Genomic DNA, 288358 nt, shown 5'->3' with positions numbered 1-288358 from the left:
GCATTGGATCAATTGCATTTCAAGCAGACTTTTTATTTTTATTTTTTTTAAGATTTTATTTATTTGACAGAGAGAGACACAGCGAGAGAGGGAACACAAGCAGGGGGAGTGGGAGAGGGAGAAGCAGGCTTCCCGCGGAGCAGGGAGCCCGATGCGGGGCTCGATCCCAGGACCCTGGGATCATGACCTGAGCTGAAGGCAGACGCCTAATGACTGAGCCACCCAGGCGCCCCAAGAAATGAAAATTTTGAATTTTATTTCATAATTTATTCTAACTCATCATTGTTTTAGAATCAATTATCCACCAGGTAATTGTCTCAACTGCCCTTATCTCAGGAATTACATTGAAGAAGCTCTTTACCACAATTTTTGAGATCCTATAATAGCTGCAATGCAGTGATTCTCATGACCAGTCTACCTGAACCAGCATTCATTTTGCAAGGAGTTACTTCAATGAAAGTGGCCAACTATATTAGAGCCCTTGTCCCACTTAACTGTCATTGGACCTACATAATTCCAATGTCATACAACCATTCTCTGGTGCCTTAAATTTTTTGTCATCTTCAAGTCCCCATAGAAGCACAAATAATAATTATAAGAGAACCATAAATAAAAATAGAAACAAAAATGATACTAATAATGCAGTACTTTTCTATATCCCAGGTATTGTGCTAGAAACTACATGCATTATCTCATACATGTACAAAATCCCATGAGTTAGATACTGTTAATATCCCAATTTGACAGATGAGTAAACTAATCCTTAGAGAGATTAAGTAAACTGCCCCTGGCCAGACAGCTTGTGATCAAAATCAGAATTCAAATCCAGGTCTGTATGAGTGCAAAACCTAACTCAACTCTGCATTTTGTAATATTTCTAGTTACCTGTTATATAGCATTTAATGTATGCTTGGAACTGTGCCAGTCAATATATAAGCATTACATCACTTAACCTTCAAACAAATCTACCAAAAGGTAATGTTATCCATATTTTACAGATGAAGCAATCAAAGCTCAGAATATTTAATTGCCAATGGTTATAAAGATAGAAAGAAGCAGAGGATTCAGATCTAGATTTGTCTGATTCTTTTTTTTATAAAGATTTTATTTATCGTCAGAGAGAGAGAGGGAGAGAGCACAAGAAGGGTAGGAGCAGAAGGAGAGGGAGAAGCAGACTTCCTGGTGGGCAGGGAGCCTGATGCGGGGCTCCATCCCAGGACCCTGATATCATGATGACCTGAGCCAAAGGCAGACGCTTCACCGACTGAGCCACCCAGGCACCCCTAGATTTTTCTGATTCTTAAATCTGTGCATTTAACCACAATCTATACCATTAGAATATGGTAACATAAACCAGTAGTTCCCTGTTCCCCATGGAACTCCATGGCTCTGAGATTTCAAAAGAAGACAGCCATTCATGATTTCTAAGGTAGAGGTCCAGTGCTTCAAGTTCTTAACCACTACCACCTTCACAGAGATTGGTTGATGGTCATCTGAGAGCTGAGGGAATGGAACTCCAGAATGACACTGGGATCAGCACAGCTGTGAAGACCTGGTATAGAATCCAGCAGGGAAATCTAGGGAATAGAGATCATATATGAAGCACAGGGATCTTCCTTTCTCTCTCTCCTCCTGCAGTGGTTCAAGTCTCTGATTCCAAGAATATAGAAGGAATGGGGAATTATTCTAAAGAAAACAGCTGCAACATCAAGTTCCCCACCTCCTAACATCTCAGTTGACTTCAGACTCCAAGCCATGAAAGCCTGCCCAGGGTAAAACTTGTGGATTATAAAGTCACATTTCCTCTGTTCTGCCCAGAAGCAAGGGGATGGGCTTCATGAAACTAAATACCCTTTACTCTGCTACAAGATACTTACAGTCATAAAGATCAAATAAATACAAATACAATATTTCCTAAAAATATTCCATGGAGCATGTAAGACACTCCTTGAAAAAAGTTCCACGGACAATTAAGTGTTGGAAATGCTGCAGTAAGCTCTGTGTCTCAAAGATAGGGTGACCTATAATTAATCACCCAAACTAGGCCACTTCTGAGTGCCAAAGGGGATGTTGTTAATAATTACACCGAGACAGCAAGCACATACTGGAAATGTCCTGGGTAAATTGAGACCTATGGTTAGTCTGCTATTTAACCCAGAACTTTCCAAAGAACACAGAACATCTTTTCCCCTTGCAACACCTGCAAACCTCATGAGAGACCCTTATTCCACAGAATATACTTTGGGGAACACTAAACTTAGAGGTCTTAAGAAAGTCTGCTTGAGGGGCACCTGGGTGGCTCAGTTTTTTATATTTGCCATGTTATCCTTCCTGAGGGATTTGGAGACACTGAAGGCAGAGCAGAGGAATGTTCCAGACTTGTAAGCTGAGTTGTAGTCCTGGCTCTGCAACTAAGCAGTTTTGTTGACTTGAACATTTGCAAACTTTTCTGGGTCTTTCCTCCATCATTTTTAAAATGGAAGAAAAATTAACTAGGTTAGTATTTCTTGGAGTACATTTGAGGTGCACTATTATTTTGATAGGTGTTACTAAAAAAGTTTAGTTGCTGTTAGATATATTTGAGACACACTAAATTAAGCAAAGTTAAATAGTTTTGTTTTGTTTTGTTTTGTTTTTGAAATCAAGATCCTGTAACATGCTAATGTCTTTTAGAGTCCTCTAGAGGGACTTTAAAGTTTTGTTATGTTTTGTTGTTTACATATTTTAACTATGAAATCCTTCTGATTCAGAATCTCTTGTAGAACTTGTGTTCTGTGTAATACAGCTGGAAAAATGATCTCTTGTGGTCTTTCCTATTTTGGACATATTTTGATTCTTTAATGAAATTGTTTGACACTCAGCCTCTAGGTCTTGTTTAGTCTCTTTTCCAAAGCAAACTAAAGCATTTATCTCTGATTCATTGATAATCTGAATATTGACACACTCTATGGAGTTCCTGGTGTATAATTTTCATGGTTCAATTTCTTCTGCCTTTTCAAATGACTCAACATTTCTGGAATGCAAAATATAGAAGATGGTGACTAGCTTCAACTAGTTGCTTTTCTATATACAAGAGGCTTTGGGGCATTCTGTGTTTGTCATTAGTTATGCAATCCAGGGGGTCATGTTGAAAAACTTTCTGGAGAAAATATCTTGGGAAACCACCTACGGAAATATGGAAATTTTGACAATACACACAAGCTCTTATTGCCTGAGGGCTGTCTGTTCCTTTTTTAGATTTAGAATAACTAGTTAGGACAAAACAAAATGGAACAGACTTTCCTCTGAAGCCGTGAGCTTCTTGTCACGAGAAGTGTATTTTCTGAAGGATTACAGCTGAGTTAGTTCATGAAAAAGGCCAGCAATGTGAAAGAAGAAATTATCACATTGCAAGGGGAATTAGACCAGATTACTCATGGGAAGGTCTTTTCCAGATCTAAGACTGGTCTGCAGTGGCATAGTCCTCTCATTCTGAATTGTTAGTTGCGCCCTTAAAATCTCTTTTCTGAAGGTTAGCCTCCAGATATCCAATTTAGAACTGAACAAATAATACCTGGGAAGGGTCTCCTATAGATTTTTCTTTTAGTTATTAATAGGGCTTTATTCTTCACTTAATTGTTCCCTTTGAAAGCTCAGAAATTCAGGACATGAAGGAATGGATAATGGACCAAAAATATACAAATAAGTAGATGATCAAGACTAGGTAGTGGAAATACGACTTGGATGAGGAGGACGGTGTTATAGATGTGTGAGTGTCACTTCATGTATCTGACAGAGAAAAAAAAAAGGGTAATTGCTAGGGAAGGGAAACCACTGGAGTGCCAAATCAAGGGAAGAGTAAAACATCTTTCCTAAAACTCTTCTCTCATGTGTTATAGAGATACAATTAACATATACCAGGGTGAAGGGGAAGATAAAATTAATAGGATTTAGTCCCTATCTTCAAGTAGTTATCAGTTCAAAAGAGTAGACAATAAAATAAGCAGTTACGATCCCATGTAAAATTAGACAATACAATTTTGGAAATAAGGAATAGGTGCTATGGGAATGTTTCCATGGTTAGTCCTTATGTTCTCCTATTTAAGAAATCATTTCCTATTCTAAGGTCCTATAAATATTTTTTATATTTCCTTTTAGAAGTTTTAACATTTTCTCTTTCACATTTAAGTCTTTAATCCATCTTAAATTAAATGTTGTGTATAATGTAATATAAGCCTCCAACTTCATTTTTTTCTAACTGGATAACCAATTTATCTCAGTACATCTTATTGTACCATCTTTCCTTTCCCCATGATTTACACTGAGCTCTAACATACATTATTTCCATATGTGAATGAGTATTTCTTTTTTTTTTTTTTAAGATTTTATTTATTTATTTGAGACAGAGAGAATGAGAGAGAGAGAGCACATGAGAGGGGGGAGGGTCAGAGGGAGAAGCAGGCTCCCTGCCGAGCAGGGAGCCCGATGCGGGACTCGATCCGGGGACTCCAGGATCATGACCTGAGCCGAAGGCAGTCGCTTAACCAACTGAGCCACCCAGGTGCCCTGTGAATGAGTATTTCTGATCTCCCTATTCTGTTCCATTGATTGTTGTCTATTTCTGTGGCAAAACCACACTGTCTTTATTTCTATAGCATTGCAATCAGTCTTGAGGTCTGCTAGGGCAAGTTTTCATCTATATCTCTCAGCCTTCTCCTCCTCTTCTTCCTCCTTTTTTCTCCTCCTCCTCCTCCTTCACTTCCTCTTTGTTCTTCTTCAGGAGTGTCTTAGTTATTCTTGACTCTTTTCTGTTACATATAAATTTTAGAATCAGCTTGTCAAGTTCCCGGAAAAACTCTGTTGGGATTTTTATTAGAATATTGTTGAATCTCTATATGAATTTTGGTAGAATTGGCATATTTATAATGTCAAGACTTCTATCCACAAGCAGATATGTTTCATTTACTTGGATCTTCTTGATTATTTTTCAATAACATTAATAATTTTCTATATGTATAGACCTTTCACAACTTTATTAGCTTTATTCCTATGTACCTTGATATTTTGTTATTGAAAGAAGTTTTAAAATTTATATTTTCTGTTGCTGGTATATAAAATTGATTTTTGTATATTGATTTTTACATTCACCAACTTTGCTAAATGATTATTATTTCTATTAAGTTGTAGATTCTTTGCATTTTTCTCTATAAATAATATCTTCTCTGAATATATTTGTTAAGGTAAAAGTTGCTCTCTGACAAATACACCATAAATACCAGTGTCTTTTTTTTTTTTTTTTTAAATATCAGTGTCTTAAATCAATAGTAGTTTGTCATTCACATAGAGTGCAGTTTTGGGTGTTAGTCTTCCATTGGTGACTCAAGGACAGAGACACCTTTCCTCTTGATGCTTTGCATAGTAGGTACCAGCAGTATTATTTTTTCTTTCTTAACCTCATACCTTTTGTTTCTTGCTCTTGCCTTTCAGTGTCATCTAGTTAACTACAGTGCATTATTAAATGGAAGTGTAATAATGGATGGCAATAATGGCTATCATTTTTTTCTTGATTTTAAGTGAAGAGCTTCTAACCTTTAACTATTAAGAATGATATTTGCTGGGACACCTGGGTGGCTCTGTCGGTTAAGCGGCTGCCTTCAACTCAGGTCATGATCTCAGGGTCCTGGGATCGAGTCCTGCATCGGGCTCCTTGCTCAGCAGGGAGCCTGCCTCTCCCTCTGCCTGCTGCTCTCCCTGCTTTACTCTCTCTCTGGCAAATAAATAAAATCTAAAAAAAAAAGAATGACATTTACTATATTTTTCAGTTGATAACCTTTAACAGGTTAGCAAAATTACATCTTATTCATCATTGGTAAGATTTAATTTTTTATTTTGAATTTTATTAAAAAATCTATTTTTTTAAAGATTTATTCATTTATTTGAGAGAGAGAGAGAATGCAAGTGGAGTAGGGGCAGAGGGAGAGGGTGCGAGAATCCTCAAGCAGACTCTCCGCTGAGCATGGAGCCCAACATGGGGCTCAATCCCAGGACCCTGAGATCATGACCTGAGCTGAAACCAAGAGTCAGAGGCTTAACCAACTGAGCCACCCAGGCGCCCCCAAAATTTTATCTATTGAGATTGTTATATATATTTGCTCTTTTAATGTGTTAAAAAGTTGAAATACATTTATGTAATTCTTTTCCTGAGATCAACCTAACATTAATAAAGTATTATTATTTTTACATGCTACTCGTTTCTGTTTGCTTTTTTAAAGAATCTTTGTATTGAGGTGCCTGGGTGGCTCAGTTGGTTAAGGGTCTGCCTTCGGCTCAGGTCATGATCCCAAGGTCCTGGGATCGAGTCCCACATCGGGCTCCATGCTCGGCGGGAAGCCTGTTTCTCCCTCTGCCTCTGCCTGCCACTTCCCCTGCTTGTGCTCTCTCTCTCTCTCTCTCGCTATCTCTCCCTCTGTGTCAAATAAATAAATAAAATCTTTAAAAGAAAAAAAACAATTTTATTTATTCATTTAACAGAGAGAGAGAGAGCCCAAGTAAGGGGAGTGGCAGGCAGAGGGAGAGGGAGAAGCAGGCTCCCCAGTGAGCAGGGAGCCCAACGTGGGGCTCAATCCCAGGACCCTGGATCATGACCTGAGCCGAAGGTAACGCTTAACCGACTGAGCCATCCTGGCGCCCAGCAAATAAATAAAATCTTAAAAACAAAAAGGATCTTTGTATTTATGATTTATGGGTAAGATTTGTCTATAAATTCCCTTACTCATACTGTTATTTTAAAATAAAAAATAAAGTAACACTGTTGTTTATCGTCTGGTCTCTGGAAGATGTCAAATAATATTTGAATTGGTTCTCAATTGGAAAGGTATGACACACATAAATCATCTAAGACTAGCATTTACTTTGTGAGAAGAATTTAAACTACTATTTTAAGTGGTTAGAATTATGAATTATTCAGTCTTTCTATATCATCATTAGTCAGTTTTTAGTGGGTTATATTTTTCTAGGTAATTAACCACTCAGTCTAGAATGTCAAGATTTTGGCATAAAGTTGTTCATACTACTCTTTTATATTTTAAGTCTATGCTGTTTCTATAGATATGAACTTTTTAAATTATTTTAAAACAAGTTTTAAATATGTCAAACACTTAAGTTATATTAAGATATAATTTATTCAGGACTTAAGTACACCCATTTAAAATGTACAATTCAGTGTTTCTTAGTATATTTACAGTGTGTAACCATCATGTAATCTAACTTTAGAACATTTTCATCACTCCAAAAATAATCTTGTACCTATTAGCAGTCAATCCCTATTCTTTCTCCAACCCTTCTCTCAGCCCCAGGCAACCATTAGTCTATATTCTGTCTCCATAGGTTTGCTTATCATAGACATTTCATATAAATGGAATCATCTAACAAATGGCCTTTTGTATCTGGCTTCCTTTACTTGGTATAATGTTTTCAAGGTTTATTTGTGTTGTGGCATGAATCAGTATTCATTCCTTTTTATGGCTGAATAGTATTCCATTGTATGACTATACCACATTTTGTTTATCCATTCTTTAGTCCATGGGTGTTATTTCCACTATTTTTTTTTAAGATTTTATTTATTTATGAGAGAGAGACAGAAAGAAGGAGAGGGGTAGGGAGAGGGGGAGCAGGAGAGTGAGAAGCAGACTCCCCACCACACAGGGAGCCAGATTCACGGCTCCATCCCAGGACCCTGGGATCATGACCTGAGCCGACCATGATCAGATGCTTAACTAACTGAGCCACCCAGGTGCCCCTCCGCTATTTCTTTATTATGAATAATGAGGCTATGAACATTCATCAACATGTTTTTGTTTGAATGCCTGTTTTCAATTCTCTTGGTTATATACTTGGGAGTAAAATTGCTCAGTCATATGGTAATGTTATGACCTTTTTGAGGAACTGCCAAACTCTTTTCCAAAGTTACTACACTACTTTATATTCCTCCTGCAATGTATGAGGGTTTTAATTTCTCCACATTCTCACCAATAATTGTTATTGTTTGTCCTTTTGAGTCTAACCGTCTTAGTGGTTGTGGAGTGGTATTTCATTGTAGTTTTGATTTGCATTTTCCTAATGGCTGATAATTTTGAACATTTCTTCAAGCACTTGCTGGCCATTTGTATATCTTCTTTAGAGAAATGTCTATTTGAGTCTTTTGCTGATTTTATTTTATTTTATTATTTTTTAAAGATTTTATTTATTTATTTGACAGAGAAAGAGACAGTGAGAGAGGGAATACAAGCAGGGGAAGTGGGAGAGGGAGAAGCAGGTTTCCCGCTGAGCAGGGAGCCTGATTCGGGGTTCAATCCCAGGACCCTGTGATCATGACCTGAACCGAAGGCAGATGCTTTAACAACTGAGCCACCCAGGCACCCCTCTTTTGCTGATTTTAAAATTGAATTATCATTTTATGATGGAGTTATAAGTGCCTTTTATATATTAGTATATGCCCAAAAGAATTGAAAATAGGTGTTCAAACAAAAACTTATAAGGTATATGATTTGTGAATTTTTCCCCATTCTATGGGTTATCTTGTCACTTTCTTGGCAGTCCTTTGAAACACAGATTTTATGTTGATGAAGTCAAAACATCAGTCACTTCTCACTTGTAATTTTGGTGTCACATCTAAGGTCATAAAGTTTCAGTCTAATGTTTCTACTAAGATTTTTATAATTTTAGCTCTTACATTTACATCTAATGATTAATTCTGAATTAATTTTTATATATGCTGTTTTAACTTCATTTTTTGCATGTTGACATCCATTTGTTCCGGCATCATTTGTTGACAAGATTATTCTTTCCCCATTGCATTATTTTGACTTCTTTATTGAAATTCAGTTGACCTTCAATGTAAGGTTTATTTCTGTACTCTCAATTCTGTTCCATGGATCTGTATGTCTGTCCCTATGCCAGGAACACGTTATCTTGATTTGCATAGATTTACAGCAAGTTTCAAAATCAGGAAGTGTGAGTCCTCCTACTTTCTTCTTGAAGTTCACTGATTCTTGCTTTTAACAGCTCAAATCTGCTGTTGAGACGCTTTAGTGAATTTTTCATTCCAGTGATTGTATTTTTCAACTTCTAAATTTCTTTTGATGCTTTTTAAAATAATCTCCAATATTGATAGTATCTGTTTGATGGCATAATATTCTCACACTTTTTCTTTAGTTTTTAAAACATGGTTTTCTTTAGTTCTTTGGTCATACTTAAAATAGCTGAGTTAAAGTTTTTGTCTAGTAAGTTCAATGTTTAGCTTCCTCAGGGATAGTTGCTATGATTTCTTCTCTTCCTATATATGTGCTATGCTTTCTTGTTTCTTAACATATCTCATAATTTTTTTTCAAAATCAGACATTTTAATTAATATAATGTATTAACTCTAGAAATCAGATTCTTGCCCCTGCCTAATGTTTGTTTTTGTTGTGACTTTAATATTATTGCTGATTGTTTCTTAGTTATTTTACAGAGTTAATTCTGTAAAGTCTTTGTTCTTTGTTGTGTATAATCACTGAAATCTCAGTTCACTTAGCCCCTAACTCATAAGTTGATGAATCAATTGAGATTTCCTCCAACACCTAGAACCAAGCAGTCTCCTAATATTTGCTGAAGGTGTGTGTGTGTTGGGGTATACCTACAACACTTAGCCAGGTAATTGACAACTGTCCCTGAGCCTTCACTTGTTGCTTGTGTAGAGCTTCAAGGTCAACCAGAGAGTTTAGGTCTCTGGATGTGTGCATAGTCCTATACATGCTTGTGGCATTTTGAATTCATAGAGCTTTTCAAATCCTCTATGGATATCTCATTCCCCAGCTTTTCCTTTTCAGGTTTTTGATTAGTCTATTTGCCCCAACTCTTATCAACTTCTTCAGGAAGACTGAAATTCAAACAACTACCTCTAAATGATTTCATCAAAATTCCCTGGAGTAAAGGTTTTTTGCATTAAGTGAGCTCTGAATTAGGTGATAGTCTGAAACTGTGGTGTTCTGGGGAACTACGAGTTATATAAAATGATAACACATCTATGAGAATGAGGTTATGAAGAAACTTTAATTCCCTTCTGCCCCTGTGTTGGCTGCCAGGCTGCTGATTTCCACCATGATAGCTAGCTGTTAATTTTCTAGGGTGTCATGGAGGTTGAGAGAGGGGGATAGGAATAGTGCAAGTCAACAAACACCAAAACTCATTGTTTTTATCAAGGTTTCTTGAATAAATTCTCCCTGGATTGCTGCAAGCCTTTAGTTAATTTGCAGAGTTCTAAAAATATTGATTCTAAGAATTTTTGCAAGTTTTCTAATTGTTTTTACATAGGAGAGAATTTTTTGTTAGGTCACCCTGACAGTTATATTTTGTAACTATTTTCTCCCACACTATATCTTTGTCTTTTTAAATCTTAATTATGTCTTTGATGAACAGGTATGATTACCTTTTTTCTCTTTCAAGATACATTTTTATTTACTTAAAATGAATGCTTCATTGCTAATTAAATAGCATTTGATATCAGCATTTTTAAATTTAGTTTTATCTTGTCTAGCATTTTTTGTTTGTTTAAAAATAAACTTTAAAAATGAACTAGTTTTTACTGTTAGTGGGAATGCAAACTGGTGCAGTCACTGTGGAAAACAGTATGGAGGCTCCTCAAAAAGTTAAAAATAGAACTACCCTATGATTCAGTAATCACACTACTGGGCATTTACCCAAATAATACAAAAACACTAATTCAGAGGGATACATGTACCCCTATGTTTATTGCAGCATTATTTACAATAGCCAAGATATGGAAGCAGCCCATTCCATTGATAGATGAATGGATAAATAAGATATTATATATATATATATATGCATGCACACACACACAGTGGAATATTATTCAGCCATAAAAAAGAATGAAATCTTGCCATCTGCAACAACATGGATAAAACTAAAAAGCATAATGCTAAGCAAAATAAGTCAGTCAGAGAAAGACAAACACTATATGATTTCACTCATATGTGGAATTTAAGAAACAAAACAAATAAGCAAAGAAAAAAGAGAGAGACAAACCAAGAAACAGACTCTTAACTATAGAAAACAAACTGATGGTTACCAGAGAAGAGGGGTGTGGGGGGATGGGTGAAATAGGTGATGGGGATAAAAGAGTACACTTACCATGATGAGCACTGGGTAATATATAGAATTGTTGAATCACTATATTGTACATCCGAAACTAATACAACATTGTATGTTAACTCTACTGGAATTAAAATAAAAAACTTAATAAAAATTTAAAAAATAAAACATAATACAAAATAAACTAGTTTTATCTTCTTTAGCACTTTTTGTTTGTTTAAAAATAAAATTTATTGAAGTTTAATTCACATAGAATAAAATGCATCCATTTACAGTGTACATTTAGCTAAGACTTGAAAATATTTCCATCCATGTAAATTCCATCACAGTTAAGATATGGAATACTTTCATTACCACAAGAATTTTCCTCATGACCATTTGTACTTAAACTCCTTTCTCCACCACTAACCTTTGGCATCCACCCATTGTTTCTTGTCCCTATAGTTTTATCTTTTCCATAATGTCATCTTAATGGAATAATTGAGCATGTAGTCTTTTACATCTGGTATCTTTCACTTAGTTTAATGGTTTTGAGATTTGTCCATGTAGTTGTATGTATAAGCATTTCGTTCCTTTTTATTTTTAAGTACTCTTCCATTGTTTGCATGTACATTTTGTTTATCCATTCATTGATCAATGGACATTTGAGTTGTTTCCTGCATTTGGCTATTATAGATAAAGTTGCAATGAACATAAATTCATATGCAATTATTTGTGTGGAGACATGTTTTCTTTTCTCCTCAGTAAATTTCTGGGAGTAGTCTTTGTGTCGTATGGTAAATGTTTTATGAAAACATGCAGTCTTTTTTTTCCGAAGTGTTTGTAACATTTAACATTCCCACCAGCAATATATGAATTCTAGTTACTCTACATAAACACCCACACTTGACATTGTCAGTTTGTATAATTCTTCTTATTCTGATGTTTATGTAATGGTATGTCATTTTTTAAAATTTTGCACTTCCACTATTAGTAATGAGGTTGAGGACTTTTTAATATAATTTCTGGCTATACTGTTTTATAAAATGAAGTCTTCTGCCTAATATTATATTGGGTTGTCTGTCATTTCTTCTTGATTTTTATGAATTCTTTATGCCTTAGGGATATGAATTATTTCCCGTTATGTCTTGCAAATTATCTTTTACCATTCCATGACTTGCTTTTTTAGTCTGTTGTGACATCAATGAACAGATGTCCCTAATTTTAATGTGGTTTGTCACTCACTTCTTTATGGTTAGTCTTTAAGTGTCCTATTTAAGAAAGCTTTTCTTACCCCAAGGGGATCAAGATATTTTAAAGATTTATTTATTTATTTATTTATTTATTTATTTATTTGAGACAGAGAGAATGAGAGAGACAGAGAGCACATGAGAGGGGGGAGGGTCAGAGGGAGAAGCAGGCTCCCTGCCGAGCAGGGAGCCCGATGCGGGACTCGATCCCGGGACTCCAGGATCATGACTTGAGCCGAAGGCAGTCGCTTAACCAACTGAGCCACCCAGGCACCCAGGATCAAGATATTTTAAATGTTATTCCTTCTATAAGCTTTCTTTTTTTAAATGTTTATATTTAGACCTACAGTCTACCTAGAATTGATTTGTGTGTCTAGTGAAGCCATTTTTTTCTCTTTCTCATGTGCATATTCAATTTATCTAATGCCATTTATTGAAAAAGTATTTTCCTTACTTTTTTTCAGTAGCATCATTGTTGTAATTTAAGTGATTGAATAATTGTGAATCTATTTTGGACTCTTCTATTCCATTGGTCTATTTTGCTATCCTTGTGTAATACCACACTACCTTATTTACTGTAGTTTTTTTTTTTTTTTTTAAGATTTTTATTTATTTGACAGAGAGAGACACAGCGAGAGAGGGAACACAAGCAGGGGGAGTGGGAGAGGGAGAAGCAGGCTTCCCGCTGAGCAGGGAGCCCGATGTGGGGCTCGATCCCAGGACCCTGGGATCATGACCTGAGCTGAAGGCAGACGCTTAACGACTGAGCCACCCAGGCGCCCCTTTTTACTGTAGTTTTATGAGTTTTGATATCTGGTTGTATAAGTCCTCTGGCTTTGTTCTAGTTCTTCCACAAAATTATCTGGATATTCTTGGTCTTGCATTTCCATATATATTTTGCTAAGAATTTGCCAATTTCTACAAAAAACGTTCTGGGATGTTTATTGAGATTGTGCTGAATATCTATATTACCTTGGGGGAGAATTGTAATCATTACAATACTGTGTCTTCTAATTCATTAACATAGTATGAGAGTTCATTTATTTAGGTTTTTTTTTCATTTATTTCCAAAATGTTTTATAGTTTTCTGTATAGAATTCTTTCTTATTGTTCATTAGACTTATTAATAGGAATGTGTTAACATTTAATGACATTATATATATGTCATATATTATACATATATATCTTCATCTTTTGTTTGTTGCTGGTATATAAAAATGCATTTTAAAAATATTGATTTTGTATACAGCTGTGGTATAAGGCCTAAAATTAAGGCCAAATATTATGTGCTACCTTGACTTCTGGTAAAACTGGAAGGACCCCTAATGCACTAACTGCCAAGTTCTCTTCCCCATTCTGCCTCTGTAGATAAGGTCCTCTAGTAGCTAAAATATCCTCCTCATCAAGGGGGCCAGGCATAGTTTCTGCTTATCCTGAAGGAATGAGTTTCAGTTCCCTGATAGCCCACAGAATTATTCAAATAAGCCAAATACATTCTCCCCCAGAAACCAGGGTCACTCCATCCTCTTGCTATAAGGCCTCCTACAGATCTTGGTTGTTCACTCTGTTCCTGTGTGGTGTGTAGTTCCCTCCTCCTGTGGGCTATGAATATATATGACTAATAAACTCTATTGATCTCTTCTGTGCAGTGTTTTCATGTGTTTGCCAGCTCCATAATCCTAGAACAGGAATCCCTCCTTATCAACACAGTTAATAGGAGACAATTAAAACACCTGTATTTTTGCTAAACTCACTTAACTTTATTTGAATATTCTTTGAATTTTCTGAAAACATAATCATGTGTTTGGAAGTAATGTCAGTTTTATTTCTCCCTTTTAAATTCTTGTATCTGTTATTTACTTTTCTTGCCTTATTGAACTAGCTAAGACTTCCAGTACGATGTTGACTATAAGTAGAGATGGTAGACATTTTTGGTCTTTCCCAACCTCAGAAGGAAAGTTTCAAAATTTTGTCCCTAAGTTTTTTGTTTGTGATAGTATTTTTTTGTAGATACCATTTATCAGATTAAGTGTATTCCCTTTTATTTTTAATTTTTTAAAAAAGATTTTATTTATTTATTTGAGAGAGAGAATGAGAGTGAGAGAGCACATGAGAGGGGGGAGGGTCAGAGGGAGAAGCAGACTCCCTGCTGAGCAGGGAGCCCGACGTGGGACTCGATCCCTGGACTCCAGGATCATGACCTGAGCTGAAGGCAGTCGCTCAACCAACTGAGCCACCCAGGCGCCCTCTATTTCTAATTTTCTGATAGTTTTCACCATAAAAGTTAATCAAATCTTCTTAGGTAGTTTTTCTGCTTCTATTGAGATAATTTTTTTCTCCTTTGTTCTACTAATGTAATGAATTACATTAATTGATTTCTCATATATTAAACCAACCTTGTATTACTGGATTAAACTTAACTTGATTATTTATTTATTTTTCTTTTCTTTTTTTAAAAGATTTTATTTATTTATTTGACAGAGAGAGAGATAGTGTGAGCAGGAACACAAGCAGGGGGAGTGGGAGGGAGAAGCAGGCTTCCTGCAGAATAGGGAGCCCGATATGGGGCTCGATCCCAGGAGCCTGGGGTCATGACCTGAGCCGAAGGCAGATGCTTAACCGACTGAGCCACCCAGGTGTCCTTTATTTATTTTTCTAATTTAGAATTTTTGCTACCGTGTTAATGAGTGAGTTAAACTTTTTTATTATGAAATATAACTTTTTATATCTAATGATGACTTAACTTAAAATCTACTTTTTGTTATATAAATTTAGTTATGGCAGCATTATTTTGATTAGTGTCTGCCTGCTATGTTGTATTCCACCTTTTTACTTTTATCTTTACATTTAAAATGATTTTTCAAAAAACAACATGTAGTTGTCGGAAATAATTATCTTTTAATTGTAGCATTTAATCCATTTTTGTGGGATGTATTTATTAATGTATTTTACCTTAAATTTAATACCTTGCTGTTCACTTTCTTTTTGTGCTACAATTGTATGTCCTCCTTTCTTTCTTGCCTTCTTCTGTATTATTTTATACTTAAATATTCTTATTTTTTAGTCCTCCACATTTCCGTCTTTAATATGACATTTTGCACTATGCACATTAATGAAAATTTGAAATAAACAGAAAGAACTTCAGTCAAACTCCCCTCCCTCCTCCAGCTTTATTGGATAGTTTAAAATTACATTTCTAGGGCACCTGGGTGGCTCAGTTGGTTAAGCGACTGCCTTCGGCTCAGGTCATGATCCTGGAGTCCCTGGATCAAGTCCCGCATCGGGCTCCTTGCTTGGCAGGGAGTCTGCTTCTCCCTCTGACCCTCCCCCCTCTCATGTGCTCTCTCTCAAATAAATGAATGGAATCTTAAAAAAAAAAAAATTACATTTCTATTTTCTAGGACTTCAGTTGCTTTTCCCATCTGACTTAAAAATTGATTACAGCAAATGAATCAGTTGTCTAAGTGATAGAAGTACACAAAAATAACATCTTGATTTCTGTAAAATGCATTTCTCTGCAATTCCTGAATAACTCCAAATTATGCTATCTCTGAGCATAGATGTTTACTCTGGGTTTTAGAGTCGTTGAAAAAATTTGTTCTAAACCTTTGCCATCACCTTATGTATATCTAACATCAAAGCTGTGATGAAGTTTTTCCTGTTTAGGCCTTTATCCCGATTTCTCTTGCACAGCCATTAACACACATTTGTCTTTTATTTTGTTTATTCCCACTTAACTCTATGTTCTATGTAGGGCCTAATACAGATGTTACTTGATGTTATTTAATAGCTACTGAGGTCAGACAACCCAAAGCCATCATTATGCTAAAATTAAAGTTATTTATGAAAACTCATAGATACTCCCAGAATTGGTTTTACCTCCTACATGAGAACATATCCAAGAAAACCAGAACAGGCTTACTGGTTTGACTCAACTCTTCTTATTCATCAATCCCTATTCACCAGTGGCATGGAAGGGGGTTCTTTAACAAAGCTTTATATATAACACTTCTACCAAACTCGACATAAACTTTACTTTTTAGTAAATGGAGAAAGTTGATTTTTTTCCCCCACCCCTCCTCCTTTTACATGGCAAGTGAAACTCACTGGCCTGGGAGTAGCCTCTATCTGCCAACCTTTGGCCAGTGAAGAGGATTCAGAGAAAATAATACAACCATCAATCAGAAAAATGAGGGGCAACAAAGGAAAATAATCAAACTATGGCCTCAGTTGTGCATTCCCGTGCAGGGTGCCCTGTCTTGCGGCAGTTGATGGCTATGTGACCAGTTTCACCACACCCATAGCATTTTGCTCTGGTGCAGTCTTTCTGAATGTGTTCAAATTCTCCACAAGAAGAGCATTCTGCTCATCCACATGGTCACAGTCACGAGTCACATGACCTGGTTTGCCACAGCTGTAGCAGCATTGATCTTGCTCTCTCTTGGGCTCCTGGCAGTCCTTGGCCCTGTGGCCACCTCTACCACACTTATAGCAGGCATCGTCCTGAAGATCACAATCCTTGGCAAGATGACCAGACTCACCACAACAATAATAGATGTCTGGAAGAGGTGAGGAAAAACTGGAAACTTCTATCTGAGGTAAAATCACCTCTGCCACAGCTTCTCATTCCATGACCAGGGCACTCCAATGGCTAGATGATCCACATTTGAAGCACTTATTGGTGCTCAAGGCTGCAGTAAGACCTTTGGCGTCTGGGTGGGCTTGCAGTGGCAGAGACTCTGACACAGGCCAGTGGAAGGAGGCTTCCAAGGTAGTGGCTGTTTATTTTTAGGGTCCTTGCCTGTGCCACACGTGGGTCTGCACTTAAATATTCTTGTAATAGTCATGGTAGCTACATAAATATCTCAATGTGTATTCCTGATATCAACGTACTATAAATTAGTACTTTTACCTCTTCCTGGACAATTTAATAACATAAAATTTTTGAACTCCATTTACCCTCTGTTTATCTTATATATTATCTTTGTTATGAATATTAATTTTGCATTTTTAAACTACTCAATACAGTATTATTAGTAATAACCAGTACTAATTTTTGTGTGGTCACATATTTACCCTTTTGCCACTCTTTATTTTTTCCCCATCTTCAAATTTGTTCTCATTTCTTTTCTGTCTGAATATCATTCTTTAGTAATTCTTCAACTGTGAATTTGCTGTTGGCAAATTTTCTCAGGTTTTATTTTTTTGGTCTAAAAATGTCTTTCCTTTTTAATGGGTATTTTTATTATGTAGAGATCTATAGTCTGGTCAGTTTATTTTTTACTAACTTGAAATTATGCCCATGTTTTCTGGCTTCCATTATTTAGCGAAATAAGTCAATCAGAGAAAGACATGTATCATATGACCTCACTGATATGAGGAATTCTTAAACTCAGGAAACAAACTGAGGGCTCCTGGAGTGGTGGGGTGTGGGAAGGATGGGGTGGCTGGGTGATAGACATTGGGGAGGGTATGTGCTATGGTGAGCGTGGTGAATTGTGCAAGACTGTTGAATCACAGATCTGTACCTCTGAAACAAATAATACATTATATGTTAAAAAAAAAAAGAAGAAGATAGCAGGAGGGCAAGAATGAAGGGGGGGAATCGGAGGGGGAGATGAACCATGAGAGACGGTGGACTCTGAAAAACAAACTGAGGGTTCTAGAGGGGAGGGGGGTGGGAGGATGTGTTACCCTGGTGATGGGTATTAAAGAGGGCACGTACTGCATGGAGCACTGGGTGTTATACACAAACAATGAATCATGGAACACTACATCAAAAAATAATGATGTAATGTATGGTGATTAACATAACATAATAAAAAAAATCACTTGTCATATCGCAATACATGCCTATCTCAAGAAGCAAGAAAAATCTCAAACAAACAACTTAACCTTACACCTAAAGGAGCTAGTAAAAGAACAACAAATGAAGCTTAAAGCCAGCAGAAGAAAGGAGATAGTAAAGATTAGAACAGAAATAAATGATATAGAAACTAAAAAAACATAGAATAGGTTAATGAAAGCAGGAGCTCATTCTTTGGAAAAAATAATAAAATTGATAAACCTCTAGCCAGCCTAATCAAAAAGAAAACAGAAAAGACTCAAATAAATAAAATCACAAATGAGAGAGGAGAAATAACAACAGAAATACAAACAATTATAAGAGAATATTATGAAAAAACTATATGCTAACAAATTGGACAATCTGGAAGAAATGGATAAATTCCTAGAAACATATAAACAACCAAAACTGAAAAAGAAGAAATAGAAAACTGGAACAGACTGATAACCAGCAAAGAAATTGAATCAGTAATCAAAAAACCCACAACAAACAAAAGTCCAGGGCCAGATGGCTTCACAGGCTAATTCTACCAAACATTTACAGAAGAGTTAACATCTGTTATTCTCAAATTATTAAAAAAAATAGAAAAGGAAGGAAAACTTCCAAATTCATTCTATGAGGTCAGCATAACCTTGATACCAAAACCAGATAAAGCTCCACTGAGAAAGAATTACAGGCCAATATCCCTGATGAACATAGAGGCAAAAATTCTCAATAAAAAACAAGCAAATTAAATCCAATGATACATTTAAAAAAAAATCATTCATCATGATCAAGTGGGCTTTATTCCTGGGTTGCAAGTGTGGTTCAATATTTGCAAATCAATTAATGTGATACAGTACAATAATAAAAGAAAGGATAAGAACTATGTGATCATTTCAATAGATGTGGAAAAAGCATTCAACAAAGTACAACATCTATTCATGATGAAAACCCTCAACAAAGTAAGTTTAGAGGGACCATACCTCAACATGATAAAGTCCATATATGAAAAACTCACAACTAATATCATCCTCAATGGGGAAAAACTGAGAGATTTTCCTCTACAGTCAGGAACAAGACAGGGATGTCCATTCTCACCACTTCTATTTAACATAGTACTGGAAGTCCTAGCCACAACAATCAGAGAACAAAAAGAAATAAAATGCATCCAAATTAGCAAAGAAGAGGTAAAACTTTCACTATTTGCAGATGACACTGATACTGTATATAAAAAATGTGAGAGACTCCACCAAAAACTGCTAAAACTGATATATGAGTTCAGTAAGGTTGCAGGATACAAAATCAATGTACAGAAATTTGTTGCATTTCTTTACACCAATAATGAAGCAGCAGAAGGAGAAATTAAGGAATCAATCCTATGTACAATTGCACCAAAAAATAAAGATAACTAGGAATAAACCTAACCAAAGAGGTGAAAGACCTGTATTCTGAAAACTATAAAATACTGATAAGTTGAAAATGACACAAAGAAATGGAAAAACATTCTATGCCTATTGATTGGAAGAACAAATATTAACATGTCTATACTACAAAGCAACCTACACATTTAATGCAATCCCTATCAAAACACCCACAACACTTTTCACAGAGCTAGAACAAACAATCCTAAAATTTGCATGCAACCACAAAAGACCCTGAATAGCCAAAGCAACCTTGAAAAAGAAAAAGCTGGAGGCATCACAATTCTGGACTTCAAGTTATATTACAAAGCTATAGTGATCAAAACAGTATGGTACTGGCACAAAAAATAGACACAGAGATCAGTGGAACAGAATAGGAAACCCAAAGATGAACCTACAACTATATGATCAATAAATCTTTGACAAAGCAGGAAAGAATATCCAGTGTAAAAAAGACAGTCTCTTCAACAAATGATGTTGGGAAATCTAGACAGCAACATGCAAAAGAAAAAACTGGACCACTTTCTTATACCATACACAAAAATAAACTCAAAATGGGTGAAATACCATTTTGGTATTTGGGAGACCTGAAACCATCAGAATCCTAGAGGAGAACACAGGCAGTAACCTATGTGGCATTGGCCATAGCAATTTCTTTCTAGATATGCCTCCTGAGGCAGGGGAAACAAAAGCAAAAATAAACTATTGGGACCTCATCAAAATGAAAAGCTTCTGCACAGCAAAGGAAACAATCAACAAAACTAAAAGTCAACCTTCAGAATGGGAGAAGATATTTGCAAATCACATATCTGATAAAGGGTTAGTATCCAAAATCTATAAAGAATTTTTACAACTCAACACCCCAAAAACAAATAATCCAGTTAAAAATGGGCAGAAGGCATGAGTAGACATTTTTCCAAAGAAGATATCCAGATGGCCAGCAGACACATGAAAAGATGCTCGACATCACTGATCATCAGGGAAATGTAAATCAAACTACAATGAGATATCACCTCACACCTGTCAGAATGGCCAAAATCAACAACACAACAAACAACAGGTGTTGGTGAAGCTATGGAGAAAGGGGAACACTCTTGCACTGTTGGTGGGAATACAAACAGGTGCAGCCACTATGGAAAACAATATGGAGGTTCTTCAAAAAGTTAAAAATAGAACTACCTTATGATCCAGCAATTGCATAGGTAGTTACCCAAAGAATGCAAAAATACTAATTCAAGGGATCCATTCACCCTAATGTTTATAGCACTTTATCTACAATAGCCAAATTATAGAAGCGATCCAAATGTCCATGGACTGATGAATGGATAAAGAAGATGTAGTATAATACATACAATGGAATATTAATTTACCATTAAAAAGAATGAAATCTTTCCATTTGCAATGACATGGATGGAGCTAGAAGTATTATGCTAAGCAGAGTAAGTCAGAGCAAGAGAAATACTTCATGGTTTCACTCATATGTGGAATTTGAGAAATTAAAACAAATGAGCAAAGAAAAAGAGAGAGAGAGAGAGACAAATGAAGAAACAGACTCTGAACTATAGAGCACAAACTGACAGTTACCAGAGGGGAGGTCGGTGGGGGGATGGGTGAAATAGGTGATAGGTATTAAGGAGGGCACTTGCGATGAACACAAGGTGTTGGTTGTATGTAAGTGCTGATTCACTATATTGTACACCTGAAACTAATATTACATTGCATGTTAACTGGAATTTAAATGAAAAGTTTAAAAGAAATCAGGAATCACTCCTATTTGCTGCTTTGTAGAAGAAGAAAATAAAATTTTAAAAATCTGGCTGCTTTTAACTTTTTCTTCATTTTTGGTTTTTAGAAGTTTTACTGTAATGTGCATAGGAGTGGTATGGTTATTATGTATCCTGCCCAAAGTTTGTAGGTCTTCTTGAATCTGTAGCTTGATGTGTTTATTCAGTTTGGGGAAATTATCTTCCATTATCTCTACCAATATTTTGCTTTTTTCATTCTTTCTCTTCTCCCCTTTGGAGACTCAAATTACATTTATGTGATGTTTTCACTACATTCTCAATGGCCACTTAGGATACAAAATTGCCTGATGATAAAGTTCTCCGAACTACATGAAATTAAAGAATGACACAGTCAGATTCTAATATTGAAAATATCACTCCAGTAGTTCATGTAGAAGATGGACATGAAGCACAGACTGGAGGCAGGGAGTTGAGTTATAAAACTATAACTATAATCAATTTTGACCATTTGTAATGTGTTTCTTTCACTGGCTTCCCTTTCTCCTCCCATTTTCTAAATTTGGGTATTCCTCAAAGTTCTGTTTTTGTCTTTCTTATCTTCTTTTCTTTTTATACACTTAGAGTCAAGAACCCGTGCTGCATTTGAAACTGCAAACCAGGGCCCTTAAAAACAAATTTTCTTCTGCCTCATTTTAGTTCTGTTCTCTGACTTACAGTTTCTGTTAATGGTATGATCATACATCAGCCAGTGGGCTCATATCTCTCATCTCTGGCTCTTTCCTCTCTTGATTCCAACATTTCACAAGTGACAAAACTCCTAGCATTTTTATCCAATTTATCTTCCCTATCCTTTCCATTGCCAAAATTCAATATCAACTCTCATCTCCTGGACTACTATAAATTTTTAACTGGTCTCTCTGTACAGTCTCTTTCCATTCTATCCACCTAATAAAAAGTTTCCAGGTTATTTTCCTAAAGACTCATCATATGTTGGTATATGTATATGTGTATATAATGGAATATTACTCAGCCATTAAAAAGAATGAAACCTTGCTATTTGCAACCACGTGGATGGAACTAAAAGGTATTATGCTAAGTGAAATAAGTCAGTCAGAGAAAGACAAATATCAGATGATTTCACTCATATGTGGAATTTAAGAAACAAAACAAATGAGTAAAGGAAGAAAGAAAAAAGAGAGAGACAAAGTAAGAAACAGACTCCTAACTATAGAAAACAAACTGATGGTTACCAGATGAACATAGAGGAAGGAAGGAAAAAATAGGGAGACAAACCAAAAGAGACTTTTAACGATAAGAAACAAACCGAGGGTTGCTGGAAGGGAGGTGGGTAGGGGGATAGGGTAACTGGCTGATGGGCAATAAGGAGGGCACTTGATGTAATGAGCATTGTGTATTACATGCAACTGATGAATCACTAAATTCTACCTCTGAAACAAACAATACACTATATGTTAATTAAATTGAATTTAAATTAAAAAATTTAAAAGACTCATCATATGTTATTTGCCTGCTCAAAACATTCAATGAGTTCCTTTTGTCTACTGAGTAAAGTACAATTCCTTAGCCAAGCATTCAAATCCCCCACAAAAGTTCCCTACCCAATCTCCATATTTATCTACCATCATAGTTCAACAGAGACCTTTTGCTTCAATCACATTGGACTAATTGTCATTCTCTATACATGTTCCAAACATTCCTTCCTTAGAATCTTTGTTTGGTGTTTTTTACCTTTCACCACAAAAGCATGTGACAGTGAATAAAAACTATCTTTAAGGACATGAAAGATATTTTGCACTCAAGCCAGATCACAACATGTATTATTTTACTTTTATCCATCAAATTGTTTACCTTTAAAATTAGGTCAAAATTTATAGAGACACTCCTTGGAAACATAAGTCACTTAATAATGACTTGAAATTTGGCAGAAAAAAGTAACAAAGAGGAGGGGCAGTTATGCATGTACATTTTAACTGGATGGAAATAGAATGAAAAGACCTGAAGTTCATTTATTATCATAGTGTACAATTTTGTAAAGCCTTTACTAAGGAGGCGTTAGACTTATTTCACTAACAGACTTAATTGATTCATTTTTATATGGTAATTTCTAGTATTAGTAACTTTTTACCTCATATTTTAAGTCCATAGGCTTTCTTCCCAAGTAGAAATGATAAGGGCATGGATGTTAAAAACATATATTGAGTGGGTAATAATAACTTTTATACATGGTGCTTAGTGTTTGCCAGGGACTAGTCTAACAGTATTACTTGTATTACCTCATTTAAACCTCACAAGTACCCTAAGAAGCAAATAATAATTATCATTTTTATTTTACCAAAGAGCAAACTGAGGCATACAGAGATTAAGTAATTTGCTCAGAGTCATGCACATAGCTATTATGTAAATGTGAGCCTAAGAAATCTGGCTCCAGAATTCATGTTCTTGTCTATTATACCATACTGTGTAAACTTCATTTTCCTAATATATTCAGTCTATGGAGAGAGTAACATTCTATGGTAAGGAAGGTAAGATCTCCCTTAAGAATTTAATAAACATTCAGATTCTACTGAATCTGTCTACTATGGGATTATTCTATTTGCCCTTCATGATCTATAGGCCTCCTCCCTCCTTTAGCTCTCAATAGTAACCAACTGTCTCATGCCAAGCTGATGACCAATATTCATCTTTACCACATCATCTCTGCATCTATTGTCTCTAATCTCTGCAACCTTATAAGTAAAGCCCATCTACTACTAATTTCTGAGAAGACTGGACTTCTGTTTTTTTTTTTTTTTAAGATTTTATTTACTTAAGACAGAGAGAGAGAAAGAGAGAGCATGAGCTGGGTGGAGGGGGCAGAAGCAGTCTCCCTGCTGAGCAGGGAGCCCAATGTAGGACTCCAACATGAACCAAAGGCAGATACTTAACCAACTGAGCCACCCAGGCATCTCCATGGACTTCTGGTTTTACACTTTCATGCACTTTTAGCATATATTTCTCCTCCATTTTGATTATGTATCCTCTGCTCAGAAAAGCAAAACCCCAGTGCTTCCCAATTTCCCTCCATAGTACCCTAGTTAATAGGTGTTATAATAGTTAATAGATATTATATGAAATAAAAGGATTTTTCTGGGAAAATAAGTTTGGGAAATATTGGCTTGAAATCTTGAATCTGCCCCTTACTAATTGAGTTAACTTGCTAAAATGATTTCATCTATCTGCACCTATTTTTGTCCTTCAATAAAATAAAACTAAATGTATTATCTGCCTCACTGATTTGTTGCAAGTATTATACAAGGTAATGCATGTAAATCACTTTGTACTGTCCTTTATTCATAATTTGTATTCAACACATGTCAGCCGCTATTATTAAATTATGACTATTACTGTTATAAGCCAGGACAGAGCTACTAAGTTTGAATTGTGTCCAAGTCTGCAATCTCCTGGTAGAGTATTGTAGTTCAGGTTTACACGCAGTGGATCCCAAATTCTGCTTTGTGGATGGCTGATTCAGAATCTCTGCAAATACTTTTTAAAAATACAAATACCCATGTTCTGTTCCTGGAAATAATGATTTAGTACATTTTGTAAATTATTTTTTTATAAAATTCCATATTCAATAGAACCAACTTACAGTAAGGTTTGGGAACCACTAATTTAGAAAATAATATTCATCTTCCCTAGCACAGCATTCAAGGCTCTGCATGACCTAGCTCTATCCTGCGTTTACATTCTCAGCTTCTGCTGTAGTAGTAGGGAATACTTTTGAAATTAAAGTTTTGGAACCCCACATAATATTTAGAAAAGAAGAGTTGTAACTGACGGGCAAAAATCTTCCAGCCACTACAAAGGTTGCCCATGTTCTACAGCAGAGGTTTCAAATCTGGATATATGAAGAATCACTTGGGGTACTTGTTAAATATACATATCCCTGGGCTACACTCTGAGAATTTCTGGTGGAGCAAATCTGAGATGGGACTTGTGGAAATATACATTTTTTAAAAGACCTCTAGGTGATTCCAATGAGGAGCCGGTCTTGGAAACTACGGTGTATTTTTCTCTTGGTCTATATTTATTGAGAGCGGAGACCAGATATTTTTTACTCTTTCTTTTGTCCAAAAATCAATAGCCCAATGCTCACCCAAAGTAGGTGCTCATTTATTGATCTAAGTAAGGGCGAAGATTGGCTGGGTGAGAATGGGAGATAAGTTTTTGCTGTGCCACTACAATGACTTAATTTGTATCAGGCATATTCTCCTCTGGAATGAAGAAGAAGAAACAAGGCAATGAACTATTCTATTGTGACTTCCTTGATACCACTTTTAAGGTCACTAGAGATGTAGACCTTTTGCTCTCTGATGGAAAGTCCAAATGTAGCCTATTTAGCCTAGCAGTATCCAATTGAAATTGATTTGATTTTTTCTATTTGTTGTCTCCTATCTATGAAAACAAGGCAAATAGACTATTTCAATCCAAAGTTACATAGCATTTTGATTAACAGCTCAGGCTCTGGATTCATACTTCTTGTAGTCAAATACTTTCTTCACATTTTGCCAGCTGTATAACCTCAGGAATGTCACTTAAACTTTTTGTGTCTCAGTTTTCTCAACTATAATATGGGGATAATTAGTACTTATTTCATATGATTGTGAGAATTTAATGAGATAATAAATATAACAAACAATTCTTGACATACAGATGTACTAAGTATTTCCTTATTTGTATATTTCCCTGTAACTAATGAAGAAGTTTGTACATACACATACCAGAATTTCCATAGAATTCTAATCCATTTCCCTAAAGTGCATGCTTTTGTGAATTAAGCAACCTCTCACGTGGAAGTGGTATTGTCCAAATAGTGACAAAGGGCAAGATTTAACAATGTGTTCTGGAAGTGGGGTTTCTAATTACTGGTACTTGATCATGTTTTCACCAGTCTGTGAAAGGCAGGAAAAATAAAATGGTATAATTGTCAAATGTCATTCTTAAGAAGGATTATCCTTTAGACACCGATTTATTTTATTCCTACATTATTTTTTTTTTGGACCAAAATGCCCTCTCTAAGGGAATGACATACCATGGCTTATCACATTTTTTTTTAAACTTCCCATACTTAAAAATTTTCTTTTAATAACAAATTTATGTCAGACCATGATACAAAGGCCTGTGATCACTATGCGATCCACTTAAAGCTAAACGATCAAAGCAGAAGTTCTCCCTTCCTTTGGTTATCTACGAGTTCAAATACCCATTTCTTCCAGATGTCTTTGAATGTGGTTTTGTTTTTCAGTTGACAAATTCCAAGAGTAGCTGCCACCTTGACATTAAACACAGCAATAAACTTTGTTCAAACCTTGGATAAGAGGCAAGATGCATGATGATGGTGGCAGTGTGCTTTTATCAGTTAAGCAATTAAGACATGAGAATATTAGAAGGGACTATTAATTCTATTATTTAATGCTTTCACATTAGCTTTATCAGGAAAGCGATAACTTCTTATGTTGCACTGAGTTACTATATAAAGCATTTAAAATGCTTTGCAAAGATTAAAGTACTAGAGAAATGCAAAACGTTATCAGATGAAACTCTCTTGAAAACTACTTCCTTCGCTTTTTTATATGCCTCCCTCATAGTTTTAATTACATGGATATGACTTTTCATGTGCTAGAGGAAAGACCTAGGCTATGTGTTTGGATACTCCTAAAACACTATTGTTAAGACCTCAGTTATGTTTAAAATTGCCTTAAAAGAATAGAATTGTTGTTTTTTGATATGCTAGTAAGCAATATTCTTTGAAATTCCTTTACTTTTCAATTTTTTTCAAATAAGTATTATGTATATAAAAAAATAAAATATAAAGATAGTAAGACCATTCAATGTAGTTGGAAATGAAAATCATATAAACCAAGCTTGTTTTATATCTGATTACCACTGGGTGTCAGCAACGTATGACTTTCAACTGACAAACTCTAAATATAAAGTTGTATAATAATCAAAGTTTATTTCATGTTAGTATTTGACTTAATATTTGTTTTCATTTGAGATTTTTATTACTGAACCAATCTTTAACTATACATTAGTAATAATTTTAGTCCCTGGATGATGCTTCATTATGCCCACAATATTACAGAATACATACTAAATGACACTTCCTTGTAATTTTTAAACTATAGAAATTAAAGACATCAAGATAGTAAAATTGTAACTGTTAGCTTACCGTTTGTGTTGTGTGTTTGTGTGTGTGTGTGTGTGTGTATCTACGTGTGTGTTTTGTAGATTCAAATCATTTAAATACTAAATAGGTCAAGATTGCTCAGAAAACACATTAAAGAAGACATTCATTGATTCAACCCTATAGTCATACACTCAGCACACGTTTACAGAATGCTTACTGTGTTTTAGGATCTGTTCATGGTACAGGAAATAAAGGGGTGAATAGGACATCATCCCTTCTCTCAAATTATTCAGTATAGCTGGGAAGACAATTAAAATCACAATTATAAGGGAAGCATTCTGTGATATGTATTATGTGAAGGGGAGACAGTATAGTATTGGGTTAAATGATCTGGCTCTGGAGTCCGGCTGTCTGGTTGGATTCCCATCCATGGTTTTATTGGTTATATGAATTGCTACAGGAAACAGGAAACCATAGGAAAATATGAGAACAATGTCTCACCAAACAGAGAATATCAACAAAGAGAATATATACCAAAAACAAAAACAAAAACAAAAACCCAACCCTAAGTAGAAATTCTAGAGTTGAAAAGTACAATAACTGAAATGAAAAATTCATTAGAGAGGATGAACAACAGATCTGAGGAAACAGAAGAAACTATCAGTGAAGTCAAGATAGCTCAATTGAGATTAGTGAGTCTGAGGAACTAGGAAAAAAAAAAAAGAATAAGGAAAAAGGAGTACGGCCTCAGAGACCTGTGTGATATAATCAAACATATCAACATATGCATAATGGGAGTCCCAGAAGACAAGGACAGAGGAAAAAAAAATACTTGAAAAATAATGGCTGAGAACTCCCCAGTTTTTTTTAAGGTTTTATTTAAATTCTAGTTAGTTAGGGACACCTGGATGGCTCATTCGGTTCAGTGTCTGCCTTCAGCTCAGGTTATGATCCCAGGGCTCTGGGATCGAGTCCCACATCGGGCTCCTTCCTCAGCGGGGAGCCTGCTTCTCCTTCTGCCCACAGCTCCCTCTGCTTGTGCTGTCTCTCTCTCTCAAATAAATAAATAAAATCTTAAAAAAAATAAATTCCAGTTAGTTAACATACAGTATAATATTAGCTTCAGGTATACAATATAGTAATTCAACAATTCTATACATCATCTGCTGCTCATCACACATGTACTCCTTAATCCCCATCACCTATTTCTCCAATCCCCCCACCCACCTCCCCTGTTTTCTTGATTTGCCTCTCTTTCTTTTTTCCCCTTTTGCTCATTTGTTTTGTTTCTTAAATTCCACATATGAGTAAAATCATGGTATTTGTCTTCTCTGACTGACCTATTCTGCTTAGCATAATACTTCTAGTTCCATCCATGTCATTGCAGATGGAAAGATTTCATTTTTTTAAAAAGATTTTATTTATTTATTTGACAGAGAGAGACACAGTGAGAGAGGGAACACAAGCAGGGGGAGTGGGAGAGGGAGAAGCAGGCTTCCCGCAGAGCAGGGCTTGATCCCAGGGGAAACAAAGGCAAAAATAAAGTATTTTTGGATCTAGGTATGCCTCAGGAGGCATATCTAGAAAGAAGTTGCTATGGCCAATGTCAAAGAGGTTACTGCCTGTGTTCTCCTCTAGGATTCTGATGGTTTCAGGTCTCCCATTTAGGTCTTTCACCATTTTGAGTTTATTTTTGTGTATGGTATAAGAAAGTGGTCCAGTTTTTTCTTTTGCATGTTGCTGTCTAGATTTCCCAACATCATTTGTTGAAGAGACTGTCTTTTTTACACTGGATATTCTTTCCTGCTTTGTCAAAGATTTATTGATCATATAGCTGTAGGTTCATCTTTGGGTTTCCTATTCTGTTCCACTGATCTCTGTGTCTATTTTTTGTACAGTACCATACTGTTTTGATCACTGTAGCTTTGTAATATAACTTGAAGTCCAGAATTGTGATGCCTCCAGCTTTTTCTTTTTCAAGGTTGCTTTGGCTACTCAGGGTCTTTTGTGGTTGCATGCAAATTTTAGGATTGTTTGTTCTAGCTCTGTGAAAAATGTTGTGGGTGTTTTGATAGGGATTGCATTAAATGTGTAGGTTGCTTTGTAGTATAGACATGTTAACAATATTTGTTCTTCCAATCCATAGACATGGAGTGTTTTTCCATTTCTTTGTGTCATCTTCAATTTCCCTTATCAGCGTTTTATAGTTTTTCACCTATTTGGTTAGATTTATTCCTAGGTATCTTATTGTTGAGAACTCCCCAAATTTGATGGAAACACATTTATTTACACATCAAAGAAGCTCAATGAACTCAAAGAGAATAAACTCAAAAAGTCATACCTAAACACAGCATAACTAAACTGTTGAAAATCAAAGACAGTGAAACTTGAAAGTAACAAGAGAAAAGTAACTCATCCCCTACAAGGGATCCTCAATAAGATTTATGGTTGATTTCTCTTCAGAGACCATGGAGGCTAGCAGGAAGTCAGATGACATAATTAGAGTGCTGAAAGAAGAAACTTTAAACTAAGAATTATAAATTTTGCAAAACTGTCCTTCAAAAACAGGAGAAATTAAGACACATAAAAACTGAAAGAGTCCCTTGCATACCTTCCCTACAGGAAATAATAAATAGAGTCTTTTAGGCTGAAATGAAAAAACACTACATTGTAACTCAAATCGACATGAAGAAATAGAGAGACCAATAAAGGTAACCACACAGATTAATATAAAAGACAGTATAAATTATGTTTTGTTTATAACTCCTTTTTCTTCTATCTTATTTAAAAGTCAACTACATAAAGCAATAATTATAAAATTGTCTTTTGGGGAATAAAGTTTATATAGATGTAGCTCATATGACAATAACAGCCCAAAGGAGGGAGGAAGAAATGGAATAAAAAAGGAGCAACATTTTGTATCCTATTAAAATTAACGTGGTATTAGATTGTTATAAATTAAGATGTTAATTGTAACCCCCAGGGCTTCCACTAAGAAAATAAATAAAAGAAATGACAAGGGAACTAAAGTGACACTCCAGAAACTATTTAACACACAAAAAGGCAGTAATGGAGGTATAGAGAGAAAAAAAAGGACATAAGAAAACAAATGGCAAAATGGCACACATATAGCCTACCTTATCAGTAATTACATTAACTGTAATGCATTAAGCACTCCAATTAAATGGCTGAGATTGATAGTATAGATTTCTTTTAATGAGTCAATTATATGTTGTCTACAAGAGACACACTTGAATTTCAAAGGCACAAATAGGTCAAAAGTAATATAATGGCAAAAGATAACTATGTAAATAGAAACAAAGGAATATCTGGAGTAGCTGTAATAATTTGAGACAAAATAGACTATACTGGGTTGAATAGTGTCCCCCCAAACTCATGTCCTTTTGAAATCTCTGAATGTGACCTTATTTGAAAATAGTGCCTTTGTGGACATAATCAAGTTATCATGAGGCTATACTGGATTATGGTGGGTTCTAATTCAATGACTGGTGTCCTTTTAAGAAGAGAGAAACTTGGACAAAGACACAGAAAAAATGTCATGGGATGACAGAGGCAGAGATTGGAAAAATGCATATACAAGCCAAGGTAAATGCAAGATTGGCAGCAATCATCAGAAGCTAGGAATAGGCAAATGTCCCTGCTGACACTTTGACTTCAAACTTCTAACCTCCAGAACTGTGGGAGAATAAATTTCTGTTGTTTTAAGCCACTCAATTCGTGGTAATTTGTTATGGCAATCCTAAAAAACTAATAAAGACTTTAAGAAAAAAATTATTATGAGAGACAAAAAAGGATATTTTATAATAATAAAAAGATCAATCCATCCAAAAGTTAGAACAATTATAAACATATATGCATCCAACAAGAGTCACAAGATACATAAGGCACAAACTAACAGAACTGAAAGAAGAAATAGACAATTCAACAATAGTAATTGGATTTCAGTACCCCACTTTCAATAATGGGTAGGAAGATCTAGACATATGATCAGACATAGAAGACCTGACCAACATTATTAATTACCTCGACCCAACAGATATTTATAGACTACTCCATCCAAGAGAAGAATAAATACATATTCTTCTCAATAATGTAATACATCATATTAATATAATATGAAACCAAAAAATACATGATGATCTCAATAGATACAAAAAAGTAGTTGACAATCCAATACCCATTCATGATAAAAATATTCAACAAACTAGAAATACAAAGGAAGTTTCTCAACCTGGTAAAAGGCATTTATGAAAAACTCACAGTCAACCTTATACTTAATGGGGAAAGAACGGATATTTTCCCCCTAAGATCAGGAAGAAGACAGGGATGTCTATTCTCAGCAGTTCTATTCAACATTGTACTGGAGGTTTTAGCTGGGAAAATTTGGCATGACTAAGAAATAAAACATATTTGTGTAGAAAAAAAGTAAAACAATCCATATTTGCAGGTGACATGATCTTGTATTTACAAAATCCTAAACAATCCACTAAAAAACCCATTATTGAAGCAATAAGTAAGTTCAGTAAGATTGCAGGATATGAGAGCAATGTACAAAATTCAATTATATTTCTATACACTATCAGTAAACAATCTGAAAATGAATTTAAGAAAGCAATTCCATTTATATTACTATCCCAAAGAATCAAATACTTGGGAATAAAATGGCCAACAGACACATGAAAAAGTGCTCAACATCACTCGGCATCAGGGAAATCCAAATCAAAACCTCAATGAGATACCACCTCACACCAGTCAGAATGGCTAAAACTAACAAGTCAGGAAACGACAGATGTTGGCAGGGCTGCAGAGAAAGGGGAACCCTCCTACACTGTTGGTGGGAATGCAAGCTGGTGCAGCCACTCTAGAAAACAGTATGGAGGTTCCTCAAAAAATTGAAAATAGAGCTACCATATGATCCAGCAATTGCACTACTGGGTATTTACCCCAAAGATACAAATGTAGGGATCTGAAGAGGTACGTGCACCCCGATGTTTATAGCAGCAATGTCCACAATAGCCAAACTGTGGAAAGAGCCAAGATGTCCATTGACAGATAAATGGATAAAGAAGAGGTGGTATATATATACAATGGAATATTATGCAGCCATCAAAAGGAATGAGATCTTGCCATTTGCAACGATGTGGATGGAACTGGAGGGTGTTATGCTGAGCAAAATAAGTCAATCAGAGAAAGACATGTATCATATGACCTCACTGATATGAGGAATTCTTAAACTCAGGAAACAAACTGAGGGTTGCTGAATTGGGGGGGGTGGGAGGGTTGGGGTGGCTGGGTGATAGACATTGGCGAGGGTATGTGCTATGGTGAGCGCTGTGAATTGTGTAAGACTGTTGAATCACAGATCTGTACCTCTGAAACAAATAATGCAATATATGTTAAGAAAAAAAAAAAGAAGATAGCAGAAGGGGAAGAATGAAGGGGGGGAAATCGGAGAGGGAGATGAGCCATGAGAGATGATGGACTCTGAAAAACAAACTGAAGGTTCTAGAGGGGAGGGGGGTGGGAGGATGGGTTAGCCTGGTGATGGGTATTAAAGAGGGCACGTTCTGCATGGAGCACTGGGTGTTATGCACAAACAATGAATCATGGAACACTATATCAAAAACTAATGAGGTAATGTATGGTGATTAACATAACAATAAAAAATTAGAGAAAAAAACAAAAAAATAAATACTCGGGAATAAATTTAACAAAGCAATGTAAAACTTGTACATTGAAATCTACAAACCATCATTGGAAGAAATTAAAGATCTAAATAAATGTAAAGACATCTTCTGTTCATGAATTGGATGTTTTAGTGTTGTTAAAATGGTAATATTCCCCAAATTGACCTATAGATTTAATGCAGTCCTGCCCAAATCCCAGTATTCTTGCAAAAATTGACAAACAGCTCCTAAAATATTAATATGGAGTTAAACAACTCAGAACAGCCAAAACAATCTGAAAAAGAACAAAGTTGGAGAATTTACATTTCCCTATTTCAAAACTTACTACAAAGCTACAATCATCAAAACTGCATAGTACTGCCATAAAGACAGACACATAGAGCAATGAAATAGAATTGAGAGTCCATGAATAAACTCATATTTCTATGATCAATTTTCTATAAGGTTGCTAAGACTCTTCAATGGGGGAAGGAATAGGTTCTTTGACAAAGGATGCTGGGACAACTGGATATCCATATGCAAAAGAAAGATGTTGGACCCCTATCTCACACCATAACCAAAAATTAACTCAAAATGGATCAAAGACTTACATGTAAAAGTTAAAAATATAAAACTCTTAAGTAAAACCAGAGAGATGAATCTTCATGAGTTTAGATTTGAAAATAGATTCTTAGATATGACACCAAAAGTATACTCAACAAAAGAAAAAAAAAAGCGAAGTTGGACTTTATCAAAATGAAGAACTTCTGTACTTCAAATGACATGATTAAGAAAGTGAAAAGAAAACCCACAGAATGGGAGAGAATGTCTGTAAGTCATATGTCTAATAGGGCTTTAGTATACAGAATATATCAAGAATTACAATCTGACAGCAAAAATACAATCCAATTAAAAAATGGGCAAAGGCCCTAAAGAGACATTTTCTCAAAGAAGATATATAAATGGCCAATAGGCACAAGAAAGGTGGTGCTCACCATCATCAGACATTAGAGAAATAGAAATCAAAACCACAGTGAGAGGGGCACCTGGGTGGCTCAGTCGTTAAGCATCTGCCTTCGGCTCAGGTCATGATCCCAGGGTCCTGGGATCGAGCCCCATGTCTGGCTCCCTACTCTGCAGGAAGCCTGCTTCTCCCTCTCCCACTCCCCCTGCTTGTGTTCCCTCTCTCGCTGTCTCTCTCTCTCTGTCAAATAAAATCTTTAAAAAAAAAAAACAAAAAAACCCACAGTGAGATACCACTTCACACTCCCCAGGATGATGTAATGGAAAAACCCAGTTTTGTCCTTTTTATGTAGGGAAAAGCCCAGCTGTGTGCTTCTTTATTTTGTAAATCTCCTTTACTCCTCACACAAAATGCTTCACTTCTAGTCACCAAATGTGTGAAGGTTTGTCCCTATATCCCAGAGATAGCATCAAGTTCCACAGGTTAGGAACCCCCTCCCCCATTTCAGACGTCAATCATAAGCTCAAGCACACCTGTGCTTCTGACCAAGCGGCTATAGATTGGGTTTGATTAATTGCTAGAGTGGCTCACAGAACTCAGGGAAACACTTTACTTACTAGATCACTGGTTTATTATAAGAGGATATAACTCAGGAACAGCCAGATGGAAGAGATGCATAGAAAAAGGTATGGGGAAGGGGCACAGAGCTTCCATGTCCCCCAGGGTGCCACTCTCCCAGCACCTCCATGTATTCACCAATCCCAAAGCTCTCTGAACCTGGTACTTTTGGGATTTTCCAGAGGCTTCATCATGTAGGCATGATTGATTGTTAACTCCATTTTCAGCTAACTAAAAGATCTGAAGAGGATTTTCACTTTTACAAAAAAGCCACTTCTGTACTAATGTCTGTCTTTCATAAAAGTGAAGTGGTGTGATGCAAACTTTCAGAAAGCAGGAAAAACTTTTCATTTCACACCACTTCAGCTTATGAAAGGCTTCAAAAAAATGCTCTTGTTTCAGACAGCAGGGGACACCTGTATTCTGACCAAGACTTCCGTTGTGTCAGCCTTATTATTTCATATGAAGAAAGTTTCCTCTGACAGGTTGTTTCTCCAGGCAGAAAGTCTTCAGGAAATTCATTTTCTCTCTATTTATGTATGTTCTTGGTTAATAATATATATATAGAATACACTTTTTTTTTTAAAGATTTTATTTATTTGATAGAGCATGAGTGTGTGAGAGAGATCGCGCATGCGCGGGCATGAGTGGGCAGCGGGGCAGAGGGAGAGGGAGAAGCAGGCTCCCCGCTGAGCAGGGAGCCCCATGTGGGACTCCATCCCAGGACCCTGAGATCATGACCTGAGCCGAAGGCAGAAGCTTAACCGACTGAGCCACCCAGGCGCCCCATACAAGACATTGAGGTTTTTAGAGGATGTGTTAAAAATGTAAATAGACATGCTAAATTATTTTTTCAAACCTCAATAGATCATCTTGGGTTCCCTCTTGGGGACTGTGTACCTCTTTGGTGTACATTGAACTAGAAAGAAAAATGTTTCTCAATCTGTGATCTGAAGACCACTCATATCAGAATCACCTGAGATTCCTGTTCAAATAGTTTTGTACTCTTCACATACCTACTTAATCAGAAATATCAAGGGTGGTACTGTAAGATCTTCATTTTAACTAGATCCATAGGCCCAGAGGATTTTTAGGAGCACCAAAGATTTAAAACCATTGGCTTAGAATAGTGTTTCTCAAAATCAGTTGATTATAGCAAGCATCAGTGTGTTTGAGATACAGATTCTTATCCTTCACCACAAAATATACTCAATCTAAAATATGGGTAGGAACATTGAAATCTTAATATTAAAAAGTGCCCACAGGTGATTTATTTTTAGCAAGAAATGTCTTGTATTAGCTTGCTAGGGCTACCATAACAAAATAACAACAAAGTTTATTTTCTCACGGTTCTGGAGGCTAGAAGTCCAAGGTCAATGTATAGGTAGGTTTGGTTTCTTCTGAGGCCTTTCTTCTTGGCTTGCAGATGGCCACCTTCAAGCCATGTCCTCACATGGTCTCTTCTTTGTGTGTGAGCACATCTGATGTTTCTGTGTGTCCAAATTTCCTCTTCTTATAAGGACACCAGTCAGATTGGATTAAGGGCCACCCTAATGGCCTCATTTTAACTTAATCACCTCTTTAAAGGCCCTATTTTCAAATATGGGTCACATTCAGAGGAACAGGGGATCAGGGCTTCCACATAAGAATTTTGGAGGGACACAATTCAGCCCATAACAGACATGATAACTAAATGTAATGTGACATTCTAGATGGGATCCTGGAAAAAAAGGACATTAGATAAAAACTAAGAGAAATGTGAATAAAGTGTGGACTTGAGTTAATAACGATGTGTCAGTATTAATTCATTAGTTGTAACAAATATACCGTACTGACTTAAGATGTTAATTGTAGGGGAAACTGGATGGGAGTTTGAGAAATCCTGGTAGACAAGAGTCTCTACTCTAGCATTTACAAGCTATGCTATCAGCCAGATCTTTTAATTTCTCTAATTCTTAGTATTCTCATTTGTGAAATGGGAATACTAACAGTCCCATATATAAGTTCTTTTGAATTTAAAATGGATAATGTAGATTTAGATACTTTGTAATCTGTACATCATGATACATACAGATGGTTTTTTTAAAAAGATTTTATTTATTTATTTATTTGACAGAGAGAGAGAAAGGGAGAGAGGGAACACAAGCAGGGGGAGTGGGAGAGGGAGAAGCAGGCTTCCCGCTGAGCAGAGAGCTGGACACGGGGCTCGATCCCAGGACCCTGGGATCATGACCTGAGCCAAAGGCAGACGCTTAACGACTGAGCCACCCAGGTGCCCCAGATGTATTTTTATTTTTATTTTTTTTTATTTTTTATTTTTTTTAAAGATTTTATTTATTTATTTGAGACAGAGAGAATGAGAGACAGAGAGCATGAGAGGGAGGAGGGTCAGAGGGAGAAGCAGACTCCCTGCCGAGCAGGGAGCCCGATGCGGGACTCGATCCCGGGTCTCCAGGATCATGACCTGAGCTGAAGGCAGTCGCTTAACCAACTGAGCCACCCAGGCGCCCGTCCAGATGTATTTTTAAAATGAGCTTTTTATTTTACAACAATTACAGATTTACAGAAAAATTGCGAATAGGGGATGGAACAGTGTTCCCACATACCCACACCCAGTTTCCCCTATTATTAACATCTCCTATCAGGATGGTGCCTTTGTTATTATTAATGAATCAATATTGACATGTCATTATTAAAATCCATACTTTACTCAGATTTCCTTAGTTTTTACCTAATAATCTTTTTTCTGTTCCAGGATCCTGTCTAGAATACCACATTACATTTATTTATTTATCTTTAAAGATTTTATTTATTTATTTTAGAGAGAGATAACGTGAGCAGGGGGAGGGGCAGAGAGAGAAGAAGAATCTCAAGCAGAGTCTGCACTGAATGCGGAGCCCGATATGGGGCTCAACGCGGGGCTCCATCTCACAACCCCAAGATCATGACCTGCGCTGAAATCAAGAGTTGGACACTTAGCTGACTGAGCCACCCACGTGCCCCAAATACCACATTACATTTAGTTATCATGTCTGCTTAAGCTCCTCTTCGTTGTGACAATTTTAATGTCGTGGTAAGAGATTTTCTGCATATGTGCAAATATGCCTTTCTTTTGACACTGATAACATCTTGGAACTAAACCAGCACATTCTCAGTACCTTTATAGACTGTATGAGATACTCCGGACCATTATTTCCCAAGTCAGGAACACCATGAGAGTTTTTTGAATCATAAATCCCTGGACCCCACACAGCCACAGTAAATGATTATCTCATGGGCTGAGTGATTTGGGTGGGGCCCAGAAATCCAGCTTGCTTGCTTGCTTGCTTGCTTGCTTTCTTTCTTTCTTTCTTTCTTTCTTTCTTTCTTTCTTTCTTTCTTTCTTTCTTTCTTTCTTTCTTTCTTTCTTTCCTCCCTTCCTTACTTACACAAATTTCCCTGGTGATTATAAGATCATTGATCCAGCACAGGTTTGTCAACAGGCATTTGAGATTCATGACTCTGGAGCATTTCATCTGTTTCTTCTTGTTGATACCGAAATGGCCAGGAGAGATCTGTTGAAGCATGCAGTTCGCCTATATTGACATAAAGTTTCTTGTTAGATAAATGATGAAACTGGGTAATGCACTCAACATCTATAAACTGAAACTCCATCAGTGCTTACTTCGGGGGGTATCTGTCCACATAACAAAGAAATAACTCAGTCTTCCCACTAACATCACAAAGACACATGGAATTCAAATCCTGAATTTTGACCAGTGTTATGGAGAAAAACACTTTTTCTGTCATTCAACAAGAGTGGATAAGGCTATGGGAAAAAGTTGTCTTATGCGGTGAGCAGGATGTTATAGCATAGAGCCAAGAAAATAAAATACTGTTCAGGCAAGTTTCTAACCAACTTAATGCCAGATGATAAACACTGATAAGCTGTCTCTCCAAATTATTCTCCAGACAAAATAAGATGTGTTTGGCAAGCACAAACATATAAGCAAGCCCATCTAAACCAAAGGCTCAGGGAACTTCATCCCTAAGTCAGTCACAATCATTTCTTTTTGGGAAGTGATGTGAGTTTTTATTTGGAATTATAGTAATTGGAGCACCAGTGTAATTCCCCACAGTATCTAGCCAAGTAAATAAATTCGCTGACACATTATGCTGCTATCTTTTCTTTTCCTCTCTCTTCTTTCCTCAGTTTTTATTTTCACATTAAATATTCTATTGGTAATTTATTAATACACAATTGTCAAGAGCTGGAATATCTTGCCAATGCTGGAATATCTAGGATTGCTCCCTAGGACACTGTCTTCCTGGTATCAAGAATCCCAGAAATCAAATCAAAAAGTAAAATACCGATCCGTAAACGTGAACTGAGAACTAACCAAGTCATGGAAAATTTTGATGACTTCTCCACTTCCCATATGGGGATACAACTATCCATTAATTGGAGTATTTGTCTTGGTCTGTGCGCTGATCAATAATCTGTCTGCCCTGGAATCCATTTCCTTGCTCTATTCTGTAACAAAACAGCCTTTCCTGGGTATCTTTGCACCTTCCTTTCTTAGCAGGTTGGGCAGATGTGAGGAGGGTGTGCGGAGGCAAGAAGACAACAAGGTATTTTCCCTCTTCTCTCTACTTCCTCTAGCATCTCTAACAATGGCTGATTCTCCTGCCTGGCTTCAATACTCCTCTATGGTCCCAGCTCCAGTCTTAGTTCCAGGTGCTACAGGATGACCCCAGCTTCTGGGCTCTGATAATAGCTCCTATTTTTTGTCACTCCTCCATAAGGGTAAGCATAAGCATGGCTTCCTGTCATTTCTACTCTCTGAGTTGCCTCACCTTTCCCTATTTGGGTTCTCAGCATGTCCATCTTCTAACAAATACCAGTGTTAGATTCTCTCCTTTGGAAAGATCCACAGTAGGTTTCTTTTGCTGGTTGGACTATAAGTGATATAGTCAGCTTGTCTCCTGGATGATGCTAGAAAGACAATAAAAAATTCTTTCTTTCAGGGTAATTGTTAATAATAATGAAAATCCTGACTCAATAGTTGTAGAAGTCATGCAGAAATGCCCACGAAAGTTAGGATAAATGCAGAAGTATGTATATTGAAGAATAATATTAGAAAAATTTAGTATATAGCCTATTTATCAATTGGGAAATGCTTAAATAAATTATGGCTTATTCATACCCTGGAATACCATGAGGACATTAAAAAGAATGGGATTTATTTATATGTACTGATGTGAAAAGCTCTCTAAAATTTTGTGAAGAACAAAAGCAAGAGCAGAAATCTGTTTTTAAAATTTTGTATATACGTGTTTGTGTATCAATATATGTGTATTTGCATCTATAGGAATCTGTGTGTATATGGTTGTAACCATAAGTATATAAAAAAACGTTCAAATCAAGTGCTTGATTCCCTCACCTCCAACCTGCTTCCCCTTAGTGTTCCTCATCTCAGTAAAATCACCACTCTTCAGTCAACTCATCAAACTTGGAGTTATTCTCCATTCTTCTCTCTCTTTACACTTGATATTTAATCCGTTGAGAAACTCTGTCGGATTCACCTTTTAAAATATGTCCTGAATCCATATTTTACCACCATTATTGGACTATTATAACCCCTAACTGGTATCCCTGCTTCTACCTTTGCCCCCTTATATTTTATTTAACACAGAAACCAGATCATCTTTAAAAAAACCCCAAAAAACAGTTCTTGTCATTTCCATGTTCAAAACCTTCAGATTCAAGTCCCCACATGATCTTAACAATGACTACTTCTCCAAATTTTTCTTCTAACATTTTCCTTTATTCACTCTGATCCAAGCACACTGGCCTCTTGATGGTTACCCAAATAAACCAAGCATGCTCCCACCTCGGGGCTTTTGTACTTCTGGTCTCCTCTGTCTGAAATATCCACATGACTCACTCCCTCACTTTGTTTTGGTCTCTGCTAAAATATTACCTTATCAGAGAAAACTTTCCTGACCACTCCATCTAAACCCAAAAATACATAACAGGACAGTCATTTGTTTCATTCCTCTGTCTTGTTCACCAGAATGAAAGGTCTATATGGGCAGGGTCTTTTTGTTGTTGTTGTTGTTCTCTTGTGTAATCTTATGTATTTAGTATAGCCATAGATCAGTATGAATGGATACCCAGATGTACTTTGTATTCACATGGGTAATGTCCTGAAAGAACACATGCCATAGTGTTATCAGGTTATCTTAAAAAGTGGGGGTAGGGAGGGATGAGTTGAGAATGATTAATTTTTATAATGCAGTGACTAAGAGTGAGGGATCTGGGACTGGACCATTTTAATCAGAAGGCGATTTGTCATACTTCCCACGTTTCCTAGTACCTTTTACCCTTTCTCCTTAATGAAGAGTAGTAGAATAATTAACTTCCATCTAGCTATGACACATGAAATATTTTTAATGAAATACTAAGTTGGTTAACTCCCACTCATAGTATTACCTTTATTGTGCCTAAAGATGTGTCTATCAGACTGATGTTCATATGATATGCTGTTTACCTGTTTTTTTCTTTGTTTTGTAAATATTTTATTAAGTATAATTGACATACAATAAACTACACACAATTAAAGTGTACAATTTGATATATTTTGACATATGCAAATACCAGTGAAATCGCCACCCCAATCAAAATGGTGAACATATCCATCACCCCCAAATTTTCCTTATTCCACCCCCCTCCTCCATATGCCAGGCAATTACTGATCTGTTTTTTATCTTGGTTTTAATTTTCTGGAATTTTATATAAATGGAATCATACAGAATGTACTATTTTCTGTCAGACTTTCACACAGCATAATTATTTTGAAACTCATTACTGTCATGGCATGTATAAATAGTTCATTATTTTTATTGTCAGGTTTCATTCCACTGTATGATTATACCATAATTTCCTTTTTTTTTTTTTGAAGATTTTATTTATTTGTCAGAGAGAAAGAGAGAGTGCACAAGCATGGGGAGAAGCAGGCAGAGGGAGAAGCAGGTTCCCCACTGAACAGGGAGCCCAGTGTGGGGCTTGACCCCAGAACTCCGGGATCATGACCTGAGCTGAAGGCAGACACTTAACCGACTGAGCCACCCAGGCATCCCTATACCATAATTTCTTTATCCACCCACATGGTGATGCACTTTGGGGTTGTTTTCAGGCTTTTGCTATTACAAATAAAGCTGCTATAAGATTTTAGGTACAAGGAGGCACTATTTGTGTAATCTTTTGCCAATACCACATTAGGTACAAGGAGGCTCAATTGGAAGAGCATGCAAGTCTCAATCTCAGGGTCATGAGTTCGAGCGCCATGTTGGGTGTAGAGACTACTTAAATAAATAAAACTTAAAAAAATGGAATTTGGGTACAAGACTTTGTATGGACATATGCTTTCATTTCTCTTGGAGTGGAATCATATGGGAGGCATACATTTACCTTCTTGAGAAACTGTCAAATTTTCTTCCATAATAGTTGTATCATTTTACATCTCCACCATGGGTGCATGAGACTTCCAAGTGTTCCACAGCTTTGTCAAAACTTGGTATGATTAGTTTTACCCTAATAGGTGTCTGAGGTATATCCCCCTGCAGTTTTAATTTGCATTATACTAATGCCTATGTGTTATCTGTATGTCTTCTTTTAAAAAACTTTATTTTTTAAGGGCAGTTTTAGATTCACAGCAAAATTAAGGGGAAGGCACAGAGATTTCTCATATATACCTCCTGCCCTTATGCGTGCATAGACTCCTTCACTATCAACATCCCTCACCAGAGTGGTACGTTTGTTATAATTGATGAACTTGCATTGACACATCCCTTATCACTCAAAGTCCGTAGTTAATATTAGGGTTCATTCTGGGCGTTGTACATTCTGTAGGTTTGGACAAATATAAATGACATGTATACATCATTTGGTATTGTGCAGTGTATTTTCACTGGCCTAAAAATCCTCTATGCTTAGCCTATTTATCTCTCCCCCTGTAAGCCCTGAAAACCACTGATCTTTTTTACTGTCTTCATTGTTTTGTCTTTTCCAGAATGCGATATAGTTGGAATCATGCAGTATGTAGCCTTTTCAGATTGGCTTCTTTCAGTTAGTAATATGCATGTGTTTCCTCCATGTTTTTTCATGGCTTGATCGTTTACTTCTTTTTAGCCCTGAATAATATTCTATTATCTGGATGTATCACAGTTTATTTATCCATTCACCTACCGAAGGACATCTGGCTGCTCCCAAATTTTAGTAATTATGAATAAAGCTGCTATAAACATCCATGTGCAGGTTTTCGTGTAGATATGTTTTCAGCTCCTTTGGATAAATACTAGTGAGTGTAATTGCTGGACTGTATGGTAAGAGTAAGTTTAGCTTTGTAAGAAACCAGAAGACGGTCTTCCAAAGTGGCTGTAGCATTTTGCATTCCCACCAGCAGTGCAGATCATTCCTGTTGCTCCACATCCTCACCAGCATTCAGTATTGTCAGTGTTCCAGATTTTGGCCATACTACTAGGTGTGTAGTGATATCCCATTGTTGTCTTAATTTGCATTTACCTGATAACATGTGATATGGAGAATCTTTTCATATGTTTATTTGCCATCTGCAAATCTTTTTGGCAAGGCATCTCTTAAAATCTTTGGTCCATTTTTATTTTTATTTTTATTTTTAAAGATTTTATTTATTTATTTGACAGAGAGAGACACAGCGAGAGAGGGAACACAAGCAGGGTGAGTGGGAGAAGGAGAAGCAGGCTTCCCGCCGAGCAGGGAGCCCGATGCGGGGCTCGATCCCAGGACGCTGGGATCATGACCTGAGCTGAAGGCAGGCGCCCAACGACTGAGCCACCCAGGCGCCCCTCTTTGGTCCATTTTTAAATTAGCTTGTCAGTTTTCTTAGTGTTGAGTTTTAAGTGTTCTTTGTATATATTGGATCGACCATTTATTATTAGATGTGTCTTTTGCAAATATTTTCTCCCAGTCTATGGCTTGTCTCCTTATTCTCTTGGCATTGTCTTTCACAGAGTAGAAGTTTTTCATTTAAATGATGTCCAGCTACCCAATTATTTTTTTTCATGGATCATGCCTTGGTGTTGTATCTAATGAATAGGTCATGGTGATAAAATGTGCAGCATAGGGAATATAGTCAATGGCATTGTAATAGCATTATATGGTCACAGATGGTAGCTATACTTGTGGTGAGCAGAGCATAACATACAGACTTGTTAAATCACTGTGTTATACACCCGAAACTAATATAACATTGTGTGTCAACTATTATAATTTAAAAAGTCATTGCTATACCAAAGGTCACCTAGGTTTTCTCTTATGCTATCTTCTAGAAGTTTTAAAATTTTGCATTTTACCTTTAGGTCTGTGATCCATTTTGAGTTAATTTTGGCAAAAGATGTAAGATCTGTGTCTAGATTAATTTCTTTGCATGTGGATGTCCAGTTGTTCCAGCACCATTGGTTGAAAAGGCTACCTTTGCTCCATTGTATTGTCTTTGTTCCTTTGTCAAATATCAGTGGACTCTATTTATGTGGGTCTATCTCTGGGCTCTCTATTCTGTTCCATTGATCTATTTGTCTAATCTTTTGCCAATACCACATTATCTTGTTACAGTAGCTTCATAATAAGTCTGAAACTCAGGTAACACAAGTCCTCCAACTTAGTAATTTTCCTTCAATATTGTGTTGGCAATTCTCGGTCTTTTGCCTCTGCATATAAATATTAGAAATAGTTTGTCAATACCACAAAAATAACTGGCTGGAATTCTGATTATTAATATTGCATTGAATATATAGACCTAGTTAGAAGGAACTGACATCTTGACAATATTGGGTCTTCCTATCCATAAACATGGATTATCTCTCCATTTATTTAGTTTTTCTTTGAATTCTTTCATCAGAGTTTTGTAGATTTCCTCATATAGATCTTATACATATTTTCTTAGGTTTATACCTAAGTATTTCATTTTGGGGGATGCTAATGTAAATGGTATTGCTTTTTAAATTTCAAATTCCACTTGTCATAGCCGATATATAGAAAAGCAATTGATATCTGTATATCAACCTTGTATCCTGTACCTTTCCTATGATTTTATTAGTTCCAGGAGGTTTTTTTTTTTCAACTCTTTTTTATTTTCTACGTAGACAGTCATGTCATCTGTAAATAATATGTATCTTCTTTGGTTAAAGGTCTGTTCAAACCTTTGTCTTTTGAAAAATTGGGTTGTTTTTGTATTATTGAGGTTGGAAAATTCTTTATATATTCTGAAAGCAACTCCTTTATCAGATATGTGATTTGCAAATATATTTTCCCCAATCTGTAGCTGATCTTTTCCTCCGTTTAAGAGTGTCTTTCAAAGTGATAAGTTTGAATTTTGATCAAGTCTAATTTATTAATTTGTTTCTTATGGGCCATGTTTTTGGTATTGTATCTAAGAAATCTTTTTCTAACCCAAAGCTGCAAGGGTTTCTCTGATGTTTTCTAGAAGTTTATATTTTTAGGTTTTACATGTTGGTTAATGATTTAACATTTGTGTGTGGTGTATATTATGAATTGAGGTTATTTTTTTCATGTGAATATGCAATTGTTCCAGCACAGTTTGTTGGAAAGATTGTCATTCTTCACTAAATTGTGTTTGAGTCTGTGCCACAAATCAGTTGCCCTTATGTATGTGTGTGTACTTCTGTACTTTCAATTTTGTTCATTGATCTATTTGTTGATTTTCCAGCCAGGACCACTGTCTCGATTACTGTAGCTTTACAGTAAAGCCTTGAAAACAGGTAGTGTTAGTCTTCCAAATTTGTTATTTTTCAAAGTTGTTTTGGCAACTCTAGGCCCTTTTCATTTCCATATAAATTTTCTTTTTTTTTTTTTAAGATTTTATCTTATTTTATTTATTTATTTGACAGAGAGAGAGAGAGAGCACAAGCAGGGGGAGAGGGAGAGGGAGAAGCAGACTCCCGGCTGAGTAAGGACCCCAATGTGGAGCTCGATCCCAGGACCCTGAGATCATGACCTGAGCGGAAGGCAGACACTTAACCGACTGAGCCACCCAGGTGCCCCTTCATATAAATTTTTGAATCAGCTTGTGACCTTCCACAGAAAAGTCTTCATTTGGTTTCATTTGGCATTGTGTTGAATTTGTAGATCAATTTGGAGAAAAATTATATTTTACCATATTGTGTCTTCCTGAACCATAAATATAGTATATCTTTCCACCTTATTTAGGCCTTCTTTAATTTCTTTCAGCAATGTTTTAATACAAACAAAAACATACATACATTTATATTCCTCCCCCTTTTTTAAGATTTTATTTTTAAGTAATCTCTACACCCAACCTGGGGCTTGAACTCACAACCCCAAGATCAAGAGTTGCATGCTCTACCAACTGAGCCAGCCAGGCACCTCGGTATTTCCCCTTTCTTAGATAAAGGTGACATATTTTACATATTGTTTGGCACTTTTTAAATTTAACAGTATGCCTTTGAGATTACTCCATTTAAATATGTAGTGCTCTTCTCCAGCCCATTGTTAGCTGCTGAATATATTTTTATGTGAATGTACCATACATTGTTCAAAAGGTCTTGTATTGATGATACTTGGGTTCTTTACAGACTTTTGCAATTACAAACAGTGTTACAAAAAATATCCTTGTGCATCTATCATGCCATATTTTTGCCAGTTCATCTTTGGGATAGTTTGCTGGGACTAGTAGTTTCTGTATCAAATGGTCAATGTATGTGGAATTTTCCTAAATACTGTCAATTCTTCTGCAGATGAATTGTGTCATTTTCCTTCCTCTCGAGTGACATATAAGAAATGCATTTCCCCTACAGCCTTGCCAACAGAGTATGCTGTCAAATTTTTGGATTTTTGGCAATCTGATAGGTGAGAAATGGCTTCTCAATGTGTTTTGATTCATATTTGTTGCAGGCTGGTTCCCCAGGAAACAGACTCAGATTTGATGGAAGCCGTGTTGGGCAAAGGGAGAAGTTAAACTATCATGCATATGAACAAGGGTCCTCAGCAGATCCCAGAGGGAACTTCAGAGCTGAGGTTACCTATAAGTGATGTCCTGATTTGAAGCAAAGGTCAGGCCTTTATACCTTCTAACTAACCCCCATTGGATGCAGGCTGCCCTCAGAAGGGGGCATAATATTTGAACATGGCTGCTTTCTTAAGCTGCTTCCTTAAGTCCTGGAGAGGGACTCAGCTCACAGTTTTCAATCATCAACATTCCTAACAGCTGGAGAAATGTTTGTTTCAGTCCCCTGGAATTGGGGTTGTGGTTTGATCTGGAAGGCTAACTACAGAATATACCACTATATTTCTATAATTTATGAAGCTGAGTGATAGATACATGGGGTTCACTATATAATTCTGTTTTAGTATGTTTGAAATTTTCCATAATAAAAAGTCAAAATATAATTTGAATTTCTATATGAACAAATTTGAGATTCTTTTCATATGGCCAAGGACCATTTGCATTTCTTTTTCTGTGAATTTTCTGTTCATATAGCTTTTGCCCATTTTTCTAGATGTTTGTTTTTGCCTCAATATTTAGAAGCTCTTTAGATATGAGAGTTAATCTTTTTTCATCGTATATATTGAAAATATTATTTCCAGTTTTACATTAGTCTTTTTATTTTGTTTATGGTGTTTCTTTTCATGTAAGTTAAAAACATATTCAAAATTATTTATTGTCTATCATGTAGCTTTTGGATTATGAGTTGAAATTGGAAAGTTTTTCCTAATTCCAGGTGAAGGTAAAACACTTCCATGTTTTCTTATATACTTACATGCTTGTTGTGATAAATGGAAACATTTGTTTTCCTTATGGAAACTGAGCTTTCCTAATACCACTTATTAAGAAATCCATCTTTCCCCTTTTATTTTATCATATACTGATATGTTGAGTCTATTTCTGAATTTTCTAAATTCCATTTTTTTTTCTATGCCAATTTGACATGCTTTTAATTATAGAGACTGTAAGTTTTACTATTTGGCAAGGCTATACCCTCATATTGCCCTCTTTTCCCCATTGTGTTCCTGAATGATTTTCTTCATTTATTCCTCCAAATATAATTTATAATCTACCTCCAAAAAAAAAAAGACTGCATTTTTGTTGGGATTATATTAAATTTACAGATTAAATTAGGAAGACAACATTTTACAATGTTGAGTATGTACTATTATGCAAGAACAGGGTTTGTGATTCCACTTAATTAATTCTTCTCTTATATTCTTCACAATTTTTTTTTTTTTAGTTTTCTTTATATAGGTTTTGGGAATTCCTTGTTAATTTTATGAGTAAGTACTGTTTTATTTATTTATTTATTTTTTTAAAGATTTTATTTATTTGCGAGAGAGAGAATGAGAGACAGAGAGCATGAGAGGGAGGAGGGTCAGAGGGAGAAGCAGACTCCCTGCCGAGCAGGGAGCCCAATGCGGGACTCGATCCAGGGACTCCAGGATCATGACCTGAGCCGAAGGCAGTCACTTAACCAACTGAGCCACCCAGGCGCCTGAGTAAGTACTGTTTTTTAAAAAAAGATTTTATTTTTAAGTAATCTTCACACCCAACATGGGGCTTGAACTCATAACCCTGAGATCAAGAGTTGCCTGCTCCACCCACTAAGCCAGCCAGAGGCCCTTATAAGTAAGTAGGGATATTCAGAAAAACTATGGGGGCAATTAAAGGAAATTGGTCATAAGTGTTCTTCCCCTGGAAGTGACCTTTCCTAATGAATTCTCCAAATTATTTAAAAAAATATTTATCTCCTCTGAGAAAACAATTTTAAAGTAAACTGTTCCTTAAGAGTTTCAAATTCTTAAAAATCATAACAGGGTAATACTTTTATGGTGGAACAGCTTTCCAGAGAAATATTTCTTAAGCACAAATGTAATATGCCAAGGTGACTTATTTTGGGATAGCATATCCTGAACCCCATCAACTTTTTTTTTTTTACTGTGTTCATCTTGGCTGCATATATTTGATAAACTCTTCATATGTCAATAATTTTGTAGTATATTTTGCTATAGAATCTTTCAAATGATTATTTAGTCTTTTTTAAATTATGAAATGATAAAAAATAATTTATTGCTCAAAGCTTAGAAAAGATTCTCTCAGCCTTATGACTCATTATTGTTAATATCATGGATTTTATAGTCTTATGTTTCACATTTAGATCTAATATCCATCCCTCCCTGTTCTTTATTGTGGTGAAATAAACATAACATGAAATTTACCATTTTAACCATTCTTAAAGTGTGCAGTCAGTGGTATTAGATACACTTCATGATGTTGTGTTACCATAACCATCATCCATCTCAAGAACTCTTTTCATCTTATTAAACCAAAATCCTATATCCATGAAAAAATAACTCCCCATTTCTCATTTCCCCCCAGTCCCTGGCAAACACCATTTTATTTTCTCTCTCTAGTTTTTACTACTGTAAATACTTCATGTAAATACATTCATACAGTATTTGTCTTTTGAGACTGGTTTAATTCACTTAGCATACTATTCTCAAGGTTCATCCATGCAGTAGCATAAGTCAGAATTTCCTTCCTTTTTAAGGCTGAGTAATATTCCATTGTGTTTCAAATATTGCTTCTACTTCATTCTATCCATTCATTCCTTCTGAAAAATTTTAGCTATATCTTGGAGCTACTCAATCTATACTCCCTATTTGTTGACTTTTAAAATGTATTTCCCATTTGTTTATCCCTCATCATTATGCTTAGGGAAATTTATTAGTCAACACACTGATTGTCCCTTGAACTGTGTCTAGCCTATTGCTTTACCTGATCTATTTTTTTCAGTGACTATATATTTTTTAAGATTTTATTTATTTATCTGACAGAGAGAGATAGCACAAGCAGGGGGAGCAGGAGAGGGAGAAGCAGTCTCCACACTGAGCAAAGAGCCTGATGTAGGACTCGATCCCAGGACCCTGAGATCATGACCTGAGCCAAAGGCAGATGCTTAACTGACTGAGCCACCCAGGCGCCCCAGTGACTATATTTTTTTATTCCTAAGATTCTACTTGTTTATTTTAGATGTCTATTTTCATTTCATATTCTCCTATTCTTATTTTATAAATCTATTCCTAAACTTGTAAAAAAAATTAAACACATTCATTCTGTAGTTGCCTTCTAAATGCTCTATTATTTCTAGATCTTTTTTTTTTTTTTAAGATTTTATTTATTTATTTGACAGAGAGAGAGAGACACACAGCGAGAGAGGGAACACAAGCAGGGGGAATGGGAGAGGGAGAAGCAGGCTTCCCGTGGAGCAGGGAGCCCAATGCGGGGCTTGATCCCAGGACCCCAGGATCATGACTTGAGCTGAAGGCAGACGCTTAACAACTGAGCCACCCAGGCGCCCCTATTTCTAGATCCTTGTGTGAATTCCTCCATTATTGTTTCTGTGTTCGTCTCTTGGTTACTCATGGTATATATGTTTTATAATTTTTGCCTTTGAATCAATTACCAAAGGTTTTTATATTCTGTGGTTACTCTTAAAATAATCCTTTGGTTGTTCTTCTCTGAATCTGATAGTATTCAATAGTTTGTATATTAGTTTGTCTTCTCATGGTTTCTACTTTCCTCATATCATACATAAAACATTTGGAAACGGCACTCTTAATAATTGGCATTTCAATCTCTTGAGGAAGACTCTTTCTATTTATTTATGGGTTGAAGTGACCAACTCAGTCTTGGCCATGACCCTAGGCAAGTAAGTGGAGAGAGCAATGGCCGAGCAGCCTTTGACTTAGCAACACAGGGAGATCCTAGTTCTGGCTTTATTTGATGATTGGTAATTATTTCCTCAGATAAGGATTAAGCCTCCAATTTTTAAGACCTACACTTCATCTTAATCTACTGGTGGCATGCCAATCTTCAACTTCTGCTTCTCTCTTCATTCTTAAAATTCAGATGTCCCTTTCTTACTTCAGTTTCCCCCTATGAAATTATGACTTTTAAAGGACTTATTTCCCAAAACCACTTTTGTACTATAAGAAAGTATCATGCCCATCTATATTAATTACAGGTATATAAGAACTCATTTATGTAATATATGAATTCTGGTTGTTTAATGAAGATTTATGTTGAGGAATACCCCAGAAGCCAAGTGTGTAAATTTATATTATGGCTCTGCAAAGGCTCTCCATTTCAATCACACTAAAACCCAAAGTCCTTTCTGGTCTTACATGGTTGGATCTTCTGGTCCTTCTCTGACTTCATCTCCTACTAGCTTCCCCACGGCCCACTGTGCACCTGTCACATTGTCTTTTTTGCTATGCCAAAAACACATCAGACATAGTCCTATTTTAAGACCCTTGCTTTTGTTCTTTCTTCTGTTTCTAATGCTTTTTCCCAGGATATCCTCATGGATTAGTCCCTCCCATCTGTCAGGGCATTGCTCAAGTATGACTTTCTCAGTGAGGCCTTCACTGACCTTATAGTTTCACCCTATTTAAAGTGTACCCCTTTGGAGTGCACTTGTTGTGATGAGCACTGGGTGATGTGTGAAATTGTGGAATCGCTATATTGTACACCTGAAACGACTATAAGTGCTGTATGTTAACTGCATTGGAATTAAAGTGAAATGAAATGAAATGAAAACTTGCATCCCTTTGTCTATATGCCTCCTTATTTTTTCATAGTACTCACACTTCATATCATATAACATACTTAGCTAAATATATGTCTCCTGTCAATGGAATATAAGCTGAGTATGAATTTTTTTGGCTGTTTTATTCACACTATTATCCCTTATACCAAAATAAGTGCCTGGCAAGTAGTAGTTGTTCAACAAATATGAGCTGAATAAAATAACAAATGACCAAGTATTGAGGTTAAGCCAAATACAGACTTTTTGAAAAGTCAACTGCATTCAGATGAGTACTGATGAGTAAAAAATAACAATTTGCTTCAAATATCAGGGAGTAGTTCATAAGAGGAAATTGGTGTACAGAGATAGAGAGGTTCTAGGGCAGCTCACACCTGAAGACTTCCTACCGGCCCTGCACACCCCTCAAGCTGCTTAGTTCCTCAGCAGTAGGGCTGCCCATCTTAGTGGAACCAAGGGAAATCAGGCAAGCTGTGCCAAGAACACTGTTTAATGCAGTCTCACTGTTGTATATAAAGTTAAGTAAATTATGTAAACTCTGTCAAGTATGAAGCTGTGTTACTTCATAAAATGCGGAACTGCAATGTTTGGGAAAACGTGACGGTTAGCATGCAAATCCCACACATAGGATGGCTCCAGGCCCATTACATGGTGGATTTGATTATATGAAAAAATGTTTATAATATTAAATTTGAATTGTTATTTGTTTATAATGTTAACTTTAAAAATAAAACTGCCAAGGGGCGCCTGGGTGGCTCGGTCATTAAGCGTCTGCCTTCAGCTCAGGTCATGATCCCAGGGTCCTGGGATGGAGCCCCGCATCGGGCTCCCTGCTCTGCGGGAAGCTTGCTTCTCCCTCTCCCACTCCCCCTGCTTGTGTTCCCTCTCTCGCTGTGTCTCTCTCTGCCAAATAAGTAAATAAAATCTTAAAAAAAATAATAAAACTGCCAAGTATTTTACCGGCAAAAGATGGATTTATTTGGGAATAGCCAAGAACTACAATATGGGGCAAGCAAGCTATGGCAAAACCATAAGCAAGTTGAGAGAACAAAGGAGAGGAACATTTTTTTATAGAGGAAAGGGGGACCTTGGGGGGGGGTGCTTTTATAAACAAAAAGTCCATTCGAGTAAACAGGGAGTTGGAAGTATAGCGGCTTTTCATGGGCTGAGTTGTGACTGCCTCTCATTGGCTGCACTTTCTTCCTCCTGCTGGCATAATAAAGTAGTATCCGCATGCAAAATTCCATCTCTTTCTACTGGCTTTGCAGTTGACAGCAAGTGATAGGGCATGAGAGTGCTCCCTGTCAAACCTCCTGGCCCATTTTAATGAGGTTTCCCTTTATGAGTGTTCACATTTTCCCCCTTTTGGTCAAGATCTTTCTTTAAAAGCATCACTGATGGATAGTCAGGTTTTTTATTTTTAGTGGTTTTATCCCTCAGTGCCAGGAAGGACTTTTGGTTGCTGTCATGTCTTATGTCATAGGAAAGTGCATAGTAGATGGAAACCACTTAAAGCCACATTTGAGTAATAAAGAAGGTTAGTAGGAAGAAACTCTCAGGTACTGTGCATCTAAAGTCCACATCTTCTCAAGGTCATAAGTGTTGATCATCTCAAAGTATTGAGCCAGCATCACTTTACTGGGTATATTGGTTTCTTTTTTAAGCTTGACAGTCAATGAAACACAAAACTTGAAATAATTATACAAAACAGAAGAAGTAACATAACCATTCCAAGTTGTATGATGATTCTAAACCAGCACTTCGTGTCTGAAAGTAGCCAACTGGAAATTTTATTGGCACTCACTGACAAAGGGGAGACATTTCTCCTGATGAAGGCAAAGCCAGAGTCACGTCTGCCTCCTGGAAGGCTCCACTTAAAGCAACCATGAAAGCAGAATAGTGGCTACCTCAAGAGCACACTGAAAGAATGAACTGCATGCATTTGGGAAGCTACAGCGTAGGTATAAACATGAAGCAATAACGAATCAACTTTTTGCAAAAGAGCAAAACTTCAAAGATGTTTCAAAACATTATCGTTATCTCAAAAGACCTGTTTGGAACCAAATATGCTATTGACAATACCAGCCTGCAAAGTTGCAAATTCAGAGACCATAAATTTCGATATAAAACCAAAGTCACTTAATAGTTCAGCTGAAAGAAAACTTTTGTGAATTCTGAACCTTTAATCCCTCAGGAAAAGCAAGTGAAAACTTAATTTGTCATGAGATCGTGATGAGGCTTTTTCCCAAAGGTTTCCCCCTTTCACAAGGGCTTGGGAAATGCAGACGAGGGCTTTGGCTTTCTACAAAAGAGAGAAAAAAGCAACAGTGAGAAGAAGGTATACAGGCCTGGTCTGGACACCTTGGGAAAGCTGTCTCATCAGATGTTATCTGCTTCAATTCCAGGAAACTTTTACTTTAAGGTCACCAGATGGTGTACACGTTCAGTCAGGGTTTGGTGCTTTCTCTAGCTGTGTCATGTGGATCCAAGAGTTTCTTCTCTGGAGTTTGGCAGCACAAGGGTTGGTTTGCAGTTCCTGATGAGGTAGAAGAGTCTTTCTGGAGGTGTCTTTCCCAACAGATGAAATCTTTGGGTTGCAAGGTCATTGTCTCCTGGGAACACACTGTAAAAAGATTGCTCTACCAAAGGATGGTTATTTTTTTTTTAAGATTTTATTTATTTATTTGAGACAGAGAAAATGAGAGAGAGAGAGCACATGAGAGGGGGGAGGGTCAGAGGGAGAAGCAGGCTCCCTGCCGAGCAGGGAGCCCGATGCAGGACTCGATCCAGGGACTCCAGGATCATGACCTGAGCCAAAGGCAGTCGCTTAACCAACTGAGCCACCCAGGCGCCCAGGATGATTATTTTTAATAGAAGCAATTAGGCCTTTGTGCTTTTGAAGTATATCTCCTTTTGTCAACTATGGGTCAAAGGAGGTAGGGGCCAAATGCGTTGGACGCCCTGTGACTATCTCAAAGAGTGAGTCTATGAGTTCCCAAGGGAGTGGATCTGAGATTTAGAAGGACTCTCCTTGCTTTCAGCCGAAGTGTTTGGAGAGTCTCTACAAATTATGCCAGCTGAGTCTTAATAATGACATTAGTGAGTGCAACTAACTCTGAGGATTGAGGATGGTATGAACAATGAAAGTGTTGTAAAAACCTGCCAAACAGCAGACTTAATTTGTCATGAGATCATGAGCACCTGACCAGTAAAATGGCTTCCTTGATCACTATGAAGTTTGAGAGGAGTTCCCTAGGTAAGGATAATCTTTTCTAACAGAAGAAGCACTTGCCTATAGAAAAGTTTCTCATAGATGAGAAAGTTTTGGTCCAGTGAGAAAGCATACAAAATATGACTAAGACATATTTAACCATGAGAGGGGGAAGTTGTATAAAATCCATTTGTATGAACAGATTTCCCTGGATTACACTTTGGGTAGGTGGGACAAGCGAGGTAGGCACTTTTTGCAGTCCTATTAATCTTTTCCCACCAATATTGGTTCATGAATGCTACCATTTTGTAAGTAGACCAATGGTCTAATGCATGTATGGTGTAAGTAGTGGAAATTTTAGAATTACTGAAAGGACAGATTGTTATTTGGCCCAAACCAGATTTCTCTTTTTATTGAGCCAACAGTTATGAGATTTCCAGTATTGTTTCTCTTTTTCTGGGACCACTTGTTGGGTAGTTTTTCTCAATTCTTCCAAAACTTATCATTTGGGAGAACCTCCCTTCGGACCATGACAAAGGTTTACCTATCAGTTTCCTTGACAGCGCATTTTTGATGGAAATAGTGAGGTGGATTACTTTGGTCCCCAGGGAGTCGAGTCTGGCATGCCTAGGAACCTTAATAGCCAGAGCAGCAGACAAGAGTATGGTATCTAACAAATTTCGGGCATAGGAGCCATTTTTAATTTTATTCCCATTGGAGTTAAGGACCTCTCATTACTTCCATAATATTCCAAAATCATGAGCTACCCCAGAGGCCTGCCCGCTATCATTATAAATGTGAGATTATACCCTCGGCTAAGGTACAAGCTCAAGTAAGGGCATATAATTGAAACTTTGGGGCTGACGTAGCCAATGGTAAAGGTGCTGCCTCAGTGACTTCAAAAGGAATTGCAATGCCATGCCCAGCACGATATTTACCATTTTATCCTTTAAATAAGAACTCATCAGTAGTAAACCATGAAAACTCTGCATTGGTTAGAGGAGTTTCCTGTAAATTGTCATGGGGATTCAAAAGGTAACCTGTCGTTATTAAGCAGTTGTGAGGGGTTTTGTCTGGATCCAAATGCAGTCCTTGTTTTGAGATCCAATGCCCTAAGTATCTAATCTGAGTTTGAGGCAACTGCAATTTTCCTTTGGAGACTATGTACCTTCAAGGCCAAAAGTTTTAATAGGTGGATGCTGTTTTCCTGTAAAGAGGTTTGAGAAAGGGGAGCAGAGAAGCAAATCATCTATGTATTATAACAAGGTAGAGACTGTAGAAATCTTTATATCATCCAAATCAACTTCTAAGGTTTGTGAAAAGTTGAAGGACTCTCTGTGAAATGCTGGGGGATTACTGTCCAGGTGTAGTTCTGTTCTTCCCAAGTGAAAGCAAAAAGACATTGGCTATCCCTCTCAACTGAAATATTGAATATTTCTAAATATAATACTAAATGCACTGCATGGATCGATTACAGTGAAAAGTTTGCTTTCAGTGCAATTGGATATCAGTAGTGTGTAGGGATTGGGAACAACATGGGGCTGAAGGATAATGATGTTATTTATTGCTTGGAGGTTCTGGACAAACTCTATCTTTCTGCAAATCTATGGGGGTCCTCAGTCACTTTAGAAAACCTTTTAACTATGGCTTACAATTTGGCCTCAGTCCAGGGAACATAAGAGACTTGAGGTTTATCTAGATCCCCAGAAGGTTTAACTTTAAAGAGGCAATTTTTAATAGGTTCAGGGGAAGAAGGGTTGAGGAGAGATTTGGAGAAAAAGGTAAGTTCAGCAGAACTAATAGAGGAAAATGGTGCTGGCCGTCGTGGGACCTGAGTACAAGGTGGCTGCCTTGTATCAGCAGATAAAGAAGACAGGGGAGAGGACAAAGAGGCCTCCGAAGCCATTTTGACTTTTTTCAATTGTTTGCTTGCTTCAGTTAATTTAGAAATAGTATTTTGCAAAGAGGCAAACTTAGAATCCTGAAAACTTAAAATCTGGAAGCCTCAAGGTACATTTTAAAATAAGCATCCCGTTCAGTTTTCTTCCCCCCTTTTCTTTTAAGGAGCCATGGCTTTCAACAATTTTGGAGAGGTCGAAAGTTCCCCATAATGGCCATTGAAGTTCTAAATTACTTCTGGTTAAGGCAGTTTGTGCATATGGAGGGACCATAGTTTCTTTTGTTTTGTAGGGGGAATAGGGACAGAGGGAGAGAGAGAGAGAGAATCCTAAGCAGGCTCCATGCCCAGCTCGGAGCCTGATGCAGGGCTCGATCCCACATCCCAGAGATCGTGACCTGAGCTGAAATCAAGAGTCAGACGCTTAACTGACTGAGTTACCCAGGTGCCCCGAGGGACCATAGTTTTAAACATAAAACCTGCCAGAGTCCCAGTAGGGAGGGGCACTCTCAAAGCATTTTGATGACTGAGATCCCATTTCTTAGAGCTTTTTCTCTAGAATAACTAGAAAATTCCTAAACAGAACAGTTTAGGAATTATGAAAATAATCTGGTTCCAAAGTAATCAGACCAAAGCCAGCACAATTCCAACAGAACAGTCCAGTTCCGAAAAGGAGTCGGACCTAAGGCTAGCGCAATTCCAGTAGGAAGAATCTGATCCTAAACAAGAGTCTAACTAAAGGCTAGCCCAATTCCAGCAGGCACAGTTCCAGCTGGAACAGTCTAATCCCAAAAGGGAGTCAGACCAAAGGCCTACATATTTCCAACTGGCACACTTCCAACAGGAACAGTTTGGTTCTGAAAAAGGAGTCAGACCAAAGGCCAGCACAGTTCCATCAGGAGCAGTCTGATTCCAAAGAGGAGTCAGATTGAAGGCCAAATGAGTACTCTCTGAGATAAAATAAAAACCAAAAACAAGGCTTTAGAACAGGTTTCAAATAAAGCCTGGAGAACTCAAACACAAAGTATGTAGCTCGAAATCTAGGAGAAAACTTACCCTCAAACTGTAGGGTCAGCAAGAAAGCAGTGAGCCTAATTGGCTCATTGAGTACTGTCACCTGTTTGCCCACCAGCCTCAGAGTTGTTAGGGGTCTTCTCTGGATCTCACTTCTGATCACCAAGTAATGTTAACCTTAGAAATAAAGCTGTCAGTTATTTTACCAGCAAAAGATAGGTTTATTTGAGAATAGCAGAGAATTGTGATCTGGGACAAGCAAACTAGTGCAAAACCATAGGCGAGTCTGGAGAACAAAGAAGGGGGAACACTCTTTTATAAAGGAAAGGGCTGTTATAGACAGAAAGTTCAGTGAAGTAAACTGGGAGTTCAAGTCTAGTGGCTTCTAATTGGCTGAGTTGTGATTGTGTTTTATTGTTTGGGCTGTTGCAGGGCAAGAAGAAAAGCTTTCCTCCTCCTGCTTGGGTAGTAAAGTAGTAGCCCCATGCAGAAGTCTGTCTCTTCCTATTGGATTTGCAATTGATGATGAGTGATAGGGTATGAGAGCTCTCCCTGCTGAACTTCTTAACTGCATTTTAGTGAGGTTTCCTTTTGTGGATTTTCACACTATTAATTTTTCCTACAGCCTCATATGGGAGGTGTTTGGACAATTACAGAGTTTATTGCAATTGACTCTTGCCTACAGTGAAAGCCTCAAAGTAGTTTGAAGATAATTCAGACAAACTCTTCCAAGAATTCCAATGCTTCAATCAATAATGGGAATAGCAAAGATACATGGTTAGTCATGTCAAATATGTCTTAGCAATATTATTTTGAATTGACAACTTTCTATAATAAGAGATTAATAAAGGATTAATCAGACAGAGGAAATTCTTCCTCTCTGATAGTAGAGGAGGTTGCCAACAAGCTCAAGTTTGTAGAAAGATATATAAAAGATATGACTAAATAAAAGGGTACTGCCTCCACCTTGATTTCTAAAGCATGCAAAAGAAAAGCTCAAAAAGGAGGTAATTCTAGGAAGTAGGAAAAGTACAATAAAAACTAATTGGTTGGGGAGGGTGAATAGCAAGCCTATCAGCATCAGCATACTGAAGAGTTGGCCACATCTTTCATTGTGTATGCAAACAATGAATCATGGATCACTACATCAAAAACTAATGATGTAATGCATGGTGATTAACATAACATAATAATAATAATAATAAAAAAGACTTAACCTTTCAGAAGACCCTTAGATAAGCCTGCTTGCAGGCTAAATGGTTTGGGGAAGTTGCCCATGTAAAAGCCATTCTTTCTCCTAAGAAGAGGTGTGACTGATGAACTATCATTAGTGCTCTAGAGTAGAATACTAAAAGTACCTGTCCATTCAATCCTAGGAGATGACTTACATAGGTTGTAAACAAGGACAGTAAATGGACACATAGATTAATCTGCAAAATTCTTGTATATCTCATTGTTCAGAAACCATGTATACATACAACTTTTTATTGTTATGTTAATCACCATACATTACATCATTAGTTTTTGATGTAGTGTTCCATGATTCATTGTTTGCATATAACACCCAGTGCTCCATGCAGAACATGCCCTCCTTAATACCCAACACCAGGCTAACCCATCCTCCCACCCCCCTCCCCTCTAGAACCCTCAGTTTGTTTTTCAGAGTCCATCGTCTCTCATGGTTCGTCTCCCCCTCCGATTTCCCCCTCTTCATTCTTCCCCTCCTGCTATCTTCTTCTTCTTTTTTTTTTAACATATAATGTATTATTTGCTTCAGAGGTACAGATCTGTGATTCAACAGTCTTGCACGCTTCACAGCGCTCACCATAGTACATATCTTCCCCAATGTCTATCACCCAGCCACCCCATCCCTCCCACCCCCCACCACTCCAGCAACCCTCAGTTTGTTTCCTGAGATTAAGAATTCCTCATATCAGTGAGGTACATACAACTTTTTAATCTTTGTATTATTTAATCTTTGTATTATTAATTCTTTGTATTATAGAATAGGAAAAAAATCTTTTAATGCCTTGAAAGGAGATGAAATGGAAAATGTAAAAATTGAATTTTATTATTGTCAATTAATATTGACTCAGGAAAGGTAATAAAAGTCAAGATCAGGACACTTTTCCCTTCCAAAGCAGTTACCAGTATATGTCTATGAAGCTTGACTTTGGGCTTGGCTTTTTCTTTGTCTGTCCCTTCAATTTGGAAGAGATATAAAACTATAATGATGTCTGAAAAAAAAGAAAAGAAAAGAAGGAGACCTCACTAACAGAGATCTGAAAATCATTGAAAGTAATATTTGATCATTAATATCATATTAGGTAAAAAATAAAGGGAGCTGTATAAAAACTCTTTAACAGCTCTCTGTTTCTTGGTGTTTTGAAATTTTTATCTCATTCATTTTATACATAGTGAGACAGATGGAGGGAAACAGAGAAGAGAGGCATTTCAGATTTTGGCAAGATATGCAACAATGGGAATGCATAATAACTAAAGTGGGATGCTTAAGGATTCCCAATGAGAACAAGCATGATGGTAAAATAGAAAGCATAGTGCCGTGGTCATTATAGATGACTGGGCAGATCTTGTAAGGTGCTTCTACTGCCCGAGTCATACAACTCAGTGGCCCTGGGTATGTCCTAGCTAATTTAGGACTATCCCAGAAAAAAGCAGTAGAAAAACCATTGAGCACACTGGTGACTGTCACTGTCGGGTGAATTTTTAGGCTGACAGGTCTCTCTTTAATCCAAATTAAATTACAGGATACATATTTTGTTATAATGTGATATTATACATATACATGTATATGTATATACATATTTTGTATACATATTTTGTATACATATTTTGTTATATACAAATTTTGTGATACATTTTTATATACATATTTTGTTATAATGCGAAAAATAAATCTCAAATATCACACTATTTCACTAAAAATAAAAAGCTTATTAAAAAATAAGGTAGAAGCAGATGATTTGAAACATATGCAACTTTGTAATCAGTGCACTAACAAAAACAGTAACAATTCTAACCAAAAGAGTAGCATAGTTAGAGCAGACAAGAGGACATTGTATCTGTAAAAAGAAAATAATTTGAGATCAGAAAGGACATTCAGATAAAAATGCAAATTAAAAAAATATACTCAGGGGCGCCTGGCTGGCTCAGTCAGAAGAGCATGTGACTCTTGATTTCAGGGTCATGAGTTTGAGCCCCACACTGGGTGTACAGACTACTTAAATAAATAGATATTAAAAATATATATATACTTAGTTAATAACATGTTGGGTATTTCAGAACATGCAATCAGTAGATCAGAGTCCAGTATAAGAAGTTATGCCAGCACTTAGGAAAAAAAGGAATGTTTAAATTAATATCATGAATAAAAGGCTGAGACATAAACAATGATATGGGCCATCTAACATGTATATCATAGGTTCCCTAAAAGCATAAGACAGTGTACATGGCTCAAAAGAAACAATAAAAAATAATAGAAAAAATTTCCCTTATCTATACAAAGGGTTTTCAGCCTACCAAGTACTAAAAGTTAATGAAAGTAGATCTGTATGTATACAATATTGAATTTTAAAAATGAAGTAAAATTCTACAAGCATTCATAAAATAACATGTCAGAAAATAACACTGCTAATAAAAGAAAATATCAAAATAATATCACAATACTGAAAAGCCTGAGGAAATTTGGGTAGCAGAACACAGGTTTGAGGGGGAAATACTTTGACTCAAGAGTTCTATGTCTGGGACACCTGGGTGGTGCTTTGGTTTTGGCTCTGGTCATGATATCAGGTTCGTGAGATTAAGCCCTGTGGCGGGCTCTGTGCTCAATGGGGAGTCTGCTTGGGGTTCTCTCCCCCTCCCCTTCTGCCCCTCCTGCTCGTGTTCTCTCTCTCTCTCAAATAAATAAATAAATCATTAAAAAAAGAGTTCTATGTCCAACTAAGCCATCATTGATGCTCAAGAGTAAAAAAAGGATATTCTCAGATTTGCAAAAACTCAGAAAGTATACTCTTCCTAGAAAAATATTATTTAAAAATTTTTAGAAAACTGAAAATGGAACTAAATCAATAGCTTAAGAAATAAGGACAAATTGTTCGAGCCATGGCATTGATCACCAAAACCAGTAAGCTTTAAAATTATTGGATAATGTGGGGCACCTGGGTGGCTCAGTGGGTTAAGCGTCTGCCTTCGGCTCAGGTCATGATCCTAGGGTCCTGGGATTGAGCCCCACATCGGGCTCCCTGCTCAGTGGGAAGCCTGCTTCTCCCTCTCCCACTCCCCTGCTTGTGTTCCCTCTCTCGCTGTGTCTTTCTCTGTCAAATAAATAAATAAAATTTAAAAAAATTAATGGATAATGTGTAACAGTGTATGAAATGAATATAAATGTCAAAAACACCTCAGTGTAGAATCTAAATAATGTACAAAATAAATAAATAATATGGATAAGAAAGTCCCTGCAATTATTAATGAAAACTAGCTAAAGGGACAATATAAACAAGGGCCTAAAAGTATAATCCATATCTCATGTTACATGCAGGAAGGGAATAAATAGTCTTACATTTGTGTTGGTAAGGAAATATAGACTCACATTTTTTTTATAAAGTTAAAATAATTACTAGGAGAGTAAACCAATTCATGTGAACACTGAAAAATTGCAGGTGAAATGTAATCAATATATCAAAGAAATATAATTTGTCAAATATGAGAGTTGCAAGCTGTTTGAAATAATCAAGAAATTTATTTATAAAGAATGAATACACTTAATTAGGACTAAGAATGGGAGAATAATCATAGGTAAAAATGAAAAGAAATAGAAAATACCACATTTATGCAAATATATTTAAAAGTAAAATGAAATTAGTAATTTGAAATCAAAATTGCTTTTAAAAGAGATAGAAAATAAGAAGAAATAAATTACTGTGGAAGAAATTACAAAAGTTGGCGATGAGATTTCCTTTAAACCTCAAAGAAAATTCCCAGGGCAGGATTTTATAGGCCTTGGACCTGGTTTTGCCTGTGCAGACTTTCTAAACTTCGAGGAGAGATATACCTTTGTTATTCAAACTGTTCCAGAGACATGGTTCAGGACAAAGACTTCTAAACTCATTTTATGAAACAGTGTTAATCAAAAATTGAGAAATCAAATCAAATTTGATAACAGTATCAGAAGCTAATTATATCATTTCTTTGTCTCTGACTTCTCTGACATGGCTGAAACACCCACTCTTATAGTCTCATAATAACACACATCATACACACACACACACAAACACACATACATGTATATGTATATATGTGTGTGTATATATGTTATATAAATAAATATATATTTTAACAGCTTTCTTGAATTTTCATTACATACCATAAAATTCACTATTCACCTATTTTAAGTGTACAATTTAATTTTAGAATGTTTTATTTGCCCTAATAAGATCTCTCTTGCCCATCTACAGTTAATTCATGTTGCCACCTTCATCCCTAGGCAACCATTAATCCACTATCAGTCGACGGATTTGCCAATATGGAAAGTTCATATAAAAATAATCATATTTATGAAATATGTCAAGTGAAAGCATCTGGCTTCTTTCACTCTGTTTAATGTTTTCAAGATTTGTTCATGTGGTAGCATCTACTGGTACTTCATTTCTTTTAATTGCCATATAATATTGCATTTTATGGACCTAACACAATTTATCCATTTATCAATTGATGGACATCTGGGTTGTTTCCACTTTTTGGCTATTACGAGTAATGTTGTTATATACAAGTTTTTGTGTAGACATATGTTTTCAATTCTTTTGAGTATATGTCTGTGGATGGAATTGCTGGGTCACATGGTAACTCTCTCTATTTTTTTAAAAAGATTTATTTAATTATTTTAGAGCGAGAATGAGTGAGTGGGCAGGGGGAGGGACAGAGAGAGAGGGAGAGAGAAAATCCCAAGCAGACTCCACACTGAGCACAGAGCCCAATGATGGGCTCAATCCCACGACCCTGAGATCATGACCGGAGTCAAAATTAAGAGTCCGAAGCTTAACAGACGGAACCACGCAGGCGCCCCTGTTTAATCTTTTCAGGGCCTGCCAAACTGCCCTTAGCAAAGGTTCGTTTCAATGGTTGTACTTTTCACAACTATAGAATTTCTGTTTGGTTATTATTTATAATTTCTATCTCTTTATCAATATTCTCACCTTATTCTCAGCCTTTAACTTTTAGGCACAGTTTAAGAATAGCTGCTTTGAAGTCTTTTTCTGCTGAATTTAGTACCTGGGCCCCATCAGAATCAAATTCTATTACCTGCTTTTTTTTAGGGAACATGGGTCACACTATCTTGTCTCTTTGCATGTCTTACATTTTTCTGTGACTAACTGGATGTTTTAGATAATACATGATAATATATTAGCAACTCGGAATTCGATGACATATTAGGGCTTGGTTTTTTGTTTGTTTGTTTCTTAATGGCTTGTCTAGCTGAATTCTGAGAAATCTATTTCCCCCACAGTGTGCAGCCTCTGAACACATAACTTTATTTTTTTCCCTTGTTTTTATTTTTAAGTCTGGCTGCCTAGAAGTTATCCATGGGTTAGTGTATCTTAGTGTTCTGCCAATGTTTTCTTTTAACTGTTGCTTAAGTCCCTTGAGACAGTAAAGCTTACACCCTTTGCAGATAGATCTGTGCATGGCTTGGGGAAAGCTCTCAGTTCTGTCCCACGCTGAGCCATACACGAGTAGCTCCTGAGTGGGTGCAGCCTACTACAAGCACACAGACTTCCATCTTACCAGCGCCCTATTTGGTCATCTGTTTCTGGTTCTCTTTGCTAAACTTCTCTCTGGTCTACCATTTCTTTTGTGGCTGCTAGTTTCATTGAGCTATCAACCTTCTCTTCACTGCTGGCCACTAACAAAGGAAAGACTTAGGTGTAAACCCGGTCACTTGAACTGGTACACAATATACTTTTATATGTTATATAAGTAACAATAATACTTTTTTTGTAGCCTTCTGTAATTGCTTACGGGAAAATGGTGTACATTTGGAGGTAGAAGAGCCATTGACTGCTTTGTGGTAGAGTAATGAGCCAAACTTTTCCCACATTGAACCACAGAGTGTTTTCTACAATAAAATAAAGGACCCAGTGTCTTTCTCTTGAGGCAATATCTCTTTGAGATACCTTCTAGCCTGTGGTATCAGTTTGGAAAACTAGGAGGAGGACCTGAGAAATTGCATAGATATACGAGTGTATGCTTCTCAGCTGCTTTTAGTAGAGGTACTTTCAAGGCACTAGGTTCCTACTCCAATTGTTAGAGAGGCTATATTCTGAACTGCCATTTCTGAATTGGGGCATCAGGACCAGGAGGCAGCTGAGTGATTTAGTTTATTCCAAAATCCCTATGGGCTATAGCCCAGCAATGGTAGCATGAAAAGCTCAAAGTGTTCTGGAAAAACCAATAGAATTGCCAAAATCCTTAGTTTCCACCTAGATGAGAGATCCAATCTATCATGAAGCTTCGGTGGCAATGTGGGTTGTAGTTTGCCCAGAGGTTGCCAAACAATGTGGTGTCTTCGTTTTCGTTACCCACTTAAATGCATCGTTCACAGAGCATCCATTCAAAATAATGCAGGTACTTATTGTAAGGGTATAATTCAACAATTTTTAAAACATTGATAGAGTTGTGCCATCATCACCACAGTTCAGTTTTAGAACTTTTCCATCACTCCCCAAACTTTCCTCATGTCTCTTTGTAGTGAATCCCCACTCTTATTACCAGCCCCAGACATGCAGACTGTACCTCTACAAAACTGTTAAAAAATAATCCAAACAAAATCATCATGTATTGCTTTCTGCAATATTGACTGCATTGTAGGGCTGGAAAAATTTTCCCTTCTTCCCTTCTAGGTTCTTTGGATAGTCTAACAGTCAAATTGACGTAAGACAGACTAATAGGACAAAAACAGATTTTGTACATAAAGGAGCTCCATAAAAATGTGAGACCCAAGGACAAGTTGGGCAGTTGGGGCTTATATGCCATTTTAAGCTAAGGAAATGGGATAGGGGTCTGGGGCTTCAAAGGGGAGGGAGGCAATTCACAGGAAGATGAGAGGAGCAGACGTTGGTAATCAGATATTTGCCCGGCTATGCAGGTAAATCTTTCTGATTAAAAAAAAAATAAAATAAAGTTATCTCTGGGAATAGCTTTTTCTGGTATAGGCCCTTATCTAAATCCCTTCAGGTGATGAAGGGACAGATAAAGTTTTTCCTGAGTCTGCTGGGTCTTGGTTGCCTTCAGCTCAAAATAGTCCACAAGCCAACGTGACACATTTTGAGGTGGCATATTCTGCTCCCCTTCAGTATCTATGGTTAAAAAATATTTGTAATGGCGCCTCGGTGGCTCAGTCGGTTAAGCGTCTGCCTTCGGCTCAGGTCATGATCCGGGGGTCCTGGGATCAATTCCCACATCCGGCTCCTTGCTCAGCAGGGAGCCTGCTTCTCCCTCTGTCTGCAGACCCCCTGCTTGTGCTCTCTCTCTCCTTCTCTCTCTGACAGATAAATAAATAAAATCTTTAAAAAAAATATTTGTAACGCTAAAAAAGAAAAATGCTACAGATTAGAAAGAGGAAAATAGTGAGTAGTAGAGCACAAGTACTTAATGATTGGGTTTGGAGACCAAACACTGGAGTAGCTCCACAGTCCAATGCTTTATTGAGAACGCATACTCTTGACACTTAAGACCTGCACAATTCTCCCTAAAAGCATACAGTAGAGGTATCAAAATGTATTAGCACTCAGGAGCAGATTTCATGTAAGTTATTGCCAGTTCTGTACATAATTGTCCGAGTAGGTTGCGGAGTTGAATGCCTCCCCTGCTTTTTTTTTTTTTACCCTTTGAGCCTTTGTGCGGACTACCTCTGTTAGATTCTCCTCCAGAGAGAGAATACTCCACTTTGAAAGAGTTAAACTTATTTTTGCATAAAAAACAGTCGGTTAAGCCTCCGACTCTTGGTTTCGGCTCAGGTCATGATCTCAGGGTCATGAGGTGGAGCCCCACATCCGGCTGGGCGCTCAGCATGGAGTCGGCTTGAGATTCTCTCCCTCTCCTTCTTCCTCTGCTCCTCCCCCTGCTTGCAGGCTTTTTCTCTAAATAAATAAGTAAAATCTTTAAAAAAAAAACAACATATAGTTAATTTATGAATTAAATATTTAAATAAAGTTTTAGCTTCTTTAACTAATAAAATTAGATTAATTGCTATGGTCTTGAAGGGGAGCAAAATTGCCACCTGGAAATACACTTCTTTGCCATAAGGATTATTTGGGGCTGATTATTACTATTTTTTTTTTTTTTTTGAGGAGGAGGAAATAAAATTTATTCGTGTACATACAGGGAATCCACTCATACATAGAAATTCCAAAGACTGTCAGGCAAAATGAGGCATATATGTCTTTCTGAACTGAGCAGAAGGGTGTAGGGGTCTGGGACTCCAAAGGGAAGGAAAGCAATTTACAGGAAATAAAAAAGAGTAAATGTTTGGTAAACAAATGTTTACTCTGCCATATAGATGGGTTACTCAAATGTATTTATTTCTGGTAATAACCCTTATTCTGGAAAGGCCATCTAATTTAGATTCTTGTATGTAGGTAAAGGAAGGGCCAAAGTTTCTCTTGAGCCCGAAGGGTGTCAGATTGCCTTCAGCTCAAAATAATCCACATTAACAAAATGGCCCATCTTGGGGCAACCTGCCCTCAACCCCTCTGGTTTCAATTCCTTTCTAACTCAAAATAATTTTTATGCCAAAGTGGCCCATCTTGGGGCAGCCCACCCTCAATCCCTACAGTTCCCTCCTCTGAAGCATCCCTGAAGTCTCAGACATTAAAAGTTGAGCAGGTAGATTGTTTCCTCTTACGGAACCAGTCTTTCTCTCTCTCTTCTTAAATATTTTATTTATTTATTTCAGAGAGAGAGAGCATGAGTGGGGGGAAGGGCAGAGGGAGAGGGAGAAGCAGACTCCCCGCTGAGCAGGGAGCCCGATGTGGGACTCGATCCCAGGACCCCGGGATCATGTTCTGAGCCAAAGGCAGACGCTTAACCGACCGAGCCCCCCAGGCACCCCTGGAACTAGTCTCTTAATCTGACAATAGGTCAGTTTAGTTAAACTCATTTCAGGAGGTGGTGAAGCAGGTGGGCTCTCAAAGGCCCTTACTGGGCAAGCAATCAGGTAACTGATAAGCAGTATTTTTATGGAAACAAAGGAAAAATGTAGGTTACTGGTTGGAACAAATTATAAACCCAGTGTCTGAGTCCTGAGTGTTGCCAGTGAAATTTCTAGATGTCGGGCTGGCAGCATGTTCAGATGGCGCAGGTCAGGCAGTGACAATGTGATGGATTTCCCTGGTTTCCCTTCGGAGGTCTCCAGTGATCTTTTTGAGGGGCCCACAGAGCAACAGGCGGGAAGGTTGTCTATACATGAGCTTTTGTGGGGATTTCTCTGAAGTTTACAGCAAGTTATTTCTAATCATTTTGAAGGGCTGGTGCTGCTGCTGGGAATCTTGTGAGAAGGTACCAGGCTGATATTTCCAAGGGCTTTATTGGCTCCTTAAAGTCAACCTAGGTTCCGTAAAGCTGTCTGGTCATATCTGAGCCTATGTATGTCTCTCTCCAATGTGGCTTTCAAGGCAAAGCCTTGGTAATATAACCAATGTTTGCTATTGTGCCCTTCTACTGGCCGGCTGTCAGGTGTCCCAGGGTAAACCCTGTCCAGCAGTTCCAGCGTCCTGCCCACTATCACCAACTGTATCGAACTTTGTAGGTTCCATCTCCCAGCCTGTGGTGACTCAGCCACCCTCTTGCTCTGCATCCATAGAAGAATCTGCCAGACTCATTTACATCCTATCACATTGCTCAGGGGGTGACTTCCGTTGTCAGATCTTCAACTCATAGTACGAACAGCATCGTTGGCTCCTCTGTTCCCATTGACCTCATTGCTCAGTCATGCAGTTCTTGGTTGGTTGGGGCTCATGGTAGTATTCCATTACTGAATTGTTCACTCATGATCCTTCGGGTATATGCTCAAATTTCTAAGAACTTGAGATATTCCAGGCAGGAGAAGGTCACATCCAGCCTCTGACCTCAGCAGTTCCAGAGCTGCCTGACATGCTCTGCAGGTGACACCCTGGGGCTGGTTATTTTTAAGAAACAACAAAGGAGACTCTCTAAAAACCGAGTAAAAGTTAACCCTTTTTAAAGAGACATTTATATGTATAAGTGAAATCTCCATTTTTTTTTAATCTTTAAAAGATTTTATTTATTTATTTGACAGAGAGAGACACAGTGAGAGAGGGAACACAAGCAGGGGGAGTGGGAGAGGGAGAAGCAGGCTTCCCGCTGAGCAGGGAGCCCGATGTGGGGCTCGATCCCAGGACCCTGGGACCATGACCTGAGCTGAAGGCAGACGCTTAACGACTGAGCCACCCAGGCGCCCGAGAAATCTCCATTTTTAAGGGTGTCGCCTTCTCTGTACCAGGAAGAGGAGGATGACCAAATCCCTAGAAACTCTTATCAATGAGGAAGGTGCCTACTTAAATCTGCTTAACAGCCTTACACTTGTTTACTGTACTTTTCTTGGTAACCTCCCGTAACTGGACTCCCTACGCCAATATCTTCTTTTGTCTTTAGCTGAAGATGGTATTTTAAGGTAATGATTCGGCTATTTGCGGAGATACTCAGTATTCCTATACAGGGGGTATACATGTTATTAACCTTCCGTTTGTTTTTCTCCTGTTAATCTGTTTTTTATTACAAGGAGGGGGTCTCAGTCAAGAACTTAGAAGGGTAGAAGAAAATTTATCTTTCCTCCCCTATAACCTGAATGTTTGTGTTCCCCCCAAGATTCATATCCTGAAATCCTAATGCTTGAGATATTGAGAGGTGGGTCTTTGTAATGTGCTTAGGTCAGGAGGGCAGAGCCCTCATGAATGGGATTAATGCCCTTATAAAAGAGGCCCCAGAGAACTCACCTGCCCCTTCCATCATGTGAGGTCATGGAGAGAAGTCAGCAGTCTGCAACCTGAGAGAGGGTCTTCACCAGAATGCAACGATGCCGACACCATAATCTTGGGCTTTCTAGTCTCCAGAGCAGCGAGAAATAAATTTCTGTTGTTTATAAACCACTCAGTGTGTGGTATTTTGTTATAGACACCTGGATGTACTAAAACACTAATCTTAGGATAAATCCCCTGTTGAAATGGTAATTGTATCCTCTTTGATGTTATACTATCGCTGGCGACATGGTCTTCATCATCATGATGATTTTGTTTCAAGCACACTTTTCATCTGAAGCATAAACTTCTGAAAATGTGTTTGTGATTATGAATATCATGTTAGTTGCTGTCTGTTCAAGCCTTGTCCGTCTTTCCAACCTCTTCAGGGGAGGACTTTCTCATGATAGAAATTCACAGTGGACTATACATGGCCATTCTTATTTGTCGTAGTGGCAGGAGTGAATGAATTTTATTTTATTTTTAAAATTTTTTATTGTTATGTTAATCCCCATATGTTACATCATTAGTTTTAGATGAAGTGTTCCATGATTCATTGTTTGTGCACAACACCCAGTGCTCCATGCAGAACGTGCCCTCCTTAATACCCATCACCAGGCTAACCCATCCTCCCACCCCCCTCCCCTCTAGAACCCTGTTTGTTTTTCAGAGTCCATCGTCTCTCATGGTTCATCTCCCCCTCCGATTTCCCCCCCTTCATTCTTCCCCTCCTGCTATCTTCTTCTTTTTTTTTTTCCTTAACATATATTGCATTATTTGTTTCAGAGGTACAGATCTGAGATTCAACAGTCTTGCACAATTCACAGTGTTACCAGAGCACATACCCTCCCCAGTGTCTATCACCCAGTCACCCCATCTCTCCCACCCCACCCCCCACTCCAGCAAACTTCAGTTTGTTTCCTGAGATTAAGAATAGGAGTGAATGAGTTTTAAAAGGCTTATTCACCTACTTCATTATACCATTTTGAAGTGGTAATGCTTAGAAAGGTGCACTTTGAGGTGGGTTATGCTTTCTGCTCTGGGAAATCCAGTTTGGCCTATGTTTTGGGAGCAGTCATCAAGAAGATGGGACCACTGGTTGACCCATGGGCCGGACCTAGGGGCTCCTCACCCCATCATGTGTTCTTGGAGTATGGGTTCCCCTCTCCTTCCCTATGCCATAAGATAGTGATGTGGTGTTGAAACATCTGGATGGTATACAAGACTTAACCTAGTTAAGGCCTCTATCTAAACTTTTAAGATGTGGCCGGAGGGTGTGGAAATCTACTCATCCAGGACAAGCCTCATATGTAAGTTTCCCTTGCTTATTAAAACTGCCACCTACCAACTTGGAGTGGCCTTTCTCTTCCTTCTGTCTCTCCCTACCCTCTGAGTATAAGGACTGATTTCATATTACACCTGGGAAGCTCCCAAGGAGCTCGTGAACCAACAGTTGGGGAGCCAGCCAGGAGATCAAAGAACTGGGCCTTGAGAAAGAGGTATCCATGGGGGATATCTTGAGTTGGCCGTTGACTTGTCAATGGGAAAAGGTGACCCCTATATCAAATGCTTGTGGACTAACACATGAGTACGAGGATGACCCCAAACACCCATCAGCCGAATGTGCTTGTTGGAGGGACTGCACAGAGAAGGGAAGTTATAGTGGTCTGGCCTCCACTGTGGGCAGTTCAGCTGGCCACCAATGCCCAAAGAGACCAAGTTAGAAAGTTAGAAGAGCTGAAGTTTGAGAAGGTCATGAGTGTCCACTGGTCTGCTAGCTTCAGGGCTGACAGACCAGGTGGGAAAACAGGATAATCTGTTAGACACCTTGGTGTGCCATTTTGCAAAGCTGGGAGGGCACAAGATGCCTCAGATTAAGATCTGAGTGCTTGTGGCTAAGCCTGATTGGGCTTTAAGAGGTGGAATTCCTGGGAAAATGATGAGAGTGAAGAGGAGGATGTTGTGATCCACAGTGAAACAGACAAAATGCCTGGAGCCATCCAACCCCTAATATGAAGGAAAGCAAAAGCACAGCAACAGCAACCCCAGCCAGTGGGGCAGCCCCATTTCAGGAAATGTTCATGATGAGAGAAGATACTTTAGCTGAACTTATTGATATAGCTGCCAAGTTCCAGCAAAAGGCCAGGGAGAGTATCCAGGTGTGGTTAGTGCAGCTATGGGATATGGGGGCAATGGCATTTCTCTGACCAGGCGGGAGGCAGAGAAGATGAGCAACATCACCACACACCCTGCCCTCCGGCAGTGCCTGCATGGTGTTCTGGGGTTTCAAGGTACTCACTCTCTTAGAGATTGGATCATTCTATCTTGCAGGGAGCCTTGGTCCAATGAGGGGGAATCTCCCTGGGAACATGGGACCCTGAAAATCTATACCGAAGGTACAGCAAGTTTGTAAGGACGTGGGAATGAAGCAGGCAATCTATGTCCCTTTCTTTGAAGACCCTGATGGGGCCATATTCACTGCAGGAATGAAAGCCAAGATTCTCCAGTCTCCCCCCAGCATCTGATGTGGGATGCTGATATCCATGCTGAGCTCAGCTGTGGGACGGGACATGTATGATGTTGGGCAATCCATTGCTGATCGGGGGGCAACTGAAAGATCCCAGGAACAGATGTGGGCTGTGGGAAGGGCCCCCAATAGAGGAGATGTTCAGAAAGTGAAGCAGCTACCCCAGTTAGCTGTAAAGGTCTAGTAAGTGTAACCCGGAAGCAAATGGAGTGTGATCCTATCACTGCAGGTACCCCATCTGAACAGATTGAACAAGGCCGTTCTACCCCACCCCCCCACTCCGTGGCTGTGCCCAACGTTGTCACCATCTTAGATACCTCGGCCATGGTCCTAAGAGTGTCCCATGCAGTGCTGGATTTAGCAAATGCTTTTTTCAGTATACCCCTGGCCAATGAGACAAAAGATCAATTTGCCTTCACATGGAAGGGACAATAATGGATCTTTCAAGTGCTTCCCCAAGGTTACCTGCATTGTCCCACCATATGTCAAATGATGGTAGCCCAAGACTTGTCCGTGTTCTCCTTTCTAACATCAGTAAAATGGGCCTATTACATTGTTGATATAATGTTAACATGTAAGGACTTGGCTTTGCTGCAGCGCCTGTGAGGGGGAGGAAGGGCTATGAACCCACAGAAAATCCAAGGCCCAGCCACTGCTATAAAGTTTTTGGGAGTCATCTGGTTGGGTAAGAAGCTGTGATTTATAAGGTGTAAGCCCACCCAAACCCTGAGGATATGAAAGAGGTGCAAGGCTTTACAGAGATTTTAGGGGTTTGGAGGACTTTTATTCCCCGTCTGGCATAGTGCCTCTATCCATTATACCACTTGGTAAAGAAAGGACATGTATGGGACTGTGGATCAGAGTAGCAAGCCACCTTTGAGAAGGCAAAAATACTTGTAAATCAGGTTAAAGTTCTGGCATCTCTCAAGCAAGGCTACCATTTGAGTTAGATGTGTCCGGAACTTCAGAAGGTATGAGTTGGGTACTGTGGCAGAAACAACAGAAAAAGATAGCAGCCCTAGGATTTTGGTCTCAGCTCTGAACAGCACACTGTGGTAAGAAATTCCCTACCTATCAAGAGGTGGCTTGAAAATATGTTCCAGCAACCCACTTCTGTTGTGGCTCAAACCCCTACCTGCTGTCTCTAGAAAAGTAGGCACTACTCGGTCCTGTGGAGTATGTAGAACCTCTAGATGCCCCTGCCTCTATTACTGTAAAGGCCCCCATGGCTTGTAAAGAGGGGGCAAGGGAAATTCCTACTAGTCCCCCCCCCCGCCCCAGCCCATGTACAGACGAGTTTAGTCGACGCAATCCATCCACAAGGACTCTGGTCGCTATTCAGCCCGACACTGACACCATCTGGATGGAAATAGGAATAAACCACAGCAACCAGGGCGTTGAACTCGAGAGCTGTCTGTCTGGTGATCACTCCTGAGCCCTGGCCATTAAGCCTTTGTACTGACAGTTGGGCTGTTCTAAGGAAATTAACCCTATGGCTCAGATAATGGGAAAGTGAGAGGTGGATGATTATGACTAAGCCCTCGTGGGGTCAGAATATATGAAAAGATGTTTGGGTCCATCTGCAAGGGCGTAAGGGAGCCCTCACTGTTTCTCGTATCCCAGCTCATAAGGCACTGACACTCTCTGGCAATGAGGAAACTGTTGCCCTCACTTGGATACAAGCCCTAACAGGGGATCCTTCAGTAGATAAAACAGATCTGGTATACAGGAAGAGTGGCCCCAGCAGTACCCGGATGCCAGATTGCTCTAAAAGTACACTGACTGTTAATGCAATTAGAGCATGTCCTGTGTGTTCTAAACAACGCCAAGGAGTCTGGGGCCAGCCACCAGAGTTCCCAGCCAGTGAGACGTCGGCAAATTGATTCTATTGCTCCCCTCCCTCTGAGCGAGGGTTCTAAATGTGCCTTGGTTTGTGTGGATACTGCTTCTGGCCTAACCCAAGCTTTCCCCTGTCACCGTGTAAACCAGGCTGCCACCATTAGGGGATTAGAGAAGCTGAGTACCATGTACAGAAACCTTCATTGAAGAGACAGTGAACAGAGGTCGCATTTGAAAGGTCATGATGTAGAAGACTGGGTGAAAGAATGTGCCATTAAATGGAAGTCACATCTCCCCTATAATCTGCAAGCAGCAGTGGCGCTAGAGAGGGAAAATGGGATATTAAAGCAGCAGATTAGATTACTAGCAGGTAAACCACCTTGGCCAAGTGGACTGAAGTACTATCCAGGCTTTAATACATTTGAATGACCAGCCGGGAGAGCCCATGTGCTAGACTGGAGACCACTGCCAAGGTACCCAGTACTGTCAAGGTAAGGAATTGCAGGAGACATCCTTTGCCCCGACTCTCACCATAGGTCGACAAGCTATGCTGCGGCGAACAAGCCCCATCATGCCTGGGAGAGGCATTATCTACCGACATTTGCAGTGGGATGTCCTGCCGGGATGGGTGAGTTACATCGCACCCCTGGGTAAGGCGGAACCTCCTCAATCTCCACTGGAATCTTGTTATCATGCTGTAAGCCACAGCGGTTGAAATGCACTGTACTTGGAATGGAGCATACACAAAGGGGAGAAGGTAGTGGTCCTGGTCTGACATATTCCACCCCCAGCCCATCTCCTCATGCGTGGCAGCAGGGCCTCTCCCAGCCGCCAACATGTATGGCATATACGACCTGCTCACATTCCTCAAGATGCAGCCACTTTAACATTTAAAGGTCAGGCCATAGGTGTAATTCTTATAGGAGGGGAAGACCTCCCCATACAATTTTCTACTAAATATCCATCTTTTTGACCTGAGACTTCTGCTGTTCTTGTGGTGTCCGGTCATGGGATGGGCACCTAATGGACATACTTTTATACAGTAGACAAACTCATATGCCTGACAAAGAAATCAATTCAGTTGTTGGGTATGTGGTCAGCTGCCCCCCTCTAGCTCGTCAGGACTGCCACGATGGTATCACCCCTCCAGGAAAAGGATTAAAAGGCCCCAAAGCAGTGCATTAAATAAGAACAAACCAGGGGCTAACACTCTCAGTTTCCCTGATATTACCAATACTGATCCAGGAAACTGGCGTATGGCACATACTGTCAATGATACTGGGCATGGGTATTCTTTTTTTTTTTTTTTGGTCAAACAAACTAAAGGCAGCCCATAAAGTTGCTGACTGGAAAAGTCCTAGAAATACCACCGTCAGAGCCATGGATGGCTATGCTCAAATTTGGAATAGGTTTATATGACTTACTCTGGGTTATAGACATTTGAGCACCTGGGCACCCCTATGTTGGGAACAAAAAATTTAATCTAAACAGAACCAACCCAATTGTACTAGAAATATGGAATGAATACCCCTGGAACTGTGTAAATCACTCTGTCATATTAAGGGCTAGTGACTGGTTTGGCACTGATTGGTTGTGCTGCCCAGGTATTTATTGGATGACACCAAATGGAACCCAATCGTTGTGTGGCACAAATCTTTGGCCATGGCTTCCACCTGAGTGGTTGGGCCATTGCACCCTGGGTTTTCCCTGAGCACAGGAGAGAATCTGCCTCATGGTAACAGTGGTGGCCAACATCTCTCCTTTTAAGGTCAGATGGGCACATTCTTTCACTGGTATGCTCATTTGGCTGCCATTTTTTCCCCTCCATTGGCTTAGAGGATTCTTTTTTTTTTTTTAAAGATTTTATTTATTTATTTGAGAGAGAGAATGAGATAGAGAGAGCATGAGAGGGAGGAGGGTCAGAGGGAGAAGCAGACTCCCTGCTGAGCAGGGAGCCCAATGCGGGACTCGATGCCGGGACTCCAGGATCATGACCTGAGCCGAAGGCAGTCGCTTAACCAACTGAGCCACCCAGGCGCCTGGCTTAGAGGATTCTATAGCACATATAGAAGCCCTTACCAAATTCACTCAGCAAGCCTTGAATGATAACCAAGAAAGCTTGTCCTTACTGAACATTGAAATGACTCTAAAAAAAAAAAAAAAATAAAATGAAAAAAGCTGTCCTCCAAAATAGGATGGCCTTGGACATTATTACTGCCTTGTAGGGAGGCACCTTTGCCATTATCCCAACAAAATGCTGTGTGTTCATACCTGATGAGTCTGCTAGTATATCATCTTTATGAAACCATGTGAAAACACAAGTAAACGCCCTGAGTGATCCAATTCTGAGTCTAGGGGACTTAATAAATCAATGGTCCAGATCATGGGGCTCTTGATGAAACAAGTTGTCACTGAGACTGGGAATCATCATCTTAATCTGTGTTTTCTTCTGCATGTGCCTTTATAGTTGCAGTCGCATCTGCATCCAGTGCAGCTGGAGAGCCACCAAAAAAGCCATCTGTATGCCAGTGAAATCCCTGGCTGACCACTGAGGGCACATTGTAATAGAGGGGGGCATATGAGATTATGAGAGATGTAGCACTGGGGAAGTCATTGAGAAGACATGACAACTGGTCAACCCATGAGCTGGACCCAAGCAGTCAGAGGCTCTTCACTCCCTCCCATGTCCTTGGAATGTGGGTTCTGCTTTCTAACCCTGCTCCCAGCGGCTGCTCCAAGGACATAGCCTTGAGATAGTGATGTGTTGAAAACACCTGCCTGGTACACCTGACTGAATCCAGTTGAGGCCTCTACAAACTTTTGAGATGTGGCAGGAGGGTGTGGAGATCTACTTGCCTTGCTACCACCCAAGACAAGCCTTGTATGTAAGTTCCCTTTACTTATTAAATCTGCCAGCTACCAACCTGGAGTGGCCTGCCTCTTTCTTTGGTCTCTCCCTGCCCTCCAAGTACAGGGACTGATTTCAGATTACACCCGGAAAGCTCCCAGGGAGATTGCAAACCAACATCATGAGATGGGACTGCTAAGAAGCAGTCCCATGGCTTACTGGGGACAGCACAGACTTAGAAACCAGACAGTTCACTCTCTTTTTCCTAGCAGTGTGACTTAGGGGAAGATCTTTCACCTCTCTGATTCTCAGTTTCTACAACAGCAAAGTAGAGATTTTAAATATACCAATGTATCTACATAAAACAAAACATGTTTGTATGTGGCATATTGTCGTGCTTGATAAATGATAAGTATAATAAAAGGCTCTTCACTCCCTCCCATGTCCTTGGAATGTGGGTTCTGCTACATAAAATGAAGAATGTTAGCCTTAAAAACTGCCAGTTATTTTACCAGCAAAAACGGGTTTATTCAGGACTCTCAGAGAATTGCAATTTGGAACAAGCAAGCTATGGCAAAACTATAGGCAAGTCTGGAGAACAAAGGAGAGGAATGATCTTTTACAGAGGAAAGTGGGGAGTTGAGAGGGCTGTTATAAACAAAAAGTCCGCTGGAGTAAACTGGGAGTTTGAAGTATAGTGACTTTTTATTGGCTGAGTTGTGACAGTCTCTCATTGGCTGGGCTGTTGCTGGGCTAGAAGAAAACCGTTCTTCTTCCTGCTGGGATAGTAAAGTAGTATGTAGGCTTCTTCCTATTGAGAATGAAAGATAGTCTCTTCCTATTGGGTCTGCAAAGTGGTGCAAGGGTGGTACTGTATGAGAGCCACCCAGATCCATTTTAAATGAGGTCTCCTTTTATTAATGTTCACAATAATATCATGATAGTGTAGAGGGAGTGGGCCACGTGAAGCTAGTTTGTGTGTGACTGTTTTAAGTCAGACAGGTAAACAAAGGTCGATCATAAACTTTCTTTCTGTGTCTTTCAGTATTGCTTATCGGGATCTTAACAAAGAGAATTTTTCAGAATAAAATAGAAATTAGTGCTAAAGCCTGAGCTTAGGTATAAGGTTAGAAGCTTAGAAGTTGGAGTTTAACTCCAAGGGAGGGTTAAAAGCAGGAGAAACACTGGAGTTAATGCTAAGGGTAGGGGCTAAGGATTTGAGTAATGTTAGCGTTTCCAGAAAAACAGGATCATAATTAGAGGTAATGTCAGGATTTAGAGGTAAGAGTTAGGGTTAGAATTAATTACAATATTAAGGGCAGGATTAAATATAGAGATATTTAAAATTAAGGATAGAAATAATGTTATAGATAAGGTGTGAGAATATGGGTAGAGTCAGGATTAAATTGAAAATTAAAAGTAGGGTTAGCTTTAATGGAAGAGAAATCCACTAATTTCCTTTCCCTCTGCTACATGGAAGTACATGTAAAGATGTAGCCTCTATCACCACTTTTTTTCTGGAGTAATTATGATGAGAAGAGGTTTCTTGGCAACCCATCTTGAACATGGAGTGTGGGCACAAAAGGAGCATTTTCATTGTTAAGCCACTGAGACTTTGGGATTATTCTTTCCTGCAGCTTATCTGAAGCTATCCACATGGATTCAGAAAGCTAAGAATCCTAGTAAGCTATTGATTGAGAATACCTTCAGTAAGAGGAGAAATCACAGGGGCGCCTGGGTGGCTCAGTCAGTTAAGGTTAAGCGTCCGCCATTGGCTCAGGTCATGATCCCTGTGTCCAGGGATCAGCTGCTTTGGGCTCCCTGCTCAGCAGGGAATGGGCTTCTCCCTCTCCCTCTGCTCCTCCCCCTGTTCATGCTCTCTCTCTCTCAAATAAATAAATAAAATCTTTAAAAAAATGGAAAAAAAAGAGGAGAAATCACATATAAAAACATATAGCAGCATACCTTGTTTTATTGCAATTTACCTTATTGAATTTTACAGATACTGCATTTTTTCCAAATTGAAGGTTTTGTAGCAACCCCATGTCAAGCAAGTCCATTTTTTTTTTTATTACTGTCATTTTCCCAACAGCATTTGCTCACTTCATGTCTGTGTCACATTTTGGTAATTCTTGCAATATTTCAAAATTTTCATTATTATTTTATTTGTTATGGCAATCTTTGATCAGTGATTATGACTCACTGAAAGCTCAGATGATAGCATTTTTTAGTGATAAAATACTATTTAAAATTAAGGTATGCATATTGTTTTTTTTAGACATAATGCTATTGCATTATAGTGTAACTACTACATTATAGTGTAAACATAATTTTTATATGCACTGGGACAGTAAAAAAAAGTCATCTGATTCACTTTATTGTGATATTCTGGAAATGCACCTGCAATGTCCCCGAGGTAGGCCTGTATGTCCTTTCACCTCCATCTGCCTTGATGTTGGCTGAAGTGACAGCACGGTTCTTTCATGTTATTTATGTAGGTACTGAACCAGGTGGTGAATCTTTTCTATCCAATAAATACACTATTTATTACGAATGCTATGGTACCCTGTTGTGATTCCACCTTCAGGACTGAAGCGTTTACTCTCCGAGTGTTGGGATGATTGTGGACTGATAGCTTTTAGCTATAAGCCTTCCTTAAGAGTTGCCTCTGTTGAATAGAGTAGCCAGGCATAAGGCATCTCTCTTGGGGGCAGTGGAGGTATAGAGGTCTGGCCTCCTTGCTTGAACTTGGGACAACTCTGTAGGGGTATCTTAGATTCAGAGCTCCCCATGGGAGTCAACTAAGTGTGATCATTGATTTTGTTGTTTGCACCTCTTAATTTTCTTTCCCCTGGTGTTGTAGTCGTTGAGTACATGCAGAATTAGTTAGGAAACGTGATGCTTTCTGGTTGTGTTTGTCTTTGTGGATTATTTATTTATTTATTTATTGGATTTTATTTATTTATCTGTCAGAGAAAGAGAGAGAGAGCACAAGAAGGGGAACGGCAGGCAGGGGGAGAAGCAGGCTCTCTGCTGAGCAGGGAGCCCGATGCAGGACTCAACCCCAGGACCCTGGGATCATGACCTGAGCCGAAGGCATATGCTTAACCCACTGAGCCACCCAAGTGTCCCTGTGTTTGTGGACTTATTTTACAGGATTCAATTTAACTTGCAAAGAAAATGAGGTGAAGTGGTTTATTTTCCCCTTCAAAGGTGCAGGGGGTGTAAGTCCTTATTGTAAGTACACCACAGTCCATCTCCCTCTGCCCGATCCTGTTTTCTCCCCTTGCCCGGTGCAAATGGATCCCAAGATCACTTCCCAGTAAGCATCCTGCACACTTATCTTCATTTCAGGATTTACATCCCAGGGGAGCCCAACCTATCTCTTAGAGCTATGTATGTTTGTAAGTGTGCTATGGGTCACATAATATTGGAGAACCACTATGCCACCACCCACTTCTGTCGGCACTGCCTATAAAAAATACCTCTTTCTAATATATTCAGTTCTCTAGGTGATATGGTAACATATGTCTAGTGAGGATGTCTGAGGAGAAATGGGCCTCAACCTTGGCGAATGCATTGGCCTAATTGGGAGCTGAGAGACTGTGTGGAAACTGTGTATTTCTGCAGTAAGTAGAAACATACTGCTACCTGATGACAAGAAGCCTCTTTCTCTTTTCAGACCATGAAACCTTCCAATGCTATGGAATGAAGCATATCAGTCTCCCCCCGCCCACCTTCCCTTCCACCTCCCGTTCTGTGCCATCAGAAATTCCAACCTCTTTCCATTGCCTTGATCTTGGGGAAGAGTAGCCCCCTAGCTTCAGTGTCAAAAGGTATTTCTGGCTACGGGCAGCAGTGACCTGTTGTTTCAAATGACAGTTCAACTTTTCTCTCTTTTTTTTTTTAAGATTTTTTATTTACTTATTTTGACGGACAGAGACACAGCGAGAGAGGGAACACAGGCAGGGGGAGTGGGAGAGGGAGAAGCAGGCTTCCCGCCGAGCAGGGAGCCTGATGAGGGACTTGAACCCAGGACCCTGGGATCGTGACCTGAGCCGAAGGCAGACGCTTAACGACCGAGCCACCCAGGCGCCCCTTAACTTTTCTCTCTTGATGCACTGCTAAGAATCAACCTAGTCATAGTTGCAAAGGAACGAAGTATTTTTTTTAAATTTTATTATGTTATGTTAATCACCATACATTACATCATTAGTTTTTGATGTAATGATCCACGCTTCATTGTTTTCGTATAAGACTCAGTGCTCCATGCAGTACGTGCCCTCCTTAATACGCATCACCAAGCTAACCCATCCCCCCACCCCCCTCCCCTCTAGAACCCTCAGTTTGTTTCTCAGAGTCCATAGTCTCTCATGGTTCATCTCTCCCTCCGATTCCCCCCCCCTTCATTTTTCCCTTCCTTCTCCTAATGTCCTCCATGCTGTTCCTCATGTTCCACAAATAAGTGAAGGAACGAGGTATTCCTGCTTTTTTCTCAGGGAACTGAAGTCATGCCAATATCATCTAGGCTCACTCATCATCAGGAAGGTATAAATGTTGAAAGAAAATGCCAGTGTATTTTGTCATTTGTTCCACGTGTGGAGGAACAGTGGCTTAGTATAGTGACCCTGATCACAGAAGTATCCAAAGCCATTTAAAATAGAGGTAAATTAAGGTGCTCCATGACTGAAGAGCAGGGAGTTGTAAGGCCCATTTTGACATCAGGAACAGATAATACAATGCCCACAAATATTGAGGATGCTCAATACATATCTGTTGAGTGTAGAGTAGCTGCCAAGTTTTGAGGATAAAACCATCAACAAGATAGACATGGTCTTTTCTGTTCTTGGGGAACTTGGAGTCTGGTGGAAATAGGATGGTAATGGTACCTATTGCAAGGAGGGTGTATGAACCATCTGAGGCCCCTCCTTAGGTTAAGGCAGGCCGGCAATTTGGGGAGCACAGTAATTCTGCTACTCTACACTCAACAGATATGTATTGAGCATTGTATTATCTGTGGGTGGTTGCGAATATTGCTTTGTTGTTTACACCTCTTAATTGTTTTTCCTCTGGTTTTGTAGTCTTTGAGTACATGCAGAACTAATCAGAAGAGTGCTATTTTCTGGTTAAGTTTGTCTTTCTGATCTTATTTTGCAGGATGAGATTTAATATTCAAAGAAAATAAAGTGAAGTGGTATATTTTCCCTTCAAACAACACAGGGGCAAAAAAGACGCATGACGTACTAGCCAACATTTAATAAATTTAATAAATTAATAGGAAGTATCACAAAAACTTGGAATGGATAACATACAGGAACCACAAATAAGACAACACTTTGCAACCACTCACAAAAAGTACCATTTGACCAAGGAGAAGATTTACAGGAAATAATATAAGGCAGTCTGTTGCACGTGTCTTAAACAGATATACATGTATAATAGTACATCAAAATGATTTGTTCGACAGTAAATTCACCACGTTTACATTTATCACATGGACTTTTTTTTTTTTAAAACATTTACAAAAGTTTGTAGATTTAACATTGAACTGTAAGATTTATATCCAAATGAGTATATTTGTTTTATACCAAACTGCACAGAACAAATGAATAGCACACGATTTGAGAATAATTACTGTGTTGGGTACTATTAAGTACTACTACTTGGTGACATAAGAATTATTAACAAATGTGCTATAAGCTATTATCATTCAACTTATTGCTAGTGCTTTTGAAAATCTGTGGTTTATATTTTATTTCTTTGTAAAACATGTGCTATGAGCTTGCCCTGATAGTTAAGAAAAGAAATCAGATGTTTCCAGTTTTCTCTAATACTCACAGTACTTCAGATCTGAATGCGTAGTCATTTTAAGGACTGCTGAAGGGTTTCCTTCGGTCCGTTATATATCACCTACTCTGCCTTACGTTAATACAAATCAATGGATTCATGCGACATACATGGCATACATGCTCAATGCATGCTGTGTGTCTTCAGACATCTTTGTTTCAGTAAGAATGAGATCATCTCATTCAATTTCATATAATTGTTTTAACATGCAATTCAACAGAGCTAACAGGCAGGTAGACTTTACTTTCATGGTATTTGGGCATGCTCAAGCAATTGACTGACATTTGGCAGTGTTGCTAATCAAGTAGAGACTGTATGAGTTTCCTCAAGTACAGCAGCTCTCCCACTGCCCCTGTGGCAGACTGTTGGATTTATCTATGCTGTGTGTTGAGAACATAGACCAGGGGTTTTGTGAAATTCAGATTCTGCCTTCACCGATTTCGAGATATTGAGAAGCACACCCTAAGGTGTGTAAGTAACTGTCAGGCATAAGAAATAGCATCATGAATTCTTCGGAAATTGATCCACAGTTGTGGGAAATGGACACACGTGGAAATAGTGGAAACATTTGGATACTCGGCACACAGCATAGACTTCATGGTCTGACTTTAGCAATGCTTGAAAACCTTTCACGGTTAACAAACTAGTTAAATGGTACTGAATTCTTAAGCAGCAGGCCCACGAATGAAACAATGGCCAACACTTATTGTGACACAACACTGTATTTTAACAAAGATTTTAAACTTCTGGCACATAATTGCTGTACAATGAAGAGCTTGCCACTTTCACAAATTAGCTGCAGCCTTTTCCTGCACTAGAGAGTTTGGAAGGATCTGAAAATGAGATAAATTTTGTTTAAAATCCAAATGGAAACTCTATATTTCTGTTTTTCCCAGAGTTCAGTACAAGCTTGTTTTTAATTACTTTTTTTTTTTTTTCACATTCTAAGGGCCTAATTCTGTAGTCCTTAATCAAGTAAAACTTCCAAGGTTTTGATCATCTATGCTTCCAGCACAAGTTTTACTCAAAAATGGACTGCGAAATTGGGTCCTATAGATAGAGGTACCATAATTACGAAAATATTTTAATAAGGCTCAAAATGCTAATTTCACTTTGTGTGTAGCACACGAATTTCCAGGATCCTGAGATCAAAACCCAATTGATGTTGAATCCTGGATTGGGAAATAACTCTGGGATCTCGTTCCCCAGTTTAATCACAGAATTAGGTATTTACTAAGGACCAGAATGAAAACACTAATTCCAGTTTGCTTGTCGTTATAATCAGAATTTGAACATTGTCCTTAAGAAGTGAAAAGCTATTGGTGTATATATCTCGTATCATCCTTCCACTTCTGTAGTCCTGGTTAACCAGCTGCTATGTTAAAATACCACTACGTTTGGGGACGGACATTGCAGCAAAATACCAACACGACATTCTGACAATGTCAAATTTTGCCCCTATATGTGACAACGAGGCTAAGTTCTACCTTTGACTCACTAATGGGTGTGACAAGGTATCAGAAGGCAGAACCTATCTTTCTGTGTTTATGTGTGTAAATGAGCAGAGCAAGAATTTAAAGTGTATATTTACTGTTAACCTGGAAAAAGATCCCACTGAATTCGTTAATTTTGGTGTGGTTGAAATAACCACTGTCATGTGCATCATTCTGGTCTCCTGCAAATGCCACCTGAGATGAACATCAACATTTCCTTATGCAGAAAAGAAAGAGAGAGAGAGAGAGAACAAAAGAAAGAGGGAGAAGGAGGGAAGGAAAGAGGAAGGAAGGGAAAGCAGAAACATCGACATTTTATGCATCAAATAATCAAAATAAGTTATTCTCAATCTATTACAAACAGTAAATATAGAACCCTAAATCTCACTGTTGTGTGCATGATTGTAAAGTACAGGGTTGCAAAGCTATATACAAAACACTTTTTTATCAGACGACGATATTTACATTAGTTATAACCGCTGGAAGAATTCTAGGACCTTTCCCTACATTTGTAGCTTTACCATAGGAAAAGACTGCTGCTTGCACACTCCGAATTACACACTGCTGATCCTTTCACTAACCACGTTGGAGGGATTTACTGGTAGCTCCAAATTCTCCACTTGCATCTCTATACCGGGCTCGTCGTCATTAGCTTTCTTAATCACGGGCTCGTTGGTGTGCCGGTAAATGTTAACATTAAGCTCCCTCCCAGATAAAGCAGTAGCAGCGACTCTCGGGATCTGTCTCACGGGAGGCTTCTTTTCTGCCTTATAATTGCAGCGCAAATAGTTAGAGAAAGCCCTTCGGTAAATCTTGTTGAAAAGCGTATACACCAGAGGATTAATTCCTGAACAGACATAGCCAATCCAAACAAACACATTCAGAAGCTTTTCCATGAGCTTTTGGTTACAGGCCTTCCCACACAGAACCGACAGAATATTGGTAATGAAAAACGGGCACCACATGACCAGAAACACAAAGAAAACAATGCCAAGGACTTTCGACGCTTTCCGTTCGTTGTTGATAGCTTGCATGGTGCCCCTCGGACGTCGCTCTTTCTTCTTTCTTCTGCGTGGGTTCGTGTCTTGGTTAGGGTTGGCAGAGTTCTCTTCCTCGGCCGTGTTCCTCTTGCAGCACTTCAGAAAGTCCAGGCTTATTCCAGGCGGTTCCTCGATGTGGCCGTGCAGTAACATCAGAGCTTGACGGTGAAGAACGTGGATCGTCAGGCAATACGTTATCACCATGATCGTCAACGGTATGAAGAAAGCGACGAAGGACCCAATGAGAACAAAATTTGGGTCATTCAGCACGCACGTGGTGTTGTTGACGAACACCTTCTCTTCGTCTCTCAGTCCGATCACTGGGATGGGAACGGACACACCTAAAGGGACAAAAACAACAAAAGGTAGGATATCGTTACAGCGCACTGAAGGCCTGAATAGGTTTGTGCAGTGGCATACATTCAATTGCATTTTACTGAAGAAAATTCAGAACTGGCATTTGTTGAAAGCTATTCATGGCATAAGCTGATAGTCACAGGAAAGAGTAGAAGTGTGACCTCAGAAAAATGACAATTTCTTTCAGGCTAGGAATGCCTTCTCCCCAAAGTTCTGTAGAAGGGGAGGAATTCCCATTACTCCTCGTGTGTAAGAGTGGACTGTGTGTGTGCTTTGTTTCATTTCCGGATCCTGGAACTGCCCTGGCTCACAGGGGGCACTCAGTAAATAACTGTTGGATGAATGAATACATTACAGCTACACTCAATGGCATTCATAAATTCACTGGTTCATTTTTTTAGCATTCATCTTCCACATGCAATAAAAATGATGTGTATACCACCTGTAAGAGAAATCATGCCATATCAGGGTTGGCTGGGCTGAGTTTGAGATGAATTTTTAGCTGACAGCGTCCCCTTCTACTCCCTCCTCTCCTGAGGAAAGAGGCTAAGAGGAGGAAATTTTATGTGTGAGTCCTATGGCGCCAGAGCCCCGGAGCTCTGGTTACTAGAGATGGAGAGGACAGTAGGGTCCTCAGTGGTGCTGCAGGGACTAGATCGGAGCACTATGCAGAAATAATCATCTATATGCAGAAACTGAGAGGACTCTCTTTTTAGCAAGAGTCTTTTGTGAGTCGCTGGGCCTAAGAGACATCATTTCAAGGGCAAGAGACAGAGTAAAATACAGAGTTGGGAGAGATGCAGTATCCCCATTTCTGTGTGGAATTTCAAGCATTTTTAAAATGTTTTTAGAAAGAGTTTATTTATTTATTTATTTGAGAGAGAGAGAGAGAAACAGCATGAGAGGGGAGAGGGTCAGAGGGAGAAGCAGATTCCCCGATGAGCCCTGAGCCCGATGTGGGACTCGATCCCAGGACTCCGGGATTATGATCTGAGCCTAAGGCAGTCGCTTAACTGACTGAGCCACCCAGGTGCCCACATTTTTTGTTTTTTAAGAATACTGAGAGGTAGTCCTTGGAGGCATGCACCTCCATTCATAAATAAGCTCACTGGTAGAAAATAGCAATGAGGAGGTGGGAGTGGAAGGGGATCTTGTGCCTCAGTCTAAGTGAGAAACCGGGACATTTGCAGAAATCTCTCTGGGAGATCTTGAAGAGATCTGGCATTGATAGGATAACTTGCAAGTAAAGTCCAAATTTCAGTGTTAATTTATTCTCCCTTGTGTCCCCAGGAAGTTGAAGCCTGGGAAAAGTCAGATTGCACTTTTAGGAATCTATCAGAGATTATTATTAGGAATCCTGGGCTGGCGGATAGTCACCCTATGAGCTGTGAGTGGAGAGAGCAGTGCACCCTCAGAGATTATGGCTGGCTTTAGGGGACACATGGAGAACTGGGACAGATCTGAAACTGAAAATCCCTTCTTGCAGTCAGCCTCAATACCCTATGTCAGGGAGAGAGTTTTGGCCGGGTGACCAATAGGGGACAATGGTCAGTGGCTCTTTGCTAGAGCCCACTGAAGGTGGTGATGGTATTTCCTCTCTGGGAAAGAGAGGAAGAGAGACTGTTTGGGAAGTGATCTGTAAGCCTTCTTCCCAAGACACTGAATTTCTGAAATGACTGATCTTTTTTCTAGAGAAAGAGACCAGGTGATGGTATGAGAAGCGGTAATAAATGTGACAAGGCTCCCTGGGAGTACTAGTACATGCCCACAGTTCTGAGCCGAGGAACGCCATTCGAGAAAGTCAAGGAGGCTGTAAAAAGCAGGAGACTCTGCATACAAAAGGTATCCTCAGGTAATGCTGTGAGGGATCTAGAGGAAGAGATTTTGAACTCTGGATGGGAAGAGTGATGCGTATCAGAAGGTAACTTTCACCAAGTTTGATGAAATGCATGGAGGAATTTCAACAGGCATTTGGGAGTACAAAGTACAACAGAACCCCACAGGTTACACTTTTTTTTTTTTTTTAAGACTTTATTTATTTGACAGAGAAAGAGAGAGTGAGAGAGCACACAAACAGGGAGAGCCACAGGGGGAGAAGGGGAGAAGGAGAAGCAGGCTCCCCACTGAACAGGGAGCCTGATGTGGGGTTTGATCCCAGGACCCCGGGATCATGACCTGAGCCAAAGGCTGATGCTTAACGACTGAGCCACCCAGGCCCCCCTACATTTCTTAAGTTACAAAAAGGCAGGTAAGAAGGCTGCCAGCTTGTAACATTAGAATCTTTATTCCAAAAGTCATAAATATAAGGGAGTCTTTAGAAAGCGTGTAGATTAGGCTTGCCTGAAAGAAGTCAGTATTGGCTTATCTTCAGTGAAATGTTTTAGTGAAGGGTTAGGCTGCAGGAAGTTTTCTGGAGTTAAGGAAGTGAATAGGGAATTAAGAAAAGAGGGAAGGGCTTCTTCAAAACGTAATTTACAAGAGAAAAAATTAGAGTGAGAACTTATAGGAGAGACTTAAAATACCTATCAAACAATTATAATATGTGGCCCTTCTTGGAATCTCGATGCCAACCAGCTTTGAAAAACATTCATGACACAGCAGGAAATTTTGAATAATGACTGGCTTTTTGACGATATTAAATAATTACCATTCATTAATTTTTAAGAGAGATGTTGATATTGTGGTTATGTAGAAAAAATAGCTCTTATATTTTTAGATATACATACTGAAATATTTATGGAGTATTATGATGACTGGAGTTTATTTCAAAATAATATGGGAGGGAGAAGTAAACAGAAGTATGAATGAAACAAGACAGTCCATAAATAGATAAATCTTAGGGCTGGATGATAAATACATGGGTCTTTATTATATAATTGTACCTACTTTTGTAATCTTTGAAAGCCTCCATAACAAAAGTTCAATACTATTTTAGAAGTGAAAAAGAAAAAAAGAAGACATAGAGGTCCTTTCTGAAGCAGGCAATGAAATCACTATTAGATCTCAGATCATAAAGTTCTCCAGGACTTACTGGCCACTGCTGACCTCGGAAGTGATTACTTTAGAGCAACAGACTTGGAGTTCTGAGTAGAAAGACTACCACTTTGACATAATTGTAGGAAAGAAGGCCATTTTCTGCCAAAGTGCTGGAAGAAAAACTCATACTTTCTCAGGATCCTATAGCAAGACCAGAGGGGGCTGTGGGGGAACTCCTCCCCTTCTGACCTCTCCCACCCTAGCAATGTGGGAAGTAGAGACTTGGTCTGGGGAAACTGCATTCACTCTGGAGGAATCCTGATAAGGATAGACAAACCTACACTCAGGAAACAAGTGCTGGAGTAGAGATTCAGTTCCCTAAAGGAAATGTTGCAAAATCTTCTAGAGCTACCTGAAGTCTCGTCTCTGGGGAAGACCTTACACACTGACCAGAAGAGCAGAGCCCATCTCTGCAGTAGGATTAGCTTGTTTCTGCTAAAAGATTTATTCACTTTCCTAAGGGACTCTGGGGCCTAAAATAGGCCTGTGTTAAAGGATAACAAAAGACTGACGCCAGATGAGCTGAAGCTGTTATTGGATATGTGAATCCAGTTTTATCTGTGGCACCTATTTGTATAATTTTATGTACATTGAGTAAAGAGTGATTCCAAAGCTGCCTTTTTGCTGAGTCTATCTTACATTCCAGGCACTGAGCCAGGCATATCACTGACATTATAGATGTAAACTGTATTATCTCAATTTGGTTAAAGACTCTGTAATACAGATTTTAGTAAAGTAGCTTAGCCCCTTTACCAAGTTTATGCCATTATTAATTTTCTTTTTCTTTTTTTTTTAAGAAACCATGAATGCAGTCAACAAAACAGGAAGAAACTCAAGATTTTTTGACAATATTTGGAAATTATAAATAATAGCAACAAGTGAAGCAGCATTCATAACGATATATATTGTAGGATTATCTTATTCAGTACTTAAAAAAAGTAAAGGTATGTGTCAGCAGTTCTCAAAGTGTAGTTCAAGGACCCTGGGGGGTCACTGAGACTGTATTAGAGGGTTTGCTAGATTTCCTTTTTCCAACTATTTGTCTTTAAAACTGTGTTTTCTTCATAAACTTCAACCCGAAGACCACATCACAAGTTGAATGCAGATACAGATATGAGAATTCAACTGTCTTTCCATAAAACTAAACATTGAAGAGATTTTCAAGATTGTAAAATGTGGTTTTCATAAAAATTTTATGTTAACCTTTAAAGGGTTCATTCTTGTTATTTAAAATGAAATGACTCATAAATAGTTAAAACATTTCTCAGTTTTAATTTCAAATACAACAAATATCAATAGGTATAATCCACATAACAAAAGCTTTTGGGGGTCTTCAATTATTTTGAAGAGTATAAAGGGGTCCTGATACCACTGAGTTTGAGAACTGCTCTTCTATGTTAATAGACAAAGTTATTTCAACCCTGGAGAGTTAAGTTCAGCAAATGAGGAAAGTCTTTCTCAGTATTTTAAATTTGTCAACCAGTAGAAATTCAGGTGATATAATGTCAGGTAAATATAAAACAACATCAATAATAGCAAAAAACTACATGCGCCATCTTATTCATTCTTATAAAAATTCTGAAAGGCACATGGTATTTGGTGAAATTAACTTCAGAAAAATTAAGTAATTTTAGTAAGTGTAATTGGAGCAGTCTTTGATATTTTTAAAACCTTTGAGTTGGCCAAGGAGAAAGAGTGAGAGTGAACTATCATAGAAAATACCAGGTACAAATAACAATTGCAGTACCGATAACTACCTTTTACTGAGTGCTTCCTATTTGTCATACATGGAGTCAAGTATTTTACGATTATTACATACTTTCACATATTATCTTACTCAATCCAGACAAAACATAGAGAGAAGGAATTATTAACTAGAATCACTTAATCTTTCTGAAATTAACTTCAATGAATCTTTATCAGTCTTCTTCAGAGTTTTAGAAACAACAAAAAAATTATAATTCACGTTCAGCTGAAAATATCAAGTACTACTTCAACCAATAAGCAGTCAAATAGTTTGCATGCATTATCTCATTTAGTTCTCAAAAAACCCTGAAAAGTATTATTTATTAAGATTATTTAAATTCAGAGACAAAAGTACTTTCAATACACATATAGGGTCTTAGCACTTTAGAAATGCTGAATTCATGAACAGTTATCGTTTATGTCTTTATTGAAAATATCGCCACTACTCCCATGACTGCGGCTACGGTTACGACTGTGACCATTACCGCCTACAGCTGTTACAACTCGTATCACTCACTGAGTACTCGCTACCTCTGGTACTTCATCTGCAGCACATACTTGGCATGCATTATCTCCTTCCAGCCTCGTAAAAGTCATACAATAACTTGCTAAGGTTATTTACTTCAAGTAAGGCAAGTAAATCCAGAAAATATATAAAGATGTTCACATTGTTTCTTAAAGCCTCGAATTCAAGCAACACAGATCAATTCTCTTCAAACTCTCAGACAATAATACCATATGCCAATGATTCTTAGATGCACAATTTCTTTCAGATTTTAACATCTTTGAAAGCGTGATGGGTCTCATGACTGAAAGTCTCTTACAATCACCGTTGGCCAGCCCCTAGTCACTATATAGTTGTCATTGCCAGTACCTCTGTGTGAACCTGTTCTGAAAAACTTTTTGATCTCTTCCGGTAAAATCAAAATTATCAGCTGCAAAATTTGCAAAATGGGTATCAGCGGCATGGTAGTAATTCAGTGTGAATGAAGAATTATGTCAAAACAGGTAACGGGATGGAATGTTCTGAAGAAGGCTCCCTCAACAGTGTCAAGTGTCACAGAAAGGTCTAGAATTAAAAACATTTCCTCTGTCTTTGAAAACGAGGAGGTCACCGGTGATTATAGAGAGAACAATTATAGTGGAGTAGTGAAGACACGAAACAGATTGACAGGAAATAAATAAGAAATGGTGATTCACATGGAACACTTCATCTAAAACTAATGTTGTAATGTATGGGGATTAACATAAGGATAAAAAAAAAAAAAAGAAATGGTGATTCAAAGGAGGAGAGAGAGATTATAGAATAGATTTCCTGGGACAAATTGGCCAGCATCAAAATGCAAACATTCTTCTAAACTGCAAGGCTATCTTTAGTAATACAACATCTTACGAAAACTGAAGGGCAATCTCAAAGGTATCTATTTCTACGAGTTGTTTTTCATGGAAAAAATTTTTTTCAAAGACACCTAGGAGGACCACGCAATGTCAAGCTCACATGCATGGTCCTTGCCTCATGGAGTAATAAATGAATCTCTTGCACGTGGGAGTTGATAGCAGAAGATGAAGGAACTATGTTCAGAGAAGAACATAGAAGACAAAACAACGCAAGCTGTGTTGCCTTTGTTTTCAGGTGATAAAATGTGACGGAGTTGCAGAGAGAAGCATTGTGCATGTTTTGGCAAATACATCAGTATGATGTTTGTGCAGTGAGAATGTTAAGAAATTCAGAGTCAGGTTCAGAGGCAACTTTGAACTTCAAGGGGTTTTTAGGTTTAAGAAGAGTAGGGACATAGGCATGTGTGAATAAGGGATAGAGTTAACGATAGTAGGGGTACGAAGAACTTAAATGACTGAAGGAAGTTGAATTAAAAGAAGAAGACTATAAACAAGGAAAGCAAGAGAAGACAGCCCATGAGCTAACAAGATGAATGTTCAGGGTTTGTAAGATATACTGTGAAGAGAATCTGTGAAAAGGTGGGTGGGGAAGGTCTTAGTATTTAACTACAACATGGCTGAGGGCATGAGAAAGTGAAATTGGAGGTAGTGCTGAAATATGACCACATGACTACCAAGAGGTAGTAGACTATGACACCCCAAAATATGCCTCATTGGCATAAAGATTATTTTGAGTTGATTATTTTGAGAAATTGCAAACACAGGGAAAGCTCTGAAAACAAAGTAGAAGTTACCTTTTTGTGAGAGAAATTTGCATCCATAAAGGAAATCTCCCTATGAAGGGTTTTCCTCTCTGTACCAGGAAGAGAAGGATGACTAAATCAGGAGAGGAGATAGTCTTATTAATGGAGAAGGCACCCACTTAAATCTGCATAACACAATTTACCCTTCTTTACTGTGTTTTTCCGAGTAATCTCCCATAACTGGTCTCCTCCCAACCCACATCTTTGTTGTTAGCTGAAGATGGTATTTAAGGTGGTGCCTTGCACCATCTGGAGAAGTTACTCAGTTTTGTTTTGTTTTGTTTTTGTATATCCCATGTATACAGGGTATCTACATGTTATTAAATGTCTGTTTGTTTTTCACTTGTTAATCTGTCTTTTATTACTGGAGGTCTAAGCTAAGGCCTCAGAAAGGTAGATGGAAAATTATTTTTCCCTCCTGCATTACTCACAAACTAATGATGTTTGAGAAGACTAAGATTATATTTTAGATTATATTCAAGATTAATTAAGATTAATAATGTGCTTACATGTTAAGGGTGAAAGCTAGTAGAATGGAAGAACTTAAAGATGCAAAAAAGAAAGGTAACAGATGATGGAATAAGGTCCCCGAGGAGGCAAAGTCAGAAACAAATGGAAGAATTACACTAGGAATTAAGAATGGCTGTTACTTTACATTAGAAGAGATGGTAATGTGAATGGGTGGTAGAAATTATCAAGGCCTACATGAAAAGGTAAAAGAAGGATAAATAGAAATGAGAAATAACTGGTAGATGGCAAAAAACAGAACCGTTAACTTGATGCACAAAATGATTTAAGTGGATATTTGTTGATTCTGTGAAGCAATGAGAAATAAGGAGAGTGAATGCAGATAGGTGAATGTAGATAGTAAGCTTTTCTTAAAAATAAAATCAGATAGTTGAACACTCTTATATGCTACTGGGAAAATATTCGGAGGAGAGTTTGAAGATGCAGGAAAAATAAAGAGACAATGGGCAATGGAACAAGGCTCTGAGAACCTGAGAATAAATGGACTGCTGGGTCCCTAGGCAGAAAGTGAAGACTTGGGTAGAAAGTGGCCTCAGTTCTTTTGTAACAGGTAAGAAAGGTATTATTATGCAAGGGAAAGAAGAGTCTAAATAAAGGGAAAAGTAGAAAGGATTAAGGGAAATAAATAAACTTTTGAGATATTTAGGAAGTTCCATTTATAAGACATGGTGATAGATTGGATATGGCATGTGAGAGAGAAGGAGTCGTCAAAAGTAATTACAAGTTTCTGGTTTGTGTCCTTAGGTAGATGGGGTTGCCATTAAGCATAGGAACATAGGTGAAGAGCAAGTTTGTGGCAGGGAAGGTAATGGACTCTGGATTGTGTTATGTTAGAAGTGCTTGTTGAGGATCAATATGAAATTCTATGGGAATATAGGAGTTTCGAACTCAGGAGATAGGTGTGAGCTGGGGACAGGACATTTCTTATAAGGGGAAATTACAAGGGAAATTACAATCTTTTAAGGAGAACTTTTGTGGAAAGAAGAAGGATCAGAAAAGAATCTAGGGCAGGGGGTTCTAAACCTTTTTGTAAGTATAGACCTCTCAGAATAATGTTTTTGAATGGATAAAACAACACAGGGGATTGCAAAGGAAACAAAATTATTTTGGCATTCTGCTATCAAACATTAAAGACCAACTTTAGAAACAATAATATATGTGTTTTTTAATTAACACATTAAATATCTAATAGCTACTCAAATTTTGAAATAGTGCCAGGGTTTATCATATGTCAAGATATCTGCCAGAACTGAATATGATTTTTAATTATCTGTGATTCCTATTGGTGATAATAATATAGATACTGCAAATTACTATTCTGGTTTATTGCCTACATTTGTAATTGGAGTAAATCCCAAATTTCAGTTACTGGTTAGTTAAAATAAAGATGTTAATTTTTTTCAACATCAGACTTTACAAATTCCCAGCTACAGTCATGATGTAGTAGCTGGTATCAAAATTAGATTTAACTTCTTGCTATAAACAACTATAAAAACTGGCAAGAAAAGACTATCATTTTCTAATAATGGTGGAGTAGCTTATGGAAGACCAGCAGTCCTGCTAATAACAATCATAAATTGTGAACAAAATTTTAAAAACCCAACATTTGAAGGTACGTAAGGCTGAGCAAAAATCATGTAGAAATTACAGAAGACTCAGCCATTGAATGAGGAAAACATGTTGTTTGAGTTCCAGATTTATATGTCTCTTCCCCTGAGGGCATTCTCCAGCATGGAGGTTAGACCTCAAAGCAGAAAGTTACAGTCTAGGGGCACCAGAGTGTCACAGTCAGTTGAGCATCTGACTCTTGGTTTTGGCTGAGGTTGTGATCTCAGGGTCGTGATTTCGGGGTCATGAGACTGGGCCTTGTGTTGGGCTCCATGCTGGGCATGGAGTCTGCTTGACATTCTCTCTCCCTCTCCCTCTGCCCCTTTGGCTCATGTGCTCTCTCTCTCTCTCTCAAATAAATAAATAAGTCTTTAAAAAAAAAAAAAAGAAAAGAAAGTTACAGTCTAACTGAGCTGTGGAGTAACATAATAGCATTAAGATCTGCCAGAACAGCTAGGATTTGAAGAGTGCAGTCAGAGAAAGGACAAGCCACAGGGAGGAGGGACCATAAAATATCTATAGAAAGTTCCCTCCATTTTTTTTCCTGACACCTGAATCCTTTATGTGTGAAATTCCAAAGAACCCATGGAGCAAGCAACATTTGAAAGGATGAAAGTATTTAATAGAAATCTCAACAGTTGTCTGTGGCAGAGAAAACAAAGTTGGGAGTTCGCATCACATCATTAGAAAAGCTTAGTAAATACCTTGGCCTTTCATTTATGCTCAGAAGGAGCATACCTTAGGAAAAAAGCCAGTTTCTGAAGATTAAAGGATTTGCCCTAGGACTGAAAACAAGAGCTTTTAAAACCCGGAGCCTACCATAAGAAACAAAAAACAATGCTTCTCTAAGCGTATATTTATAAAATTACTAGACATACAAAAAAACAAAACCCCAGAAAAATGTGACCCATAATAAAGAGGAAAATAAGTAAATAGAAACAGACCCACACATAATCCAGATATTGAAATTAACAAAGGCTTTAACTGGCATAAATATGTTAACAATTTACCAGAAAAGATAGATATGTGGTGGTAGACATGGGAATTTCAGGATAGATGTGAAAACTAAAGAAAAGAGGAAATCCTGCAACTAAAAAAAAAAAAAAATTCATTACTTAAAATTAAAAAAAACACATTGGATGGGATTAATAGTAGAAACAATGATCAATGAACTTCAAGAAGGTCAATGCATATCATTTAAACTTAAGCACAATGAAAAAAAAGATTTTTAAAATTGGACTCATGTTTCCAGCCATGATAGAGTTCTTGGTACCAGAGTTGCCATTCTGCCAAAAACAACCATAAAACTAAACAGAATATATATATATATATATATATTTTTTTTCAAGCATTTGGAAATAATCTGTGTAGGACTGTATTTTTAAGATGAGGGAGAAACTTGAGATAGTGCTATATTCACACTTTCCCTCTATATGGACACAATTTCTTCACTGTGGCACAGGGAAGGAAAGCCCAAGTAGGGGGTGGCTGTCCTGCTGAACTAAGGAAACAGAGATCAGCATTCAGGACTCCCAAAACACCTAGAATTTCCTGATCAAGGTGTAAAAGAACAGAGAACTATGCAGAAGGGGAGACCGAGAAGTATTTGTAAGCATACTTCCAGGTACATGGTTGAGAGCTAGGTTACACAGTGAGATTCCATAAGGCCTAGAAGTGAGTGGCAGCGATGAGAATAAGAACAGAACAGATATACTAGGGGTTACACAGTTCTAGAAGTTGGAGTCTGGCCCAACCAGAATGAAGAGACCATATTAGCCCATCACTAACATCTTGAGGATTCGGCTGAAACAAAAGGAAGTATATACTTAGTAGTAAGGATCATGTCCTTAAAAGATTCACCATTATAAAACCTAACCCCAAACCTGAATAGAATCAAGAAAAACAGAAGGAAATTCATAGCATGCCAGCCTGAAATTGAATACTCTTTAAAAGAAAACAACACCTTCTAGACTTTTTGTACTGTATCATCTACAGTGCCCTTCATAAAATAAAAGATGGATATGAAGAAATAGGAAATTATGATAGTAATCACAAAAAAAGCAGTCAGTGAAAACAGACTCTGGTTCCACCTACTGTTGGAATTATCAGATAAGAATTTGCAGCAACTATTACAAAATAATGATGTTGAAGGACTTAAAGCCAAATATGGTCCAAATGAATGAAGAGATGCTGGCTCTTGGCAGAGAAATGTAAATTATAACAAAGAGTGGAGTGGAAATTTTGGAACTATGAGGTAAAATACATGAATGAAAACTAAACTGGAGAAGTTTTACAGATGATTGGAGATGGCAGAAGAAAGGAATTACAAACTTAAAGACACTCACAAAAATTAATTGGAAAAGGTTGGGGGAGCTAAGGTGGGGGTATAGCAGGAGGACTTGAGGGCTTGCCTCATCCCTCGAACACAGCTAGATAACTATCAAATCATTCTGAATACTCAAGAAATTGACCTGAGGACTGACAGAACAAACTGCACAGCTAGAGGGAGAGAAGAGGCCACATGGAGGAAGGTAGGAAGTGCGGAGACACGGTTTGGAGGAGAAATGGATCACAGGTGCTGTGGACGGGAGGGAGCTGTGGTCGTGGAGAAAGGTGAGAGAGAGGGGAGCAAACAGGGGTATCCACAAGGAGAGCAATTCTCCAAAGCCACTGGCTGGGAAAATGAGAGGGGCTAATTTTCATGAGTTTTTACAACCAGCAGGGCTCAAAGAGTGGAGTTTTAGAGGTCAGCAGGCTTGGCCAAGATAGAGCCCTGAGGGTGCCGCCCTCCTCCTGGAGAGAAGGCAGGTGAGCAACACTGGGGCAGACGGCACGATCTGAGGATCACCTAAGGGGCATGGAGAGAGGTGGCATTCGCAGAGACGCCTCTCTGGGAATAAAGGAGTCAGTGGGCACTGCTTCCCTCACCTCCCCCTCAGCATAGGTGCAGAGACACCTGCCAAGGGCGGCTAACCTAGACCCTGGCTGTTTAGCCAGCTTGCTCCAAACCCCATGCCCATGTGCTCTGGCACAACTGCCCTTCTTGGTCAAACCAGCGTTTATCCCAGCACAGCAGGACTCTCCCCCCTGGAGACCAGTGTAGGCCCCCACCGCAGCATGTCCTTAAAGTTTGGAGTTTTAAAAGCCAGCAGGTTGGGCTGGGATAGAGCCCAAGGGGCACTGCACTGCTCCAGGCAGGCAAGCAACTCGGAGACAGACTGCTTGGAAACAACCATCTGAAAAATGCCTACGAGGCATGAAGGGAAATGTTTTGTTTTTTTGGGAGTACTTTTCTAAGAGCAGCAAGCACAGACGGAGACTTCTCTCTGGAGACAAAGGAGTTGGCTGGTGCCACTTCTCTTCTTTGCCCCTCAGCATAAACCAACTTCAGTAAACAGCACAGCGCCAACACTGGCTGCTTAATCTGCTTACACCAAGTCCTGCTCCCCTGTGTTCTGCTGGTACTGCTTTTCTCAGGCAAGTGTGCCGAAGACCAGCACAGCAGGCCCCTTCCCCAGAAGACCAGCACAAACTCCTGCCCCCACCATGTCTTCTGACCATAGAGTTCTGCAAGGCTTTAGTTCTAGTGGAAGTATCATCAGGTCTCATTTAACAGGCAGACCAGAGCATGCCTAGTTAAAACTTGCCACACTCGGGCCAAGGTCCAACACTGCCCACTGTAAGCAAGAACAGCCTCTGAAGACAACTGACCTGAGGGAAAGAGCAGCCCAAACATAACAGCAGAGTATATGCAGCACACACCAGAGATACTCTCTGAAGCCCCAGGACCTGGACACTATATGACCTCTTCTTCATAAAGCCATTACTCTCAGGAGCAGGAAACTTAACAGGCTTTTCTAATACACAGAAGAAGATAGAGACTTAGACAAAATGCCAAGAGAGAGGAATTCACCCCAAAAGAAAGAGTAAGAAAGGTCATGGCCAGAGATCCAATCGAAACAGATATAAGTAATATGCCTGCTTGAGAATTTAAAACAACAATCATAAGGATACTGGGAAACATAAGAGAAGCATGGAAGACATCAGAGAGACCCCTACCATAGAGATAAAGAGTTAAAAAACAGTAGGAATTAAAAATACAATAACTGAGATTCGAAACCACCCAAATGTAATGATCACAAGGATGGAAGAAGCAGAGGAATGAATAAGTGCTATAGAAGCTAGAATAATGGAAAATGATGAAGCTGAACAAAAGAGAGAAAGAATTATGGATCATGAGAATAGACTTAGGGAGCTCAGTGACTCCATCAAATGTAATAACATTTGTATCATAGGAGTCCCAAAAGAAGAAGAAGAGAGAAAAGGGAGCAGAAGGTTTATTTGAGGAAATAATAGCTGAAAACTTTCTTAATCTGGGGAAGGAATCAGACATCCAAATCCAGAAGGCATGGCGAACTCCCATCAAAATCAAAATCAGGCCAACACCAAGGCATATTGTAGTTAAATTTGCAAAATATAGTGATAAAGAAAAAACTTACAAGGGAAGACCCATAAAGCTAGCTGTAGATCTCGCCACAAAAACTTGACAAGCCAGAAGGGAGTGGCATGATATATTCAACATGCTGAATGGGAAAAATCTACAGCCAAGAATACTCTATCCAGCAAGGCTATCATTCAGAATAGGAGAGCTAGAGAGTTTCCCAGACAAACAAAAACTAAAGGAGTTTGTGACCACTAAACCAGGCCTACAAGAAATATACTTTTTAAAGATTTATTTATTTATTTGAGAGAGAGAGAGAGAGAGAGAGAGAGAGAGAGCAGGGGGAGGGGAAAGGGAGAGAGACAGAGAGTGTTTCCAGCAGACTCCCTGCTAAACACAGAGCTTGACACAGGGCTTGATCCCATGACCCTGCGATCATGACCTGAGCTGAAACCAAGAGTTGGACGCTCAACTGACTGAACCACCCAGGCACCCCTGCAAGAAATATTAAAGAGGACCCTTTGAGTGGGAATGAAAGACTAAAAGTGACAAAGACTAGAAAGGAACAGAGAAAATCTCCAGAAATAGCCACAAGACAAGCAATAAAATGGCACTAAATGCATTATCTATTAATAATCACTCTGAATGTAAATGGACTAAATACTCCAATCAAAAGACATACAGTGTCAGAATGGATTAAAAAAAAAGAGAGAGACTCATTGATATGCTGCTTACAAGAGACTCATTTTAGACCTAAGGACACCTGCAGATTGAAAGTGAGGGCATGGAGGGCGCCTGGGTGGCTCAGTCGGTTAAGCATCTGCCTTCGGCTCGGGTTGTGATCCCAGGGTCCTGGGATCGAGTCCCGCATCGGGCTCCCTGCTCTGTGGGGAGCCCACTTCTCCCTCTCCTCCCCACTTGTGCTCTCTATCTCACTATCTCTGTCTCTCTCTCTCAAATAAATAAAATCTAAAAAAAATTAAAAAAAAAAAAAAGAAAGTGAGGGCATGGAGAAACATCAGTCGTGCCAATGGAAGTCAAAAGAAAGTCAGAGTAGCAATACTTATATCAGAAAAACTAGATTTTTAAAACAAAGACTGTAACAAGAGATGAAAGGCATTATATCATAATTAAGGGGTCTATCCAACAAGAAGATCTATCAATTGTAAATATTTATGCCCCCAACTTGGGAGCACAGAAATATATAAACCAATTAATAACCAACATAAAGAAACTCATTGATAACAATACAGTAATAGTAGGGGACTTCCAGCACTTGATTAACACCCCACCTACAACAGTGGACAGAGCATCTAAACAGAAAATCAACAAGGAAACAATGGCTTTGAAAGACACACTGAACCAGATATATCCAGAACATTTCATCCTAATGCCCCAGAATATACATTCTTCTCAAGTGCACATGGAACATTCTCCAGAATGGATCACATAGTGGGTCACAAATCAATCCTCAATAAGTACAAAAAGATTGAGATCACAGCATGTATCTTTTCTGAACGCTATGAAACTTGAAGTCAATCACAAGAAAAAAATTTGGAAAGACCACAAATGCATGGAGGTTAAGCAACATGCTACTAAAGAATGAATGGATCAACCAGGAAATCAGAGAAATAATAAAAAAAATACATGGAAACAAATGAAAATGAAAACATGACAGTCCAAAACCTTTGGGATGCAGCAAAAGCAGTCATAAGAGGGAAGTACATTGCAGTACAGGCCTACCTCTAGAAGTAAGAAAAATCAAATAAACAACCTAACCTTACACCTAAAAGAGCTAGTAAAAGAACAACAAATGAAGCCTAAAGCCAGCAGAAGGGAGATAATAAAGATTAGAACAGAAATAAATGATATAGAAACTAAAAAGCAGTAGAACAGATCAATGAAACCAGGAGCTGGTTCTTTGAAAATATTAATAAAATTGATAAACCCCTAGCCAGACTTATCAAAATGAAAAGAGAAAGGACTCAAATAAATAAAATCACAAATGAGAGTGGAGAGATCACAACCAACACCATAGAAATACAATTATAAGAGAATATTATGAAAAACTATATGCCAACAAACTGGACAGTCTGGAAGAAATGGATAAATTTCTAGAAACATATAAACTACCAAAACTGAAAAAGAAGGAATAAAAAACCTGAACAGACTGATAACCAGCAAGGAAATTACATCAGTAATCAAAAATCTCCCAAAAAACAGAAGTCCAGGGCCAGACAGCTTCCAGGAATTCTACCAAACATTTAAAGAAGAGTAAATATCTGTTCTTCTCAAACTATTCTAAAAAATAGAAATAGTGATAAACTTATTCTATGAGGCAAGTATTACCTTGATTCCAAAACCAAACACAGACCCCACTAAAAGAGAACCTCAGGCATCCCTAAGGATCCATCCCTAAGGATGCATCCCTAAGGAACATGGATGCAAAGATTCTCAACAAAATACTAGCAAAATACTAGCAAATTGAATCCAACAGTACATTAAAAGAATCATTCACCACAATCAAGTGGGATTTATTGAGGGCTGCAGGGTGGTTCAATATTCACAAATCAATGTCATACCACATTAATAAAAGGAAGGGTAAGAACAAATATTGTTAAAATGTCTATACTACCCAAATAATCTACACATTTAGTACAATCCCTATCAAAATACCACCCACATTTTTCACAGAGCTAGAAAAATCCAAAAATTTGTATGGAACCACAAAAGACCCCAAACAGCCAAAGGAATGTTGAAAAAGAAAACCGAAGCTGGAGGCATCACAATTCCAGACTTTAAGTTATATTACAAAGCTGTAGTGATCAAAACAGTATGGTCCTGGCACAAGAACAGACACAAAGATCAATGGAACAGAATAGAAAACCCAGAGATGGACCCACAACTCTATGGTCAACTAATTTTTGGCAAAGCAGGAAGGAATACCCAATGGAAAAAAAAGACAAATGGTGCTGGGAAAACTGGACAGCAACATGCAAACGAATAAAACTGAACCACTTTTACTACATCATACACAAAAATAAATTCAAAATGAATTAAAGACCTAAATGTGACATAGGAAGCCATCAAAATCCCAGAGGAGAACACAGGCAGTAATCTCTTTGACATTGTCCATAGCAGCTTCTTACTAGATATGTCTCCTGAGGCAAGTGAAGCAAAAGCAAAAATAAACTATTGAGACTTCATCAAAATAAAAAAGCTTCTGTATGATGAAGAAAACAATGAACAAAACTAAAAGGCAACCTATAGAATGGGAGAAGAGAATTGCTCATGATATATCTGATAAAAGGTTAGTATCCAAAATCTATAAAGAATTTACACAACTCAACACCCAAAAAACAAATACCCAGTTAAAAATGGGCAGAAGCCTTGAATAGACATTTTTCCAAAGAAGACAACCAGATGGCCAGAAGACACATGAAAAGATGCTCAGCATCACTGATCATTAGGGAAATACAAATCAAAACTACCATGAGATATGACCCCACACCAGTCAGAATGGCTAAAATTAACAACACTGAAAACAACAGGTATTGGAGGGGATGTAGAGAAAGGGGGACCCTCTTGCACTGTTGGTGGGAATGCAAACTGGTGCAGTCACTCTGGAAAAACAGTATGGAGGTTCCTAAAAAATTTAAAAATAGAACTACCCTATGATCCAGCAATTGCACTACTTGGTATTTACCCAAAGGATACACAAACACCGATTGGAAGGGATACATGCATCCCAATGTTTATAGCAGCATTATCAGCAATAGCCAAATTATGGAAAGAGCCCAAATGTCCATTGACTGATAAATGGATAAAGAAGTGGTATATATACACAATGGAATATTATTGAGCCACCAAAAAGAATGAAATCTTGCTATTTGCAAGGACATGTACAGAGCCAGGGAGTATTATGCTAAGATGGACATAGGGGGAAAAAAAGAGACACAAACTAAGAAAAAGGCTCTTAACTATAGAGAGCAAATGGAGAGAGATGGGCAGTGGGAAGGGTTAAATAGGTGATGGGGATTAAGGAAGGCCCTTGAAATGAGCACTGACTAGATGTTGTATATAAGTGAGGAGTCACTAAATTCTATACCTGAAATTAATATTACACTATGTTAACTAACTGGAATCTAAATAAAAACTTGAAAAAAATAATTGGAAGAACAAAGAAAAAAGATTTAAAAAATTAAGATTTTCATTGACCTATGGAACAGTATAAAGCACTCTAACACACATGTAATAAGAGTCTCAGAAGAAGAGGAGAAATAATGGGGCAGGAAAATATTTGAAGAGATAATGATAAAAATTTCCCAAATTTGGTGAAAAGTATTAATCTATAGATCTATGCAACTCAACAAGCCCTTAGTGGAATAAATTCAAAGGAAAGAAATAATAAGTGTATTATAAGCAAACTACTTTTAAACAATATAAATAATAAATCTAAAGGCAAGAGAAAAATAATACATTTCATAGAGAGGATTAATATAGAAATGTCCAAGGACTTCACATCAGATACTATAGAAGACAGAAGATATTAAAACTGTCTTTAAATAGAACAAAGTAAAAACAAAACAAACCTGTCAGCCTAGAATTTTATGAGGGTAAAGTTAAGACATTTTCAGACAAAATAAAGCTAGGAGAATTTATTGCCAGTAGATCTTCACTAAAAGAAATGCTGAAGGAATGTTTTAGGCTGATAGAAATAATAACAGGTGGAAATTCAGATCTACTGGAGCATAAACTACATCTTAATAATTTCCAAAGACTGAAATGTTCTATAATACCTTTTGACAACATCAGAATTAAATATCTAAGTTGTTCACAGGCCAAAAAAGAAATCACAAGTAAATGTGGTAAAATATTTGGATAAATATGTTGAAAACACAACATATAAAATCTGTGGACATTGCAAAAGCAGTGTTCAGAGGCTATTTTAGCTGTAAGTGTCCATATTAGAAAAAAAGGAAAGGGTTAAAATCAGTGACCTCAGTTTCCACAATAAGAAATTTTTACAAAGAAAAAATTACATCCTTTGTAGAAGGAAAGAAATAATAAAGACAAGAACAAAAATCAGTGAAAGGGAAAACAAAAATGAGAGAGAAAACTGACAAAGCAAAAGTTGATTCTTTGCAAAGTTTAATAAAATTGATGAGTCTCTCACAAGACACACCAAGAAAAAGCAGGTGGAAAGAAGACAGAGAACACAAATTATCAATATCAAGAGTGAAAGAGAGGGTATCACCACATAACCTACAGATATTAAAAAATAAGGAGATACTATGATTAGTTATGATCAGCTTTATGATCTGCTTCATGTATAATGTAAGAATCATATAATAGTACAAGTCTGTTTATACCCACCGACATATGTGCAATTGTTTCCATATGGTTTATTTCTAAATATGGTACAACCTTACAACATATTGTTATAATTTTTCTTTGAGTAACTACTTAACTTTTAAAAAACACAATAAGAGAGAATGTATGCTTTTTATATGCTTCAAGTGTTTTATTTTCTCAATCTTTCTCCTTGCTTTCTGAGATCCATGAATCTTAGATGACTTTCTAGAGCCCTATAAGCTGTTGATGCTCTGTTGATTTTTAAAAGAAATTTACCTATTGAGTATAGTTTATTGGCACATAAAAATAGACAGATTTCAATTATACATTTGCATGAGGTTTTACAAATGTATATACATGTGTAATTACCACATCAAATATATCAAAATAATATCAAAATAATAGAAAATTTTCAACACTGCAGATAGTTTTCTCATGTCACTTCCTAGTCAGTGTCCTTGAGCTCAGAAAATGACTATTTGGATATCTATCAATATAGATTAGTTTTGCTGTTCCACAACTTTACATAGATGGAATTATATAGGATCTATGCTTATGTATTTGGCTGCTTTCGGTCACTATAATGGCTGTCAAATCACCCTTATTTTTGGTTGTATCACTAGTTTTTATTGTAAATATACTTTTGCAAGAAATTTTGCTGCTATTTTCACATGTTGACGGACATTTGGGTTATTTCTAGTATTGGACTATTATGAATAAAGTAGCTGTGAGTATTTGTGCATAATTTTTTTGTGTGTATGGGCATACATATTATGTGGGTAAATATAAACAGTGGAGTGATAGGGTAGATGCATATATACCTTTTTTTTTTTTTAAAGATTTTATTTTTTATTTATTTGACAGAGAGACACAGTGAGAGAGGGAACACAAGCAGGGGGAGTGGGAGAGGGAGAAGCAGGCTTCCCGCCGAGCGGGGAGCCCGACACGGGGCTCGATCCCAGGACTCTGGGATCATGACCTGAGCTGAAAGGCTGACGCTTTAATGACTGAGCCACCCAGGCACCCCACATATATACCTTTTAAAAGAAATTGCTCAAGTACCGTTTTGCACTCCCATCAGCAAATTACGAAAGTCTCAGTTGCTACTAATTCTTGCTACTCTTTGGTACCCTTTTCAATTTTAGTAATTCTAGTGGGTGATAAGCTGTCTCTTGTAGTTTTAAAGTTGTATGACCCTCATGGTACTGAGTATTGTTTCATATATTTATTACCATTTGGATACATTCTTTTATAAAAAGTGTCCATGATTTTGCCCATTTTTAATTGAGTTGTTTGTCTTATTATTTAATGGTAAGAGTTCTTTATATATTTTGATACAAGTTTTTTTTTGTGAGAAATATCTTGTCAATATTTGTTCTGAGGCTGTGGCTTGTTTCTTTTATTTCCTTAGCAGAGTCATTCAAAGAGCAGTTTTAAAAAAAATTTTATTTTATTATGTTTTGTTAGTTACCATACATTACTTCATTAGTTTTTGATGTAGTGTTCCATGATTTATTGTTTGCGTAGAACACCCAGTGCTCCATTCAATACGTGCCCTCTTTAACAGCCATCACCAAGCTAACCCATCCCCCCATCCCCCTCCCCTCTAGAACCTTCAGTTTGTTTCTCAGAGTCCATAGTCTCTCATGGTTCATCTCCCCCTTCGATGTCCCCCCCTTCATTTTTCCCTTCCTACTATCTTCTTCTTTTTTTTAACATATAATGTATTACTTGTTTCAGAGGTACAGGTCTGTGATTCATCAGTCTTACACAATTCACAGAGCTCACCATAGCACATACCTTCCCCAATGTCTATCACCCAGCCACTCCAACCCTCCCACCACTCCAGCAACCCTCAGTTTGTTTCCTGAGATGAAGAATTCCTCATATCAGTGAGATCATATGATACTTGTCTTTCTCTGACTGACTTATTTTGCTCAGCATAATACCCTCCAGGTCCATCCACGTCATTGCAAATGGCAAGATTTTTTTTTTGATGGCTGCATAATATTCCATTGTATATAGATGCCACATCTTCTTTATCCATTCATCTGTTGATGGACATCTAGGCTCTTTCCATAGTTTGGTTATTGTGGACATTGCAAAGAGCAATTTTTAATTATGGTGAAATTCAACTTGTCAGTTTTTAAATTTCATTGTTAATGCATTTTTTTCTATATTTAAAATATTGACTTATGCCAATGTTATGAAGATATTCTCCTATAATTTATCCTTAGATCTTATATTTAGGTCTGTAATCTATTTTAAAGTAATTTTGTTTATAATGTGAGGTAAGTATCAAAATTAATCTTTTCATATCAATTTGTACATGAATCTCAGAACATTTGTTCAAAAAACTATTCCCTATTTAATTATCTTGGCACAGTTTTTGAAATTCAATTGATAGTATATGTGTGAGTATATTTATAAATTATCTTTTAATTGCATTGACTCATTTCTTATTTTTTTTTTTTTTGCCAGTATCCATTCTTGTGATTACTTAAGCTTTAAAGTTAAGTCTTGAAATCAGATAGTGTAAGTGCTCTTACTTTATTTTTCCCTTGCAAAATTATTTTGATTATCTTAAGTGCTTTGCATTTCTATTTAAATTTTGGAATCAACTTGCAGTTTGTGCAAATAATGGATGTTGTTATTTTGGAGTTGCTATGAGTCCATAGATTAATTTGGGTGACATTTTAAGTTTTAGTCTTCTAATTCAAGAACCTGCAATATCTCTCCACTTAATAAGTCAACCTTAATTTCTCTGTGCAATATTTTGAAGATTGTAGTATAGAGGGTTTTCACATCTTTCTAAGGGTACCATATTTTTTACGATATTATAGATGTAACTTATTAAATGTTTTCATTGTTGCTAGTATATGGAAATAAAATTTATTTTGTATATTATATTGATCTGATATCTTGCTACCTTGCTAAATTTACCTACTGATACTAGTAAAGTTTTCTTTTTATAGGTTCCTTGAGAGTTTCCACATAAATTGTTATCTTCAAATAAAAGTTTTAACTTTTTGCCATTCTTTGTTACCTTAATTTTTATTTATTTCAATTCACCTTAGTTAATTGGCTATGAACTAAAGTGAATCAAAATGGAAAGAGATAGAAAATTGAAATTGCTCTTCATCTACCAAAGTAATTAAATTAATATTTAAAAACTTTTCCACAGCTAAATTGAGTTCCGAATTGCTTCATTGGTGAATTCTGTCAAACATTTAAGAGGGAAACATTATCAAATTTACAAGAATGGTTCAGAAAATGGAAAAGGAAGGAACATGACTAATTAACCTTATGGGGCCAGCATAACCTTGATATGAAAACCTGATAAGGACTTTACCAGATAGGACATATATAGAACAATATCAATTACATACATAGATGCAGAATTTCTCAATAATACATCAATCTATAAATAAACTCTGCCCTGGGGCATCTAAGTGGCTCAGTTGGTTAAGTATCTGCCTTGGACTGAGGTCATGGTCTCAGGGTCCTGAGATCAAGCCCCATGGTGGGGTCCACACTCAGTGGGGAATCTGTTTCTCCCTCCCCCTCTGTGCTCTCTTTCACTCTCATTCTCTCTCAAATAAATAAACAAATAAATAACCTAAAAAACCCCAACTCTACCCTAACTCTTGATTGATTTTTAAGCAACACAGGAACAGAGGAAATATTGGAGGAACAGACTAAAAAGAGGCAGCTGGAAGCCAAGAAAACTGAGCAGAGGCATTGGATGCTGCACTGTGTGGTAGACACAGGTTTTACAGCTTGAGTTCAGAAAGAACTCTGCTTACTAAAAGACAAAAACAATAATCTTCACAAGAGAAAACAAATTCTAGAGTATCACAATGTATAACAATGTCCAGTTTTAAATTGAAAATTATTGATTATTCAAAGAAACAGAAAAGTAGAAACCACAAACAGAAAAGAGAGAAGTAAATATAAGTAGACTATATTGGTCACAGATGTTGGATTTAAAATACCAGATCTCTGATCTTAGGAGCCACTAGTGGAATTAAAATGTCACACCAATTAAAACAAAAGAAGGGGGCGGAGCAAGATGGCGGAGGAGTAGGAGACCCGGATTTCGTCTCCTCTCAGGAATTCAGCTGGCTAGGGATCAAACCATTCTGAACACCTACAAACCCAACAGGAGATCGAAGAAAGGAATAGCAACAACTCTCTGAACAGAAAAGCAACCACTTTCTGGAAGGTAGGACATGCGGAGAAGTGAATCCGAGGCGATATTCGGGAGGATAGATGGCGGGGGAGGGGCCTCCATCGGCCGCTTCTGGCAAGTGATAGAACCACGGAGCACAAAATCGGAACTTTTAAAAGTCTGCTCCGCTGAGGGACATCACTCTGGTGGCTAAGCGGGGGGTGGAACCCTCCGGGACAGTGTGGTCTCAGGACCCTCGGGGTCACAGAAAGACCGGGGGCGCCTGAGTGTGGCAGAGCTCCCAGGAAACGGAGCAGGGAAGCCGGCTGCAGAGGCGGAGCCCAGGCGCGGGCTCTCAGCTCGGGGTGGCCATAAACCGGGATCCGCGGCACAGTCGGGCCCCTGCTCCTCCAGCAGGGACCCAGCAAGCGGCAGATCCGGGGAGACTCACCTTCCTCCCCCGGGGGGAGCCGCGCGGGAGGGCACCGCAGGGATCTGCTGGGTTTGGAGACTCCACCCAGGGTCGGGTGCCAGAGATAGAGGTGCACGGTCGCAGGCCGGGCGAGCACGGAGTGTGGCCGGAGACCGGGGAGACGGGAGTGACTGACGGCTTTTCTCCGGGGGCTCACTGAGAAGCGGGGCCCCGAGTTCTCGGCTCCTCCGGGGCAGAGATTGGAGGCCGCCATTTTCACTCTCCGCCTCCAAAGCTGTACGGAAAGCTCGCAGGGAACAAAAGCCCCGGAGAGCAAACCCGAGCAGATTACTCAGCCGGGAGGGGGCAAGGGCGGGGCAATTCCGCCTCCGGCAGAGACATTTGGAAACCACGGCAACAGGCCCCTCCCCAGAAGATCAGCGAGAACAGCCAACCAAGACCAAGTTTACTGAGCAATGAGAACGGCAGAACTCCAGCACTAGGGGAATACTGCACATAGAATTCATGGCTTTTTTACCATGATCCCTTAGTCTTTCAAAGTTAATTTTTTTTAACTGGTTTTTTTTTTTTTGAATTTTTCTTTTTCCCTTTTTCAACCAACATCTTATCAATCCCTTTTTTTAAAAAAACATTTTTATTTTTCATTTTTAGAGTCATATTCTATCCCTTCATAGTAGTTACCCGTATTTTGGGCTTATATATATAAGTTGTTCTCTCTTTAAAATTTTGAGATAGTTTCTTCTAACAGATTAAAATATACCCTAAATCTCTAGTATATGGTGTTTTCTATTCCCCTGCCTGACCACATCCTCTCCCTTTTTTTTCTTTTTTCTTTTTTTAAATCCTCTTCTTTCTTTTTTCAAACAACTTCTTATCAATTCCTTTTATAAAATTTTTTATAATTTCCATCTTTACAGTCATATTCCATCCCTTCATCATATCAACCCTTATTTTTGTACATATATAAGTTTTTCTTTCTTTAAAATTTTGGGAGGCACTTTCTTCTAACAGACCAAAATACACCCCAAATCTAGTGTGTGGCACTGATCTATATACCAGCCTGATCATATTTGATCACATTCTGTTTTTGTTGTTGTTGTTGTTGTTTTGTTTTGTTTGTTTTTGTTTTTATCTTTTTCTTTTTCTTTTTTTTCTTTCTCTTTTTTCTCTCTTTCCCTTTCTTTTCCCACTGCTTCAGGTCTTTTCTGATTTGTTTAGAGTATATTTCCTGGGGATGTTGTTACTCTGCTAGCATTTTGTTCTCTCATTAATCTATTCTCCTCTGCACAAAATGACAAGACGGAAAAAATCAGCTCAACAAAAAGAACAGAGGTAGTACCGACTGCCAGGGACCTACTCAATACGGACATTAGTACGATGTCAGATCTAGAGTTCAGAATCATCACTTTAAAGATACTAGCTGGGCTTGAAAAAAATATGGAAGTTATTAGAGAAACCCTTTCTGGAGAAGTAAAAGAACTAAAATCCAACCAAGTAGAAATCAAAAAGGCTATTAATGAGGTGCAATAAAAAATGGGGGCGCTAACTGCTAGAATAAATGAGGCAGAAGAGAGAATCAGTAATATAGAAGACCAAATGATGGAAAATAAAGAAGCTGAGAAAAAGAGAGATAAACAACTACTGGATCACGAGGGCAGAATTCGAGATATAAGCGATACCATAAGACGAAACAACATTAGAATAATTGGGATCCCAGAAGAAGAAGAAAGAGAGAGAGGGGCAGAAGGTATAATGGAGCAAATTATAGCAGAGAACTTCCCTAATTTGGGGAAGGAAAAAGGCATGAAAATCCAGGAAGCACAGAGAACCCCTCTCAAAATCAATAAAAATAGGTCAACACCCTGACATCTAATAGTAAAACTTACGAGTCTCATAGACAAAGAGAAAATCCTGACAGCAGCTCGGGAGAAGAGATATGTAACCTACAAGGGTAGAAACATTAGATTGGCAACAGACCTATCCACAGAGACCTGGCAGGCCAGAAAGGACTGGCAGGATATATTCAGAGCACTAAATGAGAAAAATATGCAGCCAAGAATACTCTATCCAGCTAGGCTGTCATTGAAAATTGAAGGAGAAATAAAAAGCTTCCAGGACAAACAAAAACTAAAGGAATTTGCAAACACAAAACTAGCCCTACAGGAAATCTTGAAAGGGGTCCTCTAAGCAAAGAGAGACCCTAAAAGCAACATAGACCAGAAAGGAACACAGACAATATACGGTAACAGTCACCTTACAGGCAATACAATGGCACTAAATTCCTACCTTTCAATAGTTACCCTGAATGTAAATGGGCTAAATGGCCCAATCAAAAGACACAGGCTATCAGACTGGATTAAAAAACAAGACCCATCAATATGCTGTCTGCAAGAGACTCATTTTAGAACCAAAGCCACCCCCAGATTGAAAGTGAGGGGGTGGAAAGCCATTTACCATGCTAATGGACACCAAAAGAAAGCTGGGGTGGCAATCCTTATATCAGACAAATTAGATTTTAAACCAAAGACTGTAATAAGAGATGAGGAAGGACATTATTATCCTACTTAAAGGATCTATCCAACAAGAAGATCTAACAATTGTAAATATCTATGCCCCTAACATGGGAGCAGCCAATTATATAAGGCAATTAATAACAAAAGCAAAGAAACACATCGACAACAATACAATAATAGTGGGGGACTTTAACACCCCCCTCACTGAAATGGACAGATCGTCTAAGCAAAAGATCAACAAGGAAATAAAGACTTTAAATGACACACTGGACCAAATGGACTTCACAGACATATTCAGAACATTCCACCCCAAAGCAACAGAATACACATTCTTCTCTAGTGCCCATGGAACATTCTCCAGAATAGATCACATCCTAGGTCATAAATCAGGTCTCAACCGGTACCAAAAGATTGGGATCATTCCCTGCCTATTTTCAGACCACAATGCTTTGAAACTAGAACTCAATCACAAGAGGAAAGTCGGAAAGAACTCAAATACATGGAGGCTAAAGAGCATCCTACTGAAGAATGAATGGGTCAACCAGGAAATTAAAGAAGAATTAAAAAAATACATGGAAACCAATGAAAATGAAAACACAACTATTCAAAATCTTTGGGATGCAGCAAAGGCAGTTCTAAGAGGAAAGTATATAGCAATACAAGCCTTTCTCAAGAAACAAGAAAGGTCTCAAGTACACAACCTAACCCTCCACCTAAAGGAGCTGGAGAAACAACAGCAAATAAAGCCTAAACCCAGCAGGAGAAGAGAAATAATAAAGATCAGAGCAGAAATCAATGAAATAGAAACTAAAAGAACAGTAGAACAGATCAACGAAACTAGGAGCTGGTTCTTTGAAAGAATTAGCAAGATTGATAAACCCCCGACCAGACTTATCAAAAAGAGAAGAGAAATGACCCAAATCAACAAAATCATGAATGAAAGAGGAGAGATCACAACCAACACCAAAGAAATACAAACAATTATAAGAACATATTATGAGCAACTCTATGCCAGCAAATTAAATAACCTGGAAGAAATGGAGGCATTCCTAGAGATGTATCAACTACCAAAACTGAACCAGGAAGAAATTGAAAACCTGAACAGACCTATAACCACTGAGGAAATTGAAGCAGTCATCAAAAATCTCCCAACAAACAAAAGCCCAGGGCCAGATGGCTTCCCAGGGGAATTCTACCAAACATTTCAAGAAGAATTAATACCTATTCTTCTGAAACTGTTCCAAAAAATAGAAATGGAAGGAAAACTTCCAAACTCATTTTATGAGGCCAGCATTACCTTGATCCCAAAACCAGACAAAGACCCCATCAAAAAGGAGAATTACAGACCAATATCCCTGATGAACATGGATGCAAAAATTCTCACCAAAATACTAGCCAATAGGATCCAACAGTACATTAAAAGGATTATTCACCAAGACCAAGTGGGATTTATCCCTGGGCTTCAAGGTTGGTTCAACATCCGCAAATCAATCAATGTGATACAATACATTAACAAAAGAAAGAACAAGAATCATATGATCCTCTCAATAGATGCAGAAAAAGCTTTTACAAAGTACAGCATCCTTTCTTGATCAAAACTCTTCAGAGTATAGGGATCGAGGGTACATACCTCAATATCATAAAAGCCATCTATGAAAAACCTACAGCGAATATCATTCTCAATGGGGAAAAACTGAGAGCTTTCCCCCTAAGGTCAGGAACGCAGCAGGGATGTCCACTATCACCACTGCTATTCAACATAGTATTGGAAGTCCTAGCCACAGCAATCAGACAACAAAAAGAAATCAAAGGCATCCAAATTGGCAAAGAAGAAGTCAAACTCTCAATCTTTGCAGATGATATGATACTTTATGTGGAAAACCCAAAAGACTCCACCGCAAAACTGCTAGAACTCATACAGGAATTCAGTAAAGTGGCAGGATATAAAATCAATGCACAGAAGTCAGTGGCATTCCTATACACCAACCACAAGACAGAAGAAAGAGAAATTAAGGAGTCGATCCCATGTACAATTGCACCCAAAACCATATGCTACCTAGGAATAAATCTAACCAAAGAGATAAAGGATCTTTACTCAGAAAACTATAAAATACTCATGAAAGAAATTGAGGAAGACACAAAGAAATGGAAAAACGTTCCATGCTCATGGATTGGAAGAACAAATATTGTGAAGATGTCAATGCTACCTGGAGCAATCTACACATTCAATGCAATCCCCATCAAAATACCATCCACTTTTTTCAAAGAAATGGAACAAATAATCCTAAAATTTGTATGGAACCAGAAAAGACCCCGCATAGCCAGAGGAATGTTGAAAAAGAAAAGCAAAGCCAGTGGCATCACAATTCCGGACTTCCAGCTCTATTACAAAGCTGTCATCATCAAGACAGCATGGTACTGGCAAAAAAACAGACACATAGATCAATGGAACAGAATAGAGAGCCCAGAAATGGACCCTCAACTCTATGGTCAACTAATCTTTGACAAAGCAGGAAAGAATGTCCAATGGAACAAAGACAGTCTCTTCAACAAATGGTGTTGGGAAAATTGGATAGCCACAAGCAGAAGAATGAAACTGGACCATTTCCTTACACCACACACAAAAATAGACTCCAAATGGTTGAAAGACCTCAATGTGAGACAGGAGTCCATCAAAATCCTAAAGGAGAACACAGGCAGCAACCTCTTTGACCTCAGCCGAAGCAACTTCTTCCTAGAAACATCGCCAAAGGCAAGGGAAGCAAGGGCAAAAATGAACTATTGGGACTTCATCAAGATAAAAAGCTTTCGCAAAGCAAAGGAAACAGTCAACAAAACCAAAAGACAACCGACAGAATGGGAGAAGATATTTGCAAATGACATATCAGATAAAGGGCTAGTATCCAAAATCTATAAAGAACTCATCAAACTCAACACCTAAAGAACAAAGAATCCAATCAAGAAATGGGCAGAAGACATGAACAGACATTTTTCCAAAGAAGACCTCCAAATGGCCAACAGACACATGAAAAAGTGCTCAATATCGCTCGGCATCAGGGAAATCCAAATCAAAACCTCCATGAGATACCACCTCACACCAGTCAGAATGGCTAAAATTAACAAGTCAGGAAACGATAGATGTTGGCGGGGATGTGGAGAAAGGGGAACCCTCCTACACTGTTGGTGGGAATGCAAGCTGGTGCAGCCACTCTGGAAAACAGTATGGAGGTTCCTCAAAAAGTTGAAAATAGAGCTACCCTATGACCCAGCAATTGCACTACTGGGTATTTAACTCAAAGATACCAATGTAGTGATCCGAAGGGGCACACACACCCCAGTGTTTATAGCAGCATTGTCCACAATAGCCAAACTATGGAAAGAGTCTAGATGTCCACCAACAGATGAATGGATAAAGAAGATGTGGTTGTGTATACACACACACACATGCGCGTGCACACACACACACACACTGGAATATTATTCAGCCATCAAAAAGAATGAAATCTTGCCGTTTGCAACAACATGGATGGAACTAGAGAGTATTATGCTAAGTGAAATAAGCCAGTCAGAGAAAGACAGGTATCATATGATCTCACTGATATGAGGAATTTGAGAAACAAGACAGAGGATCATAGGGGAAGGGAGGGAAAAATGAAGCAAGATGAAACCGGAGAGGGAGACAAGCCATAAGAGACTCTTAATCTCAGGAAACAAACTGAGGGTTGCTGGAGTGGAGGGGGGTGGGAGGGATGGGGTGGCTGGGTGATGGACACTGGGGAGGGTATGTGCTATGGTGAGCACTGTGAATTATGTTAGACTGATTAATCACAGACCTGTACCCCTGAAACAAATAATACATTACATATTAATAAAAAAATAAAAAAACCAGAATGTTTTATTTAGAAGATTGAGAAGGTAATTTAAATCTTATATGAAAATGAAAAAGCCTTAGGATAGCCTGGATACTTTTGACAAAGAGCACAGCTGAAGGACTTACTCCATTAGATATCAAGACTTAGTATGAAGCTACAATATTTAGGACATCCTAATATTGGTACAAGGAAAGAATACTGGACCAATAGAACAGAACAGATAGCCGAGTAGAAACAATGTACATAAGGTCACCTCACTTATGAGAATGATTCCATTCTAATTCAATGGATGAGGATAACCTTATTTTTTACTTTTTAAAAAGATTTTATTTATTTGAGGGAGAAAGAAAGCACGAGTAGGAGCAGGGGCAGAGGGAGAGGGACAAGCAGACTCCCTGCTGAGCAGAGGGCCTGATGCGGGGCTTGATCTCAAGACCTGAGCTGAAGGCAGACGCTTAACCAACTGAGCCACCCAGGCACCCTGAGAATAATCTTTTTAATAAGTGGTGTTGAATCAATTAGACATTCACATGGGAAAGAAAGTCCAACCTTTACAAGAATTAAGGTGAGATGGCTATTAGACCTAAATGTGAAAGCTGAGCTCATCAAGCTATTAAGAAAAAACAAAGCAAAACCAAAACCAGAGGGGCTTATCCTCTTGAACTGATGATAGAAAAGTTTTTCTTAAACTGGACATAAAAATCTCTGACTACTGGGCGCCTGGGTGGCTCAGTTGGTTAGGCGACTGCCTTCGGCTCAGGTCATGATCCTGGAGTCCCGGGATCGAGTCCCACATCGGGCTCCCTGCTCAGCAGGGAGTCTGCTTCTCCCTCTGACCCTCCTCCCTCTCGTGCTCTCTGTCTCTCATTCTCTCTCTTGCAAATAAATAAAATCTTAAAAATTTTTTTTTTTTTTAAATCTCTGACTACTAAAGTAAACACTGACAAAGTGAAATTCATTAAAAGAGTAGGGAGAAAATATTCTGAAGATATATTTTCAGCAAAGGACTCATTTAGAATGTAAAAAAGACCTCTAGAAATTAGTTTTTAAAGGACAGATAAATTCAAAATAGGCAAATGGGTAGAAAAGATACATCACAAAGGATATAAAAGAAATACATCAAAAATGTAAGAAAAAGTGTTCAACATTATAATTCATTATCGATATGAAAATAAATACTAAAATGAGATCATCACTACATACTTACCAGAACATAATTTAATTATTAGGACCAGAGTTTGGCAAACTGTGACTCACAAGCACAATCTGGCCTACAGCCTGTATTTGTGTTGACTAAGAATTATTTTACATTTTAAAAAGGTTGTTAAAGGGCGCCTGGGTGACTCAGATGGTTAAGCGTCTGCCTTCGGCTCAGGTCATGATCCCGGGGTCCTGGGATCGAATCCTGCATCGGGGTCCCTGCTAGGCGGGGAGCCTGCTTCTCCCTCTGCCTCTCTCTCTCTCTCTCTGACTCTCATGAATAAATAAATAAAACATTTAAAAAAAAAAGGTTGTTAAAAACATATGCATCAGAGATCACATATGGCCTATAAATCCTAAAATGTTTACTGCCTGGTTCTAATAGAAAATGTGTGTTGGCCCGTAAATAAGGACTGACTAATTTTTGGCAAAAACTTTATTTTTTTTCTTACATTTCTTACATTTCTTTCATCTCTTATATTGTGGATGGTTTTGTGAATGGACACAACCAATTTGGAAAAATCTTTGACAGTACATACTGAATAAGTCTAAAGTGATCATCAGATTTCTCTTTTGGGTAAAAGAACAACAGAAATGAATGTTTTTATCCACCAAAATCATGGGCACTCAGGGTCTTTGCAACTTTATAATAGCCAAACACTGGAAACAAACCAAGTGTTCATCAATATTAACAAGGTAAATTAATTTTTTTAATGTTTATATAATGGAACACTATGTGACAATGAAGAACTAACTACTGATAAATGCAACAACATGGAGGGATCATATAGATACAATATTGATTGAAAGAAATCAGACTGAAAAGAGTACATAAAAGAGTAGATATCATGTGCTTCCATTTATATGATGTTCCAAACAGGCAAAACTAATCTATGGTTATAGAAGTCAGAATATTGGTTACCCATAGGAGATTACAGAAAGGGGCCAATAGAAAGTCCTCTGGATATTTGGAATGTTCTACATCTTTTCCTGTGTGTTCATTACAGTGGTGTATACATCTGTAAAAATTCAACAAGGTATACACTGAAGATTTGTGTACTTCACTGTATACATTGCACTTAAAATTTTTTAAAAGTTCTCAAGTTTATGGATATCATGAATTTTATTGATAGACATAGGTCAGAACCACTGACCTAAGGTGAAATTATATTGAAGATGTTGCAAGAAGAGATAGAGGAGATATTCTGAAGTCATGGGTTGACTTTGTGAACTATGGCTACTAATGAGTCATGAAGGTGGACAAAATTCCTTAAGGCAGTACCTTACTGAGTATCGAAATAACTAAATCACTAATATGGTAGGGAATTTCATGTGGCAATGGAAAATGGCCCTGGCCAAAGGAGAAGGGTGAGCCAACATGTGAAAACCAAGATGGTTAAAAAATCAAGGCAGAAAATAAAGAAGGCACAGAGAAAATGATTTTTAAAAAAGGCATGTTTGAAGGAATTCTCTGAGTAATTGAACATGGAGATTTGGAGAGAACTATTGTTCTTGTTGTCATGGGTGTACCTGGCTCACTTAAGGAAGTGAAGATGGGTCTTGGGTATGATGAGAAGAACCATTCCTTTCACAGAGGTAGGAGAGAAGGAGGTATGGATGCATAAATGATTAACAATAAAGGCTTAATGGGTGGGGGGATGGGGTAACTGGCTGATGGACATTAAGGAGGGCACTTGATGTGATGAGCACTGGGTGTTATATGCAACTAATGAACCACTAAATTCTACCCTGAAACTAATAATACATTCTATGTTAACTAACTTGAATTTAAATTAAAAAAAACAACGAAGGCTTAAATTAAGAAAGCAAATGAGGAAATGGAGAGACTGGAATGTGAAAAATATTAAGGAGAAATATTAAGGAATATTGAGAACAGGTTGTGTTCATTTGCCATGGGGAGAAAGAGAAGAATTCTAAATGATTCTCAGGTTCCTTTTTGGGTAAATGGGAGAGGCTGTTGCTGTTCACCTGAGAAACAGAAATGTGAGAGGAAGAAAAAGTGGAGGTAGGGGAAGGTTTTGAGTGCAACTTGGCAAGATGGCATTTGAGATACATCTCCGACATTCATCTCTATACCCCTGTACATCCGAAACTAGAGATATGGATATAATCTGGATAGAGATAGAAATGTTTACTTAAGAGTCATCAGTAGATAGATTTTGGCTTTTTTTCTGTGGATGATGTAAACCAAACTCGTGGGGAAGAGTGAGAGTAAAGCAGAAAATGAAGAGAATAAATAAGAGCAGACAGAAAGATAAGAGTGAAGAAAACCAAAGAAAAATGATGTCACCATAGTTTCTGGTTTTGTGAATGGACAAATGAATGTTAATGAGTCCATAGTCTCTCATGGTTTGTCTCCCCCTCCGATTCCCTCCCTTCATCTTCCCCTCCTGCTATCTTCTTCTTCTTCTTCTTTTTTTAACATATGCACTTGTTTCAGAGGTACAGATCTGTGATTCAACAGTCTTGCACAATTCACAGCGTTCACCATAGCACATACCCTCCCCAATGTCTATCACCCAGCCACCCCATCCCTCCCACCCCCCAGGGAACCAATATTTTCTGAATGACCTATGCTTGACGTTACAAGATAAGGCATAGATAAAATATCAAAGTGCAAGACAGATTAGTGGATTTTAATGTAACAGCGTATGAAAAAATCAGTGATATGGTTTCCAATTACATATTGCAACTGAATTTAAGAAACAAAAAAACTTGCTGGGTTTTAGTGAATATCGAAGAAAATGTCCACTATTATCTGAAAACATTATTAAAATACTTTCCTGTATTGAAACTACCTATCTGAGGATAAGTATTTTCTTCACATAATTCAGCCAAAGCAACTCACTGAGACAGAAAAGATGCAGAAACAGAGATGAGAAACTTGCTGTCTTCTATTACACCCGATGATAAACAGATTTTTAAAAGTCTAAGAAAATGTCACTCTTCATTAACTTCATTTTTTTTTGGAAAATGCAGTGATTTTTCATAAAGCTATGTTATTTATGTTAGCATATAACAGGTTTCTTGTTTTTTAAATAAATCCATACATAAATAAAATGTTCTCAATTTTAATTTCTAGGACAATAAATATCGATAAACGCATATAAACAAAAGCTCATTGGGGTCTTCAATAGTTTAAGTGTGTAAAGAGATCCTGAGACCAAAAAGTTTAAGAACTGATGAATCACACAATTAAGAAGTCACTAATGAACTTACAGAGAACAGTTTCAGTAGAGTGATAGAACTACAAAATTAATTCTTATGAGATGACTTATAAATGGCAACAAGGAAGACATGAAAGTGGCCATATGATAAGCTTGGCTGTAAAGCCTAAGAGAAAGACTGGCCATAATTTAAATTAGTATGTAGATTAGAGAAAATATTTTTTTTTAGAATTCAGTTAACTTCTTCCTAGATTATTTTATAAATTTAAAGAGACCCCTATCAAAATACAAACAGGATTTTAAAATGGGACTAGGAAAGTTAATGTTAAAGCTCATATGGAAAATTAAACATTCCAGCTCTAAAAGATAAGAGTTATGAGTGAAAATGAACCATATCAGATGACAAAATTTATTGTGAAAATTTCATAATTAAAACAGTGGAGAACTGGCACATGAATGGACACACTATTGGAATATAATGTAAACTTCAGAAATAGGCTCAGATATGGAAGAAAATTTAATATACTATAAAAGTGGCATTGTGAATTACAGACTATATAAACTTTTTAAATAAACAGCATGAGGCAACTGAATGATTATTTGGAGGAAGATAAAACTGAATGCATATCTCACCACACATAAAAATAAACTCCAAATGGATCAGAGATCTAAGTGTGAAAAATGAGGTAAATATGTCTGATTTACTGTCTAACCCGAGTGTGGGGCAAGAATTTATAACAATCACTCAATATAGAAATGGAATCTGACTGGTAAAATGAACTGCAAAAAAGAAAATTCTGCAGGGCAGAAGAACCATAAGCAATAGCAAATAGTAAACACAGAAAAAAAATTTTCATTTATAACATGTAAAATGTTTATTATCTGTGATGTATCAAGAGCTATTGAAATTAAGAAAGAAAAGGCTTAAAAAACAGAAAAATGAGCAAAAGGTACACCTCGCAAAAAACTAATTTAGCAATGGCACTTAAGTGTGTGAAAACAAGCTCAACTTCTTTCATAACAAAGTAGGTGCAAATTGAAACTGCACTGAATTGATATTTCTCACTTATTAGAGTGGCAAAATTTTAGAAGTTTGAAGAGGCACCTTTTAACAAGGCTTTGGGGAAACAGGCTCTCTTACATTGCTAGCAGGAATGAAAAATTGTTCGACCCCTTACTAATTGTTATGTATACATTTACTCTTGATAAATGAGGAATTTCTGTTAGGAATTTTTGTTGAAATTAAATTTCCAAAAGTATAAAACATATACAGAGTGAGAGGTATGCAGAGTGGTATGCAAATGATTTTTGGTGGCATTATTGGTAATTGCAAAATATTAGAAACAACTTCAAATGTTCATACTACATAGGAGATTGGTTAAATAAATTATGATGTATCTACCCAGTGCAGTACTACCAGATGTAAAAAATAGAAGGAATTTGGCTTTTAAATGCAGTGTTTTGGCCATTTATATGATATTTGGGTTTACATCTACCATCTTGCCGTGAGTTGATATAGAATGGTTCCAGGACATACTATCAAGTGAAAAATGTCAACATGTTAATGTATGTAGTATTTTATCTTTTATCTAAGAAAAGAAAAACAATATATGTGTTTTTTTTTTTTTTTTTTTTGCAAAAATAAACTCCAGCAATATACTCCAGAAATTAGTGAATGGGTTAACCAAGAGATAGAAGAAAGACTGACATGTCTCTGGGTATACTATTTGTGTAGTTTTGACTTTTGGAACATAATATATTTTTTGTCTTTATTTTTTTTTAAAGATTTTATTTATTTATTTGAGAGAGAGAGAATGAGAGACAGAGAGCATGAGAAGGAGGAAGGTCAGAGGGAGAAGCAGACTCCCTGCCGAGCAGGGAGCCCGATGCGGGACTCGATCCCAGGACTCCAGGATCATGACCTGAGCCGAAGGCAGTCGCTTAACCAACTGAGCCACCCAGGCACCCTTTTGTCTTTATTTTAATTCTAGTTAGTTAACATACAGTGTTATACTAGTTTCAGGTGTACAATATGGTGATTCCACACTTCCATATGTCACCTGTGCTCATCACAATGCACTCCTGAATTTCCACCACCTATTCAACCCATCCTCCCTTTCCCCTCTTCCCTGGTATCCATCAGATTGTTCTCTATAATTAAAAGTCTGTTTCTTGCTTTGACTCTCTCTCTCTCATTTTCTTCCTTTGCTTGGTTGTTTTGTTTCTTAAATTCCACATATGAGTGAAATCATATGGTATGGAACTTGATATTAAGGTTTAACATATTAAAAAATAAAGTCAACAATGTGGGGTAAATCAATATTGAGTGTATACAGAAACCAAAAAGTGCCTAACAGTAAACAATTGGTAACAGAACCACATAGAAGAAAAAAATTCAAACATCCTAACATTTTGAACACAATGCTTTGGCTATATACCCTTGATGGGAAACATTGTAAAGACAAAAAGAATTGCAATAACAATTTTAAAATAGTGTTTTATTTATTGTACTGATATGAGGATAGAAATTCTGAAATGAATTTGTTGTATTGTAGGATTTAAAAATATAAGTAATAAGTAAATAAATATATTGATGCTTTTGCTCGCTGTGAGAAAAATGAGGAATAATAAAGAATTAGGAAATTAACAGAAGAATCCTATGTTACTGGATTGGGATTAAAGGCATAGACACATAGAAGCAAAAATGTCCTAGTAGCAATGAGCATACCTAGATTCCATATCTGGTTTTATAAAACAATTGACCACTAAAAAGAACACAAGTTCCTTATATGAGAGGACTGATTGCAGAACTGGGGCATGGAAAGTAAAAGGTGAATCTGGCATCATTCATGCCAGAAAGTAAGTGCTCAAAAACTGATGGTACATATTAAAAGGAGTTCTCATGAAATAATCTAGGACAATTTGAGCATCAAAATAATTAAGTACAGCAATGACTTGAGTTATATTGATTACAACAGAATTCAAAAGTTTTTACCAATATGAATAAATAAATGGCAAAGGGTGGGAGGGAAAACTCTTCCATACAGTATAATGCTAACTAAAAGAGGAAGAAAGAAGGATAAAGCAAGAAAAATTATCATTCTATAATCACATAATAATAAATGATTTAGGGAAGAATTATCAATGGATTTTAAATTACTGGGTCAAAGTTTGTTGGAAAGTAATTTCTTAATTTCCAAATATATGGAGATTTTCTAGTTATCTTTTAAAAAATATTTTATTTATTTATTTGACAGAGAGAGATACAGCAAGAGAAGGAACACAGGCAGGGGAAAGGGGAGCGGGAGAGGCTTCCCACAGAGCAGGGAGCCCAATGCAGGGCTCGATCCCAGGACCCTGGGATCATGACCAGAGCCGAAGGCAGACGCTTAACGACTGAGCCACCCGGGTGCCCCTAGTTATCTTTTGATAAACATTTCTATCTCATTTGTATTTTAGCCAAAGAATATGTACTTTATGATTCCAACAGTTTGGAATTTAATGAGAATTGATTTATAGCCAAATCTATGGTTAATTTTGATAAATATTCTTGTTCAAATGCTGGGAATATATATTTTTCACTTGTTAGTGAGTTCTGCTTTGTTCATTCTTCTCATACAATTATTGAAAAAGGTATGTTTAAAATTTCACACCATGATTGTAGATTTGTCTGTTTTTATAGTTCTGTCCATTTTTGATTTAGTAATGTTGAAGCCATATTATTATACACATACAAGTTCATTATGCTATGTCTTTCAGATGAATTAAATCTTTTATCATTATGAAATAAACTTTTTAAAAAAATTTTTTTGCTGAAAAGTCCTCTATAAATCTGTCAGATTATTAATAAAGCTACACAATTTTTCTGTCAGTTACTGTTCATGTGGAGTACCTATTTTTATTTCTCACTTTCCTTATGATTTATATATGCCTCTTGTAAACACATAGTTGGATTATTTTTTCAAATCCTGTCTGACAAACTTAGAATATTGAGTTCCATTTTCAATTAGTATAATTACTGATACATTTGGTTTCAATTCTGCCATCTTAGTACGTTTTTATATTTTCCCCACCTGATCTGTGTTGCTTTTTCTATCTTTTATTGCCCCCTATTGGATTTGCTTTTTTATTCTATAATATTCCTCTATAAATTTGGAAGTTAAACATTCCTTTTCTATTAGTGATTGCCTTTGAATGTACAAGTTATACCTTATTCATCAAAGCTTAATATTAAATATCATTTTTATCTTTCTCCTGGATAATGAATAAAGCTTACTTTCAACCTGTTTACTTATATGCTATTTTTTGTGAATTTTAATTCCATAAATATTCTGAACTTCAGAAGACATAATTATTTTTGTTTTATACAGTCAATTTTTATTCATATTTAACCACATATTTACCATTTTCTTTTTTTCCAGTGATTCTTTTTTTTTTTTAAATTTGAGTATCGTTGACACACAGTGTTACATTTGTTTCAGGTGTACAACACAATAATTCAACATATATCATTTTCATTGTTCTTGTTTCTTGCACCTCCATTCTTCCATCTGTGACCATTTTCCTTTGTTTTAAGAACATCCTTTAGGATTTCCTTAAGTAGGAGTCTGATTTTGTCTTGTTCTCCTGACTTTTGCTTGCCAGATAGTCTTCATTTCACTTCAATTCCTGAGGTGTAATTTTGCTGAGTATATGGTTTTAATTTAGCAGTCACTTTTTATCAGCACATCGACACTGTCATTTCAATATCTAGTTTTCTTTGTTGCTGTTGAGAAGGTATTCATCCGTCTTATCATAATTCTATTGAAGATGATCTCTTTATTTTTTCCTCTTTAAAATCAATTTTTTTCTTTTTTTCTGTAATGTTGTTATGAGGCGTCCAAATGTTGATTTCTTCTTATTCATTCTGCTTGAGGTTTGTTGAGTTCTTTCAATGTAAGAATCGGTGTCTTCAATTCCAAAAGCCACTATTTCTTCAAATATTGCTCTTCTGCCATTCTTTTCTCACCTTGTAAAAGTCTTCTCATTTTATTTTGTTTTTAAGGTTTATTTATTTATTTTAGAGAGATTGAGAGCACATGCATGGAGGGCAGGGACAAAAGGAGAGGGAGAGAGAAACTTAAGCAGACTCCGTGCTGAGAGTGGAGCCTGATGCAGGGCTTGATCTCATGACCCTAGATCATGACCTGAGCTGAAACCAAGAGCTGAACGCTTAACCGAAGGCACCACCCAGGTTGTATGTCTGTTCTTACTCTTTCCTCTCTCTTCTGTATTCTTCTAATTCTCCTTGCTTCATTCATCACTGTTTCTTCTAATCGACCTCCAGTAATGTTTTTAGTTATGTCTAAACTGCCTTTGAGTTCTTGGGTTTTTGTGTTATGCCTAAGCTCCAGATTTTCCAACTGCTTCTCAAATCTTAAATGTCCCTGTTTGTAGTTTGTAGTTTTTTTGCTGAAATATTTAAATTCAGCTTATAATTTTCATATACAGAATACAAATAGTTCTTTAAAGTCTATGTCTGGTAATTCCACTACCTTGAGTGTCAGTGAGTTTGTTTGTATTATCTTTTATTATGTTATAGCTGATTCAAGTTGTTTTGTCTTTTCATGTGTCTGTTTATCATTGTACTCTAGCTACTGGAATTAAATATTATTAAAAGAAATAATTTGAAGTGTACAGTGATTTTTTTTGCTTATATCAGAGAAATCAGAAACTTGAAAAATATGAAATCACCTTAATCCAATTTTCAGGCTTCAGATTTTTATTGGTTACACACATAACTTAATCCTGGCCTGAATTTCATGTCAAGAGTGGTTTAAGCCTAGTCCATCCTTATTTCTAGTGTACAGGTCTTTGGCATTCAAAAAATAAGCTCAAGGTGGTCGAACCTTATCATACTCTGTATTTCTGCTTTAGACCTTCTTTGCTTGTGAGAATGTGAAATGAGCTTCGCAACATTCAGTCACATCTTCAGGTTTGCAAATGCATCCTTGGCAAAAGTGACCCAAAAGTCATAGTCATTCTTCTTGGATTTCTGTCTTTTTCTGGATTCTTCACTATCTTATTAGCTTCTCAATGCTAATAGTATTTTTTTCCATACTTTTTTGTTGTCTTTAACACAAACATCATTGCAGATTGCCCATCTGTCATTATTAGAAGCCAATGCCCCTAATACTCTAATTTAATTTAGCTGTATATTTCCTTTATAAGCACTGTAAGAACTGGCATTTTTTCAAATGAGCTCTTTGGAGTGGAGGAAGTAAAATCCATGAGCCCTTGAATATGTAGGGCAAACTGTGTAAATAGATTCACTTTTTTTCTAGGAGAAGTTTTGTTGCTTTTTATCCAAAGGTGTGTGTTGTTTGTGTGTGTTCACCTACAATAGAACAATCTTAAAACTTAAATTTATTTTATCAATAAACCCAGAATCAAAATCTTCAGATGATACCAGTGAAGCCTGTATAGATGTCTTGATCTTGTTCTAAACTTTACCAGAACCTTTTATAAAAACATTACTCTGAGGAGGAATTATTTAATGAGATACTAAATATAAGTTCCAACTGGAAGAGGAGGAAACAAAAGGAAAAAAAAAAGATTGTAAAAGCCCTTACAGTCCAATTGGTTAAGTTTTGTGACTTGAATATTAGCATTTTTAAGGCATTTGTGAATATCTCAATCATAAGCAATAAGATGATCATTTCTCTCCCTTCAACCTCCCCCAAATCTTTAAAAAATGGATTTTTTCTCTTTTTTACATAAGCAGAATCTAAGAAGATATTTAAAAACAGAGGCAAAATAGTATATTTTAGGTCAATTAACAGCATAAATTTAGACATGTTTACTTCATGAAGATTCATGTGACACTTGATTTTTCCACTCAAGAAGATGTGAAATTAGAATAAAAATATTAAGATTAATACTCTGTGATAGATTTATCTTTTGGAAGATTTTAATGCTATATTTAAAAAAATTAGACTACCATATATCTTTGTCTTCAAATCGTTTTAAATATCTCAAAGATTATGTATCTGTGTTGCAGAATTCATTGGCATACTAATGCATAAAATAACTTAGCAGCATAAATAGAAACTTTACATTTACATATTAACATACATTACATTTCTTTCATTATTGTTAACCTAAATATTAGATATATAGGTTAAGAATAATTCTTAAATAGAATCCCGATTAAACGCAAATGTTACCAGTCGACGTCTGTACGTTGTTCACAGTACATAATCCGAAAGTATTGAGCATAGCCGCTGCAATTCTAATGGCCAAGAAAGTTATTTACCTATCGAAATTGCCCAAACAATAGCAATCTTCATGATGGCCTTAGTCCGCGAATTGAAACGGCTATGCTCAATAGGATTACGTATTGCTACATACCGATCCAGCGAGATAGCGCAGAGGTGCATGATGGACGCTGTAGAAAATAAAACATCCAAAGAAATCCAGACGGGGCACAAATATCTAGGTAGTGGCCAGACATAATCTGAAAAAGAAAAGAGAGAAGACAAGAACATATTATCCAAATTAAACAATCTAGTTTTACATTTTAGTCTACTTTTTTTTTTTCCTCTCATAATCTAAGTTTTTTAAGGAGAGTGAAATTTGGGAAACATGATTTTCCATAGTAATGATAATGATGACAATGATGATGATAATACCTTCTGTGTTACATACATTATTTCTTATTGAGATAAAATTTACATAATATTAATCATTTAAAAGTGTACCGTCCTGTGGCATTTAGTACAGTCACAATATTATGCAACCTTCACTTCTTTCTAGTTTCAAAACATTTCATCATTCCAAAAAGAAACCACTATTCATTAAGCAGTCACTCCCCAATCTCCCCTCCCCCAGCCCCTGCAAATCTCTAATCTGTTTTTTGTCTCTATGTATTTAACTAATCAGTATATTTCATGTAAATGGAATCACACAATAGGTGCCTGGCTTCTTTCACTAACATACAGTTTTCGAGGTTCATCCATTTTGTAGTATGTATTAGTACTTTATTCCTTTTTATGGCTAATGCTCTTATTAGTTGAGATTTTTTTTATGCTCTTGCAAATAGAATCCTTTTTAAAATTTCCTTTATGGACAGTTCATTGCTAGTATGTAGAACTGTAACTGCTTTTCGTGTGTTAATCTTGTATACTGCAACTTTGCTGCATTCATTTATTAGATCTATTTTTGTGTGTGAGGGTTTTTTAGGATTTTCTGTTACAACATCATGTCATCTTTGAATGGAGATAATTTTACTTTTTCTTTTCAAATTTTCCTTTGCCTTTTATTTTCTTTCTTGTTTAAGTGCTCCATATATGATTTCTAGTGCACTGTTGAATGGAAGTAGTAAACACAGCCATCTTGTCTTTTTCCTGATCTGAAAAGAAAATCTTCCATTCTTTCACAATTAAGTAGGATGTTAGCTGTGGGTTTTTCATAAATGCCTTTTATCATGTTGAGGAAGTTTCCTTCTATTTCTAGTTTGTTGGGTGTTTTCATCATAAAAGAGCGATGGATTTCGTCAAATGCTTTTTTTTTTTGCATCATTTGAGATGATCATGTGGTTTTCTTACCTTAATTCTATTAATGTGATGCATTACATTGGTTGATTTTTACGTGTTGAACCATCTTTGCATTCCTGTGATAAATCTCATTTGGGCATGGTGTATACTGTGATGTTATATTTAGTTTGCTAGTATTTTGTTGAGGATTTTTGCATCTATATTTATAAGTAATATTGGCCTATACTTGTCTTTTCTTGTAATGTCATTATCTGGCTTTGGTATCTGGATAATGCTGGTCTAATAGAATGAGTTACCAAGTGTTCCCGCATCTTCTATTTTGTAGGAGTTTGATAAGAATCAGTGTTCATTCTTTAAATGTTTGGTAAAATTTGTCAGTGAAGCCATGTGGTCCTGGACTTTTCTGTTTTTGTTTTCTTCTATTCTCTATTTTGTTCATCTCCATTTTAATCTTTACCATTTTCTTTCTTTTGATAGTTTGGGTTAAGTTTGTTCTTCTTTTCTAGCTCCTTAAGATCTAGAGTTAGGCTATTGATTTGGGATCTTCCTTCTTTTTAAAGGTAGGCATTTACAGCTATAAATTTCTGTCAGAGCACTGCATTTGCTGTACCCCATAAGTTTTGATAAGTTTTCATTTCACTCTTCTCAAAATATTTTCTAATTTCATTTGTAATTTCTTCTTTGATCTATTGGTTGTTTAATAATGACTGTGGTGTTTAATTTCCACATATTTATGAATTTATCAGTTTTCTTCTGTTATTGATTTCTAGTTTCATTTCATTTTGGAGAAGATCCTTTGAATGCTAATACTTAAAAATTTTAATGCTTGTTTTGAATATGATCTATCCCAGAGAATGTTCCATGTGCACTTCAGAAAAATATTTTTTCTGCTGTTCTTGGATGGGGTGTTCTATATATGTTTGATGGGATAAGTTAATTCATAGTATTGTTCAAGGCCTCTATTTTCTTATTTATCCTGTTTAGTTGCTCTATTCATTATTGAAAATAGGATATTCATGTCTCCAAGTATTATTTTAGATCTTTTTTTCCATTTTTGTCAGTTTTGCTTCCTATATTTTTGGTATCTCTTGTTGGATGCATATTTAGTTGAAATTATTATACCTTCTTGATGCTTTGACACTTTTATCAATATATAATGTCCTTCTTTGTCTCTCATAACAAGTTTTGTCTTAAGTTCTATTTTGTCTGACACTAATATAGCCACCTCAGCTTTTATTGGTTACTATTTGCATGGAATATCTTTTCCATCCTTTTACTTTAACCTATTTGTGACTTTGAATCTAAAATGAGTCTCTTATTGATAGCATATACAGGAAGGTTCTTTCTTAACTCATTCTGACATCATGTATTTTTAACAATCCTGTTAATCTTTGCCTTATAACTGGACAGTTTAGTCCATGTACATTTAAAATAATTACAGCTACCAGAAGAATTTATTTCTACATTTGTTATTTGTTTTTATATGATACATATCATTTCCTCATAAATTTTTCTGTTATTCACTTTATTTGTGATTAATTGATTTTCATAGGGTAACTTTTGATTTTTTTCTTGTTTCCTTTTCTGTATATTATTTTAATTTTTTTCTTAACTTGGGAATTAAAATGATAACCTTAACATTATAATAACCAAGGTTTAATTAATACTAATTTTGTTTCAGTAGTATACAAATTTTTGCTCTATCTCTTTCTGTCTTTGTTATTGTCACAAATTACACCTTTACACATTGTGTGGCCATTAACATAAATTTGTAAGTATTTCTTTATGTATTTGCCTTTTATAGAAGATAGTAAACAAAAAAAGAAATAATCCCAAAGCTAGAAAAGAAATAAGAAGGTAAGTAATCCCATTAAGTTAACATGTATGGAAAGATGAAGGACCATAGAAAAGTTTAAAAGTTCCCATAATTCATTTCATAAAATAATATAGTGTCAATTTCAAAATCTATAAAACACTGAAAGAATGAGACTAGAGACAAATAACATTCATTGATATAGATTCAAAGTTACAAACAAAATATTAACAAATAGAATTCAGCAAAGTGTCAAAGGAATAATACCATGTAAAAACAAAAACTATTTCAGGGATGCAAGGGTAATTCAATATCATAAAAATCTGCCAATATTATACCTTATATTAACATTTGTAAAGATATTTTATGACCTTTTAATAGATATTGAAGAATAGTTTGATAAAATACAGAAGCTATTCCTAATTAAAATTTTAATTATATAGTGATGAAAGGAATCCCCTTAAATTTTATAATTTACCAAAAACCAATAACAAATATTATAAACAATAATGAAATAAGTACATTTCCATTACATTAAATTCAGAAATTAGACAGGACAGAAATTTACAGTCTTCAAAGCAGCTACCATAATCATGCTCAATGAAGGAAGGGTGGAAGCTCTTGAAATAAACAGAAAGAGGACATCTCAAATAAGTAGAATTTATAAAAAGAACCAAATGGAGAATTTAGAGTTGAAAAAACATATAATATCTGAAAGAAGAAAATCACTGTATGGTCTTAATAAAAGAATGGAGATGACAGATGAAGAGCCATTAAAACTGAATGTAGATTAATAAAAATTATCCAAACTGAAGAAGAGTGAGAAAAAAATTGAAAATAAATGAATATAATAGGGACCTATGGAACAATATGTAGATGTGTAACATTTGAGTCATTGGAATCTGAGGAGGGGAAAAAATTGATACAGAAAAAGTATTTGAAGAAATAATGGTCTAAAACATCCCATATTTTTGGTGAAAAACAAATTTACAGATTTAAGAAGTTCTGCAAAACCCAAATGGTTAAACTCAAAGATAATCATGCTTCAAAGATAAAGGAAACCATCTTGAAGTAGCTGAGAAAAATGACTTTTTAGGTATAAGGAGCAATGGCTTGAACAACTTCAAATTTTTCATCAGATATCATGGAGGCCAAAAGGCAGTATAATCATAACCCAGAATTCTACATCCAGTGAAAATATCTTCAAAAAAAATGACTGTGAAATAAAGAAATTTTCATATGAGGGGAAACAATGAACTGATTGACAGGAGACTTGCTCTAAAAAATGCTAAAAGATGTTCTTCAGAAAGAATTTATACTACAAGAAAACTTGTAAACTTCAAGAATGAATGAATGAAGAAGAACAGAATTGGTAAATAATTTGGGAAACAGATTATTTTTCTTATCTTAGGTCTTTAAAATACATGTGACTATTAAAAATTATAACGTTGTCTGAGAAGTTTCTCCATGTGTATAGATTTATCCCCATATTGCAATTAAAACAAAAAGGAGGAAAGGAACCTATATGGTTATAAGGTTTTTATATTCACTTGAAGTGATAAAATAGTAACTGTAAGAAAATTGTGAAACTTTAGGTATGTATATTTTAATCTAGAGAGCAATCACTAAAAAAAAAATTGTATGAAGAAATATAGTCAAAAATCCAGTAGATCAATAAAAATTGAATACTAAAATAAAATGCATAAACCCCAAAGTAAATCAGAAATAAGAAAAAAAAAGGAATAAAAAGAGATAAATAGAAAACAATAAAATAGTAAGCATAATTCCAAACTAAACAATACTTGCGCTAAATGGAAATGGTGTAAGTATAAATTGTATCAATTTAAAGAGACAGTCATGCTGGATTTAAAAGAACAAAAATAAATATTACCCAGTTATATGCTGTCTATAAGGAACCCTATAAGTTTGAATATGATGATATAGGTAAACATACAGTAAAAGGACAGAAAAGGACACACAATGCAAACACTAATCAAAGGACTACTGGAGTTGTTATGTTAATATCAAAGTAAATTTCAGATCAAATAATATTACTAGGAATAACATAGACCATGTTACAATGATAAAGTTGTCAACTTATCAAGGCTATATAACAATCCTAAACATTTATGTACATAATAACAGAATTTCAAATTTCATGAAGCAAAAAAATTTCATGAAGCAAAAGAAAAGAAGAAATCAAAAATACAATCACAATTATACTTTGAGATTTCAACATCCTTCCCTCAGTAACTGACAAAAGTAGGCAGAAAATTGCCAGCGATAAAAAAACTGAATAGCATTAACAATGAACTTGACTAAATTGACATTTATAAAACACTCTATCCAACAATAGAAGAATACACATGTTTTTCAAGAGCCCATAAAAAATAGACCAGAAAAGACCATATGCTGGGTCATAAAATAATTCTTAAGAAATTAAAATGATTGATATAATGCAATGTCTATTCTCTGACCTTAACAGAATTAACCTAAAAACCAGTAACAAAAAGATATCTTGAAAAAGTCCAAGTATTTGAAAATTAAACAACACAGTTCTACATAATTCATGTTTCAAAGAAGAAGACTCGGATTCATTTAAGAAATAATTTGAACTAAATAAAAATTAAAATAAAACATATAAAAACTTGTGTGTTGGTGCTAAAACAGTGCTCAGAGGGAAATTTCTAACATTGTTTATTTTAGAAAAGAAGAAAATCTCAAAACCATGATCTAAATTTCCATATTAAAGTCTTAGACAAAGAAGGGCAAATTAAAATGAAAGTATCAGAAGAAAGGCAGTCATAAATATAGAAGCAGAAATCATTGAAACTGAGGAAGGACAATAATAGAAAAAAATTCAATGAAAGGAAACGGTTTTTTAAAAAAAAAAATCAATAACACTGCTAAACTCCTAGGCAGATTGAGGGAGAAATAAAATTAGAAGACACAAATTACCAATATTAGTGATGAAAGAGGGACTATCTCTACAGACTCCACAGGCAATTATAAGGGAATGTTATAAATGGTAGTTTGTCCATAAATTTGCATGGACATTTGGGTCCTTAGACATAAAAACACAAATTTCTGAACCATTCACTGAATTCAGGATTCCAGTGGAGAGTCTGTGCTGCCGAGGGAAAAATAAGATACAAATACATTGAATCTTCAACCCAGAGTTAGCTTTTTCCTTGGGCTAAGATTGGCCCACTTGCCACTGACTGAAGAGTGCCAAAGCCAGGGATGGTTGACTGGAAACTTAGCCTAGATTTGACTGCATAGCAAATAAACCCTTTTTAGGACTCCAGGGTCTTTTGAGATGGCATCCCAGGCTGTCACTCAAGTTGGTATTATTAACAGAACTAATTGTCTCCCAGCAAAGTCTCCTATAGGTATTTCCCATATACGGGTCCATAGTGAAATTTTTAGCAATCTACCGTGAAAATTGGGAAATTAAGTATAACAGTACATTTTAAAAATAAAGCTGTATTTATTCCATTTAAATGACTTATTTTTATTCTGAGATTATATCCTCCCTCTAGAATTCAGAAGCAGAAGAGTCCAGCCCATAGGATTGGCTGGATTTTGCTTTACCATTTTATTCCTGCCTGTGTATTTTTGAAAACGCAACTCTGCTTTTGATATTTCCTATCACTTTGCCTTTGACAGAGTTCCCTGGATATGACTGGATACTGCATCTAACATCAATTATATCTTATAAATGCTTTTGGGAACATGCCACTAACTTTCTCCCTTGGAATCACACCCACCTCCTTGTAACTTGATTTTTCTCTGATAATTAGACTGTTTCCACCCACTTGAACTTGATTTAGAATGATTGGATCTTCTCTGTACTACTGTTCCAAAATCTCTTGCTTCTGACATTGAGGCATTTTTAAAATTTACTGTTAACTTGATCTTACAGATCGATTTGACCTTGACCCTGAACTTACAGAGCCACTCCCAGAGCTACTGCCTTTTTTGAGCCAAGGTGATGACACCCAGTGCCCTCTCCTCTACTAAATACATATGTCAGAGTTCCTTTTCAGTCATCCAACGCAGCGTCTGTATTTCTGTGACACGCAGATTTCATGGTTCTGCAGTGAGACGGTGATGTTTCTCCTATGTGTCTCGATGAAGTGGGCGGGGAGATGGGACATCCTACATATGCAACCAGCCAGCCCCCTAACTATAAAATAGGGATTTCCTGGCAGCACTATGCAGGATGTTCAACCTCCCCGCCCATGTGAAGGTTAACTGCTGCACCACGAAGTTCCGCTTTCTGCCAAGGGGCTTGCTGTTGATTGATGCTTCTGTGTGTGAACATGAAGGCCTCTTTCAACCTGATCTTCTGTTCCTGATGAACTGGTTGTGATTATTAATAGCCTAAATGATCTAGAAGCCTGGTAACTAAGAACCCACCTCTTATTCAAACTTAAGCTCCATATTCTAACAATATAATTTTCCATCGACTAAAATAAAAAGAGAAAATTCTCCTGACACCTGAAAGGTTTGATATGATGTAGAATATCTTTTGAAAACACTCTGGATTTGTTCCCGGAGATAGTCCCACAGTCTATATACCCTGGAGTTTTCCATATAATTTACGATTGAGTTCCTTTCAAGCTGACTTTAAATCTCTTCCTATGGGCAAATGGTAAAAAAAAAAAAAAAAATCTGGTGATATTCTCTTCAGCGGAAGACAACAATTTTATGGATCTTGGGTGGTGGGAAAGAGAGAAGGACATGGAAGAAATCATGAATATTTTCCTGGTGGTCTTTGCTTAACCAAGTATACCTTAATGAGGATTTGTGCTACATGACTCCACCCTCTAGTCATCTGATCTTGGAGAACATTATTATTCAAAAGAGAAAGGAATTTAAACAGCATTTCACCCAAGCCACTTAGAAAATTTCATGCTTAATTTGAACAGTTGAAATTTAATTTCTTTTTTTTTAAAGATTTTATTTATTTATTTGAGAGAGAGCGTGAGAGAGATCACAAGCAGGGGGTAGGGGTAGAGGGAGAAGCAGACTCCCTGCTGAGCTGGGAGCTGGATGCGGGACTTGATCCCAGGATCCTGGGATCGTGACCTGAGCCGGAGGCAGATGCTTAACCAACTAAGCCACCCAGGCGCCCTAAAGTTTAATTTCAGTAGGAATCAAATAAACACAACAAACTCATATATATGTGTGTCCTTTCACACAGCTTCTCTTTACACAGAGTTCTTGATTAGGTTGAGGAAGTTACTTTCTATTTTAGTTGTTTTTTTTTTTTATCACAAAAGGGGTTTGGATTTTGTCAAATGCTTATTTGTGTCTATTGAGGTAATCAGGTAGTTTTTTTCCTTTATTCTATTAATAAGGGGTATTACATTGATTGAGTTTCATATGTTGAACCAACTTTGCTTTTCTGGGATAATATCCATTTTCTTAGTGTTCAGCCGTTTTTATAGATTGCTAGATTCAATTTACTAGTGTTTTGTTAAGGATGTTTGTATCTATATTCATAAGAGATGTGGATCTATAGGGGTTTTTTTTGTTTTTCTTGTGATGTCTTTGTCTGGTTTTGGCGTCAAGATAATACCAGAATTCCCCTCTCTTTTATTTTTGCAAGACTTTTTTTTTTTTAAGATTTTATTTATCTATTTAACAGAGAGAGAGAGACAGCAAGAGAGGGAACACAAGCAGAGGGAGTGGAAGAGGGAGAAGCAGGCTTCCTGCCGAGCAGGGAGCCCGATACGGGGCTCAATCCTAGGACCATGGGCTCATGACCTGAGCCAAAGTCAGACACTTAACGACTGAGCCACGCAGGTGCCCCTTTGCAAGACTTTTTGAAGGATTGGTATTAATTCTCCTACGGAACTGCCAGATAATTCAAATCATGACAATTCTCTGGAAATGAAGGTCTGAAGGAGCTCTAACCCTGTTCTGTTCCCCTCTGGCAGCTGTTAGCCAGCTGGTTTGCACCCTCGTTGGAGGCTGTTGGTTTTTAAGGTTACCTGGAAGCCTCAGAGGGGAAATGAGACTGGAGCAAGTTAAAATGCCACAGGGATTGCTGCTCTTACCAAGTTTCAGTCACTTTTCTTGCATAAACACTCCCCAATTGCTGTAAGCCTTCAGTTAATCTCCAGAGTCCTGAATTAGTTGAATCTGACAATTTTTGTCATTTTTCCTGTCGTTTTAACAAAGAGAGGATTTTGGAAGTCCCTAGTCCACCATTTTTGCTGATGTCCGCAATCCAATTTTTGTGTAAAAAAATACAATTTCAAATTTTATAACATCAGAGAGTTTAGAAACTGTAGGAAATCTTTCATGCTGAGACCATATTATTAGTATAGAGAATGGAAATGGGGATTTTGAATAGTAGTATGAATGAGAACATGGAAATGTCATGTTCATATCTAGTTCCCAATATCAAGGGGTACATTATATACACTGTCCTAAGTAAACCTATAGGTATATTTTACAATGTTTTCTAATGCAGCATTTTAACATTAATAATCGTCTCAAATATTTTATGCCACTCATTTCTTTATCTTTTAAATTTTTATGTTTAGATCTTGCTGCAATTATTTTATTCCAGTTTATTTTGCATTATTTAAAAGTATTGCCATTGTCAAGTTTTGTATTTATATGTAGCCAAATCTGTCAGTGTTCTGATTCGTGTCATCAAATGTGGCTTGCTCATCTCAGGTGTTAGGTAAATAGCCACTAGTTGAGTAAATATCCGATCCACTTTCTTCTTGTTTTTCTTTGGGTCAGTTTTAAAGAGTCAACTTTTTAATCTTCCCAGAATTAATTTTTGAGTGTGAAGAGAGTTGAGTATCTCAAATTTAACATGTTTTCTTTCAGCATTGACTTTGATGCCTCATTTATCATAAAGAGTGTCACCCATTGCTGTACTTTTTTTCCCCTTTTGTTTCTATCTGCTTACTCCTACAACCACACATTATTATTATACTGGCTGTTGGCTTAGAATATATTAAAAATGGTTTTCCTATTACTATCTTTGGAAAGTGTTTATTAGGAGTATGCATTGAAGTTTAGTAAATGATTTTTCAGGCTCTCCCAGCATGAACTACAGTGTATTGCATTTAACCTACTGTAATACCATATTTATATATTTTATAATATAGTGAAAATCCTTACATTCATTAGATAAAAAGAAACTAGCATTAGTTAAGTGTATTTTTTTCTAGGAAACCTTACATGGATGATATCATTGATGCCTCAAAATAACATTATAGTGTAGTTACAGATTAAAACTAAAACCCCTGAGGTTTGGTGATGTTCATGCTCCAAGTGATGCAGTTGATAATTTGGAATTAATATACATATGAAAAAAAAAGAGAAAAAAAGAAAAAAAAAACAGATGAAAAGCCATGATTCCATCCTGCTTTTTCAATGTGTACTGTATTTCATTTAAAATTTTTTCCATATTAGTAACTAGGAGGTCACTATATAACGAAGAAGCTAACATGTAAATAAAAATTTTAGTGACATGTAGTACACATGATGTTCTGGAAATACTGAGTGTGATAAACTTAACTCCCTCCAGGTTTATGAGATAGGCTTCTCAGAGAAGGCTAGGGAGGGAAGAAAGTGAAGTCTGGAAGAAGCAAGTGATTTGGAGAGCACATCAAGGAGATCAGAATGACGTCTCAGAACAGGATATTTGTGAGTGAGGGAGTTAGAGAGTTGGAAGGAAGAATTTTATACAGCGGCCCCCAGTGATCCACAAGGGATCCATTTAAGACCACCAGTGGATGCCTGAAACTGTGGATAATACTGAACCCTATAGATGCTGTTTTTCCTGGACCTACATACTTTTTGTAAAGTTCAATTTATACATTAGGCATTATAAGAGATTAACAACCACAACTAATAATAAAATAGAACAATGTAACAATACACCATAATACAAGTTTTGTGAATGTGGTCTTTCTCTCTCTCTCAAAATATCTTATTGTACTGCAGTCACCCTTCTTGTGATGATGTGAGATGTCAAAATGCCTGGGCGATGAGATGCAGTGAGGGGAATGACGTCAGCGTAGTGACGCAGCATTGGGCTACTAGTGACCTTCTGAAGCTGTGTAAGAAGGAGCATCTGCTTCTGGCCTGTGTAACTGAAACTGCTGAAAGCCAAAACCACAGGTGAGGGGGACTACTGAATTGAGAAGTAGGAAGTTGATTATTGAGGTAGAGCAGTTCTTAATTTTTGGCAAATTAAAAGAATAGCCATAAAAATCATGGCATGCTTGAATTTACAGAAAGGTTGTGCTTTAAAAAAGGCTTATTGCTACTTTATTTGGCAATAATTCCAACTATATGGTACCCTATATTTCTGTATGGCCAATTTTTTCAGTTAATGCAGTTTTTCTCATTCTCCAACTTCCTTTGTCCTCCTAATAAGTTAGAAACCATGGCTGGGAATGAGTCAAGATTTCCTTTTACCACGTCCCCATTCTAACTGAGGAGATGAAACCTTGGTTGAATTTTAGTATTGTTTTGAATTTTAGTCCCATCATTATAGTTTTTAGAAACATTTTAAAATTCTACCATGGATTCAGCGCTCCTTATTAATTTCTGGTAGGGTTTTATATTTCTTTTTGTTAGATTTGACAGGACATGTATGAAATTTGAAGAGCAGTCTCCAGCACTTTTACAAATTGTTACTTTAAGGTAAACCAAAAGGAGCTCTTCTAGCTTTACTTAACAGGGGTTGAGGGACAAATATCAAGGAGAAAGCTGTGCCTAATTGCCTGAAGTAGCTATATATCTTTCAAGTCATTATCCAAATATCCCTTTAGCCCTTCTAAATATAATGCATTGATTTTGAAAGGAAGTAGAATGAATTTACGGTCAAATAGATCAAAATAAAGCAGTGTTAAGTAGAAGCAGCCAGAAATGAAAGTCTCACAGAAAGGGCACTCTTCTAGTTAATATTCTCTGGAAAACCTGCCAAGGATGAGTAAAGCTTTATTTTAGTGAGGGACAGAAATGCTTACAACACAGAACACTATTTATTACATAATTTGCTCTGTGGAACTCTATAGATGAACACAGATTTTCTTTCAGCTAGTATGAACAATGCATGGCTCTAGTTTGGATCAGGAGGATTTCTGTTTTGTTATGCTTTTGTCATTCTATTAAGAACTGTATAACATTACAGATGTCGATTACCCAATATTACTATATATTCTCTGTAACACTCAAGTCACATTTTAACTTTCTACTAATTAATTATATAGAATGTCTGTTGTCCTACAAATTCTTAACACTGGTTAGGTGCATACTTGGTGCAGTTTTGTGTTATACAACTTTACAGGAAAATCCCAAAGATGATTACAAACATTATGAAAATAAGTCCACAGGATTTCATTAGGTAGCTGATGTTGCTTAGCTTTCAGGGAAATACAACATTAATTATGGCTTACAAATAATCTTGTACAGATATTTCCTCATGCCATCAAGTATAAAACTTGAGTAAAGAGATCACAACTATGAAATTGGGGTAATCAAAGAAGGATTAGGTTACTTGGAGATCTGATATCTACTTTTTACTCCAATCTCATCTCTAGCTATTTTCCCCCTTTTCTTTTCCCACGTCTTTGTACATTTTGACTCCTTTTTTAGAGTGGGGAGGGGCAAAGGGAGAGGGAGAGAGAGAATCTTAGGCAGACTCCACACCCAGCACGGAGTCCAACATGGGGCTCGATCTCATAACTCTGAGATCGTGACCTCAGCCGAAATCAAGAGTCGGACTTTAACTGACTGAGCCACCTAGGCGCCCCCATTTTGACTCTTTTGCGTAGAATGACATCTGTAAAATATCCCTTCTTTAGACCCCTTTCCTGGTCCACTAGGCAAACTCCATAATTAAAAACCTTGTTGAGAGAATACTTCTTCTAGGAAGCCCTTCCTAAAGCTACACAAATGGAATTCATTACTCCTTATATCTTCCCATAGTACCCTGAGTATATCTCTAGGCTAGCATATATATTTTACTGTTATTTTCTGTTTATCTGTCCTAGTACATTATAGACTTCTTGACATTACAACCTGCCTTAGTACTCTGTAATGTCTCACATAGTTCAGTTAATCACACAGATGTCAGTCTACACATGTATGATGTTACAATTCCCCTGATTATGGACATAATCAGCCCCACTCAGCCTCTGGACCAATGAGAAATAGACCCATTAGTGTATTAGGAGCACCTCACAACCAGCTCCTGCCCTCTGTGGGGGCAAGCTATTCTCACTGTCTAGGTTCCTGGTACCTAGATTTTCCAGCATCCTTGCTACTGAAAGAGATCTTTATCGACTAGAGACATAATTTGCCATTCTATCTGGAAGCAGAATATCTACTTTTGGTCTTCCATATCTCATCTCAGTTCTAGACTCCTCTGCATTAAAATCTTCTCCTGTGTTGTATCTTCTATCAATACTGAATCTCAAGACTACTGAAAGCACCTGATGTGACATGACAAACAACTGCCTTGAACTGTTCAGATACTCTGTTTGAACTGTTACTTGGTATCTTAGACTTGGAATTTTGATTCAGTCTGCTGAACCAGGCTCTAAGATGGGGATAGCGTTTTTTGCTCAAGTATTTTATCCTGCACTGGAAGAAATTTATGAAGGTATTAATGGGCCTCCTCTATCAAACAGTCATCAAGAGTTTCCAAATGCTGGTGGGAATGCAAGCTGGCGCAGCCACTCTGGAAAACAGTATGGAGGTTCCTCAAATAGAGCCTACAACCCAGCAATTGCACTACTGGGTATTACCTCAAAGATACAAATGTAGTGATCTGAAGGGGTATGTGCACCCCAATGTTTATGGCAGCAATGTCCACAATAGCCAAACTATGGAAAGAGCCAAGATGTCCATTAACAGATGAATGGATAAAGAAGATGTGGTATATATATATATATATATATATATATATATATATATATATATATATATACACACACACACATATACATATATATATATATATATACATATACACACACAATGGAATATTATGCAACCATCAAAAAATGAAATTTTGCCATTTGCAACGATGGTAATGGAACTAGAGGGTATTATGCTAAGCGAAATAAGTCAATCAGAGAAAGACAAGTACCATATGATCTCACTGATATGAGGAATTTGAGAAACAAGACAGAGGATCATAGGGGAAGGGAGAAAAAAATGAAACAAGATGAAACCAGAGAGGGAGACAAACCATAAGAGACTCTTAATCTCAGGAAACAAACTGAGGGTTGCTGGAGTGGTGGGGGGGTGGGAGTGATGGGGGTGGCTGGGTGATGGACATTGGGGAGGGTATGTGCTATGGTGAGTGCTGTGAATTGGGTAAGACTGATGAATAAGACCTGTACCTCTGAAACAAGTAATACATTATTTGTTAAAAAAAAGAGAACATAGTAGGAAGGGAAAAATGAAGGGGGGGAAATCAGAGGGGGAGACGAACCATGAGAGACTATGGACTCTGAGAAACAAACTGAGGGTTTTAGAGGGGAGGGTGGTGGGGGGATGGGTTAGCCAGGCGACGGGTATTAAGGAGGGCACGTATTGCATGGAGCACTGGGTGTTATACACAAACAATGAATCATGGAACACTACATCAAAAACTAATGATGTCATGTATGGTGACTAACATAACATAATAAAATTAAATTAAAAAAAAATTGAAGGGAGGGCGCCTGGGTGGCTCAGTTGGTTAAGCGACTGCCTTCGGCTCAGGTCATGATCCTGGAGTCCTGGGATCGAGTCCCACATCGGCCTCCCTGCTCAGCAGGGAGCCTGCTTCTCCCTCTGACCCTCCCCCCTCTCATGTGCTCTCTGTCTCTCTCATTCTCTCTGTCTCAAATAAATAAATAAAATCTTTAAAAAAAAATTAAAAAAATATAAAATAAAAATTGAAGGGAAGTATAATTAAGTAGCCATAAAAAAAAAAGAGTTTCCAAGTCCTTATTTCTTGAGTCTGTTTCTGACATGATTTAATCATTGAGGGTGTAGTTTTAAACGTTTGCATGCATTAATAAAGGAGATCATGAAATATATTTTAGATATGTGTGATAGTTTGTTGTGTAGATTTTCATCTGTGAGGTGGTATGACTTTTTATGAATGCAAATAATTTAAATAAGTGAAACTTTAAAGTCTTTTTTACTTCATAAATTTATAGTATATTTTTAAAAAATGAATCATAAACTCAAATATTAAAGGATCTTTTGTCTGGTAAAAATATCCAAATATTTGTTATACTATTTAATATTTTTATTTTATTTAACCACATATCCACCACTTACCATAATAATTCAATTTACAAACTGGTATTACTTGGGAAGATTGGAAGTTAGTATCAGCTACTTCAATTCACTAACAGGTTATTTGGGCTTAACAAGATGGTATTTTCCTCATTCTCTTTTTTTTTTTTAAAGATTTTTAATTTATTTTTATTTGATAGAGAGAATGAGAGAGAGAGAGAGCATAAGAGGGGGGAGGGTCAGAGGGAGAAGCAGGCTCCTCGCCAAGCAGGGAGCCCGATGCGGGACTCGATCCCGGGACTCCAGGATCATGACCTGAGCCGAAGGCAGTCGCTTAACCGACTGAGCCACCCAGGCGCCCTTCCTCATTCTCTTTAAACACATTCTGGATTTGTCCATGCTACTGGAGAATGTCATCATAGAATATGGCCTGGTTTTCCTAATGTAGTTTTGTTAAGTGTATAAACCGTGTAAGGGATGGGGGGAAATTGGGGTAACCAAGGAAGGAGCCACAGAGTTTTGGGGTGGCTACCACTCTGGATAATGCTTCCTTTCCATGGAAATCAATTTAGGTGAGTAAATAACCATTCACAGAATAGTAAGAGAGAGAAGGTAGTAGGACTAAAAATATCTCAAAAATCGTGGCTGCACAGAATTGGTTGTTTTACCATGAGGAACCCTGAATGTTTGGAGAATGAACTGGTGGTTTTTACAGGATGACTAATGAAGGCAGCGCATGCTGGAAACAAGTAGTAGCTTGCCAGGAAGCGAAAACTGTTCCATGAAGAAGCTTCCTGTAATAATTCCTCTCCTATCTTCTACTCAGGCGATGCATTCAGACATACACTGACACAAAACATTTAGCCTTGATAGGCAAACTGCAGATTTAATATGCTAATATATTTCTCAGTGAATTAAATGTCTATAATGAGTGCCTAAATGGCAACATATTACCATGATCCTGGTCTTTTCCATAAGGCAGATATTGCCATGATTAAAGGGAGGAGAAATGCCATGTGAAGGTAAAGAAGTATGTAAGGGTTTCCTGGATATGAGTGTTCCAGATGTTTTGTAACATCTGTATGTTCTTTGAACAGTTCACTATATTACTGTTGTCACCGTACTACTTAAATCTCTTTTGTTACCCAAAGATTTTAAAGCATTCTATAGACATTAGCATGTTAAACTTCTGAAAACATGAAAAAAATTTAAAAAAATAAATAAAAATAAAATAAAACCCAGAAGAGTGGGGTCTGGGGGAAATTATGAAAAGATAAAATTGATCTTTGGGCACTTCCTTTACTTTTAAACCTCTTTCATTAATAGCATCTATATTTTAATTAGGCATTTTTTTAAAGATTTTATTTATTTATTTGACAGAGAGAGGCACAGCGAGAGAGGGAACACAAGCAGGGGGAGTGGGAGACGGAGAAGCAGGCTTCCCGCTGAGCAGGGAGCCCGATGTGGGGCTCGATCCCAGGACCCTGGGATCATGACCTGAGCCGAAGGCAGACGCTTAATGACTGAGCCACAAAAGCGCCCTTAATTAGGCATTTTGAATTAAGATTAAACTCCTATTGTTGGCATTGTAGGGAGTGGCAAGTGACAGGGAAATATTTTGGCTGGTGTGGGAGGGCTAAGCAACTTTAGCGATGTCCCTCAATTCACACCCTCAGAGGCTTAATCTGACTCTCAAGAGTTCCAAGGCTTCCAGGAACACACTTAGCCGTTCTCTCTACATAAGCAGTTTATTCATCTTACTATGCCACATTTTGTCGATTTTATTAATTAATATTCTATATAATTCACTCTACAATATTTCTGTAAATTGGTTTTAAAATCAGAAACAATATATTTTAGCTGAACTACCATGAATACTCATTTTGGGGTGAGGTGTGGAAATTTTTCTAGATTTTTTTTTTTTTTTACGTGATGAAAGTCTTGCTTCAAAATTGAAATTGAAGACACGAAATAGCAAAAGAAAAGGTGCTGAGACAGGTATAGGGTTGTAATAATGGACAGACTGTGGAACTATATAAAAGAGAAGGTCCTGAGCCCAGGTCAAGGAGGCAACGAAGGCTAACCTGGGAATGAAGCTGTGTGTCTACAGCTTGAGGAACACACAAGTCATATGCCAAAGTCTGAGAATCAGGTAGGCAGAGAACAAAAGAATAAAAGGCAAGAAAAAATGACTAGGAGGTAAAATGGAGTAATTGTGTACGCCTTGGGACACAGCAGGATAAACACAATAGGAAAGAGCCTCATTTAACCCATTGGTACCTCTGGTGAATCTCAGTTCCTGTCCTGTTTCCTTTAGATGAAATGAACTATTTGGCCACATTCCTAACTTTCGACCTTTGTTCCCTGGATGCTGATCAGCTTCTTTTTTCTTTGGCTGAGCTTTCTCACAAACTTTCCTCTTGGGATAAAAACATTCATAAAATCTGAAGGTAAAGGGCTTAAACTGTAGGGAAAGCTTGTAGCCTGGATTTTAGATTTGGATGTCATTAGTAGATGGTAGTTGAAAATATGAAAGTGGATGTATTGCCTGGTGACAAAACTTAGGGGAAGCAGACAGCAGGTTAAGGACTTTGATAGCTTTTTGAATTACTTTCTGCCTCAAATTTACGTTCCTGCAACAAGTTCCTGGAAATGTCAGTTGAAGGCTTATAAGGGACCACTAGCATAGAATGTTGTTGGACAAAAGCCTAGACTCCTTGTCATTTGAGACCGCTGAAAATTGATCAGCATTCTAAAGGCTTTTGGTGTAAGCAGTCATTTAAAAAGTTAAAAACTTTCTGCTTTCCTCTTACTAAAAAGGAGATTACAGAACCTTACTTTCAGAAGCCATATACTAAAGCCAGTGTTCTAAGTTTTTATTTTATTCTTTCTGGATCACTTTAATGTCTCTTGGCTACAGCAAAAGTTTGTAAAAACAAAGTAATTGTATACAATTTTAACATTATGTCATTTCTTTCTCTCTCTCTTTTTTTTTTTTTTGAAGATTTTATTCATTTATTTGAGACAGAGAGCATGCAAAGAGAGTGCCAGTGGTGGGGGGCAGAGGGAGAGGGAGAAGCAGACTTCGTTGGAGCAGGGAGCCCGATGCAGAGCTCAATCCCCGGACCCCAGGATCAGGACCTGAGCTGAAGGCAGACGCTTAATGACTGAGCCACCCAGGCGCCCCCACTCACATGTTTTTGAGTGTCAGCCATTGAGCCAGGACAGCTAGGTCAGAACACTGTTGGAACCAGTAACAGGGCTGTTTTTTTGTTTTTTTGTTTTTTTTTTAATTTTATTTATGTATTTGAGAGAGGGAGACAGCTTGAGAGAGAGAGAGAGCGGGAAAGCACGAGTAGTGGGGAAGGGTAGAGGGAGAGAGAGAAGCAGGCTCCCCGTTGAGCAGGGAGTCCAACACGGGGCTCCATCCCAGGACCCTGGGATCATGACCTGAGCCGAAGGCAGACGCTTAACTGACTGAGCCACCCAGGCGCCCCTAGAAGGAACTATTTCTTAATGCTTTTCATTCTTTTCATCTCAACCTCATATGAAATAGAACTGTATTATTTTAGATTAAGAAACTTATTCTACAGTTTAGTTGCTAGTCCAGCATTGCACAACCTTTACTTTATTACATTACAGTGGAAGGAATGTGGACTCTGAAACTAGACAAATCTGAGTTTGATACACATCACTAGCTTAGTTTCAAGGCCTTCATGGAGCCATTCCTGGCACTCTTCCTCCTCCCTCATTAACTACTTTCCCTTTGTGTTCAGAAGAAACTCTAGCCTGGGGCGCCTGGGTGGCTCAGTCGTTAAGCGTCTGCCTTTGGTTCAGGTCATGGTCCCAGGGTCCTGGGATAGAGCCCCACATCGGGCTTCCTGCTCCGCAGGAAGCCTGCTTCTCCCTCTCCCACTCCCCCTGCTTGCATTCCCTCTCTCGTTGTGTCTCTCTCTGTGAAATAAATAAATAAAATCTTAAAAAAAAAAAATAAAAAGAAACTCTAGCTTAGATCTAACTTTGCATTTATGCCACATGGGATTAAAATTATCAGCTACTGTGTTCATTTCCTCCATTACAATTCCTCCAGGCAAAAGAGTATGTTTATTCAACACCTTAGCCTAGCACACTTTAGGTGCTCCATTAAACGTTTGGAATGACAAATGAATAGACAATATTTCAGCGGCTCCATTTATCTTTTTCTTAAGGAATGATAAGAGAAGGATGATAACATTATTTCAGATTCCTGGATAAAAAGGACCTAAGCATAGTGTGTCGGTAAAATAAGACCAGAAAATGTAAAGCTAAAGGCATCCTCCTGAGCAAAACTTGAAGCCAGTAGGCACCCTCACGATGAAATGCTTTGATTTTCATCAAGGGCTACATAATAGCTTGGGTTTGGTTAGGTAGATGAAGGAGTTTTGGGCAATAGTTTGGCTCTTTGGAAATACTGATGCATATTTCTGAGAAAAAGTTGAATTTGTGAAACTATGGCACATTCTAAGATGACTGCCTTTAAAAAAATTAATTAGCTCATATTCCTAATGGGAGTGTCAGGAAATAGCCACAGAAACTCTGTGTAAAATCTCCTGATTTCATTCTGTGATTTCCCATCACTGTGTCTAATAGTATCATTAAGTTGGACTTTGTAGTTAGCTTCCGTAGAGACTCCTATTTGCTCAAATAAAAGAAGTGGATAAAAAAGCTCATTATCTTGTATTTTGATCTCCATGCAGCTAAAATCATGTATGAATACATCCTAGTCAGTGCTAAGTATTCAGTAGATAGCTCCCATATTCTATTGCAAAGTCCCTGTGGTTGATTCCAAAATTTCAATGCCTCAACTTAAAATAATTTATTAGGTAGCTCTCTCAGGAACATGGTGCAAGAAGTTTCATAAATGGACTTTTTTGGAATAGGGGGAATTCTTTGTTAATCCTTTACCTCATGGTACTACTACTTTCATCAAAGACTCTTTGTGGCTTGGAAATGTGTCCAAATTTAGGAAAACTGCAGTAGTCTTTTAAAATTATGATAATTCATTTGAATAAATATATATTATACACACGCACATATTCAATCTGGTCTCCTGACAAAGTTCTTCATACAGTTAGAACTTGTCAAAGTGGTTATAACTGTGCTCAAATGCTTGAATTCTATCATGGAGTCAATGTTCAACTTGGTAGGCACTGACTCATAAAATTAGATAAACCTGAATAAAGTATGCCTTGATAGTGGGGAGGCAAATATGTCACCTGAATTGTCAAAAGCAGTGCAGAGATCCTACACATGACTGAAACTGAATTTACTACATCTGGATACAATCTATCTATAGTAAGATATGACCTTGCATTCCTTTCTATCCTTTGATTCTATGTAAATTAGTGCTTCCTTTTTCTTGGATGCATTGGTGATGAAAATTGGGGAGAATATGTATGATTCTGAGTGAAACCTCTACTATGATCTAGACAGGTATCTTCAAATGCTTATTGGTTAATGTTGTATGCCTAGGCAACATAGAGAAGTCAGAGAAAAAATACACCAAAAGTAACACTTGAAAAAAATTGTAAATGAGGCCTTGGTAATTGTGTTAACGTCTGCTCTTCCACATTGCCTAATAAAGACTGCAGAATACTCTCTATTACCTAATATGGGCTCTCTAAGTTCTTTCACTGCTGCCTTACCTTCCCCACTGCTTGCTAGATCGCCTCGAGTCCCTCTGTGACTAATATGAGCTGACACACGCACACTGCAGGGTCTATGGAGTCATATCTAACAATGAGATGTGAGTTACTTCAGTGGTGAGGGCTAAATGAACTGCTATAAAAACTTGCTCCTGGCAATGTCCACAATAGCCAAACTATGGAAAGAGCCTAGATGTCCATCGACAGAGGAATGGATAAAGAAGATGTGGTATATATTTACAATGGAATATTATGCAGCCATCAAAAAGAATGAGATCTTGCCATTTGCTACGACGTGGTTGGAACTGGAGGGTATTATGCTGAGCGAAATAAGTCAAAAAGAGAAAGACATGTATCATATGACCTCAATGATATGAGGAATTCTTAATCTCAGGAAACAAACTGAGGGTTGCTGGAGTGGGGGGTGGGGTGGGAGGGATGGGGTGACTGGGTGATAGACACTGGGGAGGGTATGTGCTCTGGTAAGCGCTGTGAATTGTGCAAGACTGTTGAATCTCAGATCTGTACCTCTGAAACAATGCAATATATGTTAAGGAAAAAAAAAAGAAGAAGATAACAGGAGGGGAAGAATGAAGGGGGGGAAATCGGAGGGGGAGACGAACCATGAGAGATGATGGACTCTGAAAAACAAACTAAGGGTTCTAGAGGGGAGGGGGGTGGGAGGATGGATTAGCCTGGTGATGGGTATTGGGGAGGGCACGTTCTGCATGGAGCACTGGGTGTTATGCCCAAACAATGAATCATGGAACACTTCATCTAAAACTAATGATGTAATGTATGGTGATTAACATAACAATAAAAAAATTAAAAAAAAACCCTTGCTCCTGGGGCACTTGGGTAGCTCAATTGGTTAAACGTCGGACTCTTGGGCGCCTGGGTGGCTCAGTTGGTTGGGCGACTGCCTTCGGCTCAGGTCATGATCCCGGAGTCCCAGGATCGAGTCCCACATCGGGCTCCCTGCTCGGCAGGGAGTCTGCTTCTCCCTCTAACCCTACCCCCTCTTGTGCTCTCTCTCTCACTCTCTCTCTCTCTCTCTCAAATAAATAAATAAATAAAATCTTTAAAAAAAATAAAATAAAATAATTACTTTTATTTTTCAGGGGGGAGGAATTTTGAGTGACTACTGAACTTATGGCTCATGCCAACCACTTTTAACTCACAAGTGGTGACATAAATCATACTAACAAATGCCAAAGAGTTCATAATGTTTGCTTTATCTCATTGTTATTTTTAAATTGTATTTTATTTATGTTCAATTAACAGATAGTGTATTATTAGTTTCAGAGGTAGAGTTCAGTGATTCATCAGTTGCTCATTCCATCACGTGCCCTCCTTAATGCCCACCACCTGATCTCATTATTTTATAATTCTGAGTGGCATTCATTATTAGCAATCTGTAGCAGAGACCGCTTATCTGAAGAATACCATGTTGATGAAGAAATGAGCACATTAAAACCAAAGTTTTGTATCCTTAACATTCATTAACAGCAACTTTGAGCTTCAAGAAAATGCCATTTGAGCTTGATGTTGTCTCAGTGAGTTCCTGCCTGACCATTAATCCTTAGTCACCCTCTCTCACCTCACATGAGACTTATTGTATATTTGTCACTTAGTCTAAACTGCTCTGCATTTTTTTTAAAAATCTTTCTATAAATATTAAGGGTAGGGATTATGTCTTGTATTTCTGTGTCACTTGTGCCCGAACATTTGAAGGGGAGAAGAATATGGATAATAGGACGCTCGTGCTCCTCCCTCTCTCTCACTCTGTGGTGTTTTTAATAGCAAGGTAATACTAAGAAACTGGTATGGTCAAAGTTTAAGTAAAATTTAAGCTGTATAGAGAACACTGTAATTTAGGATGGAGAGTTAATTTTAAATATAATTAATTCAGTGTTAAACAGTACTGAGGATTTGAGCAATGCTCTCCTTTTGTGAGGGAAATTATTATATTATATTTAATTATATATAATTAAATTATTAATTATATAGTTATTATATTATATTATTATATTATATTATTATATTACATTGTCACTACATGCTATGGACTGTTTATGGAAATGACTATCAAAATACTTTATTCAGTAATTAACTGCTTAACTCACAGAAGATGTTTCTTAATGTTTTAGGAGTTTAGAAGTATAAGGTAGATTTGTACAGAATGAAACAGGTTTTTTTTTTTTTCAGTGCTAAGATAATACATTGTCTTTACTATGACCAACAACAGCGTTTTATAGTTTAGTGTTTTTATGTCATAACTAACACCATAACATATTTATCTTTGTGTGGAAAATATGATGGGTTTTTACTTAATTGTAATTGTAAATAATATAAGCACCATTTGAAATTTCTTTTTGTGTAGGCAACCTACTGCTGGCCTGACACATCAGTCAAGACCCTTAAATTATGTATCCTTCTGTTCACATTCCCATTTAAAAATTATTAAATGGAACTGAAGACTTTAGTCTTCAAAGGTCCATGTTGAAATACACACAAGCTAGGAAAAGTAAAGAATTAGATCATTTCTTGACATTAAAACCCCAAGCACTGTGAATTGGTAAGATTAATTAGTTCCTGGCAGAATCAGGGCCTTGGTTTTAAAGGAATGCAGTCTGGTTCGATGGTCAGACCCTGGATATAGACTCCACTTCCGGCTCTCATACTACTTACCTTTGTGTTATTAAAGTAATCAGTTAAACTCACGGAATCTTAGTTTCCAAGTCTGTAAAATGAGGAAGCTGAGGTATTTGAATTTTAAGGTCTCTTCTGGCTCTCACACCCTGGGTGTAAACTAGTCGTTGTCTTCCTAATTATCTGAGGAATATAGATATGTCCAAATCGCATTGTATGTTAAAAAAAAAAAGAAGAAGAAGATCATTGAAATTATATTAACAGGGCAAATGCTAACACGAATACCACACCACTTGGTATAGGTGGCAAGAGCAGAGTTAATTTTACTGTTGTGTCCCAATGGGACATTGCTTGTCCCCTTTCCCGAATTGATGATGGTTCTGTCCCCATATCCCAGGAATGATCCTTTTCCATATATACTGTTCCCTGCTGCAACAACCAGGTGCTCTGTTCATGAGAACAAACTCACTCCAGTCTGCCTAGGAGTATTTAGCTTGATTAATACATATTGTTGGGGCGCCTGGGTGGCTCAGCCGGTTAAGCGTCTGCCTTCGGCTCAGGTCATGATCCCAGGGTCCTGGGATCGAGCCCCGCATCGGGCTCCCTGCTCCGCAGGAAGCCTGCTTCTCCCTCTCCCACTCCCCCTGCTCGTGTTCCCTCTCTCACTGTGTCTCTCTCTCTCAAATAAATAAATAAAATCTAAAAAAAAAAAAATACATATTGCTGACCTCTCAACTGAGAACATTTAGGGAACAATGTGCTCTTTTAAAGCCACTAACCCTATTTAATCCCAATAGCACAACAATTCATTTATTCTTTAATTCACTTAAGGACAAGATGTAAAAATCTATGGGCACTTTTGTGCCCATGGATGTTTAATTTATACATGTAGGAGCTTAGGTTGGAAACTCAAAGTTCAGCGTTGCCCAATCCGGGAAACTGAACTCTTAATAATTAGGAAACTAATTAATTAACATATAACGTATGATTAGTTTCAGAGGTAGAGTTTAAATTTTAAAAAAGGCAAAAAAATATAAAATAATAAAATAAAATAATTAGGAAACTCTATTAAAAATTATAAGAAAATTATATTAGACGGTCTTCACCAGAATTTACCTTAGGCCAACTACAGGTGAATTGGAGCTATGAGGGCCACAATGTGGCAAGAAAGAATGGGATAATGGAAAGAGAACAGGGTCAAGGGTGACACAGGATTTCTGGTTCCTGTGTTAACAATGATTCGTTTTACTATCATAAGCATATCACCCTTTCTGGTTTTCAGTGTAATGGAAAGAAAAAAGGAATACTTGGTTGCAGGTGTTGTACTCAATTCATCACCACACCTGATATCTGAGAAGTGTGATACTACCTCTTTGTGTCACTGTGTCACTGTGTTACTATCTATCTCTTTGTGCCACTGGTATAAAGGGCTGAAGCTCCACAGTCGGTCAGAGCTGGGCTCTAATCTAGACTCTACCACTCCTGAACTAGGACAGTTTTTTAATCTCTCTGATTCTGATTTTCTTCACTTTAAAAATGAGTTAATTAGGGGCACCTGGGTGGCTTAGTGGGTTAAGCGTCTGACTCTTGATTTCAGCTCAGGTCATGATCTCAGGGTCTTGAGATCGAGCCCCATGTTGGGCTCCATGCTGGGTGTTGAGCCTGCTTAAGATTTTCTCTCTCCCTCTCCCTCTGCCCGCCTCCCACTCTCTATCTCTCTCTAAAAATAAAATGAAGCTAATTATACCCAACTTGCATTCAGTTATTGGTACAAATAATAATAATTAAACGAGATACCATATGCAAAAGTGCTTTTCAAATTTAAAGGTTTTTAATATGTAAGAGCATTAAGTAGTGTGCTTACGTTACAGAATTTCCAGTTTTTTATCTGTGATACTGTCACTGTCTTTAGAATTGCCAACCCTTGATTTCTCTATTTTTCTATTTTTATTATCCTTTTCTGATATTTAATTTATAGCCCCATCTTCTGAAACATTTAACAAAGAATGAAGAGACCCATAGAGGTAAGGGAAGAGTATGTGTATTTGGGTTTGGGGAAGAGATGAACAGCAAAGGCCTTCAGAATTCTTGGCCAGAGGTGAAATACTATTCTGTTTTTGATAAATCTGCAAGTAGTCCTTAGAGGCATCAAAATTCAAGATAGAAGGAGACCAAAAAATTACCAGATGGATTTAAAGTGATGACATATTGGTCTTACCAAAACAGCATAGTTTTTTAAATAACTTGCCTAACTGAAGTCTTATAAATTGCAACAAGTCATGCTCAGGAATAAGATAATAATGAAAGTAAGCTAAAGGAAGTCAACTCATTTTGGCTTTTGCATCAGTAATAGAGTCTTCCTTTCAGATGGGCTATTTCATCACAACACTTTTCTGCCTGCAGGTTTGCAAAGCCATAGAAGGGATTTATTTCTTCCATGGAAAAAAAAGATAGATATCAGAGCCAGATTCGGTGAAACTTACCTTATTCGTATGGATTGTTTTAGAGACAACTCATATTTTTCTCAGGGGTATTTCCAAGTACAACGGACATTCTCCCAAACAATTTAATGTGGACTGTTACTAGAGGAAAGACACATTTTGTTGGAACATTCATCTGAGTGAGCAGGTACAATTAACTAAAGACATAATCCTGAGACAAGGGGGGCATTCCATCCTCAGGTTACAGTACTTTTCATTCTTGTATACCATCATGGGGTGGTGAAAAGTGGGCACAGAAAGGAACAAGCCAAGAATATTTAGTCTTAGGAAGGTACAGAGGAGAGTATAAGATTGTTTGTCTGGATAGGTGTCCTAAGTTGTTTATTTGTTCTAAGTTATTTGTTTGAAGTTGTTTCATTTGTTCTAAGTTGTTTGAAGAAGATATATTTCTTTTACAAATCCAAGAAGTTTCCTGTGGTTTTTGTATAACTAACACTTAAGCTTTATGCAAACTGGAATTTTTATAGTGGTAAAAATTAGCAAATCGGACCTCTAGCGTTTATTGTATCTCCCAGGTGGTTTTTTTTTTTTTTCTTAATAATACAGTATTTATTTGTCTTCCCTCTGTCAAACCCTGAGCCAACCACTTTCCCCAGGCTGCCTGGGGAGGTATAGGAAAAGGAACATCCAGGGCAGACAAGACGCGGGAGAAAGACCTATGGGAGGTGGAGACGGCTCCTTCACATGGCGAAGAGGATGAGAAAGGCCACCATCAGGCAAAAGAGCCCCATGGCCTCCGAGAGGGCAAAGCCCAGAATGGCGTAGAAGAGCTGTTGCTTCAGAGAGGGAGTCCCGGCATAACCAACGATGAGGCTCCCAAACACAGTCCCAATTCCAGCCCCAGAGCCAGCCACCCCTACCGTGGCAGCCCCAGCCCCAATGAATTTGGCTGCTGTGTCGATGTCCCTTGAAGCGGCGCTGGTTTGGAAGCTGCGGCTAGGAATACGTGAGGTCAGGGGACGTGGGGCTGCCAAGCGGCTGAGGCTCTCATCTGTCAGTGTCTCCGGTGCTTTCAGCACCACGGCAGACAGTGATCGGCTCAACAGCTGAGAGGTGCTCCTGACCAAGAAGGGGGTGGAGACCAACTTTGCACAGGCGTACATTTTCAGGGGATGAGGGGCTGTGGCAGGAGAGCTGCTCCCAGTGCAGAGAAGACAGAGAGGGGCGGGGGGAGGCGGGAAGAGCGTATCTCCCAGGTGTTTATAGCTACTTATTATTAATCAAAATTCCCTTATTGTAAATAAATATATTGAGATCTTCCTTTGGAGGTATCCAAATTGATCTCTATAAGCTGGAAATTATATTTCATCTTAAGAGGAAAACCGGAGAGAAACAACAACAGCATGATCTCTGAGGCATTGAAATCCTACAATTCCTGACCCCCAGCGTTCTTGACTGAGAAATGAGAGCTCTCTGTCAGCCCAACAAACAGGAAGAAAGATCTCTCCAGTCTGGAGCATGGATGGTTGATTCCTGGTGACTTGGTCTGTCTGATATGGGGTGGAAATAGCCTCTTAAATTTCAAAGAGGTGTGGCTAAACTAGGCAATAAATTGAAGAAGGGCACATCTGTAGAATATAAACTGATAAGGTTCTGCTGCTTACAAGAGACAGCCACAAATTAGTACAAACACGCAGGTGTTTATTATTGTTTGCCTCTATGATCATTTGCCTCGTACGTAAGCAACAAAGTACACATCTAGGACTAAGAGGCAGGCATTTTGGTCATGTAATTTTGGTGTTTGATACATTAGTGAGTCTGCCTTAAGCTTTCGCTCATTTCATGTTGTTTTCTCATTTAGGGAGAAAGGAATAAAGCATAGATTGAAATTGTCACAAATGGAAACCAAATACTAAAATCTAACACCATCAAGTAATCTTGTACAGACACACACACACACACACACAGATACCTCTTATTCCTTCTCACCATCTTACTTCACTTCACAGCACTTATTACCATCGAACTTTATATTTTACTCATTCATTTATTGTCTATCTCCTCTCATGAATATAAGCTTCATGTCTGTTATTTTCACGGTTCCAGCCCCAGTGATGAGAAGAATGACTGATGCAAAGTAGGTAGTTAGTATGTGTTGTTTGAACGAATGAATGGATGGATAGATAAATAAGCAAATGAAAAAAAGTCTAAAGGGTGATGGGTATTGAGGAGGGCACTTGTTGTGATGAGCACTGGGTGTTATATGTACGTGATGAATCACTAAATTCTACCCCTGAAACCAGTAGTACACTATATGTTAACTAACTGGAATTTAAGTAAAAACTTTTTAAAAAGTCTAGAGGGTTGTTTACTGATTTGCCTGTGTTTATACATCATCAGTCGTACAGTCAGACCTAGAGCCCAGACCTCCTGGCTTTTAACCCTGTACTCTTCTTATGCCCTACTTTGTAGCTGATCACTAGAAGAGAAAGGTAACTATGAAAATCCATAATAATTTCCTCCTATAGGAAGGTGGGGATGTGGAAATACAGGTTAATGCATGTAATGAAAAGATCATTCTTTGTGGCTAAAATTAAGAAGTCAGGAAACGACCGATGTTGGTGGGGATGCGGACAAAGGGGAAACCTCCTACGCTGTTGGTGGGAATGCAGGCTGGTGCAGCCACTCTGGAAAACAGTACGGAGGTTCCTCAAAAAGTTGAAAATAGAGCTACCATACGATCCAGCAATTGCACTACTGGGTATTTACCCCAAAGATACAAATGTAGGGATCTGAAGGGGTACGTGCACCCCGATGTTTATAGCAGCAATGTCCACAATAGCCAAACTGTGGAAAGAGCCTAGATGTCCATCGACAGAGGAAAGGATAAGAAGATGTGGTATATATATATACAATGGAATATTATGCAGCCATCAAAAGGAATGAGATCTTGCCATTTGCTACGATGTGGTTGGAACTGGAGGGTATTATGCTGAGCGAAATAAGTCAAAAAGAGAAAGACATGTATCATATGACCTCAATGATATGAGGAATTCTTAATCTCAGGAAACAAACTGAGGGTTGCTGGAGTGGGGGGTGGGGTGGGAGGGATGGGGTGACTGGGTGATAGACACTGGGGAGGGTATGTGCTCTGGTAAGCGCTGTGAATTGTGCAAGACTGTTGAATCTCAGATCTGTACCTCTGAAACAAATAATGCAATATATGTTAAGGAAAAAAAAAAAGAAGAAGATAGCAGGAGGGGAAGAATGAAGCGGGGGAAATCGGAGGGGGAGATGAACCATGAGAGATGATGGATCTGAAAAACAAACTAAGGGTTCTAGAGGGGAGGGGGGTGGGAGGATGGATTAGCCTGGTGATGGGTATTGGGGAGGGCACGTTCTGCATGGAGCACTGGGTGTTATGCCCAAACAATGAATCATGGAACACTACATCTAAAACTAATGATGTAATGTATGGTGATTAACATAACAATAAAAATAAAAAAAAGATCATTCTTTGAAGATTGAAGACTATAGACTTATATAGCAACTCTTTCTATCAAAAGTTAATTGTCCTTTCCAAAATGACAAAATTAGATGTAATCAGACCTGTCCCTGAAAATCCAGAGCATTTGATCTGCATAGGTCTGATTGTCTCTGATGGCAGATGGAAGGAGTCCCAAGTCTCAATCACTGACCAACTGTGAGATGGGGCGTGGGAAGAGGAGCAGAAAAGAGGATGGTCTAGAGTCACCACTTAACACTGGAGTCCCTTGCCCTTTTTACCATTCAGCTCATATAGAGTGGGCCAGCCCCTGCTCCTAGGCACTCAAGATCTTGAAAAATGGAGCCACAGTAGGATAAATCCTAATGAACGATCAGGGAAGCAACTGAGAGCTGAAGAGAATCTATCCTGATTTCCAGAACAGCTTCCACCTCTAAAGGAGAGCCTGCAAGGGAAAGAAATCTTGAGACCACATACATGCAAAGATGATATTCAAAATAATTTGTAAATGGCACAGTCATTTAAATAAATACGTGCATCAGCATAGAAATGAAAATTTTAACTATATTCCTTTTTTTCCCCTGAGTAAACTATTTTTTTAGAAAAGATTTTATTTATTTATTTAATTGACAGAGAGCGAGAGAGAGACAGCGTGAGGGGGAACACAAGCGGAGGGGAGTGGGAGAGGGAGAAGCAGGCTTCCGGCCGAGCAGGGAGCCCGATGCGGGGCTCGATCCCAGGACCCCGGGATCATGACCTGAGCCGAAGGCAGTCGCCTAACCAACTGAGCCACCCAGGCGCCCCACCCGTGAATAAACTATTAATGATAAAACTAACACATGATAGAATCTGTAGCTTGCCAGCCAACTTCTAGCAAAGTGTGCAGACATTGCTTGATATGATTTCTACACTCTTGCAGCTCTGTCACACTATAGGGAGCCCGTCGAGGTCTACATATTCTTCCTCTTTTCATTATTTCAATGTCTAGTTTTTCAGAATGTTAATTCTCTCTGCTGGATATTTGAAGTAAGGTGGTAAACATAAAGTCTTTTGGGAAAAGACTTGAATATTTACTTTATGTCTTTTTGTGGACCAGCCAGAGGTCACTGAACATGATGACTTATCACCAAAGTAAATTATGCCTATGTTCACAAATCAAATCAAAATAACGTCAAGTCAGAAAAATCGGGACATAAAATTCTACTTATGGTATAGTCATCTAAAACCCATATACGCACAGCCAATAAGAGAGGAACAGATATATTGCGGTACAAGTGATGGAGATTTATGGTGGCAAGGTAACATTTGACTCTTTCCTCTCATTTCCACAAATTGTTGTCGTATGCCTATGTTAAATGTTCAGTAAAAGATGAGAAACAAAAGTTGAATGACCTAAGGACATTGATGAATGAAGGGACAGTGACAAGCCAGGGGTGCTTTGCTTAGAAGGTTAGATAAGTTAAATATCAATATCTTCCTAAAAGCCTCACTGTTAAATAATAATTTTTTTAAAAAGATTGTGCAAATTCTCACTTTCCCTCTGCACTGGCTTCGATGAATACATTTGTGTGTGACACTTTAGTCAAGAAGATCATAGGCAGAATGACTTAGAAAATCGTGCTGCTGTTGTCATATGCCTGGAAAACGATGGGTGGACCTTAGTAACGATCTAAAAGAAAGATCATGATATAGAACAGCGAGTCTTGAATTTTGAGGTACATCATAATCACCTGAAGAGCTTGTAAAATGCAGATTCGAATACCAGGTAATTCTGAGGCAGACAGTCACATTCCAAGAATTGTGGCTACAGTGAATGAGAATGACCCTCCAAAAGCCACGGGCCCAGTTTAGGTATGAAAAATATGAACTGGTAAACTCCAGTCTCCAAAATCTCTTAGCCACTTTGTAAGTATTTGTTCGAACGCACTATCAGTGTTTGTCTGCTTGTGCGTCTACTGTCTGGGATTCTCTACAAGATTATAAGCTCCTTAAAGGTAAGGACAATGTTAGTTTTGTTTACCACTGTAAACCCAATTCCCAGTATAGATACTCAGTAACTATTTGAATGAATGAATGAATTTACCACCTATCTCAAAGTGACAAATACTGGAGAGACTCTGGCTCAAGTTCTCCCACTTTTCTTTTTATTATTTAGACATGAAATTGTTATAAACTTTGGGATGGGAGAGAAATTTTTCAATGTTTCCTGAGAAGAGAGGAAGAATTCGTTGGTTTCTTCTACCCCATACTCTCCCTTCCTGAGATGAAGTCAGTGGATTAGCTCTTCTTAAAGTGATTCGACTTTGACTTTCTGTGGATTACAGAAGGGACTGAGAAAATTTTTGTGGACTATGTTAATTCTTGATGTGTTCATGTGCATATGTTTTGTGTAAGTATGCATTCCCACACTTAGGCATATATCCATCTATAAGTATTCATGAGCATGTTCAGATTAATGTAAAGGGACATTGATGAATGTGTTTGGCCACTTAATTTTTCTGCCAACCATATGATCACATCTGTAATGTGATTGAATTATTATTATATAGTATGCAATCCCATTTAGGGGTTTGGTTGATGTGCTCATGGTGCTTTTTATTGTCATGACCAGAAAAGCCACATCTATTCAGAATTCAAAATGTTCTCAACAATTTCCTTTTACTGCTACTGCTAGAAAATGATATTTAACATTTGGTTTGCTTATTTTAAAATTTCCAAACATTTCAGTGATGAACTGAATAATCTTGATCAAAAGTATTTATATTATATTGTTTCCATAGTAAAACTTGTGATTGAGAAGAAATGTCCAAAATACTCTTTTTTTGTGATTAGAGCTTCATGCAGTTCATTTAAATGCACACAAAATAAGGAGCAGAGTCTATTTAATATATTGGTGGGAAGGTAAGCAGTGCTATATTCTAAACGGGAGAAAGAAAAGGGGCTAATCATTTTCTACTCTGTATCTCCAATATACTTGTATATTTTTTGAGTGCTTATTTTCCAATTTAACTTACAAAAGGAATTTTTATAAGTGAAATATCTGTCATTTATCATCTCATCTATCATCTATCTATCTCATCTATCCATATATCTTACATCCTATTACAATAAGTTCTCATAAAATTGAAAATTTGTTTTTCCATAATGAACAGGATCAACTCAAATGTTGCCAAACCTAAGTGGTTCATTGGCTGGGATTTGGAAAATTTTTCTTTTTGTAAAGAATTTCAATGTAATGGTACTTTTGGACTTTATTTCCTTTACACATTTAATTTGATACTTACGGAGATCCATATCACTAAACATATCCATGTGGTAGGAAAGCAACTGAGTTTCAAACTCATTATTAAGACAAAAGAATGGGTAGGAGAATAAAGCTTTGGAAGGACATAGAACTAAATATTCACATTTAGAACTTTTCTGAAATTTCTTGAATACCCTATGGTCTTTGATTATCCTGAAAAAGGATAGTGGGATCTTTGTTCCTAGATATCTTGAAGAATGGGACACACTAACTACATGTACTGTATAGGTTATATAGATATTTTTTAGGTTCTAACATAACTAAAGAACAAAAACAATGCAGTAATGTCCCTCACAGACCACTCAATCACTTATTGTCTATTAAGAATAAACAAAACAATTTGCTTTATGCAAAATATTTTAGTCAAAATATAAGTACTTGGAGGCACAGACACAACTCAGCATTGTTCAAAAGACACTTTAAAGGCCTGTAGATAACTGTAAAAACTTGATAGAAAACAAAATCCTTAGAATACTAAACATATTATTTTATGAGAGTAGTAGGCAATACTTATATGCTGGTTACTATGCACCAGGCACTATTCTAGGTGCCTTATTTACTATATTGGTTAGTCTTTAAATCATGTGAGGTATGTGCTATTATCAACCAAATAAAGGTGAGGAATCTGGAGTATTTGTGAGCCGCTTCCTCACCCTCCAAACTCGTACCTGCACACAAGAGAAGAGGTTCTTCCTTTCTCTCTTATCAATATTGTCCTTGGTTGGGGGTGTGTTAGCAGTATTTCCCACTTTGGTGGCCTCCATGTTCTGTAATTTCTCAACTCAAAGCTCGCTTTTTAAATTCTGAGAGGTTCCTTGGCATTTTTTTTATCTTATCATTTAAGGTAACTTCTAATTAAGATCACTGGTAAATTATAATTACTGATAATTATTTCCTCGCTGAGAGAGGCCTGTAACAGGTTAGCCTCCTTTTAGGAATCAACTGAAAAAGAATTAATGACATTTTTAAAGGCTTTAATTTCTAACGAGAAGCTGCATTGCTAGGAGGATCTGAGTCAACATTGTGTAGTGTGTATACCTCCAGTTAATGAGAAACGGTGGGATATTTGGTCCTCGTAAGTGTAAAATATGATGAAGCATGAATCTTAAATCTCTTGTACAGTAACAAAATAACAACTACACTAAAACATTTGGAATTCTGTGGCACAGTTAGGATCTTAAGTAGTTCTCATTTTAATTACCACAAAAGGGTAATTAAGCTGTTTCAGAATCTTTCCTACAAAACTTTCGCTGGGCCAAAAGTCTGAAGCAAGTAATTTTCTCCTTGAGAACATGACTAAGGCGGATGTTTCAGTTTTCTCAAGAACTGTAATTTTTCTAATAGTTCTTCTAAGAATAGACCATGGCAAGTGTACTTTGAGAAGACTGACATTAATAAAGTCATTTCCTCCCCAGACATAAGTTAAAGTGGCAAAATGAAAACTTGAATTTGAAATATAATAGCAACTTCCCCCAAAATGTCCCTGACTTTGTCCTATCTGTACCTCATTTCATCTCAATTAGGAAGTATTTATGTTGATAAAGCATAAGATGTCATTAGAGTCTGAAAATTATATGATTAATAAAGATTTAAGATTAGTCTGAGGGTAGGGGCAAGGGAATGGAGGGGCAGGGACAGGGAATTACTTAGTTTTCTCCTAGTTTTATTAATATTCTCATCCTCCAAACTTTTATGTAAACACAAAATAGATAGAAAAATCAATTTCTTCCTTATTCTAGGGGATATTTTGGGTATTTAAAATTAAGCTTTGAAAGGCAGTTTAAGATGGTGCTGTAGGAAGATCCTGAATCCACCTCCTCCCACGGATATAACAAATCTACAGCTACATATGGAAAAATTCCCTCTGAAAAAGACCTGAGAACTACCTGAACGAGCTGCTCCACAACAGAGGATAAATAGGCCACATCAAAATGGGTAAGAGAGGCAGAGATGCAGTATCACCAAAGACCCCACCAGCGGTGCTGCAACCCATAGTTGGGAGGGATCTCACAAATATGGAAATTCTTCCTGAGGACTTAGGGGTGTGCCCCACATCAGGCACTCCGACCCTTGAGACCTACACCAGAGAGATGAGCTCCAAAAATGTCTGGTTTTAAAAGCCATGGGGCTGGGGTGCTTGGGTGGCTCAGTCAGTTAAGCATCCGCCTTCAGCTCAGGTCATGATCTCGGGGTCCTGGGATAGAGCTCCGCGTTGGGTTTCCTGCTCAGCAGGGAGTCTGTTTCTCCCTCTGCTCCTCCCCTCACTCGTGCTCTCTCTCTCTCTCTCTCACATATATAAAATCTTAAAAAAAAAAAAAAGCCATGGGCCTGTAGGAAACAGAGACTCCACCCTTAGAGGACTTGTATGCAGACTCATTCATCTGGGACCCAGTGCAGAAGCAGCAGTCTGAAAAGCAATTAGACCATATGTAAAGAAAATTCACCTGCTAGTCTTGAAGTGTCTGCTGGAAGGGCAAGAGCCTACTGGAACTCTCTCCAAGAATAGAGATGTTAGCAGAGGCCATTTTTTTTCACTCTGCCTCTAACTTGCTAGCCCTGGTGGTATTCCCTATGACCCTGCCTAAGCCAGCCAGCAAGAGCACCACCCTCATGCAGCACTCCACAGCTGCAAAAAAAAAAACAAAACAAAAAAAAACTGGCCAGGGGGAGTGCCCCACCCCTGTGCACGACTCCGCTGCAGCCCTTCCAAGGCTGTCTGGTGTGTACAGCCCACATAGGGGATGCCCCTTGAGCGCCTGACTCCAATGGCTAAGGTGAGTTGCATTTTGGGGCCCTATAGTTCTGGAACAATTGGAAAGACAGTTCTTTGCAAGCTACCACCCCAAAGGCACTGCACAGACAGCAGACTGAAACATACCCCCAGTCTTCCCATGATAAAGGCCTATCTACTTGATCTGGAGCTCCAGTCTGAGGGGCAACCTCCAGGTTTACCACACATCTAAAGGCTACAGAAGTGCTCTTAGGGAATGTAGGCTGGGGGATACCATCTTTGAGTTCTCACTTGGCCTCATTACAGCTCACTGATACCTCCCAGAAAGGAGCTCATATACTAATCTGGAGCCTCCAATTTTGCACTTGTCATTAAGTAGACATCTCCTTATGCATATTTGCATACCTTAAAAGCTGCTGTCTGGGGGTCTAGTTTCTAACAGCCTGAAACTAGGTGCTAATTGAGATCCCCTCCCTTTGGAACACTCACAGGACTTGGCACACCCTCAACAACTGGGAACTACCAAGAGAAAATCAAGTTGCTTAGATGATTATAAAGGTTTAAGAGACAGCCAAGAGCTAGGGCAATGTTAAACGATAAAGTTCATCTCCTACACAGGGCCACTCTTGCAAGACTGGGAGAGACAGCCATTTTGCCTAATATATAGAAATAAGCAGAGACTCAGCCAAATTAAGAAACAGGAGAATATATTCCAAACAAAAGAACAAGATAGCCCCCCCCCCCCAAAATCTTAAGGAAACAAAGATAAGTAATTCACATGATAAAAAGTTCAAGGTAACAGTCATAAAGATGCTCACCAAACTCTGGAGAAGACTGGATAAACATCGAGAGAATTTCATCAAAGAGAGAACACAAGAAAGTACCAAACAGAAGTCACAGAGCTGAAAAATACAATAAATGAAATGAAAAATACAGTAGAGAGGTTCAACAACAGATAGAGGAAGCAGAAGGTAAAATTCGCGCACTAAAAGATAGGACAGTGGAACTCACCAAAAAAGAGCAGCAAAAAGGAAAAGAATTTTAAAAAGTGAAGATAGCTTAAGGGATCTATTTTTAACATCAAGCAGAATAACATTCACATTATAATGGTCCCAGAAGGAGAAGAGAGAGAGAGAGAAAAGGGGGCAGAAAATGTATCTGGAGAAATAATAGCTGAAAACTTCCCTAACCTGGGAAAAGAAACAGACATCTGGGTTCAGGAAGCTCAGAGAGTTCCAAACAAGAGGAATACAAAGAGACCCACACCAAGACACATTATAATTAAAATGTCAAAAGTTAAAGGCTAAAGAGAGAATCTTAAAAGTCGCAAGAGAAAACAATCTGTTAGTACAAGGCCACTTCCATAAAACTGTCAGCAGGTTTCTCAGCAAGAAGTTGGCAGGCCAGAAGGGAGTGACATGATATGTTCAAAGCACTGAAAGGAAAAAACCTACAACCAGGAATACTCTAACTGGTAAGGTTATTATTATTATGAAAGATAAAGAGCTTTCCAGACAAACAGAAGCTGAAGGAATTCATCAACATTAAGCCGGCCTTATAAGAAATGTTCAAAGTGTTCCTTCAAGCTGAAAAACAAGGGCACTTATTAGGAACAAGAAAAAATATGAAAGTGTAAATCTCCCCTCAAAAGGTAAATATACAGGAAGGATAGTGAATTAATCACTAATAAAGCTAGTACATAGGATAAAAGGCAAAAGTAATAAAAATAACTGTAAGAATTAGTTAAGGGATACACATAAAGATGTAGAATGTGACTTTAAAAACATAAAACATGTGGGGATAGGAAAAATGTAGAGTTCTAGGATGCATTCAACCTTAGCCTGCTATCAACTAAAATAGATTGTTAAATATCTAGACTGCTATATATGAGCCTTATGGTAACCACAAAGCAAAAATCCATAGCAGATACAAAAAAGATAATGAGAAAGGAATCTAAGCATAACACTATAGAAAGTCATCAAACCACAAGAAAAGAGAGCAAGAGAAGAAGAAAGGAACAGAGAGGAACCACAAAACAGCCAGAAAACAATGAACAGAATTACCATAAGTACATGCCTATCAATAATTACTTTAAATTTCAATAGATTAAGTTCTCCATTCAAAAGACATAGTGTACGAATAGATTAAAAAAACACAAAACACAAGACCCATCTATATGCTGTCTTTTATAAAGACTCACTTCGGATATAAGGACACACACAGACTGAAAGTGAAGGGATAGAAAAAGAGGTGTCATACCAATAGAACCCACCAGAAATTAGGGGTACCTATACTGCATTTAGACAAAATAGGCTTTTAAAAAAAAAGACATAACAAAAGACACTACATACTGATAAAGGGGTCAATCCACCAAGAAGTTATAATATTTTAAAATATTTATGCACCGAACATAGAAGGACCTAAATACATAGAGCAAATACTAATAGACATAAAGGGAGAGAAATGGACAGTAATACAATAATAGTAGAGGACTTGAATATCCCACTTACATCAATGAATAGATCATCCAGACAGAAAATTAATATGAAAACATAAACCTTAAATTACATATTAGACCAGATAAATATATATATACAGAATATTCCACTGAAAAGTAGCAGAATACACATTCTTCTCAAGTGCACATGGAGCATTCTTCAAGATAGATCACGTTAGGCCACAAAACAAGTCTCAATAAATTTAAGAAGACTAAAATCATATCAAGCGTCTTTTCCAACCACAATGGTATAAAACTAGAAATCAATTATAAGAAGAAAACTGGAAAAACCACAAATACAACATGGATGAATCTAGAGGGCATTATAACTGAAGTAAGCCAAAGTTAGAAAGGCAAGTACCCTATGGTATCATAGATAAAGAAGATGTGACACACACACACACACACACACACACACACACACACAGAGGAATATTACTCAGCCATAAAAAGGAATTAAAATGTTCCATTTGCCACAACATGGATGAGCCTAGATTACGCTAAGTGAAATACATTAGACAGAGAAAGACAAATACCATATGATTTCACTTATATGTGGAATTTAAAAAACAAAATAAATGAACAAACAAAACAAAATACTGTGTGATTCCATTTATATGAAGTTCAAGAACAGGTATTTAGCTATTGTGAGAGAAGTCAAAATAGTGATTATCTCTTGGGGCATGGTGTTGCTTACTGACTGGGTTACAACTGTGTGTGTATATATGTGTGTTTAAAAAATTACTGATCTAGGGCGCCTGGGTGGCTCAGTTGGTTAAGCGACTGCCTTCGGTTCAGGTCATGATCCTGGAGTCCCTGGATCGAGTCCCGCATTAGGCTCCCTGCTCGGCAGGGAGTCTGCTTCTCCCTCTGACCCTCCCCCGTCTCATGCTCTCTCTCTCTATCTCATTCTCTCTCTCAAATAAATAAATAAAATCTTTAAAAAAAAAATTACTGATCTAAAAAAACCTACTGATCTATACAATTACGATTTTTGCACTTCACTCTATGAATATTATACCTCAAAGCAAAATAGTAATCACCTAGAAATACAAACAATCTAGTGGAATATAGATTTTATTTATTTATTTATTCATTCATTCATTCATTCATTCATTCATTCAAGAGAGTGAGCACAGGAGAAGGGTGAGGGCCAGAAGGAGAAGGAGAGAGGGAATCTCAAGCATACAGATTTTATTTATGTATTTATTTATTTATTTGAGAGAGAGAGAGAGAGAGAGAGAGAGTGAGCACATGAGAAGGGTGAGGGGCAGAAGGTGAAGGAGAGAGGGAATCTCAAGCACATTCTGCCCTGAGCGTGGAGCCAATATGGGGTTTGATCTCATGACCTTGAGATCACGACCCTAGATGAAATCAAGAGTTGGATGCTTAACCAACTGAGCCACCCAGGCACTCCTAGTGGAATATAATAAGAAGATACAGAAAGGAAGGATACACACTTAATATACAGATTTTAAAGAACTTTATTTTTGGAATAATTTCAGATATACAGAAAAGTTGCAAAAATAATAGAGTTATCGTATCTTCCCATCCAGGTTTTCACATTGTTCATATCTTATATTACCATAATACATTTGTAAAAACAAATAAACAAATATTTTCACATTGAAACAAACAAATGGAGAAAAAAATGAACTCAAAATGGATTAAAAACTTGAATGTAAGACCAGAAACCATAATACTCCTAGAAGAAAACGTAGGTGGTAAGTTCCTGGACATTGGTCTAAGGGACATCATTTTGGATATGACTGTAGAAGCAATGGTAACAAAAGCAAAAATAAACAAATGAGACTCCATTAAACTAAAAAGCTTCTGCACAGGATAAGAAACCATCAACAAAATAAAAAAGCAACCTACTGAATGGGAAAAGATATTTCCAAATCATATATCCATTAAGGGGCTAATTTCCAAAATATTTAAAGGACTCCCATAACCCAACAACAACAACAAAACCCCAAGAAATCTGTTTTAAAAATAAGCAGAGGATCTGAAAAGCCATTTTTCCACAGGAGCATCCAGATAGCCAACAGATGCATGAAAGGATGCTCAACATCACTCATCATCAGGGAAATATGAATATGCCTCATAACAGCAGTGAGATATCACCTCCCTAATTATCAAAATAGCTATTATCAAAAAGAAAAAAAATAACAAGTGTTGGTGAGGATGTGGGGTCGTTATGTTGTACACACAAAACTAACATCATGCCGTATTTCAATTATACTTCAATTTAAACAATTGAGCTTTGATATGTTTGTTTCTGCATGGAAAGAAAACTCGCTTTGAGAAATTAGAAAAAAGTACACCTTTTAGACCAAAATTACATGGTCATTTTATAACTTTCTTTTTCCAGATCATTTAACTTAATTCAATCTCTTATACTTAAGACGATTTCTCTCAAGCATCTGTAAACTTTTGAGTCTTTTTTTCCCCCATACCAACAGGTAGATATTTCTGACCTCTGAAATCATAAAGAGATTTTTGGGACCAAATTGTTCATGACTTGCTTGTCATCCTCCCCTATCATCTACCTTCTTAAAATCCTAAAATACAATCCTGAGAGAAATTTCTCTGCATATATAAATCGATGCACTGTGTACTTACTTGTTTCCATGAAACTTTGGAAGGCTCTTTCAAAATTAGTGGGTTTGTGTGGTATGGAATCCCCTGGGGGACCAGGCCTAGGGTAGATGGTTTACTCTCATTTGGGGTATAGGGTGGCTCAGAAAAAGATTAGTTTTTAAGACATTAAATAAATAATACTTTAATTTCTGAGTACTTTCAATTTTCTTGGAATATAACACTTGACCAAATAGTTCGGTTATTATAACTTTTACAGTACACTGAAATATTGCACTTAAGAAAAAAAAAACTTTAATTTAAAAACAAACAAACTGTAAACTCTAAGATACTGAATCAATCATGTTACCTGTAAGTGCAGACAGTGTTATTTTGTCATGCCGATTTCAATCACATTTTTTTTAAAGGAGATAATGCCAACAATTATAACTAAAAGGATTTCCAAATATATAAATATAGGATTTTCATAACAATTCAAGAAGTGGGACTCAATTCAAATGACAAAAGTTCACTTTTTATTCAAAACGACAGCATGTGTCTTAGACACATTCCTTGCTGCCAATAAATCCCACAGTTCATTCTCTAAACTATTTTTAAAAATCTAGGTTAGTCAGGGTGTCTTTTGAGGGGAGAGGCAGGGTAAGGGAACCTAAGTGTTGTATGTGGTTCCTTCAGTTCTCAAATTAGAGTGCTCAATTTCACGTAAAATTTTTGGATACCACTTATAAGTGTGTTTCCATCATCTTTGAGTTGCCTTTTAAAGTTTGATGTCTTCCTAAGATATTTTCATGGACTCAGTTTTAATTCTTGCAGAACATATATTTTAAGGATACACAGCATTTAAGATACCAAGATTATACCAAAAGTTATTATAGAAGCACAGAATAAACTGGTTTGGAACTAGAACAGTACAGAAAAGAACATCTAGAGATACATAGACAAAGGACAATTAATAATTTTGAAAAAAAAAACTTACTTTCTCTATTCTGCTAGTTTTCTTCCAATCTCCTTAAATGCACTTTTAGCAATATTTTTCAAAAATTTACCAAAAAAAAAAAAAAAAAAAAAAGAGAGAGAGAGAGAGAAAGGCTAATTTCCTTTTTATACAAAAATAAGTAGCAGGCTGTTCTGACCCACACAGGAGTTTTTTTGGGTTTTTGTTTTGTTTTTTTTTTGTTTTTTTTGTTTTTTGTTTTTTTTGGTATTCTGTAAACAGTCTTTTTTTTTTTTTTTTTAACTCACAGTCCATTAAATTCTTTCCTTCTCTTCTTTTAGCAAACTTGTAACATCTATCTTTTAACAGAAGGAATTTTAAGCAAACAAGCCAGTCTTTTGCCTTTTCTCTCTCTCTGTTTCAATGCCCCTTCTTATTTTGATTTATTTTTTGAATTGCCATAAACAGCTAGTTACCACTGTTACCGGACAGTAACATATCCCGGATGAGGGTTTTGATGGAGGTTTTACCTACCAAGTGGACGAAAAATAATTGCTCTATCACTGAGGAGGAGACTGTGCGGAGGGAAGGGAGGCGAAGCAAAAGCTTTCCAAATCGCGTTGGTTGGTTGGAGTACTGGCTCCTAACGTATTGTTCCAAAGCACACTGGGACTTTTCCTGGAAGCTTTCCACATTGGCTACATCCGAGAGGCCAGGGGCATCTGAAGTGAACAGGACTATGGCTTTGAGGCAGCTGTACTCGGGGGGGTCGACGTGCAGAGCTTTGAACTTTTCCATTTGCTCTTGGAAAATCTTTACGTGGTCCATAAAGATGGACCCCTGGTTGGAGGATGACGGCGAGGTGTGTAAGCTGGTGGTGGCCAGGTACGGGATGATATGGAGGGGCATGGAGCACTGTGCCCAGTTCAGCATGAACAGGTCACACCAGGTGAGGCGAAGCAGGGCCACTTGGTCATTGATGGACAGGTCAGGGAACAAAGGCATCTTCCGGGCCCATTCAACGGCGCCGAAGAGCACCCGGGCAGCCTGTTCGCAAATGTTCTCAAGGGTCAGTACATCGTTGGGCTGCACGCACTCACTGCCGGACCCAAACAGGGTATAGGGCTCGGCATGGAGCAGCAGAGAAATATATCCAGACAGGTTAGAGCCGGAGTTGAGGGATTCCCTGTTGGTCATCACTAACTGCCCATAGGTTGGCTGGGCGAGCGGTCTCCCGTTCTTGTGCACTACTTCTCTTTTCATACCCACGTCGATGCACTTTTTGAAGCGGCAGTACTGGCACCGGTTGCGGTGGTGCCGGTCAATGCGACAGTCTTGGTTGGCATGACACGTGAAGTTCAGGCTCTTCCCCAAACTGCGCTTGAAGAAGCTCTTGCAGCCCTCGCATGTGAACTGGCCGTAGTGCTTGCCGTTGGATTTGTCCCCACATACCAGGCAATCGATGTGCTGTTGCTGCTGCTTCTGCTTCTCACCGCTAGAGCCACCACAGCTGCTCTGGTCGACAGCCGCCATTTCCGCCAATGTGCTGGCTGGGCCCCCTTGGCTGGGCGTCTGTGGCGGGTCCTGGGCACTGGGCTGCGGGCCTGGCTTGGGCAGCACCTGTGGGATCTGGCTGCCCTGCAAGCTGGGCATCTCATCCTGGGGGTCGGTCCCGGTGTTGACTACCGTTTCCATATCTGTGGAGGCCGCGTCGGTATTTCCTGCTCCCCTGGCTGCGGATGATGGCGGCTCCTGATCTCTGGCTCCGGCGCACTGGCTTTCGTGTGTGACTGTGCGACGGGATGTAGGAGGCGCCCCCAGGTGGCTCGGGGGCTGGTTGGTTGAGGTTGGTTAGTTTTTCCTTTTTTGTTTCTTTTTTGCAAAGTTTTATCAATTGCTTGTCTGGACCAGTGTATTTGTTTTATTTGTTTCCCTCGGCTCGGCATTGTTGATTTGAGGGCTTCCCACCAGGAGGGGAGGGGTGGGTGCCGGGGGTGAGGGAGTGGGAGCCGAATATGGAGAGAGAGGGAGGGTAGGGAGAACTGCAAGTGGATCGTCTGGCTTCAAGACAGAAATAGGAAACAAAAAAAAAAAAAAATTTTTTTTTTCCTCCGAAGATCTCACTTGCTTTCACTCTCTCCCTCCCTCTCTGGTTCACTCTTCCAGAAAAAGATTCTTACGGGTTTTTTAATTTGGGAAGACTGTTGCCCAGAAGTGGGTGACTAGTACAAATGCATGCCAAAGATTATATTTTTTGGCCGATGTCGACAGTTGTAATTGCTTTCATCATTTCCATTCCCTGTGGCTAATCAGACTGTTTTCTTGTTGTTGTTTTTGTTTTGTTTTGTTTTTTTGATTTTTTTTTTTTTTTTGGCCATAGTCACTTAAGAAAATGAAAACCGGAATAAAAAAGCAACCAAGGCTCTTTAGCAATGAAGACTTTTAAAGGAAAAGAGCAGAGGAAACTTTTTTCGCCAATAGAAGACCGTATAGAAAGTCATTTTGAGTGAGAAAGCTAGGGAGAAATAGGCTGCTACACTGCAAGGTGATTTCAGACCAACTAGGTTCAGAACTTCATGTAGTTTAACCTAGTGTCATCCATTTCCTACAAAACAAATTTATGAGAAGGGTTGGATGGCTTGGAGGCAAATCTCACCTCTGTCACTTAAAATATGTGTGATTTTGGGTATCTTTCTGGTGCCTCAGCTTTCTTATCTGTATGATATTGGATTGTATTACTAAAGGCAGCAATTTCAGGATCCATTTTACTGCTTCTTATATAATTTAATTGCTTCCAGTTTGGGGTAATTATAAGCATTACTGCTACAAATAATTCTTTTACACATATGTTGATGCTTAGTTGTAAGCCATTCTCTAGGATGTATACTCAACAATGGAAGTTCTGGATTATAGGGCATACACTTTTCTAATATTGCTATATAATGCTGTATTATTTTTCAATAGTTGTATCAATTTACATTCATTCCCACCACAGGGTATGAGTTCCTGTTGTTCCACATGTTTGCAACACAAGTATAATCACATGTTAATTTCTGCTGATCTAGTGACTATTTATTGGTATTTAATTGCGGTTTTAATTTCCCTGATTACTTATAAGTTTGAGCACCGCATATGTAAAGGTAATCAAATTCATTTGGATTTCTTTTGTGAAGTACCTCTTCAATTTTATCTTTTTGTCAGTTGCATTGTGTGCTGTTTTTTTTTTTTTTTTTTTTTTTTAATTGATGCATTGGGCACTATATTCCAAGACTATTCTCAACTAAATTTATAGCTTGAACTTTTTTGACCACTGCAAATCACTGTGTGTTCTGGCTTGTGGTTAAAAATGATAAAAAAGAGTTTCCTTCTCCAAGGCAACTCCAAGGTGCTTTTCCTTACAAACCATACGGATGAGAGTGTGGTTCAGGTTTACCCTCGCATCACGGTATAGTTCTGTAGGGTGCCAACTTAAAATGAGGATGATTGGTTTGTGTTCCTGTCTGCATACTTTCAAACTCCCTTGTTTAGCCAATATCTATTGGGCAAAAGTTGCTTCAATCCTGACCCTATGCCTGGGTTCCAACCTTGACTAAAATTTTGCCTTCATAATTCCTTACTATCTTGTTAGTTCTTTGATATGTACACACACACACACACACACACACACACACACGTATACACGTATATCTAATATGCTCGTTTGGTAGTGTTGTTCCAAAAAGCCTCGTCTGCCATATTTCAGAAAACAGAACTCATTGGTGAGTAAACCTATAAAATCCTGTCCTGTACCTCATGCCTCCAATTCTCTTACAAATAAGTTGACATCTAACAAAGGGAAACCAGGCTCAGAACTAGAGAGATTTTCATTAAAGTGTAGAATTACTTGAAATACCTGCTAGCCTTTGGCTATAACCATTCCCCCAGTGGCCTTCCAGAGTAGTGGTAATGTGAATCTGAATGAGCTCAGGGCCCCACTATCCATGAACAGCAGTTATCCTGCTTGAGTTTAAAGGATTCTTACTTAGAATAAGAAGCTGTATTAGAGATTTTATGTGCAAAACATCAATCCTGTTAACAGGTGCTTAACCTGCTTCCAATCTGCAGGGCACAGAAGAAAACATATTCTATGGTTCTTTTTTTTTTTTTTTTTAAGATTTTATTTATTTATTTGACAGAGAGAGAGACAGCGAGAGCAGGAACACAAGCAGGGGGAGTGGGAGAGGGAGAAACAGGCCCCCCGCCGAGCAGGGAGCCTGATGTGGGACTCGATCCCAGGACCCTGGGATCATGACCTGAGCCGAAGGCAGACGCTTAACGACTGAGCCACCCAGGCGCCCATATTCTATGGTTCTAATGAGTGTAGGGAAGGGAGGAAAAAGACTTGTTTTAGTATCTGCTCTCTACTGTGCCACATGTTATTTGTATGTGTATATCCACTTTGGGATTTAGTTTCCCTTCCAAAAGCTCAAGAAAATTACCTGTTTTCTCTACAGGGTTCTTTGAGGATAAATTGAAACATTGTGTATGATTGAGTTAAATATTTAAGATATCAACTACAGTCTTTGGCCCAAAATAACATATTTTTACTATTTGTGTTTCTTCTGTCCTTATAAGTTATCCACTGAACTAAACCGGATTCAGGTCTAGACACCCTTTATTACCTTAAAGGTCTATGCAGACAACTGAAAAATGAGGCTGCAACAAGAGGCAATTTGATCTTTTGCCAAATGTCTTCTGAAATGGAATCCCAGGGAGGTTGGTCAGTCTATCATTGAGGATGTAAGATTTATACACAAAACTTTTACTATTCTCTTTCCTCATTTGGCCCTATGTATATTTTATTCTCTATTTCTTTTGTTTATGCAAAGTCCAAAAAGATAGTAAAGAAAGAGAATCAGGATGGGAACTGGATTATTTGTCTGGAGCTTAAAGTTTTCCATCTCTGACCCGGGATAGCAAAGATTCCTACTACACAGCACACCTCTCCATCTAGGTCCCAGAGGGCCAGTCACTGCCTCTCATATAGGACACGTCATCTAGGTAGCTCTGTTTTCATAATGACAGACAAAAACTTTTTTTTTAAACATGGAAATGGTAACAAAAGTATATATATGTGTATATATATATAGTACACAAAAACACTAATCAAATATTATTCACAAGCTAGAAGCTGACTATTTGTAGCTGACTTAATGAGATATCTTATTTTTTTTCCTGTTCTTTGATCTCATTTTATTAAACTATCCTTCATTTGGGACACATTGTCAGAAGTTTCTGGCATGTGAACTTAAATATAATTTTCCTGATCACTTTTATTTAGGGCTTCCAAAATAACGTTCTACTGAAATAAATTCCTAAAAGTAATTTTATTTATACTATTAAGATATCCCACATATACCAAGTGCCAGATGTTCTTTAGACATGACCTCAAACCCTCAATGCCATCTCAGTTAGATATTTATTTCTGTTTTATAGATGAATAAATTGTTATTTAGAAATAAAAAGTGATTTACCCAAGGTGAGAAGATAGTAATGTAAGGATTTAAACCCATGTTCATCTGATTCCAAAGCCCACATTCTATAGCACTGTAACACCTCAAAAAATACCACTGAGATTTCGTGGTATTTCATGCTTATTGACATATGCATTGAAAGATGGACTGATGCGGCACTTCCAATACATTCCACTTGCATTATTAAAAAGCCTCTTTGGAAAAGGATTCTTATTCTAATTCTTACATCGACAGTACTACCCAGAAATGATGCAGTACATTATTTGCTGCCAAACATTTGCTGTCACGTAGACATAGGCATTATACATTTCTACATTTCATCTTATTTCCTAAGGGATATTACAAAACCATTATTTGCCCCAAGGATTTTAATTTTTTTTTAAGATTTTATTTATTTGCGAGAGAGAGGATGAGAGACAGAGAGCATGAGAGGGAGGAGGGTCAGAGGGAGAAGCAGACTCCCTGCTGAGCAGGGAGCCTGATGTGGGACTCGGTCCCGGGACTCCAGGATCATGACCTGAGCCGAAGGCAGTCGCATAACCAACTGAGCCACCCAGGTGCCCTGCCCCAAGGCTTTTAATTAGAAATGGATATCTCAGCTCTCCATTAGTTACTCTTAGTCAGAGTCACTGAATTTAGTCATTGCTGATTTTGAAATTTCTCCAGAAATTATTCAAGGCTGATGCTGAAAATTAGTAATTTTACCTAGTGACAATAAATTAGAAAATGCTAGACTAGTAACATTTAAATTATTCAAGTATTTTTTTAAATAGTGAGTAAGTTCCTTGGGGGCTAGGGCCCTGTTTATTCACCTCTATATTCCTAATGCCAAGTATGAAGCCTGATACAGAGTGAACTTTCAATAAATATTTGGCAACCTGAAATATTGATACATGATCCTAGAAGGTGTCTTCCAAGGCCTTATGAACTAATCAGAATGAGTCATTTAAGACATGAACATAAAATTAACTGGACTAGAATAGATGAAGTATGAATGCCGGGAAGGGCAATCAAGAAAATTTTCAGAAAAGACATGGAGATAATTTAACTTTGTAGTATCTAATCTCAACACTTTTTAATTATAGGGACTAGCAGAAACCCTTTTAAGGGTAGTTGTACATGTATTGCTCATTTTATTCATGGTCATTTTATTTATGTTTTAATGCCATTTTTAACATGGCAGATAGTAACAGGTAAATTTTTATCAATATATTAGTAAGTTTTTATCATAATGTTTTTGCTATCGTGTTTCTGCTTCATAGTATTTGTCATGACATTTTAAACTGTATCTATTTTTCCTTCACAAGTATTAGATAGCAGTGTGATAAAAATATATCTCTAAAAGTTACAGAGATAGAAGCTGTTGTATTTTTATTAAACTATTAGTAGAAGCATGCAATCCTAAAAAGTATATGTATACTTAAACTGGGTTTCTTTACTTTTCCTCAAAGTTGGGTTGACTTTGAGTATATTTAGAAAGTCTGAAAAGGACTGTTTATGAAGCAATTTGGTAGCTGGGAAAATGCCATCTGCCTTATGATAGTCATTTAAATGCTGCCATTGTGAGCCCTTTGCTCACCAGCTGATCATGGAGACGTGTCCCTCTACTGAGCTTCTGAACTATGTATTATGTGTTCAATACATTATTGCATCGTTAGCACATAACCCCACATTGTTCATTATCTCTTTATACAAATTTCTGCTTCCTACCAACACATACAAACACACACGTGTGTACATACAATTATATTATAAACTCTTGTAGGCAGAGTTTGGGATTAACACATTTGTATATCCCACTGTGTTTTGTTTGTTCAGTGCTGAAAAAGAGCAGATATTCAGTGTGTTTTATATTCATTGTGGCTTGGCACATGAGTTATAATAGTTTAATTATGACCTTTGTTTTCTTTGATCATTGTTAGAACATCTCCATCCTGGTGGCTAACTTGTTGTTGCTGGGCCCATAAGAGCTTCTTAAAGTGTTAGAGATAGTGGAATTTGAGCACAGGGTTGAGTGGGATGCAGGAGCTTCTGGGTAAAATAAAGGCTTTAATTTCATTTAGTTATATATTTTAGAAAGGATACAGAAACCAAATCTGATAGCTATAAAATTAGATGTACAAAGTGAAAAACATTTGGGCAATTATTTGATTTATTTAATGAGTTAATAAAGGAAAATGTTTAAATCCAGTCCCTGGATGAATTCTGTGGTTTCAGTTATCGGATTTGGCTGACTAAAAAATATAAGTGAATATGTAATTGCAGTTTTTGGAATGCACCTATAATATTGTTCGGCAAAAGTGATCTCCGAAAAATCAGATTAGTATCCCAAGAGCATATTGACAAACATAATCTTTATTGTTGAAAAAAGCTATGATTCTATGATATCTACAAAACTGTCTCCATTTTGAGATGATTTAAGAGCTCGTGCTCCAATCTGACAAAGACTACTCCAGGATTTAACTTTTAGAAATTATATATGGCTATTTTCAATCACACTACACAATTTTGCTTCAACTCCCTCAGAGCTCTCTCTCTCTTTTTTTTTTTGAGGTAGTTTCACTTATGAAACTGGTTCTTATTACAAAAAACAAGTAAAACCTGTTATAGTAATATTGCTTTATTTTGAAGTTTGAGTGGGAAGAAAGGGTAATATTTATTTCTTGTTAATATAGTCTGTATCTGTCTTTAATTTTGATTTAGAGTATTTCCATAAAACAAGTTATGATGGGAGAGGGAAAAAGGAAGTTCTTGGGGTACCTGGTTTTCAGAGTAAGGAAAGCAAAAAGGGTAAGCTCGGTCATTGAAGACCATCTCTGTTTATTGCACATATCTACCTAAGAAAGGCCTTAGAATAATCCTGTTTTTGAGATAAAAGCAATTTTAGAGAATCTAAGACAATCTTCTCATTCTACAAATCAGGGAAAGGAGGCTCAAAGCTAAGTGACTTCATCTAGATTACACAGTTATTGACAAACATGAAAATAGAAACTAGGGGGGCGCCTGGGTGGCTCAGTTGGTTAAGCATCTGCCTTTGGCTTAGGTCATGATCCCAGGGTCCTGGGATGAAGCCCCACATCAAGCAGCCGGCTCGGTGGGGGTCTGCTTCTCCCTCTCCTTCTGTACTCTCTGTCACTCTCAAATAAATAAATAAAATCTTAAAAAAAAGAAAATAGAAACTAGGCCTTCAATGCCCTAGTATCCCTTAGAATTAACCAATAAAAAGATAATGTAAAAATGCAGAATACAGAAATAAGAGTAATTCACCTAGAGTCTGGCATCACAAAGTAAACCCAAGTTACATTATCATGGTTTTTCTAAGAGCTCTGATACGCCCCTCTTCCAGCTTTTCTCCTATGACCTGGTACCTTTTTAAATTCATTCTTTCCAGCCTCAACTTTTGCTTCTTCTCTTGGATTCTAGGCTAACCTGGAAATAATAGCTGTTGTTGGACAAGGTCTTTGAACATGGGGAGAGTTGTTTTGTTGGACCAAAACTATAGTGGACAAGATCTTTGAACATAAAGAGGGTTGTTTTATAGGCCAAAAACTATAGTGATTCCCTTTTAGCCTATAAACATATGTAAGTCTCTCATCTGCAATTAAAGTACTTCCTTGACTTTCTTTTCCCTCTAATAAATATTACCTGTCCTGAGAGTCAGAACCAAGATTGTCTAAAAATTATTTCATAAAAACCAAATACAATGTATAGATCTTGTTTGGGTCCTAATTTAAATGAATAAACTTGTTTAGATCCTAATTTGAGTTAACTGGGAAAAGTGAATATAGATTGGGTAGCAGATGATATTCAGTAACCATTTTAAATTTATTAGGTAGCATAATGTTATGGTGCTAGTTTTAAAATGTCATTGTAATTAAAGATGTATAAAGAAGTATTTCCAAGGGCAGGACTTCCAGAATGGTAAAATGAGGACTTTGGGGGATCCTCTCTCACAAAAGCAATAAAAATATTTGCAAAATGGTGAAAATTGACCATTTCAGAATTTTGGAAAGTAAGTGGGGCCTGACTTGTTTTGGACCTCCATATGAAACTCCATCCCCACAGCACTGTATTTAGAGTCGTTTTCTTGAAACATTCTATTCCCAGAGCATTGTGGTTATTTGATGTGACTCTGAGTTCAGGTCTTCAGAAGAAGTCCTATTCATAGGATATTACTGAAACAATAGCAATAAGTTGGACTCAGTAACACTACAATTTCCTAAGGCTGTGAATTCATTGGAACCAACAAAAACCTGGCTAAAAATTAAGAAGGAATACCTCGGTAATAGGAATAAGACCAATATAGGGGATTTTAAAAAACTCCAACATATTCCAGGAGATCTAAAAAGCTGCACACGTGCATGGCTCTGCACATGCTTAAGAAAGCCCAGAGAAGACCCCAATAATTCAACTATTGCTGTCCTTGGCGCCCTGCTCAAATAAGAAGTAAAAGCTGAGATTAACATGTAAACTCTCCCAAATCTGAAGGTGCAACTTCACCCAAAAATCAGAGTGGAACAATAACTGGCTTAAAGCATTTAATGAAATATTTTAACCAACCATTGGCTAATCACAAACTATGCTGATCCAGGGGTAACTTCTAAGAAGCCAGGCTTAAAAATAAAAACAAGAATTAAAGGAAAAAGCTACCGGAGAAAATAGCAGCTACATATGGCAAGAAATACAGAATCTACAGAATTAATTTAGGAAAGTCACTAAAGCAAGCAGGAATAAGAAAGAAAAAAAAAAAAAAAACAACATCAACAACAAACACTGAGAATAGGGGGATCTGACTCTGAAGGTGTTACAATATATTATTTAAAATGTCCAGTTTTCAACAAGAAAATACAAGATACAAAGAAACAGGAAGGTATGGCCCATAAAAGCAGTCACTCTCTAGTGTCCTGGAGGAGGCTCAGATGTTCGATTGATTAGACCAAGAGTTTAAATCAGCTATGAAAATATGTTTAAAGAAGTAAAAGAGACTATTATTTCAAGAACTAGAGGAAACTATGATAATGTTTTATTGAATAGGTAAAATCTATTAAGAGATAAAAATTCATCTAAAATTAAAAAGTAAAAACAAATAGAAATTCTGGAGTTGAAAAATACAGTAACTGAAATTATAAATTCATTAGATGGGCTTAACAGAGGAATTCAGCAGGCAGAATAAGAATCAATGAACTTGAAGATAGGTCAAAAGAGATTATCCAGTCTGAAGAACAGAAAGAAAAAAAATAAAGAAAAATGAACAGAGTCTGTGGGACACCAACAAATGTATGCATAATTTGAGTCTTTAAAAGAGAGGGGAGAGAGATAGAGGCCGAAAAAATGTTGAAGAAACAATGGCTGAAATTTTCCCAAATTTGATGGGAAACATTAATTTTGACCTAAAAAGCTCAAGGAACACCAATTAGGATACATATTGGGAAGGATTACAGGACACTTCATAGTCAAACAGTTGAAAGACAAGAAGCAAATTATGAATGTAGCATGAGATAAATAACTCGACACATACGGGATGACTCAAAAAAGTTTAATAGCTGACTTCTCATCAGAAACCCCAAAGGTCAAAAGGTATTCGGGTGACATACATAATTCAAAGACAGCCAACAGAGAATTCTGTATTCAGTAAAACTATCCTACAAATATGAAAAAGAGGTAAAGACGTTTGTAGATAAACAAAAACAGAACTTGTCATCAGCATACTTGACCTACAATAACTACTAAACGGAATCCTTCAGCTAAAATGAAAGGCTAGATGGTAACTTGAATCTATATGTATTAAAACACTTCTCTTAAATGGTTTAAAAGACAACTACATAAACAATAATACAAAACTATTTTGATGTGTTATAATGTAGAAAGATGTAATTTGCATAACAATAATAGCATAAAGGAGGGGGAAGGAAGGAAAGTACACTGGAGCAAAATTTCTACACACTTGAAATTTAATATAAATCTTGATAATTTTTTAAAAAAGATTTTATTTATTTATTTGAGAGAGAGAGCTAGAGAGAGAACACAAGTTGGGGAGCGGGAGAAGCAAGCTCCCTGCCAAGCAGGGAGCTGGATGAGGGTCTCTATCCCAGGACCCTGGGATCATGATCTGAGCCCAAAGCAGATGCTTTACTGACTGGGCCACCCAGGTGCCCCATAAATCATGATTATTTTAAGTTAAGGCACACATTATAGGGAGTGACTGTTAATTTGTATAGGGTTTTGTTTTGGGGTGATGAAAATATTCTGGTATTAGATAATGATGATTGCTTGACTTCATGAATATACTAAAACCCACCACATTTTATACTTAAAAGGGGTGAGTTTTACAGTCTATAAAATGTGTCTTAATTTTTAAAAAAGAATGAAAATAAAAAGATGCATATTGTAAGCCCCAGAGCCACCACTAAAAAAGTTCCAAAAAACAGTAAAAAAATCAACAAAGGAATTTAAATGGTACAGTAGAAAATATCTCTATCATCTCTAGTTGACAACAAGGTAAAAAATTATTAAGAGCTTTCTGTGAGTAGCAGTAGTTAGTCTTTCAAAATTCAGAAAAATATTGGCATGGTGGTAGGAAATTGTGCGGAAAAACAGTGACTTTGAATTTGTTTCCAAATATGTCACTCTTTATGAAGTGTATGTGAGGGGGTTGGGTCCTTCTTTAAGGAAAAAATTTTAAACCTCTTGTATAATTTTTACTTATTAGTATATTGTTTTCAGGTCAACACATATGCATTTTTTTCCTGCCAGATTTGTTAAGTATGGATAATAACATCTGTAATGAAGGACTGCTCTAAAGTTTGGATGAACAATGAAAGTAAAAATATTAAATTAGAGAAACTGCTATTGTTTGTGTGACACAGCAAAGCCGACAGGGAAGAATATATAGGATTTGTGGTTAGATCCATACTCCCCCCCTGTACAACCTGAACTTAGGTTTCCTTATCTGTATAGGTAAATAATAGCACCCACTTTATGTAATTTTATTAGATTAAGTCATAAGGTTTGAGTAACATGTTTAGCATATACCTGGGCCCAAATATATATCATAGTTATCACTATAATTAGTCTTATTTTTGTTATTGTTATTGTTTTATAGCATATAGTAATTTCCTTAAGCCCATGATTCTGATCTAGTAGGCATGAATTTAAAAAATCAATAGGTAAGAAGTAAGGTAAGACAAGGTTTACCTTTGTCGTCTTATTGTTTTTCCTTTCTGTACTTTTATTTTTCCTATTAACTATCACCTTCGTGTACTGTTAAATTGTCTTTTTTTCCCAAGTATTCCTAACACGTGTCTGAAAAAAAATGCAGGAGGACATAAGGTAGGGCTACAAATGTCATATAATGGCATGTGCCATATCTTTTGAGATTCTTTGTTTATTTCACAGTAAAAACTAGATAGATCTTAATCACATTGTCACAATATTTTACATCAGAATTAAATACAGTCTTAGATTTCCTCACCACATTTTCCCTCTTTCATTTGGTTATTTATATTAATTAGAGTTTCATAAAGTGAAACTTTTGGGAGAATGAGCCACAGTAAAAGTTAATTCAGTAATTTGTCATAGTCTTTCATGCTAAAAAAATTACTTATGAAATGGTGGTCTTCAAAAATAGTTTTTATATTTTTAAATAAAATAAATTTGGGGGAAGTACTCATTTAACTTTCCCACTCTACTTAAACTACAAGACGTTTACCTTACTTCATTATAATTAAACCAAGAAAAAGATATATATTATATTATAATATTAAAACCAAGGAAATACTTCCAGAACATTTGTTTTAGTAGAGGTGGAAGCAGAGGGTTTTAATTTTCATATGCATATCTATCTAATTGTAGCCAGAGGTTTGATGCAATACTAAAAATATCTTAAAATTGTATTGAGACTTAAAGTTTACTAAATATTTTCAATTTCAGCTTTAATATTTACAAATACCTCTAAAGTAGATGCTAAGTGAGATAATGTAAGTTAAAATACTTATCATGATGGGTACACAATAAAAGCTAGTCATTCATAAAGGAGACTTTAATTCTGAGGCATATCTCTTGATTTTCCCAAAGTCACAATATTAGTATGGCATTGTTTGAGAGTCATTTGATCAAAAACGTCTAGCTAAAATACAGTATTTTTTAGTCAGGATTGGAGTTAAGGACATGAAAATACAAAATTCAAATATGTATATGATTAACATTAATATTTAGCTTTAATATAATTTTTCTATGAAGCAATTTTCTTTTTGTTGGTAACTAAGCAAAATATCATGTTTAGTGGAAATAGTTTGCTATCTTTATTTCTTACTCCAGTTGCCCTTTTAGAGAACACAAGGGTTGATTACAATGGTTTATATGTCCCACCCACTGGTGAAACTCATGTATATACAGAGATTGTAATCAGGTTTTTGAAGAAATGAAAATTAGACTTCAGTCTCCCCCATCATGAGAAATACTTCAAAGAACATAAGGAATGTACTTTTCATTATTTATCTACACTCTATTTTGGATGTTTTCCATGTGAAATTAAATACATTGAAAGTTAGCTTTAGCTATTAGCTTAATAGCACATATTTAGCTTCCTCCTCTGTACTTGTTCCTAAAATATGAAACCCAGAAAAGTTCTTTCTCCCTATAAATATGAAGGAGATATTAAACCGAGAATGTATGAGATGGAGTTAAAGTAAAATAGAAAAATAAGAAGGTGCTCAGTAAATATTAAATACCTTTCTTTTAGTTCCCCTTCAAGGCTTTTTTTCTACATAATTTTGAGGAGAAAATACTGTATGTTTTTTATTAGCTAGTCTAATTCTTTCAGGTTCTAAAAATGATCTTGATCTAGAATAAGGAAAGCTTTTGCTCTACAGAAGATGGTCTGACCCCGTTCTCCTATGTGTACTCTAAATACTAATTCAGAATACTTTCTTTTTTTTTTTTTAAAGATTTTATTTATTTATTTGACAGAGAGAGACACAGCGAGAGAGGGAACACAAGCAGGGGGAGCGGGGGAGGGAGAAGCAGCCTTCCGGCTGAGCAGGGAGCCCGATGCAGGGCTCGATCCCGGGATGCCGGGATCATGACCTGAGCCGAAGGCAGACGCCCAACGACTGAGCCACCCAGGCGCCCTCAGAATACTTTCTTTTCTGCTTCATTCTGAATAGGGTTAAAATCCACGGATACTGTGATCCCACAATTACATAGAAAGTAGAAATAAAAATCTACAACAGCTTGGGCTACTTTGTAATTGTATACACTTCCATAAAGACCCTCAAATATCTATGAACATGTAATTCAATAATAAAAATAGAGATAAACAGGTAATTAAAATTCTATCTCCACGACCTATTTTATTAACTATTTCTCAGTGAGAAAAATCTACAGTGTAAAAAAAATCTCATTCAACCTTGATTGTCTTGATATTCTTTTTAAAAGAAACAATGTCATTAAGTCATAGAAAAAAATCCATAAAGCGTGTTTTGGGGACTTAGTGTTATGTGAACAATGTGTAATCCCAATCATAGGCACATAAAAGTGTGTGTAAGATGAAACCCTGTTGAATGAAATAGTAATTCTTCTTTTCATCTCCCTATCATTCACAAAAGCACTATACTTCAAGCTCCATAATGATAATTTCAGACTCCAAGTAAGTAACTTGTTCAGTGACATCAGTAGGAAACTTAATTATAGAATCTCAAAACATAGAAGAACACCTAGAAAATACCTAGTTCAACCTCCTACTCAAAGCAGAAATTCCTTGTACAACCTTCAGTAATGGAGTGGTTACTCTCCTTGAAAGATAGAGCTTCTCATCAATAAAGACCGTTTTATAGAACCCTAATCTGCTTCTTTCGTTATCTTTTACCATTTATCTGGCTCTCACCTTTTGAAGCTATACGAGCATGAAAATGTTTCTACTATTTGAAGATATATTCTGCCCCTCCCTCACTTCTCAATTCTATTTTCCAATCACATGGCAGCAAAGGCATTGAAACGTGAGCTTTTGAACTATGTGTCTAAGAGGGTGTTTAGAGTCTGAAATGCACTGAAATGAAATGATTTTGAACAAAGCTATGGTTCTAAAAGAGTGTCTAGTAGCTGGGACCATGTATAGCACTAGTGAATGTACAGTTAACTATTAACTATTATTATCACTCTAGAGCTTGGAGAAATTACTCCTGGATCTACAAGAGATTATTTTTTTTACTTATGTTACTTATGTCTTTAGAACCATATCAAGACAGGAAGCATGAATCAGCATTTGGTTGAAGTCTTCAGGAACATAGCATGGGCCACCTTTTTTTTTTTTTTTTTAAAGATTTTATTTATTTATTTGACAGAGACACAGCGAAAGAGGGAACACAAGCAGAGGGAGTGGGAGAGGGAGAAACAGGCTTCCCACAGAGCAGGGAGCCCAATGCGGGGCTCGATCCCAGGACCCTGGGATCATGACCTGAGCCGAAGGCAGACGCCTAACGACTGAGCCACCCAGGCGAGCATGGGCCACCTTTATGGGGATTGGTGGCAGAAATACTAGTCTGAGTAGCTGGGGAAGTGGGGCCCTTAATGTCAGCAATCTAAATGAAAACGGGTATTAGCCTTTTATGGCCCTAAAATCAGGTAAAATTGTATACCTCAGTTTTCCTCATCTTTAAAGTGGGGAAAAAGTAAAATTCTACCTACATGTTGGTTGTGAGTAGTAAATGAGGTAATAGACATAGAGTAAGAGCTGAAGGATCAGAGTATGTCACCCAAAAATGGGCCATTTTGGCATAAGAATTATTTTGAGCTGAAAGCAACTGAGAAACAGAAGATTCAGAAAAATCTCTCTACCCTCCCCTTTACTGTCTAAAGGTAGAGTATAAATTTCCCTTTTTAAAGGTCCCCTCCATACCAAGAAGAGAATTATTCTTTTTTTTTTTTTTTTTTTTAAAGATTTTATTTATTTATTTTGACAGAGAGAGAGAGACAGTGAGAGAGGGAACACAAGCAGGGGGTAATGGAAGAGGGAGAAGCAGACTCCCTGCTGAGCAGGGAGCCCAATGCGGGGCTCGATCCCAGGACCCCGGGATCATGACCTGAGCCGAAGGCAGACGCTTAACGACTGAGCCACCCAGGCGCCCCGAGAATTATTCTTAATCACTGGAAACACACTTATTCCCAGGACTGCACAAAATTAAATCTGCATAACAAGCCTTATTAAAAATAACCCTTATTGCCCGTTAGTTTTCCCCATATATTTACCTTCCCACAATTTACCACCCCAAGAAGACCAAAGCCCTTTTCTTTTGTCTTGTCACTTCTCTGTAATTTATTGCTGTTTGTTAAGATGGTTCCTAAGCCCCAGGTCTAACCATTTCTTTGGGTCTTTACTTCTTTTCTATGAATGTCTTCGTATGCATTAGTAATAAACTCTCTTGTTAATCTGCCTTTTGCCAACTTAATTTGCAGGACCCCAGTACTAAACTAAGAGGGTAGAGGAAAGTTTATCCTCCCAGATAGTGCTAAATTAAAGCTAGCTATTATAATTATTATCATCATCTTCCTTACCATCAGGACCTGGCACCAAGCATGCATTCAGTTAGGTGTTAGTTGCTGTTATTTAGACAGTGCTGGCTATATGCTTATAGTCAAATGACTCTTACAAGTAGCATTGGAATATTAACTAAAATTATATTTTGAATTTATTTTGTGAATTTTTTAGAGAATTAAAGCAGTAATTAATCTGCAAAAATTGTATATCTCTAAGGATGAAAGAAGAAAAATAAAGTACAAAGAATAACTAGAGATAGCAGACTGTACAGATACGGACAAGAACGAGAACTTCTGGATTGTATTCTTTAATACATGTCACTGTAATTTTCTGTAAATATACTGAGTGCCATTGTTCCTTTTTACACTCAGAACTGAAACTTACCTGGTAAAGAACTTTTTACCATAGGGTAAAGAGCCTGCAATAAGATGATTATGTGTATTTGAAGAGGGAAAGGAGATATTAGAAGACATTTGAATGAAGAAGTAAAGATTCATAGGTCTAGATGTGTGGGGGCAGGAAATCCTCAGTATCTAATCTCATGAGTTATTCATTTATTCATTAAAAAATGCCAGATACAGGGGTAAATTCTAGGTATATACAAGTACACAAGACTGGCAAGGTCACCACTTAGCCTTTCAAAGGGAAGTTTTTGTGTGGATGCCTGAGAACAGGATTTAAGGCATCAGTAAATAAACTCTAAATCAGCCCTATAGAGTGTGTTAAACCTGGGAGACAACAATAAATAAAAACAAAAAACACCCCCAAACAAACAGAAAACCCCAGAAAGCTGTTTTACAGAGAGATTTTGTGAAGGGGGCAGGGACAAGCATTGCTTTTTCAATGTTTGGATAACAAAGCATTCCACAAATTATGGAGGGACATATTCCCAATTTTCGCAAAGAACACTGCATATAATAAAGATGGAAGCAAATGCAGTACCATGTGATATCTTGAGGGTTTGTAGGTTTGGCAGCACCAGGTAACAGCACCCAAGACAGGTGAGAAGCGGCATTCTCATGGTGGTGAAATGGCAGAGCATCAGCAGAGACCACAATGCCTGGTGGGAGATTGTGGATGCCCAACAGACATGGCGGTACTCAGCAGATGTCCAGCAAATGATGATGGATACCCAGTGGCAGATGATGGATGCCCAGTGGAAGATGATGAATGCTCAATGGGAGATGATGGATGACCAGCAGATACAGTGAATGGTGACAGGTAATGGTGGATACACACGCGCTTGCTGAAGGCCAGATTTATACCTGATTACATGTGAGCAACTCCTAGGGCCTTCTAGAAATACTTGGAGGGAAGGTGTGTATTTTTCTAGGGGACTGGAGTAACTTTGTAAGCTCATGGGGATAACAAGCCAGTGACTTTAGGGTATTAATATCAAGATTGTCTCTCTTGTGCTCATAAACTGGGAGGCCTATCTCAAACTTCAGTGCTTTTAGGGACAGGTAGGCAATATGAATAAGACAGCTAGGTGTAAGAAAATGGGGAGTAATAGAAAACACAGCAAAGACGAAACCTACACACTACTGAAAGGCATTTGTTTACACAGTTTTAAAATCATTGGCTAGGCGCCTGGGTGGCTCAGTTGGTTAAAATCATTGGCTAGGCCAAAACAAAATGCACATGTAGGCAGAAATCAGATAAAGGGCTGTCATTTCATTACCTCTGGTTTAGGTGAACACTGAGTATCAGTATCATAGAACTTAATACATCATTTATCTAGGAATGTGTAGCACCTTTACACAAATAAGAAAATTGTTTCATTTTGAGAAAGAGTTCCGGTTATACAAATTTTGGAGCTATTTTATATACATCAGAAGACTGTTTTGTTATTTGTTAACCAATTCAAAGAAATCAGAGAGATTCTATTTATCTTGTGTTTATTTCTACAAACTATAGCTTTTCCAAAATATTCAGGACAACTTGGACTCCACTGAAGGAGTTTTGATGGAATCCCTGAAAGTCCCCAGGATGACAGTGGAAAATATGAGGGTGGATCTGTGATTCTCAGATATATTCCCAACTTTTTTTTCCAAATGTACTTCTAGAGTCTGGGTTGGATAAAATCTATCCTTTACTAAAAGGTGTAAGCAAAAGGGGATTAGAATTTAAGGAATTCTCCAAAAGAAATGAAGATAGAATTATAAAACGGCGGAAGACTTAGCTTATAAGCATATGTTCCATTTTAATGGAATAAATTCCAAAGAACATTTACCATCTTTATATATGTAGATACTTATATATATAGATATAGATATAAAAATTATATTAAATATATATAAATATATATGTAGTAATTTTGTAGGAAAGTAGCTAAAGATTAGTTTGGCTGAACATTAGTTTCATCATGCTAACCCATGAACAAAACAAATTATGGATATTATTTTGTGAGGATTACATGAGTTAATACATGCAAAATTCCTTGTAGAATGCCTAGGAAATAGTATGTTCTCAATTAATGATATTTATTATAAAATGTGAAGATGAAATGTGGTGATTGTAGTCTTGTGCTTTTTTTTTTTTTAAAGATTTTATTTATTTATTTGTGAGAGAGAGAATGAGAGAGAGCACATGAGAGGGGGGAGGGTCAGAGGGAGAAGCAGACTCCCTGCCGAGCAGGGAGCCCGATGCGGGACTCGATCCAGGGACTCGATCCAGGGACTCCAGGGTCATGACCCGAGCCGAAGGCAGTCGCTTAACCAACTGAGCCACCCAGGAGCCCTGTAGTCTTGTGCTTTATGGAGTTACTAGTCAACAACTTTTGTTCTCTCTACTTTTAGTCTTCAAATCCTTTCAAATTCCCATTAACATGCTTAAACAGCTCATTAATTTCCTTTGTATAGAGACAGCCCTATGGTATATTTTGATAACAAGCCCTTTTAGAACTTCCACAGGAAATTTATTTCTGATCAATAGATTTCTTGACTCAAGGGAACTGAGGACCAAACTCAATACACTTACACTTAAAAGGATACAAATTGAGTATTTAGTTAATTATTACAACTAGCTCTACTTTAGAAAGATACTACAAGGAATTTTTAAAATCTTTAAAAAATTATGCTGATGTTTACTTGCTTTAGTCCATTAAAATGGTTGTGTATAAATTGTGTTGTTTTCAATTTTAAAAAGTATTTTCTCTAAATAAAAAGAAAAGCTATTAAAATAGATCATGCATTTTCTTAACAAATGACCTAGAAGCTACTTTTGGACACAGATGTTTGCATGATATGCATGCCAGTGGTGAAGGGGGAACCTTTGTTCTCCAAATTCCCTGGAAGTCTAGATTGGTTGAGGAATTGCAATTGAATGATAAATATGTTGTCTGAAAAGAAATCATGGCTATCAGAAAGAGGACTTCAGCTGGTATAATTCCACTGTGGTAAACTAAATGATGTATATGAAAGCATCATGAGTGCTCAGTGGCAGATATTATGTGATAATGTCTGGATAGAGAATAAGAAATTCAAGAATGGACTACCCATACTCGCATAAATTAATCCAAAAGCTTTGAAAGAGAAATCACTTCCATCTGGCATCCCCATATATTGGTAGGAGAAAATGACCCAAGAGAAAAGCTATAAAAACTTGGCAGGAAGACTCTTCTTTTGGAGGACATCCATTACAAAACTATGTAGAAATTTATAATAATTAATAATAATAATAAAATTGCAGTTTAATCCTGCAGAGTTATGTAGATTGGCAAGTGTGTGGTTTCAGCAGTTAAAATTTTCTTTTTGCCTATTGCTTTTTGCTTATTCCTGGGAAGGCTATTTTCCCCAGTCATTCCCCTATCCTTACTCCAAAAGTATCTGTGCCTTACGAGTGACTCAGTTTCTAAAATGCAGATGCTCTTTGAAGATACTCTTCTGCCTCTACCTCACCAACTGGACTGTAATTTCCATGAACTTATGTCTCTTTTCTTTTCCTGCTGTATTCCCTAATGCATAGCGAGTGGTCAAAACTAATGAATGAATGATATCAAATTGATGCCCACTGAATCTGAGTAAATGGTAATGAGGTGGGAGAACCCCGTTGAGAAGAACCATGGTGGGGGGCGGATAAGGTGGCGATTTCCAAGTTGCAGTAATGTGTGCTGAGAAGTTGTTACTCCATGAAGTGTGAGAAAGATGGATCAGACCCTAGAGCAGGCAAGGTGTCAGACAGCACGACTTTGTTTCACTTAGCAATGAGTTCGTACAAAGCACTGGAAGTCCAAAAACAATCCAAGGAATTGCAATTGATTAATTGGGGACCATTAGTCCGAGGGGCCCTGTGTAAGTTTAAATATGACTTAGATATTTGGCAACGTAGTAAAGAAAACCAAGGGAAAGGATCAGTTTAAACTTGCAAGTTCTTGGGGCGCCTGGGTGGTTCAGTCGGTTAAGCATCTGCCTTTGGCTCAGGTCACAATCTCAGGGTCCTGGGATTGAGTCCCACATCGGGTTCCTTGCTCATCAGGGAGCCTACTTCTCCCTCTCCCTCTGCCACTCCCCCTGCTTGTGCTCCCTCTCAAATAAATAAATAAAAATCTTTAAATTTGCAAGGTGTATATTTAGATTGAGTTTTGAAATAAAATTTTATTAATTTAACATTTTAAAGGATATACTTTACCTACCAAAACAGTTAAATTTTAAACATAAAATCTTAACACGTATATATATATGTATATATATGTTAATTTTAAATAAATATGCAGTATATTGAGTCTAAACATTAAAATGTACTACTAACTTCTACACTGGCAGACAGACATGCACAATAGTAGCTTACCACTATCAAACAGAAGGTGCTTGGAAAGAGGGATGGCTGAAATAAAAAAATATATATATTTATTTTTCAAAGGGAAAAAGGGATAGGAATCAAGACAGCTCATCTGAAAGGCTTGGCATACAACCAGTTAAACCCTAGAAATATAGAACAGGAAGGAATTTAATTTAAGCTGTAGTCATTAGGAAGTTGGGAACTGATTTCTTCAAATTTGGAAATGGTAAATATCTGTAAGCCTGACCATGAGTATTTTTAATTCCTGCAAAACTGGAGACTAAAATTTTGAGAAAAAAATTCTTTGTGTCTGTGCAAGAGCATGGGAGGTAATTGCCACTATTATGTGAATATTAAAAATTATTCATTTTGGCTCTTTATTATAGTCCTATACATCTAAAGTCAAAGTGTCCTTGTCAGAAAAAAAGAAGAGGGATGATAGTTCCAATAGAAGATTCAATAAATACTTTGCACACTTTTGTGGAATTTTTAATATGGGTGAATAAGTCCATATATTTGTGTCTAAATGTAATATTTACCTATGTATCAGTATTGATTTCGATTGAATGTGTTCTTTTTTTCTCCATTGTTCATTTACTTGTTAACTGAACATTAATCTGTTATGGTAACAACTCAGTGTTTCTTCTGTTTGTTTGAGGGTGGCTGTATGTGATGGAGAAAGCTTTATGTACTTGAAAATCTCAGAAAAAGCATCTATTTTGGAAAGACCTAATAGGTACTTAAAGGCATTTTGATAACACAACACCCTTAAGTTTCACATTCATTATCATTGTTAGCTTTTATTTTCTTCTGAGGTTATTGAATACGGATTTTTAATAACTGAAATAAACTGAGATATCATTATATCTTTACCAGAACAGGATAAATGTGATAAAATTCAATTTTATATATTGATTTGAATACATTGTTATAATTTATATAAGTAAATAATAAGTTTGTATAAATAAATAATCAGTATTCTTAAAACTGTGTAGCAAATCTATTTGCAGGAAAAGAGGCATAAGATCACATAATACTTGGATGGGCAAATGTTTATTATTTGTGTGTGTGTGTGCGTGTGCATGTGCACGTGCATGTTTTCTACGTGCTTCTTCCTCCTAACCTTACAGTGTTGGGAATACTCATCTGCTTATTTGCAGGAATCTTGTCAGGCTGGCGGGAAATAGGGAAGGCAAGGGCAATTGGTTTTCTAATTCATGTTAACAGGCATATTTAGGCGGGATATTGTTTTCTGAGAACTAACAAAATCATGATTGTAAATTGAAATTGTAGAATATAATGCAATTCTATTAGCAAAATTCTAACTAGACACATCTCAACTATTTGATGCCAAAATATTGGTGATTTCAAACAGGTGAGGAAACAAAAATTTCTGCTGGTGTGAATACAAATATCAAGAGACTTTACCTTTCATCAGGTAGCTTTTTTGAGTGTCATCACCATGGAATGTCAAGTTGAGTTTGTAGGCAACTGTGTCTTATCCACCTGAATAACTTGGGTATTTGTGCAGCAACAGGAGAATTTACAAAGGAAAGGTAAAGACTTGACCTTATTCACTTTAGGGTTCTCATGGTTTTTTGTTTTCTTTTGTTATGGTTTTGAAGATTATGAAATTATGGCTAAAATGGTGGCTAGAAAAAATGAAAATTGTACTGAAAATCTGAGAGGTGATTGGAATATAGATTTGGGGCTAAATGGTGCTGTAGGACTCTAATGACTTGTACAATATTAATATTACTTAGAGTACATAGAGTTTTCAGTTTATGATCCAATTGATACCCGTATTAATCTATAATAGAAAGATGTCAAAGACAACTTAATCCAATTGATTTTTAAATTTTTTATGACTTTAGTGGTAAACATTGTCCTTACGGAAGTATGTAATTTCTAAAATAGCAGCAATTTTGTACACAGATATCCACTTTCTTTTTTTTTAATTTTTTTTTTAAGATTTTATTTATTTATTTGTCAGAGAGAGACAGAGCACAAGCAGGGAGAGAGGCAGGCAGAGGGAGAAGCAGGCTCCCTGCTGAGCAAGGAGCCCGATGTGGGACTCGATCCCAGGACCCTGGGATCATGACCTGAGCTGAAGGCAGACGCTTAACCGACTGAGCCACCCTGGCGTCCCACAGATATCCACTTTCCAAAGCCTATATTTATACTTCATATTTTAAATATGATGCGTATATTATCATATATTTTTACATTTTATATATATTATTCCTTAGTAGAGGCATCAAGGTCTTCTGAGAGATAAGGAGTTCCATGTCTTAGTATAGAGTGAGTCTAGAATGCTTCAAAACTTATTTATGCCTTACACATACATTTTTGAGTTGAACTTTTTATTTGGAGATAATTATAAATTCACATGCAGTTACTTGTGGGAAATAAGGCAGGGAGATTGCTAGTGTCCTTTATCCAGTTTCCTCTAATTATAACATCTTGCAAAACAATAGGAAAATAGCACAATAAGGATATTGGCATTGACATAGTTAGGATACAGGACATTTCCATAGCTACATGGATTCCTCCTGTTTCCCTTTTTATGACCACAGCCTCTTTCCTCCCCGTTTTCCCCTTCTTTTCTCCTTTAAACCCTGAAAGCCATTAATCTGTTCTCTCTTTTTATAATTTTATCAGGTAAAGAACGCTATATAAATAGAAGCATACAGCGTGTGATTTTTTAGGATTGGTATTTGTCCCTCAGAATAATTCTCTGGAGAATCATCTAGGTTGTGTGAATCAATAGTCATTCCTTTTTATTGCTGAGTAGTATTTCATGGTAGGGATATACCTTAGTTTGTTTAACCATTCACCCATTGAATGTTGTTTCCAGTTTGTGGCTATTATGAATAAAGCTGCTATAAACACCAGTGTATGTTTTTTTTTTTTTAATAAACATACGTCTTCATTTCTCTGAATAAATGACGAGGAGGGCAACTGCTGGATAGTATAGATAGTTGCCTGTTGAGGATTTCAAGAAATTGTCAAACTATTTTCCAAAGTGTCTGTACCATTTTGTATTTTCACCAACAATGTATGAGCAATCCAATTTCTCTGAATCCTTGGTAGCATTTACTTGTGTCATTATTTTTTATTTTTGCCATTCTAGTAGATGTGTAGCAGTATCTCATTGTGGTTTTAATTTGCATTTCCCTAATGACTGATAATGTTGAACATCTTTTGAGGTGCTTATTTGCCATCCATATATTCTTCATGGTAAAATGTCTCTTCATGTCTTTTGCCCATTTTGTAAATGGGTTGTGATTTTTTTTTTTTCCTGTTGAGGTTTGAGAAATCTTTGCATGTTCTAGATGCTAGTTGTACTCGGCTGAAAATGACCTCCTAAAAGATAACTACCTTGTAATCCTTGGAACCTGTGAATGCTATTTCATATGCCAGTAAAAAGGGGTCTTTGCAGATGTAATTAAATTAAGGATCTTGAGATGGAGAGATTATTCTGAATTATCTGGGTAAGCCCTAAAAGCAATCACATGTATCCTTATAAAAGGGAAGCAGAAGGAGATTTCATAAAGAGAAGAAGGTGCTGTGACCATGGAATCAGAGATGGGACTGATGTAGCCATGAGCCAAGGAATGCCAGCAGCCAAAGCTGACAAAGGCAAAGAATGGATGGATATTTCCCGATAGCCTCCAGACGCATCATAGCCCTGAAAACACCCAGATTCCAGCCTAGCAATACAGATTTCAGACTTCTGGCCTCCAGAACTGTGAGAATAAATTTCTGTCATTTTAAGTTGCCAGTTGTGATGATTTCTTATAGCAGCCATGGGAAATGATTACATTATTACTCCTTTGTTGGGTATATAGTTTACAAGTATTTTTCCTACTGGGTAGTTTGTCTTTTCGTTCTCTTAAAGGGATGTTTGACAGGACAAAAGTTTTTAATTTTGAGGTCCGATTTACACATTTTTTAAAGATTTTATTTATTTATTCATGAGAGACAGAGAGAGAGAGAGGCAGAGGGAGAAGCACGCTTCCCCGCGGAGCAGGGGGCTCGATCCCAGGACCCCAGGATCATGACCTGAGCTGAAGGCAGATGCTTAACCAGCTGAGCCACCCGGGCGCCCCTATACATTTTTCTTTATGGGCCATGCTTTTGCTGTCAAATCGAAGAACTCTGCCTACCCCTTAGATCCAGGAGATTATCTATACTTTTATTTTCTGAAAGTTTTATAGTTTTACATTTTACATTTAAGTTTATGATCTGGTTTGAGCTAATTTTTTATAAGGTGTGAAGTTTAGATCAAGGTTCTTTTTTTTTTTTTTTTTTTACCTGTGGATGACCAATTTCTTTGGCACCACTTGTTCTTCCATTGAATTTCTCTTGCACCTTTGTCAAAAATTAACCAGACACATTTATGTGGGTCTATTTCTGAATTCTCAATTCTATTCCATTGGTCTATGTATCTGTTCCTCTGCACATACAACATTGCCCTGATTACTGTTGCTATTTTGTAAAACTTGATATGAAGGAGAGTGATTCCTTCCACTCTATCCTTCTTTTTAAAGACAGTTTTGAGTATTTGGGGACCTGCTTGTGGCTTTTCATATAAATTTTGTAATAAGCTTGTCTAAAAACTCTTGCTGGGATTTTGATAGGAATTGCCTTAAATCTATAAAACAATAGATCAATTTGAGAAGTATTGTAGGTTGAATTGGGCCCCCCACAATTTATATGTTGAAGTCTCCAGAAGGTGACTGTAGTCAGAGATGGTTTTAAAACGATAATGAAGTTAAAATGAGGTCATCAGGTTAGGATGGGCCTTCATCCAATATGACTTGTCCCTAAGAAGAGGGAATTTCAACACAGACAGTGCAAGACACAGCCGGCTGAGGACACAGCTACAAAGCAGCCTTCTGCAAGGCAAGGAGAGAGGCCTCAGAAGAAACCAACCCTGCTGACCCCCTGACCTCTGACTTTTAGCCTGGACAACTATGAGGAAGCACATTTCTGTTGTGTTAGCCACCCGGCCTGTGGTGCTTTCTTATGGCAGCCCTGATAAACTAATACAGGAATAACTGGCATCGCTACTAAGTTAAGTCTTCCAATCTCTGAAGAGGGTATGTCTCCTGACTTACTTAGGTCTTTGATTTCTTTCATCAGCACTTTGTAACATTAGGTGTACAAATTCAGTACACGTTCTTATTATATTTAGACCTGAGCATTTTCTTTTCTTTTTTTTTTTTTTAAAGATTTTTATTTATTTATTGAGAGAGAGAGAATGACAGAGAGACAGCATGAGAGGGAGGAGGGTCAGAGGGAGAAGCAGACTCCCTGCCGAGCAGGGAGCCCGATGCAGGACTCGATCCTGGGACTCCAGGATCATGACCTGAGCTGAAGGCAGTCGCTTAACCAACTGAGCCACCCAGGCGCCCTGATCATTTTATTTTCTATTGAGCAATCATAAATGATACTGAATTTTAATTTCAGTTTCCACATGTTTATGGTTTGTCTGAAAATGTGGTTGACTTTTGTGTGTCGATCTTGTATTCGGCAACCTTGCACAGCTCATTAATTCATTCTAGGAGTTTTATTTGCAGACTCTTTGGGATTTTCTACACAGACAACCATGACATCTGCAAATGGGAACAGTTTTACTGCTCTCTTTCTAATTTATATGTCTTTCTTTTACTGTCTTATCATAGTGGCTAAAACTTGCAGTACTATGTTGTGTAACTGTCCTAAGAGCAGACATCCTTTCCTTGTTTCTAATCTTAGGGGAAAAGCTTTAGTCTTGCACCCAGGTTTCACTGTTTCCACTGCTGTGGGTAGATGAACCTGCCCTGTCGCCTGGTATGGGACTACTTGCTAGGTCCCTGTTGTGCTTTGTTCATTTGTCCATGCCTATTGAAGATCCCAAGTTGCAATCCTTTCCAGTATCCAAGAGTAGGATGTATGAGAGATAAAAAGAAACCCCAGGAAAGTCACTGCCATGTCTTCAAGTACGGAGTTCCCTAGTCTTTTTTGTGCTTTTAGAACCCTTTTATAATTGTGAAATCCTCCACAGGGTATTTAGTTGTATTTAGAGGAGAGTAGCTGGGAAAAACGAGTCCACGCCATCTTATCCCTGAACCATGTATTTTTTTAAATTTTATTTTATTATGTTGGTCACCATAGAGTACGTCATTAGTTTTTGATGTAGTGTTCCATGATTCATTGTTTGCGTATAACACCCAGCGCTCCATGCAGTACGTGCCCTCTTTAATACCCATCACCAGACTAACCCATTCCCCCACCCCGCTCCCCTCTAGAACCCTCAGTTTGTTTCTCAGAGTCCATAGTCTCTCATCCTGAACCATATATTTTAAAAATTATTATGTCATTAAATATGACATAAGAATGCAAGTGTTTTTTTTTTTTTTAAAGAGGAATCTAGACTATCTTATTGCTATGATGGAACTTAGAACTAATTTGGAATGATTTCTTGGGTTACGAGAGTTGAGTGTGTGTGAAGATGTTGAGCAATTCAACTGCCAGTGCAAAAAAAAAAAAAAGGGATGTCCTAGGCTGGTAACAGAAGATGGGGACACCTGGAGTTGGATCCTGATGAGTGAGGAATAGGATATGAGTGCTTGTGACTTTAGTGTTACCTATTTAAACACTATGGCCCTCAAGCATTTTGCCAATCTACGTGAAGAAATAGTACTTAACTCATAATTGTCAACTGCTGTGTGTTTATGGTGTTCTTGGGTATATTGCATTAGTTGATCAGTTCTGTATCATGAGCCTTAAAATTCCAGTGCAGTAGCCCAGAGGGCATGATGCATTCTTTTGAGGGAAATTAAAAGGTACCTAGAGAACATTGCTAGGTGGCTTGGGAGTGGATCTGGAGGTAGCCTAATAATAGAAAGATGAAAATAATCATCCTCTAAGTAAAGCTGCAGCTTTATAGCATAAGAGATACTGAGACTTTCACAAATTACATAATGAACTCTCAAATACATTTGAATATTTTTCTCATTTATGCATGGCTCTGCTGTGCTAAAATAAATATGTAGTGCCTAAGACACTAAATCTGAAAAGCTCTGATTTAATTGCTGCATTTCATTCTGAATGATTCCTGGCTTAAACATCTAAAGCCTGAGAGTTTCTGTATCATTACACTGAAACGTGACTGAACTTTATCAAATTTAATAGCGTGTGCTCACTTGCATTAGCAATTTGAAAATTTTGATGCCTGTTCCCAGGTCTCCATTTTTTTTTTTTTAAAGATTTTATTTATTTATTTGACAGAGAGAGACACAGCGAGAGAGGGAACACAAGCAGGGGGAGGAGGAGAGGGAGAAGCAGGCTCCCCGCAGAGCAGGGAGCCCGATGTGGGACTCGATCCCGGGACTCCAGGATCATGACCTGAGCCGAAGGCAGTCGCTTAACCGACTGAGCCACCCAGGCGCCCCCCAGGTCTCCATTTAACATCTCTTAAGTTTCATGTACTTAGTCCCTTTGCAAGGAGTTCCATTTTTTTAAATAAAAGTAGAGTCCAAGTGAGAACGGGATGAAAAACTAGTTGGAAAGAAACGGGAAGCTGGGAACGTGCGTGCCTGAACTTGTGAGTGTTCATGTGCATTATTTAATCACACCCTATGTATTACATCTCTTTTTATATCCAGACTTGAAGGGCCGAATCCTACCTATTACCATAGCAGATCTTCCCAGAGGTTTGGAGTGAGCAGAGGTTTCGAGGGAGGACGAAATTTATAGCAATAACAATACTTTTTAACTCGAGACATGAGGTCATTGTAGAAGTTCACCAATGCAAAAAAAAAAAAAAAAAAAACCAACATTTTACATATTATGGGAGGCACCTGGGTGGCTCAGTCGGTTAAGCATCGGACTCTTAATTTTGGCTCGGGTTGTGATCTCGGGGTCCTGAGATAGAGCCACCTCCCCCACCCTGCACTCAGTGGGGAATCTGCTTGAGATTCTCTCTCTCTCCCTCTACCCATCTCTCCCCATCGCATGCTCTCTCTCTCTCTCAAATAAATAAATCTTTAAAAAAAGGACAATCATTTTGAAGCATATTGTGAACTAAATACCTCAGTGACAACCAGAGACCTTGGGTATCGAACATTTGAGGCACTGAACCAATTCACAGAACTGCCTTAATTTCTGCCAATACCCTGATGCACTTTTATAAAAATCAGCAGGCCAACTGTCTTGATGTTCTTGGGAACAACTTGACTTTTAATTTTCCTCTAATTCAATTTATGTGCCCCCCCAAACAAAATAAAGCAAAACTGTCCTGATGTTTTAAAGTAATCTGTGAGTGTCAAAGTGATATAATGAAAAATGAAATGGCTATTAGAATCTACTAGTCCAGCCATGTGACCTTGGGGGAGTCAGAGCCTAAGAGAGGAATATATAAGTGGCATGAGGTGACAAAAATTCTTTTCTTGACCAAACTTTAGTTAGGTTCCTGAGCCTTCGAGATGGAAAATTTTTCTTATTGTTTTGTGCACTAGCCACAGAATTGAGATGAGTGCTTGGCACATAGTAGGTGTTCAAAAATGGCTGTCGAATGATCTTCCATTTCTGTATCTATAAAATCAGATTTTTGTGAGAATTAAAAATTGCCACAACTGTTAAGGCCCTGACATAATATGCTCAACTTTATACTCAAAATTTGGCCAGTGTCCCCATCTCTGCAAAGTCTTCCTGAACTATCTTCCCTCAGCTCTAGTTTGTCCAATCATTTCACACATCCCTAGTCTTATTACCTCCGATCTGATGTGTATATATTTTGCTGCATGACTACAACTGGACATGTTGGTGTTTTTATATCATGTCTGCCACTTTCCTTTGAAGGTATTTACTTGGATTTGTCCTTTTTACTCTTGCCTCTTTGACAAAGGGGGCTATACCCTCTCTGTTATCTATTGCAGTGTTTAAGGACATAGACTGTAAAGTCAGACAGTTTCAGTTTAAATTCCTACTCTATAATATCCTAACTATGTAACATTTTGTGTTACGTAATAATCCTGTCCCTCTGTTCCATCATATGTAAATTTGGATGGTAACAGTATCTAAGTCATATGGTTTGTGAAAATTAAATGATTTGGGGCGCCTGGGTGGCTCAGTCGTTAAGCATCTGCCTTCGGCTCGGGTCATGATCCCAGGGCTCTGGGATCGAGCCCTGAATCGGGTTCCCCGCTCAGCGGGAAGCCTGCTTCTCCCTCTCCCACTCCCCCTGCTTGTGTTCCCTCTCTCGCTGTGTCTCTCTCTGTCAAGTGAATGAATAAAATCTTTAAAAAAAAAAAAAAAGAAAGAAAGAAAATTAAATGATTTAATACATGTAAAGTGCTTAAAACAGTGCCTGGCACATAGAAAATACTCGACAAATGTTAGCTGTGATTACTGTAGCTTCCTACAAAGCTACAAACAATTAATTGTATGCTCTGCAACTTTCATAAAGACTCACCTCTAGACAGTATTGACAAGCTGAACAACATACCTTTATATAATTGATTTGTCTACACAGATCTCAGATATATATTCTAATTTCTTCACAATAATGGAAAATAGAACCAACTAAAGATGACACCTCAAATGCACATGCAAGGGCTCCTGGGTGGCTCAGTCGTCAAATGTCTGCCTTCAGCTCAGGTCATGATCCCAGGGTCCTGGGATGGAGCCCCGCATCAGGCTCCCTGCTCTGGGGGCTGCTTTTCCCTCTCCCCACTCATGTTCTCTCTCACTCGCTCTCTCTCAAATAAATAAATAAAATTTTTTAAAAATATGCACACGCGGGGTGCCTGGGGTGGCTTAGTCGTTAAGCATCTGCCTTCGGCTCAGGTCATGGTCCCAGGGTCCTAGGACTGAGCCCTGCATCAGGCTCCCTGCTCGGCGGGAAGCCTGCTTCTCCCTCTCCCACTCCCCCTGCTTGTGTTCCCTCTCTCTCTCTCTCTCTCTCAAATAAAAAAAAAAAATCTTAAAAAAAATATGCACATGCAATGACAGGAAAACAGGATGGAAAAAGAAAGTCAGAAAAGAAGAAATTATTTGAACAATACCAGAGTAAATGTTACAGATTCTGCTTTTTTAATAGGACTCTTCAGGTTAACCATTTTTTCTTGAGTGATCTTTGGTAATTTGTCTTTAAGAGAATTAGTCTATTTCATGTAAGTTGTTGAATTGATAGGCATAAAGTTTTTCATAATATTCTGTTACTATATTTTAATGTCTGTAAATTCTATAGTGATGCTCCTCTTTCATAAGTGATACCGGTAATTTGAGTTGTCTCTCTTTTTTCCGTGATCAGTCTGGCTAGGGGCTTATCATTTTCATGAACCTTGTAAAAGAAGCAGCTTTGGGTTTCATTGGTTTTTCTCTGTTACTTTCCAATTTTTAATCTTTCTGATTTCTGCTCTGAACTTTGTTCATTCCTTCCTTCTGCTTGCTTTGAATTCAATTTGCTCTTCACTTCTTAGTTTCTTAAAATGGAGCTTAGATGACTGCTTTGAGACCATTCTTATTTTTCTAAAATAAGTATTTAACACCATAAATCTTCCCCTAAGCACTACTTTAGTTGCATCTTACAATTTTTAACAGCTTTGAGATGTAATTGACAAATGAAAAACTGTACCTGTCTAAATGTACACAATTTGATATGCTTTCACACACTCACGCACTTGTGCAATAATCACTATTATCAAGATAATAGACATATTCATTATGCCTCCAATTTTCTTCATGCCATTTGATAATCAACTTTCATCTGTCCACTCCATTCCCATTGGTCCCTGGTAACCACTGTTCTTTTTTTCTGCCACTGTAGATTGGTTTGCATTTTCTAGAATTTTATATAAATGGACTTATGGAGTGTGCACGCTTTTTTGTGTGACTCATTTAACTCAGTTGAATTATTTAGGGTTTATTCATATTTTATGTGTTATCTATCAATAATAGCTCATTCTTTTTTATTGCTGGTGTTTAGCAATTTGATTATGATGTGTTGGTGTAGTTTTCTTTGAGGTTTGATGAACTTCTCAAATCTCTAAATTTGTGTCTTTCATAAAATTTAGAAAATAATTGGTTATTTTTGGTTTAATTTTTTTCCTGTACTGATCTTTTTCTCCTCTCCTTTGAAGACTCCTAGTGACACAAATACTCTACAGTTTCCTAGAGTCCCATAGGTTCTTGAGGCCGTGTTCATTTTTCTTCAGTCTTTCTATTTGGATGATTTGTATTAATTCATCCTCAAGTTCCCTCTTTCCTCTGTCATCTCTATTGTTATTGAACCTATCCTGTGATTTAAAAAAAATCGGATATTGGATTTTCCTGTCATAAAATATTCAATTTTTTACACTTTCTTCTTTTTCATAGTTTTTTTATTAAGAACTTCCATATTTCCATTCATTTCTATTCATTACTAGAAGGAGTATTGTTACAGTAGTTATTTTAAAGGCTTTGTCTGATAGTTCCAATACCTAGGTAATTTGGGGTTTGGCATGTGTTGATGGTCATTTCCTTTAAAAATTTTTAATATTTCCCGGGTATTTTTCATGTCAAGGAATTTTGTATTGCATCGTGGACATTTTGAATATTATATTTTGTAGACTCTGGGTCCCGTTAAAATCCTCTCAAGAATGCTGATTGTGGGGGCGCCTGGGTGGCTCAGTTGGTTAAGCGACTGCCTTCGGCTCAGGTCATGATCCTGGAGTCCCGGGATCGGGTCCCGCATCGGGCTCCCTGCTCGGTGGGGAGTCTGCTTCTCCCTCTGACCCTCCTCCCTCTCATGCTCTCTGTCTCAAATAAATAAATAAAATCTTTAAAAAAAAAAAAAGAATGCTGATTGTGTTTGGTTTACTAGGCAATCAAACTAATTAGGTTCAGACTTAGTGTTCACGTCTGTGGGCCATGGATTCAATATGTTTTGTTTACAAAACCTTTGCCTATGCTGCTTTGAGTCTGTCCCACAGACGTGCCACTCGGGGCATGGTCCTGGACTCGGATGGTTGTTTAAATCAGTTCAATTTTCTACAGATTTTCTATGCTTCTTGAGGATCTGTCCTGCTCATGTGGAGCTAAGAGTTGAGCCTGGCACTTGTGCAGGTTCAAACAGAAGTAGGGAAACTTTTTTTTTTTTTTTTTTAAAGATTTTATTTATTTGACAGAGAGAGACACAGCAAGAGAGGGAACACAAGCAGGGGGAGTGGGAGAGGCAGAAGCAGGCTTCCCGCAGAGCAGGGAGCCCGATGCGGGGCTCGATCCCAGAACTCTGGGATCATGACCTGAGCCGAAGGCAGACGCCTAACGACTGAGCCACCCAGGCACCCCGGGAAGTAGGGAAACTTTTATTCTGCTCTCTCCTCCATGAGATTTCCTTCCCATACTCTCTGGCTTACAGAGGCCTATTTTTTTTCTGGTCCACTGGCCAAAAAAGAAAAGGTCTCTTCAAAATGTTAGTGCTCACACCACCAAAGCATAGCTATCTGACTAGAGTCATCCCTCTGGCAAAGCCAGAGCATGAAAAAAGAAGGGAAAAAATATTTCAATGACATTTGGCTTCCGGGGCTTCTTTTGCCAGTTACTCTGGCCAGAAAGATTGGGTATCCATAAGAGTTTAGCCACTCCTGTACTATTACCATGAGGCTATGTGACTGGGTACTGGCTAGAGAGAAGAGGGAGAAAAAAATGAAAACCTCACTCCCATTGAGGTTACATTTCTAAGTTTTGATTTCCCTCCCAATCTGGCTGCTTCTGTTTATTTTTCTGAATCCTTAGGCAATTCCTTTTGAAATTTTTTCCAGAATTATTACATGAATATAGAAAAAGAGGGAGTCTTTAGTGGGCTTACTCTATTTTTGTTGGCATCAGAACTCTCATTATTCATTTTAATGTTCAGATGTTCCCAGATTTGATGAGGGGGCCCCATTAAGCTAGCTTCTGTGCTTTTTAAAAAATATAGTCCCATCATTCTTTGAGCACTCCCTTATTTTCTAGCTCAAAAAATGTTCCAGTCTTGTTATATCTTGCCCTGGGCCTCATTTCTCCAAGGGATGTCTATTCCCATTTGTGCTTGCTCCTACTCATATGTTGTTACTTTTAGGCCCTCTTAATGGGCAGCGATAGAAAATAATTCTAAGTACACACATATTCACAAATATTGATTTCTGTATCTATATATATCATTACTACCATTATTATTAGTATCTGTTTTCTCCATGAATTCATACCGATATCATGAAAATTAACCCAACACCACAGGATTCAATACTTACTTCCCCCTTCCAAGTTTTCAACTTCCTTATGCAACAGTGAGAAATTTGGTTTCTATTATCTTATCCCAGAATACACAGGAAGTAGTTTCAGAATTACCATTGTGTACCTCTGGTAAAATAAAACCTAATACTACAATTCATTCGTTTACATTTTTCTTTAGTTTTCCATTGTGTATATAAGACAAAATTTGCACTTTAAAGTTATATGGGATAGGGTTATTTTTGTACTCTCTACTCAGTGTGGTTATTTTTGTACTCTCTACTCAGTGTGGTTATCTTAACTCAAATAGAGTTAAGTTCATTTGACTCTGTTCCTAATCCATTTTAGAGTTTTCTCCCATTCTTTATTTTTTTAATATATAAAACATTAGCACAATTCCCAAAGTCAAAATTATCTAAGATGTGTATTCAGAGAAGTATAATTCTCTATCCCCAATCTCTCTTTCCAGTTTCTACCTTCCCCCTGAAGGTAATAAATCTCAGTTTTTCATTTAACCATTCTGTATTTATTTTTTACAAAAATAAGATGATATGTGTATATTTTTGTATTTGTCCGTTTTCTTGCATAGATAGTATGCCCTATCTCCTCTTTTGTATTTTGCTTTTTTCACATGATAGTATATGTTGGAAATCACTCCATATTAGTTAATAGAGAACTTTCTTATTCCTGTTAATAGTTTCATGGTACTCCATTATGTGGACATTCTATAGTACATTCAATTAATCTCTTTTGTATTACTTTAAATGATAAGGCTTTATAATATGCTTAAATATCTCCTAGTGCTAGTCCTCTTGCATAGCTTTTCTCTTTCAGTTTTTTCAAGCTATCCTTGCATGTTTAATTTTGTAAATGAACTTTAGTATTGACTTATCTAACTCCACAAAAAAGCTTCTTGTAGGATAAGCATCCAAAAGATTCAAACATAAGACCTGAAACAAAAAACTCTCAGAAGAAAGCATAGGGGAAAATCTTCATGACATTGGCCTTGGCAGCGATTTATGGATATGACATCAAAAGCATATGCAACAAAAAAATAAATAATAAAAAAAAGCTTCTACACAGCAAAAGAAACCATCACAGAGTGAAAAGGCAACCTATGAAGGGGGGAGGAGAAAAAAATTTGCAAGTCATATATCTGATAAAGGGTTACTCTCCAAAATATATAAGGAACTCCTACAACTCAAGTAAAAAAACTAGAGTAATCCAATTAAAAAATGAGCACTTGAGTAGACATTTTGCCAAACATGATATAGACATGGATAATACGCATGTGAAAGGATACTCAATGTCACTCATTATCAGAGAAATGCAGATCAAAACCAAAATGAGATATCACCTCACCCTGTCAGAATGGTTAATCAAAAGGACAAGAAATAGCAAGTGTTGGTGAGGATGTGGAGAGAAGGGAACTCTTGCACATTGTTGGTGGGAATACAAGATGGCACAGCTGCTGTGGATAACACTATGAACGATTCTCAAAAATTAAAAATAGAACTGCCATATAATACAACAATCCCACTTCTGGATATTATCTGGATATTATCCAGAAGAATTGAACTCAGGATCTTGAAGCAATATTAGCACACCTATGTTCACTGTAGCACTACTGATGGTAGCCAAGATGTGGAAACAACCGGCATGTCCCTCAACAGATGAATGAAAAAAGGAAGTGTTATATATATATATATATATATATATATATATTTTATATATACTACATATAATGGAATACTATTTAGCCTTAAAAAAGAAGAAAAATCATGGGGCGCCTGGGTGGCTCAGTCGTTAAGTGTCTGCCTTCGGCTCAGGTCATGACCCCAGGGTCCTGGGATCGAGCCCTGCATTGGGCTCCCTGCTCCGCGGGAAGCCTGCTTCTCCCTCTCCCACTCCCCCTGCTTGTGTTCCCTCTCTCGCTGTGTCTCTCTCTGTCAAATAAATAAATAAAATCTTTAAAAAAAAAAGAAGAAGAAAAATCAGCAATATGTGACGACATGGATGAACATGGAAGACATTATGTAAGTGAAAAAAACCAGTCACAGAAAGACAAATACTGCATGATTCCACTTATATATGAGGTATCTAAAGTAGTCAAATTCATAGAATCAAGGAGTAGAATGGTGGTTGCCAGGAGAGTGAAGGAAGGGAAAATGGGGACTTATCAACAGGTATAAAGTTTCAGTTAAACAAAATGAATAAGCTCTAGATATCTGCTGTACATCATTGTATCTGTAGTCAATAATAACGCTTTGTACACTTAAAAATTTGTTAAGAGGGTAGCTCTTATGTTAAATGTTTTTGTGACAACATACTTTTAAAAAAAATTTAAATCTTTTCATTTTTATTGGAATTGAACTAATTGATACATTAATTTAGGAAGAACATAGAGATACGCTTCCATATCTTGGCTATTGTAAATAATGCTGCAGTAAACATGGGAGTATATGTGTCTTTTTGAATTAGTGTTTTTGTTTTCTTTCAATAAATGCCCAGTAGTGGAATTATTGGCTTGTATCGTATTTCTATTTTTAATTGTTTTAGGAACCTCTGTACTGGTTTACACAGTGGTTGTACCAATTTATATTCCCACCAAAAGTGCATTAAGTTTCCTTTTTTCCCACATCCTCACCAACACTTGTTATTTCTTGTCTTTTTTGATTCTGGCCATTCTGACAGGTGTAAGGTGATATCTCATTGTGATTTTGATTTGCATTTTTCTGATGATTAGTGATATTGAGCTTCTTTTCATGTGCCTGCTGAGCATCTGTATGTCTTGTTTGAAGAAATATCTATTCAGGTCCTCTGCCCATTATAATAGAATTATTCCACTTGGAAAATTACCTATTTTTTAATGCTCTGAATTGATCTGCACATAAATCTACAAAATAATCTCATGATTTAAAAAGTGTATTTTGCTTCAGTTGTTATTCTCCTTGTGGTATCTTATCTTATACATGCTTTCTTCCTTTTTTTAAAGTTAGCTGATGATTTTTTATTTTGTTTAAAAAATTTTTTAAAAAACCAAAATTTTGATTTATTCATCAGGTATATTGTTTTTTATGCTGTAGTCAATTTCTGCTTTTCTCTTTAGTTTTTTTTCTTCTTTGTGCTTTCTTTCGGTTTACTTTATAGTTTTTTTCCAAGGTTGCTTTGCTGGGAGTTTAATTCATTTGTATGCTTTCATTTTTACTGATAAATGTGATTAGGGCTATGAATTTTCCACCGATCACTGCTTTAAGCATATTGTATAGATTTTGATATGCAGTGTTTATGCTGTTATATTTCTAAAGAAATCTGTAATTTCAGTTTGCATTTCTCCTTTTGATCAAGAGTTGTTTATTTTTTTGAAGATTTTATTTATTTGAGAGAGAGAGAGAGAGAAGGAGGGAGGGAGAGAGAGCACAGAGAGGGAGATTGAGAGGGAGAAGCAAACTTTCCGCTGATCAGAGAGCCTAATGTGGGGCTCGATCCCAGGACCCTGTGATCTTGACCTGAGTCGAAGGCAGGCCCTTAACCGACTGAGCCACCCAGGTGCCCCTCAAGAATTGTTTAAAAATTTGTTATATCTTCTGGGTGTTATATGCAAATAATGAATCATGGAACACTACATCAAAAACTAATGATGTAATGTATGGTGATTAACATAACATAATTAAAAAAAGAAAAAAATGCAAAAAAAAAGATGAGATGTCTTTAAATTTTGTTGTTAATTTTTCTAATATTATTGTCTTCTTATCAGAAAGTACTTTGGGTAATATTTTTACTTTTCTAATATTTTCTTTGTGGCCTAGTATTTTATTAATTGCAGTGTGTGTTCCACATGCACTTACAAAGAAGGTATACTCTCTTTGATAAGAGTATAAAGTTCAACACACCTGCATAAGATCTATATCCTTTTAATTTTTTTGCCCAATCTTTCTTATACTGAGCATGATGTGTTAAAATCTCCCATTAGTAGAATGTATTCATAAATGTGTCCTTCCATGTTCTTTTGTTTTTGCTTTATAAGGGGCATTGCTGTGTTATTGGTGGCATAGATGTTCTTAACTGCTATATCTTTGTTGTTAATTATGGCTTTTTTTTTTTTTAAGATTTTATTTATTTATTTGAGACAGAGAGAATGAGAGACAGAGAGCATGAGAGGGAGGAGGGTCAGAGGGAGAAGCAGACTCCCCGCCGAGCAGGGAGCCCGATGTGGGACTCGATCCAGGGACTCCAGGATCATGACCTGAGCCGAAGGCAGTCGCTTAACCAACTGAGCCACCCAGGTGCCCGTTAATTATGGCTTTTATCATAAATAAGCATCTTTCTTTTTTACTCTTGTGCTGTTTTCATTCAAAATGTACTTTGTTAGATATCAAATCACAGTTTCTGTTTTCTTATTGTTTCCATTTACTTGGTGCACTTTTGCTCATCCCTTTATTTTTAGCCATTATGAATCACTGGGTTTTAAGGGTTTCTCTTGTATACAGAATATAGTTGGGCCTTTCTTTTTAAGCCAAATTAAAAATCTTTCATTTTTAGTCGTGTTTTAGGTTCATTCAAGTTTATCGCTGTTACTGGTATGTTTGTTTCCTCTGTCATATTACATCATGGTATAATGTTGAGGGCATAATGTTATATTTTTTGTGTTTCTTCCTCTAGTTGATGTTTTTTGCTCTTTCATTAATTACATTTCTTTTGGGGTTTTGGAAGGTTTGTTTTTTGTTTTAGTGGTTAACTTTAATATAACATTTATATCATGTTTTATTTATATCATGTTTAATGCTCTTAAACCACTGTTTTCTTCTTAACTCTATTACATTCTGGTTTGCCAATTTTTTATGGTATCATTTAGCTCCCACCTTTTGTTTATAGAAAAATCAATAAAATTATTTTACTTTCCTCTTCCTCGTTCCCTTTCTATTCTCTTCTTAATTTTAGTTGCATTTTTGCTAATTTTTTAGAGTTTATAACACATAATAGATGCTATATAATATATAACAGTATTCTTCTACCCTTATACCACTATTATTTTTGTCTTAGCTCTAATATTACCCATATTAAATGCTCATCATCAGTCTTTTGGATGAAATTTTCCCAATCATTCCTTTGTTAGTTTAATCTCATCCACTATTTAATTTCTTAAGAAAGGCTTATGGGTTCAGAATTCTCTAAGTTCAAAATAAATTTCAACTTTTTATAGCCTTCATGGTTAGCATGTCTGGATGTAAAAATCTTCATTTCAAACTTTGAATAGGTTTTTCTACTTTTTAATTTAAGGTATACTTTACATACAGTAAAATTCACCTTTTTAAAACTGCACACTAGAATTCATAGTTTTTCAAATTTTAAGAATTTATATATATATTTACATCATATATATTACATTTACATATGTATATAAAACTACCACCATATCAACATATACCAAAATAAATACCCCTTTTTAGTCATCCTCCCACCTTAAACCCCTTGAAACTAGTGATCTGTTTTCTTTCTTTATAGGTTTGCCTTTGAAAGAGTGTCTTACAATTGGTTAACTTTTTGAAAAATATTGCTCCTATTACTTTGCTTTATTTTTGTTAATTGTGAAGTCAGTCTAATTCTCTTACTCTTGTAAATTTTTCCTTATTTTTACCTGAAATCCCTGAGGATGTTTCCTTTATGTTTAAAATTAAAAATAGAGTTATCATATGATCCAGTAATTCTACTACTGGGTATTTACCCAGAGAAAATGAAAATACTAATTCAAAAACATATATACATCCCTATGTTTATTGCAGCATTATTTACACTAGCCAAGATATGGAAGCAACCCAAGTGCCCATTGATAGATGAATGAAAAAAGAAAGTATGGTGTATATATACACATATCTATAATGGAATATTACTCAGCCATAAAAAAGAATGAAATCTTGAAATTTGCAACAATATGGATGGACCTAGAGGATATAATGTTAATTGAAATCAGTCAGAGAAAGTCAAATACCATATGATTTCACTCATATGTGAACTGTAAGAAACAAAACAAATGAACAAAGAAAAAAAAAAGACAAATTAAAAAAAAAAAAAAACCAGACTCAAATACACAGAATAAGCTGGTATTTGCCAGAGGGGAGCTGGGTAAAATAGATGAAGGGGAATAAGAGTACTATTATCTTGATGAGCCCTGTGACTTATATAGACTTGTTGAATCATTATATTGTACATCTGAAACTAATATAACACTGTATGTTAATTACACTTGAATAAAAAAATAAAATGTGAAATGAATAGGGTAAAGGGATGGCAGAATATGAAAAGAAAAACGAAAAACCTATCTAAAATCAATATTATGAAAAATTTGAATGCCTGAATTTTATTGTGATAATGTGACATTGCACTTATATAATTATTAATTAATTTCTTATCCCTGTCACCTTGTAAAAACATAAATTGTAGACTCCATAAAGAATAATAGCTGTTATTGAGTGCATATTATGTGCAAGCACTTAGTTTGCTAACATTTAAAAAGATTATTTAAAATATATTTATTAAAGATGATGAGTCTCTTTTTCTTTGTGGAAGAGAGGATACTAGGTATGTGTACCGCCCAGAACACAGAGGTGAGAACATGTTTCTGTCACTGTCCTATTGTATACATTAAGGCCACTGTAATTGTTTATAAGTGAGACTGAGCAATAGAGTATTTGGGTATGACTTTGATATATTATAAAATGTCCCTTTTGCTTTTTGAAGACTCTGCTACTGATTTATTTAATAAATACGATATACACATCCACTTCTTCTGTCACACAATTGGCTTTTTTCTTCATTTTCCAATGATATAAGTAAAATGATTAACCGTACGAGTGTTTACTATGATACTTGACACACATTTAGGATATAATCTGAGATTAAAAAAACTAATAAAATTGTACTTACCATAAAGGATTGCAAGCAGAGAGAGTGGCATGACAAGTAGTCCCACTAGCATATCAGCAATGGCTAGGGACATTAAGAAGTAATTGGTGGCATTGTGCAGTTTCTTTTCCAAGCTTACTGCCATGATAACGAGAATGTTGCCACCTATTGTCAAGATTATTATGATGACGATTGAAAGTGCTGGCCAGTTTTGTACCCCGTCTGGGAATTTGAAGCGTCCACCATCGGAGGTATTGAAAATGTCAGTTACTAGAGCTGCAACAGGGCTCACAGAAATATCGCATTGCCAAACCAGTAGGCCAATCAGGTGCACGCTGAAAATTAAGAAAAAAAAACAATCAGATACATCTTATATTGCTTATACCCAATGAATTGCTTATACAAAACAATTGCTTTTCCTTCAGCAACCCTTATCACCATCATCATCATCATCATCATCATCTCAGTATTTCTTTTTCTATCCAAAGAATATTATGAGTAAGGCACTTAGTTTATGGAAATATATATATAATAAAAATTATCTATAGTATAAAATTATATATATGTAATCTCATTTGATCACACACACAACAACCTCATGATGTTAAGATTGGTTATATCCATTATGCAAATGAAGAGCCTGAGGTTCAGAGAGGTTAAGTAACTTTCTCTAGGCAGCACAGCCAGTAAGTGACAGGAGCAGGGTCCATATTCAGGTCCCACTGATTTCAAGGCCTGTATTTTAAACTGTTACTCTATACAAGCAATATGAAACCACAGTCTTGTTTGATTTGCTGTAACGGTCTATTTTTATATTTTTTCAATATTAATTTCTTCTAGATATCATCTGAGACAACTGACAACAGAATGAAAGGAGATTTTCCTTTAAGTATCCAGTACCTGACAAGAAAATTGGACCGTTGCCCTTTTTAATCTCAAGCTAACAAGGAATAAGTTGTCATCAGACAAACTTCCGGCAAGATGTTAGAAGAGGCACAGTGGGTGTTGGCCATAGTGCATATTCATTTCTTTCTAAAACTCTTTTTCCCTTCTCACAGCTGCAGAGTGACTTTAGGCTGGTCCATACATATTAATATCTGTGCTATAAATGTTCCTTCTCTCTGACACTCTGCTCATTTCTGTCCTATGTTTTCTGGGCCCTGTTCTAGGCTAGAAAATGATTGATTTGTGGTGATGATTCCTATGGGTTTGCTGCTTTTCCTGTGCTGGATACAAAATCTCTTAAGTCATTTGAACTGTGCATCTCTCGGGATGGTACTTTCGTAGACTCCACTAGTAAGAATATCAGATCAGGTGGCAAACAATGTAGAAGTGGACGTGGCTATGTTTTGTACATCCCAAATCAACTTCCCCCAGTGGTGGTATGAGATTTATTCAGGTTACATACATTAAGTGTCCTCTCAAAGTGTGTGTTCCCAAAGTATCTAATAAAACTAACATTTATTTTCATTAGTAAAATAGATAAGAAAGATAAGCATATTCAATATTTCCTGTTTAAAAGCAAAATTATTATTTGAAAATGACTGTTTTTTGTGTATTCTATGTTCAGTAATAGTTATTTTATAAATATTAAGCAGCAACTACACTATATGTAGTGGTTGCTAAACCTTGTTATTATTTATAGAGGAGGAAGTTTTCTCTCGTATAAATACGTGCTGAATAATTTTTTTTTTTTTTTTGCGAGACTGTTGAAGTAAGGGTCTTTCCGGAGTTGGGGAGATTGAACACATGACATTACAACATCCAGAGTCTGAGGTCTTCATATAAATGCTTTTACTTCATTATCTTATTCACTTTTCCTTTGAACTAAAAATGTTATCTCTATACAGGAAAAATACATGTGTGATTTGATTAGCTCATCATTTATTACCAATTATCAGAGAAATATACTGTAGTAAAACTGGATGATTATGATTATCGTAATGATATCATATCTATGATATTATGCACACGTACTTGCACATACACCGTACTTTCTAAACTTAAACTGGAATGCTTGGCCTGAAAAACTATTAACATTTTAAAATTCAAGTAAAATACTGTAATAAATTTTCTGGAGTACTTAAAAATTATTTCTCTTAATATCTTGGTAATATACTTTTATGTCTTTTAAGATAATGAAGAAATCATGAAAATATTTTGACTTTCTCATTCTACAGAGGATAGAAAACTAATATTTTGACATTTTGCTTAAAATAACTTCCTTACTAGTTGAAGTTATCTGACATTCTAAGCAACATGCAGAGGGTGATACACATAGTAAGTTTTATCAAATAATCAGTAAATTTTTGTATCAAATAATCAGTAAATTCTATTTCCTAGAACATAAAAAAATAAGCTAAAATAATATATGTTTCAAAAAAATCTGTATCATAAGTAATCTGATTAATGTGAGTAGAAATTATTAAAATAAAGGATCAAATAAATAGAAGCAAGTTATTTGCACTCAGCTTTGATTATTCTGTCACTGTATTTGTTGCACTGGGCATGGGGTCAATTTCCTAACTTCATGACCTCAATGATTCTTTGACCAGTCATTTAACCTCTCAGAGCATTAATTTCTTCATCTGTACAACAAGGATGATCTTTATTACGTGATTGTTGGGAAAACTAAACGATATATATAAAGTCCTGAATATTGTACCTTTGTCATAACAGGCCCTCAGTAAATATTGGGGCTTACCTTCTGTTTGCCTTCAAAGTTAAACAAAAGTAGTTTATGATAACTATACCCCGACTCATGTATTTCACAATTGGTGATGAATTTAAATCCTGATTTTATTTTAATAAGATACTTATTTATGCAAAACAGCCTCAGACAGTAATTTTAAATCTGGGTCTTTTCTGGCTTATCTGATGAAGAAAAACCTGTCCTTTTGGCATTTAAAAAAAAAAATCTAGTTTAAATTAGCTGCTGATTATCTCAGGTAGTCCCGCAAGAGTTTATGCTCATAGTAAAATATTGCATCTTCAACAGTCGGTTATAGAACAAGTATATTTATCCTTAAGCCTAGAGAATAAGGTCCTAACAAAATATGCATCCAACTTCAATTTTCTAAGCAAGTTGTAAAAACATCAAAGTCCTTTCATACTTCTCTAAAAACGACAGAGGGGCGCCTGGGTGGCTTAGTTGGTTAAGCGTCTGCCTTTGGCTAGGGTCATGATCTCAGGGTCCTGGGATCAAGCCCCACGCTGGGCTCTGTCTCCCTCTGCCCCTCCCCACCACTTGTGCTCTCTCTCTCTAACAAATAAATAAATTTTTAAAAAGAGGAATGCAGGATAAAATCGTATGTAAAAAATACATGAAATACTGTTGGACAATTACCAATTTTAAAATTTGAGTGTCTTATTGTGGGTAGGAAAACACTTCAAGTGGTTATCTTGCCTACCTCTGCTGGCCAGATATATTTTTAATTTTCATGAAAGAGTCCATGAGACAAATACTAAATTACTGAGGAAGCTTATAGAATCTAAATATATCTGTTGTGAATTCTAAAATAATGTTACTGGGAAGATCCTGAAAGAGTATTTACTTCAGTTTCCTGGTTTCAACTCAATTACATTTAATAAATTCTTATTGGGTGCTATTATGGGCAAAGTATTATAATTATTATTAAAGTTCAATCCTATTTTCTATAGTTTTGTAATCAAGAATTGGCTATAATTAAACCTAACTTCTAATATTTACTAATATTAGAAGTTATATTATTTATTATATATTATAATAGATATATATCTATTATAATACTATATATTAGAAGTATATATTTCACTAATGCTCAATGAAATATATACAGCTCTTTTTATAGAAGAATAATAATTTAGGTCTTGCTCCTAAAGCTTAAGTTAATTGTTACTAAGCCCACACACAAGTTTCATAAAATATATACACAAAAACTAGTTTCTCTCTGAACGATGCAACCAATTTATTCACTGGTACTAAATGTTTAATGAACATATAATTTTATATTCTAGGTAGATAAACAAAATGATAATTTGAGTTAAAAGTCTGTACGTTTTAAATGTACTGTGTTTTTGCCTGCCATATGACAATGGGCATTTTTAGAAGTGGATTATCATCCATCCAAGGCAGGGCTGGGTCCCGCGACTCTGAGATCATGACCTGAGCCAAAATCAAGAGTCGGTCGCTTAACTGACTGCACCACCCAGGCGCCCCTTCCCTTCTTTTTCACTGTCCTCCATTCTTTCCTTTTCCTGTCTGTTGTTGTCCTCTTGGAATCACACATCACTGAGATTATGATCACCACAATGTGCAGTGACATCCAGATGGGCTCTAGTGGAGCATATTGCATAATGTGGAGGATTCATTGTGGATGTACTTTATATCTATACTACTCTATTAACTTTTTCCTGGGTGAGCTCTTTATAGGAATCATAGAGGAGGCTGTAGGAGCAAGGGGATTCAAGGCTTCTCAGCTGTAACTGATCAGAATTTACAGAGCCCTGGATCTTTTTTCCATGCCCCATTTCCTCGAAGAGTGGGCTTGGAAGAGACCAACCCAACATTTTATTAAGTTAAAAAGAAGATTTACCTGGATTAGATTATATTTAGAATTGTTCAGTACTTGAATCCAATTCTTATCTCCTTTACATGACATTCTATTGACCTGAACTACTGGGTCATTGTATCAAGACTTCGGAAGATGGCATTGTTTTCCTCTGTCTAGTTCCATCACCCAAGTTCTACTCCCTGACTTCTTACCCATTCTTTTGCAACCCCAACCATTCTTTATGAAACCAGAAACTGATAAAGACATTTTATCCTCTTGGCTGTTTAGTTCATGCAGGAAGGAAAAGGAAAAAACCTTTCTCATTTCTACATTTTAACCATGGAGAAAGCAACCATGAACATTGGAATTATTTTGGAATTTAAGATATTATTGCCATATTATTTGTTTGACTACATGAGCAGTTCTATTTAACTGAAGTCTAAGTTATTGGGAGTTTTTTCCATTTATTTTTGAACAGGGAACGTCCATAATATTAGCCTGTGGGCTGCAAGTCATTTGTGCAAATTGAGGCAAACGTAGCTGAATGATCATAGAAAAACCTCTTTAACATTTTTGAGCAAGCTACCATAAAAAGTTATCTTTTAAAAACATAATCAGTAATAACATCCTTACAGGAACGAATGCACCGCTTTCCTCAGGTTCACCATGATTGCTTCGGTGTTAAGCAACCAAAGTTTAAAATTGCGAAGAGAAAATTTAACAGATTGGATTCATAATTCCATCCTTTCTGGGGAGAGAGAAAAAAAAGGAAAAGAAAATTAGTTAAAAGTCCAAATAACTTGCATAACAGCCAATTAAATAAACTTAAATACATTTATCAAGTGATAAGAAACAATCTACAAAATTTAGCAAGCAGGTAAGCATGTTATATCATATAAGTGATAAAAAATGGCAGAGAATATATTTTTCATTTATTTACCGATACACAACCATCATCTTTTTTTTTTTTTTTCAGTTTTTCTAAAATTTCTTGTACACACTTTATTCATATGGGGCATCTACTAAAACTTTTCTTCTTAGAGTACACATGGCTTCAAGTCAGTGTTTTGAGAAAGAAATTAAGAATATATGCTTCTGGGGCGCCTGGGTGGCTCAGTTGGTTAAGCGACTGCCTTCGGCTCAGGTCATGATCCTGGAGTCCCGGGATCGAGTCCCGCATCGGGCTCCCTGCTCGGCGGGGAGTCTGCTTCTCCCTCTGACCCTCCTCCCTCTCATGCTCTCTGTCTCTCATTCTCTCTGTCTCAAATAAATAAATAAAAAATCTTTAAAAAAAAAGAATATATGCTTCTTAATTGACAAAGTGTTTGGGGAAAGTTTGTGATGTAATAATTAAGTAGCGTGTATAAATACAAAGGTTTCATCTTATAAGAACACGGAAAACTAAAATAAGTTGTAAGTATTTCTATTAAGTGAACATATTTTGTACAACATTTCTAATTTATTTTCTTCAAAGTGAAGCAATCTGCATTTGCATAGCTTTATTTATACTTTAGCATTAACCAACAATATTCTCCAGAGGGCAGCACCAAGTTTATACCAAAATAAATGAGTTGATCAGGTTTACTATATTAAATAGAGCAATCACCCTATGTACCAGCTTGTTAGTATCCTACAGATAATATGTTATAGTCAGGGCATGTGGAATAATGCTAAAAATGCCAATAAAAGGTCAGTTGCACAAGATGATGAAAACAAAAACCTTGTTTTCTTTTATTGATTAAAAGGTGACAATGCATCTTAAAGGTATTAGGAAGGAAACATGAAAACTCTCCAAACAACTTATCAAAGAATTTCAGAGTGAATGCCTTCAGTTTCTATAGGCTATTTTTCAAGGAGTTATTTTTTGCACTGCACAATCCCACCAAATATTTCCATAGCCGATTATTTACCACTTAGCACTCACTATATTCAGCATGCTAAAATGTTGGCCAAGAGTAGACTGGATGCAAATTTGCTGAGAATCTCTGCTGCACTCCTTTGTGGCAATAAATCTTCATAGAGTGGCACATGTCACTATCAATCTTTACATTGACATTGAACGAATACTCAGTGTGAATTCTAGTGATTAACATAGAAACCCTTCGTTTTTTCTGCCTGGAGATTCCTAACTGGGAACAGAGTGGGTAAACCTCTCTGTTCTCTATTCTTGGTTTTCTGGATCTTCAATTTTAGGATTTGGGTTATACTCTCTTCCCACACCAAACATCTAACTGAATTCTTTTCTGGGATCACAGGCTTTTACAAGAGTCAGGATTGGGATGTTAGGTTTGTACGCAGTGGGCTGTCAATGAGGAAAAGTTAGTTGCGGTGGGGGAGGGGGAGAAAGAGAGACTCGAGTAGCTTGAGAATGTGGAATAACATTGAAAAATCATCCTTTCTGTCTAATTTGAAAATATTTTCAAGGAATGTGATAAAGATGTGTTGATAATCTCTTCTAGTGTTTTTTAGTTCCTTTTAGAAATTCGGAAATAAAATTTTACTAGAACAAATTGCACCTCTCTCTGTTTCCCATCTCATTAATAGTACTATTATTCTAGTCATTCAAGCTACGAATTTAATTTATTCTCTCTTCTTGTCCCCCACCTCACACCTGTGAGTTCTATCAGTGTTACCTACACAGAAATCTACCTCAAAACCATCCCTTTCACTACAATAATGCATAAAGTATGGCCTCCAGTATCCAGAAACAAAATATTCTATGGGAGAGATAGAGTGACATTTGCCAGATCATTAGTCAGATCATTTTTATCCCATAAAATGCTGCCAGACAATGCATAAATCCCTTTTCCTGGGAGGTCTGGAAATAAGTGACAAAAAAAAAAAAAAAAGATACAGAAAGACAAAAAAGTCTTATTTTGCTTCTTAGCTCTCAACAAATATCAAAATCCTTCTCTTTTCTCAATATTAAAATATAAAAATTGTTTTTAATTTTTACTTTTCAAGTGTCTAAAAGTTAATACAATTTAAAAGTTTCAAAGTAAAATGCGCTTCGTTCCAGTAGATTATAGCACATCAATTGAATTCTTGTTTGCTATAGCTTGATATGATAATCATCTCATTAAACATTATATTTTCCATATTCTCAGCCATGGTAGAATCCCATATTGTTACTCAAAATACTGTATTTCTTTAAAAATTAATCAGCGTTGTCATCTTTTTTACATGTATATTTTTCTATAAAATATAAACAAGAAAATCAAGCAACAAATACTTATTTTTCTAAGTTCCAATTTTGTTAATTAAGGAGAGTAAGTAATAATCACAAGAGTATATTATGTATATAGATCTTCAATTTATTAACTAAAATACCTTGAGGGCAAAATAGTATCTTTCTATACTATTAAAATTTGCATTTTTTGGAAGTTGACTAAACCTGATAGAAAATGCCCCTGGATTGGTGGTAAAAGCTTAGAGAGATGATGTGATAGACAGGAGTAAGTTATATATAAATTATGTAAAGTAATGCTACATTACATGTTTCCCCAAGGGGCTAAGACACTGTGATGATATTTTGCAATGTGAAATGTTCTGTGAGTATTTCTACAAAACCTCTTAAAGACTTGGATAAAATAAGTTAAAAGAAACAAACAGAAAAAATAAGAGTAACAAAAAAAATAAAACCATAACAAAACAACACTAATTAAACACTCTGATCTGCAAACCTCTCGGACTCTGCCAATTTTTCATAATGGAATTCTCATGGTTGTTGAACAGAAAAAGAATACCTGGGAATTCAAGTACTCAAATTTGGAAAGACTTGTGTTTTATAAAACTTAGAAAAAAAATCATTGGTGGGGTAACTGATAGAGTGTTCCATTTTAAATGAGAATTTATATGGCTCTCATAGAAACTATGTTTGGTCATGTAACAATGTCAAAGTATTATAAGAATATATATATACATTTATGTGTGTGTGTGTATATGATTTTATGTACAGAAAAAGATTGATTAACCTGAAATCAATTTACTGTATCAATCATGAAGAGAAAAATCACAGGTTAAATCACAGAAATAAATTCAAGATCTGTAAATACATATTCAGACTAATCTCTTATTTTTGCAACACAAATCACAAACTGTTTATGTTCTCTCTAACACTCTGTAAAATCTTCAGACATCAATAACTACATTTGCTAAGGCAAAAAGGGGGACAAATAGTAGTTTTCGTATGGTTCTCAATAGTATGACGATTTTAGTTAAGCAAGACTCATACGCTGAGCATTATATTTAATTGATGCTTATGAAATCTATGCTCCTATGTCAACATATGTCATATATCATATAACATATATTATCAAAAATAGTTTGAATACTTGAGGACAGTTGAGCCAAAATAGGGTCCCAGTATATATTCAGAAATTAATTTTAAACTATCAAAATCAGTATCACTCAGAAATACTTAAAGCCATTATCAATAATGGCTTTTCGTGGAAGTGAAAATAATGAAAAAAAAAAAAGTAAAATCACTGTGGGGAAGAAAGGCTGGCATGAATTAAAAAGAGCAAAAGCCACTTTTGACTCTTCCCATATGGCCTCAGGCTAGCCTTGGAAATTTGTTAATTTCAGAGCTAATTGGTGTGATGCCTATTTAGCTCTAAATATAAGTATGACTGTAATGGGACCTAAGATTTCTTCGGCACACAGCTTCTATTTTAACCTCTTCTTGGTGACATTTTAAGGGTTTTGCATGGGCATGAATTTAGTGATGCTATACTTCTTGCATTCTTTGGACAATAATTTGATGCTTCACTTGGAAAACCAGTGCTGTGCTTTATTTAAGGGATACCTAGTTTTCCAAGCCTATTTGCCCTCCAAGTGATGAGACATCTATGGCCATCCTTGTGGTCTATAGAATACTTTATATTCATTCATTTGTGAAAGACTACAAAGATGAGAAAGGGAAGTCAATTTTGCATCTTATCTCAGTCTTACACATTTTAAATTTAGCTTATGAAAGAACTTCCACATCGCTCTGTATTGGGAGATGCAAACAACAAAGAAAACGGCATGATTTGGACTCTAGTAAAGTCATAGTTGGGGATTAGTTTTAAGAGTCGAGTGTTAAACCAGTAGAGAGTAGACATTATATTGGAGAACAGGAAAAATAAGAGGGCAGCAAATAGAAATGGAAAGAATAGGCAAAAAGGAAAATGTGAATGGAGACTGTTTTGAGAAGGAGCAGAGTCATACTGTGCGCTTTGTCCAAAAGAAGATTGACAGTGACCTTAGCGCCAATTCAAAAAAGTTGTGTAGAAAGGATCTAGAATGTAATTGGATGAAGGAGGAGAGAAGAGGACCAGCCGGACGAGAGGAGGTGGTTGGTGAGGAAAGGGAATATGTTCAAAGGGTTTTGCCCAAAGCAGCAGAGGCAGATAGATGTGTGCTGAATGTGTGCTAAAGACAAATTTTCGAGAGGAGGAGCCATATAAATGTACTTTCCATGTAACTCCCACATTCCTTAGCCAAGTGCTGGGTACTTGATTGATGGAAGGGCAGGGAGAGGGAGAGACTTGAGATTTAAGATGTGAAAAGATCCTAAGAATGAGAAAGAGCTGTGGTTTTTTTCTAAATTGTGTTTGGAGAAACAGGAGTCTATGACTTTCTACAAAATCCTGGACATTTCCTTGCATCTTCAAAAGCTAACCATTTATGATTTGTTTTTACTTTCACCTTTCCTACCCTTTGACATGGAAGAAAGACTGGTCATGTTTCAATCACATTTCCTGTACTCAAACTGTTTCCTAGTCACTCTTTTCCAGACCTGGTCAAACATAATACTGATAAAAATAGTAAGGAAGTGCCAGTGTTTCTACCCGATGCTTTAACAGAATTTGGAAGTAATAAGTTATTCCATTAAAAAAACATAGTTTATATTAGATTTCTGGAAATCCCATGAGCCGATTATAGTGATGAAGCAGATTATTTTCTCTCATACTGAAGAGACTAAATCTGATCCTGAATGTTTTAAAAATTATAGAAAAGGCAGTCAACTGAGATCATTCTTGTCTGGCTTTTTATAATAAAGCATTTAAGAATTTTATAATTAATTATAAATGCAGAGGTTTAATTTTTGACTGTTTCCGCTGTTCAGAAATAATGGACTCATAATTCAAAACTTATCCTTCTGGTTACTATAGCCCCTGGGCTTTCAGCAGATACTAGATCAAAAGTGAATTAGTTACAGATGTTCAGATTTCTCCTCAGAAAACTATGTTAATGTGGCACAGATTTACAACATTTTGGGGGGAAATCTTTTAATTCAAAAACTATCCTTAGAACTAATGAATATTGTAGGAATTTTCCTTTCAACTTCAAATGCACTGTACGGATTTTCTGATAAAATATATAATTGTCCTACTAAAAGTTCACCTTTGCCAACTGTAGTTAAATCAGATAATAGCTATTTACAATTTTAATAAAAAGTTACTATGTTATCCAGTTATTACAATCAATGCAATTAGACTGCTCTTCCACCAGTCAACACAGGATATTCAAGCTAATTTAGAAATTTATTTAACTTCATGCTAAATGAATCCAAATCTTCTATCTTCAAGTGTAAGGTTTAATTTACTCCACAATTAGGAATTCATAAAACTCCTACGGCGGAAAAATTATGAATGATCAAATAACCCAGTCCTTTGCCTTCAGACAGGTCTATACTTAAGCCACTTCAAGAAATGTGATAATTGATGTTCTTTAGAACAACCTGCAGAAGAGGCAATTTCATAACCTTCCAACGTTTAGCAATCTGCTTCTCAGAAAATCATATATTAGGCAAAAAGCCTCAAGTGAAGAGACTTCAGTGGAAATGATTAATTTCTTACTAAGTCGAGTACAGATCTATATTACAGGATAATACAATACTAGCAACTTGCTCCCTGCATCTTTTCTTTGGCTTGTTCAAGAATGCAGTGATTCAGACCCAAAACTGGAGACTTCCTTATAATGTGCCATAGGGAAATCTAACGGTTCTGAAGAGGCAATTACATATGTTGGGTGATTTTAAAAATTTCCTCTCGAAACCGAGACGCTTGTGAAAGTGAAAGGCAAGGGGGCATTCACTGGACAAGACTCTGGGTCTCTCCTGGACATGTCATTAGAACTGGTTATAGGGTGATTATTCTATTTGAATGTAGGTCTAGTGTCATTTCCTTCCCTTACCCCCTTGAGATAATGTAAGTGGTTGTTCAAAGAAATTTAACTGTTCTTGTACTTGGAATTAAAATGGAACACGAAATATTTTCTCTTTATTTGTATTTACTAAATGCTTTTACTTTTGTTTTACATATTTTGTAAGAGTGATTACTGTTAAATTTAGTGAGACTCTACAAGATAGTTAACTCCTAAAATCTACAGTATGTAAGATCCTAAGTTTTTCCCAGCTAGACCCATTCCATTTACCTAAAATAATACTTTAACAACAGAACAGCTTCTAAGTTTAAAGAGTTAAAATAGCTACCAAATTATTCCATGATAATGGTAACAGACATTGAGAGAATCTGTCTTGGTGGGCAGAGTGCCCAATATTTGAATTTGCCTTCTCCATAGGTGGTAGCAGAACTATCCCTGAATAGTCTCAGCATCAGTATCCACATAACAGAGTAAACCGAAGGCTTTTAAACAGCAGAACTCACAGAGCAAACCATATGCTAAGTCTTTGGGAGACCTGATTTACAGGACTGAAAACTCTGTATAACAGCATCTTCATGTGGTAGCAAACAAGCTAGACAAGGTCCCTGCTCTCATGGAGCTTACATTCTCGCAGGAGATACAGACAGTAAGCATTTAAATAAGTAAGTAGGATAATTCCTGATAGTAAGAATTGCTATGGATAAAATGAAATAGCACAATGGGATAAAGAGAGACTGGGGGAAACACTTTAGATCGACCTATGTATGTAGCTATAGCTTGAGGTTAGATATTAAATATATATATATGCCACAGTACTAATATTAGCCAGCATTTGCTGGTTATTCTCAATCACAATAAAAAATACAGTTCTTTTATACTGGTAAGTTAAGCACATAATCAGCGTCTCTGATGGGAACAGTTCAGAATTTTCTGTTGGTTTGATTTTAATTTTGCAAACCGGCGGGAGGGAGCGGGGGACATCTCTTCATCTTTTGCTGAGATACTTAAAATTCAATTTAGCTGCAAACTAAAATGTGTTCCCACTTACATTTACATTGGTGTCTCCTCCCCCATAAGCAACTCCCACTTTCTATTTCATTAGCTTAAGAGATCCCAGACTTTTGGCTATATAGCAGGCCCTTCTGGCTGTAGAGGTTCCGGGAGAGTCGTGAAAAGCGAAAAGTTCAATCAGTTGCCCAGATGTATTTATTGCCAAATAACGGGGTACTTGGATACATCTGGACAGCCGAATGAACTCTTAACTCCTCATCTTTCCAACAGCTCTTCATTTCACAGCTCCAGAATCACCTAGATAAAGGGAGAAAAACAAACAAAAATCCACTTTGGAGTGGAAGGCTCAGTCTAGTCATGGTTCTGCTGTCCCATTAAAAAAAAAGGAGTCTTACTTGTGCTTTATAACTTATTACACAATGCATATAAATCACCAAAATACAGCAAGACTTATAAATCACAGGTTAATAACGTGAAATTAAAATCTATCACAAATACAGAAAATCGAGTCAAAATCAAAATTAATTGTGTTAGTAACAATTTATACAATGTAGAATTCATTCTAGTATCATTTAGTACCTTAAATGTTATATATAGTATAGCATAGAAGAGTACGCTAGGAGGTTGAGACACAAGTTCTAGCCCTGACTTGTTTGATGTATGACTTAGGACGAGTCACTGGACCAATTTGGGCCTCAGTTTTTTCATCCGTAGGATGAAGGTGTTGTAATAGACAATCTCTATCTCTTCTGGCTCTGAAATGCTGAGATTCAAGTTGTTTTTCATAAAAGCTTGACATTGTTTTATGCTACTATGCAAATAAGATGCTTCGGCCCTCCCCCTCTGCCCCCTCCCTGTTTATGCTCACTCTCACTCTCTCTCTCAAATAAATATATAAAATCTTAAAAAAAAAAAAAAAAGATTCTGGGACACCTGGGTGGCTCAGTGGGTTGAGCGTCTGCCTTCGGCTCAAGTCATGATCCCCAGTGTCCTGGGATCAAGTTCCACATCCGGCTCCTTGTTAGGCGAGGGGTCTGCTTCTCGCTCTGCCTGCCGCTCCCCCTGCTTGTGCTCTCTCTCCCTCTCTGACAAATAAATGGAATCTTTTTTTTTTTTTTAAAAAGATGCTTCTAAAGAGCTTAGTTTCATTACAATTAAATTCTATTTCTTGTTATTGCCAATTAAATGTAAGACATGACATTCACCCACAACGTCTTGATTTGAACAGAGTGTGAAAGCGATTTTTAACTTGAGTATGCTCATAATGCAGCCGGCGTGTCCTACAAATTTATGTGCATACATTCTGTCCCATTTCTTCTTTCTACTTCCTTAAATGAATCCGAAATGCATGTCTCATCTTCAAAAGTTAAGAGACTACACAGACTCACAATAAGTTTGGCACAAAAGTTTTTAATTGTAATTTTCTGATTTTATTTTATTTTTTAAAGATTTTATTTATTTATTTTGACAGAGTGACACAGCAAGAGAGGGAACACAAGTAGGGGGAATAGGAGAGGGAGAAGCAGGCTTCCCGCCGAGCAGGGTTTCCGATGCGGGGCTCGATCCCAGGACCCTGGGATCATGACCTGAACGGAAGGCAGACACTAAACGACTGAGCCACCCAGGCGCCCCGATTTTTTTATTTTAAAAAAATCTTATGCCTAGAACTTTGAAAAGTGAAGTTTAAGAAGTAATCGCCAGATTCATGGCTATCAACAGTTTGACTTCTACTTTAGAGGTTTAATGCTCAACTAGTACCTTTTTACTGTTTTGTGTACTCTTCTTCCTTTTTATTTATTTATGGAGAAAAATAGTATTTCAGTTTGACAACTTTGAAAATACTGTTTCTTGCACCGGCCTGTGAACTTTATACCAAATGGTGTCAATATTTAGAGAAACAGATCTGCCTATTTTATAACTCCTCTCAGTGATATTAAAGCTAAAATATCAGACCACAAATGACATGTAATGCTTTCACTTTTTTTTTTCCTAACTAGATGCGTGAAGAATTCTGCTAATTACCCTCCCAGAGTACCTCCTGTGCAACTCAACTTACAAAATAAAATTTGTCAGGAAGTTCAAACCAACATAAATCTTCAAATCCTTTGGTTCATGATTTCAAGGTGTGTGTGCACGTGCGCGTGCGTGCGTGCGTGTGTGTGTGTATTAGGGGGTGGGGAATGAAAAGAAAGGTGCTATGGTTATACACATCTCACTATTATCATCCTCCAAAGCACCATCACTTCATAAACTCAAATCATTTCATGATGAAGCAAAGCCCTTCTGAGTAGATGAATGTTGTCATTCATATTTTCCAAGCAGGAGAATTAACTTCCCTAATATTAAAAATCTACAAAATATTGATCACGGCAAATTTGGAAAAAAGTCATTTGTGAAATAGCTGATGCTTCATAACAGCAAAAGCTGTTTTTCACATTTCACTGAAAGATTATACATAGGCAGTCACGATTGTTCCACCCACTTGTGTGCAGTAGAGACATAATTTTCTATCACTAGATTCATACCACAATATAGACCAACAGTAGGCAATTTTGCTAAAATACCAATATGATATTCTACAGTTTTACCCAAAGTTAATTTAAGAATAAGGAGGGAACGGGGGTGCCTGGGTGGCTCAGTCGGTTGAGCGACTGCCTTCGGCTCAGGTCATGATCCTGGAGTCCCGGGATCGAGTCCTACATCGGGCTCCCTGCTCGGTGGGGAGTCTGCTTCTCCCTCTGACCCTCCTCCCCCTCCTCCCTCTCATGCTCTCTGTCTCTCATTCTCTGTCTCTCAAATAAATAAATAAAATCTTATTTATTTATTTATTTATTTGAGGAGGGAGGGAGGGATAAGGAGGGAACGTACTGCATGGAACACTGGGTGTTATACAAAAACAATGAATCGTGGATCACTACATCAAAAACTAATGATGTATTGTATGGTGACTAACATAACATAATAAAATAAAATTAAAAAAAAAAAGAAAACCAACAGGGTTGGTGGCTCAGTTGGTTGAGCGCCCGACTCTTGATTTCAGCTCAGGGTCATGATCTTGGGGTTGTGAGATGGAACCCCACTTCGTGCTCTGGCTGGACGTGGAGCCTCCTTGGGATTCTCTCTTTCCCTTCCCTCTGCCCCTCCCCCTGCTCATGCTTGCGCTCCCTCTCTCTCCCCGTCTCAAAAAAAAAAAAAAAAGAAAGAAAAGAAAAGAAACAATAAAATGGTATTTCTGAGACAATAGAGAAAAGGTGAATATGGACTGGGATATTAGATAGTATCAAGGGGGTATTCTTTTTTTTTTTTTTTTTAAGATTTTATTTATTCATTTGAGAGACAGACAGACAGAGACAGAGAGAGCACAAGCAGGGGGGAGGGAGAGGGAGAAGCAGACTCCCCGCTGAGCTGGGAGCCGGACGTGGGGCTCGATCCCAGGACCTGGGAATCATGACCTGAGCTGAAGGCAGACGCTTAACGACTGAGCCACCCAGGCGCCCCTCAAGGGGGTATTCTTAAAATTGTTAGGTGTGGTAATTGTATCGTGGTTATGTAAGAAATACCAACAATTTTAGAAATGCATACTGAAGTAACACAAAATGTTTTAAAATAATTCAACAAAGAGGGGGGAGAGAAAAAGAGTGGGATAGATGAATCAAGCATTGCAAAATCTTAACAATGATTAAATCTCGGTGATGGGCATATGGAGGATCATTGTACTGTTGTCTCTATGACTGTGTATGTTTGAAAGTTTTTCAAAGGAAATTATAACTACAAATGAGATATGTTCTCAGGTTACATGGCATGAAAAATATTTACTTTTCTCAAAGATGGCTGACTTCATTATTTTGTGACCAAATCCAGTTTTTATTTTTAGCATTTTCATGTGCTCCCAGTCCAGTTGTTAAAAACAAAAACAAAATGCAAAAAATTATGAGGACGATGTATTTTCCCTAGAAAAAATTAATCTTTCTAGATACTATAAAATTATATAGGTGTCTTTCTTCTTTCATGACTTTCTTCCCAGTGGGTGTTACGATAATGCATTCTGAGAAAAGTAGTCCTTAGGCAAAGCCCATTTCCAACACTAGTCCTTTCAAAAGTCTTTCCATCTAGAGGGGAGGGGGGTGGGAGAATGGGTTAGCCTGGTGATGGGTATTAAAGAGGGCACATTCTGCATGGAACACTGGGTGTTATGCACAAACAATGAATCATGGAACACTACATCTAAAACTAATGATGCAATGTATGGTGATTAACATAACAATAAAAAATGTAAAAAAAAAAAAGTCTTTCCATCAGTACCACCCTCCACACTTAACAGCTTACAACAACTTGAGCTCTCTTATCTAAGCTTTCAAGGGAGTGAAATAATGGTGATTCACTAAATATAGGGCGTAGCTCTAATTTGGTTAAGGTCTTCAAAATCTTGCAGGGTGGGGCGCCTGGCTGACTCAGTCAGTGGAGCGTGAGTCTCTTGATCTTGGGGTTGTGAGTTTGAGCCCCACTGTGGGGATTGAGATTACTTAAAAATAAAACCTTTAAAGAAAAAATCTTGCAGGGCAACAATGTGGCCATTTAGAGGAAGGTGCCTGTAAATGAGGTTTTCCAACAGCTACACATGCAGTATGCATATTATAGTATTTAAATTAGCTATGAATTTTTCTAGTAGCTGTAAATTCAAAATTGGTTCCATCATGCATGACTGGGCATAATTTTCAATATCAGTGACTAAGTATATTGAAAATTTACATTAATTAAAATGTATTCATTTCTTATTGGAAACTTCTGTTCACTCATCAGATTTCTAAAGGCAAATGTGCTTGGTGCAAAAAACCGCTGAGGTATGGTGTGTCACCCGTGCCTCGCGTGTGATTTTGTAGAACTTCTAAATTGTGCTGGGAAATAGATTTAACAAGAGTATTTTATTCTTTTCTCTCATTTCAGGGACTCGGTATTTCATGACATCACAGAAATGGCATTTAAATAATGCTTTACTTTTCCAAACTGGATACGATGTAGACTAAATCACGCATTTGTTTAACAAAAATACATTATGTGCCTCAACATGAATGTTTGTTTTTCTTTAGTAAATCATAAGGGGTACTGTTACTTCTAGTGTTACATTTAAAAAACCGTCCCCAGGGGCATCTGGGTGGCTCAGTCAGTTAAGCGTCTGCCTTCACCTCAGGTCATGATCTTAGGGTCCTGGGATCGAGCCCTTCATCGGGCTCTCCATTCAGTGGGGAGTCTGCTTATCCCTCTCCCTCTCCCTCAGTGCTCTCGCTTTCTCACTGTCTCTCAAGTAAATAAATTTTTTAAAAATCTTTAAAAAACAAAAATAAATAAATAAACTGTCCTAAGAAGTCTTATTATTTTATAAATAACAATCTCTGGATTAAAATTATAGGGCCTTATTTTTTTCAAAGTGCAGGTACTGTGCTAATAAAACAAAATCCACAGACATTTAATCACCACCTACTATGTGCCAGGCACTGTGGTAATTAGTTTCACCTAATTTAAGTTCTAAAACTCATTTTAAGAGAAAAAGAAATTGCTAGGTTCAAAGAGGTTAAGCAGTTTTTGCAAGAAAATTACAAGTTCGAGATTCTAAAATTTGGGGGATTTTTTTTAAAAGCACATTTAGGAAGACAATATAAGCAAAGAGTTTATGTGTCCTTCGGGACTTTGTTCATTTATTCAACTCATTTATCTAATGCCTAATATGTGCTTGGCAATATTCTAGCCACTTGGGATTGACGGAGTTCAGGGCAGGCCACCTCAGAATACGCCCTTTGGCACGCAGATTATTTTGAGCTGAAGGCCATCAAAGCTCAACAGACTCAAGATGAGCTTTTTATCTCCCACTTAACTGTCTAAAAAATTTTAGATAGGGAGCCTGTACCAGAAAGACAGCTATCACCAAAGAGAACTTTTTTGTGTACATCAGACAGACTTTTCCATATGGGAGGCAAACATTTGTTTACCAAACATTTGTCTTCCTCTGCTTTGAAGTCCTAAACCCCATCCCCCTTCTCCTTAGCTCAAGGCTGCATGTAAGCCTCAACTGCCTGTCAGTGGGTCTCATATCTTTGGGGCACCCATACATATCAAATTAAATTTGTTTTCCCCCTGTTCATCTGTCTTGTGTAGTATTGGTTATTAGACCAGCTAAAGAACCAAGAGGGGTAGGGAAAAAATTTCCCCTCCCTGACAGGATACACCAGTAAATGAAGCAAAGCCCCCTGCCCATGTAGAGGTTACATCCTTGTTCTTTCTACTGATTATTAATTATTTCTTAATTGAGAATTTGTGGTAAAATAAATCTATAATTTTTAAGTTTTTTCAGGATTTTACTCATCTCTTCTATAGGTAAAGGAATAGAGGTTATGGAAGCTACTTTTGGCAAATTACCTTGATCCTTAAGGTTACTAAGGTATTTGTGATTTATATATATTCACTACTATTCTCTACTCAAACTTAATTTCTTCCCACCATCTGCTGATATCAGGGTTCTGAAATAAAATCTGTTGTTACTGCATTGCTTGTATTGTAAGAAAGATTCCTTGAATTTTAAAATCTTATTTTAACTTACTAAAATATTTTGGTCCAAATTAAAACCATCTGTAGAGAGAAGCAGCTAAAAACAATGAAAGCCAAAGCTAGAAGTGTTGGCAATATAGTGTCTCCACAGCTGATCTTATTATGACACATATTTATAGGTTTGAAAAATTCTACAGACCATAAAACACCTGTTACTCAGAGAAAGCCAGAAATTATCCTAAATGGTCATTGCAAATAACTTGTCAAAAACTGAGAAGTTACATTCACGAAACAAGTACCCAGCTCATGCCAATATTTGTGGAAACTTACTCATCAGCTTCCCACATACCTTTTGGCAAGATACTTTGCATCCAGCAGTAGATAAGCTGTTAATATAAGACTTTATAAAGTTCATGCCACTGAATCTGTTATTGTGGTATGCCCTGGGAGGTGTTACTCTCTAAGTCACCATCTGTCACCCTAAAATAAGTAGAGAGAAGAATAAAGAATCTTCTTGATTGGGTAACCCCTGTAGAAATTTCTCAATATGAAAAGAATATAAGAAGGGGATGCAAAATAATTTTCATGTATTAATTTATTATTATATGTCAAACACGGTGGGAAATACTTTATTTACTTTGTCTCCTTTAATCGTTACCATGGCAACAGTGCGATAGCAGATTAAAAAATAAATTGAGATGTTAAAATACCAATACAGTTAGTAAGTGGTACAGCAGGATTCGATTTCAGAATTATCCACTCCAGCGTCTACACTCATTCACTCTATACCACTAACTCTTACAGTAGTTCTTTGATTTCTGTAAGAAACCATACAGTTCTCTAAAATGCCAGTCTCTGTGCCTAATAAGTATACTCTCAGGGAAGGTGTTGAAAGGGGCCACTTGAAGACCACCCAACTTCCTGTTTTGATAGTTGAGGAAGCTGAGCCAGAACAGATAAATGACCTGTCCAGTGTCCTTATGTTAATTGTTGTCAGTGCCAAGATTAGAAGCAAATCTCCTATTCTCTTCCCAGTCCTTTGATGCTGAGCCTTATGGAGAGCAAAGGGCCTCTAAGAATCACAGATGATTAAAGTCTCACTAGTTTATGCAAAACTTTAGTACTGATGTCTCATGCCCTCCCTTTAAGTGAAAGAGATGAAAGAAATGTCATATACTACAAAATTAAATGCAGTAGAATGCTCCTTTGGAATGCATTCCTTAACACCTGGCTCTTCAGATATTCCAAAAAGGATGTCAGGCTAAAGGCAGGAAAAAAAAAAAAAAGGAACGGAGGAAGGAGAGGAAGGAGAGAAGGAAAGAAAGAAGGGGGAAGGGAGGGAGAGAGAGAGGGGAAGGAAAGAGAAGGAAGAAAGGGAAAGAAAATTGTTGTTCTCAAATCTGTATTAATTCCTAGTCTGGAAGCTCCACATGGTTGTGTTATGCGTACTGTTCCAGGGACTAACTCTGGCAGGGATAAACTGGCAGGACCATTCTCAAACATAAGTTGTTTATGCAAAACTTTGTTAAATCTCACAGTTGCTTTCTTGATCATGTAATTTACCCAAAACAATAACAGGGGAACAAAGTGATTTTTAGATACAATTAACACTTCCATGACGAGAGCAAAAATGTAAAGAAGGCAATTTTTTTTTCTGTCAGGAAACATACTGGTTTATGTATTCAGACAAGTAGTATGGAAATAATCCCACCAACAAATAGTCCTAGATTATTATTTTAATACAGTTTGTGAATTTGGCATAACTGACGCAACTGTAGGCAAAACAAAACTCCACTAGGGAGGTTTTAAATAGCAAGGGAACCGAGTGTTTAGCTTGGGCTCACCAGGATTAACCCAAGTGATTCACAAGATGACACTGCCTTTGATCTTGCTAAAACTGTTTCACTCTGCCAGTTGCTTTGAAAGCAGAGACTCCTTTGAAGCAATGAAGTATTCAATTCTAGTTGAGTCTGCCAAATAATGCCTTCTCTGTCTAGGTCACATGGTTAAGAACCCACAGAAAGTCTTTGGTCCATTATATATGACACTGAATAATACTAAAAATTTTTGAGTCAGGCAACTCACTTTTTGAGATCATTATGTCTCTAAAGCTTTAGGAGCAAATGCATACAGTACAGGGATAAGCTGACTTTAATTGTTATTAGAGGAAGACATAAGTATGTTGCATTTGAATGAGCCTAGAATTTGGGGATCCAAAGATGGAAAGATGAGTCCAACTTTTACTTTTTAACTTCATAACTTTGGGCAACTCACTCAATCCTTCTGTGCCTTTGTTTAATTTAGTGTGAGGCCAAAAAGCTGATAAATGTAAAATTGCTCTGTGAAAAGCTAAATGATTGGCAGATATTAAAATGAAGAGGTATGTTGATTTAATGAGTAAGTGCATTTTCTCGAATTAGTCAATGGAATTATCTGATTATTTTAAAATTATGTTCAGAGTAACATGATTAGTTACCAAGCTATTTTAGTTCACATTGATTACTTTCCTAATATGCAATTCTAATAAAATATATCCTTAATGAAATAACTCACAATAAAAATTTATTTTCTCTAGATTTTTTAAGTTTGTCTTCAAAGATTGAGAGGCAAATCAGTCGGAAATAGTTATAATACATGTATCTAAATAGTCTTACCCTGAATAAAGGGGCAAAGTTGAAATTGGAAAGACTGTTTTGCATCAGACCAGAATTGAAATTTGTGGGGTTTCCATGATATTCAAATGAGGAGGATCCCCAAACACTCCGAGAATTTACACGTGTAGGGAAAAAAACAAAGTCACTCACTTAAGTCATGAACTGCAGAGTGGAAATAAATGGTTTGTCAAAAGGAGAAGTTATTTCTTATAAATAGCTCTTTAGCAGCAGGTTCAGCATAAATACACTCTCCTGTCAGGTTTATTCTCCTTATAATAGGCTGGATTATAGTACTATCTCAGGATGGTAAAATCAATAGCATTTGGCAATCTAGTCAAGAGAAAAGTGGTATCCAGGGGCGCCTGGGTGGCTCAGTCGGTTAAGCATCTGCCTCAGCTCAGGTCATGATCTCAGGGTCGGTCCTGGGACAGAGCCCCGAATAGGGCTCCCTGCTCAGCAGGGAGCCTGCTTCTCCCTCTCCCACTGCAGCTCCTCCTGCTTATTCTCTCTCTCTCTCTTTTTCAAATAAATAAAATCTTAAAAAAAGAGAGAGAAAAGTGGTATCCATACAATCATGCTGGTTTACTATAGAAGCCCATGCTTTCAAAATTGATGGGCCTTTTCTGTAGGTTTTTTTTTTTTTTCTCTTAGAGAGTGAGAGAGGGGTAGAGGGAGAGAGAGAGAGAGAGAACCCCAAGCAGGCTCCATGCCCAACGTGGAACTCCACGGGGGGCTCGATCCCACAACCTAAGATTATGACCCCAGTGAAAATCAAGAGTCGGCGCCCGACTGAGTGAGCCACCCAGTCCTCCCTTTCTGTAGGTTTTTAACATGATTACATCTTTAGGTTTTATAATCCCATGGAAACAATGTACTATTAACACATATTTATATATGCAGACACATACATAATAGGCACTCAAAAATAGCTCTTGAGCTTTTGGAGTTGAAGTGTTGAGGATAAAGAGTTCTTAGAGGTTTTTTTCTGAGTTACATTAGGGTAGCTAGTTGGTAGTCATTGACAGTTTGTATTTGCTCTTTATATACAATGGTAATTAAAATATTTTTTATTTTGTTTAGTTGTTTTTAATGAACTCTAGAGAAAACAGCTGAACAAATCTTAAAATAATAACTTTTTAAAAGGCTGATTACATTTTAATTTATCACCAGCTATAGATTTCAGTTTAAGATGGTATTCTAATCCAGCCTACTATAAAGAGGATGAAGCTAAATGGAGAGTATATTTATGCAAACCAAATTGTAGAGATTATAATTTTTTTTTGCTCTTAAATCTTGAAATGAGGGTAAAAGAGTCGACTGTGTGGCTTATTTTCACTTTTAAGCTCAGAACTGTCAGGACAAGCAGGTGAGGAAAAAATGAGCATGTCCAATCCATTTAGAATCTTTATATTGATTCAAAGCCCATCAGCAAAATGTTCTCCAAGTTTCTATTTCAGTAGGGCATTTGTTATTCAAATAACACAACAATGATAAAACAAAGAGCCAGGGAATTAGGGAAGGTGTATTATGTCCATCAACCTTGAGAATATGATAGAATGCTCTTTGATTGACAAGGGCAGGTAAAATCACAGACCTTCACATCTATTCATGATTTAGAGTAGCACATCAGTTCTGTTTACACGAAGGTATAATTCATATTCCATTTCAAGGAATAATTCAGTGTTCATTATATTAGTTATGCTATTATAAAAGAAAAATAATATGAATGGGTACAAAAGTACCTGCCAGTATAAACTGCTAGAGTGAAATGAAGAGATACGTTTATTATGCTCACATTTTATACTCTTTCAAATCCATAGACTCATGCTTTCTTTGCCAAGAAATTCATAATTGAGTCATAAGAAATGTAATAGAGCAATATCTGTTGCAGCAAACTTTGATGTTAATGAGGGAACTGGCAGTCACATAAAATCCGATGGATCACAGGAAATGCATTTGCAAGAAAGAAAACATTGGCTAACAGCTTGGTATTTCTTCTCTTCCTCCATGAAAATCGTAGGTATAGAAAGGTTTTCCAAATCATCCTTTTCATTAAAAAGTTATCTAGAGGTGGACTTTGAAACTATACCTATAAGTGGTAGCCTTCTTTTTGCAATGACAGTAAACATGATTCCCTTTAGCCTTGGTAGTCCCTGAAAAAAAGCTCACATGTACCTAAGTGTTAGAAAGGTCTCTAACAAAAAACACTTGATGAGGAAAAAAGGAAAGAATCCATACTCATATTCATCATAATTTATTAAATAAGCCTCAACTGAAGGCCTTCTGTGTGTCAGGCTCTGTGCTAGCTAGGTGCTGGTGACATGGTGACAGGCAAAATAGACATGATCCTTTTTTTTTTTTTTAAAGATTTTATTTATTTATTTGACAGAGAGAGACACAGTGAGAGCAGGATCACAAGCAGGGGGAGAGGGAGAAACAGGCTTTCCGCGGAGCAGGGAGCCCGATGCGGGGCTCTATCCCAGGACCCCGGGATCATGACCTGAGCCGAAGGCAGACGCTTAACGACTGAGCCACCCAGGCGCCCCGATCCTTTTTTTTTGAATGGAGAAGAAAGTCTATGGCAGGTAACAGACTTTATATGACTAATCACACCAATTCCATATTGCTGGAAGTTGTGATTGGTGCTAAGAGAAAAGATAGGGTGCTATGAGGGAGTTTAATTTAGATTGGTTGATCAAATAGGGCTTCTTTAAGAAGTAACAATTAACTGGGATCTGCAAGATGCATGCTATGCCAATTTTTCATCAGGCTATAAGGTTATTGGAATCAAATTGTATTTCGGTTTCAAGTCTGCAAGATCCAAAGACACTCACAGTGCCAGAGTTGTTTGATGAGTGTATTAAAAAGTCATAGCTTGGGGCTCCTGGGTGGCTCAGTTGGTTAAGTGACTGCCTTCGGCTCAGGTCATGATCCTGGAGTCCCGGGATCGAGTCCCGCATCGGGCTCCCTGCTCAGCAGGGGGTCTGCTTCTCCCTCTGACCCTCCTCCCTCTCATGCTCTCTGTCTCTCATTCTCTCTCTCTCAAATAAAAATAAATAAAATCTTTAAAAAAAAAAAAAGTCATAGCTTAAAGCAAAAAATATCTATTATAAATGTTTCTAAAAGAAAACTTGAGGACATTAAACTGTGACACATTAACACTGGCTTTATTGTTGGGCAATCCCAAGATTCCATAGAATGTCTGAGGTAGAATTCTAGTACTTAATAAATAAGACTTACTTCTTATGGGCAGCACACATTTTAGAGCTGCCATCTAGTGACTACCACAATAACTACTAAAAAAAAGAAAGGTCATTTCTATTGGTGGACACCGTGGTGGTTTTTACACAGAATAAAATGCTCTTACCTAGATGCAACAGTCTATGTGATTCAAAGCCCATCAGCAATGTGAATACACACTGAATTCCGGAGCCTCTTTCTTTATATGAAAAGTATATCTATGTGCACATGGCAAGGACACTAATGTAAAATGAAGAACAGGATAAGTTAGCATTAAAAATAACAGATAATTCACTTCAAATGTATATCATCACACTTTGGATAGATCAGTTTTGCAGACTGCCAAAATTACAAATGAGTGTCTAAGAAAGGAAAGTGGTTGTCTTCCCCAATGTGGTTAAAAAAAAAAAAAAGGTGGGCGTTGTTCTAAATATAGTAGGTTAAAGTAATTTTTAGTTTTTATGATGTGGAAGAGAATAGAAAATAACATCATTTATTGCACACAGTAAGAATAAATGCTTTTTTGTGAAACACTGTGTGTGTGTGTTCTGAGTTTCACGCTACAGTGTATTTCAATGCTGTCAATATTGGTCAAAAATTTTTGAAAGGCAGTTTAAATTCTAAGAATGTTCCTAATGATCCTCACGCTCACATAATCCCCTTTCCTGTAAGTGTGACCAGGGCATGTAAATATGAGATATTACTCCCATGAGTTTGTTGCTTTATATGGCAAAAGAGATTATCCAGGCAGACCTAATCTCATCCCATTAGCAGTTTAAAAGTAGAAATTTTTCTCTGGCTTGTAAGTGAAAGGGGTGTCAAAGGGAATTGAAGCATAAAGAAGCATTCTAAATGCAGCTGCTGACTTTGAAGATGGAGGGAGCCATGTGAAAAAAACAAAAAAACCAAAAAAACATGGGCTGCCCTTAGGAGGAGAAAGCAGCCCCCAGCTGACAGCCAGCAAGAAAATAAGGACGTCAGTCCTACAACCATAGGAACTGGATTCCACCAACAACCTGAAAGAACATGGAAGCAGATTCTTCTCCAGAGTCTACAGATAAGAGCTTGGTCCAGCAGACACACTTGACATCAGCCTTCTGAGACCTTAAGCAGAGAATCCAGGTGAGGACCCTGGACTGCTGACCTACAGAACTGTGAACTAATAAATGGCTGTTGTTCTTGGTAATTTGTTACACAGCAATAGAAACTAATACACACAGGGCGCCTGGGTGGCTCAGCTGGTTAAATGTCCAACTCTTGATTTCAGCTCAGGTCATGATCTCAGGGTTGTGAGATCGACCCAGGCGATCCCAGGCAGGTTGTGAGATCGACCTGCCCCTCCCCACTCTAAAATAAATAAATAAAGTCTTCTTTTTTTTTTAAAAAAAAGGAAGCTAATACAGTTAACCAATACAGTTAATATGAGGCATATGAAAAATCCTGAATCATTATAATGGCAGAGATGTGGGCAAGTAAGGATCAAAGTGTGAGGAGTAGGAACGACTGTGAAATACCAGGAAACTTAAAAAGTGAGGATGATGGCATGAACATCTCAGAAAAATGGGTAGATGAGAAAAGAGGTGAGGAATCCACCTACAGGATGTAGCAGGTGAAGGCTTGTTCTCTCAGTGACGTAAAATTATTTCTTCCCTAGCAGAGAAAACGGGTTCACACCCATTTAAATGTTTGCATCTTAATTTATTGAATTTACTATTTCTAGTATTCTCCTAGATAGAAATGAGAGAATCAGGCTCAACATTTCCTAAAGATATGCTCTGATGGATAAAGAAATTTGGGAAGAAATTAGAAGTTGCTCATTTCCACATCCATCTTAATAGAAAAGCTTTATTGGATTTGAACAAGTATGAAGAAGAATTAAATTTATGCCAAAAAAGCAGAAGACACTTTATTTGGAGCAATGCAGACTAGTAAGTCAAGTGACTGAGTCAGTACATTGCTAGATTTGTGGCACAAAAGGAAATGGAAACATTGAAAAGCTCTGCTTGCTCAATACACACAATCAGGTAAAACACTGATGGATCCGGAGCAGGTAAATGTGAACTTAATCCCGTATGGCTCATATTGAAATTCCCCTGAGATCTGGGGTAACAAATACAACCTACTTAAGGAAAGGTTTTCAGAAATTAAAGCTCAGAGCTGTCAGATCACGAAAAGAAAATTTCTGAATAGGCTGTAATTGTTATTGAAACACTGAGGCAATTAAAATCTTAAATATGAGGAAAAGCAAAGAGATGATGGCTTCCCAGGAGAATGCCATCAAACTTTAAATATTGCCTGTGCTCTAAACTGCTCAAAGAACTAGCAGGATTATTAAGTTTTTAAATCTTTTCCCTGCAGTGAAACCTCATAGAAAGCTGTTAATAAGCAACTACTATGAACAAGACATTATTTTCTTCTTTTTAGGGTTTATACAATAAGAGGGCAAATGCTAGGCCCACAGAGAATTAATACTCAAAGGACATAGGAAAAAGGTGAAGTATCGTCATCATTATATGGTTGTCAATAATCATTTTCCTCATGTGTTGTAAATCCTTAACAGAGTCCAAAAGAATGAACATACGACCATTTCAACTGGGGCTGAAGATAAATGAAAAGTAGCCATACACTTTCAGTCAGTTGGCTCCTGTAACTTATATTACTATCCATCTTTGTGGACTTGCTTGGCTGAAGAAAAACATTGTTTCCAGAGCTCCTAATATCATTTTCCACACCCAAATGGCACAAGTAAATGCTATACTTAATTTCATGATTTTCAGTAGTGACTTGACTGTTGTAGTTAGCAAGAAGCACTGGTAAATCAAATTGTATCTCAGCCTTTTGAGAATGCGTGCATTTTCATTTTTTCTAGTGTGCTTTGGGCGTGGTCTTACTTAAAGTTGGGGAAGGGACTAATGTCTATATAATCCTATTACTGTATAGAGCATGTTCATTTATATGACTTTGAAGAACTGACTCGTATATTGAAAGCATGCTACTTGCACAAAACTGTTTCATTAGTAACACTCATTTGTTTCCTAGTGTGAATATGTGATTCCTGCTGTTAATGAAAAGAGGACATTTTGCTAAATCAAGTCTTAAGATATAATTAAATGGGAAGTATGACATTAAGCGTCAATGCAACTCATCTTTTATATTATCGTGGTGCATTTATGTGGCACTTCATATTTGCAATGTTCAAGATAAATGACTTCATATTAACCCTCCTACTGAGTTTGGGGAGTCAGAGTGAGCACATAACTCTATTGTTCAATTAACCGAGTGAAAAGCTTACAAAACCTCATAGGAATTATTTGTTCACTGTAGCTATTATTTGCATAGCGCTGGTGGTTCACAGCCACTGTTTATTACTGAGTGGGAAAAGATTTAAACTAATGTTTATAATTCTTCTATTAAAAACTTCATAGCTCTTGAAAATAGTTCAGTGAATAAAGATCATGGTGCTAGGAATTACAATAATACAATATTTTAAAATGACTTCTCTGTGTTCATTACCATGAACTTGTGAAGGTAAAGGGAAACTAACATGAGATTGTAGGTGATTTTGAGGAAAAGCAGATATTCAGCATTAGGAAATACAGGGAGCATTCTTTCTGTTGTCTCTTGTCCCTACTCACACACAAACAAACATGTTTTAAAACTCCCAATCCTAATCTCACCTAAGGGGTCTGAAAGTATCAAAACCCTCAGCCAGAGGCCTTAAGGTCTTAGGTAAAGGAATATTTTGTCTCTGTACTGAGCTTATGCATCATTTAATAAATTTATTAAAATATTCTTGTTATGTTGCCTTATTAGTTTAAAATTTTTATTTTCGCTTGCTGGTGCTCTAAGTGTCATACGGGAAGACACCATAATCTTTTCAGTGCTTGGAGTCTTTAAAATCTTACTCTGAAAAAAAAAATCTTATTCTGGTTCTACCTGAATGTAACTACAGTTATGGAGGACAGTGAGGTCTACTGCTGATACCAGGAATTTGAAAATTCCTGCAAGTTCTTTAACAGTGATTTTCTCACTGAACCCAATATATAAAATACAGATAATCCCTATTTTTGTCCAAAAATAAAAAGCTGGAAAAATAACTTCATGGAGCCATTTCCAAATTACAAATACCAATTCTTGGGGCGCCTGGGTGGCTCAGTTGGTTAAGCGTCTGCCTTCAGCTTAGGTCATGATCCCAGGGTCCTAGGATCAAGCCCTGCATCGGGCTCCCTGCTCAGCAGGGAGTCTGCCTCTCCCTCTGCCCCTCCCCCTGCCCATTCTCTCTCTCTCACTCTCACTCTTTTTAAATAAAATCTTTTTTAAATTTTATTTATTTATTTATTTTTAAATTTTTTATTTATTTATTTTAAAGATTTTATTTATTTTTATTTGAGAGAGAGAGAATGAGAGAGAGGGAGTACATGAGAGGGGGGAGGGTCAGAGGGAGAAGCAGACTCCCTGCCGAGCAGGGAGCCCGATGCGGGACTCGATCCAGGGACTCCAGGACCATGACCTGAGCCGAAGGCAGTCGCTTAACCAACTGAGCCACCCAGGCGCCCTTCTCTAAATAAAATCTTTAAAAAAAAAACCCAAATACCAATTCTTAATATTGCAGGGAAGAATTAATATAATTCTGTACAGGAGACAAATTATTCACAAAAATGTCCATGCCAACAAGCTATTCACTATGTGCCAGGCACATGATGGCAGACTGCTGGGAATGAACATATAAAGCACAGTCCTTATCAAGAAAGGGTTCACAATCTTGTAAGAAAAATTCATAGCGAAGATCACAATTCACTTGCTCAGATGAATTATTTTCTCCATGAATTTTTTTTAAAGATTTTATTTATTTATTTGACAGAGAGAGAGAGAGATAGCGAGAGCAGGAATACAAGCAGGGAGAAGCAGGTTTCCCGCTGAGCAGGGAGCCCGAGGCAGGGCTCGATCCCAGGAGTCCGGGATCATGACCTGAGCAAAAGGCAGATGCTCAAAGACTGAGCCACCCAGGCACCCCAATTTTCTCCATGACTTAAGAGCTTTTTGAGTGCCTTCAGAAAACACAGATGAGAAGAGTGGATGTTGAATATACTCAGGGCAAATAACCTGAGGGGAGGAAATCATTGGATAGCTGCCAAGAAGATGTGCTGAGTTCAAATATGTTATTTATCATGGCTAAGCGAATTAGAACAGGGCTGGGAAAGTAAAGAAATGAAATAATAGACAAAGCACCTGCTTCTCAAAATATCCAACGTAAGGGGACAATTTGTAGAAGACTGCACCGTTGGTTGAAACAAAACAGAGGGTCAAGAACAACCTAAGACTGTTTCTCAACTCCAAATTTGTCACCCAGTAAGGCTTTGCAAATAATCTAAGGACTTGATATTCAGAGATATAAAATTATTTCTTAGAAACCATAGTTAAAATGATTGTATTTTTTAAAATTTGCTCCTACAAAAGGTTAATCCTCCGTAAAGAAAATTCTCTTAATGGCTTAAAGTTAAACCTGCAGTCAACTGAATACACGAATTTATCAGAAACATGTAATAATGAACAAAAATCACAGATTTTTTTTGAATGCATTACTTCCCAGGAAGCTGCTCAAGGAAAAAGAAAGTATTAAATGTGATTATTACTGGATATTAATTTCATATAAAGCACATAAAACTTTTTAAAAATAATTTTTGCATAAAGTAAGAAATGTTTCCTTTGATAATGTTTATTTGTATGCTTACAAAAAAGTCTCCTATTAGTTAATGCTGATATCACAGCTAATATGATATATATGTTTGAATTATTCTGCAAACCAGACACATTTCTGTAACCCAAGTGAGATTCTAGTATCCTTGTATTAGGAAAAGCGTTAGGGGTCAAACCACTATTTTGTTAGGGAGAGAGCTCTCTGATTATATCTTGGAGGAAAATCCAAAATATACGTCTAATCTAGATCCTGAGTTGAAATCTTGAGCATTTTATTAACATCAAATATGCTCCTGATTTCATCATAAAAACATTACAGCAGTCTTTCCAAGCTCACTCAAAAGTCCACTGGAAAGACACTATTACTTATACATGAGACATTTTGGGGAATGTTTAGGATTTCATAAATATTGAGATAAGGCAAAAATATGAAAATATACATTATGTACATATATCTGAAAATATAGTTGGATAACTGAGAGAAATTTTGTTTATTCAGTATCCAAAATAAATACTCCAGCTATACAGAAGACAATTTATTATAAAAAGAAAGATTTGCCAAAGTAGAATGTACAATCCCAATAATTGTGATTTTATTTTATGATGGAAAAATTTAAACATTTGGTAAACATTGCAAGAGAGATATGTTGAGTTGGATCAAAAGTGACTGAGAAAGAAAACTACATTTGTTGAGAAAATGAGTTCTTTCAAGAAGTAGCAAATTATTACACCTACAAATTAATCACCTTGCTGACTACATTATTTCCAATCTGTGTATTTCCTATAAATCATGTGGAGTTGGCTATGATTTCTAAAGTGACTAATTTGAGAGATAGCCTAAGAGGAATGAAAACAGGATAAAAACAAATTAAAAATGACTGGGCTAGACAAGGTTTATGAAAAGCAGAATAGATGAGGTAGTTAAGCATGCAGAATTGTGTAATATGTCCCTCTGATTTGTCTGTATGTTTTTTGTTGGACATTTCTACCCTAAAACAGTCCAATGGTTACGCAGTAAAATGAACAAGTTCCAGGACTTAGAACACATACAATCCATGGTTTGATAAAGGTCAAGCAGATGGAATTTATTATGCGTGTTCACAATAATAAAAAATTCTATCAAATACCTGGATTTCACCATGTGGAAATTGCTAATAAATGGAAGCCAAGAAAAAGATTATAGAATAAAATGGATTCTTCTTCAAGTTTTCAAGAGTGAAGGAAAATAAACAATTTCATTAATTATCTTATTTTTTTCTTTAGGTGAGCAACCTGAGTTTGCCAAGGAAAAGGTGGGTGGAGGAATTCCAAAATCTGAGACAGAAAGAGCCAAAGATACTTCTTATTTAAAGTTTCAGGGGAAGAAAAGGAGCAAAATTTGATTGCTAATTACAATCACTTTTTGACACAAAATAACACTTTTCTTCTTTTCTAGCATTTTGCTTATTCATACTAATATTTGCCTATTTTTTCATAGTAGAGAAAATGACTAAGCTTTAGACATAAGACATTGGAAACTGTACAAAAGAATAATGTGTTCTCATTATGGTTCTTTTTCTCCTTGATTTTATTTTTAATGGTAAGACCTTCTACCCTTACTGCCAACCTCAAAAATTCATCTTAATATCTCACAGTGGGGGAAAATGGTTCATCGATAACAGTGAATAATCAAAGCACTAAAAAATTTTAGTTTGTCAAATTATAACTGAATATTTTGATGAACTTATCCCAATTTCTTCTGGCACTTTCTTCCTGATTAGAGCCAGGCTGGCACTAACAAGGGATTTAACTCGGGGCTAGAATGAATGGAAATTTGCCGGCCTTGCTGGCTTCTGTTTTTCTTTATTACTCACAGACACCAAAAGCAGCTGTTTTTCAAAAAAGAGGATCAAGCCAGTCCAACAGAGATGTTTTATATAATCTCATGGAAGTTGTCTTGAGTATGGGAGAGTTGCATATCTCCAGATTAGGTAATAATTTCTGTTCTTCTTCTAGCATTTATCTTGCAGGTGTCCTTTGGGTCTAGTGATTGTCCTTCCTTTTCTAAATTTCTCCTACACTCCAGCTGAAATATTTAGGGTTGGACTCAGTAGTTTTCAAAAGGGAGTTATTTTGCCCTTCAGGAGACATTTGGTAATGTCTTAAGTCATTTTCAATTCTCACAATTGGAAGAGTGTTGCTACTGACCTCTAGTGGATAAAGGCTAAGAATGCTGCAAAACAGCCTGCAATGCATAGGACACCCCACGCACAACAAAGAAGTATTTGACCTAAAATGTCAATATTGGTGAGGCTGTGAAACGCTGGTCTAGCTACACCTGGCCAATGACTTAATCTTCCCTTTTTAAAATAGTAATTCTTTACCAAGAGATTTTAGGTTTCTGTATTCGTTGATATGTATTTCACACGTATCATCTCTTTGTAATCTGTTTTCCATGATCATCTTTTTAAGAGGTAGGAAGTGCTGGGACATTCTACATAGAGGTCTTATACTAGTCATCCTAAGCTATTTTATAGTTCTCAATGTAGCTATGCCTCTCTTTAATGACTCCTATTACATATGCCTCTAATTCTTCTTCAAATGCCGCCATTTTACTCTCACATTCTTCATGAACACCAGATTAAGTGCAACATTCTGTTAGCCCCCTAGTATTTCAAAACACAATGGCCAATACACAGAACTCTTGATTATCTTCAACAACATAGAGAGATCTAGCAGACAATCATATCACTGAAGCTTTTTCACCCAAGCAAAATCATCTATTCTGGAACACAGAACAAAACTTTAGCCTTTAGAGCACTTTGTTTCTTCAAAGTTACGTTTCTAATGATAGTGTCAGTGCTGCATTCAACAATCTGAAGACCACTTGCAATGGATAGTAACTGAAGTTTCAATTAGGTTACTACTCACCAAATTAAACCTGTTAGGTATATTTTCATCTGAATTCTATTTTTTTTTTTAAGTAAGCTCTATGCCTAACATGGGGCTTGAACTCACAACCCGGAGATCCAGAGTCCCATGCTCTATGGACCGAGCCAGCCAGGCGCCCCTCATCTGAATTCTAGTATGTTAAGTTGATCAATTATGACAGTGCTGTGAGTGAGGTAGGACGCTCTTCCCTTGTTTCGGATAATAGTGACTTCGCTGCTATAAGAAAAAACTCCATCTTGATTACAGATACAAAAACTGAAAGGGTTTGATATCTTGCTAACTGTGATAGTACCCTCAATAAACTTCCCTTTCTTTACCGGTTAATTTTAAGTGGAGACAACACAATCCCCTTAGCTGTCACGGTCTCCAGGGATCGCTTAAGAATCTTCGGAAGTTGCTGTGATTCATGATTCCACCATATTTTGGAAAAGACTTTATTTCCTTCATGTGTTTTTTTCCCGGTAGTCAGGTTATTTCACTGTTCTTAAGCGAATATTAAATGGGTTAAATTAAAATAGGTTTTTCACGGTCATTAGCATTGGAAATCTTCAATTTCAATATTCTGCAGAGAATTACAGAAATTGAGGGCTCCTGGGTGGCTCAGTCAGTGAAACGTCTAACTTCGGCTCAGGGCATGATCTCGTGGTCCTGGGATCAAGCCCCACGTCAGGGTCCCTGCTCAGCCGTGAGTCTGCTTGTCCCTCTCCCCCTGCCCCTCCTCCTGCTTGTTCTCTCTTTCTTTCTCTCTCTCTAATAAATAAAATCTTTTAAAAAAAGAATTGCAGAAATTGAGAATTTTGAAATTGAAAGGAGTACTTTGTAGTAGAGAGATTAAAAAGGAAAGGAAAGGAAATTAGCAAATTTATGTGCCAAGCGTTTTATATTTATTATCCTATTAAAACCTCTCTCACAATTTTTTGAGTAAAAGTGCCATTACACCAATTTATAGACGAAGGAACTGGGCATAGAAGGATTAAGTAAGTGACCAGAATTCTAATTTAGGTGTGCTTGAATTCAAAGCAGAAAAATGGTGTTTTGATGTGCAACTGAACATGCGGAGTAGACTAACTTATGTTAGCCCATTTTAAATGTAGCTGTAATGATGCCGGCTTATAAGCGGGTTCTTTAACAAATGTGAATTTTCTTAATTCCCCAAACACTTAGTTAAATACCTGCCATATATGCCAGATGCTAAGAGATATAAAAATTATTAAAACAGCATCCTTATGCTTTGAGGACCTCACAGCTGGCTGAGAGGGATATATAATTAGATAAAGGACAATACAGGGTCGCAAATGGTTTAACAGGACTCTGGGCAAACTGGGAGTTGGGACAGGTGCAGTAGCACAGGATAAACATGTTACCCCCCATTCAGGGTGTTGGTACCTATGATAGCCCCATTTTAACTAGATGTCATGAAATATTTTTAGCAGTGATAATTTAAATGATCATGCAAATGATAGTTCTCCACGGAAGTCTACTGTTTTAATAGTAACTTTATTTGTACTGTGCTTTGTGTGATATGTTTTACATTTGACCCTCACAAAGAACTCTTCGAGATTGGTATTATATTTGTTTTAAGATGAAGAAATTGAGGCTCAGAGAGGTTCCGAGTCTTACCCAAGGCCACACAGCCAATAATTGACAGAGAAAGGAATCAGATTTGGGTCACAATGCGTGTCAGCTTCTCACTGTCTCTGTATACTTCCTTTACTCCTCTTGTGTATCTCTTGCCCCTGTAAGTTATTTTTCTCCTATCTTTTTTTATTCCTCCATCTAACCTGACAAAAATAAAATACTGAAGCATCCTTTTTTTCTTATGTGGCATATATAATGAGGAATTTATATTCTTGTTTTTAATTTCAAAGTTGAGTTTTATCTATAAAAACGGAGTGCTTTCTACTTCCGTGATCCTTGACAGCAAGAAACCATCTCTCCTACCTCTGAACACTTTCTAGCCCTTTCACATGGCTCCATCCGCATGGTTCTTTACATATTGTCCCTTGTATTATGTTTATTATGTTTATGCTCCAAAGTCTCAGTGCAGTGCTTTCTACGGTGTAGGCACTCAAGAAATATTTGTCAAATAAGTTTTCTGTAAGCCATTGCTTTCCAAAAAAAAAAAAAAAAAAAGCAAGTTGTGTATTTTGCAGTGGGAATGGGCTAATAATGTTTGGTTTGCTAATTAAGTTTTCAAATTGATCTTCTATGCAGCACTTCTGCTGATGATCTTTGATCACAACGCTTATTCTTCTTTTTAATTATTTTTAAAGATTTTATTTATTTGGGGCACCTGGGTGGCTCAGTCGGTTAAGTGTCTGCCTTCAGCTCAGGTCATGATCCTAGGGTCCTGGGATCCAGGCCCACATCGGGCTCCCTGCTCCGCAGGGAGTCTGCTTCTCCTCAGGGGAGGAGCAGAAGGAGAGGGAGAAGCAGACTCCCGCTGAGCAGGGAGCCTGACACGGGGCTCGGTCCCAGGGCCCCAGGATCATGACCTGAGCAGAAGGCAGATGCTTAACTGACTGAGCCACTAGACCCCCCAACATTTATTTTTATAATACCAATATTATTTCATACCTAGAAAGCTATTTTAGCATTGAGAGAAAAGTTTCGCTGAATGTGTATAGCATAGGAAGCCATCTCAAATAGTAACAGGTGGAAAAAGCCGAGGCAGGCAGTTTAAAGATTGTGACGATGCCCAAACCACGCACCTGTAGTAAATAACTGTATATACATAGAAAAGACCTTACATTAAATTTTTAAATCTTTTAACTATATGTGATAAGTTAAAGCTACTTAATTTTTGAAAAGAAAAAGCTAAGCATGTTTATCTGCTCTCGAAATGCTCATAAGAACTGACATTTTCTATCTAGCTGACTGTGGAACTCACTAATTGTTTTATGATAGACAGTGAGTTACTTGAAGTCTTATAATGAAATGAGTAGGTAGACATAAGTATTTCTAAAGTGCTCTACTTTATTCTTGGCTAAAAAATAACAGTGTTCAGTAATGGTATCTGATGAATATTAAAATTATAATCTTGAAATATAATATATAACCTGTAACTTAACAAAATTTTAGAGAGGAGTGAAATATTTTTTATAGGATTATCTAGTACTCAAAGTAAATAATTCTGAAGTATAAAAATCATTATCACTATTATCAATATTTTTAAAAATGCATCTCCTGTTATGTATTAATAGATTTCACGTTATTCCATTGCAAGAGGTGAAGGCTTATATATAAGTGAAATCACATATAATGGATATCAAAATCTAAATCGTCAATGGATATTTGTTCAAAATACAGACCCATCCCATCCCAAAATTCCATAGGGCGATCCATTTAAGTCAACTTGAATGTAGCTGGCATAATAGTCAAAGAATACAGTGTGAACATATATAGTAAATGAAATGCAATAAATTGCAGTAGAAAAGACCTATTATGCTATAAAAGCACTCATCAGGATTACATTTGTAAAATCTGTTGGGGGTTATGAACTATAACTCCAAGTATGACAACTTAAATTCTTTTTTTTTTTTAAAGATTTATTTATTTATTTATTTATTTGAGACAGAGAAAATGAGAGAGAGAGAGCACATGAGAGGGGGGAGGGTCAGAGGCAGAAGCAGGCTCCCTGCCGAGCAGGGAGCCCGATGCGGGACTCGATCCAGGCACTCCAGGATCATGACCTGAGCCGAAGGCAGTCGCTTAACCAACTGAGCCACCCAGGCGCCCGACAACTTAAATTCTTTAATTCCATCCTATGGGTCTTTACAATTCTGATCAAATTTCGGTCGCTTTTCTTTTGTTCTATTTGATCTGGAAAAAATGCTTTTAGGCTCCCCACCGCCTAGGAATCAGAAAGCAAACCATCAGGCCCAGAGACCTGTTTTCTTTTCCAAGCTAACATTCGGGGATCCTGGACTCTTACTTCTGCTGAATACTGGAGTCAGGTTGCTTCCATCCAATTCTACTATTATTGAATGGCCAAAAATCTGATTTACTCTAACCATCAATGCCTTAGATTAACTCTACCTGCTTTTTCCAGTTTGAAGACATTTGTGTAGATTGGGACTACAGATGCCTTTGGTCTCTAAGGACAACTTTGATTTCTTGGTTCTCAAAGACTTAATAAGCTCTTGACCTCTGGCACCATATGGGAAATAAAGTTCTGATTTGCCACTTCTGTCCAAGACTTTCTCTTCCAGCTTCCTACTTGTCTACCTAGACCATATCACTGCCTGTAGACCCAGTGATGGAATCCCAAATTGCTTGATTTCTGGTTCATTTCTTCTTCCATTAAAGGGACAAATACTGAAAAATTGATAGTTACTTCTCTTGAAGGATTTATTTTTTGTGTGAAAATAAGGATAATAATTTAGGAGACAGGTAATATTTCTCTTTTAGGGAAGATTCAGAGTGTTTCCTTAACAGGAGAAAATAAAGCCTCAACATTGTTCTGCTGATAACATTTTCTCTTGTAAGATTTCAAGAATTCTAAGCTAGCAGTGATTATATCAACAAGATATATAGATGTTATTTTTTTTTCACAAACAGTAGCCGTCTGAGAGAAACATATTTTATGAAACAGCCTATTTATTTGTATTGATATATTTGGAAGTAATTTGTTTTGAACATGGAAAAATACCAAACATAATTGGTCAAGTGAATCCAAACCGTGTCTCTGACGATCAACGTGGCCATTTTACATTAAATTCCTAAGGACGAGATCTGGCATATAGTAGGAATTCAGTAAATATCTGTTTGATGAAGAAACTATCGAATAGTTGAGATTTTGTCAAGAATTTATACAGAATTAAGGAGGCATGTAAGATAGAGAAACGAACAAAAAATAAAGAAATTTCAAGTAATTGTTTAAAAACTTGCCTTTCCAGAGAGAGCTGACAAAAAAGCAAAAGGTTACATGATCAACAGTAAGCTTTGGCTTTATACAGAAATCCTTTCTACATCGCATTTCTCAATAGTATGTGACAAAGCCAAGTCAGCCTAATTTCAGTGTTGAGTAGGCTAAATCACCACTATTGTTTTGTTTAGCATCAGGCACCAGCTAGTGTGATTTCTATGTTACCGAAGTCCTATATATAAAACTGAAGAGCAGATGCTCCTTTCTAGCTCACACACCCTTGCTTGCCGTTGATTTCCACAAATTAGTATTTCACTACTAAGTAAAAAATTTCCAAGGGAACCAAAGAGAGAAGCGTTCTAGTATTTCTCTTAAAGAACATTCCTTTCTTTCTCACTGTGTGACCTTGTTCTATGAAGTGGAACTTTTAACCTCGATTTCCTCTTCTATAATGTGGAGTTAGTACTAATGTCAATCTCATAGCGTTGTTCTGAGAAATGAGAACGAGAGAAATTAAGATTATTATTGTTTTTAATATGACTGTGAGGATAAAATAAACACAGTGATACCCATTGAAGGGATACCTGTTTAATTAGCCAACCCCTGTCTGTAAATAGGTTGCAGTGTAGTGGGCCATATGTTTTTCATAACACAATACACTTATTAGGTCATTCTCAGCGTTTTTGGGGGGCTACTATGCTAAAGCATTAATGTTTTCATTACAGAGAATGAATAAGTAAAACATTGCAGGCTTACTGTTTTTAATCTGTATTAACTGAGTTCTATTTTTATCATGTTCATCTTGAGCTAAACATCAAATAATATTCAAAAGAGTGCTTGCTCTATTATCCCAGCATCAGTGATTGACTATTTAGTTGCTAATTTACTCAGTATGGAGTAAAGGACTCCTTTTTTGGTTCATCTATTGCTATTTGTGAGTTATTTCCTATAAAGTAGTCTTTTAGTGAAAGGTCTTTCATTGTATTATATTTTTTATAGAATTTCTTTTTTTTTATAGAATTTCTTTGTGTTAGATCGGAAGAAAATAATACAGAAAAAAGAAAAACATCTTGAAGGTATTGAAGCAGATGGAAAACAGGCAATCAAAATCTCCGTAGTGCTAATTTTAGTTTCTTTTCAATATATTCAGGAGGGGAAAAGAAAACAAGGAAAGGAAATCTATCATGTATTGAATACCAGGCACTCCGTTAGGAATGTCCACATGTTCAGATTTATAATTCTTGCCCTCAGTTTGTAGAGGAGGAAATGGCTGGGGTGCAAATTGGAAAGCAGGTATTCATCTGCCTCTCACAAAAGTCAAGAAGTATCATGACCGTATTTAGTGCTCTGAGGAAAAAGAAGCTGCCTTTCTGGGGCAACACATGCTAAGATGTGTTGACCAAAATAATTCCTCACCCAGGAAACAGACTTTTCAAAATAGTGATAGACACCACAGATGCTTTAGTTGGAAATTACGCAGAAAGTTGCAGTGTCGCTGTTCCTATTATTTGAACAAAAAAAAAATGAAGTGTGTCTCCAGAGCTGTCAAATTGATACCTTTTATAAATACTGAACTTTTTTAAAAATGAGAGGAGTTATCTTACAAATGACAGGAAATGTTCCTGACAGTAACTGCAAACTTAGTTTTACTTAAAAAGAAATTACTGTATTAGAAACCAAACTTAATCTACCATTTTTTGGTTCTACTCATATTATGAAGTTACTGACTAATATCAAAACTAGTGCTGTAGTAAAATTATAATAAATAAGAGTTTATGGTCTCATGCCTTGTATTTATAATACATCTAAGGTATGGATGTATTACAAATACACCCAAGCTATTATGTATTAGAAATACATCTAAGCTATTGATGTATTACAAGTGATGTAATACACGTCCATTTGAAGGAAATGATGCTGTCTCTGCAGTCACACAGAAATGGTAGTCTGTGTTTTCCCTTTCTCCATAAGGCCCTGGCCAAATTGTATTAACAAATTCCATTGAGTCTGATTTGTCCAACAAAAAGCCTATTTATTTACTAATTTAAAGTGAGAAAATGGGGACCCCTGGCTAGCTCAGTCGGTAGAGTGTATGACTCTTGATCTCAGGGTTGTGAGTTGCTAATTTACTCAGTATGGAGTAAAGGACTCCTTTTTTGGTTCATCTATTGCTATTTGTGAGTTATTTCCTATAAAGTAGTCTTTTAGTGAAAGGTCTTTCATTGTATTATATTTTTTATAGAATTTCCCCATGGTGGGTATAGAGATTACTTAAAATAAAATCTTAAAAAATAAATAAATACATAAGTAAGTAAATAAGTATGAAAATGTATTCTTATGTCCTTATTTCAAGGACCTGGGTTCTTGTCATTCTGGGAACCTAACTGATGTAACATTAAATAAAGTATAACCAGAATGACATTGTGTTAGTCTCAAAGTGAACTTTCTCTCCAGATTAAGTAGACCCTTCTTGGATCACACTCACACCCTAGAGGATAAATCTATATGGCAAGGTACCATTGAGTAATGTAAAACATTTGCCATGGAAAATCTTGCTCTTTTAAAACTAAGGTAAGTTTTCAGAATACTGTTTTTCATCTGTATTTTGACTTGATCTCTTCTAATACATACCAAGTTACTCTACATGACATTTCCCAAAAGCAAGTTTTAAACCCTTACTGGAAGAAAATATAACTGGTGTAAATGAGAAGAATAACCTTTTTGTTGTTGTTGTTAAAGATTTATTTATTTGAGAGAGAGAGAGTAAGCACGAGACAGGGAGGGGGGGAGGGCAGAGGGAGAGGGAGAGAGGGAATCCTCAAAACAAACTCCCCGCTAAGCACGGAGCCTGACAGGGGGCTGGATCTCATGACCCCGAGATCCAGACCTGAGCTGAAATCAAGACCTGGTTGCTCAACCAACTGAGCCACCCAGGTGCCCCGAGGAATAATCTTTTTAATTCACCAATTCTTTTCTGAATCTCAGCATAATAAAGGCAATGCTATGAATTCCACTATGGCTGTGATTTTCAAAATGATGTTTCAGTCACTGACTTTACATAAAAATTTTATTTGTACTAAGAAAAGTTTCACATCTGCTTTCAGCTCAGGTCATGATCCCCGGGGTCCTGGGATCGAGACCCATATTGGGCTCCCTGCTCAGTGGGGAGCCTGCTTCTCTCTCTGCCTGTTCTGCCACCGCTCTCCTTGCTTGTGCGCGCTCTCTCTCTCTGCCAAATAAATAAATAAATAAAATCTATTTAAAAAAAGAGAAGCTTCAACTATATAAGATATATCAAACATTAAAATAATAAAAAATTTTTCTCACTCTCCTTTCAAAAAGAGAACAAAATGAAATTCATGAGGTTTTTAATTTAATGCATTTTGTTCTGATCTGAAGCATTATATTATAAAAGTATTGTTATTTTTATTTAAGGTAAAGGTATATGTAATAAAATTACACAATGTGTATTTGATTTATTTTACAGTTATGTTCCTTGATATGTGTCATATTCCATTTTTTATGATCTTTAAATTATTTTCAAAATTTATTTTAATTAAAAATATAAATATACTGGATGGAAGTAACATGGGTTAATCTTTCTTTCCTTCCTACCTTTGCCTACTCTATTTTCCAAATTAGAGGTAATATTTTAAAATGTGGACACTTTTTAAAAATTACATTTTAAGATAATTCGCAAGACATTAATTAGGAATAAGAACCTCTCTCTTCCCCCAGTAGATCTATGGCCCTCTCAGAAGTAAATCTCTAAAACTTTCTCATTGGAACTTCAGCCTCAATGTTAGATGGATATTCTAGCAATAAATCAGCAAGAGTTACCACTGGAAATACCTTTCCAAGGAAGAGTACAAAGTTAATACTTTCTGATCGGAGGAAAACTAGTTCCAAAATCTTTTTGCGTTCAGTAGCATCAAAGTGCCTACATTCTTTATTTCTCTTTCTATTTGCCCATGGAAGAAGAGCTCTGTGGAATGTGGAACCCATGGAGAATTATTTCTGGAACATGCTGTGAAGTACAGTAGCTAAGAATTCTTCCTTCTGCTGCAGGGTTCTCATACCCTAATATGGCCAAAAGTTTTAGATAACAAAATTATTTTTTATGAAAGATGTAAAACACATCTTGTCTGAGAATAATAAAATACTTTGATTAAGTGGTAAATGCTAACAGGGAAGGGCTGTCATGAGAGTTACCAAAATGACCTTATTTTATATTATTGATTTTGAAAGGATTTGCTCCATATCAACTGCCTCTTATTGAAGGCTTGATATTGTTAAATTTCATTGACTTGAATAGTAACGCATTTAATTGGAAAGAAGTAGGGGATAGGTAGAAACAATCAGATCCTGTTTTTTTGCTTCTGTAAAATAAAACAATTGGACTAGATTCCTTCCCCTTCTAAAGTCTTAAGAATCTATGATAATCTACTGTTATGTCCTGTCTCAAATAAATGCATGGCACTCAGAAGGCATCTGACAGGCAATCCAGGATTTGACAATACCCCTGGTAGGGGGGTTTCTGTAATTTCAGTTTTATTTGTTTTAGGCAAAGAATTCAACTCCTGAAAGCTGTATCAGCACATGTAAACACACACAGCAGTAATGAAAATTATGTAAGTTCCAGTAGTAGGTTAATACTTCATTGACGAATTCAGAATTCATATGATCTGTCTAATGAAATGTCACCAATACAAAGGCATGGTTCATTTAAAGAATCTCCATGTTGTTCATGATTAACAGATAAAGAACTATGTTGAATTCATCTAATTGTTTTTGAAAGGAAACTACCAAAGTACTACTCAAGGTGTGAAACAAGAACACTCTAGTAACATCTTGCTTATAAGCTGTATAGTCAAGATAAACACTGTTCTTGTGGGACAAGAAGATTTAATTAGTCCCAGGCATTTAGAAACCATTAATAAAAGTTTAAATATTAATCAATCTTATAGCTGTTGTTAACTGGTTCACTAATACATTATTAGTGATACAAATTAATGGTATTTATAGTATAAATGGTATAAATCAATAAAACAATAATTTAAAAAACATGAATATAGCCTTTAGAAAAAAAATACCCATCAAATTTTAGGTTACTAAAATGTTTTGATTGCAGTACACAAATTCCATTCTTTTTCTGGTTTTCTTTCCAGTGCCTCAAACTACATCTCATTATTAGTTGAAAGATTTTAGTCTTTCAATCTCTTTTATCTATTCAAATATTTACATAAACTTTTCACCTGCCTAGACTTAAAGATAGAAGTTTTACAGTAGTGGGGCACATGGCTGGCTCAGCTGATGCAGCATGCAACTCTTGATCTCGGGGTCATGAGTTTGATCCCCACGTTGGGCACTGAGTTTAGTTAAAAAAAAAAAAAAATATATATATATATATATATATATATGGTCTGATTCCTTTAAATTCATTAAAAAAGAAGTTTTACAGTGGAGGGTTTTTTTTTAAAGATTTTATTTATTTATTTGACAGAGAGACACAGCCAGAGAGGGAACTCAAGCAGGGCGAGTGGGAGAAGGAGAAGCAGGCTCCCCACGGAGCAGGGAGCTCCATGCGGGGCTCAATCCCAGGGCCCTGCAATCATGACCTGAGCTGAAGGCAGATGCTTAACGACTAAGCCACCAAGGTGCCCCACAGTGGAGGTTTTTGATTTAAAAAGAGCTACTTTAAATTAAACCTTGTTAACAGCACATTTATATCATGATTATATTTATTTATTTATTTATTTATTTATTTATTTATTTATTTATTTATTTAGATACGGGGGAGAGAGAAAGAGAGGGAGAGAAAGAATCTCAAGATCATGGCCTAAGCCGAAATCAGGAGTCAGTCACCTAACCAACTGAGCCACCCAGGTACCCCTATATCACGATTATTTTTAAGAAGGTATCTTGTTTTAGTCCTTTTCCTATGAAGATATATTTTTAAAGTACCCTAGTGAGGGAAAAATACAATCTTCCCAATACCATTCCCAGTTTTATAAATTTGATATTTTGTGAAGAATCTGCAATACTTTATATGCCAAAATGCTTCTGTACTTAGTGTACATTAGTATTTAAAAAAATGGTCTCATGAAAGTAAAAATTATCTGTTTTTCTCTAGAAACATATCTCTCCCTTCTAATAAATCACCAAGAAAGCCAGAGTTACTATTAAATAAAAGTAATAGTTTTAAATAACACAAATAAATTTTTACAAATTTCAAGACTGAAATAATAGATGTTTTTACAGACCTGTTATTACACACCTGGCTTTGGAGAAGGAAAATGAAAGCACATTTCAAAGCATACTTTTTCCTTATGAAGCATATTTAAATTTAGTATAATAAATGCATCTTTTTAAAATTTAAATTCAATTAATTAACATATAGTGTATTATTAGTTTCAGAGGTAGTATAGTGATTCATCAGTTGCATACAATGCCCAGTGCTCATTCCATCAAGTGCCCTCCTTAATGCCCATCACCCTGTTACCCCATCCTCCAACCCACCTCCCCTCCAGCAACCCTCAGTTTGTTTCCTATAGTTAAGAGTCTCTTATGGTTTGTCTCCCTCTCTGATTTCATCTTATTTTATTTTTCCCTCCCTTCCCCTATGATCCTCTGTTTTGTTCTAAATGTTTCTTTTTAAGTAAGTATAATCTTTGGACTCTTGTTCAACTACATTTAACGCTTGGCCAAAAGTTCTTAGAGCAATATCTTTACTTAAGACCAGTAAATAATGTCATCCTATTTCATTCTGCAGTCTTGGTAAGCAAACCATTTTAAAAAAGTGAGAAGTGGTCATGATACAAAGTATCTTAGAATATGTCAGTGAAATTCTAGGATAAAACTGCAAAAATACTAAGTTGGTGAATAGTTAATAATAACCAAGTAGCTTATTTAGTCTGCTGATATAGACTATCTTTTTTTTTTTTTAAGATTTTGAGAGAGAGAATGAGAAGAGGGAGTGGTAGGGGGAGAGGGAGAAGCAGGCTCCCCACTGAGCAGGGAGCCCAACACAGGGCTCGATCCCAGGACCCTGACCTCATGACCTGAGCTGAAGGCAGCCACTTAACCGACTGAGCCACCCAGGCGCCCCGATATAGACCATCTTAAAGGGTTCTCATATAAAGCTGCTTGCTTATGTCATAAAAATATAATTTACTTTAATTAAATATATTCACTGCTGCCAAGGGTCATTTTTTTCAGGGAAAGGAATGTACTTTAGTTATTGGATCAATTCGCAAAAAGAATGTTGTTATCTCAAAAGATAACTCTCCTAACAATTATTTTAGTGTAAAAAATATGTAATTCTCAGAAGTCAAGCATTTTGAATATAGTGGTTCTTTTACTAGGTCACCGTTGTCTCAGATTCTTTTTTTTTTTTTAAAGATTATATTTATTTATTTAAGAGAGAACAAGAAAGAGGGAGAGAGAGAGAGAGAGAAAGAGAGATCACAAGTGGGGGGAGGGGCAGAGGGAGAAGGAGAAGCAGGCTCCACACTAAGCGGGGAGCCCGATGGGGGGCTCCATCCCAAGACCCTGGGGTCATGACCTGAGCCAAAGGCAGCTGTTTAACGGACTGAGCCTCCCAGGCGCCCTTGTCTCAGATTCTTAAGGCTTATTTTTCTTTGACAGTGTAGAAGTTTGATGGATGATGGGTGCCTCCTGCCTCACCCACGCACCCAACCAATATTTTAAGGAAACTCTGGGTTATACTTACTGGGAATAAAAGATTTAAAAGTGCAAGTATGACATTCAGGGACATTTTGTGTGTGAAAGTATTTGTTTTGTATGGCTAAATGATATACTAGCATAGATGAACAGCAGCATAAAGTTACCTCTCTCTATTCTCAATCTATTAAAGTCATCATTTGTATTTCAACATGTGTTATAAAGAAAACCACAGAGAGAACATTTATCTTTTGTGTATGTAACAAACACTGACGGATTGCCTGTAGTTAAAAACTCAACCTCTCTTTCATACACTGAAGTGTTTCATCCCATTTCCAAGAGTGACATGAAGTTGTGACATCTGTGTCATGTTTCGTCTGTTTATCTTATGACCATAATAATTACAACCTTATACTACGATTTATATCAGCAAGATAAGGAGCCAGCTCTGCTTGCCGGTTGGTTGTCGGTTGTCCAATTTGGCAGACAGAGGAGCTTCTATTTACATTTAAATTGTGTTAAATTAATGGAAACCTTTGAAAGAGGTAAGGGCATTTTGTTCCTTTTCAAATAGTTATATGCCACAGGCTGTTTCACTTCCTTTAAAAAAAAGAAGCTTGAAGAGAAGTCTATTATAACTAGGTATATAAACTAGGTATATAAATAGGATGAAGCCTATTGTAACAGGTATTTTATGGGGTTTCAGAGCCAAGAGGAAAAGGTAGCGGGAGGGTGTGAAGGAACTGGGAGGGAGGGAGGGAGAGAGGGACAGAGGGAGAGACAGATAGACCTTATCTCTAAGTGAATTGCCGATTTCTATTTTTTTTTTTTTCTGGGTGGGCAAAAAAGAAAAGGTTTATGTCAATGAAGATGTTAGCAGCCCTTACTATAAAACTTAATAAGCAGCAGAAAGCTAATGAAATATCCTTTTAAGAGAACGAAAAATAAATCTCATTTCTAAGGCACCCTCATTTCTCTGAACTTCGAAATTCTAAAAAAAGCAGCATATTAAACAATATAAAAAGCACATTTACATAGGGAAATGTCACCTAGAAATTTCAATATAAATGTGTCACCACCCACTAATTATAGATACTAAGTAGTCCAGTTTTATAAAAGATTCAGTTTCTACTTAATATAGTACTACTAACTTTAAAAATGCATCTCAAAAGTTATCATTGAGAGAAAAATGGCAAATTTCAGTCTATAGCAGTTCAACCTCAATCATAGCATTTTAAAGGTATTCATTTATCTTTCTCTCATTAATGTTTTGAACATACACTTCTTCTGGTTCTAGCTATTCATTTCTTGTTCTATCGAAAACATAAGTGTTAGCCTGTGAAATTAATTTAAATTCTTTCTCTGAATGTAATTATATATTAATGGAATGTATGCATCCTAAACAACTGAATTTTTATGGGTGGCAAAACTTAACTAAAAGGAAATCTTAAAGTCTTCAGATACTAAAGATGGAAAAACTCCTCCTAAAAATTAAAATAAGGAATCCATGTGTTCCATATCTCATTTTTATTAAATGCATTTTCTTAGCTTCTCTTGTGACATTGCTAACCATACAAATGTGTGTCTGAAGCCTCGTGTTTATGGAAAGGGGAACATGGCTAATAGAAAGCACACAAGCAGAAAGGAACATGTTTTGACAGTAGAGAGCTCTAGTATATTCGAACAGGTTACAGAAACCTTAGGGGGAGTCCTTTCAGTATGGGTTTACACTACAGAAGGAAGAGAGCTATCATGATTACCTCTTGGGAATAGATTACTAAAATACCTGAGATTTGGCAGAAGAGTGCTTTTCACATTAATCTGAGAGGTAAAAGACAAAGCAGCGAAAACATGATCAAAGGTGATCACTTCATTCAAAAGTCTGAGAAGAGTTTCCTCCTCTTTAAAAGGGAGATAATACCTGCTTTCAAGAGTTGTGGGAGGGATGCCTGGGTGGCTCAGTCGTTAAGTGTCTGTCTTCGGCTCAGGTCATGATCCCAGGGTCCTGGGATTGAGCCCCGCATCGGGCTCCCTGCTCCGTGGGGAAGCCTGCTTCTCCCTCTCTCACTCCCCCTGCTTGTGTTCCCTCTCTCGCTGTGTCTCTCTCTGTCAAATAAATCAGTAAAATCTTAAAAAAAAAAAAAAAAAAAAGAGTTGTGGGAAACAGGAAATCCTGTAAGTACTTAGCACCTAGTAAGCATTCAAGAGATGTTAATTATAATAATTATTACTAAGGCTGGCAGTGACCAAGGGGGTGATTTAATAATGATATCTAAATAAAAGCAGTAATCTCACTTAGAATAAAATGACTAACTGTCCTCAATTTGCTCAGGGGAGATAGAAGAGGATAACTTTTTGGCACAATGTATTTAACTTTAATGAAAGAAAGATACTGAAAGGCATTCAATATTGAAATAGGTTTCTTGGATGGAACGCAAAGCTGATAACCAGACGAAATGAGGTTTTCATGTGGCTGTCACCAAGTTCAACCAGTCTACTATGGTACTTTCCCTTCCAACGTCTAAATTAAATGTCAAACATGGGCACCATGAGCCACATTGCAGTATTTTTATCAGTAGAGGCAATGGTTGCCTTTTATTGTGACAGTGTTGAGTGTGAAATTGCAAAACTATGGCACGAAGAGGATACAGGGAGATACAATACTTTTGTTACCACCAAAGATTATTTTATTTTATTTTATTTTTAAGATTTTATTTATGTATTTGACAGAAAGAGAGAGCACAAGCAGGGGGAGCTGAGCACAGTGCTCTATCCCAGGACTCTGGGATCATGACCTGAGCTGAAGGCAGACAATCAACTGAGCCACCCAGGCACCCCAACAAAGATTCCTTTAAATAAAGTGTATCTGTACATGTATTTTTGTATATGCAACTCCCTTAATTAAATTCTCTTAATCTTCACAGAATACAATTCATCAACTAATCTTATGCATAATTTTCTTCTAGAGACTTTTTTCTTTAGCTTTCATTCTTGGCAAGATAATTAAGAAACTTCTTGCATATTAGAAGTTGTTTTATATCTGGTAATTAATAACTGCCTCTTCACAGAGGATGACAAGATCTTTTTGTTATTTTGGTCACTTACTTCTATTTGTCTTTCCCATGATTCCAAATTTAAGTGGAGTAATTATAATCAAATATTGTCCAACTGTAAAACCAAGTGAAAAATGTAGAGTGAGTAATTTGCCAAATTGTACTTTACAAGTAGTATAATCAGATTCAAGAGTTGTGAATTTAGTGTGACTTACACATTAATAACCAATAAAATATTACTCTACAACCTAAATTTAACTCCTTTGGAGAGGACATCAGATCCTTAAGGAAGCTTAATGTGGCATGGTGGGCAAAGCACTAGGCTAGGAGTGAAGATCTAGCATTTGGGCCAATGTTTTGTGAACTCGGGCAAGCCTCAATCTTTTGAGAGCTCAATTTCCTCTTCTATAAACATCAATTATGCATTATGTAAAAGCTCTTAGGTTTAGGATACAGCTGTAAGTATAAAATGGCCTCTAATTTCATGCAGCTTACATTCTAGATGGGTGTGATTTTCTCACTGGATAATCTCTAAATTCACATTCATTTTAAAAACTCTAGTAATGCTAATGTTCTTTCAGATTGCCAAGGAGTGGCCAGCATTACACATAGGAAAAGATGGGAAATGTAACAAGTGCATATTAAGTATGGAATGAGAAAAAGAGGGAAATCATCAAGCCCATCCCCACAGAAGGGGCTCCATTTGTACTTGTTTACACCATCATTTCACGAAGAGTCTAAATATGTTTTCCCAACTTGTGGTTTAGCAGATTCGTTTACCCAACATTTTATATTTCTGCCTTTTTAAATTTATATTTCAAATTTTTTTATTATTATGTTATGTTCATCACCATACATTACATCATTAGTTGTTGATGTAGTGTTCCATGATTCATTGTGTGCGTATAACACCCAGTGCTCCATGCAGAACATGCCCTCTTTAATACCCATCACCAGGCTAACCCATTCTTGTGGAAGTCTAAGAAGACATCTTTTTGTGGGTGAAATTAAGCCTTTTTGATTGTCAGATTACTTAGGCAGCAAGAACATTTTATTAACTATGCTCATAGCTCTTCTAAGTAGTTACATATTAAAAATGAAATATCTTAAGGCTAACATTTTCAAAGTGATGTGTGGGTAGCTAAGAAACTAAATCTGGATAAGAGACATGAAAATTCCCTTATCTTTTGAAATGTTGTTACCGAGACTCAAACGTACAATGTTCCCCAAATCTATGGTGTTTTGCAGTTTGTAAAGCAGGTTCACATGCATCATCTCATTTGAACCTTGGGAGATGAGATAACTAGAATTTGATACAGGACGGAACAGAGCAAAGTCAATGCCATCTTTTTTTTTTTTTTTTTTTGAATAATAATTTTTTTATTATGTTCAGTTAGCCACTGTATAGTACATCATTAGTTTTTGATGTAGAGTTCAATGATTCATTAGTTGCATATAACACCCAATGCCATCTTTCTATTCAGTAATTCGTATCAAGGCTCTCTGCATTCCCCAGAATGGTCTGGTGGCTTATCTTCAATACCACTGCTGCTCTAAAGCTTTGTTTTCTCGCTCTCGTTCTCATACTCACTACCAAATCAGCACCTGCATTTTGTGCTTTTGCCTATGACTTTTTTTCCAGTGTGAGATAAGAACATAGAAGTAAGAATACAGGTGGGAGTGTAGACAGGATTTGAGGGGGTTAGTTTGATCCTTTAAATTTAAGCCTGTTCTGCATCAGTTTTTATGTGTGTGTGTGCATGTGTGTATGTGTGTTCAGCCAAATATGCAGGCCTCAAATATCTTCTTAAGCACGTCTTGTCTGATCAACCTTTAATATTTACTACATGTTCAAAAGAATAATCATTCTTCTCATAATCTATTCACAAGGTCTATTTACCTTGATTTCTGCTGGGGTCCAAAAAAAAAAAAATTCAAAGCACAGAAGAAAGGAGAGGACAGTGGCCAGAGTTTCTGATTCAAAAGTAATTTTATGTTGTAAAATGGCATTGTTTCAAAGCAGTACTGAATGTCCTTATATGTTATAGGAACTCCAGAAAACAGAAACAAATAAGAGTGCTTTAGGTCACTTACTCTTTTAGCCATAGCCTAGAGGATCATTTCGATAATTTGGCAAACCATAAAAAGGAAAAGTTGTAATATCAGAAATGGACATAGTAATATTTTCATTTTTTCCTAATCTCAGGTACATGGGATTGAGCTCACTTATGTTCTGTTTTAGAAGGTAGATAATAGGGGTGCCTGGGTGGCTCCATTGGTTAAGCATCAGACTCTTGATTTCAGCTCAGGTCATGATATCAGGGTGGTGACAGTGAACCCCACATTGGGCTCCACACTGAGCATGCAGCCTGCTTAGGATTCTCTCTCCCTCTCCTTTTGCCCCTTCTTCTCCCTTCTCTCTCTCTCTCTCCCTCCCTCACTTAAAATAAAAAGAAGGCAGATAATACTTACAAGAAGTTTAGCCTGCTTATAATTATCACTTTATTTCTCCTTTATTGCCAAGTACTCAAGATTGTCTACCCACCATAAAAGCCATTGTGACTTATTATTAATGAGGGATGGCCTTCTGAGCTCTTCAATTTTGAAAATCTCCAAGTCTTAACGGTGTTTTAAAATATAAGGCCCTATTTTGTCATTACAAAGCTGGTGTCTGAAAAATACCATTTTAAACTCTGTCCACTATACTGTTTCATTGTGCCATGGTTAAAATACACGTAACTACAGTCGACCCTTGAACAATGTGGGGGTTAGAGAAGCCAACCTCTCTCTTCCAACATAGTTGAAAATCCACAGATAACTTTTGACTCCCCGAAAACTTAACTACTAACGGCCCACTGTTGACTGGATGCCTTACTGATAACGTAGTCAATCAACACATACTTTGTATGTTATATGTATTGTATACTGTCTTCTTACAATAAAGTAAGCTAGAGAAAAGAAAATTTTATTAAGACAATCATAAGGAAGAGAAAATACATTTACAGTACTGTACTGTTTTTATCGAAAAAGATCCACATATAAGAGGAGCCACCAGTTCAAGCCCATGATGCTCAAGGGTCAACTGTACTTCATTATTCTCTAGAGCTGAACATTTTCCTGTAGTTAAGTGAGGTTTGCCCTCCAAGGAGAAATCAAAACAATTAGTCCTTCATTGAGATGTTATACACTGGTAGTTTTCCCAGATAATTTAAGCTTACACATCAGCTCATCAAAGTATTTCTGAATCTGTCTGCTCCTTTCCACCTAGGCCCTCATTGACTTGTCTAGAGCATTCCAATAGTCCCCACATAGTTTCTCCTTGCCTCTGGGACTCTTTATTGCTTCAAGTTTTCTCAACATTGTCACCATAGCTGACTTCCTATATGAGACATGATCATGTTATCCATCAGCTCAAGAAATCTGTATTGACCACAGAATAAAGTCCAAACTCTTTAGCCCTTCACACAATTCGTACAACCTCCTTCTCATTTCCCTCTTCAACACTGGCCCTGCAAACACACAACAAACACACACGCATCCAACATGAATCATGATATATTTCTTGAATATGTCAGGCACTTTTATGACTCTAAGCCTTTATTCCTACAGAGAGGAAAACAAATACAAATTACTCAGGATTTGAATTAAATTAAGGAGTTCACACACTGAATTGGAGGAGGATTTCAAGTAAGCAAATCTCCCTCTTCTTCTATCCCTTAAATTTCACACTCACCCACTCAGGCCACCTGTTATCTGACTAGATTGTAGCTCAAAAGCAGATAATTTCAGAGCAGTATCCTGATAGATTTCTAAGGATTAAAAAAATACTTTGTGTGGAGCATATTCATTCTGATCTTAAAGTAAAAAAAGCAAGCAAACAGACAAAAAAACGTATTGTAGGGCAGTATTAAGTATTATTAAGCCCCCCTTTTTTTTTTGGAGAAGTGATTTTCCACATTCTTATTTAAAAACTCATGAGTAATTCTTTCAGGAGTTTGTAAATACTTATGAAAGAAAAAAATCTATATTGCAATTCGAAAGTTGTAATTCCTGCAGATTACAATGACTTCTTTCTTTCCAAATGATTTCTTAGCAATGAACTTTCCAATATGCATAAAAATGGAAATATTCTGCAGCCTAAATGATTTTTTCATTTTCCTCTTTAAAAGTGGGTCTTTTCTTACCTCAGGAAGCTGAAGCAGAACATGTTTCTATTTTCAGCATGGAATAATGGCTATGGACAATCAAAGGCGATTATATGAGGAGATTAAGGAGCATTCTGAATGCTGGAGAGGGAGCCTTTTTGCTTAGACATTTTGCTACACTAGTCAACTTCATTTCTGTGTTTTTCTCCCTCTATGTGTTAGGCACTTGTAGACAAAACTTATGATTACAGGCAAATGATTCTTAGGGTTGATATTTACTTACTCAATATTAGACATGGTTATCAAATACCCCTTAAAAACTTTAAAATAATCTCTCAACAATGCAATAATTCCTCATGTTTTTTGGCAACTGTTGTTTGGATTTTTTTGGTGAAATGATGAAGATGTCAGGGCTTAAACTATTTCTATGTCTGGCACATCAGGAAGCTACAACAACTGTTTCAGGCCATCACATTTTATGTGATGAGTCATTATTTCACTGTACTACAGCAAGCCCCAGGGAAATAAAAGGAATAATGTAAATACCAGAAGTCCCTAATTTGGAACTGTCAAGGAGAGAACGTAAAATAACCTTTCAACGAGCATGTGTTAGACTAAGTATAACACATGAAGAAAAAATTAGACTGTCATTCCAAGGGTGTCTTTCAACTCTTGAGCCTCTGTATATAGATTGGTTACCTCTTTGGTATCCCTTGAGATTCTTCCATTGATGTGAATGACAGATTAGATATTTGAATAGAAGCAGAACAGGAGATTCATGCATTTGAGAAGGATGTACAATTATGTGTTGAAATTAAAAAAAACAAAAAGTATTGGACCAGAACTCCTATTGCCACACTGTTCCAATTAACCAAAGTCAAAATGTGTTGGGGTTATTTTGTCTAATATTTATAACAAGGAATATGTTTGTACCTAGAGCCCATACATGCAACCTTTTCGCCTGGCTAACCACAGATGTATTAAATAATGCAGAACATTTGCTGCTGAATATGCAAGCTTTTCTCAACATTATGCCACTAGATTATAATACATCTATGTTGAGGAAAATGTTAATGTAATATTTACAAAGCCTCTAGTTTACTTGTTTTGTAGACACAACATAGAATCAAAAGGCAGCACAGCGCCTCCTATATTTAGCTGTAATCAAATTAACTGCAGTTCCATATTCCTCTGGAGTTTAGATAAATGTGATTTTGCATTCAGGGTCCATTGTGAACAGAGTATGAAATTGTGAAATAGGGCCTAAGATCCGTCACCTTCTTTGACAATAGTAATAAATACAGTATCAAGAAAACTGTCTGGGAGACAGCACAGTTTATAGTCAGGAAACATGGTTTCTAAAACCACCATTGCGTTTTTGTTTTTTTTTTTTTTGTGAAGTAAGCTCCACACCCAGTGTGGAGCCCAATGTGGTGCTTGAACTTATGACCTTGAGATCAAGCCCTGAGCTGAGATCAAGAGTCGGACGCTTAACTGACTGAGCTACCCAGGGGCCCCCCACCATTGCTTTTAATACACATTTGACTCCCTCATAACTTAAGTCCCTGTCTGTTGAATGGGTATAATAACTGTCCTATATATTTGGAATAATTACTGAGAGGCTTAAGTGAAATAATAGACGTTGTCATTTTTTTAAGGTTAAGACACTATGCAATATAAAGTATTTCTTATTGTGCTGTACATTCTGACTTAAGGGCATCGATCAGCTGTTATTACGTATTACAAATATATTATTTCAAATGTTTAGATTTATGATTTGGGAAAATATGGGCAGAAACACAATGAGAAAACTCCCTGAGGTGGGGAAGCAGATAAGGAAAAGAAGTGCCAGAAGATACACTTTCGCTTTTCTTCCTTCCTGCTTACTGCAGATTTAGAAAAAAATAAATTCTTGAAAATGTCTCATTCTTCTATTTTATATATTTGGAAAATGTCTCACTCTTTTAAAGTCATTACTATGAGTTCAGCTGTTTCCCAGAAGAAGTTTGTTGCTTAACATGAGAAATGGTAGCCCTTGGAGTGTTTCAAAGTCTAAAGGTTGCCATAGAAACACAGCTTCAGACACTGGCTAGAATAGACCATCTGTCACTCATTTTTTTCCTGATGATGATTTTCTTAGTATAAACATACAGGAAGAGTAGATAGGAAACAGGTGGGAAGATACGTTATACAGCTCTTTGCTGGGCTATGATTGCAGAGCCTGCACACTTGTTCGTGTGTTAAGAGGTGCCCCTGCCCTGCCCTGAGGCACTGTCTCTGGAAGAACACAGTTGTGGAGAATAGAGCTGTTTCCTCTGCAGTCCATACAAACTGGGAGGCCAAAGACTCACCAAACACAGCCCTGAAGTCACCAGTGGCAAATGTGCTTCCATATCAAATGTGAAATGATCAATGTCTTTCTACTTTTCTGAATGTATTTGCATGACCTCCACTAAGGGTGGAAATTCTAAGAAGGGGCAGTGACCGAGACGCTTTTTTGAGTTTACTAGACGGAAAAGTTGAATTGTAACAAACTTAGATTTCTTCATCTTATCTGCAAAATCTTGGTTTGTTTAACTTATATCATATATGTGAAAGTTCTCAATCCACATCTTTTCCATCAAATCCATTGAAAACAATCATAGGGACATAAAAAGCAAGATACAAATGATGTTTAAAATAAAGAATTTCAGTATTTGGTGAAATAGTTAACTTCTTGTATGGTGACTGACATAATCAAATCAAATCAAATGAAAACAAAAAAAAAAAGGAAATAGTTAACTTCTTAAGGTTTTTGTTTTCTTAGAATTTATTATTCAATATAAGGCTCACCCCAAACTGAAGTTAATTTCTAATTAATTCAGGTCATTAAAGTGGGATTCAGTGAGTTATTACTTTAAGCCAACCATAGTTCTTTGGCAACCTTAAAAGTTAATCTAGTTTTCAAGTTTGTTTACCTGACAACTGGGGAACAGCTTTAGCCCTGAGAAAACCTGGCTCACTGATGGGGGAGCATAGAATTTTTAAGTCTAGTTATACATGGGAAGCAGCATTTAACCTTAATCCTGCTGATTTTAAGGATGCAATAAAAAAAGTCTCCTGATTCATATTAGTCTTGTTATAGTTAAATTAAGATAACCTTCCTTCATAGCTATGCTGTTCATGTTTTATTCAATAGTGAAAACTTAAAGCAGGAAACATTGACCAAATAATCTAGCTAAGAACAGCAAAATTGTGACATAGCCCAATAATCACAATTTCTGCATATTAACTTTATATATATGGGGAATATATGGGTGCTGTATTTTCCAAGCTCATTTTTGAAAATCCAGAAAATAGGGGCGCCTGGGTGGCTCAGTCGTTGGGCGTCTGCCTTCTGCTCAGGTCATGGTCCTGGGGTCCTGGGATCGAGCCCCGCATCGGGCTCCCTGCTCTGCGGGAAGCCTGCTTCTCCCTCTCCCACTCCCCCTGCTTGTGTTCCCTCTCTCGCTGTCGCTGTCTCTCTCTCTGTCAAGTAAATGAAATCTTAAAAAAAAAAAAAGAAAAGAAAATCCAGAAAATAAGCATACATGCCTTAATTTGAAGTCTTGGTTGTCTGTATGCATTTTTACATGTTGTGAATATTCTTAAGGTGGATGTTAGCTGTAGCTATTTTAAAATACATATGTAATTACATTATTTCATTTAATTGTTACATCAAAGCTGTTATCCCCATTTTATAGGTGAAGATAATGGAAGTGAAGATACTTATCTTTCCATTTTACAGGAAAGATAAGTAAATTGCCCAAGGTCATATAGCTAGCATAGTCCTTTTAAAAAACTATTTTGCATAAATGAATGCTTACATATGAATTTATTTAATCCAGGATATAAAATGGAATTAAAATTTTTATGTGATTTTATTCAACTGGTGTGATATACTATTTTATTTTATTTTATTTAAAGATTTATTTATTAATTTTAAAGAGAGAGTGAGCGAGTGTGTGTGCACAAGTGGAGAGAGGGACAGAAAGAGAGGGAGAATCTCAAGCATACTCCCTGCTGAGCGTGGACCCCCCCCCCCCAACTTGGGGCTTGATCTCACGACCCTGAGATCATGACCTGAGCTGAAATCAAGAGTCAGGTGCTCAACCTACTGAGCCACCCAGGGGCCCTGTGAAATATTATTTTAAACCACATTTCAGAAAAACTTGAATTTTGTAGTCCAAGTTATTCTACTTTTCCGATGTAACACTTCTCTCTCATAAAGGTAAATGTTCCTGACGGTTTCATTTTTTCTTGTTTCTTGTTTGCTTATATCTAACAGAATCTTGACATTTTTGGTACATATTTATGTAATTCATTAGTGACCTTTTTCATTGCTGTAATTTACAAAGGAGAAGATAAATGTTTGGGTAATGTCATTGGTCATTTTCTATGACAAGTACATATTAAACTCATTCTCACGTATATTTCAAGCGAATACAATGATCTATATTTTTAAAGAAGACGTTGTGATTGTATCTGAATATTTCATTTTTACTTTCCAGTGAACTGTCAACTGTGAATAATGGTAATGACTGAGCCCATTGCTGGGTATGCCAACTTCTTAAAAATATGGTCCACATCAATTATGCCAATGAGTACAGTATAATAATTCTAATAATCAAAGAAATATTTTAAAAGTTTTATGGTATTTTAAAAGATTTACACATTAAGGAATATTACATATGTTTAAGTCATCATAGATCAAATTAACAATCAAAGAAAAAAACACCATATTGCTGTGCAATGTAAATCATGATGGAAATGTAAAAATAATTGAATTAAAAGTTAAAAGCAAATGTCAAATCCAAAGCAGTCTAAATGCTGCAAACCCAAATCTTCTGAATTTTCAGTCTATTGATTAAAAAGTGCAAGCTACTAGTAACATAACAAAATTCTCATTTTAGTTATTTCTTATTGAGATTAATAATAACTATGTAATTTGGAGATCAGGCATCTGGGATCTGAAAAGAAAGTGTATAACTGTATTATCTAATTGCTTTTGTCATTTTAGTTAGATTTTAGATTTCAATTTAAATTTATCTGAGATAACTAAAATTCATTTGTCAAAAGTCATCCATAAGTCTTAGTAAAGTAAGCATTCTAGGATATGTTTCTTCTGTGTATACCAATGGGCATACATGAAAATTTAAACGTTAATCTGTTTGATTTCCCCTATGGTGTGTTAATAGCTCTACAGAAACAGTTTTGCAAAGTGAATAGATATTAGGTACATACTAATCAAAATCATTGACCAAAAGTGTTGTTTCACAAAATCAGAGAAATGACGTATGTCTGATGATGAGGCCCATCATGGTTTACATGGCATGCCACCATGTGTATTTATAAAATCAAGAATAGATGATCCACTGAATATATCCAGTAGCTTTAAATAGGAATGAATTTTAAGTCCATTCTTTATTCAGGTCTGTTCTCCAGTTAAACTCATGCATTAATGATAAAAACAGACTACTTTTGTGAAAGAGAAGAGTATTTTGCTCCCGAATATATTTTATTTGGGCAAACTGCCTAGAAGCAAACACATGGCCTACTCATAATACCAGTCTGTTGGTTTGCTTGCAGGGGGTATTTAGTCATCTCTCTGCCACAAATTAATATATTTAATGAGAAATTTAATGTATTGCATAAATTTCAGTTTGGGTCAATATATAGTCATTATACACAGTGACCCGATGCTATTAGATTAGTAAACAGTATAAGATATGTTACTGCACGCTAGGCTGAGCAGAAGAAAAAATCCTTTTTTTTTAACTGTACACCTGCCTAACTGCTTATTTTAGGGAAAATACACATGCTTTTGGGGCAAATGTCAATGTGATATTTATGAAATTAATAAAAGCCAAACACAAAAAGAATGATTTTCTGAGCATAAAAATAGAAAATTTGTTGGAGTAAATTGCTAAAGGAGTTGTTTCAGCTTTGCCATGTACAACTTGTGTGATCCTGGGCTAGTTATTTAACCTGATTCTTTCTTCACCTTTTCAGTGGAGATATTAACAAAACTTATCATATAGGTTTGTTGTAGGACACAGTGAAAAATATATGTAATGCTCTTGGAATAATGCTGAACACATAGGAAGTGTTCAATAAACGTGAGCTGTTATCAGTGCAAAACACTGCTACTTTATTACACAGCAGTATTCTTTCAACTCAGGGCTTACAAGATAGGAATGCATGTATGAATCAAAAAGTCATTACTATATCTCTTTCGGTACTATTCAAAAGTAAATTCTAACTAACTGTCTCTCTGAAGCACTGTTGGACAGGGTAGGAAAGTAATAAATCCTAGGAAAGTAATGAAAGCCACATGGAAAAATTTTGTAGCTCAGAGGTTCAACTGATTTAAAGTTTTTAGGGTAGAATGGTCTAGAAATACCACTATTGTGACAGTCACCATTTATTTTTTTCTCTTCAAAGAAAATTTTAAAGAGGAAAAACCTAATTTTATTTGGCAAGTATTGAATGGGAAGAGTTGAAATTGGTGTTCTTGATGGTAATAGGCTTCATTCATTCAATAGCCTGATTTATCCTCGCTTACCTGTGATGATTATTATGCTCAATTAAATGATTCACAGTTCATCTCATGGTCAAAATTCTAATTAATAGACAAAGGGAGCTTAGCAGTGGTTTGGATATTATTACATGAATCACCAGAGAATTAGGCTTTATGCAGTTTTTCTATTCCAATAAAAGAGCTCTAATGTACCAACTTGCTCATCAAATTAAAGTAATATTTCACATGCTGAGAAAACTCTAATTTATTACCAGCAAATTATTGTGAATATATTTCTTGGCTTAATTTGTAAGATTAATAACTGCTCTATGATTGCTATCATTTTTATCAGTTTTTACGATGACATCTCACCTATTAAAATATACTTTATTGAAGAGCCTGTTGATGGGAAATGGAGTGAAAAAGGCAAATTAGTCCTATTCTCCTTTATATATCAAAAATTGACACAAGCATAGAAAATATAGATAGTATTGTATAACACATGGATCTTTACTTTTGACATCTGTAAATCATTTGAAAAAAATATCCGTTCATGGTACATCAGCAATACCGCTACCCTTCAAAAATCACTTGTCTTAAAAATGGCCTGAGCTATATCATATATGTATGTTTTCACTGAAGTAGAAGTTAATTTTTGGTCCAAAGTATGTTACTTGAAGTAGCTAAATGATTCCAAGGAGATATTGTGGGTATATAATCTTTCCTCTATTTTGTATTTAGAATCCTCCATGCAGAAGGGTTATGTAAGAGCATCTTTATGAAATATGATAGGCAAAGAAAATCATTCTTGGTATCCATTTTATGATTATATTACTGTTTTGATAGTTATAAAATATGTAAATTGCAATGGCTCCGTAGAATGATACCAAATTTAGAGTATTTGCAAGAAGGAAATATATGGCACAGAATTTACTTACTGGGGTACATACTGAAAAACCTATTTTTACTCCTACCTATGCCTTTTCAGATTCTGCGTCCACCTATCTTAAATTTAAATCTATCCATAAATATACATCATTTAAATAATTGTAGAACTTTGGTCCTTTACAAGATGGCTTTCCTCACGGCATCTCTGAGAGCTAAATAAAAATTTTAAAGCCAAACTGTGTGGGTGAGGTGTGAAAGTAGATTGGAGTACACGTCATTTTGAATTAAGATTAGTCATTAATTTCAGGTATTCGTAAGACATGTTCTCACAGTACCTTCAAATCTATTGTGTAAAGCTCTTGCTGAAAGAATTTATTTTAATCTTAAAGGAGCACTGATCAGGCATCTGCTCTAGGAGTACAAATCCATTAACAGTCTCACCTTAGAAACATAAGGCAGTATCTTCTACAAAGGAAGAAGTGCTATGAAAGAAAAATCATAGGGCCTGTCCTTGAGAATCTATTATATCAAAACCCTTCCATTATTTACTGTGCTTAGTGAATCTAAGGTATGTTCATATTCTGGATATATGTGTACATTGCTCTTTAGTATCAATGAAATAGAAGTTTTAGTATGTCCTCTATCTTCCAAGTCATGGGCAGATATAGGTGGTAATTTTTTTTTTTAAAGATTTTATTTATTTATTTGAGACAGAGAGAATGAGAGAGAGAGAGCACATGAGAGGGGGGAGGGTCAGAGGGAGAAGCAGACTCCCCGCCGAGCAGGGAGCCCGATGCGGGACTCGATCCCGGGACTCCAGGATCATGACCTGAGCCGAAGGCAGTCGCTCAACCAACTGAGCCATCCAGGCGCCCATAGGTGGTAATTTTGACCATGCTTAAAGGAAAGTAATTTTTGCCATTCATAAGAAGGAAGTAAGTAAATAAAATTTTTCTTAAAATTATTTTAATGCAAGCATCAAAAAAATCTGTGGATTTCTAGAAATGTTTAAATAGCCAATGTCATTGTCTGTTAGTAAAGGTCATGTGTCTGGCTCATAATCAGGACACACGCTGACTTCTTCTATAGCCGCCTTGGGTTTGCAATATACATTTGGCATTACACACAGTGCAATCTGTGGTCACAACACTGAGAAAAACTAATTGGGTCCAATTTAGTTCCTTGGCTTCCTAGAGATTAATGTTGCATGTGATTTCAATAGTTCCACAGCTCCAGTTCCACCCTCAAGGGGCTCAACATACAATAAATAACAAACATTCTCATAAGCTTTCCAAAGTTTAACAAATTAGTCCTTTGTTCATTGAGTCTAGACCCCTCAAAATACAAGTCAATATATTGGGCGCCTGGGTGGCTCAGTTGGTTAAGCGACTGCCTTCGGCTCAGGTCATGATCCTGGAGTCCCGGGATCGAGTCCCGCATCGGGCTCCCTGCTCGGCGGGGAGCCTGCTTCTGCCTCTGACCCTCCCCCCTCTCATGTGCGCTCTCTCTCTCATTCTCTCTGTCTCAAATAAATAAATAAAATCTTAAAAAAAAAAAAATACAAGTCAATATAAATTTTCTGGTATATATTTTGTATGACACTAGAAGGAAAGTGTAAGCTTGAAGTGTTAGATTAAGCAATAGCCAAAATAAGTTCTTAATTTTCCTGGTATAAATACTCCTTGTAGATCAATTTAATAATTCAATTGTTTATGTCACATTATAAGTAGGTTTGGTAACCTCTACTAAAAAAAACATGAGATGCAACTAAAGAAATCCACTTCTTTAAAATTTACTTAAATCTTATTTTCAACATCTCAGGAAAACAAAGACAGAAGCCGAGTGTCCTCTTGCAGAGAGTAGAATTGGAGCCATGTGTAAATAATTCCATTTTATTGTTTTCTCTAGGGCTTTTTTTCGTTAAAAAGCAACTTATTATATAAATGGTAGTTTTATTTTCAGATTCACCCATAATCTAGTATTCAGAGTGGTTGCTTACAGGTTTGAATATATTAAGCTTCCTAGAATGTGATACTATGTTTTCTTTTTTTGGTAGAGCCCAGAGTTCACGTAAAATTCAAGAAATAAACAAATGATAAAGAGCTCAATGATTTCATGAGTTATAAAATCTTTAAACTATTAAATTCTTCTCATAATTATATAGTGATAGCAAGCAATGGTTGAAGTACCTAGCAAAGAGCTTGCTATAACCTATTTTAATAATAAATATCATTATATACAATAGAATGCTTGAAGTCATTGTTCAAGATCAAATTAGTAGCCTCCTCATCTCATTTGTCTGTGTGATTCCTAGGAAGTCTTGCATGATGCAAAAAAAAAAAAAATTTGTTTTCAAGGAAAAAAGCAGGAGTTTCAGGTTCACAATATTATTGTTTCTGAAGGAATTTAGAGTATTTCCCAAGCCCCATACCTTTCTTTTACTTTTTACTTAATTGTCCTCAATATATGTCAACTCTAAATTACTAAAGTTTGTCTTAAAAAAAAGAATTAAGTGATTCTGATAATCCATAGACCGCAGAATGCTATATAGCCTAGCAGAAAATGAATATAATGCAAAGCTATTGTGAGGTAGCGTTATTATCTGTATCACCACTATAGTTACTAAGGAACTTTTTTTTAAAGGAACATTTTAAGTTAAAAAAAAAGAAAGTAAAAGGTTATTCAGGAAAAGTATAGCGAAGTTAACTTAGCTATATTATATTTTCTGAAATATAAAGTATGTTTTTAAAATAAAACCCTATCATATATAACTTCCCCGATGCATTTTAGTATCCAGTATTGCTATTTATTAAATTTAAGATCTTTTCAAAGTCTGTTCAAAACATCTTTTAATTTGACTGTATAATGGATTACACTTAAGAGAAAATAATAGTTATGTGTATGAGTTAGGAAAGAAAGCTCTAATGTAAATGACCTTAAAAATCAAGTCCATTAGTTTTTTGTTTGTTTGTTTAAGTAAGCTCTATGCCCAACATGGGGCTTGAACTCACAGCCCTGAGGTCAAGAGTCACAAGTTCTATTGACTGAGCCAGCCAGGTGCCCCATAAAGCTCATGTCTTGAATCTTCTCAATGTTATTACAATCCTAAAATGTACTTTTTGCTGAGAATTGAAGTTCTCTACTCATCATATCTGATATGGCACCTTGACAACAATAATACAATAAAATTAAATAATTGTAAGGAGAAATAAGATTGTCTTTCTAATTGATAGAAATAAAGCTTGTTCTCTGAATGACCTTAAAAAAAACTATGTCTTACTTACTCAGGTTGACTTTCATTTCAGTTTCTCTAGGAAATTTTCATTTACATTACTATGTAATTACTATTACATTTTCTGATTTTTTGCAACATTCTTCAAAAGCATCTCTGAAGCTTGGTTGGCATTACTTATTCTATTTTACGCAGAGACAGCCAAACAAAGAGAGCAAACTCAGAGCAGAATTAAGCTCAAAACTCACAATTGTAATTTGTGTTTTCATTCTGCTGCTTAACCACTAGGTCATTGTATCTTCTGTTTCTCCTGCCTTACTATATTTTATTGCTAATTGAACATGTTGCTTTTCCTACTATCACCATGAATCTTGTCAACAGCAAGTGAACACATCTCTTTATGAACAGCTTTTAGTCCAAGAAATAATTAGATTGTCAATGATAAGAGTGGAAGAGAGGCAAGGGTTATATCAGAGAGATAAAGAATACATTTTAGGAAGAAAAATCTCTCTTAAGGAAAGGAGAAAATAATGTGTCATGGATACTGATAAAAGAGAGGAACCTTTAGTTTCCTACAAGGTATATGTGCCATGAAGAAAGACATCAAAAACTAACCAAATCTTTAAGTTACACTTAAATTTTTATTAATATTTAAATATTTTACAAATATTTAAATCGTATTTAAATTTAAATTAATAAAACTGCTTTTAAAATTAACCAAAGACTACAAAAAAATCACCAGGAGAAAACTGAACAGTTTTCAGCATTGTGGAAAACTCCAACTTAAACTACAAAACAGCTTGAAGCACTTGGGTAAATAAAGTGAGGTGATTTTCACAGCCAGCGGCAGTCACAGTGATTGTGCCTGGAGAATAAAAACCTTATTGCTGAACCCCCCAAAATTCATATAGGTGTATGTCAGATGGGAATAGAGATCTCTAGTTTTCACTGATATGATGACTTGCCTAATTGTTGTGATTTCTACCTGCTGCAAAGAGCTGGTCTTTTCAAATAAACTTCCTATGCACCTGGAACTTCACTTCTGTCAATCTTCAAAACATACTTAATCAGAGATTTTTCTATTGGTTTGTATTAGGACCTTCGTAGATTGCCTGCCTTGCCCCCTCCTGATCTTATCTGACACCTCTTTCTAGAGAGTCTTACCTGCTCAGAAAAAATCCAACCTATCTTTCCGGTTCAATCGATAAAAATACATCTGAATTTATTTCACTCAACATAATACCCTCCAGTTCCATCCACGTCGTTGCAAATGGCAAGATCTCATTCCTTTTGATGATATGAGGAATTCTTAATTGCAGGAAACAAACTGAGGGTTGCTGGAGTGGGGGGTGGGGTGGGAGGGATGGGGTGACTGGGTGATAGACACTGGGGAGGGTATGTGCTCTGGTAAGCGCTGTGAATTGTGCAAGACTGTTGAATCTCAGATCTGTACCTATGAAACAAATAATGCAATATATGTTAAGGAAAAAAAAAGAAGAAGAAGAAGAAGGTAGCGGGAGGGGAAGAATGAAGCGGGGGAAATCGGAGGGGTGGACGAACCATGAGAGACGATGGACTCTGAAAAACAAACTGAGGGTTCTAGAGGGGAGGGGGGTGGGAGGATGGGTTAGCCTGGTGGTGGGTATTGAGGAGGGCACATTCTGCATGGAGCACTGGGTGTTATGCACAAACAATGAATCATGGAACACTACATCTAAAACTAATGATGTAATGTATGGGGATTAACATAAGAATAAAAAAAATACATCTGAAGTAAGTTGATTTGTTGTCTCTCCTGCTTATCTTCTGGAGAAAGGCCAATTTAGTAAATAAATAATTAAAAGCAAACACAGTGTTGTTAGAAACACTTTTCCCTCACTCAGTGGTGGTTAAATTTGGAAGATAACCTTGCTGTTTCAGAGATCTTAGCGTTATTTAAAATCAATCAACTAAAACCAAACCAAACCAAACCAAAAAAAAAAAAAAATCCAAAAAAAAAACCTTTATAGGAAGATGGAAATGATTTTTTTAAAAAAAAATATGTGTTCCGTTTTGTTGAATTGTCTGGGAGTTTTGGATGAAAACTGTAAGCAAAAATGTCAGCTGTTTATGATTCTCTTCTTGCCATATTTTCATTCAAAGCTTCATGAAGAATGTGACTACATATGTTATGGCCTGAATGTGTCCCCCCCAATTCATATCTTGAATCCAAAGCCCCATTATAATGGTATTAATAAGTAGGGCCTTTGTGAAGAGATTAGGTCATGAGATTGGAGCCCTCATGAATGGGATTAGTTCTTTTATAAAAGAAGCTCCAGAGATCTCCCTAGTCCCTTTCTCCAAGTGAGGATACCGTGAGAAGTCTGCAACCCAGAAGATGGTCCTCACCTGACCATGCTAGCACCATGATCTCAGATTTCCAGACTTCAGAACTGAAAAAAAATTTCTGTTAGAAACAAGTGTTGGTAAAGATGTGAGAAAAAGGAATCTTTGTGCACTGTTGGTGGGAATGCAAACTGGTGGCAGACACTGGGGAAAACAGTATGGACGTTCCTCGAAAAATTAAAAACAGAACTACTCTATGATCTAGTAATCCCACTACTAGGTATTTACCCAAAGAATACAAAAACACTAATTCAAAGGGATACATGCACCCCTATGTTTATTGCAGCATTATTTACAATAGCCAAATTATGGAGGAAGTGCAAGTGTTTATCGATGGATGGATAAAGAAGAGGTGGTGTGTGTTTGTGTGTGTGTGTGTGTATACCATACACACACACACACACAAAGGAATATTATTTAGCCATGAAAAATGAAATCTTGCGATTTGCAACAACATGGATGGAGCTAGAGAGTATAGCGTTAAGCAAAATAAGTTAGTCAGGGAGGGACAAATACCATACGATTTTACTCATATGTGGAACTTAAGAAACAAAACAAATGAACAAAGGGAAAAAAAAGAGACAATGTGAAAAATGACTCTTAACTATAGAGAACAAACTGATGGTTATCAGAGGGAGGGGGCATGAGGGGATGGGTGAAATAGGTGATGGGGATTAAAGAGTATGCTTATGATAAGCATGACCAGCACTGAGTAATGTGTACAATTGCTGAATCACTGTATTGTACACCTGAAACTAATATGACACTGTATGTTAAGTATACTAGAATTAAAATTTAAAAACTTAATAAAAAATAAATTTCTATTATTTATAAGCCACCCAGTCTATGGTGTTTTGTAATAGCAGCCCAAAGAGACTAAGACAATATCCTATGTACCTATTTTAATATTTAAGTTTTAAGATTTTATTTTCTTTCATTGAATTTAAAAATCCAGGGCAATGTATAATAACTATCATAAAATCCTGTTTATTATCTCCTCTCCACAGTGAAAAGAGTAGTGTCCATGTTGTTGGAATAAATATGCTAAACATTTCATTAGGTTCTACAGGCTATTACTGACTACTAATTAAGAATCCAGTGCAGTCCTAGGTCCTAGAGTTGATACAAACCAAAAAGAATAAGAAGGGACAGTTGATCATATAGGAGAGCTTACGGTCTATTTGGGAAGGCAGGACCTAAAGCAATTAAAGAACTAAGGTTAGGTCTGTGGAATAGACTCACTTGAGCAAACCTATGATTAGCACATATGGCAAGAATTAAGTCATACACCTACTTCTTTGTTACAGAGAATTGAATACTCTTTCATGTGATTAGCCACTCTTATTAAACTCAGGGCATTTACATTAGGCATCATGATTTGCTTATTACTTATGCAAATATTTTACTCAAAAGCAATACTATTATATACATTTTATTTTAGGATGATTTTCTCTCTTACTTTCTGTGTTTCCTCACTTATTCCCAATACAGAACAGATAGTCTGCTTCATTGACAATTAAAAAAAAAAAAGTGACCTCCTTCTGCAAGATTAGCATTATTTTTTAGACTATGTGGGTTATTATCATCATAAGTTCAAGTTATTGGTCCTTTTAATGCATAATGGTTTCTGCATATATCTGTATAGTCATTTAGGGAAAAAAAGTGTGTTTCATTGTATTATAAAACTCCTGGGATATATTATGTGTGCAAAGATCTATAAAGTTATTTTTAAATAACTTATTCAGCTTAGGTTCTGATTTTATTTCAAGTCCTAAATCAAGGGAACAATTTCCATTTTTATATATATGATCTACATCTTGGTGTGTGTGTGTGCTAATAGGTAGATAAATGGATAGACAGATTGATAGATATCACCTCATGTTGATTCTAGGTTTAAAAGTATTTGCATATGAAAGCACATTGAGTGCAGTTTAGGGTTTACTGAATTTTACTGTTTATTCTAGTGAAAGGAACATGTAATTTTATAATAATGATGTCCATGTAAACAAGATTAAGCAAAATATCCAATAACTCTGTGCCCTCGTCAACATTCTCCATCACAAATGTGATAAATGCGAAATTAAGAAGTATTAAGTGAGGTATTAGATGCCTCATTATTTCAAAAAGGCAGTCTCTTCATCTTGGATTCCCAGAGAATATTGAAAAACTCTGCCAGTATAGTGCTTCAGCATTTGTTTTAGCCCCAAAGAGGAAGACAATTACCAATAAAAGGAAATCAACATAGAATGAAACCATGTATTGAGTGGGCAATGCATACAAATTCATTGCAAATGTTTAAGCATTTTCAAGCGGCTAACTAGTTTGCAGCAAGATTCTATCTGAAAGGCTGATGAGCTGACTAATAAAGCATTGTAGATTAATTTGCAAATTAAATTTTAAAAGAATGAGACCTAGGAAATGTAAGACTGGATTGATGTGTGTGTTTGCGTGGGGGGTTTAAGTAAAAGTCAAGAACAAAGCCACAGTTGGACATTACAGTAATGGTCCCTGAACAGCTTAGAAATCTGAGAGTACTAGATGTACAAGGAGGGCAGAATGTGGACAGATGTGTGAGAAATAGTTATTTATAATTAGATTTCCTGAAAAGTGTCAATTACTGATTTGAGAAGAATGAAAATATTAAGTAAAAGTTTTCTGTTGTTGTTTCTGAGTCTCATGCTGGGTATCCTAGGAGATTTCTAAACCTGCTGGGTTTAAACGTATAAAACCTATTTTTTGAATCTCTACTCTTGGCATTGGGTGATTGAAATATGCATAGAAAAACTCTACACTGAATGTATTATTTTCATATTATTGAAACCTCTTTGATAACCAAATAAAGGAAACATTAGACTATAAGAATAAGATGACGAAGAGCACACATTATGCCTTCTAGTCTTAATATTAGTCAGAGGGGAAACAGGTGCAGAAGAACAAGATATTATCCACAAATTAAGAAGTTAGGCAATAGATATCATTCATAAGTCAATTTCAAATGAAAACCTAACCAAAAATTTAAGGAACAAGTATATTCTGCAGAAGAGCAAGATATTATTCACAAATTAAGAAATTAGGCAATAGATATCATTCATAAGTCAATTTCAAATGAAAACCTAACCAAAAATGTAAGGAACAAGTATATTCTGCAACTGAAGAATGAAAGACTTCCCTCAGTACGAATTGGTTCTGTTGAATTACTTCATGCAAGCTTTTTTTTTTCATGCAACTTTTGTTTTCAGCATTACTAACTGACATTCTAGAGTAAAAATAAATTTTACTTCATAATACATATAAATGATCATTTCTCTTGAAATATATGTTCCTTTTTGGGGTGGTTTGTTGAATGTTATAAGGCAATGTGGGAGAGAGAGAGTGAGTGAGAGAGAGCCTGTTTGCAGGTATGTGAGCAAGCATGAGGGGGAGGGGCAGAAGGAGAGGCAGAGATAGAGAATCTTAAGTAGGCTCCATGCTCAGCACAGAGCCCAACACAGGGCTCAATCTCATAACCCTGTGATCATGACCTGAGCGGAAATCAAAGGCTGAGGCTTAACTGACTGAGCCACCCAGGGGCCCTGGTAGCACTTTTTTTCATGTTCCATCATACTGTTCAAATTAACCAACAAAATATCTATTGTGTGATTATATGGTGGCTTTATGAAAGGTACACATGAAATAAGTGACCTGGTTCCTATCTGCAAGGAACATATAATTTAATTCTGTTGATAAGCTACATATGAATAAAAAATTATAAATTATTTTATGAAATAATCATAAGAAAATAAGGTATGTACTAAAATTGTAATCAAATAGTACAAACAAGAAGTGTAATAGCGGTTCAGAGACAGAAGACAATAACAGGTGCCCTTATAAATGCCTGCTGAAAGGAACTAATTAATTCATTCAATAAATATTTAATGAGAAACTATTATATACTAATCGACAAATTGGGAATTCAAAGATGAATAAATCAAGGGCCTTGCCAGTAACCAAGAAGTTTTAAGCCAGGGAACCTTGGTATTTACTCTAGATGGATTAGATCTTCATGGCATGATTGCCTCCCAAACCATCAATTAATTGTCAAGGGTCAATAGATTTACAGAAGGCACCTAAAGAAAAATAAACTATTGGATTGTTCTTTGAGAGTTCTTAAACTATAGTTACCAATAATGTTTCTATCATGGAAATTATGAACTCTAAAAATATGAAAATGAAATAAAGTAACTTCCCTGAAGAATTTGATTAAATGGGTCATGACATATAGAAACATATTCGTGCCTACTCTAGACAAACTGTATTCTAAGCAAATTTGACTTATCACATGAATACAGATTTCTTCTGTACATTAAAATTCTGTTCATTAAAATTGGTTACTTCTTAATATCATTAAATGCTTTCCATATTACACATAGGTTATAAAAACATATTTTGGGGGTGCATTGTTGAATTCGCATGAATTATTTATAAAGTGGAAAAGTTTTGCTTATATTCTAATTTTTATGTGTTTTATGCATGTAACCTGCTATTGATTACCAACAAATAGGAAAATAATCACCCTCTCCAGATAAGATTTAAACAACTAAAAATAAAAGGTAATTTAGATAAATACCCTAAAACATCAATGATCTTCGGGGCGCCTGGGTGGCTCAGTTGGTTGGGCGACTGCCTTCAGCTCAGGTCATGATCCCAGGGTCCTGGGATCGAGTCCCGCATTGGGCTCCCTGCTCTGCGGGGAGCTTGCTTCTCTCTCTCCCACTCCCCCTGCTTGTGTTCCCTCTCTCGCTGTGTCTCTCTCTGTCAAATAAATGAATAAAATCTTTGAAAAAAAAAATCAATGATCTTTAAAAACATAAAATAACATGTAAGTGGATATTTTTGGTGAGATGATTTTTTTCTGTTCCATTATGTCATTATTTTAGAATGAAAAAATAATTGGGTTATGGGAAACATATGAAAATATTTTTATTTTAAGTTAATGACTTGAAAATCAAGAAGTGTAACAAAAGACATAGGAACTAATTGAATTATGTTGAAGATATATGCCTCTAAATTTCATTGAGCTGCAGCTATTTATTTGTAAGATTATTTCAAGATCACAGCTTGAAAATTAATTTTTGGAGATAAGACTACCTACTTTCACTGTAAACATTATTTATTATTTTATTATTGTGTAATATTTATTTCTTGAGATAAGTTAGACCTTTTCCCTACCAAGTCAAACAGGATACAAGCACACTTAATTTTTTGTTTGTTTTTTCCAAATACCTTCTTCTAGATCAGGATCTCTTTTGACCCAAGTTGAAATTAAAAAAAATTATCAGTGTGTTGACTTTCAAGCAATATGGGCTGATATAATTTGGCTACATTTAAAAATGACTTCAGAAACATTTATTCATCTTCCATGAGAAGGTGTCTGTGTAAGGTCTATGATAATGGACGGTGATTTAAAACATAGATTTTTAAAACTAGATTTATTATTATAAAAGGGTATAACTCAGGGACAGCCTGATGGGAGAGGTGCATAGTGCAAGGTATGGGGAAAGGACACAGAGCTTCCACGCTCTCTGAGTACACCACTTTCTCCAAATCTCTAAACGTAGAATTTTTTTTTATGACTTTTGCTCAAAAGAAAACTTATTCCAGAAAGAAAATTACCTGTCATAACCTAACACTTAAGTCTACCTTAACAAAAAACCCTTCTTAAGTGCAATATTGGATATGTATTCCCTCTCTCTCTCCTTTTTTAGACTATAGGGAGTTAAAGGAAAAGAGAATTGACTTGGTGGAAATAGGAATTTTTATAGCATTAAGAAACTAATGGATATATATCCATTCATTTGTAACCAACTGCGTGTGAAGTAATATGCTAATGATAGTTACAAGATAAATGAATACATGTATAGATGGGTGATTAAATGAACATTCTTTTTTTCACATTGAAGTGATACTCTAGGAAGCATATACACTGTGTAAAGGCGGAAAGGACAGGAAGAGATTGGGAGATTAAATTAAACTGATCTTTTCATCTCGATTCCCATTTTTAATTTCCCTAGTTAAATAATGAATGAGACAATAAATTATCTAAGAGCAGCAAAGTGAGCATATAAAAAGATGTTAGGTGATTCTGCGATAAAAGAAGTTCAGAAAAGATAATGAATCTCAGAAAGAGATCTGGGACAACTCAAAAGTATATATGCAGTAGCAGAAATCAATCGAATGGATGAAACAATGAGATAATTCATTTTCTCGTACAAAGTGACCTAAATGAAGGTAAGTTGGCTGAAATTACCATGCAAACAAAAATTAAATGCATATGGGAAATGATAATGAAAATAGGAAGAAAGCCAGAATGGGAATAATCAAAATAAATGTGCCATGATTCAGCAAGTTTTTTTGCAACTTTAATTAACACGTCAATTAAAACTTGAGAAGGTATAGTATCTTCCAAAAGAATCCAGTCAAATGAGTCAAAAGAATTTGAGAGGTAGAATTCTACAATGTGTAGCCTCATTAGTCCCCTAAAATGACAGATAGAGATATATCTCCTCCAGGATTTGTAGTAAGTCAAGTCATTTACTAACATCTTTCGGGTTGGTTCCTGAGGTAGTTTTAAAATTATTCATAAAAATATAGCAAAGGAATATGCAGTTGATATGTGCCATAAATACATAAGAACTTGAGGAACAATGAAAAATGTAACTGATAACTATGAAATGAGCATATATAGCAAAAGAATATTAATGTAATTCATTAGCAATACTCTAGTATGGGTTGAAAACACATCAAAGGAGTGTAATTAGGAATAGATACTAAAGTAACCATTACAACATATCAACACATTTTGGTAACAGAATGGACAGTTGGTTTGCCAGACTATTTAACATATCTAAAGAAATAGTGCAGGGGCGCCTGGGTGGTGCAGGCAGTTGAGCCTCCCACTGTTGGTTTCAGCTCAGGTTGTGATCTTAGGGTTGTGAGACTGAGCCCTGGTTTGGGCTCTGCACTGGGCATGGAGCCAGCTTAAGATTCTCTCTCTCCCTCTCCCTCTGCCCCTCCCCCCACTCATGCTCGTGCTCACTTGCTCTCAAATAAATAAATCTTTAAAAAATTAAAAAAATAAAGAAGTGGTGCAATGGCAACTTGCTCTGAGAGCAATGTTCAGTTCTATAAACAACCCAATGCACACAAATCAAAAGGTGTGTCCTGGTTGTTACTTAAAAGAAAAAAAAAAAACTACATCACGCTCTAAGAAAAATCCTAAACATTGTCACCTATCAGATTGCATTAGACCATCTAATTCTTAATGTCAGGGAATTCTCCTAGGGAACATCTAATTTCTAATCATATCTTATTCCTTACTTACCAGGTTCATGAAAATTGCCTCTTTGTCTCTTATTTAGTCTTTTTCTTTTCATTTCTACCTCTAGTCCCAGAAATGTGTTTTTTAGTTCCATATTGTACAAAACTCAAAGTAATCAAACAATAAATTCTATATCTCTCACTTAGACATTACATATTTAAATAATTTGCATTTCAACCTCCCTTGGAAAGGACAGCAGAGGTGCAACACTGATACCACCTCCTAGAAGGCTTCCCTGATTGACTCCCTACTAGGGGCTGGATTGGGAGAGCCTGAGCTCACTCCTGCTGCAGTGCTTGTAATATAATATTTTAATTGTCTGCTTCTTTGTCTGTTTCTCCTAATAAAACTTTATCTCTTTGAGAAGGATTCTGTCTTACTGATTCCTACATCTGCAGATCCTAGCACAGTACCAAACATGGTACAACTTCATCGAGTGAATAAAAGAATATGGGGTACATTTTCAGTTCAAGAAAAAAAAAAGAGCTAACCAATAAAAAGTATTCTACAATTACTGCAAGTAAGTGACTATTAATAATGATTCTCTAACTTTTAATCCTTCAAACTATGTCATTCAACATTTAGGGATGTGATCAGATATAACAAAGCTTTTTATCTTAATTTGTGTTTAGAAATTTCATGAATTACATATCTCTAAATGATAGTATTAATCAGCATTACTAAAAAGGTGTCATGAGTTCTGTTAGTAAATATATATATGTATTTATATATATTTATTTATATATGTATTATATTTAATTTAGGGGGTTTTGGAATCTCATGTGCAATTAGCTACATTAACTTATTAGTTTTAATTGATAAACAAAGAGCAAAAACTCCACATGCATTTTTCCACATACATTTTTTTTTTAAAGATTTTATTTATTTATTTGACAGAGAAAGACACAGCGAAAGAAGGAATACAAGCAGGGGGAGTGGGAGAGGGAGAAGCAGGCTTCCCATGAGCAGGCAGCCCGATGCGGGGCTCAATCCCAGGACCCTGGGATCATGACCTGAGCCGAAGGCAGATGCTTAATGACTGAGCCACCCAGGCGCCCCTCCACATACATTTTTTAAAATTATATTCACCTTTTCACCTATTATGAGTTGGATCAATGGATTCTCTTTCAATGCACTGCCTTCAGATAGATAAAATATTCTTAGTCACATTTTATAATGAGAAAACCTGAAGGTAAGGAATGTTAATTCACTGGCTCAGGGTTATACAGCTAATAAGTGTTGAAAGGGTGTGCACAGACAGGCCCTAAGTCTTCTGTCCTCTTAGGGAGAATTGGGGACAGTAATTGTAGTAGAAATATTTCAAGAGTTAATAAAATAAAAAGCTATTTGCATTTTATTGTAGTATGTGCTGTGAACATTCAGGAATCACACTCATCTTCTTATTCTGTGTTTTTTAGATTGCTATATTTAAATGGGTTTACTTTTCCAGAACAGATGATTATTAATTTATTCAACAAGCATTTATATGATGCCATTTGAATCTATGTGTTAGTATTTGAATATAGAATGATGAACAACACCTGCATGATCCCTGTACAGTTAAGAAAGAAGAAAGAATAACAAGAAGAAACAGGAGAAGAAAACAGAGGGGGGAAAAATTGCCATAGCTAGATTCTATCTGATAAAAGGGAAAGTGAGTTAGGAGGAATATGTGTGAAAGGGGCCAGAAAACCAATGTAGAATCAGAGTGATCTTGAGAGAGGGAAAAGATGGCAGAGGAGTAGGGGACCCTATTCCAACCAGTCCCTGGAATTGAGCTGGATATCTAACAGACCACTCTGAACACCCACAAAATCAGCCTGAGATGTAAGAAGATAGATCTGGATCTCTACAAACAGAAAATCGCAGGTGATTGGTTTCGAGGTATGAAGCGGGAAGCCGTGATTCTGCGGGCAGATATCAGAGGATAAACAGAAGGGGGAGGGAACCTGGCCATGAGGATCCTACGCCACCAGTGAGCAATAGCCTCCTGTGCTGGGGACGGGGCACAGACTCGCAGACTGGTAGCAGTAGGGAAAGGACTTTAGGGCAGCCCCCCAGATGGAAACCCTGAGCGGCAGGGCCGCACGTGTGAACTGGGGGCTTTTAGAATCACAAAGTGCAGAGATGTGCTCTGACCTGTAGGTGAGGACTGGGAATGCTGCTGAGGGGTACACAACCCAGGATGCTGCAGTATATAGCAGCACAGACAGAAATGGAGATAGTGGCCCAGAGAGCTCACTAAAGAACAGATTGTGATTTCTCTGCTCTGAGGCAGAGGGTTGGAAATGATCTTTTCTGCTCTGACTCTAAGAAGAGATGCGGAAAGCTGCCAGGGAAAGCTGCCAGAGAACAAAAGCCATAAAAAACCGGTTTTCACTGAGCCCATCCCCTGCCACAGGGGGCAGGGCAACTCTGCCCAAACAGTGTTGCTTGAGTAACAGTGCAGCAGTCCCCTTCCCCAGAAGACAGGCTGGGAGAACAAGAGGCCAGCAACCCTAAGGTACGTATAAAATGGTGCATCTTGCTTGGGTTGTGGTCAATAATTTGGGCTCTGTACATTCCCTCAACCACCCCTCAACAGAATGACTAGGAGGAGGAATCCCCAAAATAGGAAAGACTCAGAGACGATGACTTATGCCACAAATTTACAAATGGATACAGATATAACCAAGATGTCGGAGATGGAATTCAGGATAGCAATTGTGAAGACAATAGCTAGAATGGACAAATCAATTAATAGCAACATAGAGTCTCTAAGGGCAGAAATAAAAGGGGAATTGGCAGAAATTAAAAATGCTATCAATGAGATCCAATCTAATCTAGATAATCTAAGGCTAGGGTAAGCAAGGCAGAAGAACGAATTAGTGATCTAGAAGACCAATTAATAGACAAGAAGGGAAAAAGGAGGCCAGGGAAAAACAACTCAAAATCCATGAAAATAGAATCAGAGAAATAAGTGACACCATGAAATGTTCCAATGTCAGAATTATTGGATCCCTGAAGGGGTGGAGAGAGAGAGAGGACTAGAAGATGTATTTGAGCAAATTGTAGCTGAGAACTTCCCTAATCTGAGGAATGAAACTAACATTCGTGTCCTAGAGGCAGAGAGGACCCCTCCCAAGATCAAGGAAAACAGGCCAACACCCCAGCATGTAATAGTAAAACTTGCAAATCTTAGAACCAAGGAAACCATCTTAAGGGCAGTTAGGGGGAAGAGATTCCTTATGTACAGAGGGAGGAACATCACAATAACGTCAGACCTATCCACAGAGACCTGGCAAGGCAGAAAGGGCTGGCAAGACATATTCAGGGTACTAAATGAGAAGAATATGCAGCCAAGAATACTTTATCCTGCAAGGCTGTCATTTAGAATGGATGGAGAGATGCAGAGCTTCCAAGACCAGCAGTAACTGAAAGAATATGTGACCACTAAGACAGCTCTGCCAGAATTATTAAGGGGGATTCTATAAAAGGAGAAAGCCCCCAAGAGTGAAATAGAACAGAAATTTACAGGGACAATCTATAAAAACAAGGTCTTCACAGGCAACATGATGACAATAAATTCATATCTTTCAATAATCACTTTCAATGTGAATGGCCTAAATGCTCCCA

At 36.9% G+C, this 288358-nt stretch overlaps 3 protein-coding genes across 3 annotated transcripts; all 3 read right to left on the bottom strand.

Annotated features, from left to right (window-relative positions):
- Positions 1–84706: 84706 nt before the first annotated feature.
- HTR2C (5-hydroxytryptamine receptor 2C) lies at positions 84707–216038 on the bottom strand. Its single transcript, XM_045865254.2, has 4 exons — positions 216004–216038; positions 210860–211173; positions 127182–127382; positions 84707–85579 (listed from the first exon to the last, which is right to left on the bottom strand). The coding sequence occupies exons 1-4, from the start codon at positions 216036–216038 to the stop codon at positions 84753–84755; spliced, it is 1377 nt and encodes a 458-aa protein (XP_045721210.1). The 3' UTR covers positions 84707–84752.
- Positions 153873–154533, bottom strand: LOC123841889 (ATP synthase F(0) complex subunit C2, mitochondrial-like). The gene has a single exon (XM_045871357.1). It carries the CDS (start codon positions 154454–154456, stop codon positions 154034–154036), a length of 423 nt encoding a protein of 140 aa, XP_045727313.1. The 5' UTR covers positions 154457–154533; the 3' UTR covers positions 153873–154033.
- On the bottom strand, positions 169334–170560 carry LOC123836406 (COUP transcription factor 2-like). The gene has a single exon (XM_045865419.1). It carries the CDS (start codon positions 170558–170560, stop codon positions 169334–169336), a length of 1227 nt encoding a protein of 408 aa, XP_045721375.1.
- Positions 216039–288358: the final 72320 nt, after the last annotated feature.

The sequence above is a fragment of the Mirounga angustirostris genome, unplaced genomic scaffold (genome assembly GCF_029215605.1).
Source record: "Mirounga angustirostris isolate CCGP_5_RB_7025 unplaced genomic scaffold, mMirAng1.0.hap1 SCAF_11, whole genome shotgun sequence".
NCBI classification, from domain to species: domain Eukaryota; kingdom Metazoa; phylum Chordata; class Mammalia; order Carnivora; family Phocidae; genus Mirounga; species Mirounga angustirostris.
Note: the sequence above shows the minus strand (reverse complement) of the source record. Positions and strands in the feature narration are given on the sequence as shown.

What these genes read in the sequence shown, in the direction of transcription:
- LOC123841889 (XM_045871357.1), bottom strand. Translation starts at nt 154,456, where the DNA reads ATGTACGCCTGTGCAAAGTTGGTCTCCACCCCCTTCTTGGTCAGGAGC.
- LOC123836406 (XM_045865419.1), bottom strand. Translation starts at nt 170,560, where the DNA reads ATGGAAACGGTAGTCAACACCGGGACCGACCCCCAGGATGAGATGCCC.
- HTR2C (XM_045865254.2), bottom strand. Translation starts at nt 216,038, where the DNA reads ATGGTGAACCTGAGGAAAGCGGTGCATTCGTTCCT. An exon ending in AAAGCGGTGCATTCGTTCCT is followed by an intron (nt 211,174 to 216,003) that starts GTAAGGATGTTA and finishes CTTAATTTTCAG; the next exon opens with CGTGCACCTGATTGGCCTAC. An exon ending in TGTTTGGGCAATTTCGATAG is followed by an intron (nt 85,580 to 127,181) that starts GTAAATAACTTT and finishes TTGTCCCTTTAG; the next exon opens with GTGTGTCCGTTCCCATCCCA.